General features: G+C 42.4%; 58 protein-coding genes and 5 non-coding genes across 93 annotated transcripts; 45 read left to right on the plus strand and 18 right to left on the minus strand.

The window, feature by feature from the left end:
• Positions 1–3,423: 3,423 nt before the first annotated feature.
• LOC108149677 lies at positions 3,424–3,796 on the plus strand. The gene has a single exon (XM_017277424.2). It carries the CDS (start codon positions 3,440–3,442, stop codon positions 3,758–3,760), a length of 321 nt encoding a protein of 106 aa, XP_017132913.1. The 5' UTR covers positions 3,424–3,439; the 3' UTR covers positions 3,761–3,796.
• A 12,466-nt stretch (positions 3,797–16,262) lies between these two features.
• LOC108149828 lies at positions 16,263–21,441 on the minus strand. Its single transcript, XM_017277701.2, has 3 exons — positions 21,252–21,441; positions 17,787–18,379; positions 16,263–17,008 (listed from the first exon to the last, which is right to left on the minus strand). Exons 2-3 carry the CDS (start codon positions 18,376–18,378, stop codon positions 16,473–16,475), a joined length of 1,128 nt encoding a protein of 375 aa, XP_017133190.1. The 5' UTR covers position 18,379; positions 21,252–21,441; the 3' UTR covers positions 16,263–16,472.
• A 17,035-nt stretch (positions 21,442–38,476) lies between these two features.
• Positions 38,477–38,830, plus strand: LOC108137920. The gene has a single exon (XM_017259861.1). The coding sequence runs from the start codon at positions 38,477–38,479 to the stop codon at positions 38,828–38,830; it is 354 nt and encodes a 117-aa protein (XP_017115350.1).
• A 571-nt stretch (positions 38,831–39,401) lies between these two features.
• LOC108137872 lies at positions 39,402–39,815 on the plus strand. The gene is made up of 3 exons (XM_017259811.1): positions 39,402–39,490; positions 39,545–39,684; positions 39,742–39,815. The coding sequence occupies exons 1-3, from the start codon at positions 39,402–39,404 to the stop codon at positions 39,813–39,815; spliced, it is 303 nt and encodes a 100-aa protein (XP_017115300.1).
• A 1,647-nt stretch (positions 39,816–41,462) lies between these two features.
• LOC108137873 (uncharacterized protein DDB_G0271670) lies at positions 41,463–42,119 on the plus strand. The gene is made up of 2 exons (XM_017259812.1): positions 41,463–41,856; positions 41,920–42,119. Exons 1-2 carry the CDS (start codon positions 41,463–41,465, stop codon positions 42,117–42,119), a joined length of 594 nt encoding a protein of 197 aa, XP_017115301.1.
• Positions 42,120–43,350: 1,231 nt separating this feature from the next.
• Positions 43,351–44,056, minus strand: LOC108137921. Its single transcript, XM_017259862.2, has 2 exons — positions 43,822–44,056; positions 43,351–43,439 (listed from the first exon to the last, which is right to left on the minus strand). Exons 1-2 carry the CDS (start codon positions 44,054–44,056, stop codon positions 43,351–43,353), a joined length of 324 nt encoding a protein of 107 aa, XP_017115351.2.
• Positions 44,057–53,653: 9,597 nt separating this feature from the next.
• On the plus strand, positions 53,654–55,784 carry LOC108137898 (dynein regulatory complex protein 10). Its single transcript, XM_017259839.2, has 4 exons — positions 53,654–54,074; positions 54,131–54,725; positions 55,150–55,299; positions 55,363–55,784. The coding sequence occupies exons 1-4, from the start codon at positions 54,071–54,073 to the stop codon at positions 55,694–55,696; spliced, it is 1,083 nt and encodes a 360-aa protein (XP_017115328.1). The 5' UTR covers positions 53,654–54,070; the 3' UTR covers positions 55,697–55,784.
• A 1,723-nt stretch (positions 55,785–57,507) lies between these two features.
• Positions 57,508–60,596, plus strand: LOC108137904 (probable V-type proton ATPase subunit D 2). Its single transcript, XM_017259843.2, has 2 exons — positions 57,508–58,140; positions 59,947–60,596. Exons 1-2 carry the CDS (start codon positions 57,616–57,618, stop codon positions 60,508–60,510), a joined length of 1,089 nt encoding a protein of 362 aa, XP_017115332.1. The 5' UTR covers positions 57,508–57,615; the 3' UTR covers positions 60,511–60,596.
• Positions 60,597–61,249: 653 nt separating this feature from the next.
• LOC108137935 (calmodulin) lies at positions 61,250–77,048 on the plus strand. 2 transcript variants are annotated; one of them, XM_017259887.2, is made up of 5 exons: positions 61,250–61,322; positions 61,863–62,005; positions 66,649–66,823; positions 71,085–71,327; positions 76,132–77,048. In XM_017259887.2, the coding sequence occupies exons 2-5, from the start codon at positions 62,003–62,005 to the stop codon at positions 76,158–76,160; spliced, it is 450 nt and encodes a 149-aa protein (XP_017115376.1). In that variant the 5' UTR covers positions 61,250–61,322; positions 61,863–62,002; the 3' UTR covers positions 76,161–77,048. The 2 variants fall into 2 exon arrangements, with proteins under 2 accessions (XP_017115376.1, XP_017115377.1); XM_017259888.2 differs by lacking the exons at positions 61,250–61,322; positions 61,863–62,005 and adding an exon at positions 66,570–66,587.
• A 5,154-nt stretch (positions 77,049–82,202) lies between these two features.
• On the plus strand, positions 82,203–108,292 carry LOC108137875. 11 transcript variants are annotated; one of them, XM_041707582.1, is made up of 9 exons: positions 82,888–82,904; positions 97,532–98,013; positions 100,214–100,636; positions 101,358–101,485; positions 105,263–105,506; positions 105,565–105,679; positions 105,751–105,892; positions 105,971–106,044; positions 106,822–108,292. In XM_041707582.1, the coding sequence occupies exons 2-9, from the start codon at positions 97,821–97,823 to the stop codon at positions 107,018–107,020; spliced, it is 1,518 nt and encodes a 505-aa protein (XP_041563516.1). In that variant the 5' UTR covers positions 82,888–82,904; positions 97,532–97,820; the 3' UTR covers positions 107,021–108,292. The 11 variants fall into 11 exon arrangements, with proteins under 11 accessions (XP_041563511.1, XP_041563517.1, XP_041563520.1 ...); XM_041707578.1 differs by lacking the exon at positions 82,888–82,904 and adding an exon at positions 94,517–97,016; XM_041707579.1 differs by lacking the exon at positions 82,888–82,904 and adding an exon at positions 94,517–95,331.
• LOC108137931 (sodium-dependent nutrient amino acid transporter 1) lies at positions 108,059–111,900 on the minus strand. Of its 3 annotated transcripts, none has more exons than XM_017259881.2 (7): positions 111,845–111,900; positions 110,681–110,916; positions 110,337–110,619; positions 109,744–109,963; positions 109,306–109,683; positions 108,512–109,250; positions 108,059–108,449 (listed from the first exon to the last, which is right to left on the minus strand). In XM_017259881.2, exons 2-7 carry the CDS (start codon positions 110,804–110,806, stop codon positions 108,306–108,308), a joined length of 1,890 nt encoding a protein of 629 aa, XP_017115370.1. In that variant the 5' UTR covers positions 110,807–110,916; positions 111,845–111,900; the 3' UTR covers positions 108,059–108,305. The 3 variants fall into 3 exon arrangements, with proteins under 3 accessions (XP_017115370.1, XP_041563510.1, XP_041563508.1); XM_041707576.1 differs by having other exon boundaries at positions 110,681–110,821; positions 111,845–111,899; XM_041707574.1 differs by lacking the exon at positions 111,845–111,900 and having other exon boundaries at positions 110,681–111,118.
• A 352-nt stretch (positions 111,901–112,252) lies between these two features.
• On the minus strand, positions 112,253–116,115 carry LOC108137929 (ERC protein 2). 5 transcript variants are annotated; one of them, XM_017259877.2, is made up of 11 exons: positions 115,921–116,115; positions 115,792–115,859; positions 115,425–115,731; positions 115,120–115,362; positions 114,483–114,643; positions 114,030–114,409; positions 113,633–113,962; positions 113,323–113,557; positions 113,064–113,266; positions 112,733–112,805; positions 112,549–112,665 (listed from the first exon to the last, which is right to left on the minus strand). In XM_017259877.2, exons 1-10 carry the CDS (start codon positions 115,937–115,939, stop codon positions 112,772–112,774), a joined length of 1,980 nt encoding a protein of 659 aa, XP_017115366.1. In that variant the 5' UTR covers positions 115,940–116,115; the 3' UTR covers positions 112,549–112,665; positions 112,733–112,771. The 5 variants fall into 5 exon arrangements, with proteins under 5 accessions (XP_017115365.1, XP_017115366.1, XP_041563507.1 ...); XM_041707573.1 differs by having other exon boundaries at positions 112,733–112,808; XM_017259876.2 differs by lacking the exon at positions 112,733–112,805 and having other exon boundaries at positions 112,253–112,665; positions 115,921–116,114.
• Positions 113,200–120,723, plus strand: LOC108137928 (spondin-1). Its single transcript, XM_017259875.2, has 8 exons — positions 113,200–113,283; positions 116,186–116,400; positions 117,142–117,329; positions 117,403–117,791; positions 117,858–118,319; positions 118,378–118,549; positions 119,068–119,189; positions 119,265–120,723. The coding sequence occupies exons 2-8, from the start codon at positions 116,201–116,203 to the stop codon at positions 120,561–120,563; spliced, it is 2,832 nt and encodes a 943-aa protein (XP_017115364.2). The 5' UTR covers positions 113,200–113,283; positions 116,186–116,200; the 3' UTR covers positions 120,564–120,723.
• Positions 120,724–121,040: 317 nt separating this feature from the next.
• On the plus strand, positions 121,041–124,170 carry LOC108137887 (spondin-1). The gene is made up of 6 exons (XM_017259825.2): positions 121,041–121,265; positions 121,315–121,700; positions 121,754–121,966; positions 122,021–122,278; positions 122,329–122,494; positions 122,547–124,170. Exons 1-6 carry the CDS (start codon positions 121,064–121,066, stop codon positions 124,130–124,132), a joined length of 2,811 nt encoding a protein of 936 aa, XP_017115314.2. The 5' UTR covers positions 121,041–121,063; the 3' UTR covers positions 124,133–124,170.
• Positions 124,171–124,434: 264 nt separating this feature from the next.
• On the plus strand, positions 124,435–127,674 carry LOC108137986 (spondin-1). The gene is made up of 6 exons (XM_017259958.2): positions 124,435–124,708; positions 124,956–125,350; positions 125,413–125,625; positions 125,683–125,937; positions 125,996–126,167; positions 126,227–127,674. Exons 1-6 carry the CDS (start codon positions 124,519–124,521, stop codon positions 127,615–127,617), a joined length of 2,616 nt encoding a protein of 871 aa, XP_017115447.1. The 5' UTR covers positions 124,435–124,518; the 3' UTR covers positions 127,618–127,674.
• A 229-nt stretch (positions 127,675–127,903) lies between these two features.
• On the plus strand, positions 127,904–129,246 carry LOC108137949 (translation initiation factor IF-3, mitochondrial). Its single transcript, XM_017259908.2, has 2 exons — positions 127,904–128,463; positions 128,517–129,246. Exons 1-2 carry the CDS (start codon positions 128,147–128,149, stop codon positions 128,899–128,901), a joined length of 702 nt encoding a protein of 233 aa, XP_017115397.2. The 5' UTR covers positions 127,904–128,146; the 3' UTR covers positions 128,902–129,246.
• Positions 129,247–129,298: 52 nt separating this feature from the next.
• LOC108137948 (protein HID1) lies at positions 129,299–132,970 on the minus strand. 2 transcript variants are annotated; one of them, XM_017259906.2, is made up of 3 exons: positions 132,931–132,970; positions 131,530–132,852; positions 129,299–131,466 (listed from the first exon to the last, which is right to left on the minus strand). In XM_017259906.2, the coding sequence occupies exons 2-3, from the start codon at positions 132,770–132,772 to the stop codon at positions 130,196–130,198; spliced, it is 2,514 nt and encodes an 837-aa protein (XP_017115395.1). In that variant the 5' UTR covers positions 132,773–132,852; positions 132,931–132,970; the 3' UTR covers positions 129,299–130,195. The 2 variants fall into 2 exon arrangements, with proteins under 2 accessions (XP_017115395.1, XP_017115394.1); XM_017259905.2 differs by lacking the exon at positions 132,931–132,970 and having other exon boundaries at positions 131,530–132,923.
• Positions 132,971–133,440: 470 nt separating this feature from the next.
• LOC108137939 (Golgi-specific brefeldin A-resistance guanine nucleotide exchange factor 1) lies at positions 133,441–141,028 on the plus strand. Of its 4 annotated transcripts, none has more exons than XM_017259893.2 (10): positions 133,443–133,890; positions 133,954–134,152; positions 134,209–135,194; positions 135,256–136,230; positions 136,296–136,504; positions 136,567–136,793; positions 136,850–138,080; positions 138,130–139,208; positions 139,599–139,930; positions 139,991–141,028. In XM_017259893.2, the coding sequence occupies exons 1-10, from the start codon at positions 133,789–133,791 to the stop codon at positions 140,675–140,677; spliced, it is 6,027 nt and encodes a 2,008-aa protein (XP_017115382.1). In that variant the 5' UTR covers positions 133,443–133,788; the 3' UTR covers positions 140,678–141,028. The 4 variants fall into 4 exon arrangements, with proteins under 4 accessions (XP_017115384.1, XP_017115385.1, XP_017115382.1 ...); XM_017259894.2 differs by having other exon boundaries at positions 138,148–139,208; XM_017259895.2 differs by lacking the exons at positions 139,599–139,930; positions 139,991–141,028 and adding an exon at positions 139,261–139,537 and having other exon boundaries at positions 133,441–133,890.
• A 438-nt stretch (positions 141,029–141,466) lies between these two features.
• On the minus strand, positions 141,467–141,538 carry Trnah-gug. Its single transcript has one exon. It is a non-coding gene; the product is annotated as a tRNA-His (tRNA).
• A 262-nt stretch (positions 141,539–141,800) lies between these two features.
• Trnah-gug lies at positions 141,801–141,872 on the minus strand. The gene has a single exon. It is a non-coding gene; the product is annotated as a tRNA-His (tRNA).
• A 1,370-nt stretch (positions 141,873–143,242) lies between these two features.
• Trnah-gug lies at positions 143,243–143,314 on the minus strand. The gene has a single exon. It is a non-coding gene; the product is annotated as a tRNA-His (tRNA).
• Positions 143,315–143,584: 270 nt separating this feature from the next.
• Positions 143,585–144,646, plus strand: LOC108137900. Its single transcript, XM_017259840.2, has one exon. The coding sequence runs from the start codon at positions 143,608–143,610 to the stop codon at positions 144,331–144,333; it is 726 nt and encodes a 241-aa protein (XP_017115329.1). The 5' UTR covers positions 143,585–143,607; the 3' UTR covers positions 144,334–144,646.
• A 227-nt stretch (positions 144,647–144,873) lies between these two features.
• Positions 144,874–144,945, plus strand: Trnah-gug. The gene has a single exon. It is a non-coding gene; the product is annotated as a tRNA-His (tRNA).
• Positions 144,946–145,177: 232 nt separating this feature from the next.
• On the plus strand, positions 145,178–145,249 carry Trnah-gug. Its single transcript has one exon. It is a non-coding gene; the product is annotated as a tRNA-His (tRNA).
• A 176-nt stretch (positions 145,250–145,425) lies between these two features.
• On the plus strand, positions 145,426–146,146 carry LOC108137916. Its single transcript, XM_017259856.2, has 2 exons — positions 145,426–145,802; positions 145,860–146,146. The coding sequence occupies exons 1-2, from the start codon at positions 145,521–145,523 to the stop codon at positions 146,067–146,069; spliced, it is 492 nt and encodes a 163-aa protein (XP_017115345.1). The 5' UTR covers positions 145,426–145,520; the 3' UTR covers positions 146,070–146,146.
• A 270-nt stretch (positions 146,147–146,416) lies between these two features.
• On the plus strand, positions 146,417–148,204 carry LOC108137961 (sentrin-specific protease 8). Of its 2 annotated transcripts, none has more exons than XM_017259925.2 (2): positions 146,417–146,635; positions 147,149–148,204. In XM_017259925.2, exon 2 carries the CDS (start codon positions 147,225–147,227, stop codon positions 147,870–147,872), a length of 648 nt encoding a protein of 215 aa, XP_017115414.1. In that variant the 5' UTR covers positions 146,417–146,635; positions 147,149–147,224; the 3' UTR covers positions 147,873–148,204. The 2 variants fall into 2 exon arrangements, with proteins under 2 accessions (XP_017115414.1, XP_017115413.1); XM_017259924.2 differs by lacking the exon at positions 146,417–146,635 and adding an exon at positions 146,930–147,056.
• Positions 148,205–148,290: 86 nt separating this feature from the next.
• LOC108137960 (fatty-acid amide hydrolase 2-A) lies at positions 148,291–153,443 on the minus strand. 2 transcript variants are annotated; one of them, XM_017259921.1, is made up of 5 exons: positions 153,355–153,443; positions 150,142–150,435; positions 149,866–150,085; positions 149,228–149,802; positions 148,291–149,164 (listed from the first exon to the last, which is right to left on the minus strand). In XM_017259921.1, the coding sequence occupies exons 2-5, from the start codon at positions 150,322–150,324 to the stop codon at positions 148,553–148,555; spliced, it is 1,590 nt and encodes a 529-aa protein (XP_017115410.1). In that variant the 5' UTR covers positions 150,325–150,435; positions 153,355–153,443; the 3' UTR covers positions 148,291–148,552. The 2 variants fall into 2 exon arrangements, with proteins under 2 accessions (XP_017115410.1, XP_017115411.1); XM_017259922.2 differs by lacking the exon at positions 153,355–153,443 and adding an exon at positions 153,241–153,328.
• Positions 153,444–153,756: 313 nt separating this feature from the next.
• Positions 153,757–160,198, plus strand: LOC108137959. Its single transcript, XM_017259920.2, has 2 exons — positions 153,757–157,335; positions 157,405–160,198. The coding sequence occupies exons 1-2, from the start codon at positions 153,856–153,858 to the stop codon at positions 159,925–159,927; spliced, it is 6,003 nt and encodes a 2,000-aa protein (XP_017115409.1). The 5' UTR covers positions 153,757–153,855; the 3' UTR covers positions 159,928–160,198.
• Positions 160,199–160,607: 409 nt separating this feature from the next.
• Positions 160,608–164,293, plus strand: LOC108137991 (endoplasmic reticulum metallopeptidase 1). The gene is made up of 12 exons (XM_017259965.1): positions 160,608–160,672; positions 160,730–161,249; positions 161,415–161,589; positions 161,646–161,730; positions 161,936–162,056; positions 162,115–162,269; positions 162,335–162,718; positions 162,778–162,958; positions 163,018–163,202; positions 163,257–163,400; positions 163,458–163,958; positions 164,012–164,293. The coding sequence occupies exons 1-12, from the start codon at positions 160,616–160,618 to the stop codon at positions 164,177–164,179; spliced, it is 2,676 nt and encodes an 891-aa protein (XP_017115454.1). The 5' UTR covers positions 160,608–160,615; the 3' UTR covers positions 164,180–164,293.
• Positions 164,294–164,311: 18 nt separating this feature from the next.
• Positions 164,312–167,925, plus strand: LOC108137877 (endoplasmic reticulum metallopeptidase 1). Its single transcript, XM_017259815.2, has 13 exons — positions 164,312–164,316; positions 164,488–164,614; positions 164,672–165,182; positions 165,236–165,410; positions 165,473–165,557; positions 165,618–165,738; positions 165,795–165,949; positions 166,011–166,394; positions 166,450–166,630; positions 166,689–166,873; positions 166,926–167,069; positions 167,128–167,628; positions 167,689–167,925. Exons 1-13 carry the CDS (start codon positions 164,312–164,314, stop codon positions 167,854–167,856), a joined length of 2,742 nt encoding a protein of 913 aa, XP_017115304.1. The 3' UTR covers positions 167,857–167,925.
• Positions 167,926–168,270: 345 nt separating this feature from the next.
• On the plus strand, positions 168,271–171,760 carry LOC108137996 (endoplasmic reticulum metallopeptidase 1). The gene is made up of 11 exons (XM_017259971.1): positions 168,271–168,344; positions 168,402–168,918; positions 168,973–169,147; positions 169,206–169,290; positions 169,404–169,524; positions 169,579–169,733; positions 169,790–170,173; positions 170,232–170,412; positions 170,471–170,655; positions 170,716–170,859; positions 170,915–171,760. Exons 1-11 carry the CDS (start codon positions 168,324–168,326, stop codon positions 171,581–171,583), a joined length of 2,637 nt encoding a protein of 878 aa, XP_017115460.1. The 5' UTR covers positions 168,271–168,323; the 3' UTR covers positions 171,584–171,760.
• Positions 171,761–172,066: 306 nt separating this feature from the next.
• On the plus strand, positions 172,067–175,408 carry LOC108137901 (endoplasmic reticulum metallopeptidase 1-like). Its single transcript, XM_017259841.2, has 12 exons — positions 172,067–172,135; positions 172,194–172,710; positions 172,765–172,939; positions 172,996–173,080; positions 173,143–173,263; positions 173,321–173,475; positions 173,525–173,911; positions 173,967–174,147; positions 174,210–174,394; positions 174,454–174,597; positions 174,662–175,144; positions 175,204–175,408. Exons 1-12 carry the CDS (start codon positions 172,115–172,117, stop codon positions 175,369–175,371), a joined length of 2,622 nt encoding a protein of 873 aa, XP_017115330.1. The 5' UTR covers positions 172,067–172,114; the 3' UTR covers positions 175,372–175,408.
• A 660-nt stretch (positions 175,409–176,068) lies between these two features.
• Positions 176,069–179,787, plus strand: LOC108137950 (endoplasmic reticulum metallopeptidase 1). Its single transcript, XM_017259909.2, is given in 12 exon segments — positions 176,069–176,960; positions 177,019–177,193; positions 177,251–177,335; positions 177,479–177,599; positions 177,665–177,819; positions 177,881–177,951; positions 177,953–178,259; positions 178,316–178,496; positions 178,555–178,739; positions 178,795–178,938; positions 179,003–179,509; positions 179,577–179,787. Coding segments are annotated over 12 exon segments (2,724 nt in total). The 5' UTR covers positions 176,069–176,335; the 3' UTR covers positions 179,745–179,787.
• Positions 179,788–180,603: 816 nt separating this feature from the next.
• LOC108137951 (endoplasmic reticulum metallopeptidase 1) lies at positions 180,604–184,100 on the plus strand. The gene is made up of 12 exons (XM_017259910.1): positions 180,604–180,698; positions 180,758–181,271; positions 181,338–181,512; positions 181,571–181,655; positions 181,803–181,923; positions 181,987–182,141; positions 182,201–182,584; positions 182,647–182,827; positions 182,888–183,072; positions 183,127–183,270; positions 183,335–183,826; positions 183,879–184,100. Exons 1-12 carry the CDS (start codon positions 180,675–180,677, stop codon positions 184,044–184,046), a joined length of 2,628 nt encoding a protein of 875 aa, XP_017115399.1. The 5' UTR covers positions 180,604–180,674; the 3' UTR covers positions 184,047–184,100.
• Positions 184,101–184,313: 213 nt separating this feature from the next.
• Positions 184,314–184,739, plus strand: LOC108137954 (ataxin-2 homolog). The gene has a single exon (XM_017259913.2). It carries the CDS (start codon positions 184,403–184,405, stop codon positions 184,643–184,645), a length of 243 nt encoding a protein of 80 aa, XP_017115402.1. The 5' UTR covers positions 184,314–184,402; the 3' UTR covers positions 184,646–184,739.
• Positions 184,740–185,860: 1,121 nt separating this feature from the next.
• Positions 185,861–186,710, plus strand: LOC108137953 (endocuticle structural glycoprotein ABD-4). Its single transcript, XM_017259912.2, has 3 exons — positions 185,861–185,932; positions 186,000–186,209; positions 186,362–186,710. The coding sequence occupies exons 1-3, from the start codon at positions 185,921–185,923 to the stop codon at positions 186,575–186,577; spliced, it is 438 nt and encodes a 145-aa protein (XP_017115401.1). The 5' UTR covers positions 185,861–185,920; the 3' UTR covers positions 186,578–186,710.
• Positions 186,711–187,773: 1,063 nt separating this feature from the next.
• On the plus strand, positions 187,774–188,737 carry LOC108137952 (larval cuticle protein LCP-30). Its single transcript, XM_017259911.1, has 3 exons — positions 187,774–187,804; positions 187,865–188,373; positions 188,426–188,737. The coding sequence occupies exons 1-3, from the start codon at positions 187,787–187,789 to the stop codon at positions 188,676–188,678; spliced, it is 780 nt and encodes a 259-aa protein (XP_017115400.1). The 5' UTR covers positions 187,774–187,786; the 3' UTR covers positions 188,679–188,737.
• Positions 188,738–188,939: 202 nt separating this feature from the next.
• Positions 188,940–189,815, minus strand: LOC108137902. The gene is made up of 2 exons (XM_017259842.2): positions 189,128–189,815; positions 188,940–189,068 (listed from the first exon to the last, which is right to left on the minus strand). Exons 1-2 carry the CDS (start codon positions 189,728–189,730, stop codon positions 188,994–188,996), a joined length of 678 nt encoding a protein of 225 aa, XP_017115331.1. The 5' UTR covers positions 189,731–189,815; the 3' UTR covers positions 188,940–188,993.
• Positions 189,816–192,947: 3,132 nt separating this feature from the next.
• On the plus strand, positions 192,948–193,671 carry LOC108137907. Its single transcript, XM_017259847.2, has one exon. It carries the CDS (start codon positions 193,007–193,009, stop codon positions 193,502–193,504), a length of 498 nt encoding a protein of 165 aa, XP_017115336.1. The 5' UTR covers positions 192,948–193,006; the 3' UTR covers positions 193,505–193,671.
• Positions 193,672–193,901: 230 nt separating this feature from the next.
• Positions 193,902–194,692, plus strand: LOC121466863. Its single transcript, XM_041707534.1, has 2 exons — positions 193,902–194,001; positions 194,075–194,692. The coding sequence occupies exons 1-2, from the start codon at positions 193,958–193,960 to the stop codon at positions 194,517–194,519; spliced, it is 489 nt and encodes a 162-aa protein (XP_041563468.1). The 5' UTR covers positions 193,902–193,957; the 3' UTR covers positions 194,520–194,692.
• A 1,950-nt stretch (positions 194,693–196,642) lies between these two features.
• LOC108137894 (larval cuticle protein LCP-30) lies at positions 196,643–199,819 on the plus strand. Of its 4 annotated transcripts, none has more exons than XM_017259833.2 (7): positions 196,643–196,772; positions 197,104–197,239; positions 197,623–197,649; positions 198,023–198,173; positions 198,239–198,254; positions 198,653–198,816; positions 198,982–199,819. In XM_017259833.2, the coding sequence occupies exons 1-7, from the start codon at positions 196,734–196,736 to the stop codon at positions 199,421–199,423; spliced, it is 975 nt and encodes a 324-aa protein (XP_017115322.1). In that variant the 5' UTR covers positions 196,643–196,733; the 3' UTR covers positions 199,424–199,819. The 4 variants fall into 4 exon arrangements, with proteins under 4 accessions (XP_017115322.1, XP_041563370.1, XP_041563371.1 ...); XM_041707436.1 differs by having other exon boundaries at positions 197,104–197,149; XM_041707437.1 differs by lacking the exon at positions 197,623–197,649 and having other exon boundaries at positions 197,104–197,149.
• Positions 199,820–200,522: 703 nt separating this feature from the next.
• LOC108137910 (larval cuticle protein LCP-22) lies at positions 200,523–201,292 on the minus strand. The gene is made up of 3 exons (XM_017259851.2): positions 201,218–201,292; positions 200,743–201,157; positions 200,523–200,683 (listed from the first exon to the last, which is right to left on the minus strand). Exons 1-3 carry the CDS (start codon positions 201,230–201,232, stop codon positions 200,613–200,615), a joined length of 501 nt encoding a protein of 166 aa, XP_017115340.1. The 5' UTR covers positions 201,233–201,292; the 3' UTR covers positions 200,523–200,612.
• A 2,090-nt stretch (positions 201,293–203,382) lies between these two features.
• On the plus strand, positions 203,383–207,442 carry LOC108137878. 3 transcript variants are annotated; one of them, XM_041707406.1, is made up of 3 exons: positions 203,383–203,963; positions 204,013–204,372; positions 204,429–207,442. In XM_041707406.1, the coding sequence occupies exons 1-3, from the start codon at positions 203,423–203,425 to the stop codon at positions 207,440–207,442; spliced, it is 3,915 nt and encodes a 1,304-aa protein (XP_041563340.1). In that variant the 5' UTR covers positions 203,383–203,422. The 3 variants fall into 3 exon arrangements, with proteins under 3 accessions (XP_041563340.1, XP_041563341.1, XP_041563342.1); XM_041707407.1 differs by having other exon boundaries at positions 203,920–203,963; positions 204,018–204,372; XM_041707408.1 differs by lacking the exon at positions 203,383–203,963 and having other exon boundaries at positions 204,201–204,367.
• A 3,592-nt stretch (positions 207,443–211,034) lies between these two features.
• Positions 211,035–214,421, plus strand: LOC108137995 (endocuticle structural glycoprotein ABD-4). The gene is made up of 3 exons (XM_017259970.2): positions 211,035–211,152; positions 212,635–212,762; positions 213,460–214,421. Exons 1-3 carry the CDS (start codon positions 211,144–211,146, stop codon positions 213,725–213,727), a joined length of 405 nt encoding a protein of 134 aa, XP_017115459.1. The 5' UTR covers positions 211,035–211,143; the 3' UTR covers positions 213,728–214,421.
• A 784-nt stretch (positions 214,422–215,205) lies between these two features.
• LOC108137891 (endocuticle structural glycoprotein SgAbd-3) lies at positions 215,206–215,771 on the plus strand. The gene is made up of 2 exons (XM_017259830.2): positions 215,206–215,363; positions 215,429–215,771. The coding sequence occupies exons 1-2, from the start codon at positions 215,251–215,253 to the stop codon at positions 215,694–215,696; spliced, it is 381 nt and encodes a 126-aa protein (XP_017115319.1). The 5' UTR covers positions 215,206–215,250; the 3' UTR covers positions 215,697–215,771.
• Positions 215,772–217,016: 1,245 nt separating this feature from the next.
• Positions 217,017–217,779, plus strand: LOC108137890 (cuticle protein CP14.6). Its single transcript, XM_017259829.2, has 2 exons — positions 217,017–217,296; positions 217,356–217,779. Exons 1-2 carry the CDS (start codon positions 217,130–217,132, stop codon positions 217,591–217,593), a joined length of 405 nt encoding a protein of 134 aa, XP_017115318.1. The 5' UTR covers positions 217,017–217,129; the 3' UTR covers positions 217,594–217,779.
• Positions 217,780–218,144: 365 nt separating this feature from the next.
• LOC108137917 lies at positions 218,145–219,025 on the plus strand. The gene is made up of 3 exons (XM_017259857.2): positions 218,145–218,283; positions 218,343–218,666; positions 218,725–219,025. Exons 1-3 carry the CDS (start codon positions 218,200–218,202, stop codon positions 218,902–218,904), a joined length of 588 nt encoding a protein of 195 aa, XP_017115346.1. The 5' UTR covers positions 218,145–218,199; the 3' UTR covers positions 218,905–219,025.
• A 348-nt stretch (positions 219,026–219,373) lies between these two features.
• LOC108137879 lies at positions 219,374–219,989 on the plus strand. The gene is made up of 3 exons (XM_017259818.1): positions 219,374–219,418; positions 219,473–219,787; positions 219,843–219,989. Exons 1-3 carry the CDS (start codon positions 219,374–219,376, stop codon positions 219,987–219,989), a joined length of 507 nt encoding a protein of 168 aa, XP_017115307.1.
• Positions 219,990–220,252: 263 nt separating this feature from the next.
• On the plus strand, positions 220,253–220,908 carry LOC108137880. The gene is given in 2 exon segments (XM_041707597.1): positions 220,253–220,690; positions 220,738–220,908. Coding segments are annotated over 2 exon segments (609 nt in total).
• A 2,191-nt stretch (positions 220,909–223,099) lies between these two features.
• LOC108137913 (endocuticle structural glycoprotein SgAbd-2) lies at positions 223,100–224,776 on the plus strand. Its single transcript, XM_017259854.2, has 2 exons — positions 223,100–223,204; positions 223,907–224,776. The coding sequence occupies exons 1-2, from the start codon at positions 223,193–223,195 to the stop codon at positions 224,465–224,467; spliced, it is 573 nt and encodes a 190-aa protein (XP_017115343.1). The 5' UTR covers positions 223,100–223,192; the 3' UTR covers positions 224,468–224,776.
• Positions 224,777–225,738: 962 nt separating this feature from the next.
• LOC108137909 lies at positions 225,739–228,346 on the plus strand. Its single transcript, XM_017259850.2, has 2 exons — positions 225,739–226,620; positions 227,324–228,346. The coding sequence occupies exons 1-2, from the start codon at positions 226,197–226,199 to the stop codon at positions 228,316–228,318; spliced, it is 1,419 nt and encodes a 472-aa protein (XP_017115339.1). The 5' UTR covers positions 225,739–226,196; the 3' UTR covers positions 228,319–228,346.
• Positions 228,347–229,499: 1,153 nt separating this feature from the next.
• On the minus strand, positions 229,500–231,471 carry LOC108137889 (4-coumarate--CoA ligase 1-like). Its single transcript, XM_017259828.1, has 5 exons — positions 231,308–231,471; positions 231,044–231,251; positions 230,797–230,983; positions 230,621–230,737; positions 229,500–230,555 (listed from the first exon to the last, which is right to left on the minus strand). The coding sequence occupies exons 1-5, from the start codon at positions 231,443–231,445 to the stop codon at positions 229,601–229,603; spliced, it is 1,605 nt and encodes a 534-aa protein (XP_017115317.1). The 5' UTR covers positions 231,446–231,471; the 3' UTR covers positions 229,500–229,600.
• An 825-nt stretch (positions 231,472–232,296) lies between these two features.
• On the minus strand, positions 232,297–234,344 carry LOC108137992 (4-coumarate--CoA ligase-like 7). The gene is made up of 5 exons (XM_017259966.2): positions 234,138–234,344; positions 233,875–234,082; positions 233,623–233,809; positions 233,454–233,570; positions 232,297–233,386 (listed from the first exon to the last, which is right to left on the minus strand). The coding sequence occupies exons 1-5, from the start codon at positions 234,270–234,272 to the stop codon at positions 232,432–232,434; spliced, it is 1,602 nt and encodes a 533-aa protein (XP_017115455.1). The 5' UTR covers positions 234,273–234,344; the 3' UTR covers positions 232,297–232,431.
• Positions 234,345–235,384: 1,040 nt separating this feature from the next.
• Positions 235,385–237,249, plus strand: LOC108137943 (putative ATPase N2B). Its single transcript, XM_017259901.2, has 4 exons — positions 235,385–235,914; positions 235,974–236,576; positions 236,638–236,889; positions 236,948–237,249. The coding sequence occupies exons 1-4, from the start codon at positions 235,522–235,524 to the stop codon at positions 237,068–237,070; spliced, it is 1,371 nt and encodes a 456-aa protein (XP_017115390.1). The 5' UTR covers positions 235,385–235,521; the 3' UTR covers positions 237,071–237,249.
• A 76-nt stretch (positions 237,250–237,325) lies between these two features.
• Positions 237,326–238,826, plus strand: LOC108137944 (deoxyribose-phosphate aldolase). Its single transcript, XM_017259902.2, has 3 exons — positions 237,326–237,595; positions 237,662–238,245; positions 238,310–238,826. Exons 1-3 carry the CDS (start codon positions 237,553–237,555, stop codon positions 238,727–238,729), a joined length of 1,047 nt encoding a protein of 348 aa, XP_017115391.1. The 5' UTR covers positions 237,326–237,552; the 3' UTR covers positions 238,730–238,826.
• LOC108137946 lies at positions 238,738–240,199 on the minus strand. The gene is made up of 2 exons (XM_017259903.2): positions 239,594–240,199; positions 238,738–239,529 (listed from the first exon to the last, which is right to left on the minus strand). The coding sequence occupies exons 1-2, from the start codon at positions 239,609–239,611 to the stop codon at positions 238,828–238,830; spliced, it is 720 nt and encodes a 239-aa protein (XP_017115392.1). The 5' UTR covers positions 239,612–240,199; the 3' UTR covers positions 238,738–238,827.
• Positions 240,200–240,299: 100 nt separating this feature from the next.
• On the minus strand, positions 240,300–243,061 carry LOC108137942 (probable nucleoporin Nup54). Its single transcript, XM_017259900.2, has 5 exons — positions 242,815–243,061; positions 241,829–242,392; positions 241,390–241,756; positions 240,776–241,337; positions 240,300–240,713 (listed from the first exon to the last, which is right to left on the minus strand). Exons 1-5 carry the CDS (start codon positions 242,867–242,869, stop codon positions 240,372–240,374), a joined length of 1,890 nt encoding a protein of 629 aa, XP_017115389.1. The 5' UTR covers positions 242,870–243,061; the 3' UTR covers positions 240,300–240,371.
• On the plus strand, positions 242,508–242,882 carry LOC108137947. The gene is made up of 2 exons (XM_017259904.2): positions 242,508–242,620; positions 242,682–242,882. Exons 1-2 carry the CDS (start codon positions 242,544–242,546, stop codon positions 242,788–242,790), a joined length of 186 nt encoding a protein of 61 aa, XP_017115393.1. The 5' UTR covers positions 242,508–242,543; the 3' UTR covers positions 242,791–242,882.
• Positions 243,062–243,606: 545 nt separating the features above from the next.
• Positions 243,607–248,198, minus strand: LOC108137955 (ubiquitin carboxyl-terminal hydrolase 35). The gene is made up of 4 exons (XM_017259915.2): positions 246,788–248,198; positions 246,394–246,725; positions 245,211–246,063; positions 243,607–245,132 (listed from the first exon to the last, which is right to left on the minus strand). The coding sequence occupies exons 1-4, from the start codon at positions 247,598–247,600 to the stop codon at positions 244,548–244,550; spliced, it is 2,583 nt and encodes an 860-aa protein (XP_017115404.1). The 5' UTR covers positions 247,601–248,198; the 3' UTR covers positions 243,607–244,547.
• Positions 248,199–248,439: 241 nt separating this feature from the next.
• LOC108137956 (transmembrane protein 18) lies at positions 248,440–249,423 on the plus strand. The gene is made up of 4 exons (XM_017259916.2): positions 248,440–248,606; positions 248,667–248,784; positions 248,859–249,007; positions 249,069–249,423. The coding sequence occupies exons 1-4, from the start codon at positions 248,547–248,549 to the stop codon at positions 249,198–249,200; spliced, it is 459 nt and encodes a 152-aa protein (XP_017115405.1). The 5' UTR covers positions 248,440–248,546; the 3' UTR covers positions 249,201–249,423.
• A 724-nt stretch (positions 249,424–250,147) lies between these two features.
• LOC108137969 (40S ribosomal protein S15) lies at positions 250,148–251,723 on the plus strand. The gene is made up of 4 exons (XM_017259938.2): positions 250,148–250,255; positions 250,430–250,518; positions 250,590–250,812; positions 251,535–251,723. The coding sequence occupies exons 1-4, from the start codon at positions 250,166–250,168 to the stop codon at positions 251,658–251,660; spliced, it is 528 nt and encodes a 175-aa protein (XP_017115427.1). The 5' UTR covers positions 250,148–250,165; the 3' UTR covers positions 251,661–251,723.
• Positions 251,724–251,776: 53 nt separating this feature from the next.
• On the minus strand, positions 251,777–257,128 carry LOC108137968 (serine/threonine-protein kinase SBK1). Of its 3 annotated transcripts, none has more exons than XM_017259937.2 (7): positions 256,126–257,128; positions 255,153–255,414; positions 254,980–255,079; positions 254,261–254,443; positions 253,713–254,199; positions 252,370–252,739; positions 251,777–251,986 (listed from the first exon to the last, which is right to left on the minus strand). In XM_017259937.2, the coding sequence occupies exons 1-7, from the start codon at positions 256,180–256,182 to the stop codon at positions 251,841–251,843; spliced, it is 1,605 nt and encodes a 534-aa protein (XP_017115426.1). In that variant the 5' UTR covers positions 256,183–257,128; the 3' UTR covers positions 251,777–251,840. The 3 variants fall into 3 exon arrangements, with proteins under 3 accessions (XP_017115426.1, XP_017115425.1, XP_017115424.1); XM_017259936.2 differs by having other exon boundaries at positions 251,777–252,040; XM_017259935.2 differs by having other exon boundaries at positions 251,884–252,739.
• Positions 257,129–262,170: 5,042 nt separating this feature from the next.
• LOC121466823 (single-stranded DNA-binding protein-like) lies at positions 262,171–262,659 on the minus strand. Its single transcript, XM_041707341.1, has one exon. The coding sequence runs from the start codon at positions 262,657–262,659 to the stop codon at positions 262,171–262,173; it is 489 nt and encodes a 162-aa protein (XP_041563275.1).
• Between the last annotated feature and the right edge of the window lie 3,337 nt (positions 262,660–265,996).

The raw sequence follows: 265,996 nt of genomic DNA on the forward strand, positions 1-265,996 counted from the left end.
GAATGGAATACATATAAAGATAAAAACCCAAGACCTCATTAAAAATTACACATAATACGAACAGTGTTTGCTCAACACGAAAACAAATAAAAGCAGTCTTCTTAAATTGAAAAAGTGAAGGATGGTACATTAAACCGCAGATCATATTCAAAATGAAACCATTTATATATTTAATGAGATATCATATACATACAAATATCCGTAAATAAACAACCCGCAAGTCTTTTATTTACTGCCATCCACTCTTACAAATAATGATAACGCACAATTTCTGTCATTAAGAAGCCCCCATTACTTTTCCTCAGAAAGGTAAATAGAATGGGAGGCAGGACTTCTCGAGGGGCAGGTAAAAATAAGCTGAACATCAGGTGTAAGTAAATGAAAGACCCAGTAAGAATGAGCGAAAAGTGAAACGCCAACATGAGCAGCTCATAAAAACTCAACAAGGCGAAATGTTTAGGTTTAAGTGGGCGTCCCTTGAAGGGGGACGAGATGGGTGGTTGGGTGGCTTACCGGAACAAAGCCGCCTGCATGCCAAGGCATGCCCTGCCTGCATTTAGCTAATCCACAAGTTTAGCACAACAAAGGCAAAAGGCAAGGAAGGCACAACTCAAGGTCCTTGCGACGATGACTACGAGTGGAAATGGCCGAGGACGAGGGGACCGGGACTGCTGTGTAAGTGGATGCGGGACGACGACTACTTGACAGTCTTGGCTTGGCTTTGTTTCTGTGGCCCCAAGCAGACCCTGCACCACCCAGCATCACTCTGAGCCACCCTGTACCAACCGAAAACAAAAATGGAAGAAAACACCACTTCCCAAACGCTGGCTGCATCTTAAATTGTGTTTCTTGAATTTATATTTCTTGGCTGTCTGGGAGCTCAGAATTTTTAGCTCTGACCTGCTCGCATATGTAAATTGATGGCTTTGTTTGTCTTTGGGGCTCAGCTTCAAATTCGTAAATCCGTTGAAAATCCTTTTTAACTTTTAATGATGGGGCCGCTGTGCCGAAAGTGGGCCAATGTTTTCCCACGGGATTTGCGTAAAGTATCTGCTAAAAGCTTTCCCCATTCCGTTTGACTGTCTTCGTTATTTGGCCAAAAAGGCAGCGCTAGCCGCATCGCCATCGCCATCGACATCCACATCCTTCCTATGCCCTTCCCATTTTACCCAGGAGTCAACATCAATTTCGTTTTCATCAATTTCGGTCTGAGGAAAATGGTGGAAACGGGCGGCTGAAGCTGCTGACGATTCCAACATGGCCGAAAACGAGGCCAAGAAAAGCAAGAGAGAGAGAGAGAGAGAGAGAGCTAAATATATATAGACAGAGAGGAATATAAGACTTTGGGAACTTGGGAATGTTTAACTTAGTTTTCATTAATTTGTTGTTTTAGTTGGACCACTTATAAAAAGTTGGCTTAATCTTTTGGCTTTCGGCTGACTACAAATTAAGTTGAGTAGTTGGTTGAGGATTTTTAGCTCCATACTTTCCTAATTGAAATGATCTTTAAAATAAAGCCAATAAATCATATTGTTATACAAGGAACCCATACAATTCTTTCCTTTTTCTTTATACAATTTTTACAACATATAGTTAGCATTACCTATAATTTGCTATACTATTTTCCATACTGAAATCATTCAATCAATGCTGAATTTCACCTATCCCATTTCTACAGAAATTTATTTGATTTAGTTTTCATCATTTGTTATTATGTTTATTTTTACATTTCGAGACTGGTATTTTTTATGTTGAAATTTGTTTTACAAAGAGCCCATACAATTAATTTCCTTTTTGTTGATTTGTATTTGCTATACATTTTCAGTTTATTATCCTCACTGAAATATGTCTTAGAATGAAACCAATAAATATATACCGCTTTGTTAATCAATTTCTGAACTGTCTTAAATAAAAACCTCAAATGAAAAATCAAATACTCATTAATGATTGATTGGATTGGTAAGGATGTTTATTGATTTAGCTTCATCAACCATCGCTTGGTTGGCAATCAAAAATGGTTCATAAAAGGAAACCATTAATTTAAAACAGCATGAAAAGCTGGTTCGTTAACCATTTTCGTCGGAGTTTCCCCTAAACATTTTTGGGAAACTCATTGATTGAGCTGAGCTACACACTTATCCTTGATTTCTTATTACACCTTTTTGGCACTCAGGGAGCATTCATTTTTAATTGGCCCCGTTGCTGTGGCGCCAGTTAGTAATTCGTATCCGTAATTTGGTTTATATGTATTTGGTTATGCGCCCAAGACAAATACTCGCAATTATCAGAGCATAAGTAATCGGGTATGTGGCTGCTGCACACCCGCACCCACGCACTCCTGTTTCCGGCCAAACAAGGACACACTCTAGAAACCTAAAGCACGTGCGCAAATTATCTTCAAGGCAAGAGCCTGAATAAAATAACAGCTGCAAACAGACGCACAAACAAATGACGACGATGGCAACACTTCTCTGAGGGAAGTGCCCCATCCCAGGACACGGACTAAACTCATTAATTATCGAACAGGCAACGGAGTGGCAGACAGGATGCAGGATAGTGCCATGAATACGGCATTGTATATGAAATCAACTTTGCCAATGAGCATCAAATATGCTTTATGTGCCTTTCGATTGTTCGTCCTTAATGATGGGTCGACTTAGCACAAATGATTTGCCATCAATGGATCTGATTATTTATGGTTCGTGTGCATGGCGTGCGCAATCGTTTTTGGAACCTAGATAAATATGAACACAACAGGTATCTCGAAAAAGGGTATGATTTCAGTTTTTCTTTCCCCCTTTTTTGCTTGCGAACTTTGTTATATAAATATTTATGACTTGACTGCTTTGAATATGTCTTGAAAAATTGTTTTGTTATCAAAGATTTATTGCCAGTTCTAATTATTTTCGAAAAAGCCAATACATTTATTTATATTACTTAAAATAATAATAATAATAATAATAATAATAATAATAATAATAATAATAATAATAATAATAATAATAATAAAAATAATAATAATAATAATAATAATAATAATAATAATAATAATAATAATAATAATAATAATAATAATAATAATAATAATAATAATAATAATAATAATAATAATAATAATAATAATAATAATAATAATAATAAATCATTATTATAAATAAACAAAAGCTTTTATAAATAGTGCGTTAACAGTTTTTGTTTTTAAATGTTATAATTTGAAAATGTTTTGAAAATTTTCAAAATTACTTAATAGAGCAGATTTACACCATTAAAAGTATTTTCTTATTGTATAATATTTGGCATAATCTATGGGTAAAATTCATGTAACAATTGATTCGATTCCCTTACTATTTTTTTTAGTAAGTAAGTAAAAGTCTAGTCTAGTAAGTAAAATTTGTAATAATTTTTTCCCCATCCAAGTCAGCACAGCTAATAATATCAAATGTTTGGCTTAAATAGTGCTTATGGCTGCCGTTTTTGTGGCAATATAGTCAGCTACAAATCCTCCAAAGTAAACGAGACGCCCTATGATGTCCTATTGGCCAAGACATTTAACTTGATACCAGAGGACAAGGTTAGAGTTACGGAAGGGGAGAAGTTCCAGAATCTGCACTGCTCCAAGTGCCGCACGGAGTTGGGTCTCCACTGTCTGGAGAGTGAAAAGAATGGCCAATTGAAAGGACTGAAGCTGCTCCAGAAGGTTCATCTGTTGGTGTACGACTCGTATGAGGTGCCACTTGAAACGTCCTCATCTCTTGACTGATGTGGCGTGTAAAAATAAAGTTTTCCACAAACAATTAACAATTTGGGTGACATTGCTGCCATGCCTGGCGTTGACATTTGATCCCCCGAACTCCTTTTGATGCGCACACATGTATTATATACAAGCTTGTCACTTTGGAATGTTTTGGCAAGCGTTAAAATCATTTGCTCGACTTGCAACTGTCGGAGCATTAATCACAATCAATCGAAGCATTCCATGGCCCCAAATCGTGCCAGACGACATGCGTCAGCCGAAGTCGCTTTCCCATCCTTCACAGTGCCAAACAAAAGTCTGTGCCAGGCACGTGAGAAACGGCAAGTGGGCCACCGCCGCGCTGATGCCAAAATAATTTGCACTCTGCGCTGTGACAGTTGGGCGACAGCTGCAAAAGGCACATCCTGCCCCCGACGGAAATTAAAAAGCTCCTCCCAGCTGTCTTCAAGTCACAGACATATAGTACACCAACTAACCTCTCAGTGGCTCAAAGGCAAGAGCAACAGGAACAGCAACAGCAAAAGAAAAAGGCATTTTAATGATTTTAATTAACTGCATGTTTGCCTGTAATTACAACGGCAACAATGCAATTACGGCACATGTACAGCACTGGGTGGCCATAAACAACGGCACGGGGTCAGAGGGCAAGGCCAGCTGGCCTGGCCGCCTGTCTTCTGTATTCTGTCTTCTCACCAGGCCTTCCCATCCCCCATTCCCATCCCCCATCCCCCATCCCCCATTCCAGGTTCCAATGCCCCTGTCAAAGTTCCTTCTTCTCCTCCGCCTGGGTGACACACCTCGGATGACAGAATAATTACATGCAAAGCCACCAGGCCCCTCTTTCATTTGCTTTTGCCTCCCAGCTGGAGGTTGTTCCTGGAGAGCTTCTGCAGAGTAGTGCATCATACTGGGAGGGACATGGATGGCGAAAAAAGGGGGTTTCGTGACAGCAGAATCGAAAAAACGTTTCACTTTGCAAAAATTTAATAGGTGGGCAATAATATCAATCGGAATATGTGACGAAAAATACTATTTTTTAATAATTTACAGCATACTTTAAGGGATTTCAGTTCAACATACTTTTTTAAAGCCTCGTTAAGGATTGTATTTTTAATAAATTGTGGTTGTTTTTAAATTTTGTTGAACATTTCAATTTACAAAAAGTTACCTTCAATTTATAATTTACATGACAGTAAATGAAAAGTCTTAAGGTTATGCAAGAATATGTGTTGCAGGAGCAACAAACTTCCTTTAAAATGAAATAAACAAACAAATCTAAGAAACATTATGTGCTAAATTACAAAAAAAATTTTCTTTTCACAAATCATAAAAACCTAGAGAGCATTAGCATCAAAAACTACAGCTTTTTTGGTGTAAAAAAATAGTATAACAAAAACCTAATCCCCAACACACAATGCAATTATGTATATAAAATAACAAACTTATATGTATTTAATATATTATATCGGCATGACCAAACAGCTTAAACTAAAACTAGATACCAGTGCTGGAACACTTAAGTGACATCTTAATCGTCACTTTGGTTAGCAAAATGTGGACAGTTAAAAAGTATCACCGGTTATTTCTCAGTTTATTAAATTAAATGTCGACCCCTTCGAACAACGTTCTTGGCCTTGACACTTATTACTAATACGACATGTGGCCCTGCTGCAAGGTACAAGTGTAATTATAGCCAGCAAATGTCCTGTCGCTGTCCTGAGTGTCACCGATGCCGGGCAATACTTGTTGCTCTCTGCCTGAGGCGGCGGGCATGCGGAAAGTGGGCGGGACCGGCTCTATTGTGTGCTCAGTGACCGTAAATATCAAGTAATTTTCTGCAATTTTTCTACGCTGCCAATTGATTTATGGCTGGCTGCCGCCATGGCCTCCCATTGCCACATTGCCATACCGCCATTCCGCCCTTCCGGTCGCCCACTTTGCTTTGTTTGCACAACAAAAGACAAGCCAAGTGAGCGTTGTCCTTCCACAATAACAACGAAAACATCACCAGGAACAGGAGCAGTAGCAGAAGCAAAGGACTTGTATGCATGTTGAGTCTGTGGCTGTCAAGTGGTCGCCATTTGCCATACGCCAGGCATAAAAAGAAAGGTTACTATCACCTCTATATTGTAATTCGCATTATTAAAAAAATATTAATATAATAACTTTATGCAACATAAATTTGGCAAACAATTACTATTACTGTTCAATGCCATATACTTTACAACAGCATTTTGTTGGTCTAAAACAATTTAATTTGCAAAACTTACTGCACTGGTAAGAAATAGAACAGTATAAAAAATATCCTATTACCGAATTTAAATATAAAATGTAAAATTTTAATTAATTTGAAATATATTATTATTAAAATAGTTTGCTTTTGCCAGAAAAAGCATTAGGGATCGTCAGCCCTTACCCGCAAATACCCCGAAAACCGCCCACCGCAGCACTCCAAGCCGTCCCGGCATGGGGCGTGGCCATTTGTGACGTTTAACAAGAAAATTCGTTTACCGAATTTCATTTACATTTCTTTGTCGAAGAGCAAAAAGGGCGAAAATGGAGCGAATAAAAAAAAAAAGAAAGTTAACAAGAAAAATAATTTGCCTGCGCAAGCGAAATTTAGTATGCCCTGGACGAGAACCGTCTCGATGACCTCGTCTTAATAAGGCGTTGCGTTACTCATACGCCATGTGGTGCACAGCAAGGATTCAGTAATGTGAGCCCAATGTGGAGGCAGTGGACGTAAACTATTTATGCATGTACAATGTACATACTCTGCAACAACACGATTGCCCACCCCTGTCCACTTTCCCCAGCACTTTCCCCTGCACTTTCCGCATGCAAATGGAGTAATTTGATTTTTTCCCGGACCTTGGCTGCAGGAATCCACTCCCGGGAACGGGTAAAACACAGGGGCGGATGCGGCGGGATTGGGGCCCCTAATGGGTTGACAAGTGCGGAATAATCAATCGATACTTTGATCGTCAAAGTGGCTTCAGTTGGTGTAGTTAGCAGACGATTTTATTAGACCTCAAAGTAATATATTGCCCCTGGCAATATATTTATATAAATTTAAAGTTTTAAACTTAAACTGTTTAAAACACTCAATTTCGATACATTTTACTTTTGCGATAGTTTCTTATTAATTAGCTGATATAGTTTTAGAAGCAAGTTTTTATAAAATATTTTTTTGTAATAATTTTTCTGTATTCTAACATACATATTTATTTATGAACTAAAGCTTTGAAGTGTAAAAGTGTGACTAGGGTACTAATAATAAGTTATGCTTATTTTATATATAATTGTGATTAAATTTGGAGAAATTTTCACTCTTTAGTTTGATTATTTTGAGAAAAATATTTCTTCTGAAATTGTTGTATGTATTATGTATGTATTATGCAAAAAAACAATGGTATTGAAAATAAGCCTTATGTAAGTTGAACAATACATAAAAGCGATAAACTAAAACATTATTTGTGACGTATATATTACTTTCTTTGGGGTTAAAATATAATACTTCATTATTTTTTCACTTACCCATTACTTAAGTACCAGATAGTATACTTCGTATTATGTAAGAAGTTGCGAAGTCCACCCCTTCAAACTTATCTATTCTTAAAGTACCAATTAGATTTTGTGTGGGCAGTCGTGCAAATGAGCTGGCATCTCTGGGCAGCCTTTCGGCTTTTGGCCTCAGTTACCCCCTTTGGCAGCGGATCATGTAACATGTTTATGGCCATCTAGTCAACTGCAGCCATATTTTCATTTCATTTCGGCCGTGTCCCGTAGCTGAGTGCCATTCTGGTTGGCTCGTAATTTCAAACCGTTGCACTGACCGCAGGGAAAAGTGTAAGTGGAACTCTGATGGGATGGGGTTTTCGCGAACCAACCGCAGAAAAACGCGAAATGTTGACCTTTCGCCAGGCTTTAACCGTCCACAAAGGACATTAAAATGCAAGCAGTGCCACGGATGTGAAAAAAACAGGGCGAGATGGTGCATTTGGCTTGCTCACTTTATGTGCAGATTTTTCCTCCGTTTTCCGGGTTTTATTTATGACCCCCAAGGGCAGGCACACATGCAGCTCCACCTTAGAGATTTACGACTGGAGTCTTATTAAGCATAAATTAGGAACTGTCTCCCTTTCTTTGCCTTTCGCTCTTTTCCAGACAATTTCCTTTTCAGGGTAAACGAAATCCAATTTAGACACTTTGAAGTCACTGGGCTTAATCGTATTTACGGCAATCAAATGTAAACACTTCACCCAAAATCTTGTTGAGTGATGGCAGTGCGTATAAGAAAATATTCATTGCCATGAGCTAGATTGAAATACTTAAGTTTGGGTTTTCTTACAGCTGATCAATGTGAATGCCCTGAAATGAGTAGAATTTTCACGCTTCAATACCAACAATAGACATGGAAAAGGTATCCCAATTGTGTGAGCCAATAATGTATGCAAATCCAATTTAGCGCTCCATAAGCTGTATTAGATACCAAAAGTTGACACGCGCCATGTGTTTCCACATATATATGGTTTGTCGAATGATTGACAAACTGAGGGAATGACAGGCCGAACAATTAATGCAACCACTGTAATTTAATTTAGTGGGTCAGTCCAGGAAGTCACCCACTTGTGGACAGGTGAGAATGGAGCTCATTCGGCAATAGATATCAATCAATGGTTGGCTGTATTATTGATTTCACTACCTTACCCCCTTTCCTTTTTGTTCATTAAACCGTAAGCGCCACATGTGCAAGCTTTTAGACAAATGGCCAAACTCGGTAGAAACTCTTTTTAACTATGGAATCAAGGGTTATGAGCATGAATAATATTGTACTTGTTGTAACTTTATTAAGAAAATTTTATAATTTATTTATGAAAAATATCCATAGCAGTTTATTTAAAAAATTTAAAAGATACTTTAACAATTTACAAAAAAAAGTCATTTTTCCCCATGCTTTTATTCTTTGAATGGGTGAGTCTTGTGATATTTCTATTATTTGTTGTACTATTTTAAGAAATTGTATTTAATATTATTAAAAAAGCTTTGGAAGATACTCGCAATCAATTTAAATTTTGACAGCGGTCCCAAGAAAACCGCAATTTCAACTAAAAAATCCAATTAATTATGGTGCATCTTTTTGGGCCTCAAGGCAAATTTTGTTGGGCATCAGTCAATCAGCTTGATCCCCCCAAAATCTGCTTATTATCATACCGCCATCCATCATATAGCATATAGTTGTACGAGTACGAGTACGAGTATATGGGTTCCGTTCTCGTGTGGGACGACTTGATATATGTCTGTGTATTTGCCAGGGAAAAAGGGGAAACTAATTTCAGTGTTTACTTATGCATATGGCACACAATAGAGAGTGGGTGTGTAAAATAAGGCGGACCCAGCAAACGCTATACGTGTCCTGCAGGTGTGGAGAAAAGGCAGCAGCAATAACAAAGGGGAGTCGAATAAACTTTACTCTGATGCCTCCTGATGATGATGTACGACTGAAAGGCGGAGAGGAAAGTTCACGGAGGATGGAGAAAGAGCCTTGGGGCGGCATTATCATTCAACCCATATCCACAAACACACAGGACACGTGACGGGGTTAGATATGCGTGTGTACCTCCACGGGGAGAAACTTTTAAAACATAAGGCAATACCCCTAAAATTTTATTTTGTAAAATTATTTAAAACAACCGAACATTTAAATGCATATTAAGCCAGTTGTGAAATAAAACAGTAATAATTATAAGTGAAAATTTGTTTGAAACAAACTTTAGTTGACTTTTTTGTTGAATCAATAAACTATTTGTTAATTTAAACCATTTGGTTTTATTATTTAATATTTATATATTAAAAAAAAAAATGGTTTTTAAAAATAAACATTTTTATATTCAAGAATTTACTAAATACAAAAATCATTTCTACGTTAATCTTTTGGTAACTAGCTTGAAATTTGTAACGTTTAAAAAATATTTATTATATACTGTTGTGTTGGGCAAACATATTATATTACATATACCATTTTTATTGTATTAAGTAATAAAACTTCGATTTTAAATTTTCATCCATTAAAAATATTTTTCTTTTGTATTTTTGTATAAACAAAGTGGGCTGACATGCTTCCAACCATTTTTCTGAATGTGTTTCCGACTGTTCCTGTTTTCCATGCCATCCTTCGTCCCTCCAGTTGCCGTTGCGCAAAATCCAAACTAATAATGACATTTTGCGAATTATTCCACATCGCAGCCTGCTTGACACACTGACACTGAACCGGCGAGCAATAAAAGCGGCAGCAGGAAGATGAGAAAAGAGTGTACGGAGGCGGAGGCCAAAGGATCCCAAGGAGCAGGAGTAGAGGCAGAAGCAGGCTGCAACTGGATCCGAGCTGGTGGTGGTGTAAAATTTATTTGCTGCCAGGACCCGTCACGTTTTGGAGCGTATATGTGTGTATGGCGAGGGCCATAAAGCTTCCCATTCGCAAAAGGAGGAATCACAAAGTAAACACGACTGCAAGTAAATGTATGGCACATATGCCTCGATCTTTGAAAGATTTTTGAGCAGGGTATCGCCAGTGCGAAGCCTCTTTAACTTATACAAAGTCGTCACTGGCAAATGAAAATGTTGCCCCGTTTTTCCATTGAATTTATTATCCTGCTGATTGCGTAACATTTATTCATGTCAATTAGCCTTGGCAGCAAATGCAAAAATGCTGTTGATGCATCTGTCCCCTGTTCAGCACATTTCCTGGCGTATTCTTGGACAACTTGTCAGTTGATTGTTTGGTTGTTAGTTGCTTAGCTGTGCAATTTTTTCTAAAATATTTTTAGTTTGTATACAATTTTTCTTGTTTTTTCACAAATTTTAAATATTATTTTATTTTATTATAAAGGAAAGATAACAAAATGTCTCATATTGTCAAACAAAAATTTAGTTTTTAAAGCCAAAGCTGGCTTATAAATTTTCAAACAAGCCTTTCAACAAATCCTTTTCGTCTGAACAAACTTTTTATCTAAACCCTTGTCATTGGTAACAAACTTTAATAGATGAGCTTTGCTCATTTAAATTTCAAACAAGGGAAAATTGAATTTCTATGATTTGGGTTTCCCAATCGTTTAGTTGGCTTGTGGAGAGAAAAAACCATTTCAATTTACTCTACCAGAAAGGAGTTGTTTAAAAAGTTAGATTTCTTACTATGATGTAAAGCGCATTTGAAAAGCACACTTTTCAGGTCATGCAGATCACGAACGACGTTTAAATTGATAAAATTGCATTTACATTTACGTAGAAATGCAGATTAATGGGACACGTGGACACTTGTTGACAGCTCACACCCATCTCCGCCCCCTGATTTCGTAATTCCCTGGGCTTGGAGCTAGTCAGTCCTTTATTTTAATTTAGCTGCTTCAACTAATGGATTCGGGCTTACGTAACTCCAACACTTTGGCCGTAATGCGGCACTGGGCCAACTTACTCACAATATCCCTGAGTTCCGCACCCTGGGTGTTTTCTGCTTCTATATATTGTGCGCTGCAAAAGACTTAATTTGCATTTACAGCAACACTGTGCACGTACGCAACTAAATATAGTTGGGACGCCTGAACATTTTATACATTGTGTATATACGTATATTTAGACCCGTTCGTACCCTCACTTAGTTTTAGTGGCCACTATTGTTGTACGGTGTACGTGCAATGGGGCGGATGAAGGCGTTGCCTATATATAAATTAAGTATACGCAGTGCAGCCCCTCTGTTATGTCTCATTTCTCTCGCTCTCTTTGTGTTTGCTGATACTGGAACTGGAACTGAAACTGAAACTGCCAACTGAACCAAAGTCTCTAATGACCACTTTGAGGGTTTTAAAATGGGCGACAGTCAGGCAGCGGCCACATAAATAACACGGCAAGCGTCCTGCTCCGCATTTCCCTGCTGCGGCGAGAATGAAATTAACTTATTCATTAGCAAATGGCAGCCCGGGGGCCCGTCTTAAGCACAACATATACATATACATATGTACATATGATATATACATTTGTATGCAAATTCAGGCACATAGTAACACAGATATATGCAAATTGTTGTGTTTATGTCTATAAACTGTTTGCAGCTCTTTTCAAAGGCACTAAATGTCAGACACTTTCTACACCTTGGTGCGACTTAAGCTGTCTTTTATGCTGGCATACCCTGCGTATGCGTTATATTAGCCATATCTGTTCATTTGGTGTATGTCATTATTGAATGCAAATTTTTATGTATTTACTTTTATTCTGTGATATAAATATAAATTGTTTTTAGCAAGTGTAGATTTCTGGGGTAACACTTATCATATAAGTAATCTTTAAAGAAATCGAGATAGTTTGTTTTTATTTATTTATATATGTACTTCACTGATCATTAATTCGTAAGTAATAGAGGTTATCTTTATCTGAAAATCGGGGACTTTGTGGAACTTTGTGGAACTTTATTGACCCCAACTACACTGGGTATTTCTTAAGTCGGAAGCACCAACTATTTCCAACAACCTTCGGCAAAGTTTTCTTTCTTGTTTTTAATTAAAAAACATTTTCATTGCAAAGGTGCAAAATGGCTGGCAAATTGCATAGAGAACACAAGGCAGCACCGGCAGCAGGACTTCGGGCGCCATTTTGAGTTGCTGGCTTAACGAGACACAAACACTCACACAGCTGCAGCTGCAGCTGCACTCACTTACAATCGCAACCACCCACATATACACACACACACACACACACACACACGCAAAACTTAGTAATCGACTGCGTTTTGCTGTTTGTTCGGCATGTCCTTTTTCCTCCGCCGCTTCTGGTTTTCGTTTTGTTATTTGTTGTTGCTCTTAACAGCACCAGTAACAAAGAGAGAAAAAACTTTAATTAAGTTTTCAGGTTGCTGGTTTATTTTTAACTCGAGTGTTTTGCATACTACTGCGAAGCAACAAACAGCAACCGTGAGTTTTGACAGCTGACCGTAATTTATAAAGGCATTTAGTTGCAGATTTTTTCCCACATGATGGAAGCTTAGGGCAAAAGTTCGCCAGCACATATGATGAAGAGTCCCAAAATAATGGGGGTCAGAGCTGGCAGCTTAGCTAACAATATTTCATTCAGCATTTGATAAGCTTAAATATAGTTTTAATTAAAGTTAGGTTTATTCATGTTTGCATTCTGAGTTTTTGAAAATTATAATTTGGGACGGTTGAAACGAACTAACTTTAAATTAGATTTCTTATCTATCATATGTAAGAGTGTGGCATCAGTAATCTGCAGTAAAATCCATTTCAAATGCACCTGCAAGCCGAATGACATTGCAAATCCAGCTGCTCCCTGCCTTTTGAAAAAGATAATACTCCACTGATTGTCAGCTGCCCGATCCACCCAACACATTTGCATTTGTCAGTCGCATTATATGCAACCATCTTGGCGTCCTGCTATTTTTGCACCATCAAATGGAGCGGCAGACCCAACGGCAAGGATCCATTTAACTTTCAATTTGTGCAAACGACTTACAATTGTCGCAGACAATTTTGCCGTTTTTTTAATCCAGCAGTGGCGAATGGAACGTTAAGTCGCAAATTTCTACATTTTGTCCTGTTTCTCCTTCTTTGCTATGTTCTCAAGCTTAGCAAACCACAAAAAAAAAAAACGGAACACAAAGGCCGATAAAGAATTGAAAAAAGTGCAAAGTACGAATATTATATGCTCTTAAACACCAAATCTCTTCTTAGCATCATACAAAGGATAGAAATGCTATACAGTACTTATTTCTTGCTCAAATTTATGAAATTAGACAAACTCGCAATTATTTATTATTTGTAGAAATTAAACTGTGAGTTACATACAACTTTTTGAAAATATTTTGGGTTCTATAAATATAAATATCATATAAATATGATAAAAATACTGTAAAACTATGCAAATCAAAATTACTCAACAATTCGGACTACATTTTTACTGAATATCTTTCGCACTAAATACACCCAAAAAAGCTGAACGTTTAGTTTTATCAGTGTGTCTTGGAAATAAGCTGCAGACATTAATAAAGTATATATATTAATTCAATACTTCATAAAATAATCCCTATACTTTTTTGTTTCATTTCTATACCAAAGTCAAAGGCCCTATTTTTAAACCACTTAAGTTATTTTTTATACTACCTTGGTATTAATTTAGCACTCATCTTATTGAGAAATTTATCAAACCGAATAGTTTAAAATTTATGTAACAATTGTTTATTTTCTATGCACATTTATGTATAGGTTTTCAAAATAAAACATTCTCATTGTTTCATTAACCAAGGCCCGTTAATATAATTTGTCTGAAAATTAGGGTTAGGAATTAGGGTTTTCCTTCGAAATCGTTGCCTAAATTGCCTGGCAGAACGCTTTCCCAATAAGGGCTTTCCATCTTGTTCAGCTCCAGGTAAGGCCTGCCAAATTGGGAGCACTTTTCCAGGCCAAATTCAAGCACTCGTTCACAGCGAGATAGGGATCGCTGGTGGGCTGTATTGGGTGGTGGACAGGTATTCAACTCCGTTCCGTGGAAGTGCGAAATATTTTCGCTGCGATTTGCATTTGTTCGTACGGTAGGCAGGGGCAGGCAGGAGGCGTGGCAGCTCCAATTGGCGCCGCACATAAATGCAAATGCAAAAAGTGGCCCAGGGGCGCTGTTGGGGGGCGACGGCTGTCAGGGGGTGTGGCAGCTGGTGAACAAAGTGTGGCATACATTTAGGCGTCGCCGCATGCAAATGTTTGACGTTATACAATAATAAAAGCAAATCCGTGGCAAAGCGGGACCCACACAAATATACACATCATATATATATATATACAAGTATATATATATATAATTTTTTTATTTTCTTTGACTTAGTCTTGCGACGTTTTTATTTCCCTTTCTGCTTGCTCAGTTTTGCATATTTTTCTTGTTCGATTTTTATCGCCACGTCGCCGACGACGAAAATGTTGCGCAAATATTTGCGCTTTTATGTGCATAGCAAAAAACCTTTCCACATTTTTTTTTATGCCTTTTTTCCCCTCGTCTTGGAACATTTTTCCTCTCATTTCTTTTTGTGCATTCAGATTTTCGCTTTGGAGATGTTTGTTGTTGCTGCTTTTTATGATTTACTTGTGCTTTGTGTTTGTACTTTGGTTCGTATTTGTGTTTCTGTTGGTATTGGAATTTATACACGGGTAAAAGTTTAATTGTATATGTTAAATACAATTGAAATCGATTATGTACAACTATATGAAGTGGGATATATTCTTTTTTTAATATACCAACAATTATTTATACGTAAAAAGCTGTTAAGGTTAGAAAAAATTTAGAACTTTGTCTAAAGTTTACTTATGCTCTTTTTTGTTTTTTGGGTGTATAAGATTGTGAACCCACAAATATAAATAATCTTTAATATTGTCCCTGAAATAACCCTGTTTTTATCAGTGTATTGATGTGTATACAGTGTTGCAAAGGTAAATTGGATTGAGAAATTGAAATCGCATTCAGTGGCAAACGGGAAGGGCGGTGAAAAATAGAGGGCGAGAGCAAAGGCGATAGAGGAAAATCTTTTCCGTTTTATTTACCTTATTGATTTTCTCTTTTGTACAGGTCGCACTGTGTATTTGTGCACCTCGGGCTGAGATAATCGAGCCGAAGTTGCATTTTCCACTTTGGTGGCAGAAAGTTTAATGGATTTTCCCGTTTTATGCAACTCCAAAAAAGTGTGCTCTAAAAAGTTTTCTATTTTCCTTCGTACACCTGAGCTTGGCCTTTGTTAGACCAACTTAGGCCTGACAATCCCCCAACATTCATCAAAGTCCGTCGTTAAAACCATTTCCATGTTCGCTTTTCCCCAAAACAAATTGTCAAACATGGAACTTTCGTCTCATGACGTCACAACTAATTAGAGTGAAGTGAGTGGAAATTCACTGCCAGTTTTTGGTTGCAATGGGCTGCCTAATTAGTTGATTAAACTTGGCTTGGCCCAGTGTCATTTGCTAAAGATATTCTGGTTAAAACCGGAAGGCAATAGTTTGGGTGGCTTGGAAATATGTAAGGTGTTTGGTGCTAGCCAATTAACTAAGCTAAATACAACATTTAATCACTTTAACAGCAGTACATATAGTGACGATGCGCACCAAGAACGTGTGCATAGGAAACTACTTTATATGTATAACTGCTGTGATGGTCCGATTATAACGAGTAATACGCTAATCTGTACTATCGCTAATAGAAAATGGAGTGCATTGCAAGACTTTACAAAAATTAATTGGACACATTCCTAATAATATTTTTAATTGGATGTTTTTGTCGGATTTTGTAAAATGCTCATTTTAAAAGTTTATTTTTTTATTTTAATGTTCAATCATTTTTCGTCACAAAATTTTATATCAGAAATATTGTAAGTTGATGGTAAGGTCACGACTTTTTTATCCCATTAATATGTGTTTTTGCATAATAACAATAATAACAATACAAGAAAATTTAAAACTCCCTTTTGTTTGACTTTCAATAGTTTATTTCGTAAATTTCAATATTGAAAAACTATAAATCTACGACAAACATGTTCAGTTATTTGGTCTTGTGTGTGTGTGTGTTGTTTATATGCAAAATGACTTAAGTACAAAGATGTTTCTGTTCGCGATCGGTGCAAACGTGATGGTAACCCTAACCCAAGCACCCAAGGCCAGATGCAGTTGTCCCATAGATCTCAACAATGGCCCTGCATCACCCGGTCCAGATCATTCCAGCTGCAGGAGTAGTCGATCTGGAGCAGACCCTTCTTGCTCAGTCCGAATTTACGGGCGTAAATTCCCGAGTAGAGCGACGAGTCGCCTCCGCTGGAGTGCGGTGATGAGCCCCTCATCCGGGATCCATCTCCTCCGCCTCCTCTGCCTCCGCCCATGGTACCGTAGAGGGTGGAGGGTGCGGCGTAGATCTGCTGGTGACATTCGCTGCAATCCGGTATGCTGCAGTACGGCAGTGTAGCGAAGGGATTGCAGTAGTCGTAGGCGGGCGACAGTGGCGGCGGGGCCGGAAAATCGATCTGAGGGGGAGCGGCCAGGGGCGCCGTCTTCCCGCTTCGCTTGCGCCTCGGATGGGGGGCGGTTCCATAGTTGTTGATCTTCTGGCTGTTCATCTGACTGGGAACGGAACGACGCTGGAGGGTGGCAGCCCGTCTCTGGAGTACGGGCTGCTCATCCCCGATGGAGGAGGGGTGCTCCGTGGAACTGGTACTGGAAAAGCCTGCGAAATGGCAATAACAAATTAGTATACTTTATACTTAAAAGAGCATTTTAATAAAAATATTACAATATAATAATATTTTGTAAACTCTGATAATAGGCTGTAAAATCAATTTGGTAAAATTGAAAGAAAATGGATAACATTAATGTTATAAAACTTCCCATGGTAAATAGTTAAACAAATAAATATATAAATAAATATATCTATTACCTAAGAAAGATGTAATATTTATGCGGTAAGTACTTTATTTAAGAATCTAACAAACATCTCCAGTAAGCCAACGCCTTCATAAGCAAATACATTTTATTTAATAGAAAAAGTATGACTATTAATTTAATTCCTATTCGCTTGCAGTTTCACATATAAGATTATAATAATATAATAATAATATAATAATAATAAAATAATAATATAATAATATTTAAAACTCAAAGAGCATATTTATAGTTCTTTAATCACAGATGCGGAAGTATATTAAATTCTAATACAGAAGAAGTAAATGGAAATTAAATTTTATTAATGAAAAACTCATATACGGAAAACGCAATGTTCAACTAATGAAAACGACAAGAATAGCTTAGTTACAAAAAGCATCAAGGCTTGTTGTAAGCAGCAAATGGAATCATCAATTAAGGTTCAATCAAGACGATATGCATAATATATAAAATTTTAAGGCATTTAAGGCATTTGTGAGATGTAGCCACAAGGACAAGCAAATGGAATTGACAATGGCTATTAAAAGTAATTTATTATTAAAAGCTGTTAATGGTTTGCTCACCACCAAAGCCATTGTAGAGTTGGCGCTGCTCCTCGCCGTAAAGGTCCTCCACCTGCAACTCCTCCTCCTCCTCGCCGTCGTTGTCCAGGTGCAACTGCCTGGTCATGGTGGCCATGTAGTCCTCATAGCGACTGGGTGCCCCGTATATATCGCTCCTGGCCGTGTAGAGTGGCTCCTTGCGGGCACTTCGACTCCGGCGACGAGTCCTCTGGGGCACACAGCACTCCAGCTGGCATTGGGCACGCGACACGCGACGTGTCTGGGTGTGTGGGCGTGGCATAGTGGCGGACATGCCCGCTCCCATTCCATAGCCGTATGTGGGACTGGGGGTCAGGGAGTTGCCGCCCCCGTAGGCGGGCTCAATCGCCTCCTGACCGGTGACATCATCGATCTTCTTGCGCACATAGTCATAGTTCTCCAGATCCCAGGGATCCACGTAGCAGCGTTGCGAGGGCAGCAAGGTGGTCCCATAAATATCCTCCGTATTGTCAATGGTGTAATAGGGCGATTCCAGGGCACCCACTCCCTCGGGCAAGGCCTGTTTTGGACCAGCTCGACGCCTTCTCGGTGTCGTTTGACTGCGTTCACGCATGCTGCAAAAAGTCGACGAATAAGAGCCATTACATTACTTGGGGAAAAAAAAGCGGAGATGGTGAGAGAAAATCATGAGCAAGTGCATCAACTGGTTGGTTGGTTACGCAACACACTTTATGGCTAATACTAAAACTCTTCCGTCAACCAATCGAACCCGTTCTCCGAAGTTGGCCGCGAATTTTCCGCGGCATTTGGCCGGCTTAGCCTTGCACACCGGCACTATATATATCTTTATGCAGGTGTTACACTTCACGACTCCACAGTGTAACCATTAGCCGGTTTATGGATCTGCATAACTCAGCATGGCCAATCAATTGACATTCCAATTGCCAATAGCCCACGATATTCCATTAGCCGACCAACTGGTTTACTTACTTCAAATGCAATTCACAAAACCCTGCCACCCGTTTTGGGCATCAAAATCAAATTGCTATCAAAAATATCTATTTAATTAAAAACTGAAATGGAGCCAGTCGGCAACAGTAATATTCAATAAAATATGCAAAACAAGTCAAGTGGAACAAAGTGCACTGAAAAATATATGTTGAGAGGAGCGAGGATTTCCAATTTTCATTTTGGCCAACAAGGTTAACTAGATTTTTTGATGGGTTTGTCAGCTGCAGTTAACAATGTTACATAGAAATTGTAATAGAACAGGCAGAGTTTTTCCATTAACAGTATAAATAAATGGAATATGCCAAGTTGTGTTTATTCAACAATAAAGATAATCTCAGACTGAAACGAAAAAGCTAAAATTAAATCTCTGGCGCGCGTTGAATGAAAAGGACTATCTCTACAAACATTATTAGTTCAGCAGAAAGTAACAGAAAACCTTTATAAAAACAATCTGAAATATCTTTAAATGAAATGGTTTTTTCTCTCAACTTTTTAAAGCTCATATTTTTTATGGGCTTTGGGATTTTTTTTGGTTTTTTCCCCTAAGCTATTTCTTGCAAACGCCCATTCGAAAAAAGGTTTTGCGCAATCTTTCCGAGGCATTTGTAATTTGTGCATTTGCATAAAAATGTTGTGTTTGCTTTTGTTTTTGGCTGCTTTGTTTTAATCGCTTTGGTTATCGATTAACATTTGTATGGCTTCAGCGGGCAAAAAAGTATAAAAAGGTTTCAGATAGGAATATAATTTATAAAATACACAAACTACACAGGGAAAAAAACAACGTGACTTGGCTGGGTGGCACGCAAATGAAATCGTGTATCTGCGGGTCTTTCAGGGTGTATACACTTTTTATGGCATATATCCAAACATTAAATATACACACAAGCCCATCTGAATGCAGTTTCAGCCATTTGCACGCAAGGGAAAATAGTTTAGGGCTTGTTTTGGGCTTTAGTCATGAGCTTTTTACTATTCAAACAAAATCAAAAATGCATTGCGGTACAAAAATTACAAGTAAAATAATATTACAACATGATCAAAATGACTCGTAAAAAAGTTTTATCAATGAAAAAATGCATAACAGCTTTAGTAAATGTTTGGTTTCAGTAAGTACCCAGAATTTCAGAATTAATTACCTTATTTTGTAAAAGCTAAAATAATGCAAAATTTCTTTGCCTTAATAAATGTTCTTGGCTTGTAAGGCGGAGATTACGTATACGCCACTTGACACTTAACCATGGAAAGTTAATTGCAAGCGTAGTGTTTAACCGCAATTAGAGTCGAATATGCATACGGAACCACTTAAGGCCCAAAGGCCCTGTTAATTAATTGGCATCTTTGGCCGAGACTTCCACTGCTCCGCGGTTGACTGATTGCCCCGGTCAACCTCAGCCACAGCCTCTGGTTCATCTTAACGCAAATTGCCACTTTGACTTTGGCTTCTGGCCATTTGCATATCAAATGTGTCAAGTTCGCGTCGAATTACTTTGTGTAATCAGTTGAACTTGTTATGCCTGGATGATTGATAGTGGCTTGTCACCTGAATTAGGCTTAAAAGCTAAAGACAGCTATCAAATCTTGTTTGATTTCCGGAAATTGTGTTAATGTTTTAAAAGATCAATTTTAAGGATTAAAAGAAAAAAAAAAAATTTTAAAGAAAGGGGGGATTGTTTTTGACTAATACTCTTTGCATTGAAATAATAAATCAAGTCTTTATTTTCATATGTTTTGTATATTGTTTGTCAAACAATATTTCTGAAGAAAAATTTTTACAAAAAATTTTACTGGTTTAGTAAACATACCAAAGTAATAAATAGAAAAAGTTGTTGCTAAGTAGTTTAAAAATACCTAAGCGTTTTTCTACAAAGCGAAGGCATTTAATTTTGCATAGAAACACAAACACTTTTGGTTATATTTGGTTTGTACGAATATATCAATTAAGGTAATAATTAACAACCTGTTGAGCTCTTATTCAGCAAAAATTATGCAAAAAGGTATAAATAACATAAATATTTCGACATCGAATTATAATGAAAAATAACTGGAAACAAGTTTAACAAACGCCAAACGACCTTGTTAAGTATTCGAATATAAATATTTATTCGAGTGATATCATACCCAAAGGCGGATTTACATGAACCGAATCAAGAGCAGGGTGAAATTTATTCACAAAGCGCTTCTGCCGCACCTCCTTAAAAAAAATGCAAGATGAGCAGAAGTTTTGTGCGTGAATCACCTGAAAAGAACAGTTCTCTGGTTGCATACCTGGGCGTAAGGCCCTAAATGGTGATCACTACACTTCAATTGCATTTTGAATTCATATGGCGGAGACCCACGCAGATGATCACTCTAACTTGACAAGCCCGCAAATAATACCGCCTGAAGATACAGAGCTCATAAGATCTGGGGACCCAGCCCACATATAAACGCAACTTTCTTTGCTTTTGACACAGTTTCCTTGGTAGTTTCATTCACCTTTTTTGGTTGGGGATATAAATTTTAATATGTTTGGCTGTCGGTCACTTGTCACTTGCGGTTAGAACTCTATTTTTGGTCACCGTCGCCGTTAACGTTCTTTAGCCAATATTTGAATTTTGGGCACGTCCGATCCGTACATGATCCACGCGCATGCGCAACCGCGTTGTGTTCGCTTCTTCGACCGGCACTCAACTGTTTTGGCCAACGGTTTGGACCAACTCTCAAAGCCAGTCTTTTGCTCTTGGCTCGCAGCATGTTCGAAGTGGTTTGATCTTCGGGTTGCAAGAGGTTCGCTCGCTTGCCAATTTCCATCAAAATTAATTAGAGTTTCCCATTCAGCTTTTATGGCTTTGGCTAAGTGTAATTTCGGGCGGACTGTAAACTAATTAACAGTAAATTAAAATGACAGCAAGTGATTATGTCACAGTTGTAGAGCTCCTCAAAGTCACATTGATATGCAAATTTGTAAGTCGCTGAAATGCGTATGCGACTGCGCTAGAGAAATGCCAAAGATATATCAAGAAAACTGGGTGTATTACACAACGAATTGAAAGTGCTCTTTTATGATAAAGTATATAAATAAGAGTTATTAGTTATAATAAAATCAATAATCAACTCTTATACAAAAAAAAAATGATGACTCATATAACTTTTAAATTATTGCTCAATTAAACTTTCAACTTAATAGTAAAGTAATAACAACCTTGGTAAGAGTAAGTTGTAAAAAAAAGCAGCTGCCAAGTTCAAGTTTTTTTCGTGTGGCTAGGAAAGAAATTGAAATTGTTGCTGAGAGAAATTACATCACTTCAACTTCAACTTGAACCGACATCTTTGGGTGGGGCAATATTCGCCGCCTTTGCTTTCATGAAAAGAAAACAGGTGATGAGCATCATTTCTCATTCGAGACTTTTCCCAACGTCAGCGGCTTCTTTGCCTCAAAAATAAATCCCAAATAATTTATGCATTTTTTCTTCAGCTACCAAAAGGTATTTATAAAATAAATTGTTTGAAAAAAAAACGTAAAAAAAGCTTTCACTTTCAATGCGGTGGCGTTTTGTTTTTTTTTTTGTGGTAGCCCCAAAATCGTGCCGATATTTATGGTGTTTATTCAGTCAGGTCAGTTATTATTTCTTTTTGTGGTGAGTGTTGAGTGCAAACAATCAATTGGATGGCCTATAGGCCAGGGCAAAAACAATTTAATTAAGCCAGCTGAAGTGGCCAACAGTTTGCGGTCAGATATGTCATCAAAAAAGGGTATTAACAAATAATTGATTGGGGTATTTTTTAAGATTTATGCAATAAATATATGAACTCAGCAAATAATCTCGAGATCGTTATTAAAGTTAAACTATTTTATTTATTTATTTTTTGCTTAAAATATAGTCCAAATAATCTTGGAAATTAGCTTTTAACTAAGTAACATTGATTTAATAGTTTTTATATAACAACAGAAATAACTCTCACTCTCAAAAATTCTACTTAAAAACAGAATAAATTTTCAAAACATAAGCTTTAGAAATGCTTTAGCAGCTCATATGTTTTACAGCATTGAATATACGAGTTGCATTTGGATTTCTGGTCACGAACGTTTAGCAAGAAGTTGCATTCACTAGGCATCCTTTTGGTTCATTTAGCCACCTTCCAGTCCATCAAGCCCACATTCCTTGCCATAGAACTCATATATGTATATGCATTTGCCCCCATTCGGAGGCTCCAGAGCAATTTGCCGCTTTTAATGGCGAATGCCGTGTTGGGACTTGCAACGTGTGCTACGTTGCCAACGCACAGGAAACCGGCTGCACCTGGCCGCCCAAAGGGGGCTGACTAAGGGAGGGGGTGGAGGGTGGAGGGGCGGTGCCACAACCAGATGTTTGCCTTTGACTGGCGGCAGACTCGTTGATCTCTGCTCCAATTCCAATATGTGTGTGCTCGGCTCGGCTCTTTTCCCCCAAGTATCTTTCATGTATTCGCATCGGCGACATTGTGCAACATGCTCTTCGATATGGCAAAACAAAAAATTCATGCAGCACAGCACCGCAGCTCCCCTCGATTGCACATTGGTCCAACAATTAATTCAGCATTTAAAAATAATTGTAAAAAAAATGACAAAACGTAACAAAATTTTTTAGGTGGTTTTAGATCAAATGGTGACTGTATTTAATAGCTATTTAATTCTTAGCCCAATTATATACCTAAAAACTCATATGAGTTGAGCAATTTTATAATATCAAAAATTAGTTGTTTACTTACTCAACTATTTTATGTAAATTATTTGCATTGAGTAATAGTAAAACGGTTACGCATGTTTTAAAAGAGTTTAAATTTGTTTTATAAATAGTGATCTCAAAGGTGTATAATTGCCCATCGTTCAATAGTTTAGTTATGAAATTACTAAAACTGAACTGGTTTAAAAATTAAAAAATTTAACATTTGTGTACATTTTTACCAGTTTTCGGCAGACTTCTTCGATTTTATTAAATTGTGTTTGCTTATAGTTATATTATTTTGTTGGTTACTACAATAACTGGAACCAAAGTGAATTGGCCACAGCTGCAGCGAACATTAGAGATGCTGAGTCGCAGATTGCGCTGCACCCAAACCCAATCCTAAGCCCAGGCCATAATCCGAATCCGAATCCGAACCGAATCAAATGGCTATAGCACATGTTTCTCCTTTGCTCTCCGCTTGTCACTCGCCTTGCCACTTTCGATTTTTCATAGCTCGCAGTCTCTATTTCGCTTTTTTGCAACTCACCATCTCCCTCCACTGGGGCAATAATTGTAAGTGGACCTGGGCATTTATGGCGTTTTTACTTCTCTGGCCCCATTTGGCCAACATGTTGGACATTTTGCACGTGTTCAGCCCACAAAAGGGAAACAGGCGAATGGCAGAGAAACAGGGAAGAAATATGGCCGGTAATTGTGTGCTTCCCATTTGATGTGTCAGCAAAACGCGTTTTTTGTGCTCCTTTTTTCGATTTTCGGGACAATTGTCAGTTAGGAGAAGGCCTTTCACCAGAATGATTATCATCCTTCTTAAAGCGAATAATATAAACGTTTATTATCATTCAACCTCAATTATAAATGCCTGAATGAATTTTTGGGGTCTCGTAGCCAAGGATTTCATCCCTTTTTAGTTTAGGTCATATCGCATACTCATCAAAAAGTCTAGTTAGGCAATTTAATTTAATTTTCTTTAACGAGATTTAACAGAGAATTAAGTTTTATTTTGACCTAGATTTGCATGCCTTAAAAATAAACAAATTTGTACATGCAATGCTCAATAAAAAAAACAAGATTATGGTTCAATAACATAAATTAAGACGCATTTAAACTGTACACGGTTCATTTGTTGAAATATCAATTTTATTTTGATTTATTGTCAGTACAAACCATTTATTCTCAACCATAAATCGTATCGATAATCCCTTTTTTGGGCTCAGTTGAGCGACCCAACACAATGGGCCATAACTGAAACCATTAAATTTGTATTTAAATCCACTCATTGCTCAATCTGCTTGATGATGCAATAATACCTAGCACTGCAGACAGACATCGGGGCAAAAAAAAATAACAAACGAACAACATGAACATCAGCCGCAGCATCATCACCATCGACATCTGACATGCCGAGGGCCAAGCATCGCCTCCATCGCCTCCATCTTCGACATCGTCTTCATTTTGGGCTCTATCTCCCTCAATCACTGCTGACGCACAGTTCAAGTGGCACTGGCACAAATCATCTTAACAAAAATCCACATATATAGAAAATAGCTGCAAAAAGTCTAACACAACATGAGCAAGACATATTTCGAGGCAACTCTGACATAATTTGGTCAAAATAGTTGCTGCCTCTTGATTTTTTTTTTTTTTGTGGATTTTCTTTATGTGGTTTTGATGCTCTTCTTTTGGAGTCAATTCTGAGCTATAATGTGGATTTTTGTCTTCACCGAAAGTGAAATATTGTAAGGCAGTTGCTTATGGAATATATTTCTTCAATTTAAACACCATGTATATTTTTGAAGTTTATACAAAACTACCAATAAAGTGCAATGATTTATTAATTTGGCGTGCATTTAATTATAGGAAATTAAAATTAATTATAATTATTTTAAGGTTTTTGTTATTTTCTCAAATTACCATTAGTGCATATTCAAAAATATACTACAGTATTTTTGGTATATATTTTGCAAATGACTGTAGTAAATATATTTTCGACTCATTTGTTATATTTATACTTATTTTTGATTCGCAGAATTGTTCTTCAAGTCAGTACATGTAGAGACAATTTTTCATTACGAGCTCACACACCCAAATCAACACCCCTGCAAAAAAACCCACATACATGCAGTGCGGATACGCCCATAGACACATCTTGCCCGATGATGCCTCAAGTTCAAGATACAAAAACATATTGCGGGCAAAAAAAAACAATTGCCGCGTGAGTGTGCGGCTGGTACTCGTACATTGTGCATTGTTTTGGCCAAGTAACGAAACATTTTTTCCCGCACTTCCGCATCGGGCCAAGATACATGGCACTGGATATACATACACCGAGATACATCGCCGAGGTCCAAGTATAAGGCATTGTCTTGGCCGGAATGGCGGGGTTCTCCTTTTCTTTGAGTTTTTCCCTTAACGCTTATCACACACTTCATTAATTTTGTTTCGCTTTTCATTGCTGTCGGTAATTATGGTTACAGTTATGCTTGGGTATCTGCCCGAGCCTCCGAGTTTCACTTTTTTCTCAGGTCTGCTTTTCGATATTGCAAAATTGCATGCTGCACTTGAAAAAAGTTTGCCACGCGTGAAGCTCTATCTGCCTTTCTGCCTAACTGCCAGATACTCCAATACCAAACAGCAATATTTGTTCAAAAGCCGCCAACAGTTTGTTGCCACTTATGCTGCCGGCTGCTTGGTGATTTTTAACGCTTCGTTAACAAAACTAAAATTATTATCTCTCCATAACTCCAGGCCAGCCATGGGATTTGTTTTTGGCTCGCGAAATCATTAAATCAATTAATGTTCCACGAAACGCAAAAACAAAAGTCGAAAATTAGAAACCAAATACTGAAAATGAAACCATAAGCTGAAACTAGATTAAGCGGATGCCTTTAAGTTGATTATGATTTAAAATTGTTCGAGTGCAAAGAGGTTGTATATTTTGGACATCAAAATGACCTCGAAAATAAACAATGGCAGAATATTCTAGATAAGTTTGCCTTAACTTTTTTGTTTGAGTTAAGGTTAAAAATTAAGAGGTACATAGTTTTCATTTATTAATACTGTTTTAGATTGGGTGCACAGAAACGTGATTTGTGTGTTTAAGTGTTTAAATGAAATAAAAGATATTGAACCAAAAATTTGGGAGAAAAGTTTTTAATAGTTTAAAGAACCCCTACATAAATTGTTTGAATATACTATATATAGAATTTTAACTAGCAAGTCAGAATTTTGTTTTGTAATTAAGATATGTTTGGATTACAATGTTGGTAAAATAAGAAATTTTGTTTCCCCACAGGAAGCCATCAAAATGTTGCTTTTATGCTATTAACCATTAAGTTTACAGCAACCAATCTTGACACGGAAACTTGTAAAAAACAATGTTTAATTAATTATGATTACACTATAGGCCTCATCATCATCAGTTTGGGAGCGGGATTGAGTGGGTTCCCGTTGCCTCAACTGCATCCCCATCTCCATCCCCGGACTCCCAGTAATTATCGAACGTCTGCCAGATGGCGTGTGCTGGGCTTCGGCTAATACCGACGACAAGTTCAATGGCTCACGCGGCGTATGAGCAATTTGCATTGTTTGCATTAAACATTGCGCTTGAGCTCTGGTTTTAATTAGCGGCTACAATAACAATTACATATGGTGAGACATGGAGTTCGGACCGGCCTGTGTGTGCATAATTTAAACAGTAATTGGATGGAAAGTACGCTAATTGAAATTGAATGCTACTGATGCTGGGAAATAATCACACTTTTGATGATCCTAACAATTTAGGTTGCAGTGAAACCGAACTGTTGATTATTAAGTATAGATTAAACCAAATGTATGTATTCTGAACGATGTGATCAAAAAGCAATTCCATATTTTATTTTAAAGCTTTGTCTTCATTTGCTTCCTCGTGTCACCAGAATTATAGTATCTTTAGCATAACAAAGCTGTATTCATTCACAAATCTTTTGCATTAACATATTGATACAAGATCAAATCATTGCATTCAGTTTAATTTATTATGTGTAGGTTTATTTTTCATATATCTCTGAGACTCGCTTACCTTCTTAAAATATTATAGATAACTTATTTGCCTTTCACTCTTATATAAGTTTTTCATTTTACCCCTTAATGGATTCTCAATATCTGAATTCTGCAAACCAATTACAATAAATCTAAGTTTTTCGCTATGCCCACGCAGTTTTCAACAGTTTTAGTTGCCCATTTTATTTATTGCTTTTGTTGTTGGTTTACTTTAAACCCGAATTTCTAGGTTTCGCATTTGGCAATGTAATTAACACACTGACGGCCAATTGTCCAAATAACAGCACACAGTAGTGCTGCTGCTTAAACTCACTCAAGGCTTCCATCATTTGGCAAGCTATAATATTTAATCATTATGTTTATTATTTGTTATTAACCCATTATGATCATTTCCTACACCACAGCACAAAAAAGTAAAGAGATCTCTTTATTTTGATTTATATATTTTACTACCAATACTAATGCGATTTTATTTGCTTTGCCTCGAAAATAAATACATAAGTAAACAGAAGACAAAATTTGTCAATGGCTTGCGAATTTATCCTCGTCATCATCATCGTCATCATTATATCGAACTTAATGGAATATATATATGCTATCCGAACACCTTTTCGATGGAGTCATAGCTGCGATCGAAAGAACAGACTACTAGGAAACGTTTTGGGCTTATGCAAATTTTAATTTGCTTTGATTAGCACTTAAGAGAGGAATTTTAAATAATTTGTAAGCTCGCATTTATTGGCAAGTGTTAAGGCGGATACTAAATTCGTTAGAAACGATTTGTTGGCCGTAAAAACCTGTTAAATGGTAGCATTTTGTTTTAACGAGGGCGAAAAATTTGCTGGTTCGACGATTGTTGATCTTGGAATTTTTTCGGTTTCTTAAGCTTAAAATTAATGTGCAAAGAATTGCATTTAAACGGATTCAATATGCACATCCATGCTCTTCCTTTTAAAAAAATACCCTTTCAAGTGTGTCGCTGCAGTCAATATATATTTATTAATATTCCGCTCTCCGATTTCGCGGCCAGCTTAAATTTTGCAATCGAAAAATTTGTGGCCTACAAAAGACAAAAAAGTAAATGATTTTTTGTGGTAATTATCAAACTGGACACGTCCATACATTGGGTTCTTGTGGCATTTAGAGGCTATCGGCGCTATAGATGGCCATAACGTTTGTCGGCCACTCCGACAGCAACAAACACCGTTAAACGCACAAATTTGGCAGCCAGACGAGGCTGATGAAGGGAAGACACAAGACACCTGAACAAAACTAAAATACAGAATAATAAGGCAAAAGCAACAATCGCTTGATTTGCATGCAAGACAACCAAAAAAAACCTGGGTCGAATTAACGAGCATGTTCGATTCCAAACAAGTTGCAAAGAGCAGGTGCTTAAGGCGGTTCTACGATCCAACCACACCTGCGCAGATGGAGTAAATGTTCATATGGTTACACCGATGTACACAAAAAATAGATAATTAATTAAAATATCAAAATAATATATAATATATAACATTAGAAATATTATTAATTTTGAAGCAGCGAATGAAAGAAACACGTGTTCTTGTAGGTTAAAGAATAAATGCTCTTTAATTATCTAAGTATATTTTGACGGTTGATACATAACTCGCGTGATCTGCGGCTTGAAGCTGACTAACTTATAAAAAGGGGTAGAGTCGCGCTTATCTACACTTCATTAGGTTATAAATGAGGGAAGAGAGATAAGCCGTTACTTTTAAGCTTTTACATATGATTCTCATCTCTTTATGATATTGGGCATAAAGAACTGATCATATCGTTTACATTTGTTACTTTGATTTACATTACATAGTTTCAACACGCCCTCTCAAAGTTACAAGTTAATTTTAAATTTCAGTGACGCCTAAAGATCTTAAGCAGGTTTTGTGCTTATTGTGGCTAAGACCCTTAGTCAATACATCTGCTGGCTTCAGTTCGGTCGGCAAGTACTCGATTTGGATGTCACCACTTCGCTGCTTCTCTTGGATGTAGTGGTGGCGCACGTCGATGTGTTTGGTGCGCGGGTTGTAACCAAATCCTTTAGCTAATTTTTGGGCGCTTTGGTTGTCGTTGAATATACGGATCGAGTCGCAACCTCTCCCAATGCTGGTTAAGAGACTCCTTAAGTATATGGCCTCTTTGACTGCTTCGGACATAGCCAGATACTCCGATTCCGTGCTCGAAAGTGCCACAGTTCGCTGTTTTCGGGCTTCCCAACATATAGCTGCGCCAGACAACACAAACGCTTGTCCAGAGAAGGAGCGTCTGTCGCTAAGGTTGGCTCCCCAGTCGGCGTCGGCCACACCGTATAGATTTTCCTTGCTCGGAAGGTATAATAGGCCTAGTCCTTTTGTCCCAGAAAGATACCGTAAGACGCGTTTTGCTGCTTTCCAGTGTTCCCCATTGTAATTCGCGTTGAACTGGCTCAGAAAATTGACAGCAAACGTAATGTCTGGGCGGGTGGAAACTGAAAGAAACATTAAAGCACCGATTAAGTTTTGATAAGGATATTTCTTCATTTCCGCTTCATCAGCTACGTCGGGGCGTTTGAGGTTGCTCTTCGCTTCAATGGGGGTCAACGCTACTTTGCATTCCGACATCTCGAATCTGCTTAAGATTTTGTTTATATACTGCTCCTGCGAGATAAATATCCAGTTCTCCTTCACGTTTTGCAGGAACTCCATACCTAGGCAGGTATTAACAGAGCCTATGTCCTTCATTTCGAACGCTTCCGTAAGATTTGATTTGGTTTCGTCTATCCATGCGGCATGGTTTGAGGCAAGAAGAAGGTCGTCGACGTAAATGGTTACCAGTAATATCTTCTCTCCTCGCCGTTTCACAAATAAGCATGGATCTTCCTTGGTCGCTATCAGTCCGCTGTCTACCAACTTCGCAGTTAGCTTTTGATACCATCTTAGCCCGGATTGTCGTAGTCCATATAACGCCTTTCGAAGCGCACATACAGGCTTCTGATATCTGCTCATGCTGTGTATCCAGTTTTTCGCTGTTTCGGTGGAATTTCGATCTAGAGATCTTCCGTGTGATCCAATAGGCGCACCAGTTGCCATTCTGGTGACAAAATCGCGAAATCCCTCCGGAATTTCCATAAAGATTTTCTCCTCGAGCTCTCCATTTAAGTAAGCTGTCACAACATCCATTTGGTGAACTTCCATACACGCTTCCACGGATAATGCCATGAGGAGTCGGATCGTACTGAATCGAACTACGGGTGAGTATGTTTCATGGAAATCCTCACCCGGTCTCTGTGCGTAACCTTTAGCCACCAAACGCACCTTTTTCTTGATCTCATCGCCTCCAGTGTCCTTTGTGCGAAAAACCATTCTGTTGCCAATCGTCTTTCGGTCATCTGGTTTCTCCACGATGTCCCATGTCTTATTTTTTAGATGCGCCATAAATTCGTCTTCGATCGCCTTTATCCATTTATCGGCATCGTCAGAGCTTTTCGCTTCGGCGATATTTACAGGATCGTCAAATAGTGCGTTGGCTATTTCACACTCTTCGTAAGGCTTATCGCTTTGTAGTTCCTCGCTCTCCGCGTCGTCTTCATTGCTGTGTTCTACATTCGGTTGTTGATAAATTTTCCGTGGCCTGCCACGGAATCCACTTCGAAGTGTTTTCGGACGCCCTCTGCCACGGCGTTGCGCCGAAATAGTGGGTTCCTGTGGAGAGTCCACCGACGGATCCGCTTCAAGATCAACTTGTTTAATTTTCGTGCCCGTCATCTCAATGCTAATCTCTTCTGAGTTGGGCTCCGTATAAAATTCCTCAAAATGGGTACTGAAACCTGGAAGACTCAGAAATTTTACGTCATTAGAAATTATTACTTTTCGCCTTTCCGGGACATAAAGTCGATATGCCTCTGAAGTAGCTGCATATCCTACCAAAATGCATTCAACCGATCTGGGATCAAATTTTCCCTTGTTGATGCCTTTTTCGAGTGCAAATGCCTTGGTGCCGAATGCTCTCAGGTGTGCCACTGTCGCAATTTTCTTCGTCCAGTACGTATAGGGAATACCTCCTGACAAGCCTGCTGCTGGACATCGGTTGCGTATGTAGCACGCTGTGTTCACGGCTTCAGCCCAAAAAATAGCAGGTGCTCCTGCTTGCCTCATCATGCATCTGGCCATCTCGACTAGCGTCCTGTTTTGCCTTTCTGCTAGCCCGTTTTGTTGGGGGGTATATGGTGCACTTAGTCTTCGTTTAATCCCGTTCCATGCTAGGTAGGCGTCAAATTCCCGGTTACAGTATTCCGTTCCGTTGTCTGATTGTAGCGTCTTTATTTTCTTTCCAGTAAAATTTTCAGCGGCGGCCTTATAATCGACGAAAGCTTTCAATACGTCAGATTTCTGTTTAATAAATGTAACTTCGCAATATCTAGAGTAATCATCAATAAATGTTACGTAATACTTGCATCCGCCCATAGATTCTTTTCGCATGGGCCCGCACACATCGCTGTGTACGATTTCCAGTAGTTCAGTTGTTCTGCTTCCAGGGGAACTTTTGTACGAATTCGCCACTTGTTTTTCGCTCACACAGATTTCGCAATCCGACATTTTTTCGTTTTCTTTTATATTCATTCCGTGCACTTTACCTTCATTTGCCATGTTCTTTAGATCTCGTTCGTTCAAGTGTCCCATTCGATAATGCCATCCGTTGATATTGCTCAAGTGGATTTTCTCGATGTTATTTGATTGATGTTCTAAGCTGTCCAAATAATACAGATTTCCGCGTCTTTGTGCGCGTAACCAAATTTCGTTGTTACCTTTCACGATTAGAGCCTCGTCTTTCCTGAAGTGTACCTCGTATCCCTTGTCCGTAATCTTTGATATTGACAGCAAGCTCTGCCTGAGGTCGGGAACGTAATGCACGTCTGTGAGAGTAATATTTTTCTTCTCTCCTTTGTCGTCGACTGCGATTTTTATTTCACCCACACCACTTATAGTTGTTGTCTCGTCGTTGGCCAAATGTAAAGTTTTCTTTATTTCTTTTATATTTGCAAATAGTTTCGTGTTTGAGCTCATGTGCGAGGTACAGCCGCTGTCTAAGCACCAAGCGCCAGCTTTATTCGCGCAGAAATTTGCCTGGCATGCGAATGTTGATTCCTCTGCTCTTTTTGCTTTCTCTCTATGATCGGACTCTTCGCCCTTTCCATTCGTTTTATTCCAGCAGTTTTTGGATATGTGCCCGACTCTGTTACAGTTAAAGCATTTTCTAGTCTCTTTGTTTCTAGTTTGCTTTCCATTCCTGTCCTTTCGACGTTTCGCGAACATTGCATTTTGTTCATCTGGCACGTGCCTATTTTTTCTGGCTTCGGCCTCCTCTAATATTTTTACTCTTAAGAATTCTGGGCGTGGTAAGTCATCCCTTGCTTCCATCGCGCATCTAAACGTTTCGAAGGTGTCTGGCAGACTGTAGAGTAAAATAATGGCCAATAAGTCGTCTCCGATTGCTACGCCGATTTCCCTTAATTTCTTTACGGCTTCAAATGTTTCGTTTATGTGCTCTCGTATATTGCCGCCTTCACACAGGCGCGATAATATTAGCTTCTTTAGAAGAGCTGCTTTTCGCACTGGTCCTCTCGTCATAAAAATTTCCTGCAGTTTCATCCAACAGCGTTTAGCTGTATTGCATCCCTCGATCAAAGCCAATTCTGAGGGGCTGACCGATAGTAAGATATCTGCACGCGCTTTTTCGTCGTACGTTTTCCATACGGCGGAGTCAGCAGCCGATGTGCTTCCACTTCCACTGGGGCACTCCTTCGTACCGTCCACATATTGCCACAGGTCGTTTTTCACGAGCACTGCCCGCATTTGAACTTTCCACGTGTCATAGTTATCCGCACAAAGCGGCTCAATTTTTATAAACGCGCCGGACATTTTTTCGCGACCAAATCTAACTATGACGGCCTACAGGTGAAGTGTTCTTTTATTGCGCGGGTATATGGTCTGGGCCCATAACCTGAAGCAGCGAATGAAAGAAACACGTGTTCTTGTAGGTTAAAGAATAAATGCTCTTTAATTATCTAAGTATATTTTGACGGTTGATACATAACTCGCGTGATCTGCGGCTTGAAGCTGACTAACTTATAAAAAGGGGTAGAGTCGCGCTTATCTACACTTCATTAGGTTATAAATGAGGGAAGAGAGATAAGCCGTTACTTTTAAGCTTTTACATATGATTCTCATCTCTTTATGATATTGGGCATAAAGAACTGATCATATCGTTTACATTTGTTACTTTGATTTACATTACATAGTTTCAACATTAATTTTAATATTAATATTATTTTGTGGTATATGAAAAACATTGAACATGAAAAAGTTAAATAAGTTTATTTATACAAAATATAATATTATCATTATTGTTTTAAAGAACTTAAATATGAATTCATTTCCTATATTCTCTTTTTAAGTTATTGGACAATTTTAAAAGGATTATAGTCAATTTGTGTATGATCTTTGAATTTAAACTTCCTAAAATTAAAATAATCCCTATACCTATGGTTATTTCAACTTTTTTCTGGTGCCTGCCTAACAGAGCCATAAGTTTAATTAGACGTCTAACATAAAACGCATTAATTACAGCGACAACTTCTGCCTCGTCGCCCCTCTCGCAATGAGTTGTATTAATTGGACAGCCTGCAAATCCGTCTTGTTTTTGGTCATTCTTCTTGCCACACGATTGCGACAAGTTGGTGGCAATAGGCGAGCAGATTTGGCCCGGCCAGCCGTTCACCGCCTCTTGGCCAGATCCAATTGACCAATCTTCGACAGGGGCCTTTGGTTTCTTGGTTTTTGATGGGGGGGGGATTTGCTCGGGGGCACTCATTAGAGCACTGAACCGTTTGACATTTAAGTGCGACGACCTCATGCATGCGCGCTCCGCTTTGCATTTTTGTTGGGATTTCCTCAGGGCTCATGTCCATAGGACTAGTTACACAGGAAAAAGTTATGCTTAACTTATTTTTAATGAATTAACTTTCGATTTTTGAGAAAATTTATTAAAAATGTATTTTTATTAAAGCTTAACATAACTAGAATTTAATGTTATGATCGTTTTTACTAAAATATTTGATCTTGACAAAATTTAACCAATACACAGTTTATTTTAAGTCCTTTTTGTTTTTCTTATATATTTAAAGATTTTTTTCCATGGCCTATATTAAAAATTACTTTTAATAAACCTTACAAAAAATTAATTTAGTTGTATAGAATTAAAAGTTATCCTGTGGTCATATATTCATCAGATAAGTTATTTTTGTAATATTTGTTATATTTATTTTAATTGACTGAAATGTATATATCTTATTTATAAGTTATTTATAAAATAAAATTTTGAATGTTCAGTAAGAATCTGACATTATTCATGCAAAATCCCTTAATTTTTTTGCAGTGTCCACATATTTGGCTATCGGCTATCAACCTGTTATTGTTTATTTTTTTCGTCGGGCTGCCTCGAAGACCTCGGACCTTCAATGCGGGGCCTGCCCATCGCTTATGGGCGCAGTAAATGCCCCTGCTCACTGATCCGCCCCAGGTCAATCAGATCCCAAAATCTAAAGCTAAACGCCGGGCCAAGACACCAAAAAATAATTACACAAATTGTGTGTTTCAGATCTGTGCGAGCCAGGTAATACACGGGTTTTAAAACGCTCCAAACACTTTCGTTTGAGGAAAATAAAACAAAAAAATTGTATAATCAGCATTAGGCAGCGGCAATTGGCAATCATTTCTGGGTACAAATTAAAATTATATTACAACATTTTCTTAGACAACAACAAGAGCCCACTGATTACAGGAGACCAAATCGAAAATGCACTCAACCATCAACTCGCTGGATGAAGCCGAAACAGCAAATAACTAACTAACCAGGCCGAAACTGACCTGCCCGAAAACAGAAAACTGAAATGGCAAGCGGTTCGGACCGCCGACGGACTTCAGCAAAATGAAACGAGACGAAGCGAAGGCGGTCGAAAGTGAAAGTTTGTTGTTGTTTAAGCCGCCGCCGCCATTGCTGCCGTTGCTGCCGCTTTCCGATTTACTGTTAAACGGGGGCGCAGTCGCCGCTGATTGCCGCATTGGCAGCATCACGCGAATTGCAGCCAGCAAATTCATTTGCCGCATCCGAATTAAATAATTTTTATTGCAGCGCCAGCAATCAAATAGAGATCTGTTTAAGGCAGTTGCTGCATTTTTCAATCCGACTACATTGATACCCATTTTATTTGGGATGGCTTAAATTTCGGAACCCGAGAAAAAACTTTTAGGAATCGTTCAATTAGTGGAAGTGGTTGTAATTAACCCATTTTAAAATGTTCGAAAATTGATAAACGAGGATAATTAAAATTTATACATTCAGACCAAACCATACTACACTAATACCATGCATGTCCATAATAATAGTGTTTTAAGTGACACCTCTGGGTGTCCCATTTGTTGTATAAACAAAATTCCGACATTTTTGTTTCAACCAAATGATTGTATATCTTATATACCCTTAACTTGAAGGAGACGTCATCAATCCCCTGGTTGTGGCCATTACCAAATGCGGCCAACCGCTGGCATTGCCAACCCCGCTGACAACTTACAACTTCCTGCAATGCGACAACAAGCGAAAAACCAAACCCGTTGGCTGCAACTTCAAGTGGCATCTTCAGGCCACAAGCCACTCAGCTCTTTTCCACATTTTCTCTCTGATTTTTTTTTTTATCCGCCATTTCTTCTCCTTTTGTGCTCATCAATTTTCAGTGCCACCAGCCAAATGGCTGATTAATATGATCCGATTCGGAATGCCACTGGTCCGTGTTATATAATTGATCTTTTGTTTAGAGACTATAGCTTAATTGAGTCTGGCAAATTGATTAATGGGCAGCAGCTTCATTAAAAGTGCCCGACAAAATCATGACAACCATTGAGGGGAAATGCACTTTAAGAGGGGGTATACCAAGCTGTAATTATGGAATTTCGTTATGATGATATGATATGAACTTTATTAAAGTATTATCTTTAAGGTCTTTTGAAAAACCTTTATGAAATTGGTTGATTAAAGATACAGCAAATTTTTATTTAATTAAATTAATGGAATTTAATAAAGAGAAATAACAACATCTTTCTTTAACATAAACTAAAAATACATAAAAAAACAATTGAACTAATTTTGACACTCAAAGAGGCCTTATGATTACTATAAATCAATTTATTAGATTGATGTTATTTCCACAAATAAATGTGTGAAGCAAACTTAATAAAAGCAGCGTATTTGTAGAAATTAAAGTGTTTTTTAAATAAGCAAGCAAGGGCAAACACAAAGTATTGTCATTAAGTTGATGGCTTTTATTACTTTAAAACCTGCTCTCTTTGCTAAACTTTAGTTTGCTTAATAGAGCGATCATTCAATCACGGTCCATTTAAGCGCCCATTTATACGGTGAAGTCACATCCAATCCAATCAATAGAAAGTGTGGCAAACTTTTCACTACCCACACATTATGTACAGTTGACATAGTTGGCCAGGCAGGCAGAATTGTGCGATATGATGACTTAGACATGTTATCGACTCAATGGGCAACTAATTGCTGGCCTAAATGGATGCTTGACTTGGCCCAGAGCCTGGGGCCAAATTGTAAAACGCTGCGCGACACGCACACACGAAATTGTTCACAAAATAATGCATAAATTTGCATTATTACTCCATCTGGCAAATTGCCAAACTCTAAACGGTTTCTTTGCATAAATACTTGGCTGATTGCGCTTAGAAGCCAACTTAAATAACTCCCCAAATAACTTCGACAGTAAGAGGTAAGTGCTCTTCAAAAAATCAATCCAAAGCCAATTAACGAAACTGATTTGTGGCCTTGACCAAAAATCACTGAACAATGCCGTCGACAGCATTTAATAAAAGTGCGTTTATGGAATAAATAAACAAACAAAAAGCGATACAACAAAAACAAAGCACTCAACTGCAAAGAGAAATAAGTACAAAGTGCACATGAACTGATTGTTTTGAATTTTTTCCTCATGATTTTCAATTGATTTTTGTTTTTTCTGTTCACGCACTTCTAAGTGCAATGGGAAAAAACACACAAGGGGATTACGCACGTTGTTAGAGCTTTGTTTTTAGTTGTAAAAACAGTAATTGGAATTAGTTCTCAGATTTACTAATCCTGATCAATTACTGCTTGCTTAACTAAAAACCCCTTGGGTTTTGTCTAGTTAAGCACATAGAAGTTAGTTACCGAAATAAAGATTAAGGGCTTAATATAATAATTTATTTAAACTTACCTTAAAATATATAAATTAATGTTATTAAAATGTTAGCCCAAATGTTAGTATATTCAAAAAATAGATCTTTTATTGCATACTTTAGGGATGTGCTAAAGTAAAATCATGTATTTTAAATGTCAAACCTTAACTAACTAACTAAAGATTGTAGGTCCTTTGAAAATTTATATTTTCTATTTTCTTATGTGTTTTTTTTTGCACATTGAGAAACTAAAGAATTACAGACCAAAAAGTCTACAAAATTGGAATGATAGTAGATGACCTTTCGCATAAAAATTTACTCCATTTCTGCCTCTATATTTGTAGACCTAAATTGGGTGAAAGCAATCCACTAAAATTTAAACATGTATTCGAACTACACGAACCTTTAGTCAATTTCGAGTTATTTAATGACAATTTGCGTAAGCCAATGGCAATGGACTATAGCCATCCAAGGTGTCGCACCTGTTTTGTTCATCTGCCAATGCCAAATGCCAAACTCTCACCATATCTTTTCACGTTTGCACAGGTGCTAGAAACTATGGTCTTGGCCATACTCTCTGGATTCTAAGCTAAGCAACACGATCGCACTATAAATAGTCCGGACTATTAAGCGAATTGGCAGTTAAGTCCATTATTGATCAGCAAAAAGCAAAATGAAAAGCGCTCTGTGTCTGTCGTTAGTCCTGCTCTTCCTGGGATACGCCTGTGCCTTTTTGTCCAGCAGTTCGAGTAGCAGTTCCACGCCCAAGATCTGTCTCATCAGGAACTGCGCCTGGAACTCCACGACGAATACCTGTGCCCGCTATGGTCGCTCCAATCTCTGCAATCGCTTCAGGAACAGCTGCGCCCTGCGATACGAGACCTGCGCCAGTTCCACCACATATACGGCTGTTAGTCTGTCCCAGTGCTCCGGAATCAGCGTGGGATCCCGAGGCATTTGCGGTGGATCATCGTCCTACTCATCCTCATCCTCAAATATTACACCCATTATTATCCGCAGGGGTTGATTCTTGTTGCTATTAATAAACATTTTTAAAACAAAGATAAACGAAGGTGTTTGAAACATTTTTGGGATTTACTGAGTATAATGCATGCTATCAAAAATACTCTAGAAAATCTGACTTACTATACATTTATCATCAACTGAGTATCTATCAAAAATTAAAACCTTTAATCATCCTTACTTAAAATCTAAAATCTCTAAAATACCCCATAAAACCTTAAATTTGAAATTACCTTCGCTTCCTTATTTATTTGATCTTAAATTTTCAAATAAATAAACAAACATTTTACACCCAAATAATTAAATTCTACAAAGCCTTTGTTATCCGTTATCCGTTATTGATATTAATTTATTTGTTTGAAATTTAAATAAGTAAAACAATAATGCAGGCTATAAGACTCAAGGTTGGAGACCCAAAATCTTTTGCAAATTTTCAATTATTGTTTGCTCAGCTGACAAATCGCACTATAATGTATTAAAGTAGAACACATTGTTTGCCGTTTTGCAAAACAAACAACAATGGGGTGGTATAAAAGCCCGTATGACTGAAAACCATTTAATTAGTTAAAACCACGATGAAAGCATCATTATTCGTTTGTGTCATCTTGGTGGCGATATTTTTCATGATTGTTTCCGGACGCAATAGCAGCACCACGGATGAAGGGTTCGAGATTCCAGTTAGTAATGAACTGACCCGCTCTATAAACAGATCCCGCAGAATACAGCCCTGTCGTCGAAATGTCCAGAAGAGCTGCACATCCACCAAGATGACCTGTGGCCGCTTAGGAAAAGCCAATATCTGCCAGGCCTTCAAGAACGACTGCCAGCGACAATTGAGCAACTGTGACCCAAAAAAATGTAAGTGAGAGTTCAAAAATCATGAATGTTTCTATCCCAAAACCAATTGCTTTCCAGTCTATCGTAAGGTGCACCAGAACCTCTGCCGTGGAATGCCTGTCGATGTGGTTCGACCCTGTGGCAGTAACTAAACGCGCTTCAGATTTCTATAGACTAATTCTCCAAGGCTCTCTTGAAAAATCACTAAAGCAATACAAATGAAATCAATTTGTTAATTATTTCTTTAAGAATACAGCTATAAATGTTATTTTAAAATACTATGGGTATGCTTTTTATTCTTTCGTAACAATCTAAGTAACTTAGTTTTAAATCAATGCATTTAATTGTGCTTAGAACATCAATAGTAATTACACTAGCTTACAAAATCCTCCAGAAAATAAACCTCGATTTTCCTGTACAGTTTGACTCCCTGAGTAAAATATGACAGGATATATTTTGTAAAGTTTTTTCACCATTTGATTCGTAGAAAAATACACTCCTTTTAAAGGCAGAAAATTTACTATTAATCTATTTTATACGAAAAGCGATAAAATTATTTTCGGTTGCTGTTAATATATTAATATTAATATAAATAAACAGGCATGACAACAGGAAAAAAATTACTTACACTTACAAAAAAATAATGACATGCAAAAAAAATTTGTGGTGTCAATTTCTGAATCATCTGGATCATTCATTTAAATTTATAAGCTAGCGTTATAGTTCCAACGCTCCAAGCTATGTTAATGTAGCTCTAAAAACAAATGTAGAGTTATTAAAAAACTATTTTTAACTTAGCCAAGGGTGCAGTGATGGCATTTATCTGCTTGTTAAGTACATGCCACTTGAACCTAGCCCAAAGGATATAATTACTTGGAGCTTTCCCCATACTGCGCTGTGAATTGACAAGACTGCTGCAAATGAATATAAGAAAATTAAGGCGGCCACCATTGGATACTTATAACTGATCACATTAAAGGAGTGCCGGGCTTTGAATCCCTTTTGGAGCCCACTTCGACTGAGACATTTTATCAGTCCGCGGCGATTTATGCTCCTCGGGAACAAAGCACAACCAAAGTGGAGAGATACATATATGGCTACACAGGTTGGGCTTGGAAAGGCTACTACGGAAATCCCGAGAAGTATTCGTGAATGCAGGAAACTGCCATTCAATCAGAGTGGGAAAATCTAGCGTAAAGTGGCTGTCGAAATATTTAAAACCACAAAAGCTGCTGGCAATCTAAGTCAAAATAAAATCGTAAAACTTAATAATCTGTTTTAAAAAATATTGCACACAATTCAGATTTTGGAAGGGATTATGTTAAATAAATAAATAGCCACTGTAAAATGTATAAGACTTAAACCTTTTTCTTACAGTTATCACTGACGTTGGCATTTCATGGTTTATTTACCATTTCTACTATAGTTAGAGAAATGAATACGTAAAACCCTAAAAGTATGTCTTCGAAAATGTATCTAAGAATGCAAAACACTTTCATTTATTTAAACAGTAGATCTATAAATATTTTAAAGTCACTCACGTGCCGTGTTGTTGGCGTTGCTAGATGAATTATGATATATTTACACAATTGCGAGAAACCCAAAATTAAAGACACGTGGAATGAACAAAGACTAGGTAACAGAAGACTTATTATAAAAAAGTTTTAGTGTATGTATTAAATATAAAAAAGAAGGAAGAGAAAAAGATGGTAAACATCTTCCAAGGTCGGCAATAAAAATTAAAGACTGGGGAGTATAAATAAAGGAGAACGCAGTTGGGAAAATAATTAGACATTGAAATGCGTTTGACGTTGGCTCTTCTAGTGCTGATCGCTCTGATCGCCGTGGCGACCGATGCCCAAAAAAATCAGAAAAATACGAGGGTCAGGACACTGGCTAATGGCACTTCCCGAAAGTCACGACAGTCGCGGACCAGGACTAATGCCCGAGCTGGGACTGTGAGAAGGCGGTCGGTGAATGCCCGCAACTCCAACCGCAAATCGTTGATTATTTTTGGCAACGGCAGCAGTTCGTCCAGTAGCAGCTCCACTCCAGCCTCCCGCTGCACGACCACCTCCGTCAGCTGCTATGCCAACTCCAATGTCTGTGGACGCTGGAGTTCCACCCGCAGGTGTCATCGCTTCAAGAACAGGTGCCTCATGGAGCGTGCCAATTGCCTGGCTAGTAAATCAAGTGAGTGTCCACTATTAAATTATTGAATAAATACATAACTATATTAAATATATTTTCCCACAGGCTGGAATGTGATTAATATCGGCAACTGTACTAGCATAAGTGTCAACAATACTGGCACCTGTAGGAGCACATTCTCCACGTCAACTTCATCGTCTTCCAGCTCAAGTTACAGCTCTGCACTGTCCAGCATACTTTCCTCCATTCTGGGGTCATCATCATCTTCATCGAGTGTCACGCCCATCGTTATACGAACAGGTTAAGAATGTATAACACCAAGTTATTAATAAAAAATCTACATAAAATGTGCACAAAGATTGAAATAAACGAATGTCTAAATAATTTCTCAAAACAAAAAGTTTTTAAGAACTAAGTGAATCAATATTTGATATTTACAAACATTTCTAAATTATAAATTCAAATTGAACTTAAGTCAATATTATATATAATTAAGCAAGGAAAATATACTTTGGGATTCGAAACATTAAACACATTAAATTTGTCGGATTTGTATTGCACATTTTGTCGAGCTAATGAAAATGTGTTTTTAAAGCGTGTCTATCTTGGTATATATATTAACAAACAAATAAAGTCCTACTCAATTTGCTAGTTTATTAAAAAGTGTTACAGCACATTTTGTCGACATAATGCAAATGTGTTTTTTAAGCGTGTTTTTCTTCTTAAAATAGCTTAGTATTTTTTTATAGCACGCAAACATTTATAAAACTGTTTAATCTGCAGGGTTAATTAAATAGTGATAAATAACACAGTGTGTTAAGATAGCATTTCCTTGTTTCCTTATATCGTTTTAAATTCCCAAAGAAAACGAGCGTACATTTTTTAGCCCAACTAAGCCACCCTGAATAGATTTATTCTTAAATTATGCAAATATTTTGAACTTTCACCACCGAAATGTTTCGTAATGACCTATATTTCAGTCATACACACAATTTTTTACGTGTGTGTGAGAGTGTTCACTGTGCCATTCTAATTGCATCCGCAGGCGTTCGCCATTCACATCCGCTGTATACAAAAAAGAAAATGGCGAAAAATTGCAAACTAAAAAGCGAAGCTCCATAAATTTACATTGTCCGCATGTACGTGAGCGCCATTGCGCTTGTCTGCGTGGCCATAACCATAATTTTCCCCTCGTTTTCCCCCAATACCCCAAGTAGTGCGATTTATGCGAATGCAATTAAAAAGAGGGAAAAATGGGAAATTGTTAAAGCATACATCATGGCGATGTGAAAGCCATTAAAAGCTAAACGACTTCCAAAGCAAAACCAAAACCGTTTAAATGCATCACTTTGCTGTCTGATCGCCGATGGGATTGAACGACAGAATCGGGAAATTAAACAAAGTGTGGTTTGCGGTAAGTCAGCAATATAATATATTAAATGAAATAAAAAACTTTTAATAAATAAGGATGTATATATCATTGAACCATACAAATTGGAATAGTTTGAGGTATGAAAATTGAATAATATAACTAGTTTATGTGCAAACTCCGGTTCCCCCAATTGGGATGCTATTCATGACACAGTATGTGAGTACATTAGCTGTTGTTCCCAATTGGCCATACACTGAAAATACAAGAAATGAGGAAAAATGGCTTTAAATTTAGTTGGTGATATTTTAAGGTTTAAAATTGCAAAACGTAATTCAGTTAACTAATAATTAAATTGAAGCTAATTTAGTTTACATTTTTTTATTCTTCTCTTTTTGATGTCTAGGTTTTTGAAATCTCTTATACAGGTGCTTAAAAGTATGCAGCAATATTTTTAAAGTCATAATGTTCGAGGGACTTATTGCGAAAGACCATATTATTTAATTCACTGCATACATTTAGTTACCTTAAGAAGTGATTTCAAATTTTCGAATCGATTAGTTTCAGAATTTTTCTCGCCGTTGAACTTTATGGTTTTAATAAATAAAATACAAATATGTATTGTCAAAAATATTTACTTGTAGCGCCCTTGCAACTATCGAGATGATACTGACAATCGTTGCGATAGTATTTGCATGAATAGATGGCCGCATTGGCCCCATCAACACCAGTTTGCAGACGGATGCATGTGGGGGTGTTCTTGGAGCAGGTCCTTTTAGTGCTCCACAGGCAATAGAAGCCCGTGCGAGCCTCCAGTTGAGATGCCAGGCTCAGGATCAACAAGGTTGAAATAACAAATATTATAAACTTCATATTGCCACTCGATTTGAAACGCTCGGATTGGTGCTTCGATTTTAACTGCCTTGAAACAATTGGACCACTCAATTTTATAGTAGTTACCTTTTGTCACCTCTTTACCAAACGCAAATATTTGACTCCAACGAAAGTGAAATTCGAGAACGGCAAGCAGACGTTAAACTTTTTGAGCTTTGGCCATGTGTTTGCCAAAATCTGGTGGTGGAAAAAGCCAAAGCCAATGTTTGTCCGATTAAATAAAAGGTGACAACGCTTTGTTAATCAGCTAATGAATAAACACAAACTGTTTGTAGTGAAATTGGAGCAGATGGGTTTCAGTTTAACAAATAGTACGTTGGGTTAGGTTTTAAAAAAAGTTTATTGGTCAGTTTAAGGCATGTATTTAGAAAGATATAGTTTCATTTTATACTACCTACACTTTCTAAAAGTTAAGTTGATGATATCATGGTAACTCGCTACTCACCTCTTTGCTTAACTTCTCAGTTCAGATTTTTTCGGTTCCATTAGTATCATTTGCCGAAATTTTGTAATAAACATGTCCTTGGTATATAAATTTCATGAACTTGCCGAAAACACCTTATATATGTAATTACCCCAGACCCAAATATGCAGGATAAAGCTAGAGAAATACAATTACTAAAATAAGTAAGGAAGGAGCAAGGCTAGTAATTCTTAGTATTGGTAAGTAGAAAAGTTATCGCACTGGCTGCCACTCGTTCTGGCCTTCTTGCTCTCCATGCGTCAGAACCATCAGTCTTCTGCCTGTCAGTCCATCATGCGAGTTTAAAGTCCCCAGATCCATACACTAAAAAAAACTCTTAAATCAACAATCAAAATGCTCCGCATTTTATAGAATCAATATACTAACTTTTAAATAATTTATATTTTGGATAAAGAACTTTGAAGTTGTATTTTATTGTCTACACCCTTACATAATACTTAACAATAATAACCGTATTATTACTAATATAGTAATTTTTAGTGCAGTGATTTAAAAAGAAATTGTATATTTATAATAGCACCTTACACTATTATCAGATTAATTAAAATGATCAGAACTGACTTGAACAAAAATATGAACTATTAAACTAACAAAAAACAAAAAGTTAGGGTACTGTGCAAAACAATTCTTGAAATTCTTGAAGCTTTAAATTTTAATTCGTTTTTAAATACCTTCTTAATCTGCTTTGGGCAGTGAAACTTTAAAATTAATTATACCTTCAACCACAATTTTTTTTTTTGGACGATCATTGAGGGATTTTCTCTCAGTATACTTTTTCCCATTTCCATTTTGGCTCCTCACATTTCCATTTCAGACTTGCGTCGGCATGTCATGTCACGGGCTCATTTCGCTGCATTTCCATGTAAAACTGTAAGTGTTCCGCCTCCAAAATACAATTTAAAGTACATTGCCTTCTAAATGCCCTTTGATTGTTTCACTTCATTATGGGAAAAACATATGTATAAAGCTGTGCCGAAAAGTGTATTCAGAAGTCGTGTTTCACATGGCATGGATTTTTCTCCATGTATGTATATTTCATACTTTTATTGCTGTTTGCTGTTGTTTTTGTTAGGTCGCATGCGTTTGTTGTTTTTTCAGTTTTGTATCGCACCTTTGTAACCCTCCCCTTTGACCTCTTTCTATTTGCCTGGCGATAAAGTGCAGCTTAAGCTCTGGTTACGATTACGTGGGCTTTTTTATATGAATTGCATTAGCCTGCCTGCCCAAAAGTATGCAAAGTCTAAACATGATAAATACACTGCTGAAGTAAGGAGAAAGAGAGGTCTTGAAAGGAGTGAAAGAGAGGGCTCATATGGGAGTGAGCGAAAGGGCTTGGAATGGGAGTCAAAGAGAGGGCTTGAAAGGGAGAAAAGGGGCAGAACTTATAGTGCACTTTAATTAGTTGGGACATTTTGAATGGGTTGCATGTCATGCGAATGGCATGCTTATCGCTATTTGTTGCTATTGTCGTTTTTCCATTGTCGCAATTTTTTTTTTCAGAACTACACAAGGTCAAACACTGTGGCAATAATAATAAAAGTGAATGAAATACCATAAAAAGTTTATTTTTAATATAATTATCGTAATCTCGGCAGCAAGGCGAGCCCAGACAAGGCCCCTCTCATTTTCTCTCATTTTTCATTTTCCTTTTTCCTGCAGTTGTTTGCTAATTATTTGCCATTTTCCATTTTCATTTAACTTTTGCTCGCCTTGTTTTCCAAGCAGTTTTCCCTACCCACTTGCTTAATGCGCTTTCTGACATGACTCTGACATTTTCCGTTGTTTTCCCTGACTTTTCCTCGTTTGCTATTAATAAGCTTAAGGCTTTTCTCAGTGACTAGCATGTTTTGAGCTGCATTTTTGATTCCTTGGTCAACACTTTCCATTGCGCTGCATTATGCATGAGATATATTTGTCACGCTAATTGTATAATATTTGTATATAATTTATGGGTAATGATGGTAATACTACAATACCAAGAAATGATAATTGACCGTCGGAAAATGAAAAGTTCGTAGCTTGCCTTCAAGGACATATCACCTATGAACTCACCACATAACTCATTAATGGCCCAATTAATGCCAATCAATAAATTCCAAGAATCCCGTCGTCTTAGGTAAACAAATAAATCAAATGTGTAGACATATTCCGTATGTAAATTTAGTTTTGTCATTTACAGCAATAAATTTCATATTATTTTTAGCTTTATGGGACGATTATTGGGCACATGTCTCCATTTTCGACACGAACATGACACCCAGCTCAGAAATCAACCAGCCCGGAAAAAAAAGGAAAGCCAAACACCACCACCTTTGGGACACCGGTTCCAATTTCCTGTCAATACCTTCCGAACGGAACCTATCTGGAAATTGGAATACACATCAACAAATTTTATATTATAAAAAAAAAGAATATTTATTGGTTAAATTATTTCGTCAAATTTAAAATAATGTTTTTGGTACGAAAACTTACAGAACAATAATTATTCGATAATTATGTTTTATCAAAAAAATATTATAAATAACTGATCCTTAAATTGAGAGGATTTAGGAGCAAAAACAGGATCAGAATATGATAAAAAGCAAGCAATTTTAAAAAGTTTAATGAACAAATTTGTATACCCATTTAAAATGTTTTTTTTAGCTTGTTTTCTCTGTTTATCAATTAGAAGAGTGTTAGAACCTGTTCCGCAATGTGAGAAAGATATATTGCTTATAAAATACAAGATTTCTTTCCGTGTATAACCAAATACATGTATTCACTGAAGTTTCGTGTCAGCTGAGCGTCCGCAAGAACCGATTTTCGGATAACAAAAAAAACAAAGAGAAATAATAATAATAATAAAATGGGAAAAGGAAAATAAAGGAAACCGGCGCCTGACACATACAAAAAACATTTGTTTGTTATACAGACTAAATGGATGTGAGTGCGTGGGTGGTTGGGGCTTGGGGGTTGAATGTAATGGAGTGGAGTGGTTTCTGGGGGGTGGTGGGTGATTTTTCTGCGTCGCACTCACGAATTATCGATAAAACATGCTCCACGGGCGGCATGAGGTGGCTTTTGTCTCATTACGCCCACAACAAACATGTTAGGGATAGCAGGTCCTGTGTTTTTTTGGGGGCAGGTTGAAAATTGAAAGCGAAAACGAAAACGAAAGCAGGCCCCGAAACTTGTTTTCAGTTGTTTGCACTTTGTTGATTCTCCAATCTTTACGATTTATTTGCGAGCAAAATCAAATTATTGCATGTGTCACAACTTTCATTTGACTCTTGGGGTGACAAAAAGCCCAAAACAGCCATAAATATATATCTGCTCGTCTATAACCAAAAATGTATTACAAGACCATTTGCCTTTGCCACACCAGCGATCTGGTCGTATATAAAACTTTGTCTTGTCATACTTTCAGTTTCGGGTTAAATGGTTTGTCGAAAGTTCCCAATTTCATTTTATTTTCCTACATGCTCTACATGATTTGCATGCACGAGAAGTGTGGGAAAAACAACAAAGCACAAGGTATCCAAAAAAAAAAAGAGGTTTAAAATGAAACTTTGATGAGCTATTACTCATATTGACAGGGACCCTCATTTGTCTGGGATGATTGGGGCAGGGATTGCTGGACTGATAGCGGTCCGTTTGGCCCGTATCGCGTATACGCAATGTGGCCATGGCCAGACAGTTGAGTGGAAAAGTTTGCGGCCAAGATGATTAGCCTGCCTGCGAAAGGGTTTCTTTTCCAACTCATTGGAAATGGGACGACTTGAAAAAAAATTATAAATTATGATTTTAAATTAATAGAATTTAAGTGGCAGGAAATTCATAAGTCAATAAGCAATTTTTTTGAGATTTCTATATTTTTTTTTTTAAATCAAAATTATTACTTGATCTTTCTTTATTCTATTTTATCCTAAAGTGTTTTCGAAACCAAAAAATAACGAATGCTATATTAAATTTAGCTCAGCTAAAAAATATTAAATAATTTAAGTTAGCAATATTATTTTCTTTAGTCTTTCTCTGGGCTCGCTTAACAAACATTTAAAAAAAAGCTGGGTAATAAATAAACCACCTATTCCCTTACTTCAATTTTTTTAAATGGATATCCATAAAATGGATATTAAAATGTTTTTAAAATTGTGAAGGATACATTACAGCAATATTTATTGGATGATGTGTGAAAAAACGAAAAAAGAAGTGCGGCACATGCGACACATCAACATTCAATTTTCTAATGAAATTTTTATTATAATAAAGCACATACCGAAGGCGTGGAAGGTTGTAGACCACGCCCACCTACAGCCAGTGCTAAAGTATTCATGGAAAACAGTGTTGCTTTCCTTCCTGCTCTTTTCGTACCGCCCCCCCCAACTTTTCCGACTTACTCTGTCCAACATCCGAAAATTCTGTGTATGTATAATGAATTCTGGCACTGTATGGGTGGTGGAAGTTGGTCTTTGTGTGCGTGTGACTGCCTCTCTCCTTGGCAGAGTCCAACATGACCTACATTCTGGATCCGGAACCGATGTAGCTAAGCAACTCCAGGGTCTCTGAGCCACCATCTCACCCTTGGCGTCATCCAAAAAACAGGAAGTCCGGGGAGAAGAAGGCGAAGGGGAAGTACCACGACCAGAAGCGCACGCAGCACGCATAGGAAAATGGACTCCCCTCTGGCGGACCCTCGAGCCACCAGTCCCTACCCCTCGTGACACCCTTAACCCAGTCATCTTGCCAGTCAAGCCCTATAAAAATTGTTTTCGGCTCCTTATTGGCAACAAATTTGCGTGCCTTGCATACAGAACAATGGAAGAAAAAACAGGAACACGGTGAAATTTCCCTATATTGAACATTTGTAAATCGAAGTTCTTTATCCTGAATCATAACCATAATTTACTAATCGTTCGCAGCAGTAAGGGACTGCTGTACATCAACTAAAAATTAAAAACTAAAAATTCATAACATTTTATTGCTTACCCAGTCATTCTTTATTTGTGTTGCCAAATGTGCGCACACAAAGTGTCTTGACTGTAACTAAGGCAAGATGGGCATTGTGATAAAGGTTTTTCCCACAGCGACTTCATTACAAAGTTTTGCTCGAGCCGAAATTGGTTAGGCGCTAAATGCAACAAATACAGCAAACAATTTATTAACTTGGTCCAAAGAGATTTTCACAGGCTTCGCGAAGAATCCGGCAAATGGAAAGTAAACGGCTTGGTTTACCGCTAACAAGTGAATTTTTTTTTTTCCTCCCGCTACGCAATGTCATCAATCATTTGGCCAGGACGTTTGCTGCTTGGCCAAAAACAGGGAAGTCAGGAGTTGAACAGGCTATGTACCTAACAAAAATGAAAGAAAAGGAGAACAGTGCACGTGCGGCCACTTTGTCGCTTATTGTTGACTTTGGCCAAACAGAAAATATATAGGAAATATAATATTTGAAGATGATCCGAGCCAAACGTTAGTCAGCACGTGCTGGATATATAAGAAATAAAATATCCAATTAAGTATCCGCCATACTTAGATAGAAAAGAACAGGGCGTGACAAAAATATGCAAGCGGAAACAGAAAAGTAATTTAAATACCTAATGCAAAAATTACTAGAATATTATTTATGGTATGACTACGTTTTCGATTATTATAGTTAAGGATGTCGGTGCTAGAATTATTAAAACATTTCGAACACATTTTTTTAAAACAAGCCAACAACTACAATTGATCCGATTAAAGTTTTATGAACTTGTTTGCTTAAAATCTTTGTAAAACTTAGCAAGGTCCTGGAATCCTTCATTCGGCAATCCTGCTTGAATTTCAATTTCTTTTGTTTTTCTAGCGTAGCGAAAGTTAAATCTTTCTCAACTTTTGATAGTTTATTAAATTATCAAAGAAAAAAACTAAAGAAAAATGTGCGCCAAAGCGAACCAAAACTTTTCTAATAGCAACAAAAATTCGGAACAGCCGAGAGCCGAGTGGGAGGGGCTGGATGGATTCGCTTTATTAGCCAAGTTAACTCTTTCCAAGGCCTTACGACAGTTTGTTCTGTCGCTCGCTTCACAGTTCAGAACATTCAAATTACAGAGAAGGTTGGCAAGTCAAACCAAACGGAAGCAAAAGCCAAAAGTTCTCGGGGCAACTCGAGTGCAAGTTGCTCCATAAAAAGTGCCAAACATTACCAACTCAAAATACATGCCAGACTGCCTCGGAACAGACCCAAAACTAGAGTCCAAAGTGTAACTGCCAAACGGAAACGAGGCAGAGAACAAACGCAAAAAAAAAAAAATGAAAAAGCCATGAAAAATTCAGCAGAAACTTGTCCAGGTGGGCGGCAGGATTCAATGGGCTGGGCACCACTTCATTTGCCAATGCGAACGCTTCCTGTGGTCCTCGCTCAGGTGACAAAACCAGGTGCCCGCCCAAATGGATCCCGCCTGGCAACTGAAAGCTTTTCGAGAACCACTAACTTCTGAAAGAGGAAACTATATCTGTTCTCCAAAAATATTTTTAGCTGCAAAATTCTTCTCATGAGGATGCTTGAATGGATGCTTAGCAAAATAACTGCCTTAATTTCTGTCTTTATCCTATCAGAGGAAGTATAACTGCCATAAGTTAGTTTTAATTAAATTTTATTTCTTCGGTTGGTATGTAGGTACTATATATTTCTCGTAAGCTCTTTTTTTACTTACAATTATAATTATATTCTTATAGCAAGTATTTAAATATTTTGTTCTCAACAAACATTTCAAAATGTTAAATAAATTATTTTTAAATTCTTAGTTCTAAAACTATAAAAAATAAACAAAAAATGTTTTTTCCCCAAAATTCTGCTTTTAAACATCCCATTCCTACTCGTATAATAATGGAATCAAGAATTTAAAGATTGAAAACGCTTTTACCGTAGTCCTTACTTTATCGTGATTACACCATCCCATCTAGCTTAAGCAAGACCCAGGGGCTTATACATACATACATACATATGTACATATATCTTTAGTTTCCGCTGGTAAGACCCAACAACCTGACCTTCCCGTTGGCAGACCGAGCATTATAATAACACTTTCTCAAAAAGGTTCTTTATGGGGTTTCCACCCCATCCTCTTCGACCACGAACCACCACCCACCATTAAGCACAGTTAGTTAGTCGTTTCTTGTTTCTCGTTTCCCTTTCCTTGAGTCCATTGTTCCACGGTCTCTTCGCTCCTCTTTTCTCTATCCTCTTCTCTATTTTTCCTTAGGGCTGTGTGACTGTGGCCGAAAGTAATCTTCCAAGGCAAATGTGAACCACAAACAAATTTATAGCTGCAATGCGGCCAGGCCGAGCATAACGGGCCCACAGTTCTGTGAAATGTAGATAGAGGGCTATGGCTAGAATTGAAACTCAAAAGGAAACAGTCGAGTGAGGACTATAAAAATATACAACAATACTGCCAAGGCAACGGGACATAATGAGCCAGGGCCAGACGGCCCGAAACGGTAAATGGTAAGCGGTTCTTGGGCTGTAATCGGTTAACGGTAAAGGCGAGCTCAGCTGAGAGAATGTGGGTTAAAGAGAGAGAGAGAGAGAGAGAGCCATTTTGGAACTATCTCTTTTGGGCTGCTCCTTCTTTGCAGTACCGTTAGCGTACTTCTGTTTTGAGGGTTTGCGCGGCCATTTGTTACGTATACGCAGGACTCTCTTTTACAATGTCTCAGAAAAGGCAACAGCGAAAATAACTTATTTTGCTGCATACATCAAGGCGCTCTCCCGCTCACTTGTTTTATCTCAGCTTACTTTTCCTCTACCTCGTTTGTCATCCCTCTCTCTGTCTCTCTCTCTTTTAGACAAGCATATTTTGCTGCCTTTTTCTGAGGCACTCTCTCTTTCTCTTCTCTCTCACCTCCTGCTTATGCGTCATTTTTTTTGGTTTTTTCTCACTTACATATCTCTCTTTTTGGCCAATGGTTCATCTATCGTTCATCGCGTTTTTTACCAGCCAACAACAAATTTTATTTCTTGTTCAATTTTATTTTCTTTTCTTTTTCTTGCTCTTCATTTTTTCCTGCTGATTCGCATTGCAGCATTTTACGCAGACAAGCGAGCACATTTTTTTCGTAAGAGAGAGACAGGAGAAACGGGGTCTTTGCGACTATTTCAGCAAATGTTCGCCATTCATTTTTGTCATCGCCGCCATTGTTGTTGTTGTTGTCCTTGTTGTTGTATTGGACTCGAATGGTGCCTGGAAAAAACTTTTTGGCCTCGCAGCAAATGCTTCTTCTTACTTGTTGCTTTTCGTCCTGGGACGAGCAAAATGGGGAAACGGTAATAAAACGGAATTGGGACGAAAACGAAATGCTGGGCTTTTGACAAATTTGGAAAAAATATTTATTTATTTATTTTAAACAAACAGAATATATATTATTTTTCTTTAGGAAATTATATAGTTTTTTATATTTTTGTTGACAAATGAAAATTTTTTTTTCATTTTTAAATATTTAAGTGTTTTAGCTCAACTACCTAAAAGTAATTTATTAGATTGAATTATTGAAGCCCCACTGTACTAGAAAATGTGATTTTTGGCAGATGCGCCTAAGGGTTTTCAGATTGCAACCCTACTCTGGCAACCCCTTTCATACCATTTTCATTAGGTAAATTTTCCACCTGAGTGAGGAACTGTTCACCATCTCCCCAACTCACCAACATTGTTCTGCATTCACAAGTTCGTTTCATGCTCTTATGGTTTTCTTTTTTCGAAGCAGTCCCCTCTGCATGGCTTTTTCCCTCGTTTGCTTTGCTGCAGCAGCTTTCATTCATGCCACGTCAGTTGACATAATGCGACATGGCCAACAAACCACCCACAGTCGCACACCCATCATCCACCACCCACTACCCACTTCATTGTCAACTACTGCACTTGGCAAAAGTTTTTACCAGGCATTGCCATGAAAGTGCCATTCAAATCTACCGCCCCGCACCACGCCCCCTTTTCGACTGCCATAAGTTTGCTCCTTGATCGGAGAGGGTTCTATTCCCACACGTTCCGCCATTGTAGCCAGGCAACTTGGTAAACACAGTAAGCCATGTTTGTTTGCCTATCCATCAAAAACAATAACAAACTAGGCTCAGAACTCGAATAGACCTCGACACAAGCATACACAAGGAAATTAAAAATCACACCAAGAATTGTGGAATAAACAATTACAGAAGTTGCATTACACCAAGTCAGATTGGTACCCTGTTAAATACTTACAGAAAATATTCAAGGATACTCAAAACTCCCTAAGCATAAATATTATATTAACGAATTTATTATATATCGGCAACGTTAAGATGTTCCAGAATATCTCAACCTAATGCTACAGATTCTAGAGTTTAATGACGCTGGTAAAGCTTGTAAAAAAGTTTTCTCTAAAAAAATATAGTGCAAAACAAAAGCAAGACAAGATATATAACTTATATAATATAATAATATATAATATAATATATAATAATAATATAACTAAAGATAAATGTAACTAGCTGGGATACGTAGAGCTTACAAGTCAAAATGGGTTGGTATTAACTGTAGTCAATATAGTCTTTATGTTGTAACTCAATTCCTTTATAGATACAACCGCCGAACGCCAGGTAAGACTGGAGGGAGTTGAGCGGGTGCTCAAGATGTCGCAGGAGCGCATTAAGATCGCTATGATCATACCCAAGTTATTGGAGCATCCTGAAAAGCTAAAGAGCGTTCTGACGGGCACCTGCTATGAGGAGGTTCTGGAACCCATCGATAGTATGATTCGTCATCTCGGAAAGCAGACTGGACGTTCGAAGCTGCCACACGATCACAACACCATGCGTATTGTGGATTTCTTTCTGGTCAACCATAGCATTCATCGGTTTTTCCCGCACCTGAAGCACAACCTTAACGACAGGGATCAAAAGTTGCTGGCCGCCTTTCAGTTTCTCCTCGAAAGCGCTCACGTCCATCTGCACCGCTCGTCGCGAAGCGAGATCACCAAGGAGCGAAAGCTACATGCCATCTACCACCAGAATGTGGACATCCAGAAAAAGATCAAGGAGCTTAAGGCCAGCCTGGCCTTTCAGAAGGTAATTGGCAAGTGGAAGACGGCCGCCAAGGGAATCTATCTGATGAAGGTCGAGGAGGATCTGGCCAATAAGAAGTGGCAAAACAACGTGGCCATTCAGAACGAAATGTAAGTAACACTTTTTAACTCTGACTTAGCAAAGATCAATTAAAAGGCTTTAATTATACAAACGTATACACTCAGCGTACAGAATTTACATTATTTCTTAACTTTAACTTAATTTTGTATGAATTTTAATACCTCGCTTAAAGTTTCTTTCTGGACAACTTGCTTCTGAACCTATTTAAGGTGAAAAAATGTACAGACACAGTGTTGCTATGCGATACATAATCATTAAGAACTTTTAACAAATCAAGTTAAATATTGACGACGTTAAAGTTAGCAGATAAAAAGATCTTGCGGTTAGATATTTCCCCTTTATTTTTGTTTGCCACACAAATTGGTTCATAATGTTAAGGGCTCTAGATTATAGCGTTCCTTTTTCTTTTAACATAAATACCTATATTTTAAATCAATTACCCTTTTCAAATAGTGAAAAGTGTAATCGCACCATGCGTAGTTATCACAAGGGCAGCATGGACAGACAAAAAGAGCTGGAGGAAGAGCTGATCCAGGCACAGGAAAGCTACGAAAAGATGACTAAGAAGAATCTGGACGAAGAACATGAGTTGCGAAGCGAGAAGTATGAAACAAATCTCTAAATTAATCTATGATCTACATATGTATATTCTTTCCTCGCAACTAGAAACAAACTGCTTCTGCAACTACAGAGTATGCTCAAAAAATACGATACAAGTGTGGGCGAAAAGATGCGGGAGAATCTGGTGGCGCAGGATCAGTTCCTGGAGGCCAAGAAGATCCTCGACGACTTTATGGTCGTGTTCAAGCAGGAGGAGCGAGTCTACAGAAATATTGTGGTGAAGCGCGAAGAGGAGGAGCGACGCATTCAGCAGCAGAAGCTAGTGGTCTTCATGATGAACCGCGCTGCGGCCAAGATCCAGAAGTATTGGCGCAAATGGAAAAAGGAGCAGCGCAAGAAGAAGCGCCAGGGAAAGGGCAAGGGCAAGAAATCGAAATAGAAGGACATCTGGAGCTTTAACTATCATTTCTACATTGTACAATTTATATGTAGAGGTGCAAATATATTGGCAACTACTAAAGTGTGCATTCAATGTCCTTTTTTTTTGCCAGAACACCTCTTATGTATATAGTTTATTTACCATCATTTCTATATTGTACAATTCTGCATTCTATGTCGCTTTTTTCAAGGACTTTTATTTTGAAAAGTTTAGTTTACTTTACCTCTTATATTGTTTGCCCTTTGTTGAGTAGCATAAATTGCCTAACCATACATGAATACACATGTATGCAAATTAATAATCCTGTAAGAGCAAAGCCAAATATTTACTTGGCATTAAATCATGTTTACTTGGGACTTATCGCCCATAACAAATTTATTTTAAGTACAGACACAAGGACAAACTCTCTTGCAGGGTAAAGTTCAAAAAATCACATTTACTATTTAATAAATAAAAAAAAATGTTTTTTAAATAAAAATAAGATTTTTTATCTAGAAACGGTTCTCAGAAGTATGCAATAAAAATGGATATGCTAGGTTTTTGGAATTATTTTTAAATTTTTATTGAATTGCGATAAATTGGGCCAACGCATTGAGGTGGGTCTTTTCTTTTTTAAGGGGGTGAAAGGGCGACTTGTGGGGCTTCCTCTGCGATTGCGAAAATCCAAGAGAGAATGAAAACGCCTGGCAGAATGTTTACCCAACACGCACACACACTGCCAGCGAGAAGGAGGGAAAAGCCGAATTTTCATGTCTTGCGGGGAGAACGAAAAATGGCGCATTGCTGTCGTCGCCAAGCGACAACGACAACGACAACTACAACTACAAATTGCGACTACAAACGCCCTTTTGGCCTGGCCCGAAACGATGTTTGCTGCATTGTTACTTCATTTTCGTTTTCGTTACCTAGCCCTCAGGCCCCTCAGGCCCCACAAACCCTCTCCAACCCCTCAAGCCCTTCAGGCCGCCCCCCTCAGTCGCCACTTCTGGCATGTCTAATTTTCCAGAGGTTAACATACTTAACTTGTTGGCATGCGTTGCAAATGCGCCAAGGCTGCGTTGCACCAAGCGGCGCCACATTGCGACAACTCGCTGCGGCAAAGGAAATCGTACAGCAGCAGCTGGAAAATGCGCAAAATCGCCAATGCCCAATGCCCAACGTCCAATGTCCAATGCAAAATCCCAGTGGAATGGCCATACATTCCGCATTGTAATTGCACACGCATCCGCTGACCTGACCACGGATTTTTTTGGCCAAGTTAGGGATTTCCCCTATAACAAAAGAGGCAATTTATTCAATTAATAATGATATCGTTTGTAACCACAATTTGTTAATCCATTTCTTATCCACATTTTTTCAAGCAACGCTTCGTATGCGTAATTATTGTTTAAAATAAAAAATATCTGAGAAAACATATAAATATATATTTATAATTATATACAAAATATACTTTAAAAATTAAAATGTAAAATAAAATTCAATTAGTAATCAAAAAACCTAAAATACTCCGCATTCTCGTTTATCACTCTTGAAACTAAAGGATTGTTTTGTTGCGGTTTAAGAAACCTTGAATCATGTTTTTAACTAATATGTGCGTATGAAACATACTGAAGTCGAAAAACAGTTGATTCATGACAAACATAATATACCCGATAAACATAAAAGGAATTTGCATAAAAAGAATTGATACACAAAATATATGGTTCAAAATGTTTCATAATTTTGCAACCATCATCAAACCATTATCATCAAGCATATGTTTATATAATTAAGTGTAACCAATCCCATTTGGAATTGAATTCAGAAAATATGTTTGTAATTTTAAAACAGTAACCCTTCGAATACATGTAAAGAAAAAATTCAGAAATTCGCCCAGGCCAATCTGTTCTTGATCTGAACCCAAATCAAAAGCCTCTGCCATGGCCAAACGCGACATTTTGCCTGTCTTTCCGTCGCGGGCCAATTCGGTGATCATGAAGCAGCGCGTTTTGGCGGCTAGGAGGGGCGTGGGTCTGCTGAAGCGGAAGCGGGACGCCATCGACATGAAGATGCGGGAGTTGAGGCGCTTGCGTTTCGACCAGGACGAGAAGGGGGACGAGAAGATGCGCCAAGCGATCTTCTCGATGGCTAAGGCCAATCTCCTGGGCGCCGATTTTAAGCCCCAAATGGTGAGCCACAGCCACGTGGCGACCGCCTTTCTGCGTCGCACTCAAATCAAAATCGTGGGCGTCAAGCTCGACTGCCTGGAGCTGGAGACGAGGGGGGGAGGAGCCTTTCCACTGGCGGGTCTCAGTTGTGGTGGAATGCAGGTCCAACGGATCAGGGACTGCTATACGAAGGCACTCCGAGAACTGGTGGAATACGCCTCCCTCGAATATCAAGTGCGAATGCTGGAGGCAGCCTCCCTGCAGACCAACATGAGGGTCAATGCCCTGGAGCATGTGGTAATTACGTGTTTATATGTACTATCGGAATTTACCAAAATCATCGATTGATTTTTTTATTTTCAAATTTATTTAAAAACAAATTAAGTTATTGCTCAAGCTGTTATTGGATATTGTAAAAATCGTACAACATAGGGGCTCTTTGATTAATTTTATAATGTAATTCTGTATTTTCCACAAATATTTTTATAATAAGTTAATATTCTGTTGAGATCTATAACGATTTCGGTTATAATGGAGCATTTGGTTATTTTGTGTTTATACTATCAAAAATATCTATATTATTTTTTATTTGTAAATTTTGTTAAAAAATTGGTCAAGCTTGTTATATGATGTTAAGATCATTATAAAAAAATAAGTGTATGAAGCCTACAGAAAAAAAGCTTCCCCAAGATCAGTTCGCCATTTCTCCATAGTACTGCATTTCCAGCAAAATATCGTTAATTATAGCTATACATTTTATTTCTATTATTTAGACATTTAAATTAAAAATTTTTCTTTTAAATATTTAATATTCTGCTAAAATATATATGTATCTGTAATGATTTTAAGAAGGCCCAGTTTCTAGTCTTAAGCTTTGGGTAGCTTTTATAATGCTAAATGCAAACCCAAACAAATATAAGTTAAAGCTATTTATTAAACTGCCTTATATTATTATTTTTATACCCTTGCAGAGGGTATTATAATTTCAGTCAGAAGTTTGCAACGCAGTGAAGGAGACATCTCCGACCCTATAAAGTATATATATTCTTGATCAGCATCACTAGGCGAGTCGATCTAGCCATGTCCGTCTGTCCGTCTGTCCGTCCGTCCGTCTGTCCGTCTGTCCGTCTGTCCGTCCGTTTATATGCAAACTAGTCTCTCAGTTTTAAAGCTATCTGCATGAAACTTTCCCAAAAGTTGTCTTTCTATTGCAGGTAGTATATAAGTCGGAACGAGCCGGATCGGACGACTATAGCATATAGCTCCCATAGGAACAATCGGAAAAATAAATAAAAAAAATTATAACTTTGCTGTTTTTTAATTTTTTGTTTAGTTCTTCGACATATAGCAATAGTTATATATTTCAGAATTATGGTTTAAATTTCATCAAAATCGGACGACTATAGCATATAGCCCCCATAGGAACAATCGGAAAAATAATTGAAAAAAAATTATAACTTTGCTGTTTTTTAATTTTTTGTTTTGTTCTTCGACATAAAGCAATGGTTAAATATTTCAGAATTATGGTAAAAATTTCATCAAAATCGGACGACTATAGCATATAGCTCCCATAGGAACAATCGGAAAAATAAATGAAAAAAAATTATAACTTTTCTGTTTTTTAATTTTTTGTTTAATTCTTCGACATTTAGTAATGGTTAAATATTTTCGATTTACGGTTTAAATTTCATCAAAGTCGGACGACTATATCATATAGCTCCCATAGGAGCAATCGGAGAAATAAATGAAAAAAATTATAACTTTTCTGTTTTTTAATTTTTTGTTTAGTTCTTCGACATTTAGTAATGGTTAAATATTTCCAATTTACGGTTTAAGTTTCATCAAAGTCGGACGACTATATCATATAGCTCCCATAGGAACAATAAAAATATATAAAATAACGATCAAATAATTGAGCTGCAAATCATCATAGCTTCAATGTTTTTAAACTTATACGCAAGTAAATTATAATTTTAATGTTTTCAAAAATGTTTAATTCTTGCAATAGCTGCAAGGGTATATGAACTTCGGCTTGCCGAAGTTTGCTTTCTTTCTTGTTTAAGTTAATTTGTTAAATAAATATTTTCGCTAATGTCGGTTTAGGTTATACCCATCCTGATAAATACGTATAATTATATATGCGGGGAACTTGAGGAGTTCGAGCGAGAGGACTTCTATCGCCTGAAACGCTCCCAGGCCAAGCAGTTGGAGGCCAAAATGGCATTCAGCGAGCTGATCAAGACCAAGAACATGACCGACGAACAGCTGGAGACCTATATAAAGAAGGGCGTAAGTCAGGCCCGTCCGGTGGTCGATTATCAGATCGACTTGGAAGAATTCGAGGAGCGGGAGGTGAAGAGGCGGGTGCGGGAGGCCCGCTTGACCTTGCAGATGCGCCGAGACTTGGAGAAACAGGAGGCAACCGAGCGGGGAGGGTCCCGCCAGCCGACCACCTATATCACCACCCGCAGTGCCATGAGTATAGTGGGTCGCCAGCGTGATCCTCGTGCCAGCATGGGCGATATGTACAGCATCAAGCGCCAGCTTCTGTCCAGCACTTCAGGACCCTCGGAAAGAAAGTCCATGGTCGCCGTGCGAGAAAGTCAAGATACAAGGTCGTTGGATAAGACGTCAAGACTCAGTGACGAAGAGCCTGTCGAAAAGTAACAAAATTGGGGAACTATGATGATCATGTTTTAAATTTCAGTTTTGCTAGCACAACCTAACTTTTATTAAATTTAACTAAACTTAAATGGCCAAAAGTCCTAAAGTAGCTTGGAATTTATTTACAGATTGAGCTTTTTGAATTCTGAAGCTGGTAATGGAAACTCCTATTCAATCTGAATTTTGAATTTGTTAACGCACAAATAAAATAATTTATTTTCATAAGATATGATGCCATTACATTTCTGGTTTAAGATTGTTACCACAACAAAAATTAAAAATTGACTTAAAATTAACAAATTATATATGTAAAACTATGTTAAATTTATTTAATCAAAAACAAAAAAATCTTAAACTGTTCACAATTTTGGAAATTATCTTCATCTGATTAAACATTTTATTTTATTTTTTTGGAGACCTACTTATAGAACTATGTATGTTTTTTCATAGCTTATACAATTTTTTCGACTTGTGAAGTGTAGGACTTTAATTCGCGTTATGAAAGCAATTTATTTACAGGGTACAACCACACCCCAAACATTGTGGCAAAAGCGCCGGCGCGACCGTTACAAAGCCAAAATCAAATTTTCGCCCCACGAAGGCGGGGGAAAGCAAAAGCACACATGCAGACACTGCAGAAGAGAGAGGCGAGAGAGAGCCTAACCGATTGGCTAACCGTTTCGCTCTGGCGCTCGCGAGAGAGCTGCTTTTGATATCGGCGAAAATAAAACCGTATATATGGCGACGCAGCGCTATTTCGAACACAAAGTTTTTTGAGTCGTCGACCGTTGCGGACGGAAAATCAGATTAGGATCGTGAGTTGCCAGAACCAGATATTACATATAGAGCAGCATTGGGCCGACAAACAGCTAAAGCTAAACCACACACACCCGAGGACCAGGAGCTGCAAAAGTTCCGCGGAAAAGCCAATTTCTCGGCGCCAGCCAAAAATTAAGAAAACCAACGAGCAAAAAATGAAACAAATATCTGTATAAAAACCGAATCCGAGCAACTCTTATATGTATTAGCTCTCCCCGCCACATATCTACTATATAAAACGAGAATTCTGCCGTGTGCGCGCGTGTGTTTGGCATATTTCGCACAATAGATGAAAAAAAACCGAATGAAAGCCACAAAAAAAAAAAAAGAAAGAAACGCAAGGCGAAAATTTGTATTAATTTCGGCTGAACCAACAACACTACAGAATTTAAGAAACTGCCACGGCGAGAAAAAAAAAGCGTCGGCGTCGCTGCTTTGGACGCTTTTTTCTTCTCTCCAAGCTGGCAGTTTTCCTCTTCTTACCTGAAGACTCCCGAAAAGTAATCCCCCAAAACCTCTTCTTGCTTCTTTTGCAGTGTGTTAATTAGTAAAAATAAAGTTAACCGCGCGTTCCGTAATTCCACTTACACACATACCAACACCCAAGCAGCAGCAGTAGCCGCAGCGGATTAAAACTTCGTCACTCTAGCAACAAAAAAAAAAAAAACCTACAAAAATGGTAAGTTTATGGGGTTGCCTGGAAAACATGTGCATCTTTATTCTCTGTGTTTACACAACGTGCGGCCATCATTTTCCATTGAAATTTTCACAGTTTTTGCGAAAAATCAAAGTCAGACAGCGACCCCCAGGGCAATTACCATTAGTGCGAGCGGGAGGGGACGAATGGCTTCCAATTAGACATTGTTTATATGGTTTTAACGGCTTTCCACACACGCACACACACACATGCACACACCTCAACCCCAAGCACCCCGTCGAAAAGCAGCTGTCCCCGGGAATTTCGTTTACATTTCGCACCCCAAAAATATATCATGCTCATGGGTAGAAAAAACTGGTTTTTTCTACAAACCAATATTGCTTTACACGAACAAAAACCAAACATAATACACCCCCTTGTGCATAACCCATTGACCCGAGGTGATACACCCTGGTTCAAGTACATTTTGGTAGTTGCATTGGAAATGGCTAGTGGAATAATTTGGAATCATCCATGCAAACTACTTCTTAAATTTTAAATCTGATCGTTGGAACAAGGTTACAATTTTTTTTTAAGTCTTGGCAATTTTAAAGTTTAGTTTTGTATTACTTCTTTATTCTAATGGCGAAATCCAAACAGAGTTAATCAAAAGTCGAACTTTGCCCCTGAGGTCGCAGAAAATAAGTAGTACAATTAAATAGCAATGTCAATGGCAAGAATTTACAAACATGTCACGTCACTCGTCAAAATTATTATATTACCAAGGCTGTCACACGAATGTTGACTCGATCAAGTATGCCCTATAATAATTCCATGACGCTGGCAAAAAAAAAACCCATCGAAACCCAATCAGTCGTGGAAATGTGGAAATTCTTATCAGCATCTCGAGCAACACCTCATTTTCCGCCCCAACCTATTTCTTCCCTGTATCTTTAAAATCATAAATCAAATATGATTTTGGCCAATTTGTAGCATTATGCACACACGGGTTGCCATCGACAATTTTATCAGCAATTTTTCAAAGATCCCCGCAATTATAGAAAAGCCACCCGCTCGCAGTCCTCCATTATTTTGCTTATCAGTGGGAAACGTGTGAATATGCTGAATATATTGATGAACAACAAAGTCGCCGGGCCCGGCATTATTGGTCTTCTCTTTGTCCCGCCGTTCGTTGTTCGCTCTATGCTTTCTGGTCGTATTTTTTATTTACCGCACATTTCATTTGGCCGCAAAAATTGAGGTTAGAAACGGCCCATGGAAATGGTGAAAAAATTCTTTTGATTCTCTTTTACTCTCCCTCTCTCTTGCGCACTCGGCGCTCATTTTACCCGTTTCGACGCGTTCTCGCATTACCGTTTCACACACTTTCGCGTCTCTCTCTGTGTGCAATTATTTCGTTCGTTATCAGTTCCGTTTTGTGCTGCGTCTCTCTCTTTCCGTTTCTTTCGGTATTTCATTTTTTTTGCGCCTTGCGCTTGGCACTTTTATCGGTGCCTTGCTTTTGTTGTTTTCTTCCATAACCGTTTCATTTGCCGCATTGCGGTTATTTTGCTGTTTCGCCTTCGTCTTCGTTCGTCCGCTTCGCTCGTTCATTCGTTCGGCTCGCCGTGTTCGTGTCGGTGTGTATATGAGTGTGTCTGTGTTGGCTGCCTGTTCCACTTTGCCTTTTCGCACAAGAATTTTATTGTAACGGCACAGGCGAATGGCGGGGGAGGAGGAGAAAAGGGCTGCAAATAAAGAAAAATTCCTGCTAGACGCCGCTTAACCACATAATCCAATTTTCTTGTCGCCCTCTTTGCACCTTTTTCTTATTCTGTTTAGCCTTCTCTGCGCCTTTTGATAAGAAAACCAGCCCACTTTATCACCCATCCCCATCACCTTACACCACTTTCAGCCTCATCTGGCGTCGCCTAATTTAATTAGCGATTTTTACAGCTCTCGCAGAATGCAAACAGCTTTTAATTAAAATATATCGCTTCGCTCTACGTGCCCAATTTGTTTCTGTGATTCGACTGCTAACTTGGCTAAAACAAACGTTTGCCAGGGCTTTTGACTGATCTTCATAGTTTGTTGATCTTTAGCTTAGACTAATCATGAGCAATGGGTTTTGTACATAAGACATGTTTCTTATTTATTTCCGTTGAAAAATAAGCCAACATCCATATAGATTTCAATGACTCAATGTGTTCTTGGGCTGACTTCATCGATCATATGGTGTATGATGAATACCTGATGATGTGTTTGCCATATAATAATGCCAAATGACTGGCTTTTGGCTCATCCAGCACAGTTGTTTGGACCTCAGTTCAGATGCACTAAAAATGTACCCAAAACCATGTTTAACTAACCGTCATTCATAAAACCAAACTAAACTCCATGAAACCGGTTACGACCGGCAAAAAAAAGAGTCGACTATACAACGGTAAACCGGCAAACTTGGCTTCAGCATAAATTTCCAGTTGAGACTGGTCTGAAGTTGAATTTACCGTCAAACTTCTTTAAAACGAATTTGCTTACAGCCAAAAGATGAAGCTGTGAATAGGTAATAAACTTAGTATTCATTATTATGACAACTGTAAAATCGAAATTTATTTTTGTAACTATAAACGTCTAAAGATTCTTTATCTATAAAAATGATTCATTAAATCACTAAAAAACACTTTTAATACACTCTTTATGTGGCAAGGCAAAACTAAAGTTAAATAAGTACTTTTTTTTGGGGTATCATGAGGTTATGACCCTTACAGTCAACAACTAGAACCTCAAACATGACACAAATGTGTATGTCATCATCATAAGTGATTCAGTAGGTGGATATTGATGGTTAAAGTTGAAAAAGTTTAACTACTTTTGGTGGATCATGAGATCAAGACTCTATGGCCAACACCATGAGTCATGGCCATAAACATAAATAAATAGTCCCGATAAAATACGCACAGCTTGAGTCCTGCTTCAAGGCATACATTTTCGGCAGGCACTGTGTGTTTGCCTTGATATAGAAGCTTCCTCGGGATGCCGTGGGCGTCTGATTGTGCATACAAATGGATTACCAATTAGGCATTAGCCTCCCTCCCCCTTTCCCTCTCGATTAACGACCCCGCCCCGATTGACTGCCATTAATGGATATCTGGTGGGTGGGGTCTGTTGTTGTTTGCATTTGTCGCCATTTAAAGAGAGAGCTTCAATCTGTTTCAGCGAAAAATTTCTGAGCTGCGATGGGTGTTTCTGGCTTAGTCACGCCTGCCAATGACATAACCCAGTTGAAAAGCGTTTTATCTGCTCAGACCGCGGCGATAAGCTGGGCCAATTCAATTGAACGCCAACGCGACAATCTCTGGGCCAACAATATACGAAAAAAAAAAAATAAAACAGGTGCACCACCGCGGCAGCAAACCTAATGTACTCGTATTTGCTGTTTAAATTTACCGAAATTCCGCGATTAGATAAGGTCAAGCAAGGGCGCTATAATTCCAATGCCAATCGACGATTTGGTTTTATCAGAGTTAGTTTCTGTTTTCCCTGTCTATAAAGGCTGGCCAACATGTCTGAAAAGCATGTTTGTGTGTGATTTTAAAAAAACCCGATTTTTGACTTCAAGATAATGTGCTAACTTGGTTGTTTCACGGAAATTAGATAGGGTAGGGAAAATGACAGAGGTACCAAATAGATCAGTAACCTTTGTCGTCAATCAATTTTCTTAACTTTTGCTCCCAAAGTATTAATTAATTTAATAACTGTAGATTGAATAAACAGAAGCCATTATCAAATAAGGCAAATCTTATTGTAATTACATAGTACTAGTAAACAAACAACAGTGTATATAATGTTTTCATATATACCACAGCCTTTTGCACTTATCAGCTTGAGCAAATGTATATAAGTCACCCTCTGACGCAGGCAAAGTTTGCTTTTGCATTTTTGCTTCATGATTAATAATAATTATCGCAAGTCAAACCAGGCCTTATAATATACTCATACGATTCTGTAGAACGAGTTGCTCAAATAAACATTAATGTGCAATAAAACAATAACAGGCAAACGGGAATTTTATTCGCCCGGTTTTGGATTTGTGTCCCCAACATATGAAACCCTCAAGATCGTTTTTGGCCAGGTTTCTTGGCTCTTGAAACTGACAACTCTCACGTCTCATGTCACATATACATCATTCGCATGACAATAATAAATTTTGGTTTTGGGTGTCGTCTTCACCTCTCGCTGCCGGTTTTTCACTTCTCCCTTTCTTGAGAGCTTCAGTATTCCCCTGATGTTTATTCAGTTGCTGACGTCAGATTTTGTTGATTCAGCGGAAACTTAACACCTTTTTCAAGATACCACTGCCTAGCTACAGATACGATTGTATCTGGACTTGCCTTGCGCCGAACAAACAATAAGCAAAATTATTCAAATTAAACACAATTGTACTCCATTTTTGCCTTTTGTTATTCCTAATTGTATTCTTGGGTAGTTTTCCATGTTGACATTGAAATGACATCGAGATGTCGTTGAAAAGTATTTCACTAACCAACCTGGTCGACAAGTCTATAACCGTACTATTTATTTTGTAAACAATTTATAGACAAAGGTTTCATACCAATTAATAATGGTATGTGTTTAACTTAAAGCGGTGCATCTAATTAACGCTGTATTTACTTGTGTGTTTGCAGGCCGATCAGCTGACAGAGGAACAGATCGCCGAGTTCAAAGAGGCATTCTCGCTATTCGACAAAGACGGCGATGGCACCATCACAACAAAGGAGTTGGGCACAGTCATGCGCTCCCTGGGCCAGAATCCCACAGAGGCCGAGCTGCAGGACATGATCAACGAGGTTGATGCCGACGGTAAGTTGGAATAATAATAATTTTTGGGGGGTTTTGTTATAAATGTCAAGTCCTTTACACCCCATGTAAAGCTCAAGAATTCGCTAGATTTGTTTATAGTTGGAATTTGCCTATATGGCCTTATTATAAGACCAGGTTAGTTAAGAATTTGCTACGGTGACTGATATTTAGTCTTAAAAAATGTTTTATAAATTATACGACTTTATGAAGCCAGACTTCTAAGCTTTCTGTGCAAATTATGTAATTAGCTACGGTTTCTGCTGTTAAATTCTGTGGCAGTTATAGACAAACTGGCGGAAACCCCTTCAAACCTGATCCCGTGGTGTCTAATTGTGTTTAACCAAATCTATTGCTGTTCTGGGCCTAATCCCGCTCACTCGTTCCGTTCTGGTCCTCTCGCAGACAGACGTAGATCAGACCAATATTTGTACGACAAACAATGGGTGGGAAAAATGAAAATCATTTCTTGGCTAAAAATATGCAACAAAAACACGTCATAGGCATTAAAAATAGATGACTAAAATATTTTGGCTCTTTCCCGTGTCTTGTCTTTGGCAGCCGTTGCTGTCAGATTTTTGTTCGTTGTTTTCTGATGGTATTTATTTTTTTTCTTTTTTTTTTTAAAGAAAAGGTGGTTGTTCGTTTGCTTAGCTCAAAATCTCGGACAAGTTTTAGTGTAAGAAACTTTTGGGAAACGGGGAAGATCCATTTTTATATTTTTGATGTTAGAGGAAATCGAGCGACAGGCGCCTCGCGCCAAAAATGTGGCAAAATTGCAAATGTGTCGCCTGTTTTTATAGCCCGAGGTGTTTCACCTTTTGGCGGAGAACTAGATTGCCACAAATGTGGGGAGCAAGTAAATAGCCCCCCAACCTTTTCTTATATATGTACATGCGATGAAAAAAGCTAAATATTTCTTTTTACACTATGTTCTCATTGCATAAATATAATGGTCTTATTTAGGATATTTAAGAATATTTGTGGTTGTTATAAGTCTTAGTTCTAGTTATATTAAAGCTAAAGTCCCATGATAATTTTTTAGAATATTAGCTAATTTGATTCAATTGACATATCAACAATTTTCTAGCTGTCGCTTTTTTAAAACCCATTCCCTTATATTTTCTCTTTTTCCATAGAGAATGCGTAACAAGTGAATCATAAGAACGCAGCACCAAAAAAAAGTTACATTTTCTTTCATAACTTTTGTAACTGTCCCCGCCCAATTTGTATTTGTTTTTGTTGCTACATTTTCTTTGTCAGCTTTTCTTAGTTTGTTGTTGGTACTGCTGCTGCTGTTGCGCTTGCACGTGGAAATTCTGTGCGCATGTTGTCTAAAATATCCAGGACAAAATCTGCAAAAATCCTGCACAGAAATTTTAGCGCAGGCGCACTGAAAACTCTAGGAAAATCCGTTTTCTTTTTTTTCCCAACAGTTAAAGTGTTGCAATCAGAAAAAGGGGTGGGGGCTTAGACAAACGATGATGGGGTGGGGAATGCGAACACTAACTGTTTATCAGGGCTAAAAATAGTAGTATTGTGTATGGTAGATGGGGTTGCCACTTGAGAGACCAACATTTTTCGGAACTTTATTTGCTGGAATTTGCATATGTGCAAAACTTTTTCAATGAGTGGAAAGCAAAATGTTTAGCCAACTTTATTTTTACAAGTTTAATGTCTAAAATAGCTTGAAAAAAATTGTTTCGACTGAAAGTTGTTTTCCCCTCCGTGTTGGCTGACTCCTCTAATTTACGATTCTCACAGAGGAATGCATTTGCTGGCCGAAACTAACTTGGCAACCAGAATCACCCACTCACTTGGCCCACTAACGTTGGCCAGCCAGGCGGGCAGGCAGGCATGCAAGGCAAGGCATTCAAGCAGGAATCTGACGGAAACATTAAACATTCATTACTTAAAATTTTGTTGGCGTCTCGTCGCAGGCAGTTGACGATGGCCAAACTGGCTGCTTCTGAGTCTGAGCTGCATGCAAATGACCGCAATAGTTGTGGCGGGCGGGGTGGAGATTGTCCAGCGGAATAAATAAAATTTAGCAAAAGGAAAAGGAATGAAGAATAGCCATGTCCAAGAGGGGACATTCGTGACAGTAGAATATTTTTAAAGCCTTAGAATTATAGAAGTGCTCAATAAAAATGTATGTAAAATATTATATAAATTTTATATCAGAAAAAATTAAAATTTGACAGTTTTGTAGTACTCTAATACCTTAACGGTTTTGTAAATTGAGTATTTTAATGTTTTTTTTTTAAAGCTTCCCAGAAAAATCAGTTAAAACCACCCAATTTGGCCTGAGGGGCAATAAATTCACGATTATTCCTCTGTATTTCCGAAGAGCAATGGAAAATGCCCCAAAACTAAATTTAGCAGTCCCACAGTGCGCAAAGAAAAAAAAAATTAAAATTGTAAATTGTCTGCAAAATTTTGCGAGCAACGTTGCGAATCGGCAAAGGGGCAGTGAAGAGTGGGTTGGCAGGAAAAACGTAATGGAAACCGAAAACTCAGCCAGACACTGGCCATCATCATTATCATCGCGGCATCGCGATGATTATAATTGGGCTGCTCGGGTTCGTCAAAGTGGTTCGGACCAGTCTAAGAAGCGTCTAACAAAAATGGCAACAAATTTCTCAATGATTTGTCTTTTCCCCCATACCAGTATGTGTGTGCGGAGGCTTTCCTTGGTATTTGTTTTTTTTTTTTCGGTTGGGGAAATCCTATCGACAAAGCCAAAAGCAACAGAAAATCGCGTCAAATGTTTTAAATAGAATCATAAACAGAAACGGAGGCAAGACAACAAGCGACCAAACAACCGAAACCGAAATCGCAACACATATCGGAATGAACTAAAGCCACCCGTCGATATTTTATTTGATGTTCTTTGGCTATTTTCGAAATATATTTTTGGCTCCCAGTGCGGCCATATTGAATAATAATAATACTTAAATTAGCCCATAGCTTATTTAATTTTTTTTTTTTTTTGGCACATTTTCGAATTGAATGCACATTATTTTGAAATGGAATCGCCCCTCTAAATATGTTTTCCATTTGAACTTGGACGCTGAAATTATTTATTTATTTTAGCTCAATTTAATTATCGGTTTGATGGTTTGTTTTTTATAACCCAATTATTTTGGAGGCTGTTTCGTATAAACTTAATGTTTTGTTTTGTATAACATTAGTTCATTACCCTTTCCTACATTGTGTAACTTTTGCGACTTGAATCAAAGTTTTTGGAAACCATATCTCTTTCATTAAATCTCGATTGCCCTTAGGAAAACATTTGGGGCTAAAGTTGAAAAGAACTTGAACCTTTGCTTTTTTTCGCAATCATATACCGAAAGTTTTCTCTAGAGAAAACCCATTTCCAGCAAAGTAATAAAAAACACATTCAATTCAGAAGATACAAAATGATAGCCACAATGAACCACGCTCCATTTGGTTTTGGGGGTAGCAAACAGAAAACTGAAAAACATTTTATACTGTTCCATTTTATGGACAAAAGGCAAAAGGCTCTTCTGACTGGGCTGCTAGGGATGGCTTGAAAAAGTCAGTCAATAACAATTAAGGCCAAAAGTTGTTGCTTTTATGTTCGCGTCGCGCCACCTAAATAAGAACTATTTTCAACTTAAAACCAAGTCAAGCCGAAGCTAACTTTTTCAATTAGTATAACAAGAATTTCGGTTGGAGCGACCACTTCATTTGCGATTCACTCTTAGGATAACCTCAGGAAAATGTTTAGCCAAATTCTTTAACAAATTTTCTTTCCACTTGGCTGAGTCAGACGGCGATAAAGGAGCGAGATAAAAAGTGATTCCATAGAAATGGGATTAGGCGGACTTATCCCCACACTCCATGCAGTACACACGTGTGTGTGTGTGGGTGTGGGTGTTCGCCTTTCCCCCTAGGAAAGTTTGTTTGGGGCTTAGGCAAATATGAAAATATGCTTGATTATATGCCACCTCCCAGGGATTTAACATCGAAAAGGCAACACGAAGAGAGAGCTTTAAGTAGTGTACACAGCCCCCGGGTATTCGTTTTATACAGTGTAGAGGGCGGTTGGGGTTTGGAATGGAGAGCCAACTTGGCCATAATGAAGAGAAATGCTGGGTGCGTTTATCCTTGACTTGAATTTATTATAACGCCCCGGGGAAGAATTTAAATGGATGGTGGTGAAATTTTCCCCCAAATCCCTAGACCCACAAAAAGTATGCAACGAAATTAATTGTTATTTTGTATGCTTTCCGCACAGGCAACGGCACAATTGACTTCCCAGAATTCCTTACAATGATGGCTCGCAAAATGAAGGACACCGACAGCGAAGAGGAGATCCGGGAAGCCTTCAGAGTGTTCGACAAGGACGGCAACGGCTTCATCTCGGCGGCCGAGTTGCGTCACGTGATGACAAATCTGGGCGAGAAACTCACAGACGAGGAGGTCGACGAGATGATCCGTGAGGCTGATATCGATGGTGACGGTCAGGTCAATTACGAAGGTGAGTAATTCCTTGTCAAGACGAAGATAGCTTTCAGTGTATATAATATATATAGGAGAAACCTTTAAGAACTATTTTCTCAACTTCTGAGATGATTTCAAGGATTCATCATGTTATTAACTACTTCTTCGACTGGCTTTCTAAGGTTTACTGCCAGCAAAATACCAAGAAAAATTCAATAAATGTTTGCACCAAGTTAAGGAAGAGTGAATTCAACATGCCGTAAAAATTTCAAAGAAAATCTTTTGAGATTTTTATTTACAAAAACCTAACTTGTTGCTGAAATAAAGAATTTTGCCTAACAAACTGCATCGACAAGTTAATTTCGTAGAGTGTCACTTACGCTATATTCGCCGTAATGGCTCGATTTTTTAGTTTTTTTTTTGTGGGTCGCGTGCTTGGGCACTAATTGGATCTGTCTGTGGTTGCACCTGCCGTGCAAATAAAGCAACAGACCGACCGACCGCCGTAATGATTGAATCACGGGCATCACATTTGAGTCACAATTGGCACTTGCCGCCTGCGTTATATGGCTTTGCCAATTCACCTGATCACTCTGCGCCCCATCTCGTCCCTGACTCATTGTAGTAATACCTAATTTCAGTTCTAGCCATGTAGATATATATAATATATAAAGATAGAAAACAAATATCTCTCGCCATGTGCAGTGCATTTTTATTCGAAATTTTCGTGTTTTGTGTTCTTCGTAATTTTTTAATTGCTTGAAAATTGATTTTTCAATTGCCAAACAGCAGGCCGGCGTGGAAAAGAGTGAGAAGAAAAATCACCTTCAAATGGGAAATGCTACAACATTTGAACAGACAAATGGAACAATTTTGGGATCGCAAAAAAATCCTCGCAAGCTTTCAACAGTTTTACCCTAGCATATCCTCCCACTCCCTTAATTCTTTCCAACATTTCCTTGTGTTGAGTCGGGAAAAAGTAGCAATTAAAATCAGTCAGTATTTCCCCCTACACACACACACATATGTACATATGTATATGTTTTTCTTCAAGTTCAAATAGAAATCGTTTTTGGCTGCCGTGCAAGCATTTTTCGGATCAAATAGATTAATCACAAGTAATTTATGAACAAAATACATAAAAATAGCAAAGAGTTAAAAACAAAAGCTAAATGAAGAACAATGATCTTGATTAATGATCATTAACTGAATGTTCTTATAGTGAAATGTGTTTCTATGTAAGCACTAATAGTTGATAATAAGGAAGTGCTCTTCATAAAATTGTACTCGAAACTGTCTGATAATAGTATCTATAGTTATGTGGAATTATGTGGATTAGTCGAAAACCTCAAGTATTTTGGTAATAAAAAAAATAAAATTCAAGGAAGTTAATCTTCTTCAGATTAGACTGGCTATAAAACTGCTGAAGGTTAATGGAATTAATTCCACATTAACGATTCGGCCTACCGACCTCTGATCATTTAAAAACACTTCTGTACATCACTTAATTATTCGAAAATCAACAGCGTTAAGCTGCCTTTTAAAAAATTCCATACCATAATTCGCCTGTCATATATCACTTGCCATTTATACTTTTCCTGCGCCTGCTCCCAATCAGCGTTTTTACGCCTTTCGCCACTTTCTTGCCGCCGAAATTGAAATGTTTTTAAAAGCCAAAATAAATGTCGCGCGTAAATTCCACACTTAAATGATTAACCTGCCGGGGCAAACAGCAAACCGCACACAGCCCGTGGCGCACGGCAACAGTGCGAATGGGAAAGAACAATTAAAATAAAATATATAAATATTGTGCAATATTCTTTAATTTCCCTGCCCATCTCGGGGGCGCTCGGGAAATCGGAAAATCGGGTGTAGAGGATGTGGTGGTGGTGGATGGCGTGAACATTGACCGAGCGAATGAATCTCATTCGCCTGGCCGTGTTTTTTCGTTCAGTCAGCGGAATCAGCATAACGTGAATATAAAATGCGCATTGTTGCCATTTAGCTTATTGCCAATTAAGCAAAGTCTTTATTGTTGTCTTGCCGGCCATACAAAACCGACCACCTCCCCACTTTCCCTCTTTTCGGTAATTTTGCAAGTGAAAATTATATGGCGCAAACAATGAATATGCAGAGAAAGATATTGGGGAATGGAAATGGGGTTGGGAATGGGATTGGGATTGAGAATGGGAATGAGATGAGACTTACTTTGGCCGAGTGCCAGATAGAAAAATGCTGTGCAAAGGGAACGATAGCCAGAAGAACAAGTCGAAAATCAAATAAAATGTTAAACAAAATACAAAGCACAACAAATTAAACATTAGCGCAGGGGCTAGGGCGAATTAAATGAACAAATATCCAAATGTGTGAGCGAGAGAAAGAAAGATAAATTCCAAAAGTAGCAAAAAAAAAAAAAAAAAAAAAAAAAAATGATACCTTAGCAAAGATAGAACAAGTAAGTTTGGCGAATGTAAACAAAAAACGACGAAAGATAAACAGCAGAACCACAAAATAGCCAAACGACGTAATGAGAGAGGGGGGCGGCTGTTGCGGTTAAATCGGGGGGTCGGTGGTTCGCTAAAATAAAAACCCAAGAAAATTAGCTAAATATATTTTGTTGGCCAAGGCAGCTGGAAAACTTGGAACGCGATCGGTCTTAGTTTCATTTTAATTGCCTTATCCAACAGCGGGGAAACACACGCCACAAAAAGTCATCAACAGCCTTTCACCCACAACTAAAACACAGAACGAAAATATATATATATGAGTTTAGAGAATAAATAAATATTGAATAAATAAAAAGGTGGATTAATATGATTTATAGTTTTTGATATTTTATTTAATGAATGTTGTACAAAAATAATTGTATTAATGTGATTTAACGTGCAATGCAAACTAAAAACGGAATATTTTAACCTGAATCAGCTAGACTTCTTTCTTAAGTATTTTTAGATTACTTTATTGATTTATTTATTCACATTTTAGAAGTTTTTTTTGTCTCAGTGCAATTACAACCACAACTGGTCAGAAAATAGGCGTGACCGAAGTAAGGCCAATGATGTTTTAGGAGGAAGATTTAATCAAAAGAGTGAACATCGAGCCTTTGCATGTGGGCAAATGCCAAGGTCGACCCTTGGGGTTTCGACTCTCGGGTATTTTGCATACGGCTTAGCCCTTTTTCTGGGCATTGCCTGAACTTTGGCTAATAACATTTTATTTTAAAGCCCTTTATTAGATAAGGTGTGTTTGGCAACGCTTGTGCCGCTAGCTATCATAACGATTCTATGAATGCCAGGCTAAATTTCCCGAATCCTTTGATAGCAATCGATTCGATGAGTTGTTTGATAAGTGTTTTTTCCAGGGCCAGAAATTTCGTCAGAAGTTTATAAGTCAACCAAGAAATACGATAAGATTGGTTAGAAGTACCCAGTTTTGCCTTTGGATTAATTTAGGTTTTATAATTATTGACTATTGTCAATACTGTCAATACATTCTTGACCATTGGTCCCAAGAAAATCCACGCCCACTCAATTTGCCTGTTCTATCTGTGTCGGTCTATGTCACTCTCTGGTCTTCTTGTTTAAATATTTGAAAAATGCAGTCACCCTGGGCGATGGCAAACAGGGGCGAAGAAGAAGTGCAATCAACAAGAACAGATGCCGCAGCGGCAGAGAATTCTTTTCTCCCTTTAAAAATAGAAACAGGCAAACACCTGATAAATTGGGGACACCGATATAGCCCGACTTTGTGTTCATCTGGTGGGGCTATGCAACTCCTCCTATCGTTCTTTTTCCTTATTGATTGAGTCGATGATGCAGAAGTTTTTTTTTCTACTATGTACTTGTAGAGTAAAGGGGAGGGGTATATTGCTTTTGTGCATAAGAATGATTTCGTTTGTTTGAGTATCTAGATCTAAGATCTAATTGTTTTTGAACTTGATGCCGTAGATAGATGTCTTATGTTTGAAAAATGTTTTGTCTAGGAATATGGTTTGTTATGTCAGCATTCCCATATCTGTAATTTAGGTTTGTGCTTGGTAAAAAGGCCTAAAATCGCCTTTTCAATATGCAACATATCTTATATCAAGCTAGTGAGTAAGGGGTATAACCCAGCCGGGTTCAGATCCCTAAATTTCTTGTCTTTCCCAACAATTCGCGAACAATGCGGCAAGAGGCAACGTCTTTATTGCAATCTGCTTCCGTCGCTGCCAACGTCGCAAGCATCCTCTGCTTTCTATTTTCGGATGAGGAACACTGAAGAGAGTACATAATCTCTGGCGATTGACTGTCTGAGTCTTTGCACTCAATAAATTTTCCTTAGTGTGTGATGCTGTGCTGTGCTGTGCCCCTGTGTGTTCTTTTGTGTGTGCGGCAAAGTGTTTTCATCAGACATCTCGTGACTTGCTCGTTTGTCTTATTGATTAGCTGTTGTTGTTGTTGTTGTAGCCATGGTGTAATGCTCGTTTGCTATTGATTAATTGGCGTCTTAATTTAGTAGAAGGTTAATGACAGCGTTCAGCTATTTTCGATACTTGATTTGTTGTGTGAATTTTTTATTTTGTGTCAACTCGTTGGCTTTAGTTTTGCTAAATGGCTGGGAATGTATTTTGGAATAGGAATATATTTGTTTAGTAGCAGTAATGTAGTCGAGATGTAATGCAGCTAAAGTTAATTACATCTATTCGATTTAACAGTAATTGTTTTTAATAAATAAATTTTTTTTTTTAAATAAAACATTAAGTTTTTTTTTACCAAATTGAAAGCCAATTCTTGTGAATGTTTTTAAAAAGTGTATTTACAACTTTATACTAATGACAATTCTCCCTTTTTCTTTCTTTGCAGAATTCGTGACTATGATGACATCGAAGTGAAGCGTTAAATTATTTCTTTTTAAGCCTTTCTATTTTTTTAAGATGTTGACGAAGACTGTAGCTGTGCGCAATAACATCGCGCCACGCTGTTGCTATGGACCCCAGTAAAAGATCTTAAAAAAAAAACAACAAACAACAACAAAGAGTTAAGCAAAAAACAACCAACATAAAGAAGAATAAGAAGCAAAAACATTTAAGAAACTTTAAAACAAATGAAACTTACACTTAAAAAAACGCAAAAGCAAAAGAAAATTTAAACAAGCAAAAAATGAAACAGATTCAGAAAAAGAGAATTTCATTAAACTGAAAAAGAAGGTTAAACGAAAAAAACAACATAATTTTAATGCAACAAAAAACAACAACAAAACAGCATACTTAAAGAAGTCACCGTTTAAAACCACAAACAAACAACAACAACAACCAGCAGCAACAACAAACAAGAATCGCATGTTATCGTTTGAATAACAACAACAAGTCTATCACTACACTTAAACAAAATGAGGAGCAAGAAGATGGGCGAGCAGAGGGAGAAGCAAGAAGCAGCCGCATCCACCAGTATTGCCAACAGATGGTGATCCAAGTAATGGGCAGCGCCACCTGGCGACGACGGCGCGTAACGGCTGCATTTTGTTTGAAAAGTTTTCCACTTAAATGATAAAATGAAAACCCGAATCTGTAAGCTAGCAAATTGTGTTTAAAGTATAAAGAAAAATTTGTCGATTTCGTTGCGAGAAAGAATAAAAATAAAGCTAAACAAAACAACAAATAAAAATACAAATAAAACAAAAACTGTTAAAGAAAAATATTTGAAATTTTTGCAAAACTGGCAAAGTTTATATAGACACTCTACAAACACACACACTCTCATACCCACACCACACCTCTCCACACACCAACACAACACACACACATGTACACCCACTACCACACACAGACATGTCAGAAAAACAAGAAGTAAAATATATTATAAATACAACATATATATATTATAAATAATGTAAAATCAAACAACAACAAATTCTTCTTATTAAATTATATTTAAATTTAAAATTAATAAATATAAAGAAAAAATAAAACAAATAAAAATTACAAAAAAAAAAAAAAAAAAAACAAAAAGAAACCAACTACAAATACATTTTCGATATAAAATTAAATTAAAAACCAAAAATGTGGCGCGCAGCAGAAGATGAGACATATTTTTGGGGGCTGTACGAGGACCAGCAGGACCGCAGTCCAAAAGGTCCTTGATAGGCAGCTAATTTGTCGGCACGATTTGTAGCAAACATAAGCAACACCACACGGCGATCTGAATATATATATAAATATGAGCAGATTTAACATTTAACAATTCAAACGCCACGAAAACACAACAGCAACACATTTCTTTAGTACTTAAGCGGCAGCAAACCAGTAAACCGAATATTACTATTACAAATATAAATATGAAGGAACTCTATATATATACATATAAATACCTAATGTACTTAAAGCAAAAGGAAAACCAAATCTAAAGTAATATAATTTTATTAGAAAGAAATATAATATTAAATATTTATATGCGAGACGAAGCGGAGGAAGAGCTGGACGAAGAAGCAAGGAGAAGATTTCATCAAACACACACATATATAAGGAAGAAAGGACGAAGTATGGAGGAGCAGCAGCAACACCGCAGGAGGCTCCCGCGAAAGAAGACAACTCTTAACAACAGGAGACGATGTAGAAGAATCAGCAGTTCAGCATCGGAACAGTTATATATATTAAAATAAATATATATATATATATATATATTTATAAATAAATTATACATATGAATTAAACTAGCTAAATGCAAAGACAATTGTCTTAAATGTAAGCAAATCAGGCGTGGATTCAAGACGCAAACCAAACAAAACCAAAGCAAAATTTAGACAAAAGCAAGAGAGCTAGCTAAGCGTAACATAAATTAATATACGAACATATTGGTTTAAGTTGAAGTTAGAGCAACAACTGCAATCCCTGGCACCACAGCAACCGCAAGCTTTAACCCATCCGCTCTGTCTCCACCACCCAACAACTATCTGTCTATTTAACTAACTATCTTTTCCTCTATGTCCACTGCTGCCTAGTTAACGTTAACTGATAGAAAATGAAAGTCTGCGCGACCAATGCTAACCGAACCGTACTTGGTTTTAATTTAATTTCATATCGAAAACTCTGTTTCCTTTTCTCAACTGTATAACGAACGCGTCGTGATGTCTTCTAACCGATCTATCCATACACCATCCACTCCCATCCCACACCTCACGCCATCTAATCTAATCTTTCCCGTGCTAACTCTAACTCTTCTCCACTGCATAAATCAACTGTGAGTATAACTTAACAAAGGCAGGAACACGAAGGAAAAACCTATGCGTGTTTTCCACGTTATAACATTTAAGTCGAGTTTTATAATTCCGTTTGTTTGCTTAACTTTGGACAGAACGCTCTGAAGGGCAACGATAAAAAAATTTGAACAAAAACACCATTTGCGCTAATGATAAAAAAAAAAACGAAAAATTAAACAAAAAAAAAACAAAACACTTTTCTATAACTTTTTTTAACAAACAAAATAAAAATAAATCATTTTGTAGCGAAATTTGTGCAATGTTTTAAAGAAGTGAACCTATATTGATACCTAAATGAATTGCAGGCAAATTTAACTCTAATCAAATGACACAGACGAATTTTTCTAAATCTTAAAAATAGTAAAATCCAACCAAAAATGTAAACTTTTTGAAAGGCCACTCTTTCACGAAAGTAGGCTAGTCTGTCAAATTTTTTCCCTTAAGAATGTAAAATGATACAGCATTTCCAATTCAAATTGGTGGCTGAAGTACGTCAGTTGTGGCATTGGGGAGGCTGGATTCACTGAGTTTTTCGATTTTCAAATCAAAACTTGCATAAATATTTATCTTCGTTTGCATAGCAGAAGGCAGTCAAAGAAATGGAAAGTAAAAAACAAAAGAACATACTTGTTAAAATATGCTAAAAGTGTTTAGCAAATTACAATATTTCGACAGGCAAAGAAACAAAACAAAGAACTCGCGCCTCTATCTATATATGCAAACATATATATATATATATATACATATATAAATAAAGCTATATACAAGTTATATTTACGAATATTGTAAAAATTGCAAGAACCGAAGAAGAAAAACTATGAGCATCAACAAGCGAAACAAACAAGAACATACAGAAATTTCTTTGAAAAAAATACACAAACATTTTAAAAACCTCGAAACAAAAACCAAAATTGTCGTTTTCTTTTAAACCAAAATTCCTGGATTGGCTTACATTCTCACAGACACACCGCTCAATCATCCCCAGACATTGATCCGATTCGGCCTCCAAGGATATGCTATCCGTATCCGTATTGGATCCCTTGACTGCCTGTCTTGCTGACCAAGATCCCTGAGCTCCACCAGTCAAGTATTTGATTAGTAGTTTAAGTACGGCCAGCGGATTCTCTGGACTGCGGCCAGCCAACGACATCTGGAACTGGAGACCCGGAAAGTCCCCAATCCGCGGGATATGCCCAATATAATCCGATAAGAATTTAACAAGTTATACATTGAATGTATGCACTAAAACCACCTATTAAGAGATTTCAACGTAAAGAAGAAAACCTACAAATATATGTATAGCGAGTATGAAAGTTATTCTTGATGTCCAATATACCATAACCATGTGTACCTATATGCCAGGCAAGTAGAAAGCCCGATCCTGCACTCACTCTCCTCGATTCGATTCGAATCGAATCGATTCTGAGCTGCACTAAATGTCTACGAGAATAACCGATTCCCCCACAACTAATCCTGTAACCATATTAATAATTTCCTCGGTTGAACAAATATTTAAAATATGGGTGTTAGTCTTGTCATAGATTAAAGGCGAAAAATGCAAACGTAGGCCTTGCGTGAACTCAAACTATAAATGGTATATACGGATATTAGAGGCTATACACATATTTATAAAAAATTATTGCGCCTAGAAAATAGATAAATGTATAAAGTTAAGTGATAGTTAAAGCAGACAAGGTTTTTTTTAAGTTTTATTTGTATTGAAGTTATGTCTATAAAGAAATAAGTTGTATATATATTTTGAATATTTATTTTAGATGGTTTTTCTTTTGATTTAATGTTAAGTAGTATTTTCTTTGCCAGCCAAAAAGTATACAGCTAATTAACAGATCTATCAGTACACATATATACTCGCACACTATCACACAAACACTGAACACAATTTCCGAGTTTTTTGCAAACACATTTGTTGTGGACCGTGGACAACGTAAATATAAAAACACTACAGCTACAGCTCTCTGAGACATCGATTCAGATTTGAGGAATATACCACAATGTTCTAAATTTAAGCAAGAAAACTGTTAAACAATATATATCGAGTATCGAAATACGAAATATCCAAAGCTTTACCTACCAAAATGAGAGTGCAACTGTGCGGCAGCAGACTTAACTATAGCAATGCCAGATCACCTAATCAAAACGATAAACAAAATTTCACCCATAGGACAACAACTGACTCTATATATGAACTGTAAATTCTAAGCTCTAAATTGTAATTAAACTTATTGAATATGAATTTCCAAGAGGCAACTAAAAACTGTTTGTACCAAACAACCTTGAGACATGATTAAATAGAACACTCCGGTGAGCGAGGTGACAAGTATTAGGGTATCTCCACTACCCAAACGAATCTGCAACGCAAATAAAGAATCAAATGCAAAACTAATTCCATTAACTAACACGCAAATCTGTGCAATCGGAAAGAGAAACCAGACGAAACGAATATAAAACAATTTTAATAATTCTATTCTACTTAACAGGCAAAACAAAACAAAAAACTTAATAAAGAAGAAACCAGAATATACAATTTCAACTGGGTGTGTTTTTTATTTCTGTATTATGGGGATTTTTAAATATTACTTTTAGGATATATGGTTGTTTTTTTTTAACATTTTCCGCCTTTTAATTTGTGGCGCTCAGAAGCAAATGATTTAAAATTTTAATACATTTAAGCTTTGACCTAAGTGTTAGGCTGAAAGCTTGTTCCCTTTTTTTTGAGCTTATATATATTTACTACATTATTATTTAAGGTGTACTTCCTGTGCTTAAAGCTTTTTGGTGACTTTCTTGTTTTGCAACCACAGTAAATAAAATGGTTAAAATACTTTTAATATTTTTAAAGCTAAAAACCTCTTTCCCAAAAAAAATGTGTGATATATATAAATTTAAAACAAATATAAATCAAAATATTTTTAACGTGTTTGTTTTAACGTGTAAATGCCACTTCTTAAATTTTTGTGAAAGGATATCTTTTGCTTATTAGATTTTTATATAATAAATCGCTCATACGCCGCATAAGCCCTGGTATTTTCTTGTGTCAAGTTGTGTGAAGTAAATGAAACTTGTTTTTACCCGAAAATAAAAACAAATTCGCCGGATAAGCCCTGCAAATCATTTTTGGTATTTTCTACTGTCGATCTGAGTTTTATAATTGGAACTAGTTTTTCCGCAAAAAATAGCTCATACGCCTCATAGGCCCTGGAAATTCGTTCCTTCGATCTGGCATCTCTCCCCGTTAATATTTGTGAATGAATAAAGCCCAAACTCGACAGCTTTACGGCAGCAGAAAGCGGAAAGCTCGCTCAATGCAACCAGCAGCGTTACGACAATAAAGATGCTCCCTCGGAGAGAAAGTACAAATCTGGATGGGTTCAGTTGTTATTCAGGGGAGAAGGTTTCGTTGGTCTGAGCACGAGGTCTGGCATATGCCGCGTTGTATTTTGTTTGTTTTGATTTCGCTGCGCATTCGGCCTTTGTCGTTGTCGTTGTATCTGCTGCTGCTACTTCAACTGCTGCTGCTGCTGCTGCTGCTGTCGTCGTCGGTATTTTGGCATCGTGTTATTTTTATGCTTGCCCGCACGAGAAGCTGTCGCTTTCCTCTGGCCACTTTCCACTTGCCACTATTCCGCTCAGTCGCCAGCAGGACATCGAGCAGTGCAAGTCGCGCGGTCGCACTTTTCCGACATCGGTTTTGGATGTGGCTCGTGTGACGACGGTTGGTGTTGCTGTAGCTGTTACTGTTGCCATTATTGCGCTGCTGCTACTGCTGCTGCTGCTGCTGTTGCAGTGGCACGTGAAGTTGTGAACTTGGTAAAGTTTCGATTCGTCGCCTGTGCGTCCTTGCCGCATCCTTAGCCTTGCTCACGGTCACACGGACCTCCCCTCCCCCCACCCCTCCATACAAAGGCCAATTGAATGCACTAGTTCAGGTGGAATAACGCAGGCAGCCGGGGCATAAAAGCCACCTCAATCCCGTGACATTCGCAATCCGTGCATTAGCATTACCATAAAGTGCTTGGATATTGATGCACAACAGTCGGAAGACGAGATGCCATAAGCCCGGAAAACGCAACCAACCAAGGCTGCAGGTGCACGGCCAGCGGAAATCCCTGCGCGGAAGAGATGCAGTAAAGTGAAAGTGATTGGAAGATGAGTGAACGGGGCAGCGGGGGAGCGGTGACCGGTGGGCGGCATGCTCGCGTTAGTCCGACGCCGGGACGTGGCAGCAAGATTGCGTATACGCCGTGTCCGCGCTCCGAGCCGCCGCAGGATCTGGCGCTCGCCATTCCGCCGCCGCCGCGCAACTGCCTGGCCATCCCGATGTCCTCGCTGCAGACAGCCAACGGACCCGGCAACAATAAAGGTGAGTTCGGGGTCATCAGATTGGTTCAATTGGCTTAACCCCCTAACACCCAAGAGGGCCCCAGTGCAACTGAATATTTTAGACGATGTATTCGAAATCAACCATTAAATTTTTAAGCTCGATGAGTCGACAAAGGACTTAAATCCTAAAAATTTTTGGGTATTTTATACTATATTAAAGCGGTTACCCTTAAAACTAAAAATCTCTGTTAAAGTGGTTTTATTTGTAGGACTAGGATCTCAACTTAGTTTAATTCAAAACTTTACATACCATAAAGACTAAAACATTTCACAAAAATTAGTTTTTTTTTTAATTTTTTTATTTACCATAAATATATACAGTTTTGGCTTTTGTTTTAAAATCTAAAAATAATAAAATAATTTGAATATCTAATGTACTTTTCCCTCTAACAGTAAGTTGGTTTAATAAAAGAGTTTCTTAAACATAAAACCTAAAAATTATGCTCGAAATAGGGCCATGTTTTAAAACGGATATTAGGGGGTTAAACCTATATTGAGTAAGAACAAGAGCTGAGATCTGGGAAAATGTCTTGTGTAAGCATTTGGCATTAATGGGCTAATGAGCCCGTAGAGACAGGATGTTGGCATGCAATTGTTGTACTTGTTCTGCTGGGTTATGAATTCTGAAAGAGGGCTAGCAATCGAAGCATTTGTCCCTGGCAATCAAAAAGAATCATTCTCGAATGATACTTATTTTCACCTTGGATTTTTCTCCACACCCCCCTTACCCCCCTTGATCGTCCCTTTCCCATCGTTTCGTTTTTTTTTCTTTTGCAAAAATTTGCATGCAACTTTTGCAGCTGGCGTTGGGCGGCACGTGACTTTGATTGTCGTTTCATTGTCTTCGGCAATCATCAAAACGCAAACAGAAATTTTTCGATTCTAAAGACGCGCTAAGGAAGCGGGCTGGGGGACTGGTTGACAGGGACCGACGCCGATGTCTGGCGCATCAAAATCGATTGGCAATTTGTCAGCGCTGATTGCAAACAAAGCGATACATAGGAAAGCCCCCAGCCAGCTAAATAGTTTATATTATAGATCTCGGAATAAGATCTGCATGTAAACAAAATAGAATGCATCAAAATCTTGAGAACAGCAAAGCATGGAAAAAAATCATGGCCTTGATTAAAATAAAAGACTTTACTTTTAAACATCACATTTGGTATTACAATAAATATAGAAATTATATTTCCTTTGCAAAGGGAAAGATATTTTTAAACCAATGTTTTAAAATTATTTTCGATGTTGCATTCTTTTAAAATTTGTAATAATATGAAATAAAACCATATTTCAAAACTTTTTTTAAACCTTCAAACTAATAATCTTTAAATTACTCATTCGATTCTGGACAATTTAGGTAGGGACACAGAAATCACTAGGGTTTTAAAACTATACTCTAAAAGGGTCATGAAATGTATAGCCCCCCGTAATTGTATTTTATTATATTGTAAACAGTTTTTATTTAAAATGTGTCTAAAGAGCTCTTAAGAATATCTGGATATATTTTCTTTAGCAATTTCTTTTGTTTCTAGTATAGTAAATATACCCTTCACATCGCTTGCAATTAGGCAAGCTCCAGTTTGCAGCTGTCAACGCTGCCGTACATGGCAAATAAAGTATTGCAAAGCCGAGAACAGCGACGTCCAGCAGCAACGACAATAAAATCAGCCGACGGCACTGCAACTTAATTTAAAATTTATGGTCCCATCGCCGGCAAGAAAAGCAGAGCAACCAGCCCATAGCCCCACATCTCACATCCCACAAATATAACAAAAACGTCAACCGAGCAGCAACTGCAGCAAGCTGGAAAATTTTGTAAGCATACTAGCTCGTAATTATAATTATGCTCAAAGTGACCCACAAAGTATGGGACTTGAGACTTGCGATGGCTATGGATACATGTCGTTAATTTGACTGACCCACTGAACGGTTTTGTGGCTCGAATTTGATGAAGGACCGGTTTCTCTCTCTCACTCTGTGGCGCTGGTTAATTAATATTTGCCCAGCCGGCTAGAAAAAGTCAATATGAATGTCCTTCCTGCCGCAAAGTAGGCAACAGAAGCCCTCTCTCGTCGGACAACGCTGCGTATGATTTATGCAGCGTTTCCAGGAGCTGTTGCATATGCATGAGCAGCATTTGTGCGGCAGGAAAAAAATGCGGAAAAAATATAGCGGTGAGAAAAAAGTACGAGCACAAATAGCACAGCATAACAATGCGAAATTACGAGAAACAAAAAAAAAAAACAAACACCCAGTAAATTGAAAAGCCAACTAGAAGGAAAGAAATTCGAGTGCACAACAACGGAGCTCAAATGCCCTCGAGAACTTGCAATATAGTGGAATCCCTTAAAAAGCTTAACAAACCCCTTATCCAGGGTATTTTTAGCGCACAACACGAGCAACAGTCATTGGAAGCCTGCCAAACGGTTGGGCCCTGTGTGTAGGTGTGGGGTGTGCAAAAAGTGGGAGGACATCGGCCACCTGGACAATGACAACGCTGATAAGTAGCTGGCGACATGGCAGACCACTTCATTTATCAGGATTTATGACTCTGCCGACATCCACGTGGCAATTTGCGGCAGCAACTGCAGTTGCCACACAACCACTGCAGGTGTTTCTCTGGCCAACTGTCCAACTCCTGCAATTGATAACTTTTCTTTTTTTTTTTTTTGTTTTGGCTTTCCGCTTGTTAGCCTTGGACTTTTCCGGCTGAGGTCAGGAATTCAATTGAATCTTTTGGCAGCGATTGTCACTGACAGCCAAAGATGCGGCCAGAAGCAGGGCTAAGGTCAAGCTCATTACAGCTGACTCAGGAGCAAATATATATACTATATAGTATTTATGGTTCGCATATAGTATAGTTACGGCTGGCCAGCCAACGGCTGCTGTCATTCGTCTTTGATGGCAAGTCGGATTACATCTGAATGGGAGATAAATTTTGTTTAGTGGCTGCCAGCCAACTGCAAGAGGATTTAAAGATCAGATGGAATAAGAGCAATCGTAAGCTCTTCAATACATCAAGCTGTTTACTGAAACTTAGAGTGGGGAAAATATTTTATAGAAAATAAAAATGTATGACTTTAAATGGTAATGATAAACGGAAAAAGGATAAGCGTGTTATCAAATTATATTATAGTCCAAGAACATTTACCTAAATTCAACAAACTTAAACTCAATTAAGTCAATTGCCTTAATTTTGAGGACTTAGTTGATACGATTGAAAATTAAACCATAACTAAACGCACTTAAAAGCTTACCAAACAAAGAAAATTTTGAATAATTAATATATACTCAATTTTATAGATAAAACCGTTGCTGAGGAATGACATTAAACTGAAACAAAAATTGTCTAAGACTTAAGCCGCAATTTATTAATTAAAAACAAATACAAAAAAATTACTTTTCCGATCAAAAATAAAACTAAGCAAATATTATTAGTAAATAAACACCAACACAAATATAAATAAAGTCTTTTTAATTCGAATTTTGTTTGGTGGCAGTTGTTAAAGTTGTGGGAGTTTGACTGCAGTTTCCAAAAGATTTATCTTAGAAGTTTGTAGCTTAAATTTACTTTTATAAGAGTTTGCAAGCTGACACATAAATATGAACTATTTTATTTAAAACTTTTTTTTTCTGTTGAACTTTATCTTCGTCGATTTCATGCTCTATTAAGCACTTAAGTAGCTTAACCAACTCTTCACAATTTCCTCTCCTTTCCTTTCCCCAATCCACTTTACGGCCTTTATGCTTCACGCTCTGATTTATGCAGAAACCTAAAATACCATAATGAAATATGCTGAATACTTTTTATATAAGTACGTAATATTCTAACAATAAAAATCTTTAATACATATGGCACGGCATTCCGGTAAGCCATTCCTTCTAAGGACTCCATAAAAACCGTTTTCAGAGCTCCAGCCACCAAATGTCTGCATTTACGATGGTGGCCCACTGCACCACACGCTCACGTGGAATTTATGGGCTGGCCACGCCCCCAATCGCTGGGGTACCTCCTTTTTAGGTTTTCTTAGTAGAAGAATGATGAAGAAGGGAGCAAATGAAATGAATGCCAAGGAATGGCTCTGCTCTTGGCAGAAAACTACCTCCTCGCTTTCCCTTCTTTTCTATTCCCGTATTCAATTGAAAGTCACGTAAATAAAAGTCGGACCTAAGGGTGCATAAAATGTAGGTCTGTAATACTGAATATTCTCGCTGACGGGTGTATAAAAAATATCTTGGCCAAGGAAATTACTTTCTATTCTATGATCACCATCTTTTGAGATTGGGAAAAAAGAATAATTTTTAAATTAATTTATAGTACTTTATGTTTTTGGGTTTATTTTGTAAAGTTTATTTAACCTCGATTGTTTATCCTATTAAATATAATAAATATTTAAGGTAACAATTGAAAACTGATTAATTAATTTAAGAACTGTAAGAATATGCATATAAAATAAGCTATTATTTATATATTTTTATTATGTTAGAACTAACAATAATTTTGAAATTCTTTCACTGTAAGTAGTAAAAGGGAGCTCCCCAAGATAGTTTCCGTTTCGACGATTAACCCAAAAACTTGAAAGCTTCAATGAGTTCTAAGCCAAGCCGGAAAATGTCTTGATATTGCGCCCGAAATTGTGTCATACAAAAATAAGCTGGGGAAAGTTCTTAGTTGCTTAAGAAAATCTTTAAGCCAAGAAGAGGCTTTTCCGGCCACCGATGCTTCTAATTTATTTAATTATTTATGCTTTCCCATTTTGTGTAGCATGCAAATGCAATAAGGAACACGATGCAAGGGAAGCCGAAACGAAATTGAGTTTTCATGTTGCAGACCCTCATACACAAGGATAAAGTTACCATGGCTAAAAACCAGGCATATTAGAGATGAATGCGAAGCTGTTAGGATGAAAAATCGCTGACAGTGAATCGAGGGCGGCGCTCTTAAGAGCTTTCCACTCGCTTTTCCCCATCGCTTTTCCGGAAAATGTGTCTCACAATTTGTTGGTTTTGCGCCAAAGTTTCGACATTCATCACTTCGCTGGTGATAAGCCATTCTAATGAGCAGGGCCAAGGACCAAGGACACTGGAATTAGTTTCCAGGGAAAAGGGCAGGGTTCAGTTCTTAAGGGAATAATTGATTTGTTGCAGTCGTTAAGCGAGATTAATGGTTTTTTCAGCCAATCTCAAACAAATAAATACTTCACAACGGTCCAAACAGATTCATATTCATTATTGTGGCCGAAGAAATCGATGAAGGACATCGCTTGGGCATCCAAACTCTAACCAAACGACCAGAGACCACATTCACATTATACTCCCTCTCTGTCTCTAATTGCTTTTTGCGGCTGTGGTGTCATCTAAAAAAATTAGTCGCAAATTACTGCGGAAATTGACAAATTTCAAAAACAAGCGCATAAATAAGGACCATAATTAGCAGTAGTTGACCAACTCGAAAAAACCACAGGAGTGGGTGTGTTTGACCTGTCAAGGCCATTGCGAGCACATATTTTGCCATAAAAATTTGAAATTTATGATGCTTACTCAAACACACAAAAAAGATAAAACGAGTGTGGGATGGGAAAAATGGATTCCCAGAAAAATGCTTGAAATTGAGCAGAAAATTTGATTATTTATCTATGGCATGCAGAAAAAATTATGTTTTTATTGGACTCTTTTCAAATAGATCCTTTTTTTTAAGTGTCGACTTACATTTAATTGCATTGTGAATATACATTTGTAAGCGGCTTGATTGATTTTGTTGATTTATGGGGCTCCCAAAATAAGCTAGTGACTTATATGCCCCAAAAAACAGTCCTATCTGCCTCATCCATTTTTGCATAATAAATTTCTCAATTTTTGATTTTGTATTGTTGGTGAGCTGTAATTTTTCGGTGCCAAAAGATGTGCCAACGACAGCACCATAAATTTGCAAACACTGCCTTTGTCTGGGTCTTGATTTCAGCGCCTCGTATGAATAATGACAGTAAAAATTAGTTTGGGATTTCATATTGTCGCTCAACAATAAAAGCGTACTGAAGAAGCGCAGTTGATTTGAGTGACAAGTAACGTGGTCGTTTCATATCAGCAGCGATCATAACCGAAAAAGGCTTTAGCGAAAATGCTTTTTTAAGGCTAATTTATGGCCTTATATGTGAGGCAAAAGGTGACAGTTAAGACACCTGAAAACGGTGTTTCTGACTCAGTTTGCCAAGTGTTGCGAGAAGACGCAGAATGTTTCACAATGCGGTCGAATGGAAAAAAGCCCGGGAGTCGGGCCAATGCAAGCTAAACATGGATTTTGAGCCCAATGTTCTCGACTGTGAGAGGACCAATATGAAACGTACCAAATTGGCCACCCTGATGCACTGGCTCAAGAAGCTCAACGAATGCCCACCGGAGCCCATCCACTGCGACTACATGAGTGAGTGCCACAAATGTACCTCCATTTACTCGGATATATATATATATTGGGTATACGTTTACCCCCTATTTGCCTTGTGCCACCTATAAGTGCAAACCAATTTCGTATAATTTGTGAAAATGTTCTCTGCTCCTCGAATTTTGTGCGTGCTCTTGGCCATTTGCCATTTGATGTTTGCCATTGTGGGGATCAAGAAAGGGGGTCTGCCACTGCCACTGCCACTGCCACTGCCTGTTTGTTATGTGAAATTACGGCCACTTGTGTCAGCATACCCATAATGGTAAGGAATTATTTATATATCAGCATTTTGGGTCTTGCCAATGGCTAACAAGTTTTTATGCCACAATTTCCATGTGTGTGTGGCGTAATTGCACATATGAGGCACTTTGTTGTGGTCAGATCTTATGCAAATAGCAAATATCCTGGCTAAATTGTGGCAAAATTGACCCAGGAAAGTGTCCTTAATGAAATAAATAATGATCCAGTGAGTTTGATATATAGGTGCTTTCCTATAATCGGTTCATTTGAAATTAATTATGCTAATTTAGATGTTGCACATTTTTAGTGTCGCTTATTTGCTATAAATTATATTTTATGTGGAGAATGGAGTGTAATTTAATGACTACAAAAAATAATTCAATTTAACTGCTCAAATTTCTATGCATAACAATAAATATATCAAATTATTATCTATTTTTGAAAATGAAAATATGTACAATCTTTTTTAATTTGTGAGTTGCATGGCTGTTCTGAAATAGATTAAATAAAATTGTTCTAACTATATTTTGTAGAATAATTTATTCATTATATTAAAGTTAATAAAAATATTGTTCTTTTGCCAAATTCTTTAAGCGCAATAATACCAATTGACAAGGAACTATTTTATAAAAAAGTTTAGTGGCTTAAATAAACCCCCAAACCAGTGATTTAAGTATTTTTTATAAAGGCTGTTTGTACGATGCCTTTTTTATTGCCGCATATATATAAAAATGTAAAACTTTGTTTACCATAAAAGTTTGCTGCACGTCCAAATGCGAATATAATCAGCAACTGTCGCCATAAACCTCGATGCAGTTGCTCCTTCTCCTCCTTCTTCTTCTTCTTAGTCTCCTTCTTCTTCTTCATACAAACATGGCCAACACACACACACACACTTGCAGACAGACATAAACGGCGAGGAAAACCACACACACAAACAGACAGACGCATAAACAGTTTCCGGCCACAAGGCAACATTTACGCGCATTTTCATTGCGATTTCGCTGCTGGTTTCGGCTGCTGTTTGGTATTTACACGTAATTTGCACAGCATTTTTCAATTTTATGTGCTCGGAAATGGTATGACGTCGTTATTTATGTTCTGCCTTTGTGCAGGGCATTTCCCTTCATTATTTTCATCCCGTTGTTGGCCATAAAGTGACGAAAACAGCTGCGAAAATTGAAACTGATGCAGGCAGAGCTAAAATGCTGACACAGATTTACTTGCAATTTGCTTTGGTCCCCATTCCCATTCCCATTCCCCTTTCCCCTTTCCCAATTTTCCCTTTTTTTTGTCGTTTTGGTGACTGGCGTTAATGGAATTTTAAATTCCATATTGCAAATGGGCCAAAGTAATCTTTCATTGCCCTGCAACTGACATCGGCGATACCCTGGGATTTGATTGCGATTTACTGCCTGATAGATGGGCTTTAGTCCAGTCCCCATCCACCACCAATAGCTCGTAGTTTCCCCGTCCATCAATCGCGTTTTCATTGACGGCCCCTTATCAAAATCAAAGCAGAAGCCAAACTCTATTTTTTTATCATCTCTCTGGATTGACAGCTTGGACACATGATGGCTGGGTATTTGTGGGATGGTCAGCATTTTTAGGAATTTGTCATATGAGTGTTAGTCATTATAAACATTTATAGAAGAGCATTCATAGCTAAGAATCCCCTTTCTAACCTTGATGTGTTTTCAAAGATAGCTTACTTTTGAAAAAGATATATAATAATAAATAAATATAATAAACTGGGAAGTCATGTTAAATACAAAAAGTTGTCTACCTACAAAATATCTTAGGTCCTATCTATCTTAATTAATAAGGAGTAAATAATGATAATTTTTTTTGACCTTTTTGCCTTTAACAAAAACTATTCTTAATATTTTTCAAAAAGATTAGTTAAATATTTAAATGTACAACTTATACATTTTGATTATTGGTTCGTCCATTAAAGTACTTTAAACTGATAAAACATTTTCGAAACAAAAAAAAAATTTAATTATAAGACAGTGTATGGAATTAATGAAGTTCACCCAACTAAAAATTAATTGATATTCTTTAAGTATATGTATATTTTAAATCAACAACAACACATAATATAACCTGTCTAGAACTTGCTTTATTATCAGGAACGTGTCTCTCACGGAAAACTTATCTAGAATTAACATCAGCATTCCCATCACACCCTTTGTCACCCTGGAAAACATTGCCTTCTCAGCCGACAGAGTCATGTTGTGACTGTCATCGCTGGCAAATTTAATAAGCAAACTAGACATTGTCTAAATGAATGCCATAAATTAGGAACTATGTTTTTTGGCTGCTCGTTAAATGGAGCGTTAAATTAGGAAGTTGAGCTGTATGACTAACAATCAAGATGACATTTGTGTAGTTAAACCAACGCAACTCAATAAAAACAGAATTAAAGTGGAAGACTATCAGGGTGCCGAGGGAATTTAAGTTGGCAAAATAGCTAGACACAATCACGTGCCAAGCACCAACTTCCATTCAGAACAGAACGGTGGAAGTTACGAGCCGCACAGCAAAATAAAACTAAAAGGCTGGCGAACGGTTAGAGGGCCCGAGTAAATTTATGCACACGTTAAGCAGCTCATAACGGGTAACTTAAAAGCCAACAAAAGATTCACAATGGATGGAAAGTGGCGACACTTTCTCCCCGGAGGAGCACTCGAGTGGGCCATGAAAACGGAATTCATTTAAATTTATGAAGCATAGAATTTCATTTGGATCACGGGTTAAAGCCCGTGCCACTTGGCCAAATTGTTTATGGGCTTGTGGCTTATGGCTTCTCCAACTCCGATTAAGCACTTAATCAAATCCATGGAAAATAATCTAGAAAGCCATTAAACAGGAGACAAAACATAACACAAATGGATCATTAAAAGTAAGCCAGTAGTGAGAGAAAAAGCAGAACTTAAAATTAATTTTGTCTCTCTTAAAATATGTTAAATACAATTATTCAAGTTTATATATTTATCAAAATATTTTAAATTTGGTTGTCACTGAACTCAATAGTGATAATAATAATGTTTGATTTTGATACACAAAAATTTGCTTTCTCAGTGTAGCATTGTTTTTGTTTTAGTACATTTCTTTGGCTGATTAACTTTGTTTTTGCCAAGCACTTAGTGGCAAGTTGCGTGTTTGTTTGCCGCAGTCCAAAATGCAGTAATGTTGCATGCAACAAGGAGGGTAGTGAAGAGCAGAAGAGGAGATATTATAGCTGGGTCTGTGGCAGGGTCATCTCACATAGCTAAGTCCCACTGCATGACAAGTGCGGTAGGGGGGGGAATTGGGGGATCTAGGGGATCGAGGGGTCAGGAAATGAAGGCAGCTTAGACACATGTAAATCACATTGCGTCCCCCGAGCTCTCCTGCCAGTTAAAGCCGCAAAAACGAAAGCCTTTCCAATGTGGATGCACCTGAGTTGGGGATTTGGCCAGCTGCATGAGAAATGCCAACCAAATGGTTTAGTTTCTGCTTTATTTGCGGCAAATTATCCTAAAACAAGTAATAAATATTCAAGGATTATTTCTCAGTACCAAACTAATCGCTGAAACAGAAATGTCTTATAACATCCCTTTTGAATAATTGATTGGAATTTATTAGGGCCTCAATAGGATTTTGCTGAATATAAATTATTGATGTAATCGAGTAAATTTATCTAGCCACATTCTTAGGGTTACAAGGCATAATGCCTCATTTCTCTGAAACAGAAATGTCTTACCCTTTCGAAAAATTATTGACAAATATAATAAGGTCTCAATATGATTTTCCTGGGGAAAATTATTAATGAAATTGAGGAAATGTGAGATTAGAAAACACTGGTGCCTATCCTAAAATAAAAAAGCTAGGAAAATCAAATACCAATCATATAAAACGGGTATATACCCCATTGAAATCACCAAAATTGTCTGTTTTTATGAGCTACCAATTCGTCAGAAGCCGCAGAACGAACAGCAAAAAGCGAATGACTTCCGGATGCCAAAGTCAAACTTTTCCCAGTGAGGACTTTTGGGAGTAAAGGAGGGACCCCTGTCAGTGGAGGGAATTTCAAGAACAGGAACAACACATAATCAATAAAAAGTCGAACAGAGAACAGAACACGCAGCGCACAAACAACAAAAAAAAAGGACCTACGGTGAACAGAACCTATAAATGGTATAGAAAGAGAAACAAAAAGTACATCAAAGATAAAACTTCTAAATACCCTGCTTATAAAATATTAATGTTTGAGTGTTGATAGTGAATTACTACTATAACCTTTGCTTAAAAAAAGGTTTATGGTTGAGCAAGAACTTAAACTATATTATTATTAACTAAATCTATTTTTGTTTAGCAACAATTCATTAGTTTTTCATCCTGAAAAATTTGTTTATTCTTACAATAAATAAACGTTAAAGCCTCTATCAAGTGAAGCGTACCAATATGCTTGCCATATTCTGAGTTTTATTGGAAAACCCATAAAAATGAACCACTCAGTCTGTGGGTTTTCATTTGTGGGTTGTTTCACGTTTGCGTTGTTTTTTTTTCCTGCCAAGGGAACATTTTCGATTCCATTTTCACTTGCCATTAATTGGTCGAGCCGTAAAGAACTTCCAGCGGGCATTGGACATTGGTCAAGCGTTTTCCCACACATGAAATATATACAATGCAATAAATATTTGATTAATCAACAAAGGAATAAAAAGTGCCGAAACCTGGCGTTGAGTGTCCGTCCCACACGGCGTATACGCAACAAGTGACGAGCACGAGCTTTTCACAGCGCTGAGATGGCTCTTGCTGTAAAATTTCATAAGTTTAACAAAGTTAATGAAAAATGCTCGCCCAGCGAACGATGAGCGATCTGACATCGACCACATCGTCTTGTCAGCAGTCGCGTCGGAGGAAAAGCATGAAAAGCGGAAAAGCTCTCCAAGTGCCAGTTGATTTCTTGTCGCGTCGCAGGCCAAACGTTTTCCTATTTTTCTGGGACACAAAACAAGCGTGTGAATATAGGAAATATATTAATGAGTCCCACACCATCGACAAGGTCTACCAATCGCTCTATTGATTGAACGTTAGATGACGGATAAATCTAAATAATAACCGTTTAAATGTCGTGACTCTGGCAATCCTACGTGAAATTAAACTAATTAGTGGAGAATATTACGCATACGCCCCACAAGCAAACACAAATTCGCTAAAACGACAAAGGTGTCACTGTGTCCTGAGTGCGTTCGTGTTTGTGCTTCTGGCCACCTGAAACCAGTTGGAACTGGTTGGTCAATCGGCCAACAGCCATAAATGTGGGCCAAATAAAAATGCAAAAAAATTTCATATTCATGAGTTATATATCTTATTAAATGAACAGCGGGACGTATATATAAAAAATTATCTCTTTAATAGTGATAAATACTATCAATAAAAAAAAAATCAAAAAACCACTACATTCTTAAAAAAATTAGAATATATTCAACTATTTGGTACCACAAAAAAACGTTTTAAAAAAAGTGCAAACTAAATGACTGTTAATGCTGGCAAAATATTTAGATCGAGCGTGAAATTTTCCAGCGAATCGCGTTCAGTCTGTCTATTTTAATATTGTGCAAAATGGATTAAAATGTGGAACCCACAAAATGTATAAACACGAATCAAAAAAATATTAATCTACCATTTCAGCGTTTAGCTTGCTTAGCTGTAGAAATCGGTCCTCATGTATCTATATGTATGTATCTGCCATACTCAGATCCTGCACGAAACCCAAATCATTCTTGAAAATAAAACAACAGATAAATACACAAACACAATGCATTCGTAGAGTGGAATTACAGCCAAGGTCAAGGGCCGTATATCCCATGACCTAGTACAAAAACAAAGAAACGAACCCAGCACGCGCAGCACCCTCTCTACATGAAAATCTAATTTTATAATTTTCGTGGCTCTTCGTCTTGTTTGGTTTTTATTTTGGCAAAGCACAGAACGCAAAATTTTTATGTCATTAGCTTGTTTATTTTTGGCCAGAAAATGAAGCGACATTTTCCTTTTGGTCGTGTGTGTTATTATCCCTCACACTTGTCTTGGCTTCTTGATTGTTTCGCTCGTTCGCTTATTGTTTGTATTATATGTGTGTTTCTCGGGTCCTCATTTTATGATGGACATTATTGCTGTAACCGGGCTCGTAAAAAGAATTAATTATAGTTGGGCCAGCCACTTGAAAGTGTTGTAAAAATATTTACGATCCATTCCATTGTTGTTCTCCATTTGATTCTCGCCTCTGTTGATGGCTTGCGTGATTGACTTGGTTGATGGATTCCAAAAGGGGCATCAGATGAAGGGAATCGGCTCCGGGTGTTGAAGGAAATGCCCAAGTGGCTGCGAAAGGAATTATGCTTAAGTAATGCATTTTGGCAGTATACTCATCTGCGCAACGGGCGGATGGTTAATCTGATGATTGGCTTGGCAAAATCGTTTCATCAAAACGATTTGCCTTAAACTTTATGGGCCAATTATTTTTTGAATTATTGCTAGCTATTCAAGATTTTATTAACTTCAATGCATACTGGCGTTCAGTTTGTTTTAGAAAAAAAAACATTTCTAATTGGAATTCTTCAAATTTCAAAACATATTTGCAAAATGATTGTTAGCTGAGGAAAATATTTTTGGCAATTTCAAAGTGCTTTTCATTTACTTTGTTCGTTTCCAAAATAGATTAAAATTATGAGATCAATTTGTCACAAAATATGTACTCTTATTATAAGTGTTATAATTATTTCATTTATTAAAATAATATTTTGTAGCCTGAAAATTCTGTAAAGTTTAAATGGTAATATTGATTTGAATTATTGCTAGCTGTATAAAATTTTATTTTAATTAAAAGAGTAATATTGCTGAAAGTTTGCTGTGGAAAAACAAAATTGCCCTTAATTTCGATTCGATTTTCTTTGTTGACTTTTCGAAAATTTTAATTGAGCTCTTTGTTGTTAATGCTTAATTTAATCCAGCAAGCTGTTTATAATTGACCCCAGCATACTGTTAGCTAAGCACTTTTCAATTTGTGCCCGCCCACGTATCCCGCCACGCCCACTTGCTGTTCCAGCGAACAGCTGTCTAAATTTATCGCACCAAGGCAATCAATAAGCGACCATAAAACTAATTGCGCCGTGTCTTGAACTAATTAAACTCGCACAAACACACAGTCGTAATTGCCGAGCATTTGGAATTTTATTTGGTCTATTTTTCCCCTTTTTTTTTGCGCTCCCTACGTGTTGTAGGGTAACTTGAGCTCGAGTTCGCGTATCCTGCAAGTGCTAAGTAATTTTGAGCCGGAAACTGGCAATTTCCGCTTGCCGTTGCCACACTCGCGCCTACTTGCACACACATTTCTGTTCTCGTGTACGCTCACTTAGTCCCGTAAATGTTTGCTTCCCTTTTTTGTTGGCCAAAAGTACAGGTCAACGAACTAAACGGGCTGAAATAATACTCGCGTGCTTGGTTTAAACTAAAAAAACTAACTCTAGAGCAAGGTGGCCAAAATACCAATACGACATAAGTTCAAAATGGTCATCTTCCTGACTTAAGTTTAGATGCGATTAAAAGTTATGCCATTTATTCAAACATATAAACACCTAAAATAATTAATTTTAATACACTAAAATATATTATTTAATACTTAAATAAAAATAAAATAAAAAAAAAAACAAAAAAACTCAATAATAAATAAATATGTTTAAGTAAGAAATGATTCAAAAAATAGCCAAAAAATGGTTAAATTGTGATTACATTTTTTTCTGCATAACAATAACCATCAACGGCAGCTGCGAGAAGCCAAAATTAATAATTAGCATTATCTTCATTTCGGGCTGTGTGACCTCGGTAAATGTAAATAAATTGCTGGTCCTTTAAAACAGAAATTAAATGTAATGCAGGTCCAAATAACAAAGCAAACAAAAAGCGGTCGGGTCGGCGAGAGCTGAGCGTTATTCAAATGAAACGACAGTAACGACAAATCAGATAACAAAGAGGCCAGGCACACGCACCGCCACACAGACAAAAACACAGACAAACACAACCCATCCTGAGGGTGGTCAACAATTAGGAGAAACCACAATAAACCACCACCAGCACCACCACCACCACCGGCACAGCACCACCGCCATTATCAACAAGTTCACCCCACCAGACAAACGCATCCGAGGAAGAGCCACCGAACTCACGATGAATTTAATGTTTCGCAAGAATTTTCGCGAGGGAGCCAGCAAATCGGGCGGCGGCGGAGGGAAGCTCCAATCGAAGGCGAACAGGACGAAGCGCTCCCGGGACATGGGACTTGTCCAGCAGCCGGAGGAGATCCACTACAGGACCCACCTGTTCTTCTCGCCCAACCGACCCGGCTACGATGTGGGCGAAGGTAAAGTGTTGTTCGCCTTGCAAAAGCAAAAGCAACCACAGCAGCAGCAGCAACAACAACAAGCCACAGCACTTACAGTCAGACCATCGAAAGAGTGAACAAATTCGAAAAGGAAATATTGTGAATTAATTAGATGTTTTAAAGAAAATGGCTGAAGCGTTGTTGACAGTTTAATACTCAAATTTTTTATGAAAAGATTACCATAAAGCTTTAAGTTAAAAATACATATATAGATAAACTAACATATGACCTTGTTTGAAATTTAAATATTTATTCGATAAGTAACCCTCTCATAATTATCAATAATAAAAAATAAAACGAAACACATCACATATTTACTAAAAAACGAAACATTTATTTTTCAAAAGCAACAATTTCTAGCCGACAAAATCTTAATTCCTTTAGTTAATAAAAAAACTATGAATAAAATTTATACATATGTTCACTCTTTCGATAGTATACTGTAGAGATTTTAGCCTAGCGTCCATTTCAATCATCCACAAACATGGCTCACTCTCTGTCTCGTTCTCACTCTCTACCTCTCTCGGTCTCCCCTGATTACTTTGGTTCCTTTGTAATCGCTTGAGCCTGGCCCTCAGTTACTTGTGCTCCATTAACCTGACATTTGCATTTCAGCCATTTGCAATTGAAATGTTTTCATCAATTTTTCAAACGACCAACTGGCAGGTGGGCCATTTATGGCGGCCTAATTGTGGCTCAGTTGAATAGATGTATTAGTATTAATGAACGGCACCGCGTTAATACGTTAAGAGTGTAACTATAATTGCCGGATAGACGATGTTTAATTTAATTGGATTGCAGGATACGGAAAAGTTTTAAGAAGTGCATTAGGAGATAATTACATTAAAGTTCAAATGAAGAAAAATATAGCGGTGGAACGGGTAATTTAATCTTGGATCCTTGAATTGCAAGTCATTTGACTACCGTTTCAATTACATAATATTTTCAAAACTTTACGCAACATAAACTTATTTAATTCTTATTTTTCCTAACATTAACTACATTTCGATAGTTTTTAGGTCATTATTCCTAAAATGTAATTAATTTTAATTCTTTTTAGATCTTTTTGTTTTTTTTTTTTTAGAAAACTTACTTCTTGAAAAGATAAGGAAAATTATTTTAAACTATTTGGTGAAAACTAAATGAAAATTAGTGTCTATCTAGGAATCGCTTTCGCCTTGTAAGCTATTGTGTGTGTGGAAGAAAGTGTGTGAAGAGGTGAGTGTGTGAATGCCAGCATCAGCTAATCTTCCAGTTTCCAGTTGGCTTGGCTTAAGGGGCACATAGAGCACACAGAAAGCTAAGCAAAAGCGAGAGCGTATGTAAGTAACAATTTGATTTCCCGTTTAACTATACCTCCACACCCACCACCTATGGCAATGGCCTTGAGTCCGAGCCGGAAACCAAGGTCTAAGGAGTTTTTCCAGCAGCATCAGCAGCGGCAGCAGAGCCTACTAACCCAACAAACTGATGAATGTGTCTAGTTTTGGCCCACACTGTTAATAAAATCAGCAAACGAAAAGGAACTCAGTCCATCCCCTGCCCCTGCTCTTAATATATATATATAGCACAATTTGGGTAGATTTTAGGCAAAGAGTTATATTTAAAATTAAACAAATTTTGTTTTTATGCTTAACAAGTTAATAAAAATAAAAAAAATATTTGTTGTATAAATTTTTTTTTAAATTAATAAATCGAATAAATGCTCTAGTATTGTACAAAATAAAATTTTTGAATTTATGAAAACCTATATAGACTGAAAACCCATTTCATAATATTTATACAAATATTTGAGAAATTATACTAAATAATTATTTTTATTAACACAATGAGCCGCAAACACTTTAATGACTTATAGCGGTTTTACCATTAGAACATTGAACGTTTGTGAGATCATTTATTATTTATAATAAATTTTACAAAATAATTTTAAGGAATAAAATTATTTTTTTAACAAATTCAATTTGTTAAAGCTCAGATTTTTATTGCGTCCCTGAATTCTGGTTTTCAAGAAAATCCACCCAATCTATCCAGCAACCGAAGCACAAAGTGTAAGATTTTCCCACATCCGCATTGCCCCCCATCGTCAGTTTTGTTGTTCTGTTTGCTGTGTGTTTTTGTGTTTCGTGTTTTGTGTTTTTTGTGTGCATATAAAGTATCGAGAGCCTCCAATTTTCAGAACGATGTAGCGCCCTGTCGGGCATCCCGAGCACCCCGCTGTCGAGCACCGCCCCCTCGCTGGCCCTGCCCGGCAACCTGCCCTACGAGCTGGACATTCCGCAGCCGCTGGTCGACCGCCGGCCGTCCGTCTCGTTGATGCGCTGGAACAGCAGCAGCGGACCGGGTACGGAGAGTGGCAGCAACAGTGCTAGCAACAGCCTGATCCGCCTGCAGCAGCAGCAGCAGCTACAGCAGCAGCTACAGCAGCAGCTACAGCAGCAACTACACCAGCAACTGCAGCGGCAGCAGCAGCAGCAACAGCAACAGCAGCAGCAACATCTATTGGCAACAGCAACAGCAACAACACTGGGGTACGCTGATGCAACGGTGGCCACGGCAACAACAACATTGCTAGCGGCCGCAGCTGCAGCCACGCGGCAAGGTTTGATTCCCCCCTCACAAAAAAAAAAAAAAACGAAAAACTTGAGAGCAGATCTAGTTTCGATTCTGATCTGCGTTATCTCAATTATAGTTGTTGTTGTTGCTGCCCAAAACTCGAAACAACACTAATGTCATTTGCCAGCCAGCTCACCCAAAACACACACTCAAACACCCACCCAATTAAAAACCCCGTTTATGTTGCACCACCCCCCAATCCCACAACCTTCCCAAAACAAAAACACCCTAATCCACTCAAAGTCAATCCCCCAATTTAATGTTTGCTGCACGTTGTACGTAGCTAACCTCAAGAGTTCTTCTACAATACTAAGTACTTCAATGTGATTACTCGCAAGTTCTGTCTTGTTTCCAATTTTGTTTGTTTCCTTTTCTATATCTGATTGTTGGTGAATACTAGTGAAAATACTGAAAGCTAGACATATTCTCGGAGACACGCTTACCAGCTTTGCCTCGCTTTCAGTATTTTGCGGCAAGCTTCAGGGGAACCACCTGCACTACGACAAAAGCTCTGGGATCGATCTCCTATAACTCCAGCTAAATGCCTATTAAACTCTGCTCACAAAAGGATATTGGGCTTTAAAGCGATCATCATTAGCTTGCCTCAGGCTAATACGTTTTATGTACTCTTACAACTAAATGGCTAACTATAATATTTCCGATTCGTCTTGGAGGCTATATTAATGGTATTTCACTGTTCGTTACAGTGAACTTTGGCGGTGGCGCCAACTCGGGAGTCACACGAGCGGAGCCCATCTCACTGGCCACCCTGGATCGCGACTGCTTCATCATTCCCGTGCACAGTGTGGATCGATTCCTGCCAGCTGGCATTCCGGTGAGTAACTTTCTTAGCTTAAAACATAACTTCTTAAGTCTTTTATACCAAAGTTACTCTGCATTTATCAGTATTTTAAATCAGCATCAAAATGATATTCCGTTTCGCCATGTCTGTGTGTGCGTTTGAAAAGACTTAAAACTCATTCAATCTTTTGTGATATATAGGAACGATCAGGTTAATACTGTTAAATTTCCCATTTTGTTAATATGCGAATTTCTTGTTGTTTTACTGCATAGAGAGTACAAAACAAACTCATACACATTTACAATATTTGTTACACAAAAAGTCTGAAGTTAAACCTTCTAAAAAAACATCTAGTACTAAATATTGACTTTATAACTTAGTCTGTACTACAATTTCCTTTCAGCGCACAATATTTTATTTAATTATAATAAAAATTAAATTAATTCGATTAAATAAATTTAATCAATCACTGTAAAAAGCTTATCAATTAAAAAAAGCTTTCCTAGAACTTTCAATTGTAAGGAAAACATGTGTTGCTACAGATCTTATCAGCTATGATAGACGATGGATCGTTTGTGGAGAACCCCTCGAAAGGCACGCGTTTGGCTGACTCATTCTTGGTCTACTGAAATTAAAGAGTTAAGGCTCCGATATCAGCGCGATATAAGCGATTCAATAAGTAATCGATCAAATAGACGCCGCAAACCACCCACATAGATAAGAATGCGCATATAAAAGGCCCACTGTCTTGATCGTTTAGTATTCACTACCAGTTCGGCAACCAGTCAACTACAACCCTTCGAAATGGTGTCCTCCTCCCAGCTGCTCCTTGTGGCCCTTCTGGGTCTGACCGCAGTTAGTGCCAATCCGGTGGTGCAGCAGGCGGGCAGTGCCCAGTTCACCTCCGCAATGTCCGACTTCCTGCAGGCCTTTAAGAGCATCATGCCCTGCGGCTACGGAGACATCCCAGTCCTGGCCCCGATTGTGAACCCATTTTACGAATTCAACGTTGCCAGCGATGACTACACCCTTGTGGGCAACGTGAGCAACATCCGCATCCAGGGTCTGGACAGCTTCCAGGTTCTGAGTGCCAGCGACTACGGCAAAACCGGCGAGGCCGCCTACGACCTGCTCTTCCCCAAGATTCAAGTGCTGGGCTTTGAGGAGGTCGAGGGATTCATCAACATCGGGGGCTTCAAGCTGCCCATCCGCCAGAACGACGTGATCAACGAGGCTCTGTTCGACCTGCGCTTCGTGGGCAGCTACCGCTTCGCCAACAGCCTGACCAACTCGTCGGGTCTGCGCATCGTGGACTTCAAGCAGTCCATCTATCTGGCTGGCGTGGAACTGGACAACTGGAACACCCTGTGGAACATCTCCACCAACAACTTCTGGAACCGCTGGATGAACACCCTGCTGCCCCTCGCTCTCCAGGAGATTCAGCCCAATCTTACAGACTTCCTGTACCAGAACTTCCTCATTCCCAAGATCAACGATCTGCTGGCCAACGTGAGCATGGCCGAGTTGGTAAACTACTTCGAGACTCAGGCCCTACTCTGGACCAACGCCAACTGTCAGGCTTAAATAATCAAATAAAAATATAGAGCAAGCAAAATAACTAAAAGGGATCATTTTTGGATGCACTTTAAAAACGGAAAATATGAAGGGTTTTATTTAAGTTACTGAGTTAAAGAGGGTTCCCTGAAGATCAACTACTTAATATCAAGAACTCAAGATCTAAAGCCCCAGATCAAGAGCTAAAAGACAAGCACTGAAGATCAAGAATTCAAGATCAAAAATGTTCATGTGCGTCTGTCTGTATGAGCGTCAAGATCTCGGAAATTATAAAAGTTTAAGGTTTGGTACTTAAAATGCAGATTCTAGTAATTCTTACGCATCGCAAGTTTATTTTAGGCCCACTCTAAAGAGTCCGTCATGTTACTTGAGACATGTTAGACTTTAGCTCCGGACTCTGTCTGTAGCTAAAAACATTTTCAAAATCAAGCTATTATTTTAGCAGTTATAAAGTTTTAAAGTCCTCTGTCCGCGCTCTGCCGCTTCTCGGCGAGCCAGAACGACAGAACTGTTAATGGGGGTGGTTGTACTACACGTTCTTCGCTTCTAGTGTTGACTAAGCAGTTCGACAGATGTTTTGTGAAATTTGTTAGCAGTTAACAGTTATCCAATATCCAATAGTGGGGAAACTCGACTATAGCGTTCTTTCTTGTTTTCGTTCAATTTTCCGTATATTAAGTGCATCCAAAAATGAAATTTTTAGTTATTTTGCTTGCTCTATATTTTTATTTGACTATTTAAGCCTGGCAGTTGGCGTTGGTCCAGAGTAGGGCCTGAGTCTCGAAGTAGTTTACCAACTCGGCCATGCTCACGTTGGCCAGCAGATCGTTCACCTTGGGAATGAGGAAGTTCTTGTATAGGAAGTCTGTGAGGTTGGGCTGAATCTCCTGGAGAGCGAGGGGCAGCAGGGTGTTCATCCAGCGGTTCCAGAAGTTGTTGGTGGAGATGTTCCACAGGGTGTTCCAGTTGTCCAGTTCCACGCCAGCCAGATAGATGGACTGCTTGAAGTCCACGATGCGCAGACCCGACGAGTTGGTCAGGCTGTTGGCGAAGCGGTAGCTGCCCACGAAGCGCAGGTCGAACAGAGCCTCGTTGATCACGTCGTTCTGGCGGATGGGCAGCTTGAAGCCCCCGATGTTGATGAATCCCTCGACCTCCTCAAAGCCCAGCACTTGAATCTTGGGGAAGAGCAGGTCGTAGGCGGCCTCGCCGGTTTTGCCGTAGTCGCTGGCACTCAGAACCTGGAAGCTGTCCAGACCCTGGATGCGGATGTTGCTCACGTTGCCCACAAGGGTGTAGTCATCGCTGGCAACGTTGAATTCGTAAAATGGGTTCACAATCGGGGCCAGGACTGGGATGTCTCCGTAGCCGCAGGGCATGATGCTCTTAAAGGCCTGCAGGAAGTCGGACATTGCGGAGGTGAACTGGGCACTGCCCGGCTGCTGCACCACCGGATTGGCACTAACTGCGGTCAGACCCAGAAGGGCCACAAGGAGCAGCTGGGAGGAGGACACCATTTCGAAGGGTTGTAGTTGACTGGTTGCCGAACTGGTAGTGAATACTAAACGATCAAGACAGTGGGTCTTTTATATGCGCATTCTTATCTATGTGGGTGGTTTGCGGCGTCTATTTGATCGATTAAATATCGATTAAATCGCTTGTATCGCGCTGATATCAGAGCCTTAACTCTTTAATCTCAGTAGACCCAGAATGAGTCAGCCACACGCGTACCTTTCGAGGGGGGTTCTCCACAAACGATCCATCGTCTCCTTCATAGCTGTTAAGGTCGATAAATGCACATGTTTTCTTTACAATAAGAAGTTCTGGGAAAACTTTTGTTTAATTGATTAGCTTTTTTCAGTAACGCTGAATTCATTGAATTTTGATCTATCAGAAAATGGTAAATATTGTACAGCAAAAGTACGCAGGTTCTTAAAAATTGTTTTATCTCCCAGTAAGGGGCAGAGAAGAGTGAAAGGTTCCAATTCGCCGTTAATTTGTGATATTTAATTAAAAAGGTTTTATTTATTTTGTGTACAATATGAAATGTTTATTTGGAAATATAAGGTTTGGATGATTTATGATGTTTAAACAAAAAAAAAAAAACAAACCAAATTTAAAAGCTGTTGTGAGTTCAAGGAATAAAATGTCTTTTAATTAAATTAAGAAAAATCTTGGCAATGTTAGGCACAACATACTCTTCTTGTTTTAAACGTATATTCAATCCCTTTTCAGCTGCCCGCTTTGAATGCCGAGGGTAAGGCCACCAGTCCGCTGAGCGTGTTGGAAGTGTCCGATCCGAAGCTGTGCATCCTGGTGCATTTGATGAGTCCCCTGGAGGCCATCGATCCGGTGATGGAGTCGCCTCTATCGCATCCGCTACTGAAGCAGCGCTCCATTGCCGCCGAACTGGTGACCGAGGTGCAGCAGGCCAACACGGCTGTGGGTGGTATGCTGCTGGCCAATATGGAGAAGAACTGTGAGACGAGTGCCCATAAATTTCGAAAATACAATAATAGAGTTTCGAATTTCCCCAGCCGAGTTCCCCTTCATCTCGTACTACCTGATCAATACGCTGCAAACGGATCCTTCCAGCTTCTATGCCGGCCTGCGCGTCTCCTCGCTGTCCAAGTTCGAGCCAAAGGCCCTCAAGTGAGTGGTGCTTCAATTGGCCCAGCCAATTGCCTTTTCATACTCCCATTTCTGTTCCAATTCATTGCCAGATACACTGCCGCCCACACCCTGGATCTCTATAGCGAGGTGGCGGCCATTTGCCGGCCGCCGTTGGTTTTGCCCTCGAACGAGGCCGGCAGCTTCAAGAAATCGCAGACCGCGGCCACCGGCTACATTATTAGCGTGTTCAAGGTGGTGTACTTTACTCGTAGAGCAGCACACCAGCTGGGATTGCTGATTTTCATGAAAAATTCAATTTTAATTCCGCAGGTTTTCGAGGGCGACGATGGCGAACGATTCGAAAAGAATTGGCTCTACTGGACAGGCGCCCGCATGCTGTACAGGTACACTTAGAACAATAGTAATTGACAAATGCATTTGTTAAACATTTGTTTTGCTTTTTTGTTATAACATTTAAAAGCCAAGCAGCTGTTGAAACACAAAAACATATTAGTTAAGCAAATATAAATTGTATAATTATGCTCGGTATTAGATGTTATAAAATATTTATTTTTTGTCCTTAAATTATATTTTTACATTTGTCTTCTGAAGTTTCCTCTAGTTTTTACAAGAGGTTCCAAATTAAATCTAGTTTTTTTTCATATAAAAATAAGGTAAAACCACTGCAAACATTTAGAAATAAAAAACTTTTTTTGAAAAGCAGTTTGTATCTCGTGATTAGAAATATCAATTCAAATATATATATTTTTTTTAGATTTCTACAAATTATCAGCTTGATTATGTTTTTACATTTTATGCTGGCTTTTTCCAAAAATGTCTGAAATATCCTAAGAGATGACCCCAGCCCATAAATAAAAAAAAAAGTAAAATATAAATTTTAAGTCAATATTTCGAAGTTGCAGGTGGTTTCGACAATTTTTTTAGGTCGTTATGGTTTGTGAGTGTAAGTTTAATCAATCCAAATTATTTTTTAGGGTGAAAACTAAGTAATTATGTTCTTAATTGATGATTTTTTACACTTGTTATTGCATTTTTTTTTTTCAAAATTTCTGTTATTTAAAAATGAAACTGTTGAGTGTTGTTTTGGAGATTGTGGCTTGTGAGATGTTATTTTTGCTGCAGACTTTCTGGTAACCCGTCTGATTATTGCTTCCTTACAGGTATTTGCCACGTGCAGCGGGACTGCGGCGCATCGCGCTGCACAAGAGCACCTCGCAGAAGGGCGACAAGATGTACCTGCTGGTGTGCGAGTGTGCCGACCTGCTCAAGGACATCTCGCTGGCCGCCTTCCTGATTCCGGCACTGCGAGCCCGGCTCTGCGGATACACGGGACTCTATCGACCAATACAGGCCTTCTAGTTGCCGGAACCACGTATATTTTCTACATATTTCCTGTAAATAGTGGATCTAGCGATGGGGCGGGCCAAACTAAATGCGAAACAAACACTGCAATGTGAAAGAAACTGCACCTGTTAAGTGATTATATTTCAATATTTACTAGGCCTAAACAAATTTTAAAACTCTCTACAGTCGAACACAGCTTTGACAAAAGCAAATGCGGGAAGTGTTGTACTAACCCTCTTTTAGGCATCTAACTTAAGTAGTAGACAATATACTCAAGGTAATCCATATCGTGTGCTAGATTTTTCTATAAATCGTATAGAGGCAAGCCCAATTAATAGGACCATATCTAGTGTGAGTTGGTAGCGAAGAAAACTTCCATTTTAGCCACAACAAATAGAGATTCAGTGGAAACTAATTTATATCATAGTTGTAATCGCAGTAGTTAATCACAAATTTAACGCTGAATTTTGCGCTGAAAAGTAGGCTATGAAATCTGCAAATCAAAAGTCAATTCTTAGCATAAAAAAACTCAACTAGAATGTCAGCTGGGGGGTAAATAAAATTGAACGGGTTTCATCAGTGGGATGGGGGATTTAGCTAACTTTGCCCAAATCTAACAGAAATCTGCCAAAGACATAGCAAAACTAATCTTAATTTGATTCAACAAATTGATTAAAATTTAACATTTTTATAAATCTAAGCAAATGAGTAAGCCAAATAAGATATTCAATCAAAAAATTGACTATTTAATGCTTGGCTATAGCTTGCCACTTATAATTTAGGAAATATACCATACATATTAACATACATATATAACAATTGTAAATAGTTTGATGAACTTTAAGGCACTTGCTCCGAACACACAAAATGCGCCAGATTCCTGGCTTGCAATTGAGAACTATATAATTTTGCACAATAAAAACAGAATCAAAAAGTGCTGTGATAATTAAACTAAAGCAGAGCAGAGCCACAAAAGCAAAACCAAATAAAACCAATGTATAATGGATATTCCCAGCCATAGAACATCATTTCACCCAGTCAAAGACAATATCATTTAGCTGCCTTTGAATATTCAGAGGACACTGGCTTATTTTTTTCCAAAATTAATCCAATTATTTAGATAACCTAGAAACAAACAACTTTCAATGCTTATGCTAAGCCTAAGGCCTAAGGAAATATTAATTACCAAATGTTCGCAATTTTTTGTCACATCTTAAGCTATAAGCTTGGAGCAAACAAACGTTTGGCGCGTTTGGCATTAATAATAAAGCGTAACATTAAAATAAATTAAAAGAGTGTTTTAGCCAAAGATATTGTCAAACAAGTATCCGCCACGTGGACTCTTATAGTCCGCCTCACGCTTTCGGTGCAGAATATAGGCTTCAAGCTTCTGGGTTTGCAGTGGACCCCAGTTGGCAGTGGGTTGCATGGCCATTCTTAGTTTCTGCGGGGTGAAAGGCTAAGTTTATAATTTATAACACTAAGGGTATATATTTGATTACTTACACTGTAAAAAGTCTTGCCGGGCTGCTGGAATATCGTGACCAAAGCCCAGAAGGGCAACTGCAGTACGCCCAGTCCCCAGATAAACCACCCCGCCATATAGTAAGCCGAGGGATACTGAACTCCCCGATAAGTCAGGGGTTCGTAGCTGAAGAGCATGTACACCAGGACCAGGAACATTAAACCCGGTGCCACGATGGCCCAGCAGATGCGCCAGTAGAAGCTGGTCTTCACATTCAGCATAAACTCAAAGTCGCTGCAGATGCGCTTGACACCATAAATCCAGCCCACTGCCAATAACTCCGCAATGGCCAGGACCAGGGCTATAAAAGTGCAGCCATAAAAGTCGACGAGATTCAGCACAAATTGTCCGCCCGGTGTCATGTAGACCAGGCCGCAAAGGAACCCAATCACCGATGCACCCACAGCCAGCAGCCAGTGGGGCAGATGGGTGAATCGATCCTTGACCACATTCACCACAGCACTGGCCATGCCGATATTCGATCCAATGCCCAGGACCAGCAGCATGAAGAAGAACAGCACGGCGAATAGCTGGGGCAGATACTTGAACTTGGCAATGGCCTCCGGATAGGAAATGAACGCCAGACCAGCTCCACCCTTGACCACTTGCGAAATGTCCGAGGTATTCGTCTCATGAGCCAGGTTGCCCAAAATTCCAAAGATTATGCAGCCAGCCAAGATGGATGTTAAAGAATCTATGGTTGTGATTATAATCACGTCTCTGAAAAGATTAAAACTAATAAATCAGACATTCAAATGCCATTTGTGTAGCTTACTTGTGCACATTCTTGTTGAAATCATTGAAGGAGGCGTACATGACGAGGGTGCCAAAGCAAATGGCCAACGAGAAGAACATTTGGGTGATGGCCGCATACCAAACATGTGGATTCAGCAGCTGAGACCATTGCGGCTTTAGGAAGTACACAATTCCCTGCCAGGCTCCTGGCAATGTAACAGCGCGGATCAAAAGGACGAACATAATCACATAGGGAAACAGGGCCAGAAAATAAGAAGCTTTGCCTGAGCTCCTAATGCCTTTGGATAAAACGGTTCCGATGATAACCCAAGTGGCCAAGAGACACAATACCAGATCCCAGCTGGGAGTTCCTAGACCATTGTCCTCCAAAGTTTCCGGTTCCCTGAGTACTGTTTGTCTGTATAGGATGGGAGGTAAGTTAACTTTTATGTAAGCGACTTTATTCCTTCAAACTCACGTAAAGAACAGCTCTGCGGAGGACACGCCCTGCACAATAGACGTATTATTGACTGCCGTTTCTCCTGTGGCCACACAGCTGCTGCCCCATTCCAGCAGACAATAGGTCCAGGGCAGGACCTCACTAAAACTGGCCAACAAATACCGGATGGTCAATGCCATTATGCAAGCATAGTAGGTGGTAGCCAAAGCAGTGGAATAAACCTGGCCATAAGCAATGCCTGCAAAACATTAAATGGGGCTAATGTAAATTACGTCAGCGTTTTAAAAAAATGTACCCTAAAGTTAAAAAAATAGTGAATCTTTATCTTATCTATACTTTCTTATCACTTTCTTGTACTTCTTTCCAAACGAATTTATTAATTTTTTGTAATAAAAATTCAATTTCAATATGATCAACATAGTAATTTTTTCAATTTTGTTTTACGTTACCTTTTGAAAATGTAAATAAGAATTGTTGCAACCTATAACTTTCATACATTTTTTTCCAAACGATTTTATGACTACTTTTTATCGAAATTCATTCTCAATATGATCCACTTAGTATTGTTTTATAAAAAGATTTGATAATCAACTCGAACCTTTAGAACTTACCCTTCATAATAGGCACCATGTCGAAGGCCTTGATGCAACCACGACTGGAAAACTGGCCAATGATCACCTCCAGGTAGTATACTGGTCTGCCGATCAACAGGAGCACTATCACATAGGGTATCAGAAAAGCTCCACCCCCGTTCTCCAGAGCGATGAAGGGAAAGCGCCAGACATTGCCCAGACCCACGGACAAGGCGATACAAGAGAAGAGGAACTCCACTCCCTTTCCCCACTGATCCCGCTGGACCGAGGACTTGGACTCCACTTCGCAGTTTATGGTGAGCTTTTTGAATTACAGGATCCTTTAGGCAAATTCAATATTTAATGGATCTAGAAACACTCACGTCTTCTCCTTCGGCGCTGTACACAACTGTACTAATGTCATTGGTCGACTTTGGATGTCCTTCCCTGGATCCTTGGGCTTCATCCAAGCTTCGCCTAAGTTTCTGGTACTCTGTGGCATCATCCATATTTGCGGTTTAGAGCTAATTTAGGGTACACGACAATATGAATGAAATGCAGGCAGCGTGGCAACACAAAAGCTCAGGTGCATTCAGATGAACGGCCACAAAACAAATGCCTGGAAAACAATAGCTCCGTTTATATAGGTCAGTTGCTCAAGTTCAAGGTTACATGATATTCACACAGAACCGCAAAAAAAAGGGCTTGACAAAATCACGCGATCAAGGCATTTATAACCAAAACTAGTCGGCTAAAAATATCAAACTGGTGTCAGCCATCAACGTCAGGCTATTTTCGATAATTCGTTAGTTTATGAATTTGTTTACTCTGAATTTTATAGCTCTTGATCGTTTTGCTCGCTCAACAATAGAAACTCGAACTTAATCCCTGTGAATGTTGACCTATACGGGCGAAAATTTGCATATCTAGTCACCTAAACAAAGTCAAGTCCCTCTCTGTTGTTTCTATTGTATGCAGTTTCACAGCTCAATAATTTATAAATATCATTCCCAACAGGTTATTAATGCATTTATATAATCTTTTTTTGAGAATTAATATAATACCTATCTCAAAAGTAATTTATGGGTCTTGCTGCAGTTGGCTGATAGGTGAAATTGCAATCGTTTAAAGGTTCAACGCGACCATTAATCACAGAAATTGAAATGTCTGTCGTGTTCTGCAGTTCTTGAACCAAGGTATGTCCAAAAATTTTTGGAATCTGAAGAATCGTCAAAAGAATCTCTTATCTGAACGCATGCCTGTCTGCGGCGAAGTGTTAGCAAGCAAATAAAAATACAGTTCGTCAAACCCAATTTAAATCTAACAGCTAGACGAAAGCTGTTGACATGGGATCTGAAGAAGGTTCTATAGTGCCAGTTGGGGTTGTTGTCTCATCATAATATTATATGCTGGGATCAAGCTATAAAAGCCCAACATTTGTGGGACCAATGTCTCTTCTTTTTTATCTCTATCAAAAACGCACTATTTAATCTGCGAACAGCACCACACATTTTTTATTAACATTTACGAGTACTTATTATACATACACTTGTCTTGATTTTCAAAGAGTGGAATTGTCGACCGTTCTTAACAAGCTGCCTGATGCGACTAACTGGCATATAACAGATAATCTACTAGGAAACCTATGTGACACACGCAGCAGCTGCGTAAAAAAAAAAATAAGTTATCGTCGATGCTCTCTCACAATTTTTTTAACGAAGAAGCATATTTCCTGGTTATCCAGTATTCAAAATAAAATTCTTCGAAATTATGATGCAAATCTATAATATCTACTTAGGTTTGTGAATCAATGTGGAGAGTAGTAGTAGTAGTAGTTCTGCGACCCTGCCCTCAAAAGGCAAATCATTTTAATTAACTGTGCCAGATGCCGACTCCTAAGCCAATCGAAGCTAATCGATTCATCAAGCCGCCGCCCCAAACGAGACTTAACCAGATTTTGCAAATACTCATTACTTATTACTGATGCTTACAAAAGAATAATGCCATTGGCCAATAATTACAATAAATTTGGTTTTCTATGTCTGATGAATTTCCATGTCTAGTGTTTTCTGTTTACAGTTGGGAGTCGCAACTTCCTAAAGGGGGTTCCCGGTGCTTTTATCGATGATCTCTGGAGTGCTGATGACGTCGCGATTGGAAGGAGGACACGCAATGAATACCATTTTGCTGGGCTTGATGATGATGATGATGATGATGATGATGATGATTGCGGTGGGAATGCCTGATTGAAGGCTGAACATTGACTGACGGCTGACCACTGCTTCTGTTGCCCTGAACTTCGTCAGCTGGCAGAACTTCAAAAAATGGTTGACCATTGTTGCCAGTAATAATCTTGGCATACTCTTGACTGGGGAAATATTCAAATTTTAGTAATAATTGGTAAAGGAAAAGTTCGCTGCATTGCCATTACTCACTCAATTAGTTTAGAAATTAGGCCAGTTGATGTTAGAACGTCAATTAACACTTCCTCCTAACAAAATTGAGTATCTGCCAGAGGACATGTTTTAAGTAATAGCAATCATGGCGAACTTTTTCCGTATAACAAATGTAAATGGAAATCTTATTATTTATTAAAAAAATTTTAATTTACAATTTGCCTATTGGATAAACCAAAAAGCATGTTAATAATTACATTATTATATTTTCAGTTCATACTAAGTAAGCTTGTATTTTTATAAACATTGTAACAATCAAGTGTTTTAGTTTGTAACGTTACTATGGCGTTTTTTTTCTGGGTGTACTTACAGGGTCCGCGTCAAGCGTTTAATCTCTTCCTGCATTTTGACATTCCGCTCCTCCTGCTCCACTCGCGCCATGGTTATCCGCGCATTTTGGTCCTTCAGCAACTGGATGACATGCTCCTGCCGCCTCACCTTCATCTGCTTGCGTGTCAGGGTAACGATTAGGTTGCGCGACTCATCCTTCTTCGAGGACAGCTCGTTTTTCACCTGCAAAGGGAAAGAGGGTAAGCATGAGCAGGGCTATCAATCCCCGACCGCCGGACCTGACTGATCAGCGTGTTTTTCTCGCCAACTTCACAGTACATTTTGTCCAGTTTGGCTCGGTTCTCCTGCTCGGCCTTCTGCAGGCTCGTGATCAAGTCGCTCCGAGCGGTTAGCATCTGCTGATCGAGATCGATCCTCTCCCGCAACTTGTTTATCTCTTTGTTCAAACGATCCTCGACTTGAGATTGGGTCTCCAATTCGTTGGATTTGATCTTTAATGATTCTTTAAGTTCGCTGAAATTTGGAAAAAAAATATATATATATATAGAAGTATTAAAAGATATTCTTCCAAGTCCTATATAAACCCACTTTATCTGCATCATAGCATTTCTATATTTGCCGTTTAGTTCGTCAAAGTCGGCGTGCTGCTTCAAGGCATTGGTAACCTGCATGTTGAGACAGTTTTTATGCTCCTCGAGATTTCGCATCTGCAGCTTGAGATCGGCAATAACGAGATCTTTCTCCATGACACCCTTGTCCATGACATCCGGACGCTGCTGCAGATTGACAATGAGTTCGCGTGCCTCTTTCAGTTCGTCCTCCAAGTAGGTGATCTGTGACAAATGCTTTTCAGTGGATTGTCGTGCCTTGTCCAGTCCAACATCCGCATCCTTCAGGCGCTGTTGCAATCGCAGGTTGCTAGATGTGACATCAGGAAGTGGTATATTAAAAGAAACCTTCGGTAATAATCTTAAAGCTTTCTTACACCGACTTAAGCTTGCCCAGTTCGGTTCGCAGTTCTCCAATAATACCACCCTCGTTGGCCAGCGCGGCACTATTCTCGGCCAGTTTCCGGGACTGCTCCTCGACCACCGCCTCGCTGCGCCGCAGGCTCTTCTTCAGCTCACCGATGGTGTGATCCCGGGCGGCCAGCTCGACAGCCATGTTGGCCTCGTACTCCGATTTTAACTGGTTCAGCTGGTCGCAGTGCTCCTTCTTGATGTTAAAGAACTTCGACTCCATATGCTTCTTCTCCACCCGCAATTGAGCTATCTCGCGATACAGACTTTTGTTAGCAGACTCACTTTTTGAGGCTGGACCACACAACTGATCGATCTCCTCGACAATGGTGCTCATTTTGAGGTTCTTTGGGAATTGCAAATAATTATATTATTTTATAGAACTAACGCGTCAGTGATAAATGACTTTAAGGACTTACCACCAAGGACTCTAATTTATTCCGAATCTCCTCGCGTATGTTACGCGCCTCGTTTTCATCCTTCGCCTTCTGGATCAACTGCAAGTGATCGTACAAAACCATAAAGCCCGAATCGACCACGGCACGACAACGCTCCTTTAAGTCATGGACACTCTCAGTTGCTAAAAGGCAAATTTTAGATTTTTAAGGACATTGTTTGGTAACTGGTAAAAAAAAATAAGGGAGTAAATTCAAGAAACTTCCTACTACATTTTTTTTGGTTTTTAATCAATGCTGTATTTATTTATTTTAAATGTGGAAATGTTACATTTCTCTCTTAATTTTGAAAACGTAATTCAATTTATAACATTTTATACATTAAAATAATGCTCTAAAAACAAGTAGGAGTCATTTCAAAATTTTCACAATACATTTTTAATTTAAAATCAAGCACTAAGAGCTATATAATTTTTGAGAACTGTTAATAAGGTTTGGTTACAAATTAAGATTGCTTTTAATAGTGCTTACGATATTTCACAGATTAAAGTATGCTATGAAGTATTGCTTGGTGGAAAATAAAAACGAGTGCTTACTTTTGGACATGTTAGATAATAGCAACGAGTGAAAAGAGAAATAATAGTATTTGCTATAAACTCACGCAGATTCTTGGGCAATCGGAGCAGATCGTCGGCGTGAACCACCACCTTGCACTCATCGTTCACCACCATTGCCACAAACTTGTAGATTCCTTGTACTTTCTTAGGAGCCAAGGTGCGGAGTTTGTGCATGAACTCCGATTGCAAGCTCTCCAGCTTCTTGTGCTGCGACTCCAAGACTCGCACCTTGTTTAACTCGATTACCCGGTGATGCGACTTGTTCGTTCTCGTGGACGGCTGGAATACTGAGAGTCAGGAGACACATAACACTAAATTCAAATCGGGAATTGTGTCACCAGTCACTCACCAGCTTCTGTCGTTGACTTAGCCCTTGGGCGCGGCGACCATTGAGTCCGCTTGGCTGCGTCCTTGTCCACTTCAGGTTCGCTCACTTTATTCTCGGAGGCTGGAAGCAAGGGCAAGGAGCACACACTGGCATTGTTTTCTGCCTCCAAGGGTGTGTCCTGAACTGGTGTCCCACCAGCAAGACTGCGGATCGGTATGCGGCTTGTCGGGATGCAACTGGGTCTGCGTCTTTTCGGGATGCGACTGGGACTGGAACCGCGACTGGTGGGAGCTGGAGGAAAGGCGCCGCCTCGGGTGGAAATAAGAGCCTATGAAAAATGTTTATCATTCACCCGTGTCACGCTAAAATTAATCTCCCCCAGACTCACCCAAGATGGACCGATGGGTGCGAGCTTTTCCACTTTTCCCTCTGCCCTCAGCTTTGAGGCCTTATTACCTATCGCATGAAATCGGAGGTCCATAAACCATATTCCTCAATACGCCAATTTAAATCTTACCACGAACAGGAGCCGACATGTTGTTATTTTTCTGTAGAAAAAGTGCTGAAATTGTAAGCACTTTTGTAACCGATTATTTTGATCAACAAAACGAAAAAATATAAAAAAAAAAAAATTTTGTCCTGTACAATTCAAGATGTGTGAACTAATGTAAATGATACAAAAATACGTTGATCTGAAGGGTTTCGACTTTGGAACTATACTGAATTCCAGGGCAGAGCCCACTATAAAGACAACTTTTACCACTGTACCCGGTGTTTTCCAGGCTGCTTTGTTTAGGATGGGAGTGCGAAAACAAATGAGCACTATCAACAAATGCGAAGCTTTGGATGAAACGGAAGGCCGGCTAAATGGGGGGGCGAAAGAAGAGCGTGGTTTCGCTCTCTCAGGCTCTCCAAAATCCAATCGGAATGGAACCGAAATGATGCACATCGTCGGTCGGGAAAATTTGCATTCAGTTGCTGTTCGTGCGCCTTCCGAGTAAGTTCTTAATTCCAAAGTTCTCTTTCCCCAAAGGGATTTTAGAAAATATCTCATACAAGATCCGTCCATATTTAGGACTACGAGTACCCAAAAACTATCTTAAATATTGATTAATTATTTAAAATTATCAGTTAAAAAGAGAGCAGTGTCATATGAAATGTGCAAGTGAAAATGGGCCTTACAATACCAGTGTAGTACTAAAGAGAAGCCCTAAATGTGCCTTTGATGATTAAAATCTATGGGATTTGTTTGTGTCACCCTTTTTGGGGGCTGTTATTTTGCTCACTTTTGCTTTAGACAGTCGGCGCGTTTTTCAATTGAATTTAATCAGTGACGTAGACAGTCTGTACAGTACATATGTACATATATACTATATACGCAATGCGATCTGATTTTCAAGGGGTAAACAACCAAGCCGCCTAGTTCAAGTTCCGCATGGCAATTGGTCCTCAGTAGTTTGGATCGCAAAGGAAATGGAAAGTGTCTGGAAAAAAGAAAACACAAATACTGCACTGACTGCATGCCATCCAATAAATATATCTAATTCAAGGCTATTTTTACGAATTCAAGTTCAATTCTAAACTGGAAACCATTGGCTGCCATTGACACTTGATACGAATGCGGATAATAAAGACAATTAAGTGCTTGGCAAATGGTGACCAGAAATAGTTTTCCCCAACCACGTGGCTGCATTAAACGAATCTAATCATTGTATTTCGACTTAATTTTGCATTGCAGCTCTTCGACAATGAAAGCCCTGGAATGTTTTATTCTAGTGCTGGCTTCGTCGAGCATTTTTCCCCGCATCGAGGGCTGCAATAGGGTTCCACTGGGAGCCACGGCAGCCAAGTCTCCGGTGGATGACAACTATGTGCTGTCCGTAAACGGAAATACTCAGAGTTATGTGCCCGGTCAGAGATATAATGGTGCGTTATCTAATTTATTACATTTCCCTTTAAATTGACTAATTCTAAGCCGTCAATCTCTGTGTTCTTGCAGTATCTCTTAGTGCATTTTCGGGCCTATCCTTTATAAGCTTTATGCTGGCTCTGGATCTTGATAACGGCGATGGCGATGGTGACCCCAACGCTTTGGGCACCTGGGAGATTGCCGATCTGGCCGAGACCCGTTTCAGTCCGCGCTGCGCCAATCTGGTGGAGAACACCAACACGAATGTGAAGACCCGCGTGGATGTGGTCTGGGTGGCGCCATCGACGCCAGGACAGGGTTGCATCCTGCTGCGGGCCACGGTGATGCAGCACCGCGATGTGTGGTTCATGGACGACGGCTTCCTGACCAAGCGCATGTGCGAGGAGGAGGTGGATGACATTGACACACAGCCCAGCATCGTGGATCCTTGCTGTGCCTGCGACGAGGCCAAATACGAGGTGAGTTTTTCTGTTTTCAAAGTGGGTGGGAATAGGTTGTGATCCTGTGTGGTTTTTCTTTCTCAGCTTACCTTTGAGGGCAAATGGTCGCGGCACACTCATCCCAAGGACTTTCCTGCCAACAGTTGGCGCACCAGATTCAGCGACATTATTGGCGCCTCGCACACCCTAGATTATAGATTCTGGCAATATGGCGAGTTGGCCAGCGAGGGTCTGCGTGAGGTGGCGGAACATGGCTCCACGAGAACCCTGGAGAGTGAGCTGAAAGATCAGAGTGAGCACATCCGCACCATTATCAAGGCCAGGGGAATTGCCTATCCGAATGTGACGGGCAAAACTTTCGCCGTTTTTCGCGTGGACTCCAATCACCACTTGATCTCGTTGGTCTCCATGGTGGATCCCTCGCCGGATTGGATCGTTGGCGTCTCTGGGCTGGAGTTGTGCCTGCCCAACTGTTCCTGGGTGGAGAACAAGGTGCACAACCTCTATCCCTGGGATGCGGGCACGGACAGTGGTCCATCTTATATGGTAAGAGGTTTTCCTCGATTCAATCTTTTAGATAGTTCACTTTTTACTTTTTTTCTAGTCTGCTGACCAGCCGCAGGTGCCACCAGATGTGGTCCGTCGCATCAAGTCCAACTTCCCCAATGATCCCCGCTCGCCGTTTTATGATCCCACTGGTGCTCAAATGAAGCCACTGGCCACATTGCACATCAATCGACGACGCCTCTACGAGAAGAACTGCGAATCCACTGATTGTAAGTGAATATAAGCAATGGGGTAAGGCTTTAAAAGCCAAAAAGGGGCTAGTTACGCGATTTTGCTTTTTAAATGTTGCTGGACAATGTTGCTTAAATTATTTGTAACTGTTTTAAGCAAAATGCTCTCTTTGAAAAAGGGTGGTTTGATTAGGGTTACCTTAAATATGTAGGTCATACCGCTTTTGAAAGGTAATAGAATTCCCCTGGTAATCACGAAGCCCTTCTTTTCATTTAAATTTTTGTGTTTAATAGTTGAAAAAAATGTAAAGAAAATGTATAAAGAAATATTCAAAATTTGGTGGTGGAACAATCGACATAACCCTTTTCTTACTCGAAAATCGGATATAAAAATGTGATGTCGAGATGCTTTAGCCGCTGTAACTTCGTCAGTTTTAATCCCATTTATTTGAAATTTTGATACAACCATAACACTACATAGATTAAAAATTTTAAATTATACTCCCTCTTAGTCCATATCTATCTTATAAATTAATCCATAAACTGTAATCCTGTAGCGGAACAGCTGCCAGCAGAGTGCGCCACGAATTCGTGGTCCAGGTGGGATGAGTGCACCACAAAGTGTGGACCGGGAAAACAGTACAGGATTCGTGAGTTCAAGAATCCCACTCTGGCTTCGGTGAGAAATAGAGCTCAAAGGGTTTATACTTATACTTACACAACCTTTTAATGGACATCTTTAATTACCCCTTAGCGTCATCGCTGCAACAATGCGCTGCGTGAGGAGAAGAACTGCGTGGGGCACAAGTGCGCCAGCTTCAATGAGGAGGCAGCCGAGGGAGCCGAGCCGGACACGGGACCAGTTCCTGGCAGCCAGGACGATCCGCAGTGCGGGCTGTCCGATTGGTCGGAGTGGTCCTCCTGCACGGTGACCTGCGGCACTGGCGAGATGACCCGATCCCGGCACTATCTCAACAAGAAGGCCAAGAAGAAGTGCCAGAAGGCGAGTAGGGCGCGGCTGCACGAGACCAAGATCTGCGAGGCCATGGAGTGTGGCGGGGACATCGAGAACGGCGGTGGAGCAGGCGAGCCGGAGGAGGAGCAGGCGGGTGGCGATGAGGCAGGGTCCGCCGAGAAGCGTTCCATGTTCCGGAACTTCGAGAGCTACAGCCAGCATCGGGAGGACTACATACCACCCGTTTGCGGTGTGACTCCCTGGTCGGACTTCTCGCCCTGCATGGGACCCTGCGGTGGACAAGGCCGGCGGCAGCGCATCCGCAAGGTGTGGAACAACAACGAGGTGTACGGCGTGACCGATCCCAATGACGATGGCCAGGATCCCTGCCGGCACATCAAGCTACACGAGGAGGTGAACTGCACGAATCCCAGTTGTGACACCATTGTGCCCAGTCTGTGCTACGATGAGCTCGTGGCTAGTCCATGTCGGGACAGCGATGTGGCCAACTACTGGTACTACGACCATGTGAGTGACCAGTGTTCCATCTACTGGTCGGATCGCTGCGACACCAATCGCAACAAGTTCAAGTCGAAGGAGGAGTGCGAGGAGACCTGTCGCCAGCCGCGCCACAAACAGGAGCTCCAGCACGACGGCGTTCCGGCCATCGATTGCCAGGTCTCCGACTGGATATCCCACAGCTGCAACGCCTCCTGCGGCGATGGCTTCCAGTTGCGCACGCGCCGCGTGGTGAAGACCCCCAAATATGGGGGAAAGCCATGTCCCAAGCATCTGGTGCGCTTGGATCGCTGCTACCAGCGGTGCGACGACATGTACTCCATCAGCGGCCGGGGATTCGGGGAGCGCAGGCACGTGGTGAAGGCGCCACAGCCGGAGCCTCGGGACGAATGCCGCTACTCCGAGTGGTCCGCCTGGACGCCCTGCACCGCCAGCTGTGGCGACAATGCCGTTCGCCAGCGCACCCGCACCCTTCTGAACACCGATCTGAGCTTCAAGTGCAAGGATCGCGTCCGCATGGAGAAGTGTGTGATGATGCCGTGCCTGTTAAGCAGCAACGATGAGCCGGAGCGGTGGTAAGACAATCTTAAGCTGTATCAAGTATTACATGTAAACCAATTATGTAATCATTATCGAGAGATATCATTGAATATACGAAACATTCCAGAGTACCTAAAGCTTTGGCCATTGATCAACTACAAGTAGTTTTCCCAAAATAAAGAGCCTTGCTTAAAAATAAGTTTCTGTTTTTATAAACCAAACATAAGCCACTCCCTCCAAAGCGATGTAGTTCCGATTTCGATCAGTTTGTCCTTGACCCAGATCTATTGTATAACTGTGGGCAGTCGCCGAGTGATTTTCGCCGGCTTCCAAGTTCAAAGAACCCGGTTTGAGAGCGTTAATTGAGGAGCGTGCCATAAAAACCAATCATGCCTAATTGATGGCAACTCAATCAAGATGCGAAAGCGCCGTCTAAGGGGATAATTGATAAATTGAAATGCTCATCGATTGATGGAGGAGGCGACTCAGCCATTTTTGGCACTGCAGCTGCCAGTTTGTTGGTCAGTCGTCGATGAACTATGAACAAGTACGTATCGCTGAACTTGGGAAAAGAAATGCTTCGCCTTTTTCTGGTCGTTATTCTGCTCGTTTCGGGGGTAAAAGGCGACTGCAATCGGATTCCTCAGGCAGCCAGCGGTGAACGATCGCCTGTGGATGATAACTTTAAGATCCTCATCGATGGCAATCCATCGACTTATGTGCCCGAGCATCAGTACAATGGTGAGAGGTTCTGAAAGTCGAGAATAAGTTGTTAATTTCCCCCCATTAGTTTCGTTATCCTGTCCCATCAACATGAAGTTCGTGAGCTTCACTTTGGCTATCGAAGCGGAAGATCCTGGTCTCAGTGGTCAGGATATGACCGGTCACTTCGAACTGCTGGGCACCACGGACACCCGATTCAGTGCAGGATGTGAGAACATGGTGGAGAGCACGAACACAAACGCCAAGATCCACATCGCGGTGTCCTGGATAGCACCGCGTCATCCCGACAGCGGATGTGTGCTAATCAAAGCAGGTGTGGTGCAACATCGCGATGTGTGGTTCCTAGACGATGGCTTTCTAACGAAGCGGATTTGTCCCGAGGAGATCGACGAACTGAATAGCATGACGCCGCCCTTGGAGAACTGCTGTGCCTGTGATGAAGCCAAATATGAGGTGGGAATTGACTTTGAGGCTCTTGTTGATACTATAATTCGTTTAATGCCCAGATCGTTCTGGAGCGCAAATGGGCGAGGAACACGCATGCGAAGGACTTTCCGGCCGAGGCCTGGCGTACACGATTGGGCGAGGTCATTGGTGCTTCGCATAGCCACAGCTATCGGTATTGGGCCTACGGAGGCAGAGCTAGCCAGGGCATGAAGGAGATGGCCGAGCATGGAGCCACGCGCACACTGGAGAACGAGATCAGGGAGAATACGCAAGTGGGTTGCTGGTTTTCTTTTCAATCAGATCAATCAAACCAATTTCCCCCACAGAATGGTGAAGTGCGGACTATCATTAAAGCCCCTGGCATTGCCCACCGATTGAATGCCTTCGGAACCACTTTGGCCAATGCTCGTGTAGATCCTGTGCATCATCAGATCTCGCTGGCGACCAAGATAGATCCTTCGCCGGATTGGATACTGGGCGTGGCAGGACTGGAGCTTTGCCTTAGTAACTGCACATGGCTGGAGCGGAAGGTGCTGAACCTGTATCCCTGGGACATAGGCACCGATTCGGGTCCTTCTTATATGGTTGGTTGAGTGATCCATCAGTATGATAGTTATGTATATCCCCCTTGTAGTCCTCAGATCAGCCACAGGTGCCACCGGATGTGGTACGGCGCATTACATCATCCTATCCCAGCGACTATCGTTCTCCGTTTTACGATGACACCGGTGCCCCAATGAAACCTCTGGCCACTCTTTATTTGACCAGGAAGAAGCTCTACATCCGGGAGTGTGAAGAGGGTGAGTCGCTCTTTATTTTGTGTAATTTACCCTCGGTGACCTCTGTAATTAGTTCCCCAGGAGGGACCCCTGGAGTGCGCCGTGCATCCGTGGAACGAGTGGTCCAACTGCAGCACGCGTTGTGGTCCGGGCTATTCCCAGCGCCAGCGTAGCTATAAGAGCCCGGACCTAGCAGATAACTTCAACTGCAATCTTCGACTGGAGGAGATGCGTCAATGTCAGGGAAGCCAATGTGGAGCAGCGGAGGAGGAATTGGATGGTGAAGAGCCTGGTTTGGGCATGGAAAATCCCCAGGGCGGTGGCTCAATAGCCGAATGCCAGCTGAGCAACTGGAGCGAGTGGTCGCCCTGTTCCAAGACTTGCGGCCGAGGATCCTCCACTCGCACCCGCGACTACTACAATCCGCAGGCCAGGCAGCGTTGCTTGTCCGTCATGCGACTGCCGCTGGAGGAAACCAGGCAGTGCATGGGATCGGATTGTGGTGGAACCATTCCGGACAACGGCGAACTCGATGCTCTACCGGAACCAGATTTGTTTGGGGAGACAGACCAGGGCGGATATGCGGGTAATAGACCACCTTGGAGCAGCAGGCCGGATGCATCTGGTAGCCAGGTGTGGAACAAAAAGGGTTTTAATGATAGATCCCCTTACAATCCCCCGGATAACACGCTAGAATCACCAAGTCCACCCGCTTACAATCCATTGGATAAGGCAGGTGGATACGATAAAGTGTTTCCTTCTGCCAACAGCTACAGCAATGACAAATTGGTGGGCAATAGGCCCGGTTACAACGATTACAATAATAGGAATTCCTACAATGAGTACACTACTCCCAGCTTCAGACCTTCATTCACCACTCGTTCTCCATTTGGAGCGCGTTATCCCAGTCGGCAACAGTCGGATGTGGAGGAAACCACCATCGACAACTATAATGTGGTTCAGGACTACTGCTTCGAGAAGCCCTATGCTTCGACGCGACCCTGTGTGGCCAATCCAGTGGTGGTGAGCAACTACTGGTTCTACGACCACGACGATCACGAGTGCAAGATCTTCACGACGGATAACTGCGACGAGAACAGGAACCGCTTCCGCACCCTGATGGCCTGCGAGGGCACCTGTCTCCAGCCTCAAATGAACATGGAACGCACCGAAAACGATGCAATGGAACTCTACGGAGGTGGATCTTATGGTCAAGCAGGAGGTGGATCCTATGATCAAATTGCAGGTGGGCAATATAATCAAGGGGGAGGAACATCATATGGAGCTGGCTCTTATGGTCAAGGTGAAGGAAGATCGTATGATCAGTCTGGAGCAAGTTCATATGATCGATCAGGAGGAAGATCGTTCGACCAAACCGTAGGTAGTTCATATGATCCAACGGGTGGAAGAACCTATGGTCAAACGGGAGCAAGAGCCTATGACCGATCAAGTGGAAGAACCTATGATCAAACCGACGATAGATCCTTTGACCGAGCAAGAGGTAAACCCTACGTGCAAACTGCAGGTGGATCTTATGACCAAGCGGCTGGAGGAGCTTATGGCTCTCAATTCGTCGAAGCAGCAGGGAATATTGGAGAACCCATGTCGCAGACCAGGAACAGATACGACTCACCAAGACGCGGTCCTTATGGTGGCTAGTAAAACAACCAAATTAAAATATTGCAGATATGATTAAATGTGAAAAAAAATTCAAATTGTACTCGAACTGAAGCTTACATATTTGGGATCTCTTAACAGAAATGCCAAGAGAACATTCCGACTTGGGTTCTCTTTAAGAGTCAAAAGCATTACTTTTCCGGCTTTGCGGCAACGTCGGCTGATAACAGCTCCGGCGCCCTCTATTTGTATCAGTGGGTCAGAAAATTAAGGCGCTCCGAGCTTATCGGAGGGCTTGGTCAGCTCCCCAGACGCTCTTCTCGGCTTTTGGCAAACCAACTAATCGAAACTTGTGCTCAGTTTGCAACAGTCGATCGCGTTGAATGGTTCTTCTGTGCGATTAGAGTGCCCCCAACACAAAAAACCACATGTGGCGGTCAAGTGGTGCTCCGCTCGTGGAGCTTCTTCTGGCCTCGCTGGTGATCGGCAGAGTCGGCTGCCTGATCTGCACGCGTCGCCCGGCGAACACGGGTTCGCCCAAATCTCCGGTGGACGAGAACTTCGTAATAAGCGTTTCGGGCAATCCGGAAACATACATTCTCGGCCAGGAATACAACGGTGAGCACGAGTTCATTGGCCTTGCGCTTGAACTTCGTGGGTGATTGCTTGGGGAAATCGCTTTGAGTGGGCCTTTCAAGGCTTCTCCGCCAGAGTTCGCAATGTTTTTTGTTTAGTAAACAAAAGTGGCGGCGCTTATCTGGGACCTTTGCAAATTTGCTGGAATTCAAGGTCGACGATAAGGGCTCGGCTTGATCTGTTTCGTATTGTGTTGAGTTGTGTGGCACTTAGAATGATTTTCTTGTAGTCTCGCTGAATGCATTTAATGGCCACCGCTACATCAGTTTCATCATGGCTTTGGAGAATGAAAACGGGGACTTTAGCTACAAGGACGATTTGGGTCGGTTTGAGTTGAGTGACCTGATAGAGACCCGCTACAGTCCCAACTGCATCAATATGGTGGAGAACACCAATACCAATTCAAAGACGCACATGCACCTGACCTGGGTGGCGCCCAGTGAGCCTGGAAGTGGCTGCATCCTGATCCGGGCCACGGTGCAGCAACATCGCGAGGTGTGGCACATGGACGACGGAGGACTGACGCGACGCATCTGCGAGGAGGTCACCGATGATGTGGAAAGCCAGCCAACGAGTCCTGCGGCGGATGTGCCCTGCTGCGCCTGCGATGAGGCGCGCTATGAAGTAAGCCATTTAAAGACTCACCAAGGTACCAGTTACATTCTTGTTCTGCCTTCCCATATCAGCTCACCTTCGAAGGCGTTTGGTCGAGGAACTTGCATCCCAGGTACTTCCCTGCTCGCAATTGGGAGACTCGATTCTGTGAGCTTCTGGGAGCGGCCCACAGTTCGGACTATCGTTTCTGGGAATCCGGAGCACTGGCCAGTTTGGCTATGAAGGAATACGCTGAGCACTGCAGCTCCCGACTTCTGGAACGGGAGTTTAGCGTTAACTTTCGGGTGACTCTGTGATAGCAATCCTAAGGAAGGAAACTTTAACTCACCAATCTTTCACAGGACCAGAAAATACGCACCATCATCAAGGCAAGAGGACCTTCGTATCCCAACATGAGCAGCAAGACCATGGCCTCGGTGCGAGTGGATCCCATTCATCACATGGTGTCCTTTGCCTCCAAGATAGAACCCTCACCGGATTGGGTGGTGGGTGTGTCTGGACTGGAGCTGTGCCTGCGCAACTGCACTTGGATGGAGGAGAAGGTCATCAATCTGTATCCCTGGGATGTGGGCACAGATGCGGGTCCCACCTATACGGTAGGTGGATACTGTTAGCGATTAAAAAGAAAATGAATCTTTTGTTTTAATTTGATAGTCAGCCGATCAGCCCCAGGTGCCGCCAGATGTTATAAGACGCATGCGTTCCGATTTTCCCAATGATCCACGTTCACCCTTCTACGATGACTCCGGAGCTCCCATGAAACCCTTGGCCATTCTCACAGTGAAGCGCCAGCGCATCTACGAAAGACGATGTGCTGATGAGGATTGTAAGTGCGATTTTAAATGAGAAAACCCCACAATAACCTTATCGTATTCCGTATTCTAGCCAACAATGATGCGGATGTGCCACGAGAGTGTCTCACCCATCCTTGGTCCAGTTGGAGCGACTGCTCCTCCAAATGTGGTGTTGGCATGCAGTACAGAAGACGTGTCTACAAGCAGCCCGAGCTGGCCAAGGTCTACAACTGCAATGTGCCGCAGTATGAGGAACAGGAATGTCAGGGCGAGATGTGCGGCCAAAATAGTCCCATGCGAGTCCCGGAGGAGTTTGAGGATCTGGAGCCGGCGATCGGGGGAAACGGCTATCAGCCAGCCATCAACCAGAGGCGGGCAGAGTGCCAATTGAGTTTGTGGGGCAGCTGGAGCCCCTGCAGCGTCACCTGTGGCGATGGTTACGAGATGCGCCAGCGGCAGTACCTCAATCCCCAGGCGGAATCACAGTGCCAGAGTGTCCATCGCATGGAGTTGCAGGAAACACGCAAGTGCTCCGGCTTAGCCTGTCTCGGTAACTTACCGGGATCGTACAATGGCGATATGGATACCCCCTATGAAGGGTCTTCTCCTGGTCGCACTGGAGGTAATATGTATGGACCACAGCTTGAATCGGAGGCAGAGAATTTCGGAGACTACGATGAGCCACGAAATGGAGCAATGGATGGCTTCGAAGTGGGCAATCTCAAGGGCAACACCGGAAACTGGGCAGGGAACAGGCAGCCAGAGCGTCAGGTGAACTCAGGGAGAGATCCTCCGCCCTACAGGCAGTCCAATTACAATCCACCAGCCAGGACAGAGTATAATCCACCAGCCAGGACAGAGTACAATCCACCAGGTAGGACAGAGTACAATCCACCAGCCAGGACAGAGTATAATCCACCAGGTAGAACAGAACGACCCATTTGGCCAGGGCAACCACCTCGACCCACTGATCCCCTCTTGGAGGATGTGGAACGATCTCCCTGGCAACGTCAGAGGCCAAGCAACAAATATGCATCGAACTTTGCGGCTCCAGAAGAGGATTCGCCAAGGGAACCGTGGCAGAGGACTGGTCATTTTGGCAACCAGGATAGGTATGCAACTGGCGGTGATGTGGACTCATCGCTATCCAACCGCTGCTTCCAAATGCTGCAGACGGTGCAGCCACGCTGTCGGGATCAGACGATTACGGGCCAGTTTTGGTTCTACAACTTCTGTGCGGACGAGTGCATGCTGTATGCCGCGGATCCGTGCGACCGGAATGTGAACAAGTTCAGTCGGTGGGAGGATTGCGAGAGGTGCCGCCAGCCGGAAATGGCTGCACTGCAGCAGGAGCACACCAATTCCCCGGAGTGCGAGAACCTTCGGGTCATTTGGCGGGAGGAGCAGAGGGCCAAGGAAGAAAAACGTAGCTCGAGTGGAAGGCGCAATTATGGCGGTTACAGGCAACGCACTAGAAATTAATTAAGAAACTAATTAGTAATTGGAGAATAATTAAATATAATGTATATGAAACATAAAGGCAATTTTTAAACTTTTATAGTTTTGTTCACAACCGGCTACACGTTAAAAATAAAGCTTAGCAATGACAATTACAAAATAACTACGTAAATATGTATATATCAGTGATAACACTGAAACAAAACATTTTACCGGTTTAAATTCATAGTTCGATAGACGCAGTCATTGTAGGTTCGATTTATCGATAACTCCATACATATCGAATACTTGGGTCAGCTGGTTTTTACATGGCCAAACAGCTGTAAAAAGTGCGTAATTATGTACTTCAAAAACACAACAATCAAAATTCATAAGTTATAAATGGTCATGATTAAAGGATAAACAAAAAGAAGTTTAAACAACTTTCACCTTTCAATTTGCACTACCTTGAATTCCGTTTCACATAACTTGGCAACTCTTGGTCGAAAAAAATTGCACAAGCAAAAAAAAACAAAACAAAGCAAAAGTGGAAAAATTATTAAAAAAAACAGACATGCAACGTTTGGGAATTATAATAAAACAGACTACTGCAGCAGTGGTGCATACGCAACACGTGCGCCCGCTGTCCATCCACTGGAATTTGGCTCAGAACCAAAAGCCGGCAGGTGGAAATCCGGGAGATGCGGGAACACCCAGGACGAGAGACCCCCGGAGTCCCAGAACAGCCGCCCAGAAGATCACCCTCATCCAGCAGAACCAGTCGATGAGCATAACCACCTTGGAGGAGGCCCAGAAGTTGGCCAAAAGGCGTGAACTGCACCTGTTGCGCCTGCAGCAAACGGATGCCAAAACAGGCAGAGCCATGTTCAAGTGGGTACTATAACCTCAGATTTCAATCAGCATTAAGTTTATGTACTTTGCAGACTAGTCACCGCTGCCGAAATGCTGTCGGATGATGCCGATCCATCGAAATCGTCCAGCGAAAAGGCCAAGGAGAAGAGGTCGGAAAAGTCCCTAACCATTGGTGCCCGCATCACTGAACATGATCTCTCCTCGAGGCTGAAGAACATCGCCAAGTGGCTGGCCAAACGGCACGAGGTTCGCATCCTCATCCAGGGTAATGCCAGCGGATCCGATGAGAGCAGCGCCGACCGCATCGTAAAAGCCATTGAACAGACCATCAAGGAGCCACAATTAATTGGCAGAATAGTGCAAAAGCGCAGCAAGGGATCCTTCATAAAGTTCAGCATCATGCCTGTGGTTCCAAAGCCAGACACCCCAACTAATCCCGATCCCCTCCAGTCCTGACAACTATCGCCGTTGCCTCGGATGTGCCATAATCACTGCACGGTAATGGCCAACCCACAGAACTTCGCCTTCACAATGTCTTTCGTCCGCCATTTGTTTTTGGGGAGGAGAAAGCAGCGGGCCAATATCAATTTTGCTCCCATTTTTTCAATTGCGGCTCTGTTTCTTTTGTTTTTCTTCAAATATTTCTACTGGCATCAGTATTTGATAAAAATACTGGAGAAAGATGCAAAGGAACCAAAAGAGAACAAGGGTCGACCATGATTATAATCAGCACGTTCACGATTAGTGTTTAAATACTTCAAATTTCACCAACCTCTTCAATAAAACATCATGAAAATACCATTTTAATCGCCTTTTTAATCCATAATATAAAATTCAAAGTCGTTTGGATTCTGATTTATTCCGTATATTGATTTTTATGAACTGACTTGTATAGGTGCTATTGATTTAGTTCGTATTTAGTTTGTAGATATATATATTATTTATATTTGTATACATATTTTAAGCACACGCAGACAATAAATTATTACACTTTCTCCATTCTATCAATAATATCTATCTTTAATTAACTTTAAAAATGTGTAAGTCATAGGATTCAACTAAAGTTTTCTATTAATTACAAAAGCAAGTAAAGCTGTTTTTGGTGTCAATTATAGCAACTACAAAATTATTGGAATTCTGAAAAAAATCAACAACTTACAGCGGAAGCGTGGAAAGTAATATGTGTGTTTATTTTAAAGTTCAACGGTTATCAGAAGCTTTTGCAAAACGATTATAGCAGTGATTTTCTTGGTTTGCATTAAAAAAAACAGGAGGTAATGAATATTAAATTAAGTTAATAAATTATTAAAGCAATGTATTAAAAATACGGCACAAGGAACATTTTGTGTCACAGATTACAAAAATAAATACAATAATTGTTTAATAATTTAGTAATCAACTAAAATACAAACACTTTGTGCTTACACTGTTTTGGAGAGTTCCATAAATTAATAAATTAGGAAAAGCAATTAAATATCAATGCTAAAAGCCGATAACAAATCAGTTAAAAAGAACTCACGCTATATCGTTACAACTGATAAGCCTCATTTTGGGGTGGTTCGCCTCGACACAAAATCGAAAGACATGGGGAACCGATAAGCAGACATATGGTATGGTAATTCATTATACATTGATTTTTTTCACAAAGACTTTTGGAATGAAATATGCACTAAATAAATTAACTACAATAAATGCCAAAGCGTGTGAGCTACGGGTTCGCTGCTGTTTGGTTTGCTGTCCACATACTGACCTAGACGCGCTGAATCTCGAAGAGCTTCACCTCCGTGTCATACCAGATGGCCGGATCCACGTTGCGCAGGTAGATGACGCCCCAGATGTAGGTGCGGAACCAGGCCGTGGTCCCCGCATTGGCCTGGTACTTCCGGATGAGAATGGGATGTGGGACGGGCAGCAGTCCCACCAACGTTCCGTGCTGCAGAAACTTGAGGATCTCCGACTCGTCGGTCAGCCCCTTGTCAATGCAGATCTTCTCCACCTGCGGCACCAGGACCTGTAGTAGTCGCATGATGGTCTGCAGCGGCAGCTTGGAACGCCACGAGACTATCCACTCGGGCGTGGGTGCCCATCGATCGCCCTCGCCCGGCACCATGCGAATGCTGGCTCTGTGTGCCACCGACAGTCGTGACAGCTCCGTGGGTGAGGTGGACTTGGGTTCGCCCGTCGGTGTGGATGCGGCTGACCTGTCGTAGGGCACAATTTCTGTGGAATCCTCAGATTGCGGCTTGTCATTTGGATGGGCCTGCTCACGCTCCGTCATCTGACTGATGCCTGGTGTGTCCAGCAAGGATGCCTTAAGCGTTCCCGGCTCGGCTGGCTGGGCCGTGAGAACGTCCGGCTGTGGCTCCCCCGTCTGAGATCGCTCATGAGACTCTGTCTCCGATTCGAGATCCTCTTCGGCCTTGGGCTCTTCATGAATGGTGTCCTCCTCGTCCTCGTCTTCATCTTCTTCGTTGTACTCCTCCGGCACATGGGCCGAGGGCAGCTCTTGGGAGACAGCTGCCGTTCTCCTTTGCGGAACCCGCGGCAAATTGAATTTTCCACCTGTTTTACGGCCACTCAGGCACTTGGCTATGCCAGCCATATCGGTTGGCAGATTTGCCATGGCATGAAACACGTGACGTTTGCGGATTATGGTGTAGACTAGATTGGAGTTGCCATCAAACTGATACTGTATAATGTTGTTGAAGATCTCCAGCAGGAAAAACACCAAGTGATGATTACTGGGTGCCGATAGCAGAAACCAAGGTGTGCTAAACGCTTCCAGGAGATGCAGCAGCTTCACACTGGCCACCATTGAGAGGGTTTTCAGATAGGGCGAAACATTAACCAGAATGGTCAGCAGGCAATCGAAAAGGGGCTGCAGTCGCTGATGGCCTGTGGCTATTATTTTGTGGAACACTGTGATAAGTAAATCGGCATGGGTTCCCGTAAACACAGGTATATCCATGGGCACGGTGGCGGAGTACGCTTTGTTCAGGCGAACTCCAAAGTTTCGTTCACCTATGAATAAATTTGCATTAAATAAATGAACACTACAAAGAAAAAAAACCAAATTTGACTCACCCGATAGCAGCAACAGTATGAACACTCCAATGTGCATCAGACCCACTCGAGATTGGTCCGCGCGGGAGTAGTTTAAGTGATACAGTATAGGAATAAGGATATCCAGAACATCAGAACTCTTCAGTACAAAATACAGAAACTTTTTGTTATAGTCGCATATCTTCCAGAACAAGATGAGCAGCTCCTGATGGCAATGCAGCCGCTTCGTGGAGTTTGGCAAGTAGTTCTGAACCAGGGGGTTGTTCAGCAGCCGAGTGATGCCCTTAAGCACAAAGTGAAAGTCCTCATCTCGGTGCACGCGCGACAGGTAGTTGATGAATAAGTTGTCGCCGCAGTTTCCCTCGTCGTAGGAAGCCTGCCCGGGTTGGGTGAGTTGCTGCTGCACCACCATGTCGTGATCCAATGTGACAATAAGCAGCTGCAGGCACGCCTCCACCAGTGGTTCCGTGGTATCAGCAAACAGCAGATGGTTGTAGGGCACACCGAATCCCACGGGATCGTAAGAGCAAACGGTGTTCAGGAACGAGGTGAACAAGGGCAGGGCGTGCCGGTTGTCGGCGGAGGTGAAGTAGGCTATCCACTTGTTGGGCTCCTCGGACTGCTGCGGGGATCGGTACATGGGCTCCGAGAAGCAGGTGAGCAATAGCTTCAGCAGCTCCGTGCGCCTGCGCTCCATGTGGGCGTTGTGGGGCGGCGACTGGGCAAATCCCACGCCCGCCTCCCAGATGTACTCACAGCTGTCGATGTTGGCCAGCTCCTCGGCCTTCTCCGGACCCGTGCGTCGCGTGGCCGTGACCGTGAAGTCCGGACAGAACAGCAAATCGCAGGTGGCATTCAGCAGCGACTGAGCCAGCGGCATGGTCTTTTCCTGCGAGGGCAGGCTGCTCCAGAAGAAGTCACGCCACTTGTCGTCCTCGAAGATGTAGGGCAGACAACGGACGAGCAGGCGGACGCAGTTCAGGACGCACTGCTGTTCCGCCTGCGTGCGACAGCTGCTGTCGACCGCCTGGGCCAACTTCTCCACCGCCTTGTAGCACAGAGTGGCCAGGTTGGCCGGGTTCTCGTTCCGGATCTGGCGAATCTCGCTCGAGGTGACCAGCGCGAACACATCCTCCAGCGTCGTCTGGTGGCCCTGCCAGAACTGCTCCCAGAACTGCTCGTCGCTGGGGTCGATCTTCTGGTTCTTCTGCGTCAGCTGCACAATCGCCTTGCGAAAGTTCAACTTGGAGTCCGTGTTTCCCATATTGTTCGGGTTTCGGCTGCTTTGGTATCCCTTAAATCCACCTGCCCCGTGCTCGGTCCCTCAGAAGTGTCCGCAGTGGTCTGAAACAGGAGCCCTTGGCATTAAATTCAATTTGCTTCTGTTTAGAAAATCGGAAAATTAGAAATTCGCCTACGCACTACCAAGCAATCGCCAGTGTAACTTAGGGATGGGTTACTCACTCACGAATAGAGATGGGTGCGTGCTTAAAATTTAGGGCACGAACAATTTAAAAAAAAAAAAGAATGTACACTCCATGCAATTAAAGCAAAATTAATGGGCATCTTAATTTTTCTGTTGATACAAGTTTAAAATTTAAAACCAATTTATTGCAGACAGCCTAACTTAATAATTTCATTTCAAAATAAACTATGTTATATAACCATGCTGACACCCAAGTAAATTATTCAATTAAAAACTTTGGAAAATCACCAACCATCGAATACAATTTACTCGATTAAATAACGAAGCCGAAAGCTTCTCTAACAGATGTAATATTTTATATTAGACTTTAAATATAAAACTAAAATGTTTAGAAAAACGAACAAAACCCAATATTAAGAATTACAAAACATAAAACTTGTTTCATTACTATCGCTTGGCTTTCAACAACTGCGCATCGAGTTGGCATGGCTGGCAATGCCAGTGCTGCGAAACGAGTGACTGCCGCGCCGGTGTTGGAAGACGTTCGTGCAAAATATTCGGGCTGCACACAAGAACAAACGACACGTAAACGTCACCAAAAATTAGCAGCTAACAAGTTCGTTTAATTAGGTTTTGGAGGACATGTGTAACTAGAAAACGGGCCGACTTTCATCCGAGGCTGCGAGAGAGTGCGAGTGGGCAAGTGGCGAGTGCAAAAACATATGCGAAGGTCGAAGGCGAGGAGGAGGAGCTGAGCTGCCCTGCCCCACAAAAACTGCAATTTTCTGCGCTAGCGCTGGAAGCCAACTAGTTGTTGTCGTAGATCCGTACCCGTACAGGGAGACCCGGACACAATGGCTCTTCCGGGCAATGGCATCTACGTGGTGCGGGGCGAGATGGCCACCCTGATGACGGCCATGCGACGTGGAACGCGCTGGAATGCCACCGCCTACGTGGTAACTAATGGTTCTAATGGCCGCTGGTCACTGGAAGTAATGCTCTTGAATTTCCACCAACAGGACGACGAGAAGGACTCGCTGCTGAAGCTATTCATTGACCTCAAGCAGGATCTGAACCGCATCGAGGATCTGCGCCTGATCGAGCCGCAGGTGTTCCTGGCACCATTTCTGGAGGTGATTCGCACGGCGGATACCACGGGTCCGCTGACTAGTCTGGCTCTGGCCTCGGTTAACAAATTCTTGTCATATGGGCTTATAGGTAAGATGGATAGCTGTCCTTCCTCGAGCTTGCTCATTCATTCATACTACCCACAGATCCCACATCTCCAAATCTGGCCGATATTGTGGAGCGCATTGCCGATGCAGTGACACATGCCCGATTCATGGGCACCGACCAGTCCTCGGACAGTGTCACCTTCATGCGGGTCATCGAAGTGCTGCACACCCTCATCCGGAGTCCCGAGGGCGCTGCCGTGAGCAATGAGTCGATGTGCGAGGTGATGCTCAGTTGCTTCAAGATCTGCTTTGAGCCAAGGCTGAGTGAGCTGCTGCGTCGCTCGGCGGAGCAGTCGCTCAAGGACATGGTGCTCCTTTTCTTCATGCGACTGCCGCAATTCGCCGAAGAGCGAAGTGACACCATGCTCCAGAAGCGCTTTACCATTGGCGATGCTGCCAGTGGAGCTACTCAAGAGAAACTAAAGCGAAAGGCTGTGGCACCTGCACCAGCTGCCCCCAGAAAATCCTCAACAGTCGAGGACCCTCCACAGACACCACAATCTGCCAACCTGGCGGTTCCAGGCCATCTGAAGGCACCCATACTGGCCACCACGCCAGCCAGTCCAGCGGGAAACATTCTGGACATGCAGGGCAAGATCACGCAGACGCCAACCACAACTGCGAGTTCGGAGGCAGAAGAAATTGGCGCCCCAGATGCACCTGTCATTCAAGTGGAGGCTGCCGATTCGGATCCGTTGCTGGATGGCGACGCGGGTGAGGCAACCAGCTCCCTGACGGAGGCAAACAGCAGCGAGTACATCAACTCGGTAGGCGTTCGTTTCACACAACAATCCACCGATCAGGAGGCCGCTTCGCTCTCGCCCTACGGCCTGCCCTTCATCCAGGAGCTCTTCCGCTTCCTCATAATCCTCTGCAACCCCCTGGACAAGCAGAACTCGGACAGCATGATGCACACGGGTCTGAGCCTGCTCACAGTGGCATTCGAAGTGGCTGCCGATAACATTGGAAAGTACGAGGGTTTGCTTGAGCTGGTCAAGGATGATTTGTGCAGAAATCTGATATCGGTAATTAACTATCCTCCTCTACAATGATTACACATGCAATAACACTTTCTTTTCCTACCAGCTTCTCAGCTCAGAGCGCCTCAGCATCTTTGCTGCCGATTTGCAGCTCTGCTTCCTGCTTTTTGAGTCGCTCCGTGGTCATCTCAAGTTCCAGCTCGAGGGCTACCTCAGGAAGCTAAGCGAAATCATTGCGAGCGACAATCCGAAGACGCCCTACGAAATGCGCGAGTTGGCTCTAGACAATCTTCTGCAGCTGTGGCGCATTCCCGGCTTTGTCACCGAACTGTACATCAACTACGATTGTGACCTGTACTGCACGGATATGTTTGAGAGTCTGACCAACCTGCTGAGCAAGTACACGCTGTCAGCGACCAATGCGGTTTATAGCACCCACATCATCTCGATGGATACGCTTATTAGTGTAATTGACAGCATCGAGCGGAGCTGTGCAGCGGCCAAGAACAGCAACAACAGGGAATCTTTGCCAGAGGCTGCTCCAGCAACGGGCGGAAGTCGCCATTCACGGCACAACAGCGGATTGGAGGGAATAGTAATCGATTCCGGAAATGGCGGAACTGTAGAGGAGCGTGTGGAAAATATAGCCAGCTTTATAAACACCAGTTCACAGCGATTGCGACTGCAATCTGGAGATGGAGTGGGCATAACCACTGAACAGCTTGCCAATGTGAAACAGAAAAAGCGTTTGCTGTCCCAGGGCACTGAGCGCTTCAATCAGCGTCCAGAGAAGGGCATCCAATATCTGCAGGAGCACGGCATACTCAATGCCGAGCTTGATCCCATGCAGGTGGCCCTATTTCTTCGAGAGAATCCCGGCTTGGATAAGAAAATGATTGGCGAATACATCTCGAAAAAGAAGAATGTGGACTCGAAAATCCTTATTAACTTTGTAGATTCCTTTGATTTTACCGGTCTTCGAGTAGATCAAGCCCTGCGGCTTTATCTAGAGACTTTTAGATTGCCTGGAGAGGCTCCTTTGATCTTCCTGGTGCTGGAACACTTTTCCGATCACTGGCATGTAAGTAATACTATTGAAATGCGTAGAGGCTTACAGAGTAAATGTGTTTTATTTCCTGAACTTAGACCCAAAACCAGGAGCCGTTTGCCAACGTCGACGCAGCTTTCCGCTTGGCCTACGCCATCATCATGCTGAATATGGATCAACACAACTCCAATGCCAAGCGGCTTAATGTCCCAATGACGCTGGAGGATTTCACCAAGAATTTGCGGGGTCTAAATGGCGGAGAAGATTTCGATCAGGAAATGTTGGCGCAAGTCTTCAATGCTATTAAGTAAGCTTTGTTAACTATTCATCAGATAAATTTACTTATATCACTTTTCTTTAACTTTTTAGGAATGAAGAGATCGTTATGCCAGCAGAGCAAACGGGCTTGGTGCGTGAAAACTATCAATGGAAAGTGCTGCTTCGTCGAGGGGCAACACATGATGGTCATTTCCACTATGTCCACAATGCATCCTACGACGTTCAGATCTTCAATATCGTGTGGGGCGCTTCCCTTAGCGCTTTAAGCTTTATGTTTGACAAGAGCACTGAATCGGGCTACCAAAAAACGCTTGCAGGTGGGTGAATTTATAGTATTTGATCTTTCCTTGTTTACTTAAAAAGTTTATTGCAGGTTTCACCAAGTCAGCTGCCATATCGGCTCACTATAATCTGCATTCCGACTTCGATGCCCTCGTTTTGACTCTCTGCAAGTTCACGACGCTACTGAGCAGCGTGGAACAGCACGAACCCGCTCCGGCAAACAATGAAATTCAGCAAGCTGTGAACTTTGGATTGAATGGCAAAGCTCAGGCGGCAATGAGAACGGTGTTCTTATTGGTTCACGACTACGGCGACTGCTTGAGGGAAAGCTGGAAGCACATTCTGGACCTATATCTGCAGCTTTTCCGCTTGAAACTGCTTCCGAAATCCCTGATCGAAGTCGAAGACTTCTGCGAGGCAAACGGAAAGGCCTTGTTGATCCTGGAGAAGCCTCGCGAGAAGCAAGAATCGGGTCTGTTCTCCAGCCTGTACTCTTTCATCAGTTCTGAGGGCCAGCGAGAACCAACGTACGAGGAGCAGGACTTCATCAAGCTTGGACGGAAGTGCATAAAGGAGTGCCAGCTGGACCAAATGCTGCAGGAATCAAAGTTTGTGCAACTGGAGTCGCTGCAGGAGTTGCTTAAATGTGTGCTGGGTCTGCTGAAAGCGCCCCAGGGTCACAAATCAATTGGTTTGCCCTATGCCGAAGATCAAACTGTCTTTTGGATGGAGTTTCTGGTGAAGATTGTCGTGCACAACCGGGATCGCATGATACCCTTGTGGCCAGCGGTGCGCGACCAGATGTATCTCCTCCTCATGGGAAGTGCCTCCTGCGGCTACGACTACCTGCTCAACCGTTGCATTGTGGCGGTTCTCAAATTGGCCATCTACTTGATGCGAAACGAGGAGCTGTGTCCGATTGTCCTGCAGTCCTTGAAAATGCTGCTGATGCTCAAGCCTGCATTGCTGTTGCGCATCTCTAAACAGATTTCCATTGGAATCTATGAGCTGCTCAAGACATCGGCCCAGAATATCCACTCCGAGCAGGATTGGCAGATCATTTTCAATCTGCTTGAGTGCGTGGGAGCCGGAGCTGTGCCGCCCAGCTACGATGATGCCCAGCTGCCATTGCCGCCTAACGGTAGCGCCAAGTCTGATGGCGCTTTGAGTGGTGAGGAGGACGCAACCAGTGCACCAGAGCGTGGCTACACCTCGGATTCCGAGCTCTCCAAGGCGTCGGCAGCACCTGGTGCCTCCAGTCCAAGTGCCGAGAACTGGATCCTGGTCAACAACAAGGACAGTGAGCTGACCACGGCCTCCAGGTGAGTTTCATTGCCCAAACCAAAGATTGCATGAGTCTTCTTTAATCAGAGTTGATGGTTTTTGCAGACCCCAGTCTCCGCCAAGTTCGAGTTCTCCGCCAGTTAACACGCTTGTCTACAGTTGCCAGCTACTGGATCACGCGCCATTTGCTCTATTCAAGTGCTGGGACTCGCTGGCATTCATCGTGCGCAGTGTGGCTCACATCACGCCCTACAACTTTGAGGCCTGCGTTCGCTGCATTCGCATCTTCGTGGAGGCTTGTCGGGATGGAGGGATTCGGCAGCGCCGGAAACTGGAGACGGCGGCCAAACAGCGAAGTGCTAAGAAGCGCAGCGATCGCAAGCCGGGCATGGCTTCCTCCGCCTCGAGCAGTAACCTGACCCTTCTGACCGGCGACCCAGCCGACAATCAGGGACATGGAAGTGCGGCAGAGCAGGAGGATCTGGCCCAGCGCTACGAGCAGTTGTCCATTCAACTGCTAGACCTGATGTATACGTTGTACACGCGGACTGCCCAGATCTTCCGCTGGTGGGCGGAGGAGGGATGTACAGTCCCACAGTCGGCAGCTTTGTGGTCACCCGGCTGGTGTCCATTGCTGCAGGGCATCGCCCGGCTGGCCATGGACCGGCGGCGGGAGGTGCGCACCCATGCCATCTCGTGCCTGCAGCAGCGGGCATTGCTGGTGCACGATCTGCAGACGTTGTCCGGCTCGGAATGGTGCTCCTGCTTCCACCAGGTGCTGTTTCCCCTGTTGAATGAACTGCTGCCGGAGAGCAGTGCATCCGGTCAACTGGATGCCTCTCTACTGGAGGAGTCACGCATTCGGACGGCCACCATCATGTCCAAGGTGTTCCTGCAGCACCTGACCACGCTAATCGAACTGGGAAATGCCTTCAACGAGCTGTGGCTGGATATATTGGACTACATTGAGCGCTTCATGAAGGTGGGATCGGATACGCTGTCGGAGCAGATGCAGGAGATACTGAAGAACATGCTGCTGGTGATGCACTCGGTGCGGGTGTTCCACAATCAGGACGGCAGTCTGCAGCAGGCTCTTTGGGAGCTAACCTGGCGGCGCATCGGCGAGTTCCTGCCCAACCTCAAGGAGGAGCTCTTCCGCGACGAAGGTGCGTAACGCGGTTGCTGTAGAATCCGCTTAATCCCTTGCCCTACCAGCAGATTTAATTTCTCCAGCAATCTCGCTGGACTTTACGCTAATTAGATACGCCCCTGCTCCGGGCACAATCGAGCACTCCTTGACCCTGCCGCTTTATGGTCATTGTCGCAAGACTTCCCCCACGGGAACGGCCAAAAGTGAGACCCTTCCGGCCAAACAGCGCAAGAAACCCTGGGCCAAGTTCAGATCCAAGCTGAAGGTGCTCAAGAGACTTGGCAAAAGCAATGAATAGCGTTCGGTTTCATTTAAATTTCCTCTTTTGCATTGATTGGCCTTAGTTTTTATATTTTTTGTACAAGTTAAATAGTTAAAGTATCCATGTATATGCTTCGTTTTGCAGGCAAGCGTGCTCAGACTCTAACGAACCCAACTCCTGTGGCAGTTGTGGTTCCCCTCCCACAGCAGCAGGTACCAGCGGTGGCCATTTTACCTAACCAAGTCCAGGTTTTGCCCAACGACTTGGTGCCGAACGCGCCCTATCTGGTGCCAGCCGCGCCCATGTTGCCCAACCAAGTCGAGCTCTTCTCCAACGAGTTGCTAACGAGTGCATCCACTCCGGCGGCAGTTACGCCCAATCTGGTGTCTCCCGTGGAATCCCCGAGGCGGAGTATTATACTACAGCCACCCATGGCCGATGCACTGCAGCAACCGCCCAGTTTTGTATTCGCTCAGGTGGGTTTTATGGAAATAAATGAAGTTAACTTGTTTAATAATTGTCTACTTATTTGACAGCCTCTGATTGTTCCACCTCAGCAGCCAGCGGCGGCGGATCCGCAGCCCAGCGCATTGCTGCCGGATCTGGTGAACGAGGCAACTGCTGCTGCCGTGCTGGCCACTCCTACTTCCCCCATGCACAGTCCTCAAGCGGCGCAGCAGTCCGCCCCAATTGTGCAGCAGACGAACATCGTGACCACCAACAATACCTATAATAGCTATGCTATTGAAGTGCCCATGGCATCGGAGACTGCTGCGGAGCAGTTGGAGCATCAGCAGCAGCAGCAGCTGTTCTACCAACAGTACTACCAACAGCAGTATCAGGCCCAACAGCAACAGTTGCCAGCTCAAATTAGCGATCCTGCCGTCAACGTGCCAATAAGTCATCTGCTGGCCGGAAATGCTTACCCCTCGCTGCCCAAAATGCCGCAGGCATCCATTGTCCACAGCTTTGCACCCGTATACGAGGCTCAGGCGGCGCCCACTGGTGCCGGGCCAGCGGCGGACATCTACCAAGAGTATGTGCAAAACCCCTACAACCTAACGTTGCAACAGAATCCCCAGCAGCAGCAGCAGCAACACCAACAGGGCCCAGGAATGGCCACCGCATTTCCCGCCGTTGCCACGCCAGCCAACTACTTTAATGTAAATGTGGATCCCAGTAGCATACCACCTGGATCGGAGCTGCTCTACGGCCAGCAGTGAGCAGCAGAGGAGTGTTAAAATATAATTTCACCTGACCGTTTTATTTAGCATCCTGTGTTGTAGAGAATGGCTAGCTTCGTAGTTAATAATACAAAATTGTGTCAATTTATTTCTTGTTATTTATGCCTCCCCCCAACTAAAGTGGATACACATTCCGCCCGGGCGCGTTTTTATTATGCTAACCGAAGAACAACATTAAATCACGGATCCAGATGCAATTTCTAGCAGAAACCCTATAAGCTTTAGTAATTCAAATAGTTTAATTTATGATAATTAAATAATTATATCTTCTGTATGTTATGCAAAGAGGCAAACTGTAAATAATCAAAATTAAAAATATATAAAACAAAATGTGCACAGAAGTTTTTGGGATATTATAATAGCAAATACCAATTTATTAGCGACAATGAAAAACGAATCCGTTATAAATGGATGCAATGCCGCGACCAGGATTTAAACAGTGTTGCAAGTACTGTCTAAAAATTTAATAAAAAAATAAAAAACAAATATATTTCGAATCGGTGAGGCTGTTGACGTATGCATATAGCAAAGGAAAGGAAATCGATAGGCTGAAAACTCAACGGGTTCTATATAGGACAAAATTTAAAAACTAATGAATAAAATTTGCTGATTCAGTCAGACTATGCAGATTTTGGAGTAGAAATATATCTTAAAATTTAGCAGAGGTTGTGTGAATGGGTTTACCCATTCCCAATATAGACAAGAAAATATTTTAAAAATGGTTTAAAAAAAAACATCCCGACTCCGTGACAATGCATATTGAAGCATTGCCGTGACCAGGATTCGAACCTGGGTTACCACGGCCACAACGTGGGGTCCTAACCACTAGACGATCACGGCTACGTCGGGTTGTGGATCGAGGCTTTCCAAAATCCCAGCTGGTCACCTGGTAGTCCAAATTAATTAGCAAAAGAAAATACAAAATCTGTGTTATATATGGAAGATTACTTTCAAAAAGTCAATGTCTACTTTTTAATGTACTATAATATGAAATCATGTTTAAATATAACATATTTATCTTCAGAGTCTGACTAAAATTAAATAAAGACTGCTAAAAGTAAAAAAAGAAATCCCGACTCCGTGACAATGTGTATTTCAACATTGCCGTGACCAGGATTCGAACCTGGGTTACCACGGCCACAACGTGGGGTCCTAACCACTAGACGATCACGGCTATGCCGGGTGATGATGGGCCGCGGTCAAATGACTGTTTTGAAAAAAACCAGTCGCGGCTTCAATCCCAACAATCTAGTACGGTCATATATAGCACAGCAAAGATTGTTAAAAAGATTGTTGAATTTATTACTTCTTTTAAAAATTATGACAGTGACTACAAATTTATATGTATTTATTTTTAGAATTACGTAATCATATATGATAAAATAAAGGGCTTGAAAAGTAATTGTTGGAATTAAAATATGGAATAAAAATATGTTATTCATCTTGGTCAATTGCCTTTCACTAGGCGTGTTTCTCAGTCAAGTGCCTTTCACTTTTCGAGCTACAGTCAAACATCCGAAACTAGAATTTTTTAATGAATTGAAAAAAACTTGTTAGACGAGTTTTCTAGTCCATTTTTTTTTTGGAAAAGACAAACCAAAACCTCTGTTTCATTGTTTTGCTGTTTGCAGAGTTGGTGCTAGAGAATAAAAGATTAATTTTGATTTATTTGGAACATTTAAACTATTTACTGGTACTGGATCTTCCGAATTAAAAAAAAAAACAAAATTATATCGTTTTTAGGGAAAGCTTTAAAAGTAAAAATATAGGTTTTTAGCGAAAATCGGATAAGTTTTTATCATAAAGTAAAAAATATTAAGCAACTCAACCAAGTTACCTCGTCCATAATGTAAAAAAAAATAGTGTTAAAATTTTAAAACCATATGTGCAGTAGTTTTAATTAGTTGAGGAAATCAGCAATAGAGTTTGGAAAATGAGTACACAAGTACTAGTGTACCGGTATAAATATGGCTATACCTTGGTTAATTTTAATGCGATTTACTGAAATTTAGACACAAAATTAAACCGAAAAAAAATGTTGTTTTTTGTAGTTAAAAATAATAAGGTATTTTATCGAACTCTAAAACGAACAAACTTGAGGTTCGTTACCTTTCTTAAAAAGAACTTTACTCTAATAAGTCACGTCTACAACGTCAAAAAACGGCAACATTTATCATAACTTTTGAGCCAAATAAGATAGTTTGAAATGAATTTTTTTTTTCTAAAACCGTAACAAAAAAATTTTATTCAAACTTTTGATTTACAGTTAAAGCGTACGGGTCTTAATACAACAAATAATTATTTAACAATTGATCCTATTTTAGCTTTATGATACAATTGTACGTTTCGGTCCATTTCGATATATAGACATATAATAAACATAAACTTACTACAATTGAAAAAAGGCTGTTGGGTTTCATCCAAATATCTTTAAAGCTTAGATGCTAGCATTAGTCATATTTCTGAATAATTTTAATTATTGTTTAATAACACTAAAAAAAGGAAAAAATTAGCCCATCTCCGTGACAATGTGTATTTCAACATTGCCGTGACCAGGATTCGAACCTGGGTTACCACGGCCACAACGTGGGGTCCTAACCACTAGACGATCACGGCTACGACGGGCTGTTGGACGCTGGCGGCCAGAAACCAAATCTAAGCAACAGTGTTGCAGATCGACTTTTTGAACGTGCCATTATAATGTTTATAAATACAGTATGTAAGAGACAGTATCTTAAACCGAAACATATTGAATTTCAATTAAAATTTTGTGATTACAAATTTCTGCTGATTTTAGTGACAAACGAACACCAGGTGGCGACACCCATTATTCAAGTTACCCAACACTTTTTGGTTGTTATCAAGCACTGCATTTTAACAGCTGGTTTGCCAAGAAGCCAACAAACATAATGAGCAATTATAAAGCTATAGAAATACCAGACTCAGAAGAGGATTCGGCGAGTGAAGTTGACGAAACGATGGGTTCGAAACGCTGTGAAACACCCCTTAGTAGTGGCGGCGCCAAAGCCAAGCTAAGCAACGAACACACCCCTAAATCAACAAAGGTTGCCAGAACGGACCCTCATTCGGCGGGCAGTGCGGACTCAACATCTCCATCGTCTTCGGATATGAAGGACACATCGCCAAGCACATCGGCCGATGTGACCGGTAAAACCGGACGCAATAGGGCCAGGAAGAGCCAGCAAGGCGCCCGACGCATAAGTCCTGACCTCCAGTTCGAGTCGGTTGCTCTGGGGGCGGGAGAAGCCGGCGGATCCAAAGCCCCTAAGAAACCGAAGTTGGAGTCGGACTCCTCGAACTCGCAGGACAAGGTGAGCACGGCCATCAGGAATCTGGTGCAGAGCGAGGAGATGCAGGAGCTCATCAAGCAGATTGCCAACGAACGGGTGCGTTGTAACTTCCTGCTGGCCACCTACCAGCTTCCGGACATGAACTTCGCCCTCAACACGCCCATGGAAACGCTGCGGATTCAGTTTCGAGAGCGTCTGAAGCAGCGTCGGGATCGTGGGAACCCCAATTCATCCACTTCATCCACTGCAGCTCCAGCCGCCTCCGCCAGCAGCCAAAAAGGATCCGGCAAGCGAGTTGTGAAAGCACAAAAGCCTCAGTCTTAACTCAATTTGTATTCACTAAATATTATCTTTAAGCTGATGATTTGTATTGTAGTTGATTTGTATTGTAGTTTAAAATGTATGTAGATTAGATTACTCTATGATTTGTATAAATAGCAGTATAAGAAGTATGTTCAAATATGAAGTCACGAAACGATGACATTCTGTATAAAAATTAAGGGGTAAATTTGAGAGCCCGACAAATATACATAGTTATGTTTCTAGGATTATTTATACATTTACTAAATACCATTAATCTTATTTGTTAACTAAACACGGCATTTATTGACACAATATACAATTTTTAGTATAAGTAACAATACGTTTTTTTAAAAACACCAAATTAAATTAAAATTTGGCAATTAATAAATAAATTCAATATAATACCAACTCATTATTGTTTACCCTTAAAAAGTGTGGGTTGTTGTGGGTTTGTTATCCATGTTCTTTCAAATTAATGGGCGCAAACTTTTGTTTGCTGTGATTTTCTCCGCATGGAGGTAAAACCCGGCATTTGACCGCGTTCCGTCATCACCCGACGTAGCCGTGATCGTCTAGTGGTTAGGACCCCACGTTGTGGCCGTGGTAACCCAGGTTCGAATCCTGGTCACGGCAATGTTGAAATACACATTGTCACGGAGTCGGGATTTCTTTTTTTTTTACTTTTAAAAAGTTTTTACATTTTAAAAAACTGTATACTTAATGTTAGCCAAACCCTCAAGATAAATATGTTGTTTTATAATGAAACACACGTAATATATATATTTGATTTTCTATTTTTTTTGGCAAATTAACTAATTAGGTGACCAGCTGGGATTTTGGAAAGCTCGATCCACAACCCGACGTAGCCGTGATCGTCTAGTGGTTAGGACCCCACGTTGTGGCCGTGGTAACCCAGGTTCGAATCCTGGTCACGGCAATGCTTCAAAACGCATTGTCACGGAGTCGGGAAGTTTTTTTTGGATAACATAAATATTTTGCCACTTATGTAATGAAATTTGAAATTCAAAGATATCGTTTAGGTAAACCAGAATGCTGCATATGGAATCGTGTTATTTTTCTTTAAATATTTTTAGGCAAGTTTCAAATTTCAGAATCGATAGCTCATAGAGTTTTAAGCTCATAAATAAATAAACCAAAGCCGTATTTACTTTTGTAAACTTAATGTTATAATTTTGGCAAAGTGAAAAATGGATTTCACCAAAACGTCCAGCGTTGAGGAAACCGAAAATACAGAGAATGTTACGCATGCAAAAAACTTACACAAAAATGTATCAAAATTTTACGAGACCATAGGAAATGTTTCCCGAAACATGCGAAAAGATGATTGGACATACCTGCAACGCCACCCGGAGATTCGAGCTATAATTCGGGTCATTACATCCGAGGCGATTAAGGCTAAGCCCTCAAATATATTTCACTTTACAGCAAAATTGTTTTCTTGCGAGAATGACGAGGAGTTGGTCGAAAAGGTATTATAATAATCTTCAGTGAAATTTGAACAAAGGACTGACGTATCTCTTTCCTAGATTAACAAGCAACTAAAGTGGGTCAACGAGCAGTTGAGAAGAGGCACCTGGAATCCTGCAGACGGAGATGTTTCCTTTCCAGAATCCAGCGAGACCTCTTCGGAAAACAAACCTAATTGCGAAACAGTTTTTGAAACTTCTAAGAATCTGGATGTGTCCGAAAGACTAGTATGTCCTGAAAATTTTAAGCCTAGCTGTAAGAAATGTTAAGGGTTGTAAGCTTGAGAATTTTAAAAAGGCTTGTTAATCAAATTTAAAATTAAAGGTTATGTTTTGTCGATTCTAAATTGTGCATATGTATGTAGCATGATGAGAAAATGTACAGAAATAAAAATTACTAAATAAAATATATAAATTACAGTTTGTTTGAGTAAATCATGTTTATTTTATTTAGGGGGATCTCGCAACGGCGCATAAAATCTTGTAAAATATATAAGTTTATTAAATGTAAAATTTTTTAAATTTAAAATAGGTTGTAAGTTACCCAACACTAGAAATTAAACCGACAGTGCTGCCAGTTATCAATAACTCATAAACATAAAAAAGTCTGGCAGCTTCGCTGTGAAAATGAGAATCAAAGAAGACAGAACGATTATAATATTTTGCGCGGAAAAAAACATTTCTGAGTGTTGTGTAATTTGATAAGAACTAAAAAAACTGTTGACATATTCAAGTTATTTGCCATTTAACAGCCAAATAAATGAAAATACGCGAGGAGTGTCCAAAGAAAGGACAAATTGCGAGGTCACGACATCGAGGAGAAGCCATTTTGCGTGGTGAGTGAATTGGGTGCCTCCCCCGCTCACGCTCCCGCTCTCGTACCCATCACCCACCGCCCCTCTTCTTCGTTTTGTTTTGCTACGCACTTTCATCGCTACCCGCAACAACAAAAACGTTCTCTTCAAAGTTCAAGTTTGTTATTGTTATATTTAAGCTGAAAGTGAATTTTATTTTATTTTAATATTGCCCTGGTCAAGCGCGTTGCATGACCGATTGTTGATGGCTGTGAAACTCATCGTGCCGGCCGGCAAACGAAAGGGAAAGCAAAAGGGGAAACCAAGAAAATGTCATTCGTGCGTTGACTTTGAAAAGCTAGAGTTGTGTCCAAAATATTTCTGGGGAAAACTATTTTATTTCAGCGGAGTTTTTGCGCAGAAGAGTCGAGAAAATGCTGCCCCAAGATAGAAAAATTCTGAGGTGACAGTCGACGGACTGAAAAAACCCAAATCTAGATACAATTTTTTACATGAATCAATTAAATTAATTCTATATTTATTTATTCCCAACAGGCAACACACACGCCAGAATCAGATCCAAAATCCGAATTCTCGGCGCCCCAGAGCTAACAACAATTACCACGCCAAGATGGGCAGCAACTCCAAGGCGGACCCCATCTCGCTGACCTTCCACGACTCCTGCCTGCGAATGTCCGACGTCCAGCTGCTCCATGGACCCCACTGGCTGAACGACCAGATCCTGAGCTTCTACTACGAGTACCTGTCGCACATGAAGTACAAGACGAACGCGGACCTGCACTTCATCGCACCGGAGGTGACGCAGTGCATGAAGTACATGGACAACCAGGAGCTGGAGCAGCTTCTCGACCAGAACCAGGCCACCGGCAAGCCCTTCATCTTCTTTGCCCTGAACGACAACGAGAGCACCGATGCCGGCGGCACCCACTGGTCACTGCTGGTCTTCTCGCGGCCGGAGAAGACCTTTTATCACTTCGATTCGTACGGGAACAACAACACCGGCAACTCCATGGTGCTGATGAACAAGATCAAGGAACTGCTGGGCGTCCGTCTGGCCAAGTTTCGGCCCATGCGCTGTCTCCAGCAGGCCAATGGCTACGACTGCGGTATTCACGTCATCTGCATGACCGACCACATAGCCGACTACCTGAACAGGTACGAGGTGATCGACGGCCTGCCCTCTCTGCACATCGACACCGTTAAGGCCAAGCGCACGGAGCTGCTCAAGCTAATCCTTTCGCTGGGCGGCAAGGGTTAGAGCTTGCGGGTATTCCCGGGTTTCCGTTTCTGGACTTTCGGACTCCCAGCACCGATGGCCAGTAGTTTTAAGTGACCAAATTACGAATGTAATGTAGAGGAGCCACATGTGAATAAGATATCCTTGATATTGCTAATTTTAATTTGTTTAGGTCCCCCCTTGCCGAGTAAGAATGTTTATTTGGAAAGCAGTGCCTGGCACTGAAAAGCAAAAAAAAAAAAAAAAAACAAAAACAATACAAACCCGCCAATGGAGGTGGTGCGTCGACATGAATCTTTAAGTATGATCTTTCAAATAAAGATTGTTTACACGCCAAGTGCGTCGGACTCGAATTCAGCACTCTTATTGCCCTTATTGTTTGGCCAAGAGGCGCCTGCCTGTCGCGGTCCGTCTTGAATTTCACAGAAAAGACCGCATCTTAGGTTGCAATTATTTATTATAAATGCCAAACGGGAACGGATTCGCATGAATCATTGATTAGTTTACGATTAAAAACACATACAAAATAGATAAAATCACATCGGAAAGTGACATTGCAAGGAAAACCTTTTATCACCAGGCGAACGCTTGGGTTGGTGGGTGGGTGAAGGTTCGAGTTCAGGAGGATAGCCTGACCACTACTATCTAACATCTAGCTAAGCTGCATAGTCGCAGCTATGCAAACAGTTGAGACTACAGCCCTACAGGCGCACTTCGGGCTTGGCCCAGCCGCCGAAGGCTCGTTCCAGTTCCTCGGCCACCGCCAAACACAGACGATCCTGGTTGAAGTTGGCGATGATCTGGACGCCCAGCGGCAGGCCCTCGCTCCCCAGTTTGCCCAATGGCACAGCGGTGGCCGGGAAGCCCAGCACATTCACAATGCCCGTGTAGGCAAAGTTGATGGGTCGCGTGATCGGTTCGTTGTGATAGGGAGCGACCGTCGGGTGCGTGGGATAGATCAGTACTCCATTATCGCCCAGCAGGCGCTGCAGCTCCGCCCTCAGCTCATTCCGCTTTCGCACCAGGTGGTCGTACTTGGGCGAACCGTGCTTGCACTGGGCATTATCCATGATGGCCGTCGACAGGCCAATGAACGTGTGCTTGGAGGCGCCAAACAGCCACTTGAACAGCTCCAAATACGTGTTGATATCGTGCTCCAGGTTGCCCAGCTGATAGGCAAATCCATGGCCGCTGTCGTCGCGCATATTGGCAAACCAGATGGCGGCCGACTGGCGGAACTGCGGCAGCTGGATACGCTCCACCTTCTCACTGCCGAACTTCTCGCTCAGATGGTGCACCACTTGGGTCATGGCCTAGGCATAGCAGATTATGCATATAAATATTGAATAAGGCCAATAATAGCTAGCCAACTTTACCTGTCTCAGGTCAGGATCAACGGCGGAGATCATACGGCCACCGCCATCAGACTCCTGGTAGAAGAACTTCATTTTTGTCAGGTCCACATCCTCGTCCAGTTTCAGCAGGGCAGCCTTCTCGCCCGCCATAATCCTCAGCATGGGTCGCAAATCCTCGGCAAATCGTGACATGGGTCCCAGGCCCAGGAAAGTGTTTTGCTCCGCACTGAAGGGAGCCGGAAACTGACCCACATTGGACACCACCAGCTTGCTGGGCTTGTGCCCGAAGATGCCATTGAAAAAGGCAGGCATGCGAATGGAGCCGCCAATGTCCGAGCCCAAGCCAAAGGCGGAGGCAGCCGCCGACTGGATGCAGCCTTCGCCGCCGCTGGAACCGCCCACAATGCGATTGGTGTCGTAGGCATTCCTTGTCCTGCCGTGCACCGTGTTGTTGCTCTCCCACCACATGCACACCTCGGAGACATTCGTGAGGGCGAAGGGAATGGCACCAGCCTTGCGCATCAGCGCCATGGCATCCGCATCCTGCGCACCGCGCACATCCCGACGTTCGTACAGTCCAGCGGTGTGGAGCATGCCTAAGGAAAAAGGGTGGAACTTCACATTAGCACCACTTCAAGAAGCCAAAGGGAACAACGCACCTTTGACGGATATGCAATCCTTGGTGCTGATGGGCACTCCCAGGAAGGGTTTCTGTTTGGCCAGCTCCTCTACGCTGTACTGGCCGGACTTGATCAAGGCATCCGCTTCAGCTGCTTCCTTAAGCGCTTGATCGTACCGCTCGTCCACCACACAGTTTAGAATGGGATTCACCTCCTTGATGCGTCGGATGAAGGATTCCAGGACCTGGACGCTGCTTAGCTGAAATACGGGAATACTTTAGGTACACTATAAGAGCGAATACTCTATGCACTCACCTCCTGGTTGCGGATCTTCCTGGCCAGCGATGTGGCCGACTGCAAGAGTATGGGGTCCGTGATCGGGGGAACAGTCTCACCTTTGGCTCCATAGATCAGCCGGAAAACAAAACGAATGCATGCCTGCAGGAGACCAAAGATGTAGCCGCCAATGGCCCGAGCCAATGGAACGCTCTGTGCCATTTCGTCGGGTTTAGGGAATGTGCGGCTGAAGAATTGCAACTACTTGGAATCAGAATCGGAATTGTAGGTGTTTGTGCTCGATCTCGCTGCTCTGGCCCATGTGTAAATGCTCTGGAAAATTTAAACGAATGAACAAAGGAGAGTCATTAATAATATGCGTTGTGGCTGCAATTTTTATCCGGTTTATCATCGTGCTGATGGAAACATATGTAAGACTGCATGGTTGTCTCGAAAAACGAACAAAATATGCAAATTTCCAACTGGATAGAACTATATATGTAGGTCAAATTAGGTATATAAAATGGCCTTCAAAAATCTGAAACTTTCATGAATTAATGGTTGGCAATTCAGTCAATAAGTTTGCGAATTTCTTTTATGATTATAATGGTTCCTTAAAACGAAATTGCGCAGCCTGAGCAAAAATTCCAAAATATTTCCATATGAAATTTTGAATACTCTAAATAAGAAAGAAAATTTGTTTTAGGATTTATAATTATAGTTTATCAACTGAGTATATCAGTTTATCCTAGGTAGCGTGTCATTTATTTGATATATGGGCAATGATTTACTAATGTCTGCTCCAAAACTCATAATTTAATAGCCCCGACACCTAATTGGGGTGTCCCAGATAGGAAAAGTTCACACCTGTGACTGACTCATAGATGGGCCATAAACTCAGATAAAAATATGGAAAAATCGTAGAAGAGAGATGGCTTCCAAAATACATGTACAAAGTATTTGTGAGTAAAAAAACACATTTATTCTCACAGATAATTGCCTAAGTGTTTTCCGTATAAACAAATGAACTCAAAGGTGTGCTAAAAGTGGAAAAGAGGGAAACGTGTTTCTCTCCACGACAAAGAAAAGCTAGAAGCAAACTTACTGGCTCGCTCTTCGAAAAAGGTTGTTTAAACAAACGACTTTACTGTTTAAATCGTAAACCAATTCACTGTTTACAGAAAACAACAACGGAAACTTTTTTGAGTCAGAAAAATACGAACAACAGGGGTTTTTAGGGTGAATATCGAGTCGAAATCGAGGCACTTTAAGGTTCTAGGGCCAGATGTTTGGCCAGAATCATGATTTGCTTTATTATCTTATCATGAGTGTGGGTCAGAAAGCTAATTCACTGCTTAAATATGAGAAGACAATGGCACAAAGAGGGTTCAGCGTACCGTGGAGGGTATATAGCCCAAATGTGGATCCCCATGAACATATGTACAAGAGCAAGGCCATAAACTATTACCCACTGTAGAACTCCTAATTATTCTGAGTGAAACAAAACCGAGAACTGATAGGTAAAGTGAGTCATAGGTCGCAGTCGTTTGTTTACGCCAGGCGTTGGCGATAAAAAATAAAAAAACGATAGTTAAACTGTCATTGTACAATCTAAATGGTGCTCTGTGTGTGATTAGTGGCAATTCAAAGTTCCCATTGCTTATCACTTCGGACTTATCGCAACATGTTGCCTGAATTTGATTATTTTATTGAAAGCCCCTGCCAACATATCGCAGTTTGCTCAGCCTGCTAATTGAATTGCCAGACATTCGAATGCAAAGAGTGCATTATAATCAATTTCGCACATGCAAATTGCGAGAGGACGGTGAATTGCACAGGGTGAGGTGACAATTTGTCAGTCCCTGACTTTGTCTACGGGAACACTTTACGAGTAACGCCACTATAACCTTGGAAAAATATATAGAGCTCGCAGTATTGAATTCAAAACACTCTACTTAAAAAAATGTTTTAAAGGTCAAATCAAGTTTCGGCAAAAATTAAATAATTAAAAATGCTTTTATTCTCCTATTCTTTTTCCTATTATTACTAAGTGATAACACAAGTCAAAACGTGTTTTAGGTTCGTCGACGAAAATTTTGTGTTATTTTCTTCAATTATTCACACATTTTAAATCATTTGTTTAGTTTTATAATTAACGCATGTTCAATCGTTAGCGTGTTGTTATGTAGATCATTTTATTTTAATGTTCGTTTATAGTTAAAGTTTAAATGAAAATATAAAAGGCGAGCCGAAGTTTTCAAAACGTAAATATAAAACGAATGCAACATTAATTGGATGTAGTTATAAAACGGGTAGAGAATATTTCCTTGACGCATTATAAATCTAATTTTTATTTGAATCGCTAAGCAATTGATTTGGTCAAAGGTCAATGGGCAGTGATGCGAAACGATAATCGCGTCGTAATCGAGGATTTAAGTGGCCAGTCCGATAAGATTAGCCATAAATTCATGTCGCTTAGTTTGAGTTTGGCACATGGGCCAAATATTCAATTCTTATTTACGATTGTAGGAGACCTGTTGCTTCCAATTGGAAACTAGAGTGGGGAGGAGAGAACACTTGCTCTTAATTGCATGCCATTTGTAATTAGGAAATAGAGGGAGGGCTATTGATTTCCAACTGGAGGGTGTGATATATATTATACACATATGTATGTGTGAGTACGTAAAAGGTGGAAAAGCAAAGGACACGACCGGTGAATAAGTTTTCGAGTAGTAAAAGGGGGAGTGCGAGGGGCAGGGAAGTACCCGGGCGTGTGCCAAAGTGACATCATTTCGCCATTTCCATTTCCAGCATATGCTTTGTTTGGTTTACAAATTCATCAAGTGTCATTTGGCTCCATACATACTTATATACCATATACATATGTATGCAAACATGTTTATTGACTTTATGGCGCGCAAGAAAACATAGTAATAATAAAAACAAACCCACGCCGTCCTCTGACGTCACAAGATGCCAAAACAATGAAACCAGATTTGAATTAAAAAAGCACAACAGATGGAATAAGGACATCGCACAAATGACACTCTGTTCAAGTTTACATTTACAAAAAACCGGTTGGCAACAGATTATTATCGGTAACAGTGCGTGTGGGTGTATTTGCAATCTCATAATTACACTTTATACACTGCAAAGTCCGCGGAATGGCACGAAATCGGAGATAAACAGATATACACACACACAGAACAGTCTAGTACTTCGCAGCAATTCCAAACAAACACAATTATTTACCCGCTACAAAGTAAGTCCGATCAGATGGGCGATTTTTTTAAAACATAAAGTGCCAGTGTGACCGTGAATGGAGTGCATCGAAAAACCAGGTGGCTGCTGGAAATATACCAAAAATAATTGTGGGGATTTTATACAAAAAGAAAGTAATTCTTGGAAATAAGAAAATTATCGTAGTAACTTTATTTCCTGCAATAAGCATTAAACAAAATACATAATTTATATCAACAATATTTCCTTTGACAACTAAATAATATTTAAATGTGAAAAACTAATTATAAATCTATTTTTAAATCTAATTGAAGCCGGAGACTAGATAAGCTATGAAAAATACCAGATACTGTCCGGATTATTTAGCCCCTTTTCAAGAAACACAAAGCTGGCAAAGTCTGGCAACGCTGGCTAAATTCGAGTTGACGCTTTCAAAAATGTCATCCTGGAACTTTTGCAGCCGGAAAAGGAACTGAACACGAGGTGAAATTAGGGTAATATTGGGCTATTGAAATGAGCGCGAAAGAGAGTCTGGCGCTGCAACTGGCGGATCCGCAGCTGGCCAAGCTGACCAGCGAATCGGAGGAGATCCGCTTGCGCGCGCTCGAGCAGGTTGAGACGCGGTTCATCCGGTGCCTGCAGTTGGACGAGCACATCCAGTTCAAGCCGGTGCTGCTGCTCAAGCAGCTCATCCGCTGGTTCGGGCACACTCCTCCACTGGCCGCCGACCGGGTGCTGGCCATAATCCTGGAGCTGCTGCGCTCGGAGTACGGCGAGACGGTGGTCCGCAAGATTCCCTACGCGCGACTGAAGACGGAGCTGGAGAAGGTGCGTCGCGTGCTTCGGGACTTGAACTCCAAGCGGGTCACCGAACTCCTGGACGACCTGCAGCTGCTGCTGCTCCAGAAGTACAAAATGGACCTGGCTACGCCGTCCATCTCCAGCCTCAGTGCGATCGACCTGACTAGCCAGACTAACCAGAGCCAGGGAAACGAATCCGTGGCGAGCGGCATCGACCAGTTGCTGGCCAATCTCAAGCCGGAGGACTTCGAGACCGCTTGGACGCGTCCGTGCCTGGACGATGTGGCCAGCATGACGAGCATGATCGATATGCCGCGCGTTGGCGCCATGAGTGTGCTGGAGCTACAAGTGCAGCTAACCCATCTGACCATCCGGATGGGCGACTATCCGGCCGAGTACTTCCTACAGTCGCCGTACATATTCCTGCACCTTGTGCATCTGCAAAACCGGAATGATGGCAGCCTGTTGTACGTCAACCGGGCACTCATTGAATGCTTGAAGCAGCTACAGCGTCGTATCCAGCTGCAACACAATACCCTAAGCTATGCGGCCAGCCTGGATCCACCGGCCACGCGGCCCCAACAGCTGAGGGTGAGCAGCGCCTTGGGCGTGCTGCTGGTCAACTGCACCAAGCTGATCTCCCCGCTGCTGTTTTGCCCCACGAATGACAACTGGCACATCCTAGAGCTGAGCATGGAGTGCGTCCGCACTTATGACGTTCTTGGCTCCCGAGCCTTAGACTTGGGCAATTTGCGCATCGCAAAGATATCGAAGCAGCTGGTCACCTACAACAACAGTCTGGAGGGCAGTGACCTGAACAAGCTTGTGGACACAATGGTGGTTTCCCGCCTGCAGTCGCTGATCTTCCACGGCCTGCTGAAGGACACGGTCATCCTGAGTCTCAACTACGACAAGCAGATGGACCAGACGCACGCCAAGTCCCTCATCAAACGCATCATTTGGGACAGCTCCAACCTGTCCTGCCAGCCCGATCGCGTGAAGTCACTGAGCGGTGTCATCCGCCTCCTGTCCGCGGAGCCCTCGTTGGAGGAGCAGCACTTGATCAAGCTAAAGCGGTGCTACAGCCTGGCCCTCAACCAGTTGCGGCCGAACACCAGAATGGGTGCGGTGCAGCTGATCCAAGTGCATCGGCAGGTGTGCATGGTGGTCGACCAACTGGGCAGTGAGACGCTGGTGAAGCAGCTCTTCGACGCCGTCGTGGAGTGCACACCCCTCTACGCGGGCGATCCGAAGTTGAGAGAGGACGCGGAGAAGTTGATATTTATACTGATGCATTTGCCGGACCCACATCTCCGTGGCTTCGTGTATCGCCTGATGCCGCGACCCGTGGTGTCGCATTTCCATGCCTTCATGAACAAGACGGTCTACATGACGGGCTGCAGCAACTTGGAGCTGGTGCGCCATCACATCCTCGGACTGCCACTCAACACCCAGATACTGCAGGGCCTGATTCTGCAGAGTATGGAGGCCGATGCTCCGGAACAGGTGCGGCAGTGGTGCATCGACTATCCCATAATGCTGCTCAAGCTGAGCTGCCTGCTCAATGCGACGGACTTCGGCACAGTGTTCCAGCTGATTCTGCCCGTGCTGCCCCTGCTGATCTGCAAGTCGGTTTCGTACAAGCAGTTGCACAAGCTGATCTGGGAGCTGTTCGAGCCGGACACTAGCCCCCTGGATCCGACACTGATGCTGCGTGGCTACGTTTACTACATGTTCCATCCGGACTCCCAGTTGAGAAGCGATGCCGCTACCAGGATCGCATTCGTGTTGCAATGTCAGGACTACACGAAGAAATACAAGCCAACCATGAACCAGGTTCCGATTGAGATGCTTGCGAACGATTTCTGCCTGATCCAACCGCCGGTGAACTATAGCAGCATCTTTGATGACCACACCGATGAGCCGTTCCAGGGACAGCGCAGCTTGGATGCCCTCATCCGATTGCTGCAGACCAAGGACCTGAGGCCCCCCATCAGGAAGTCCACGATGATTCAGTTAAATGTGTTGCTGCAAAACTGGAAGGCTTGCGATGACTTCGCCACGAAGGAGGATGGATACCGACTGCTTTTGGAGACGCTGCACAATGCCCTGAAGAAGGAGAGTGCCAACGATCCGGCAGATGTTCTCCTGCCCGCCGTGAGTATCCTGATGAAGCTGCTGCTGCACGATGCTGGATTCCGTCAGGAGGTCGCGAACACCTTCGAGGTGTATGTGTGTCTGCTGCGCGCCTTGTACATGCTGCCCCATGAGACGCAGTTGCGCCAGGACGTCAGCATCTGCCTGTTCCAGATGCTGTTCCACAATTACATCAACTCCCAGGAGGGCCAGTTAGTGCTGGACGTAGAACTGGGTCCCATGATTCTGCCCGTCACATACGAAGTGAACGACTCACCCCCCGCCACTGTTGCGACGGAGGGAATCGCGTTGCAGGAACACCTGGAGAACACCCATTTCGGAGGAGACAAGGAAAGAGCTGCCCACCACTGGCGCCTGTACATGGCCCACTGCATTCGCCAGTGTCAGGCGAGCATCACATTGGAGGCTATGCGAAATCTGGACATCAGGGACTGCCTCAAGATGAATGTGCACGATTTGGCTTTGGAGCAGGCCTCCGACTTGGACTTACAGCTTGGACGCCAGCTCACTGCAGCCGGTAACTGCAGCAGCCACGAGGATCTGCAACAGATCGTGACCATCATTCAGATGTTCCTCATGCTCATGCGCAGCGCCATTCCGCAAAAGATGGGCGAGCGTTTGTGGAAGCTGGTCCACAAGTACATCCGCCTGGCGCCGGGCAACGATGCGGATCGTGAGCTCTACAAGTACTTGCTGGAACTGTGCCTCACCTGTCTGCGCCACCGCCAGCCCCAGGTGATGAGTGGACTGAGCAAGGCCCTCGAGACGGATCACCATCATAGCTTCCATCTGCAGTTGCACGATCGCCTCATTCCGCTGGAAACTCTGCACCTGATTAGCCAGTGCCTGGTGCAACTCTTGTCCGCCGAGTGCCATGGGGTCACCATGAACTGGCATGGCAAGCTCTTCATGCAGCTGAGCCTGTTGGCCAAGACGCACTTCGAGCTGCGCCAGCTGCAGCATGTGCGCTGCGTGCTCAGCATCCTGCGGCACTTGAGCGAGCGGCAGCTAAGTCTCAGCGCTGTTCAGCTGATGGTGAGTACTGGATATTGTTGATTGAAATTACATAGTTGTTTAGTATTCACCTTGAATCTTTGACCGCAGCAATATTGCCAGCACTTTATACAGCTGTCCAGCGATTTGAGGACCTCGACGCATACCGGATCGCAGTGGCAGCGGGATTGCCTGCACATCATTTGCCAGCTGCACATGCACAAATCGCGGCTTTCCGCCAAGACCAATTCCACAGACGATGCCGGAGTGGCGAAGAAGGTGTTGCGCTATTTGCTCGGCTTGTGCGGGCACAGCGATGGCGAAGTGCGTGCGTTGGCATGGGTTTCGATGGCCAACTGGATAACCAGCTGTGGCGCCAGCATGGCCAGCATACTGCCCAGCCTGGACTTTCTACCTGGCGGCCTGCCAGCCTGCTGCTTGACCACGCTCCTGGATATCCACGAAGTGATGCTGGTCAGGGAGCTGGCCGGACGCGTCTTCATTCTGCTGATGCCGACCATTGGCGCCGAGGCTAGCATCGAACTGTTGCGCAACCATGACTTTCTGAAGGACGCCTACAATGCGCTGCGAGTCCTGCACGTGGCACCCTGCATTACCAAAGAGGCGGCGGGGGAGCAGCATTCGTGTGAGATAGTCGGCTGCTTTGTGGCCATCTGCATTCAGATGGTGGACCTCAAGCCGGAGTGGTGCGCCACGCTGTGCGAGCATAGCTTTATGAGCGGTCTCAGTGATGTGATGAAGACGCCAACGCCAACGCCACCGCCAACGGCACCGCCATCGCCACCGCCAGCAGTCTCCTCGCTTCCCTTCCTGGAATTGTGTGTAGGACAAATATGCCAGTTGTACGCCTTGTGCCACCGCGACAACTTTGAGTTCCTGCAGAGGACCATTTGCCGCGATTCCGTCCTGCTGCAGAGCTTTCTGTCGCTGACCAACAATGTGCTGAACCTGGAAAGTCCCGAACGCCTGTTGGTTCAGCTGTTCAAGTTGTTTCTGGTATTCAGCAAGGACCCCAATGCGAGTGCCTTCCTGGACGAGCAGTTAAGGAGTTGGCCGGCCCTGTTCCTGGATTTCTTCCTCTACGGATTGCATATGTCATTCATCAACACTACCTTACAGCGCTACACCCTCTCGGCACTGTCCATGGTGTTCATCAAGGCGCACAATGTTCCGGAGACGGATAGCTTGATAAGGGAGCTGGAACGATATGAATTGAAAATGGATGAAATTTTGTCGTTTGAAGAGGAGGAGTTGGCAGATGGCAAGGACGAAATGATATCGATGAAAAAGCAACTGTTGTCGTGGTTCATGCAGTCAGACGCAGGGGGTGATGCACAGATCCCAACGGCTGACATCAAAGCCAGCAATGCAGCGGTGCTACTTTACCACCGCCTGGATGCGCTCTTCGACCGCCATTACCCGCCCAGGACCTTCCATTTTCTCCAAGCACCTGGAGCAAATCATGTGCAGATTTGTGAGACATTCGGCGGGCTGCTGAAGATCTCACCGTGTGCTGTGCAGGCGGCCGGGCAAATGATGCTGCTGGATCGAGTGATTCACCTACTGGAGACCTTTCTGGACGACCCCGTCGTCGGCAATGCCTGCGTCTATGTGAAGCGAGTGGGAGCCCACAAGTCGCGCGATATCCTGAGCAATCTCCTGCTGCTGATCAATATGTTGGGTCAGTGGCACAGTTCGCATCATGCTGTGATCACCCAGCCCGCTATGGCCGCCACTCTTGTCCGAATCCTCATCCGCATTTGGCCTTGGCTGTCGCATTCGCCGCACTTGAAAGAGATCACCGTCACGCTGATCATGTTCCTTACGGAGCACTCCTTCGAGATGTGCAAACAGACTTCGCTGCTTACCTCCGGGCAGTCGCATTCCCTGCTCCAATTGATGGTTCGCGTGGCTGACTTCGAAACGACCAGGAAAGAGACCCCCAACAGGGAGCCAAATCAAAGTGTGGTGCCCGCGCTGAGGGCAATGGCAAATTGCTGCTCCTGTGCCGAGGGTCGGCTGAGTCTGGCCAAAATGCATGTGGTGGACATGTTCGATACGATTCTCCCGGAAAATCCATCGGCCGCTCACGCCACCAAAGTACGACCGGTCGTTTTGATAGCTTGGCTGGGATTCTGGGAGGTATTCTCCCGCTATGATGTCGGATCCAAGGCTTGCCATCTTCATGCCCTAGTCAACACCATTCGACGCTCAACACCATTGAGCACAAAGAGGATCCTGTGCCTTCGTATCCTTCGCAACATGTCCTTCTTCAACAGCAACCGCAGCCAGCTGGTGGAACAATCCGACTTCATTAACCTGCTGCGTGATATTTTGATCCAACCAGTGGAGAAAAAGGCACAAGCTGGTGAAAATGCTTTGGACTCGTTCGCAGAGCACTGCTTGGCCGTACTAATGCTGTGGAAACTCTTCGGATTCGGGGCCAAGTACAAGGGCATGCTGCGAGGCACCAAGCTATACAAAGTACTCATTGGTCTCCGGGTGGATTTGTCCGATGTTTATGCCGATAATCCGCATAAATTCTCCGACGTTCCATATGCAAAAGATCTCGCCAAGTTGCTGGAAAATCTTGCTGAGTCGATGCGACAATAGACGTAGACAATAGATTGGATGGACATAAACTGACCAAGTACAAATAAATAGGATAGCTATAAAGAAATTGTTTTTTTTTTTTTATATAATGTGTATTTTGATTGATTTTAATATGTATTTTGTAACCACCATCTTTTGTTGTAAGAAGTCTTAAAGAATTCGAAGTCTACACGATGTCCTTCCTAAGTATTAACATTGTACACCTCTCTAATCGGGTTTCTCAACTGTAAATCGATCGATGTGTCATTAAACTACCTTAAAACATTGCGAATTTAGTTGTTTGTGGTCTCAATAAGATGTGGTACTGAGGTAGCACGAGATGTATTATATATATCGCATTTGGGGACATAAAGATAAGATTTCCCGATTGAGCGACTGGCGATTGACGGGGTAAACAAGCGTGCGAAAAACAATATCTTGAAGCAATTTAAAGTGATATAAAGATAAAGGAGTCCATAAATCTCCCACTTTTTAGATACCAAAGAGGTAAAACGAAGAGGGAAGACCCTGGGAAATAGTCGGGCTTTTGCCATATCCTCGTTAGCATCGAACGCTATATTGCATGCATAAAGCGATTAATCTTTATGGGATTCAAAGTGCGAATCACTGCTGATAATATCCGTCTACCTTCAACTTTGGGTGCCGCAAGTCAGTGCTTTTTCAGTTCAGTTCGGACTGGCCAAAGGAAATGTTCGACATTCGCGACCAACCAGAAACCATCGACATGAAGTCAAGGGACGAGAATGTGAGATTTGATTTTCGGAATCAATTTGTAGTAATTAATTAATAAACTATTTTATAGGGTTCTGCCGAAGTCAAGTCCGACGTGGCTTTGATCAATGTTTTGTCGCAGCAAAAGCGGTTGAACTACAGATTGCCCTGGTACTACGCACCATCGTTTCTGCTCCTGTGGGTGGCTCTATTCTACGCCGTGGTGTTCCCCCTCTACCATCGACTGCCGGACAGTGTCCTGGTAGCGCATGAGTCCACCAAACCTGGCCAGTTCGTGGCGGAGCGGGCTCAAAGGCTACTCTACAAGTACGACCGCATCGGACCCAAGGTGGTGGGCAGTGTGGCCAATGAGGTGACCACGGTGGCCTTCCTCGTCGAGGAAGTCGAGAACATCCGGGCCGCAATGCGCAGTGATCTCTACGAGCTGGAGTTGGATGTTCAACAGCCCTCAGGCGCTTACATGCATTGGCAAATGGTGAACATGTACCAGGGCGTTCAGAATGTGGTCGTGAAAATAAGTACCAAGAGCTCCAATAGTTCGTCCTATCTTCTGGTCAACAGTCACTTTGATTCCAAGCCCAGCAGTCCTGGTAAGTAAAATTCCTCTTTTTTTAATTGGAATTTCCCTTTTCTATGTTTTTTAATTTCATTTAATCATTATTTATTTATTTTAAAATATAAAACAAATTAAATGTGGCAAAACAATTAGTTAAAAAAAAAAAATATTAATCATTGGTATTAATTTCTTTTTAAAGGTTCCGGTGATGATGGCACTATGGTTGTGGTCATGCTGGAGGTCCTTCGCCAAGTGGCGATATCGGGGTCACCATTCGAACATCCCATTGTGTTTTTGTTCAACGGAGCCGAGGAGAATCCCTTGGAGGCGTCTCATGGCTTTATCACCCTGCACAAATGGGCTGGTAACTGCAAGTGAGTGGGCTTATCCCTTATAGTTTAACACAATTTCAACAAAAATTATTTGATAGGGCGCTAGTAAATCTGGAGGTGGCCGGCAGCGGAGGTCGTGATCTGTTGTTCCAGAGCGGCCCAAATAATCCCTGGCTCATAAAGGTACCTATGACGAATCACACGGGGTGACCAGGAAACAGTTTGCAACACTCATGGCTATTTGCAGTTTATAGACCTTATAAATTATATTTGTTTATCGAGTTTGGAATTGTTTAATTGCTGCAATTTGATTTCGGGAATGCTATTTGCCTTTGATGAAAGCGCCACGCTTTGATAAATTCATCTACATTTTATTTTCTCTTTGTAGTACTACTATCAAAATGCGAAACATCCATTTGCCACCACAATGGCCGAGGAGATATTTCAGTCTGGCATTTTGCCCTCCGATACGGATTTCCGTATCTTCCGGGATTTTGGAGATCTGCCAGGTGAGTTGGCTACCCTTCTTTGTCTTTAGCTTGTGTAGTAAAACGACAACTTTCCAAGGCCTCGATATGGCTCAAATCAGCAATGGATATGTGTATCACACCATTTTTGATAATGTTCAGGCGGTGCCCTTGGATTCCCTTCAAAATTCGGGAGAAAATGCTTTGTCGCTGGTGCGGGGTTTTGCAAATGCCAGTGAATTGTACAATCCAGAGGTGAGTCATTTATATTATTGGACAAAAATTAATCAATAATAGTATTACCTAATATTTCATTACAGGATCACAGTGAAGGGCATGCTGTATTCTTTGACTATTTGGGCTTGTTTTTTGTGTACTATACCCAGACCACTGGCGTAATCCTTAACTGTTGCATTGCCGTGATCAGCCTGGTTCTGGTGGGCTGCTCTTTGCTGAGAATGGCCCGTGAATCGGATGCCTCGGTGTGCCAGATATCCATTTGGTTTGCCATAATCCTCGGACTACATGTGCTGGGAATGGTCCTCAGTCTGGGATTGCCCCTGCTAATGGCAGTGCTTTTCGATGCCGGAGATCGTTCGATGACGTACTTCAGTAACAACTGGCTGGTGATTGGTCTTTTCATCGTTCCGGCAATTATTGGACAGGTTCTGCCCCTGACCCTCTACTATACCCTGAAGACGAACGTGAGTTACATTTCAGCTGATTGCAGAGTCTTCAGTTAGTGTAAGTGTTTGCTTTCTAGAACAAAATTAGCCATCCCAATCACATACATATGAGTCTACATGCGCACTGTGTGCTATTGGCTATTATTGCCATTATATTAACTGCTATTAGTCTGAGAACCCCTTATCTCTGTATGGTGTCGTTGCTTTTTTATGCGGGAGCTCTTTTGATTAATCTGTTGACTACCCTCCATGATCGTGGTAAGTAATTTTCATAAAATCAAAGTTTACCACTCTAAAAAATCTCTACATGTTTGTAGGATACTATTGGGTGTTGATCGTGCAAATCCTGCAAGTGATGCCGTTCCTGTACTTCAGCTACCTCTTCTACACATTCCTCCAGGTGTTCTTCCCCATGTTGGGGCGCTTTGGACATGGCACCAATCCAGATCTCCTAGTTGCCCTCATCTGCGCTATGGGCACATTCTTTGCCCTGGGATTTGTGGTAAGACGACGGTGGATAATAAGAGATCATAGTTAATATCTGTTCACCTGTTAGGCACCCCTGATCAACATGTTCCGCTGGCCAAAGTTGGCTTTGCTCGGTTTGGGAGTGGTCACCTTTATATTCAGCATGATTGCGGTTTCCGATGTGGGCTTTCCGTATCGCGCCAAAACCAGCGTAATGAGGATTCACTTCCTGGTAGGATCACCTGTTCTGAGAATGACTTAAATCCTATTAACACACCTGATCTCACAGCACGTTCGTCGCATTTTCTATGAGTACGATGGCTCTGTGAGTCTCAGCGATTCTGGCTACTACTTTGACTTCCAGGATCGTCGTCTCTATTATCCTCTGGAGGATACTGCTGTGAATCTAACTGGGATGGTTAGCACATCCGCTGATTGCGATAAGTACCTGATGTGCGGTGTTCCCTGCTTCAATCACCGTTGGTGTAAGACCCGCACCAATAGTCATTGGCTGCCGCGGGAGCAGGAGGTGGCCATTCCGGGGACAACGTCTCTAAAGCTCCTGAGCAAATCAGTCTTCGACTCTGGAAAGGTGGCTCGCTTCGAATTCGAAATCTCTGGCCCACCACACATGAGCCTATATATTCAACCTCTGGAAGGGGTTGAGGTGGAGGACTGGTCCTTTATTCGAAATATGCTGGATGAGCCCGACAAGTACTCAGCGCCCTACCAAATATTCTTCGCCTATGGAAAAGATAACTCTCCCTTGAAGTTTCACATTGACTTTGCGGTGAGTCATGTGAATAGTTGTCATATTTCTTGCTATAATATCTTTCTTTTTAGAAAACCTCGGGAGACTTCAGCACTCCAACTTGCCAGCTGGGATTTTCCGCCAGTTTTGTGAGCTATGACTACGAACGTGACGCTGCTGGCTTGAAGTTTATATCCGATTTCCCTGACTTTGCTCACGTTATGGAATGGCCGACGCTATATGAGCGTTATATATTTTAAATTGGCGTAGTTAAGATAGTTATCGCTTATTTTTGTTTGCAGCAAACAAAGCCTCTGTTAGTCATAAAACGTTACATTAAGATTATTATTAAACGCACTGCTTTGAGTAATGGACATTTTCGTTGTTGCCATATGAAGTAATTAGTACACTCGCGTGTGCAGATTGGCCGATAAGATTTGAGTGGGTAGATGCGAACTGACCTGCCAATGGATTTTAAACTATAAATCTAAATCGGAGCTTTCATAGAATGATTGGTTTGCCATGTACTTTGTTGGTGCCAACGCCTTCCTATCTTTATATGCTGAAGAGTGCCGCTCGAATCCGAGGCAATCGGACCACAAACATTCAGTAGCGAGACTGTTGGGCATCAGAAAGGTTGGCTCTCTCCGGAGAATCGTATTGGAAATATGGAACTGCAGGCTGACGGCGATAAAGCGAGTACTTATTAATAACCACTTCATTAATGAACATTAATCACTGTGACTGCACAGGCAAACTACTCGGACACTGTGCTCTACCACGTTTTGTCGAAGGAGAAGGAGTTGAGAAGGAGACTACCGTGGTACCATGCCCCCTCCTTTCTCCTCCTGTGGGTGGTGCTGTTCTACGCCATCGTACTTCCGCTTTTCTATCGGCTGCCAGACCGCATAACCATTGCCGACGAACCGATTAAGCCCGGGCAATTTGTGGCCGAGAGAGCACAGAAAGTGCTCTACGAATTCGATCGTATGGGACCCAAAGTGGTTGGGAGCATAGCCAATGAGGTGACGACCGTGGCATTTCTCTTGAATGAGGTGGCCAAGATTAGGGGGGAAATGCGCAGCGATCTTTTTGACTTGGAATTGGATGTCCAGCAGTCATCGGGTTCCTATGTGGTGGGAACCATGACCAGCATATATCAGGGCATCCAGAATGTGGTTGCAAGGCTGAGCACTAAGAGCTCCAATAGCACCTCATATCTGCTGATCAACAGCCATTTCGACTCGAAGCCAGGAAGTCCAGGTAAGTAGTTTAAAATCGAGTTAAGATGTCCATAAATTAATCCCTAATTATAGGAGCTGGCGATGACGGCACCATGGTTGTAGTAATGTTAGAGGTTCTTCGTCAAATGGCAATTTCCGAAGACAAATTCGAACATCCCATAGTATTTTTGTTTAATGGAGCGGAGGAGAATCCCCTGCAGGCTTCCCACGGCTTTATAACCCAGCATAAATGGGCGACAAACTGCAAGTAAGTCTATGATCCTATTTTACTTTCAAAATATATTTATTAATTTATTTATTTTTCCCCAGGGCAGTCATCAACTTGGAAGTGGGCGGCAGCGGTGGTCGAGATATTTTATTTCAGAGTGGTCCAAATAATCCCTGGTTAGTAAAGGTATAATAGTATAATAAATAGTAAAAAGATAAAACTTATACTCATATCTTAAATATTTAGTACTACAAACAGTACTCGAAGCATCCATTTGCCTCAACATTGGCGGAAGAGATCTTTCAGTTTGGAATACTGCCCTCCGATACAGACTTCCGCATCTTTCGAGATTATGGGAATATTCCAGGTACAGTTTTAGGTAACAAAATGACATTACAAAATAATGTATATTAATTTTTTAAGGTCTCGACATCGCTCAATTCAGCAATGGATACGTTTATCATACAAAGTTCGATAGCTTTGATGTTGTGCCAGGTCGTTCGGTTCAGAGCACAGGAGAAAATGTCCTTTCACTAGTTAGAGCTTTTGCCAATGCTAGTGAATTACGTAATACTAAGGTGGGTAGAGAATATTTAATTTACTAATATTGATATATTAATACTTAATATATTATTGCAGGAACACAGTGTGGGTCACGCTGTCTTCTTTGATTTCCTGGGACTTTTCTTTGTGACTTACACGGAGAAGACTGGAGTAATCTTAAACTATTGCTTGGCAGTACTTAGTGTTCTTCTCGTTGGCTTTTCCCTGTGGCGAATGGCTTGTGTGTCCGAGATTTCCCTGGGAAGGATATCCATTGTGTTTGTCGTACTTTTGGGTCTGCATCTTCTGGGGTGCCTTCTATGCTTTAGTTTGCCTCTGATAATGGCTGCGCTGTACGATATCGGCGATCGAACTTTGACCTATTACAGTAACAACTGGTTGGTTATTGGTCTCTACATCTGTCCGGCAATCATTGGAATGGTGCTGCCTTCGACACTTTATTACAGATTCAAGCCAAATGTAAGCGTTGATAAAACAAAATGATTACAATTTCTAATTTTAAAACTATCTCTAGGAAAAGTTAAACCACTCGTACCAGATCTACATCGGTTTGCACGTACATTGTGTGGTCCTGGCATTCCTAACCATTTTTATGACAGCCATTGGTCTTCGACTTTCCTATATGTGTATGATATCGTTGAGTCTATATGTTGGCTCTCTGATGATTAACCTTTTAACTACTTTACATGATCGCGGTATGTAATCAAACGTTTATATTTATTTTCTACTTAATATTATATGTTATATTTCCAGGATACTACTGGGTATTGACAGTGCAGTTGATTCAGCTTTTCCAGTACTTGTACTTCTCCTATCTTTTCTACATATTCCTTGTGATTTTCTTCCCCGCGATGGGAAGAAATCGAGACTCTGTTAATCCGGACATGCTGATAGCCCTGATTTGCGCTTTGGGAACCTTTTTCGCCCTCGGTTTTGTGGTAATATTCAGCCAGACCTCATAAACATTATCTAATTAAGCCTTTTCGATAGGTTCCTTTGATCAACATGTTTCGGTGGTCCACCATTTTATTGATTGGTCTCGGCGTGGTAACCTTTATATTCAGCATGATCTCTGTTTCGGAAGTGGGATTTCCTTATCGCCCCAAGACCAGTGTGATGCGTGTGAATTTTCTAGTAAGTAAATACGTCATACCTTACTCTAAAGTGATAATAATATTCTGTTTATTTAAAGCAAACCCGTCGAATGTTCTACGAGTATGATGGTTCTCTAAGCGTTGATGACTCGGGGTACTATTTTGACTATCAGGATAGACGAGCCCTTCGCCCACTTAAAGATTACGCCGTAAACTTGACTGGACTTACCTCCATAGATACATCTTGCGATGAGTACGTGATGTGCGGGATTCCTTGTTTCTGGAGTAGCTGGTGTAGGGGGCTCTCTAGTGCGGCCTGGCTGCCTCGCGAAACGGAAGTGGACATACCCGGAACTTTGGAATTGAGCCTCTTAAACTCATCCCTCTTGGAATCGGGAAAATCCAAGAGGTTCGAATTCGAACTAGCTGGCCCTCCGCACATGGGTCTCTATATACGACCGCTGGAAGGAGTTGCAGTGGAGGATTGGTCTTTCCTAAGGACAATGCTGGACAAACCGGACAAGTACTCGTCGCCCTATCAAATATACTTCTCTTATGGCCTGGATAAGACCCCACTTAAATTTCACATTGATTTTGCAGTAGGTCACAGTCGGACCTAATTCTTTGAAAAACTATACTGATTATTATTTATCTTTCAGAAACCCGATGGAGATTTAAATGGACCCATGTTTGAGCTGGGAGTAGTGGGGCATTATGTAAGCCAGGATTTCGAGAGGGATGCAACTACCCTACAGTTCATAGCGGATTTACCGGACTTTGTTTACACTATGGAATGGCCGTCTCTGTTTAAGCGGTATATCTTTTAAGAGCCTTATAGTGTTAGTTAAGTTTTGCATTCATTATATTTCGGGACATTCCAAGTGCGGCGATAGTGCAATCGATAAGAAAGAAAAATAAACTAATCTCTCGATACCCACATCAAGCGTCACCTTAATCTGCCAGACATCGGTGGGAAAGAATAAGCTTTAATTTGCAGCTGCCCCTCGCGTGTGTCGGAATCGCCACTTATGTATATTTATATTTAGTCGTAAACCCGTCCAATTTAGATACCATGGCCATGGCCATGGTTCAGTCCCAGCCGCCCTGGTGCGCCTCAAGACAAAGCCGACCGGCGTGGCGGCGGGTATCAAGCGGCACACGGCATTATCTTTATGGGCCCCAACGCGGCGGAAGGCTTCGAGTCGATATGCTGGCGGTGCAGACGTTCAGTTATGCGCGGATCGGGCATCGGAAGGGTTTGAATTGGCTGCCGTTACTCACATCACATCTTGCCATGGAGGAGAAGACGGATAAAGTGAGTTTTGATTTGTGAAATGCAGGGAAAGGAACCCACTGACCGCCCGCTTATCAGGAGATTCCCCACGACACTGCACTCATCGAGTCCTTGTCGCTGCGAAAGGGACATGTCCGCCATCGCAGGTTGTCCTGGTACCATGCTCCCTCCTTCCTGCTCCTCTGGCTGGCGCTTTTCTACGCCATCGTGATCCCGCTCTACTACAGACTCCCGGACAGGGTGACCGTCGCCCGGGAATCCCTCAGTCCTGGAGAATTCGTGGCGGAGCGGGCACAGAGACAGCTGTACACGTACGACCGCATTGGACCCAAAGTAACCGGAAGTTATGCGAATGAGGTGACCACGGTGGCGTTTCTCGTAAATGAAACGGAGAAGATCCGTGCCGAGATGCGCAGTGATCTGTACGAACTCGAAGTGGACGTCCAGTCACCAACGGGTGGATACGTGTTCAACGATATGGTTAACATGTACCAAGGTATTCACAATGTGATCGTCAAACTGAGTGCAAAGAGTTCGCAGAGCGAATCCTACCTGTTGCTCAACAGCCATTTCGACTCCAAGCCGGGCAGTCCAGGTGAGTGGTTTCCGGAGTTCAATTGTAGTATCCGGCACTGATCGAGGTCTTCAGGTTCCGGTGATGATGGCACCATGGTTGCGGTCATGCTGGAGGTCCTTCGCCAAATGGCCATATCATCGACGTCCTTCGAACATCCCATTGTCTTTCTGTTTAATGGAGCCGAGGAGAATCCGCTTCAGGGATCCCATGGTTTTATTACGCAACACAAATGGGCAGCGAACTGCAAGTGAGACGAAAAGAATTTTTCCCCGAATTTTTCATTGCAACCTTAATCTCTTTTTTAGGGCCTTTATCAACCTTGAAGTGGGCGGAAGCGGGGGACGTGACTTGTTGTTCCAGAGTGGTCCCAACAGTCCTTGGCTCATGAAAGTAAGAATCATTATTAGTAGCCTATTGCTTAGTTACCATTTACCGTATGGACTTTATGGCCGATTTTATGGCCATTTCTTTTACTGCCGAAATACCAAACCGAATCTTTATAGTATTATAGGCAGCACGCAAAGCACCCGTTTGCCAATGCAATGGCCGAGGAGATCTTTCAAAGTGGGGTCTTGCCCTCTGACTCAGACTTTCGAATTTTCCGGGATTTCGGGAATATACCTGGTGCGTTGATGAATCATATGTCGTTATCTTTGATAACAATTTTGTTTTTCGTAGGGCTGGACATTGCCCAGATCGAGAACGGTTATGTGTATCACACAGTCTTTGATATCTTCGAAGCGGTTCCTGGACGATCCATACAGAACACTGGAAACAATGTCCTTGCCCTGGTGCGTGCCTTCAGCAATGCCAGTGAGTTGTACGAAGTAGAGGTGAGTTGAGCAATTTGAACACACTTAAACGGTATTGTGAAAATGGTAATTTGTAGGGTGACGATGGCCACGCTGTCTTCTTCGACTTCCTGGGACTTTTCTTTGTGTACTACACCGAGACAACTGGGATTGTTCTCAACTGCCTGATTGGAGTGATAAGTCTGGTCTTGGTTGGCTGTTCCCTCTGGAGAATGTCTCGCCAGTCGGAGGAGGCGTCGCTTCCTCAGATATCGATATGGTTCCTCAGTATCTTGGGATTGCATGTGGTGGGATTTCTGCTGAGCATAGGCCTGCCTCTCTTGATGGCTGTCATCTTCGATGCCGGAGACAGGTCGTTGACCTACTTCACCAGCACCTGGCTGTTGTTTGGCCTCTACGTGTGTCCCGCAATCATCGGCCTCGTTCTCCCTTTAACCCTGTACTACACTTTAAAGCCCAATGTAAGTCTATCTGCTTTGATAACTACTATCGTTACTATAGCTTTTTAATGATTTTCAGGACAAACTAAGCCACCCGTACCACCTGCAGTTAAGTCTGCACGCTCACTTGGTTGTCCAGGCCCTGCTGGTCCTTATTTTGACCGCCATGGGTCTGCGTTCTCAGTACCTCTGCCTAATTTCCATGATCTTCTATGGGGGTGCACTTCTGATTAATCTAGTGAGCACGCTGCATGACCGTGGTATGATTTCTTTTATGACCATTAATCTAAAAGATCTTTCAACAGAGATATTTTTCAGGCTACTATTGGGCTTTGATTGTGATGTGTCTGCAAGTGTTGCCGTTCTCTTACTTCTGCTATGTTTTCTACATGTTCCTTGTGATATTTGTTCCGGTCTTGGGAAGGAATGGTGCCAATATCAATCCTGACCTTATCATAGGTCTGCTGTGTGGTATTTGCGTCTTCTTTGCTCTGGGTTATGCGGTGAGTACTTCTTGGAAGTGTTTCTTTCATTACTATCTGTAACTCTGAATCTACCTACAGGCACAATTAATCAACATGTTCCGCTGGCCAAAGCTCATTCTTCTGGGCTTGGGAGTAGTCACCTTTATCTTCTGCATGATTGCCGTCTCGGAGGTGGGCTTTCCCTATCGCCCCAAGACCAATGTGATGCGGGCCAACTGCCTGGTAGGTTATCACTTTTGATTAAGATCCAAAACATCTAAATGTTCTCCCTTTAAAGCACACTCGTCGAATCATCTACGAGTACGATGGCTCCGTGAGTCTCAGTGACTCCGGCTACTACTTCAACTATCAGGACAGGCGATCCTTTGATCCCCTCCAGGACTCTGATCTCGACCTGACCGGTCTAGAGCCCGTTGCCAATAAGTGCGACGACTACGTGATGTGCGGCATTCCCTGCTTCTACTACAGTTGGTGCAAGTGGCGCCAGTGGGATGGATGGTTGCCTCGTGAGTCGGAGGTTATCATTCCCGGCGATCTTACCCTCGAGTATCTGGGCAAGACGGTATTGGAGTCTGGCACAACCGCAAGATTTCAGTTCGAGCTATCCGGACCGCCCCACATGAATGTGTTTATTCAGCCAGTGGGTTCGGCAAAGGTGGAGGACTGGTCGTTTGTGAGAAAAATGCTGGACGAACCCGAGGAGTTCCAGCCGCCCTACCAGATCTTCCATTCCTATGGAACAGATAATTCCTCTTTGAAATTCTTCATTGATATGGCAAAGCCAGATGGCAATTTTGATGAACCCACTGTCGAAATTGCAGCTGTGGGTCACTGGGTCAGTAACGAATACAATAGGGATCAAGAGGCCAAGGAATTTGTGGCCGCCTTTCCCAACTATGTCCATGTCATGGAATGGCCATCTTTATTTAAGCGATATTTATTTTAGTAGTTTATAGCTAGCTTTAGGTGTACTATTAAGATTCCATCCATTATCTGCCCGAAGGGTTTCATAAATAAAACGTGAACTTATGACTTCAGTGTTTTAGATTTCAGATAAGAAAAGTTTTGTTTATATCAAAGTTGGTATATAACAGCTTAATAAATACTTCCGGATACACGTCTACTTGAAATTATCTTTATTGGTTTGGACTTCAAAATGATAAAGATATTCATTGAACTTTTTGTTGCTAACAACCTTTAATCACCTAAAGCTTTACAGATTTCAATAAAATTGCAATTAAAAACTGTTATCCATTACCTGCCCGAATGTGCATATAAAAAGCTGTATATCTTAGAAAAGTATCATGTGATAAGGTAAGTTGTTACTGCTTTAAGAAAAGTCATACGTCATTGGTAATCTTTATAGACTTTTAAAAAGCGAGAGTCTTTCAGTCTATGAGCCCAAGGTACAGACGTTTAATTTCGCGTTAAATTTTGATCGAAGCAGTTGGAATTGACTCCCGCTAATGGCATAACCATGAACGAGAAGACCGATAAAGTGGGTATTTATTAACTAACATAAAGGGTAACGACTTTATCGACTTACTCGTCCAAAGGAGTTGGCACTGGACAACGAAACCGGGGATTTTTCATCAGTGAGCGGAGAACCGGAAGGAAGAAGAAGGTTGTCCTGGTACTATGCTCCCTCCTTCCTGCTTCTCTGGCTGGCACTCTTCTTTGCCATCGTGATCCCGCTCTACAACAGACTTCCGGATAGGGTGACCATTGCAGATGAACCTACAAAGTTCGGAGAATTCGTGGCAGAACGGGCGGAGAGGCAGCTTATAGACTTCGAGCGGATCGGACCCAAAGTGGTGAGCAGTCAAGCGAACGAGGTGGAAACGGTTGAGTTTCTTTTGAATGAAGTGCAAAAGGTACGAGATGAAATGCGCAGTGACCTTTACGAGATCAATGTTGAGGTCCAGTTAGCTACTGGTAGCTTAGTTTTTGGCAGTATGTTGAGCATGTATCAGGGCGTTCAAAACGTAATAGTGAAACTAAGTACAAAGAATTCCCAAAGTGAGTCTTACCTCCTGATTAACAGTCATTTCGACTCAAAGCCAGGCAGTCCAGGTAGGTGTTACTTAACTAATATGAACATTCAGATTCTAAAAGCCGGTTTATCAGGATCTGGCGATGATGGTGCCATGGTTGTGGTTATGTTGGAGGTTTTACGTCAGATGGCTATATCTGAAACACCATTTGAACACGGAATAGTCTTTCTTTTCAACGGAGCCGAGGAAAACGGCCTTCAGGGAGCACATGGCTTTATTACGCAACACAAATGGGCAGCGAATTGCAAGTATGTCAGAATTAATAATAATTGTAAAAGTTATTAATCTAAGCTTTTAATTTTAGGGCCCTTATAAATCTAGAAGTAGGCGGCAGCGGAGGGCGGGATCTTTTATTCCAGAGTGTTCCCAATAATCCTTGGCTAATGAAGGTGGATTCAACTTTTTATTCTTACTTTCTTTTTGTTAGCACCTGATTTTCTTGCATTTTTAGTACTACAAGATGTATGCGAAACATCCTTTTGCAACTACTTTAGCCGAGGAAACCTGGCAGGCTGGAATTATACCCTCTGACACCGACTTTCGAATTTTCCGTGATTATGGAAATGTGCCTGGTGAGCTGTTTAGGAAGGAATCTATATGACTTAATTACTGATTGTGTATTTCAACAGGCTTGGATATTGCCCAGGCAAATAATGGGTATGTCTACCACACAGCATTCGACACCTTTAGTGTGATTCCAGGACGATCCATACAGAACACTGGCGATAACATTCTCGCACTTACGAGGGCGTTTGCAAATGCCACTGAATTGAATGAGACAGAGGTAGAAGTACTAATGTTTATCCCACCTATATGACCATATTCATTTTTAGGGTGCTGATGATGGCCATTCTGTCTTCTTTGACTTCCTGGGACTATTCTTTGTATACTACACCGAGACAACTGGAATTATTTTAAACTGTCTGATTGGAGTGATAAGTCTGGTTTTAGTTGGTTGTTCCCTCTGGAGAATGTCTTGCCAAACGAAGGAGGTTTCTCTAGGTCGTATTTTGATTTGGTTTCTCATTATCTTGGTACTGCACTTGGTTGGATTTTTGCTAAGTATATGCTTGCCTCTATTGTTGGCCGTCATCTTCGATGCTGGAGGCAGGTCGCTAACTTATTTCACCAGCAACTGGCTGGTATTTGGACTTTACGTAGGTCCTGCCATCATAGGCCTCGTACTGCCATTAACGCTTTACTTTACCCTGAAGCCCAATGTAAGAGTACTAACTGCAATAACAATCATTACTATAGATTTTACATTAATTACAGGTAAAACTTACCCACTCTTACCATATTCAGATGAGTTTACACGCTCATTGTGTGGTCTTGGCCCTTCTTATTCTTGTTTTAACCGCTGTGGGTATCCGATCCCAATATCTTTGTCTGATGTCATTGATCTTCTACGGAGGAGCTCTTTTGATTAATCTTCTCAGTACATTGCATGATCGTGGTAACTGACTTTAATATAACAATTAATATAAGAGCTTTTGATAACAGAGGTATTGTACTCAGGTTACTATTGGAGTTTGATTGTGATGTCTCTGCAAGTGCTACCATTTTGCTACTTCTGTTACTTGTTCTATATGGTACTCGTAGTCTTTTTTCCGGTCACGGGAAGAAACGGAATCGGCTCGAACCCGGATCTTATTATAGCAGTCTTGTGTGGTTGCTGCACTTTCTTTGCCCTGGGATTCGTTGTAAGTAATTCTAAAAATTGTAATTATATATTTTTGTCTATCTAACCGTTGACTATCAGGCCCAATTCATCAACGTTTTTCGTTGGCCAAAGCTCATACTTCTTGGCTTGGGTGTAGTCACCTTTATATTTTGCATGATTGCTGTTTCAAAGGTGGGCTTTCCCTATCGCGCCAAAACCAATGTAATGCGAGTTACATTTATGGTAGGTATTTCCTAAATTCTATAATACTTCGATAAAGATCATAAGATATCTAATCCCCACAAAGCAAACAAATCGCATCTTCTACGATTACGATGGCACGGTGAGTCACAGTGATTCCGGTTACTATTTTATATACCAGGATAGGCGGGGCTTAAGTCCGCTAAAGGATTCCGGTGTCAACCTGACTGGACTAGTCTCCATGGAGCCAGACTGCGATAAGTATGTGATGTGTGGAGCACCTTGTTTCTATTTCTGCGGAGGGCGTAGGAATGCTGGTTGGCTGCCCCGAGATTCGGATGTAACAATTCCCGGAGAAATAACTCTCGAGTTATTGGAAAAGACAGTTTCACAGACAGGAAATTCCATTCGATTTGAATTCGAACTTACTGGACCGCCACATATGAACGTGTTTATCCAGCCAGTTGGAGAGGCTGAGGTTACGGACTGGTCTTTTGAGTCGGAACCGGAAATATTAAAGCCACCGTACTATATATTTTTTTCATACGGCAAAGATTCCAGTCCCTTGAAGTTTTATATTGAGTTAACGGTGAGTTAGCCATATCTTTTATAATTATTTTTAAATATTTAACTTTACGCAAATTGCAGAAATCCGATGGTGACTTTAATGTCCCCATTTTGGAGCTCGGAGTTGTGGGACACTTTGTCAGTTACGATTACAAAAGGGATCCCGAGGCTCAGCAGTTTGTGGCCGACTTACCAGACTATGTAAACGCCATGGAATGGCCCTCAATATTTAAAGGTTACATATTTTAAAACTTATATTGTTTAGGCAAAACATTTTATTAAAGTTTTATTAAAATATACGTTTTCAGCAAATATAAATTGCATAATTGTTTCCGAAAGGTTACGTGATTGGCTTTCAAATTACTTATGGATTATTTTATGCGAAGTAGTTGGTAAAAGATGTCCATTAACTGCCCGAAAAAAGTACTTTATGGTTTTAGGGTTGCCAAAATACATAACGATTAGGTATCTTATCGTGGTCTTATTTTTTTTATCGCACTTGATTTAGGATTCATAAAATCGATACAAAATTTATGACGCCATTTTGATAACTTTATACTGCAGTAGTATTGCAATTCATGGGCCCTTACTCGAGACGGTTGTGTCTTAAAGGGAAAAGTATAGAAATTTAATATCGAATAATTTTTAAATTTTTTCTTTGGAAACAAACAATTTAAAAACAACTGAAATTTTTTACAAAATTGTTTCAATTTACTTTTTGTAACGAAACAACAAAAGTTTATAAAAAAAAAAGAAATACCTAATACCACCAATGAAACATTTTATAAAAATTAATGCTCATGTGTAAAACAATAAACAAAATCGTAAAGTGTATTTCTAAAATTTTCTCAATATTTTTCCGCACTTCAAAATTGTATTTAAATTTAAATTCGAATTATGATGAATATGTCGAATATGTTGATCGATATATTACTATATATTTTTATTCTCGACACACATATCTAACGGGCGGTATTCGGATGCCACGATATAAAAATTAAAGAAGATTGCCGGAGACTTTGACTCCAAAAGATTATAAGCTATATACTATAAATGCACCATAAATATACTGGGACATGGAGGTTCCGTGTTGGATAGCAATCTCATACCGGCCTTAAAAAGGTTTAAAAATGATAAGCTTGTTTGAGGTTTGCTCAGTCGCGTGCGTTTCTTCGTTGTGATTTGATGCTGGTTGCGGTAGAGAATTAATATTATGGAACAAAAGAATGGAGGCTTTAAGGAGGATACGTCTTCGGAACATTCGGAACCGTCGACAGGATATAATGAAAAGAATACCCTGCAATTGGTTACCGAGCCAGCGGATCCTGAAGAGGGTTTAAGCAACGAAATCTTAATCGACTCGAGGGAGAAGAAAAGTTCATCAAAGCAACTGCCTTGGTACTATTCTCCTGTGTACTTGCTCTTTTGGGTCGGACTGTTCTTCGCAGTGAGCTATCCGCTTTTCTATTACCTGCCAACTGGAGTGAAGATCGAGGAGGAATCCGACTTGCCACACACTTTTGTGGCCGAACGCGCGGAAAGCATACTGATCAAACTCGATGCAATGGGTCCGAAGATAGCCGGGGATTACGTGACCGAGGTGCTCATGGTGGAGTTTCTTCTAAACGAGATATCAAAAGTTCGTGAGGCGATGCGAGACGATCTCTATGAGATGGAGGTGGACGTACAGCACTCCAGTGGTGCCTTTCTCCACTGGCAAATGATCAATATGTACCAGGGCATTCAAAACGTGGTGGTGAAGCTGAGTTCCAAGAGTTCTAACAGTAGTTCCTATCTATTGGTGAACAGTCATTACGACTCAAAGCCCAGCAGTGTGGGTATGTTAATATTCTTACTCTAAAGTTAGATCAAGATTGAGTGTAAACTTTTCTGCAGGCACTGGCGATGCGGAACTCATGGTGGTCACCATGCTCGAGACGCTCCGTTTAATGGCCACTTCCGAGGAGACCTTCTTGCACCCCATTGTATTCCTGTTCAATGGCGCCGAAGAGCAGCCCTTCCATGGATCGCATTCGTTTATATCCAACCATCGCTGGTCTGCCAACTGCAAGTGAGTATATTGGGATATCTTCAACGGAACTTTCACAATATGTTGCCTCCAAATCAGAGCGTTAGTCAACTTGGATTCGGCAGGTGCCGGCGGACGTGAAATTCTCTTCCAGGGGGGTCCCAATCATCCGTGGCTAATGAAGGCAAGTCAAATTCGTGCTTTCCACTTGAAACTAATCTTAATAACCGGGCCATAAAACTTTGAAAGAGTTGCTTTTACTGGAACGCTTATCTTATCTGCACTTATTGTACGATATCCAATAAAAATCGTTTTTTTGCACTGCAGCAATACAAAAAGAGTGCCAAGCATCCGTTTGCCACCACCATGGCCGAGGAAATCTTTCAGGCTGATCTGATACCATCGGACACAGATTTCCGCATTTTCCGAGACTTTGGACCGGTGCCAGGTGGGTGATTGAAGGTGTAAGTGTCTGGTATCTGTGCTTGATAATGTAAGTTATTTTATTTCCAGGTCTGGACATGGCTGGTTGCTACAACGGCTTTGTCTATCACACAAAGTTCGATCGCATAAAAGTGATTTCCAGAGATTCACTGCAAAACACTGGTGACAATGTGCTTTCTCTGGTTCGCAGTATATCCAATGCCGAGGAAATGTATGATACTGAGGTGGGTTTTGAAAATTGCCATTATATTACACTCACTTCATATGAAATTTGATTGAAATCAGGCTTACTCAGAGGGTCACTCGGTTTTCTTTGACTATCTGGGCCTTTTCTTCGTTTACTACACGGAGTCAACGGGCTCTAAACATCTCATTCTCCCTGGGAGCCATCCTGGTTATTTGCCTTTCCCTTTGGCGCATGGCGAAGGTCACGGATCGGAGAGTGGGCACCTATGCCCGGGCCTTTGGCTTGCAGTTCCTCCTGGCTCTTCTGGGATTTCTGCTAGCCCTCGGCTTTCCCCTGCTGATGTCTGTGTTCTACGATGCCGGAGACCGCACGATGACCTACTTCAGCAACAGTTGGTTGGTCATTGGTCTCTTCATCTGCCCCTCAATTATAGGTCTAGTCTTGCCTCCGACTCTTTACTTGTCGCTGCGACCACATGTAAGTCTGGAGAATGTTTTGTTATCAACGCATGAATACATGTTCTTGATCCGTAGGAGAAGATACCGCACACCTATCACCTTCAAATTGTGGGACACGCCTACTGCGTTCTGATGGCAGTACTTTGCATTCTACTCACGGCTGTTGGCATTCGCACGGCCTATCTCTTTATGATGTGTGTGTTTTTCTACTTGGGAGCTCTAATCATCAACCTGGCTACGCGTCTCCATGACAAAGGTAAGGCCGCAATGAGGCACAAATGTGATATTTAATGACGCCTACTCGTCTACTTTAGGTTATCTCTGGGCTGTGGTGCTCTGTCTTTGCCAGATTCCTCCCTATCTCTACTTCACCTACCTGTTTAATGCTCTTCTGGTCATCACCATTCCGATGACGAGCAGGAAGGGCATGGATGCCAACCCCGATTTGTTGATCTCTATTGTGTGTGCTCTGGGTTCAATTCTGGCAATGGCCTTCCTGGTACGGATTGTCTTTTGTCTGAGGGAGTTAATAGCTAATAAGGGCACTATTCCAGGCTCCACTGCTGAATATCTTCAAGCGACCTAAGAGCATGGTTGGTGGACTGGCCCTAGTGATGTTTGTCTTTTGCATGATATCTGTGTCGGAGGTGGGCTTTCCCTATCGCGCCGAAACAAATGTGATGCGTCTACACTTTCTGGTGAGTTATAACAAATAACAAGAGAAGAATCATGTGCTATTGGTATTTCTTTCTCGGTTTTAAGGAGGTACATCGCAAGTTCTACGAGTACGATGGATCTCTCAGTCTGGAGGACAGCGGATATTACTTTGATTTGCAGGACAGACGTCTAGAGGCTCCGCTTCTGGACAAGATCAACCTCACTGGGTTCACACGCCTGGATGAGCAGTGCAAAACGCAGATGAAGTGCGGCATGCCGTGCTTCAACCATCGTTGGTGTTTGGCCGTGAAAGATGCCCGTTGGCTGCCCCGTGATGAGCCCGTCGATTTGCCCGGTTCTCCGGTTTTGCAGCTTGTGAACAAGACAGTTTCGGGCACTCAATCCGATCCAAAGGTTCGGCTTGACTTTATAGTGTCATCGGGTCCACCGAGGATGAGTTTCTTCGTTCAACCGCTGAAGGGGGTCAAGATGCTGAACTGGTCCTTCCTCAAGGGAATGCTGGACAACCCATCAGTCTATAAGCCTCCCTATCATGTGTTCTTTGGCTACGGCAGCGATAACTCGCCTGTTGAAATCTTTTTCGAGATGACGGTGGGTAGTTTATACCATTTTATAGGTGATATCTTTTTATATGATAATGTATGTTTCCATTCTGCAGAAGGAAGACGGCAACTTCGAAGTGCCGCTGGTGGAGTTCGGTATCTCCGGGCACTATATGAGTCACTTAAGTAAACGGGATGCCACGACTCAGAAATTTATTGAGGATCTACCGGACTTTGCTCACCCCATGGAGTGGCCTAGTTCCTATGAACGCTATATCTTCTGAGAATAACAAATAGTGTTCATAGTAATACTAAGATTTGATACAAAATAAAACGTAAAAGTCATTAAAAAAAAACCTTATTTGGGTGCGAAGTACTTTTCCGCTACTCGTGTACGATCGTTACTAACAAAGTTCAATGAAGAATCTCATAAAAATACTTAAAGTTTACTGGTAAACAAGCCTAATTAAAAATCCGACTAGATGCGATGCCATAAAGCCACAAAGCTTATACAGGAATCTCAAAAAATACTTATATGATCACTGATCAAAGTGTACTGGAAAGCATAAATAAAAACCCGAACAGATGCGATGCTATAAAGCCACCATTGTCGACTTGTTAAATTTTATTGATGTTGACATGAGTAATATCTTTTATTTTCTTTTTGTGAAATAGCTGGATTTTTCCCATCCTTTAGAGTGACATAAACGGATTGGATTTTTTGCTTCGGGTTTGAAGTACCCTTTTAAACAGCTTGAAATGGGTGGGAATTATGGCCTTGACTTTGGGCCCATCGCGGGCACTGCCGACCAGATGCGGCACTATAAATTCATAAATCCGCAATGGTAAACGAGTGCGATTACGATATGGGACAAAGTCAGCGGTAATGATTTGGTTTGGCTAATCAAGGCAACAGTCCCTCGAGGACCGGAAAAGATCGACAGGTTGGGAATTTATCGACGGCATACTCGAAAGTTTTGGTTGGTATGTAGTACTATGTACGCATGCTGATAGGTTGGCGTGAATAACAAGCGCCATAATGCCATAAATATCGAATATCTTTATACTATGGTGAAGATATCAACCATATCGCATCGTAAACACAAACCACAATTTTAAATTGCGGCTGGAGATGTCGGAAAGGTTAGTCGTGCGTCGAGAGTCGTGGAAGGTGCTCTTGCTTGGACGGTTCTCGAATCTCTGGAAGGCCAGCAATGGGTGCTACAAAGGACGACAAGGTGTGTGACTCCATCCGCCATATACTCGGATCTTAAGCGTAATTCTCGTACATCCCCAGACGCTTTTGGGGTCTGAGAACCTGATCATCGAGATGGACGAGGGGAAGAAGAAGTGGCCCAAGCAGTTCTCCTGGTACTTTGCCCCCACCTATCTCCTCTTCTGGGTAGGGCTCTTCTTCTCCGTCATCTACCCACTCTTCCAGGCCCTGCCCACCGGCATCAGGATCTCCGAGGAGGCGGACAAGCCGGGTCAGTTCGTGGCCGAAAGGGCTCAGGAAATTCTATTGAAAATAAGCCAGATGGGACCGCGAGTGGTGGGCGATGTGAACAATGAGGTCACCGTTGTGAATCTTCTGCTCGACGAAATTGAAAAAGTGCGACAGGTATTACGGGATGATATCTACGACATGGAGGTGGAAGTGCAACGGGCCTCCGGTTCCTATTTGATCAAGGGCCTCACGAATCACTATCAAGGTGTGCAAAATGTGATCGTCAGGCTGAGTACGAAGAGTTCCAATAGTAGTTCCTACCTTCTGGTGAACAGTCACTACGACACCAAACCAGGGTCACCAGGTAAGTCTAAAAAGATAGGTCTAAAGAGATATTCGGCAATCCCATGATGGTTTCTTAACCTTACAGGTGCCGGAGATGATGCGGCTATGGTTGTCGTCATGCTAGAGGTGCTACGTTTGGTGGCCATTTCAGGGGATCCCTTCCTGCACCCCATTATATTCCTGTTCAATGGAGCCGAGGAGCAACCGATGCAGGGCTCTCATGGGTTTGTCACCCAGCACAGATGGGCTGCCAACTGCAAGTGAGTATATTGACATTTTGTTATACTCTGTATGGTTTAAAAACGTTCTTATAAACAGGGCACTTCTCAACTTGGACTCTGCCGGTGCTGGTGGACGCGATCTGCTATTCCAGGGCGGACCCAATCATCCTTGGCTTATGGAAGTAAGTTATTTTTAGTTTTTCTGAAAACCCCCTGAAAGTCTGCAACGCATTGGATGATTCACTTTTGTTTTTTGGGCCTTTTCCGATATGGATGATATCACCCGTCTGGCTGCTGTTCAATTAATCTAATCGATTGCCTTATCTCAGCATTACAGAAATAGTGTCCCACATCCGTTTGCTACCACTACGGCCGAGGAGATATTCGAGGCTGGGATTATACCTTCGGATACGGACTTTAGGATCTTTCGTGACTTTGGCGTCATTCCAGGTTGGTAGCCAGCATCAGGAGTACTTTCTTGAATTGGATTTAAGAGGACTTCTTTCACTTTAGGTTTGGATATGGCTGGCATCTATAATGGCTTCGTCTACCACACGAAATTTGATCGCTACACGGTGATAAGTCGCGACTCTTTGCAGAATTCAGGGGACAATTTGTTGGCCCTGGTGTGGAGTATTTCAAATTCTGAGGAAATGTACGACACTGAGGTGGGTTTTCTCTTCCCAAAGCCATTAGTCATCTGATTTAATCAAGTTTTTATGAACAGGCACACGCTTTGGGACACGCTGTGTTTTTCGACTTCATTGGCCTGTTCTTTGTGCACTATCAGGAGTCGACGAGCTTGGCCCTGAATCTCTGCTTCTCCTTCGGAGCCATTATTCTGGTTTGTGTCTCCTTGTGGCGGATGTCGAGGGTTACGGGTCAGACTATGGGCACCTATGCTGGGGTATTTGGACTTCTGTTCCTTCTGGCCCTCGCAGGCGTACTACTTGCCGTGGGTTTTCCCCTGCTCATGGCCATCTTCTACGATGTGGGAAATCGCACTTTGACCTACTTCAGCAATAGTTGGCTGGTGATTGGTTTGTACATTTGCCCTTCAGTGATTGGTTTGGTTCTGCCCATTACACTCTATTTGACGTATAAGAAAACTGTGAGTTATTTGTTTGGATACTTAAGTTATTGTTATATTTTTAATGATTTTTGTATCTGCAGGAGAAGATCCCCCACACCTACTACCTGCACATAGTGGGACATGCCAACTGCGTGCTTCTGGCCATCTTGTGTTTGGCCACAACAGCCCTTAAATACCGTAGTTCGTATCTATTCCTGATCTCCCTCATTTTCTACGTAGCAGCTTTGATTATCAATCTGCTGACCCGTCTGCACTGTCGCGGTAGGTTTTTTTTATTTCTTGAAATCTAAAGAACTCTTCTAAATAACTGCTCAATTACAGGTTATCTTTGGGGCCTGGTACTGATTGTCTTCCAGATACTACCCTTCATATACCACGCCTACTTGTTCCACATGTTCATACTCATCCTCATTCCGATGCTCGGTCGTTTTGGGGTCTCCACTAACCCGGATTTACTGATTGCTGCTTTGTGTGCCTTTGGCACTATTCTGGCCTTGTCCTTTGCGGTAAATTAGGCTTCTTAATTTCTTTAGCCTATTAAACTAATCAATTATTTGTAGGCTCCCCTGATCAACATATTCCGGCGACCGAACTGCATGCTGGGTGGCCTGGCAGTGGTCATGTTTATTTTTAGCATGATTTCCGTATCGGATGTGGGATTCCCCTACCGCGCCAAAACAAACGTAATGCGTGCGGACTTCATGGTGAGTGGGGTGTTCCAAATCCTCCAAAGATCAGTGACTAGTAGTTTTTTTTTTATCGAAACAGCAAGTGCACCGTAAGTTCTTTGAGTACAATGGTTCCATTAGTCTCGAGGACTCTGGCTACTATTTCCACCTGGGCGATCGTAACAAAGAGGCCCCTCTACGGGATTACATGAATCTGACCGATTTAGTTCTCCTGGGCGAGGACTGCGACTCGGAGTTGATGTGCGGTATTCCCTGCTACCGATATTGTAAAGCCCGGAAACATGCACTTTGGCTGGCACGCGAGCAACCGGTGGAGCTGCCATATCCCACTGTTTTGGAGTTCCTCAACAAGACAGTCCTTCCCGGTGGCTATCAGGTGCGCTTCGAATTCCGCCTGAGCGGACCCCCCAACATGGGCCTCTTCATCAAGCCGCTGGACGGCGTGAGAGTGCTCCGATGGACATTTGCACCCGGCATGTTGGACAACCCAGCCACCTACAGGCCACCGCTGGAGGTCATGCTAACCTACGGCATCGACAGCACGCCCATCGAGTTCTTTGTGGAACTATCGGTAAGTTCTTACATATTTTCCTCAGCTTTCGGGTAAATCAAGTGACTTTCAGAAGGACAACGGCAACTTTAATGAGCCCGTCTTCGAGATGGGCGTATCCGGGCACTACGTGAGTCCCCATGACAAAAGGGACGCCCTCAGCGAAGAGTTCCTGGCCACACTTCCGGACTTTGCCTTCTCCATGCAGTGGCCCAGCAGCTACGAACGCCATATATTCTAGGATAAGAATAAGAGTAATAGGAATGCCAAGTCATTGACACATCCGAATGGAAAAGGTTTGTTTTTTTTTCGGGTGTGGGTGAATGGGGAAATGAATGGGGCTCAAACATTGGATGCTGCATGCATTTCACAATGCCCCGCTAGGCAAACACTTTTGGGCAGCCAGTTGGTGGGGGGAAGAGCAAGCAACGGATAGGAAGCCATTTGTGCAAACATTCAATGGCACAGCGACTGCAGACGGAAGGTGCGTATAAATAGTGAGCCCTGGCCCATCAAAAGGCACACTCAGAGTTCAGCAGCTCCTCCAGCAACAAGCAACAGTCAGCAATCCGCAAAACCTCACAAAAACCCAAAAACATGAAGTTCTTCGCCGTCCTCGTCATCCTCTCCGCTTGTGTGGCCATCGCTCAAGGAGCAACTGCTACGGGTACCTCGCCATCGTCTTTTTCCACTCCGACCACGCCTTCGTCGCCCTCAACAACGACGTACACCTACACAACCACCCCAACTTATACCACCCCCACCGCAACCACCACCACCACCGTGAAGCCCTTCAAGCAGCAGCTCCTCTCCCTGCTGTTCAACAAGAAGACCGGATAGAGCCACCAGCACAGCGATCCACGATGCCGCCTCTTGAAACGATCCGTATCACCTGAATAGCCCAAACAATAATAAAAACACCAAAACAAACACACACACAAACCGCCTCTTGCTTACCCCTTCCGAAATCGTAGTTAACTATCTCACGTAGCATTGGCCAGCTGGGCTTCTATTTCTGGGGCAACTGACATTTGCTCAACCGAACGGCTGAACGCCCCACTCATTGCCGCCTTTTGGCCGGACCTGTTACCAAAAACATCTGCCCGCCTGCCGCAAAGGTCAGGCGGCACTTGCCACGGCAGTCGGGCAAGTCAGTTGGCCAGACATGATCATGGTCAGGTGGCAGTCATAATCCACGCCGCAATGATCACCAAAGAGTGGAGCCAAATGTCTAATGACTGAGCTGACAAATTGATGTAGGAATGCAGCAGCCTGTCCCTGTCCATCGCATGCAATCGAGGAAGAGTTATGAATGCCAAAAGCTAGCCATGTTCAACACGACGCGAGATGATCGAACCACCAACGCCCCACTAAACACAGGTGCACAGTGGCCAATGCCTAAGGGGAATGCTCACCAGGCGGTTTCAATTTGTTACCATAGTTTATAAAATTATTTTAAATCCAGAAAAGTATTGTAGTTTTTGGAAATTTCATTTAAATTGTAAAAAAATGGTATCGGTATCTATATAAATTATTAATTTGGAATATAATGAAAATAACTGGCTTTTAATCTAATCGCTGTTTTTATTACAATTTTTTTAGACTATTGGCTTAGAAAATATTGATATTTACAATACCGAATATTTTGTTCCTATAGATTTTTTTGTATGGGCTTAACAACTGTAAGCTATTAATTAAGAAACAAAACCTTTTAATTATTTTGAACATTTTGTTGTTCAGTTTTTTTCTTTCAATCGATTATTACTGTGGCATCGACAGGTTGTCATGTATACAACTCATTCGACAAATTGCAGCAACAGCGGCGAGCACAAATCGGATGGGTCGTGCACTTGTGGGTGGATTCGATTCATGATTCGGTTCATGAACACTCCATGGGAAGATGGCATCAGCCACCGGGCAGGCTTCCGATCGGCGGGTCTTCAAAATGCTAGACACTCACTCCTAAATCGCCGACTGCACGAGTGGGTATGTGTGTAAAGTTCAAGCGAATTGGTATAAATATGCAAAGAGCTGCCTCCGTTGGCCACAGTAACCCATCGAGGCGGACTCGGAGCAGACGTCCAGCAAGGATCAGAGGATATACAATAGTTCGACATGCAGTTCACAGTAAGGATACACATACACCTAGCTGCATGGGATATTCCCCACTAAATACTCCACCAAACACTTGCAGCTGCTGACAATAGCAGCCCTGCTGCTCAGCCTCGCCCAAGCCATCCCACAGGGCAGACCCCAGGCCCAAGGAGAGCCAATTCCCATCGTCAGGCAGGAGCAGGAGGTCAACTTCGATGGCTCCTACAAGTATCTGTATGAGACGGGCAACGGCATCAACGCCGAGGAGGAGGGCTACCTCAAGAACCCAGGCACCGACAATGCAGGGCAGGTGAGTGAAGGAGTAGTAGTTGGTTAGTTGTTTAGTTGGAGGAGGGCATTGAAAATCGTGCTTGGCATTTGCCGGCTAGAAATTTGCCAAATGAACTTACTGCACAACTAACCCACAATCCCAACAATCTTGTCTGCTCTTTGGCGCAAAAGGTCGCGCAGGGCTCCTTCTCGTACACCTCGCCCGAGGGCATTCCCATTCGGATAACCTACCTGGCGGACGAGAATGGCTTCCAGCCGCAGGGTGACCACCTGCCCACGCCGCCACCCATTCCGCCTGCGATCCAGAAGGCACTGGCCTACTTGGCCACCGCTCCTCCGCCGCCACAAGAGCAGCCGGCAGGTGGGTTCAACAACCGGCGGGGCTAGGAGCCCACCTCCACCTCCGCATCCACAACCACATCCACATATCCACTCAGATTACCTGGCTCTACTCTACTCATTTACAAAACGTGTGCGAATAAACAATAAAACTGGCCATACAACAACAAGAGGTTGAGAAGCATTTCAATGATTAGTCAATAATTTAGCTTGTACGGAATTTTATACTTGTACCGGTCCACCTAGTAAACGTAAACACTTGTAAAGTATACAATCAAAAGCTGCCACCTTTTGAAATCAACAAATTTAGATAAAAATAGAAAAAGGCAAAACTATTGTACTATAGCAAACATTTATAAATTTTTTTAATAAATTTAATAACTTATCGGAAAAGCGCTGTAAAAATGATGGAAATTTCCATTTTTCAGGTTAAATGTTGACCCTCTTTAAGTGAACTTAAATATGTACTGTATACGTAGGCTTTATTGGCAAGGCACTTGAGTTTAAGAATACCACGATTTATTAATGCACAACAATTATGGGGATAGTAAACCATGCCTGATTTTACCAGATAAGAACTCCAAAGTTCTAAGTTCAATTAAGTTCTGTTAGAAGTGAGTCAAAACAATTGAATGGGTTTGAGTATTTAGCATGTACAATGGGTATAATTTTTAAATTTTTTCAGATTTTTCAAATTTCTGCAAAAAATGATGATGATCAAGAATATATATACTTTATAGGGTCGTAGATGTCTTCATCACTGCGTTGCAAACTTCTGACTGAAATTAGAATGCAAGGGTATAATAAAAAATTGTTTAAAAGAATATTAAGACGACTTTCTTAGCCATTCAATATTGTATTGCCTAGTTTTAGGCTGTTCCGTAGAAATGATCTTGAGTACCTAAAAGATGCAGATTCTTCTGTAAGCTGGTTGGCCGATGTCCGAATATCTTAAAGGTACCACCAAGAAAAACCAACAGCAGGCCATCGTAATCCCAGATAGCAATTCATCTCCATTAAGTCGCCTCACCCGCGGAGCCATCAGATCGGAAAGCTGCTTTCCCACAAATTATGAATTGAAATGGCTCGTAAACCAAGACGCTTAATTGGTCAAGTCACCGGTCGGAGCAGTGGCAATTAGACACATCACACAAGCCACTCAGATTGTCGCCCATCCATGTGGGCGGATGGGGGTGCATCCGAAAGATATAAAGCCGGGGTCCGACGACTAGATCTTCTCATTGCTCATCTTCGACGATGTGGCTGCGCGTGACGGTGAGTTACTAGATGCATACATTATACAGCCAGTGGATTACCCATAGGAGTACCTTGCAGATCGCTCTTCTGTTGGCCTGCGTGGCGGTGGTCTTGGCCCAGGGAGATGGGCGTTATCGTCCTCCGCCCACAAAGGCTAATCGAGGTGGCAATGATGGACGCTATTCGGCTGGCAACGATGGACGCTATCGCGGAGGCAGCGATGGTCGATACTCTGGCGGCAACGATGGACGGTATGTCCATACGGATAATAAGTACCAGCATGACGATCGTCCAGGCGGTGGTTACACCGGGGACCAGGGACGCTATGTGGGTGACAAGAACAAGGGAGGCGGAGGTGGTGGAGGCGGTGGAGGAGGTGGTGGAGGTAGAGACGGAGCAGGAGGTGGTGGTGCGCCCGTGACAAGGGCCACAGCCAAACCGGCGCCACGTCCCACCACGGCACCACCACCGGCGATAGTCGATCCCACTGCCAATTTGCCTAAGGGGCGTGGCACCGGCGAAGGGGGCAACGGCTGGGCCATCATCCGCCAAGAAGACGACGTGGAGCAGGATGGCTATCACTATCTGTAGGTGTTTACCCCTCACTAATAATACCCATTTAAGAGTTTTTATTCCCAGCTGGGAAACGGAGAACGGCATTCTGGGCGAGGAGAGTGGACGCATCGAGAAGTTGACCGAGGAGGATGGGCTGCGGTCCAAAGGCTTCTACGAGTATACCGGACCCGACGGAATCCTCTACCGCGTGGACTACGTTGCCGATGACAACGGCTTTGTGCCCAGTGCCGCCCACCTGCCCACGGCTCCGCCCCCACCGCCCTATGTGGCCAAGTTGTTGGCCTATCTCGAGGAAAATGCCAAGAGGAAGAAATAAATGAGGCCATACATGTGTAAATGTCAAAGGTTGCAGGTTAATAAACTGTTGTGCCATAAGTTGTTGAAATTATTCATTATGAGGGGCTAAAGATGTTTATTAAATTTTCTGTTTGGTCAACTGAAAAGCTGGTTTTAATGAGTCATTAAATGTTTTAAGCACATACAAATTATGCTTACAAATGATTTTGTGATTATGTCATTACATTTTCAAAATATTTTTTTAGTCTGTTTTTCAAAAATAAAACACCAGTTTGCCATGTACTTTTTCGTCATTTATTAATTTATTTATGCTTCATCGATTTAGGTTATAGTTTTATCTCAATGTGGGCAGGATTCGCTGTTGTATGTACTCCAGGACCTCATGTATGGTGTCATGAATCTTGGCGGGCTGAAAGCAAATAAGATACTTGGACTTAGTAGTTTTAGTAGTAGATTCCAACTGCTTACATCCTTTTCCGAATTGATACTGGCACTTGGCTGGCTCTGATCGCCAGCTGGCTCCTGGACAGGTTCCGGTGACTCCTGGTATCCTGCAGCATCTGCAGTCTCCGGCTGACAGCTCACCTCACAGCCATCGCTGGGCTCCTGGTACTCATAGGCCTGGTCCGAGTCCCACAGTCTGTTCTCGTTCACGTAGCTGTACTGCTTGGCATCGGGATGCGACTCATCGCCATCGCGCACCCACTGGAACTGGATGATCTGCCAACCGGTGCCGTTGAAGTTGAAGTCGATCATGAAGCGCAGATGATCCCGGGGACCGAGCGAAAGGCCGTCGGTGGCTTCCTCCAGTTGCTTCTGGGCTTTGGAGAAGATGCCCCGCAGGTCAGAGGAGTAGGGCTGACCACGATCCCCGTATCCACCGTCATAGGGCCTGGGATCGTGCTGATACTTTCCGCTGTTATCTGGCATGTACCAGCCCGTGGCTCCGTGCAGCTGGGGCACATATCGGCCGGGCTTCACTCGCCTGGGCACCTCCTCTCCCCGGCCCTCCAGATCCTCAGCTGTAGATGCAGCGATCAGCAAGAGTGCAGCTAGCAAACGTGTGTCCATGTTGACTACTTGGTTACGTCTGATTCGACCCCAATGCACCCGCTGTCCATTTTAGTTTTGGTCCCCACTACCGATTGTTGTTCAGCCAATAAATCGGGGGGTTTATGTCCAAGACGACATCGTTTAATTAGTTTAAATATGGGCGGGACGCGAGCTTATTCGGTGGCCGGCGAATCGATATTAGCTCATCCGTATAGAAATTCTTTGCATACTAACAAGTCATTCAGAAGCAACTTAGTTAGCAACTCGTTTGCATTGGCGGCCCCTCGTCGCATTTAACCTTTCTGAGAGGCAAGTCGGGGCAAGCCGGATCAAAATTGGGGGCGACAACGACACAAGACTAATGACACCTCTAAAAAGATGTTCCATAGATCATACTCTGATTGGTAGGCAATTCGTTTAAACTGTTTGGCCCACTGTCCGTTCAAAAACTCAATCCTACTGGTCATTATGACAAACTATAATGTTAACAAGTCGTTTAGAAAATTGTAAATATTAACTGGGTCTGACATGTCTTAATCTTACATTTTTTTGAGCGAAGAAATAAATAAATTGATAATCAATTAGGTAATGGCTTTTAAGACATCGTGCTTAGAAACCGGCATTTAATAATTTTTCGGCAGTCGTTCACCTTTCAATTTAACGACTTATGAATCAGCTCCCAGAATCCAGAAGAGATAACCCCCGAAAAAAAGACATTCAACTGCTCCATTCATCGAAGATCGATTGGTCAGACGAGTATCAATTTGTTTACATTTCAGCAAATCCAATGGGATCAAAGGTAATTAGTGTCGTTTAAATCAAATTTAAAAAGCATCATAAACAATGGAACGCCCGTTTTGCTTTAATGAGCATTAATAACAATAATAGCTGTCAATCAATCAAGCTGGCAGATCGGTCAGCCCAGCCGATTCGATATTCATTAATCAATTTGTCAGAACCGATGATTTCGGTGATCAAAACATCTCTAGAGTATTCAAAAGATGTGAAAAATCGCAATCGAAATCGAAAGCAATCACTCCCACAAAACAAGGTTCTTTGGCTTGAACTCTTGCCTCGAACTTTGTGCATATTTGGATTATTCGATCTTGGTAAGGAAGTGACTAAACCAAAATAGATATGCCATGATTCATGGGTTTAAGAAACCCAGTTTTCTCACTTAATCGATTCCAGACAATCGATGGATCATCGGTGGGGGAATTAAAAATTCTATTATAATTGTAACTTGTTGATAAGCTAACAGGTTCGCATTTCGCCCCTCTCTCGCTGAATCGATGAGTCTGGTTTGGGAATTGTTTCCAGATTTTAAATTATTCATCTGAAATCAATAAAAAGAGACTGCCCCTGGCAGTGGGTAGTCAACAATATGGTGCGTAATTTGGTGTTTTGCGGGCAATTAATTAATCTCGTTTGAACACTCCCCACCCAACAACCACTTTTTCACAGATCGTCCATCGTCCTTCGCAATGCAATTTATGCGAGTGCGCAAATTATCGCCACTTACAGCCGACAATTGGCAACTATATATGGTCGTATAAATTGATTTTAGCCGCATACTTTGTTGCCAGCAGACGGCGCCTGCAGTAATATATATTTAAATTTAACGACAATTCCGCGGTCCATCCAAACCAAGATAAACCCAATCTCAGCCTGCTGGACCTATGGAGTTCTGTGGAAGTTCGCTTCGCTTTGCTTAATAACATCGAAATTCCATTGCGCTGATCTCATCACCCGGCACTGGTGAAATCAAAACACATTTCTCTTATTCGCACTTGTCAGGCTGCAAATTTATTAATACGCGATTTTTCCTTTTTATTACAATTTATTTTATCTTCTCCTTACAAGAGCCGAAATGGAATTGCTTTGAAATTTATTTTATTTAGCACCTCCAAGAGGGGTGAGATATAAGATTGATCAATAATTTCGGAGCTTTGAACTCGCCCAACTCGCAGGCTTAGGTATTCAGCTCGAATCTAATTACCAGTCATTGTGATTGGCAATTTGTTTCATTGTTTGAACCCCTGCCCCAGTTGCCAAGTTTAATTTCGTTTTGTAAATGAATTTGTTGGGTAAAACAAATGCCAGCAATTGATGGCATAAATCGCTTGTATTTAATGGAGTCGATTAAAATGTGAATGCGCCGCCTGCTACCAAAAGCGATCCATCTATTTTGGCATTCGGTGGCTAAACTGGCTTCAGCAGTTACCAATATTTATAGACGTGCAACTCTGATTTATTCGCTCACAGCCGCTAACAATGCGATGCCTCAAAGTGTACTAATTAAACCGAAAAGAGAGCAAATGATAATTAAACAAATCTCTGGCAGCTAAACCGGGTGAACAAATTTAACTTCAAAATTCTGGAAACAAAAAAAACGCCAAATTCAGAGGAGAAAAATGATTCGCGAAGCATTGACAGCGAAATGTGTGCGATAGCCCACGCGAAATGAGACTAATTTATAGGCATTGTCGGAATGCACAGCCTATAAAGATTTCAATTGTTTTGCGCCAAATGCTAAAGACTCTCAGAAGAATTGGGAGGTGAAGATACCCGTAAATCATATGCGGAGCCGGGCGGAGAGGTCTCCTGATCCCAAACAGGAATGCCAAGGAAATAACGTAATTTCATATTGTAATCTGTTTGAAAATGTCAGTTAGTCCGTGCCTTACGCCTTTATGAACTAAGAAAAGGGGTTTCATTTAAATAAGTACTTAAGATTTAAATAGGCAGCCTTATGATTAAAACTTAAATGTTTTTTGAGAGCTTCCAGGCACCAAAAATTATAATTTCTTAATATAAACAAATATACCTTCATTATACATAGACAAAAGGCTAGTATAGATAACCCTGCTTATTATTTAATGGTACAAATGATTTTTGATTTAAATGATTAGCTTCTCTCTTTAAAAATATTATTATAAATAAAACTTAGCTGCAAATATCATATGTATTTTTTTGGAACTACGCTGGCCCCGCGATAACTACAATAGCCGCTGAAAATTACAAATATGCTCCACTAGCATAATGCTCCAGTTCACAGCCCTGAAAGATATGGAAAACGCCCTCCAATCACAAGGGAAAGCAATGTCGGTTGAGATAAATTCGGATTTCGCTTGCATATCAGCTGTAGTAAACAAGGGTTTGACTTAGTGACACATGGTAGTGCCCCGCGGCTTAATCACTTTAATTCGAAAATACGAAACTCTGCCACGAGACTCACATTTATCGTGCTCTTCCAACTTCGGAAGCTCGCCGGGTAGTGTGCGTCCGGATATCATGGGCTGCGGAACTATGCTCCCACTGAGGCTAAGGCTAAGCTGGGTCAGCATGGCGTGGATCTGGGTTTGGTTCGGGCTCTGGATGATCGCAGGTCCGGCATCTGGCGAAGTTCTCAGATGCTACGTGTGCAACGACACCGATACCTCGTGCGGCTCCTCCTGGAATTCCATAGGACATGTGGAAGAGTGTCCGAACTCAACGGTCTGCTCGATGACAGCGATGTTTCATATGGTTAACGGAAAGCCGTGGAAAACGACCCGGAGGGGCTGTGGCGAACAGCTAGAAAAAAAACAAAAGTATGTCGAAAAAGTTTGGGTTGATCATTATGTATTAGTTGATTTGCCGGAGGGCTGCTTTAGCAAGTATAGAGCAGAACAATGCTTTTGCCGTGGATCACTGTGCAATTCCGCGGGCTTTCTCTCATCGGATTTCCGGCTGCCAATGCTGCTGATCTTCCTGGCCCTCGTCTGTGGGAAAATCCTTCTTCCCGTCTAGTCGGCGACACTTTTTGGGGTGCGGTGACATGTTAAGTAATAACAATTCAGCACTTCCTGGAATTCGGAACTCGGGGCCACAGAAATAGTTTTAAGCAGATTAATGATTTATTTGCGACATTTCTCAGAGGTGAAGCCTTGTCAATAAAGTCACTGATACCAAATAAACCCAAACAAACTTGTTCTGACATTGGATATGGATCGTAAATACTTGACCGGCCGGCCAGATTAAAATCTGACCGAAGCGATCCTACCTGGGCCGCGAGATATGGCATGTGATGGCGTGTTATGGCATGTGACGCATCGAAGAAAGTGCCAGATTTGGCCAGCTTGCGGCTCAAGGTCAATGTCAAGTGTACTCAGTATGGTGTATAGTATATGCTGCGTTGGATTAATAAAATAACACCAGCAGCACTCCTGCGGTGTGAAGATCTGATATCTGATTGCGAATAGCATGCAAATCAAGTGGCAAGCGTCTGAAAATCTCAAATCGAACTTGTAATTGATTAAAAAGTCATCTTATTTGAATATTTATTAAGTACTTGTGACTGTAATGAATGCCCTCATATAGATATCGCCAAGAGCCGAATTCGAGAGCCAACTCCTCGGAGAGCAACAATAACAGCACGCGCCGTGATTCACACACCAATCTGTATGGCTCTGCTCTGTTCTGCTCTGCACTGGGTGATCGTCGATGTCGCCTCCGTGCTGAGCTGCACTGGGATCTCGTCTTGGTCTCCAGATCGCAGCTGGGTTCAGCGTACGACCTTTGGAGTGCAGTGACTGTGACGCAGTATCGATACCCGGCACGGCACTCGGTATCCAGCATCGGCGCTTGGATACTCGGCAGTCGCAGTCCGAAGATGCGGCGTTTTAATCACAGTTTATGTGGATGGCCATTATTAATCGGCATATGCCCGCCAATGTGCACCGGCAATCATTCTCCATGCGGCTATGCACTGAAAGCAATCGGACTGGAACCTAAACTACTTCTATTAAAATATTCAAATAAATAATAGTATTTTAACCTTTAAAAGGTTTTTATTACTTAACTGAAGTTAGGGTGCTATACAAATCGTACCAGTTCCTTACTATTACCAATAAGAATTTTTAATAAACGAAGTTATGTCGAATTTTCGGATTTGTGAAAGAAAGAAAGCCGAAATTTAAGTACTCTTCCTTATACAAATCACAAAAGTCTTTTTGCTGACAAAAGTGGGCTTACTTTGAAATTGTAAATAGTGTCAGAAAAAACAGGTATAAGTTGATGTACCCAATGGCAAACCTTTTTTCAAAGTTTAATGAAATCTTTACGATACTTATTTAAACTACAGTTAATGTAGGGCAATCCTATTGTGATTGGTTTAATGACATATATTTTGAGTGGAAAAATAAACAAATTATTGATTTGTAATATCGATAATTATATTTCAGCAGAGTTCCAAATTACGTATTGAAATAAACGTAAAAATAATTCTTACGCATATAAAGATTTTGTAAGTCTTAGGCAGAGTTATTGTAGATATAACCACTTTTAGTTCGATTTTCATTTTGCTTAGAATGATCGTTTTTATAAAATCAAATATATCGATTTAAACTTTATGTTTTAAGTAGTCTTTTTTGTAAGAGATTAAGATCAGATTAAGCTCATTTTTGCTGGGTAGTGACTATAATCTTGGCAGCATCTTCAGACACTGAACCGTTAAGGACACATTCCAAGCCGATCCCCAAGCCATCACTGTCAGCGCCTCGGTGTCAACGTTTGCTACAAACAATTAAATTCGCTTTTGACAACATTTTTCTTTTTGCCGGTTCCATCCGATTCCGGTTATGTTGTCAGCCCCAAAACCCAACCTCAGATCGAAACCCATCCTCATCCTCATCTTCAAGCTCAATCTCGAGCTCATCTCCATCTCGATCTTCAGCTTCGATATTAATGCATTTTGCATTGCGGCTGGCGTGCGCATTGTCTGAATTGTTTCTTATTTTATTTTATTTATATTGTTTGTACAGTTTTTTGCTGTATTTCCGCTGGAGCGTAATTTATGATTTCATTACGGCACTTTTATGGCGCTTCCGAGTGCCTCCAGGTAGTTGGGATGCGAATCTGCGATGTGATGTTGTCATCGGTTGCCACAACTAGTTAACTTCGGCTGTGAATTGGGATTGGGGAAGTAATATATAGGTATACTTTGATTATTCCTTCCTTGCTATGAATTGTCAAATAAAGAATATAAAATATTAAGTATACGACTCTAAGAAATATATAAATACATACACGGTGTATATGTAGCTATATTCGTCAAGATACAAAATTAAATGTATTGAAAGTAATATAGTTTCTTAATAAAATCTTCCATAACATTGCCATTTATAGGTACACACCCTTGTTATGTATAAATTAAGTATACGTCATGACTTTGCCTCTATTTATGTTGTTTTAAATGGTTTAGTTTATGTTTTCTTTTCGATTTGTTTTCTTTTTTGACTTTGGGGAGACATTAATGACACAGAAAACCAAAAACTTGCCTATACATTATTTTAAAATGTTAATCTTACTTTGGTGACGTCTGCTCTAACCTGAACTTCACCTCAGCTAAATAAAATGGTTCCAAAATGATTCGCTCTTATTGTTCGGCCGAATTTCGATGACAATTTTTTAAAAACCTGGGAATTTCTGTTTTTACAACTAGAGTAAACAACCCGATGACGTGTCACCGAAAGCCCCGTATCCTTAGCTCAGAAACGATCGGTATAGTGGGCGATGAACTCGATACAGCGACATTTGCCAAATAATACAAATTGCTTAATTGGTAATAAATGTAATTACATTTACTTGTGACATTGATATGGTATATAAATTATTGTTACGGAGAGCGATTAAAGTTGGAGAAGTAGAGAGAACAAAACACAAAAAAGGTGAGACAAGAAGAATTCGGCATCATCATCATGTGTCTAAAAATCAAAAGGGAGCAGCCCGGGGTATTTCTCTTCAAGAAATTTAGCTGATGAACCGAAATGAACCGACGAATCTTCTCTCGGAGAATTTTAGGCGCGACGATGCGTTGAGAGCAGCGCCGCGACTGCGAACCTGGCATATTTCTATATAAACCTGGCGTACTGGAAGGGAAACCAAACATTCCTGTTGCAGTCGCCTTTCGAGCAGGATTACCCAGTCAGCCAGACAAGCAGTCAAAGGATACCTCCCCCAAAGGATAATCAAAGCAATCATGTTCACCAAGTCCATGCTGAGCTTCACCCTGGTCGTGGTGAGTAGTGGAAAAGGATGTGCATCCTGATCAGTGCTCAAAGTGTTTTGTGTTCCCCAAGTGTAACTCAAGTGTGTCAGAAAAAAAGAAGTAAAATCCAAATTAATTTTATTACCTTGTGCTGCTTTGTTTCCGAGCAAGTTTTAGCACAATAAAATTTTTTTCGTCTGCTGCACCTTTTCTCAAGCGTTGAATCGCTAGCAGCATCCGCAGATAAATTCAAAACACAACTGCTTAGAGACCGAGTGCATTCAACTGTTCCACTTCCTGTCGCGTTTAATGAGGTTTAAACAAATCGGTTAATAAAATCACATCCTCTTTGCTTTTGCAGGCCCTCTTTGCTGTCTGCCACACCAGTCCGGTTCCGGACAACAATGGCAAGTATACGGTTCCACAGCAATCCTCTAGCGATGGAAAGTATCGCCCCAGCGACGATGGACGTTACCATGCGAATGCTCAGAACGAAGGTATTTTTTTTGTGAGCCAAGCATAAAAATATCGTGCCTACTGCCACGCCCACTGACTGCATGCCGTTGCCGCCGCCCACTAACCCCGCAGCCCTGTGAATCGATCAAAAAGCAAGCCAGACTTGCCCAGATACTAACATACATACTCTGCAATACATGTATATTTGTATAGTCGATGAAATCGATAACGCACACTTACTTATACGAATAATCTCTTGACTCTCAAATAAGTTCAAGCTCAAGGCTGACGTCTTAAATTAGCGAAATTGTAAAAAAAAATCGAGATATGCAGGCCTTAAGCTGAGCTTCCAGAACTAACCAAAAATCAACTCCGAATTGAACAATCTTATATTAAACTTATATCTTTTGTACTTATACTATAGGACGGAGTGGTTCGCAAGACAGTTTAGGTAAACAACTGAAAAGAAGGCAGAAAAGTCACATTACCCTCACAGAATCACACAAATCCGAACTCATTTCACACAAAAAGCAGTCCAAAATTTCCATTAAAAAAAAAAACCTTATAATTGGGTATTCCAACTTAACTGTAGTTTAACAACTGTAGTTTAGCACTAAATTTAAATATTTTTAGACTCAACTGCCACCTTTGTACAAACACAAAATGAGAAACTAATTAATTCTGTAAATATCTAATGTTGGATATGTATAACTTGAATAGTTTCAAAACTTTAACGCAAGTCACTCACCAAAAACACTCGAACAGAAAGAAGTCATGTTAAGTAGGCAGCCCACTAACCTTAGTTTTATATTGTTGTCCTAAAGGTCGCTATCACCACATGCCACAGCCCTATAGACATGTGGACGATCAGCGTGAGCTTGGAGTCTACCATCACATTCCCAATCCCTATGATGGTGGCTATGGACCCTATGCCGGATTAAATCTTCCCTATATCCATGACGACAGGCCCTACAAGTGAGTAACTCAGCCGCAATTGTAAAAGAACTTTGTTTTATTCGATGTATTTATTCGCTTTGTAGCCACGACCTGTACACAGTAAGTAACGCCGAGTTTAACGTGCCGGAAATTCCCTTGGAGTACGGCTTTCCCGATCATGAACCTCATCACCAACCGAGCACACAGCACTAAGACACCCCAAGATCCCCACGAATTCCAACATCCGGCAAACACAGCGAAACATTTCCCCAACAAAATCCAAAAATTCCCGAAACACCCCCAGCTTTCATCAAACTATCCAAGCAAAAAATGCAAATGTTTTTCGGCTCTGCAATCAAAATAAACATCTCGCGCTACATGACACCCCCACCAAACGGTATCCTGCATGACCCCCAAATCCCTTACCACCAAAAACCACCATGCCACACAACACGCATGCCCACACGCCAGACCAGAATACAAGCCAATGATCACAACACCCACAACAACACTCGCAGAGCACGACCACAAAGAAACCCACTACCACCACCAAGAGGACGACGACGACAACCACCACGACCACCACCACGCCCCGAAACATCCTGTTCAACTACGATGACGAGGGTCGCCACAAGATTCTGCACAAGGAAGAGGTCCGCAAGCAGGACAAATACGATCATTCGTAAGTTTAAATTTGAAAAAGGAATTCGCCAACTAGCATAATTAACTTCAGAAAGGAATGACTCGTTTGGGGTTTTTATTTATTTTTGAGCAAAAATGTTGTTGCCTAATAAGTGTCAAAATTTAAGAACGATTCACGATTAAACACCTGTTTTTTCCCAAACAGTTACCTGACCGAGAACGGAATCTATGGCGAGGAGCAGGCTAAGCTGCATCACACCGGAGGAACCCATGCCAAGGGCTACTATGAGTACACCGGCGACGATGGCAAGCTGTACCGCGTGAACTACGCCTCCAACAATGGCGGCTTCATGCCCGAAGGCGACCACATCCATCCGATTCCCGACGCCATCGCCCGTGCCCTCAAGTACGTGGAGGAGCAGCACAAGGCCAACGGCGGAGCCCAGTTCGACCATCGCGGCTTCCGCATCAACCACATGACCAAGGATATCAAGGCCCAGATCAAGGCGATCCATGTGGAGCGCATGCCCAAGGAGCTGGGCGACCAGATCCGCATGCTGGAGCACGAGGTGGAGCTCGCCGAGCAGGAGGAGCGCGAGGAGCTGGCCGAGATGGAGCGCCGGCGGAAGGCAGGCAGACATCACTAAGTGCCAACTGCGAGCTCGCCTCATCCACAGCCATATAGTCCCGCTACCCAAGCCCCAGAAACAGTCCTAGTCCATCCAGAATCCAGAATCCACACTCCAACACCCAATTCCATTCCCCCCATGCATTTGCCGAGTGATCAACGGGCAAACACTATAACAAGCCATCGCAATACCGCAAAAAAAAAATTAACAAAAAAAGGAAAAGGAAAAATGGAAGGTGAAGAATGTCAGCATCGAATTGCAACCGGAGAATATTCGTATATATAGTCCGCTTCTATGTTATTTCGTATTTATTTATCCGTCGAACTTGTCGAATTTGACGATGTTGCTATGCATAAGATAATTAATTTGTTATATGATATATCGAAATAAAACCTACTAAAAATTTGTTATAAATTACCAAGAATTTTGATTTGAAGATCACCCCAAGCCCTTGAGTTGAGCGGGGCACAATTTGTTTCAAAGGCCAATACGCAGTAAATAATGCAAGTGCCTGATATTTTGCCAAATTGTATTCAACTTTTTCAATACACAATATGCGGGCAGTGTTTTAAAATTAATGGGTTTGTTGAACCAACTAAGGCGAACAAAAACAAGTCTCATTCTAAGTACGTATTGTCTGTAGGCGCCGAATACATTTGGTATACACATTTCTGATAAGCGGGAATTGACCCAATTTTATGAAAGCTGTTTTTAAGTCTGACCTTGCTACAATGATTCCGTAGCAATATTATATACGAGATTAGGGTTTGTGGCTACTACATTAGTTTTGAATAATCACTAGTTTTTTGTATTTGCCAAAAGAGATTACATTTTTTCAATGGTTTCATGAGTTTGAAGTATGCCATGGCTCGGCCGGAAGCAATGAAATGCCACTTACTCATACATAATTCAAATCAAGTTCTGAGACTTTTAAACTCTCACTTAAATATTTGTTTCTTTTTAATTTTAGCTACTAATCGCAGCACACTTTTAAGCTGAGTAGTAAATAGACAGAGCTTTTAAGGCGTTAACAAGCCAGCGAGCTTGGTTGTCTATAATCAATAAATTTAAGAAAAAATGGCTGCCTTCCAGTAACCAAAAACCTTAGGTAGTAGTCTTTATGTTTTATAATTGTGTTATTTATTTATATTAATTTAGGAAGGCTGAACACACGTTTTTCACTTAACTAAGCAGTTAAAAATCAATTTCAATGCTTGGTATGAACCACGTTGGCTGCGGCTGGCTGACTGGCATAAAAGGCGGAGTTCACGCCGTCATCTAAAAGGAGTTGATGGTAATACTAAAAATATTTAAAGGATTTTTTTGCAGATACTCACAAGTGATCACGGGACGGAAACCATTGGCATCGGCCAGGTATTTGACTCCCACGCGAAGACCCTCGGGTGTGATGAAGGAGTAGGCTCCCTCCACTTGCTCCTCCTGCTGCTGGCCACCGATATTCACCGGAGCACCCTTCTCCTCGCCGTGAATGCCATTCTCCGTCTCATAGCTGTAGGCATAGGAACCCGGACCGTAGTTCACATCGTTCTTCTGCTCCACAATTCTGGCCTGGGCAGCGGCAATGTAGGGATTGTATTTCTTGTAGAATCCATCGTAGTAGCGACGCAGGTTGTACAGATCGCGATTCCGGTAGTACAGATCCCGGTAGTATGGGTTCCTGAGGTAGGGATTGTACTGGGTCTGTCCTTCACAGGCAATGGCAGCCAAGACGAGCACAAAAAGGCAGGATAACTGGAAGCACACTCTGAGTTAGAAACACATCACTTTCTAAGGGATTTCAATCAAGTTTACCAGCTTCAAAGACATTTTGCTTTTTGGCAACTTTCAACGATGGTCTGTCCGACGGAACTGTAACAGCTTCCGCGGCTAACTGATCGTTTTATAACCAACTTTGAATCCAAACCAGCCCATTTTGCATAAGCATCAAATTTCGGTCCATAAAATTGATTGTATTCGGTCAGTGGCCAGCTAAAAACTTTTGGGCCAGAGAGTTTGACAATTTCCGTTTAGAATTTAGATTGGTTTTTATTATAATTCGCGTATCTTTTGTTAATATAATTTAGAGCAGAGAGTAGCCGACAAAACGATTGGCTAAACATGCAAACACACAGCTGGGGGCGTTAAGTGTCTATTCGTGTTTAACCATATGAAGATATAAATGCTAATTTCGATTATGGAAATATTGTGTATTCAGTAGTGAAATTCGAGGAGCCAGTAAACAAATTAATTGAGATTTACATTTTCCATTATTTTCCACCCACTTGGGCTTACATCACTCCTACAAAACTACGAATTAATTAGCTTTCTATAGGCAATTCACCAACTAAGCTAGCACGAAAATTATTAACTACCTTTTAAGATTTTTCTCATTTAGGTAATCAATAAAATGGCAGGCGAAGTATGCATATATTTCTGTTTACCTCAGCTCAATTGTGTCGAATATAATTTATTGTTTCCATCTGAAATTGAGGTGAATAAAGCATGAATGGGCGACTGAGACCCGGGCACATGAATAAATATGAATGAAGTTGGAGTTGGTTGTGTGGAGAAGATATCTCCGTGGAGAAGGGGCTTTGGGGGAAGTCATCTCGATTGCATCGCCGGCCTTCACATTTCGCGTGCGATTTGACAGCAGTCAACGAGTGCAACAATAGCTATGTAATTGTATTTCTACACTAGTCAGCAAAAGTCACGTGCCACTCAACTCAGGTTTTCGTTTTATTAATTGGAACCTTTTATGTGCACCCTAAAACGTGAATACCATTTATTTAACTGTCCAAATTAGCATTCTTATGGCTGAGATAGCTGAGAACAAAACAAATTGGGATCAATAGGCAATCCGCGACTAACCCAAACAAATTTGGTTTCTATTCAAAACACAAACACAACTTTGCCCACATCTGGAACTATAAATGTCCAAAGGCTGGCAATTCGTGTATTTTATGGGTCCGATTCTGAAGTCGCTGCTTTGAGGAATGCGTTAAATAAGATCTGCCTATGGACCAGACAAAAGATCTTTATTAGCTGATTTGCATAAACGAGTCGTTGAATATTTGTCGTTTTATTAATTGGCTCGAATTTATTTAAGTTTAGTATTTAAATATTCATTGAGAATTTGTGTTAGCTTTGAATTCGCTAGGTTTTGTGTATTAAAACTTATTGCCTGCGCTTTGATAAATTGTTGACCACCAGATTTAACTTGTAATAAAGACCAATGATAAAGTTTCGTTTGAATCGGCGCGTGGAATGCGATAATTTATACTTTATATTGTATTTGTTACATCATATTTTTCAACAAAAACGATGACACCCGGAAGGCAAAAGGCAACCACACCTAAATTATTAATCAGCTACTGACAGTCTCAAAATGTGTGAGTTTCAACCACCAATTGCTTAACAGTTGAGTTACAAAACAATTAGAACATAAATTATTCAGCGGTCAAATTATAAAAATGGGAACGTCCTTTTAGCGGCTATAAAACTAGTTGCCGTTGAATGCCAGAAACCAGTTAAAGTTAAGTGTGGAAAATGTCAGCAGTCAAAAAGCAGAAGAAAATGGGAGCATAGCGCTCCTACGAGGATTACATCTACATGGTCAACATGTATATTTATATATATATATATTTATTTCCTTAGCTGCCGTGACAGTAAGTTCGACATTATGTTGGTGTATTTTAATAATAAATGTCAATGTTTCACAGTTGATGAGCATTACATACCAATTCTTTATGGTTATACATCCAACTGTGGGAAAGAAAACTTAGTCAGTACTAAAATATAGTTTAGATATTTAATGTCTTGTATAGAATTAATATGCCCAATGAAAGTTTAGTCATTAAAATGTGTTTTTTGATAACGAAGCTAAATCATCATTGAGATTACTATCATTTTTAAAGTAAAAATGAATATATGTCGACAAATAAAAAAATACTTGTACTTTTGCTATATTATTTGACCCGTCAGTTTGCTGAAACAAGTGAACTAAAAGAGGCCAATATGAAGGTGTATTGTAATGAATATATGCCCTACGGACTACAAACCAATGTTGTTATAACCATGGAAAATCTCCCAGTTAAGTCTGCAATAACAATACATCTGAGTACTCCAAGCTACCTGTTGGCTTTTTTCGAGATCGGAAATGTGCCCAAAGAGATGCCGCCCAAGTTTAAGAAAACCTCATCAATCAGTAGAGAGCTTTCGTTGTATGCAATTAGAACGAAAACAAAACCTGTTTATGAGGAGGGATACTTTGCCAATTTAACTGCAACATTTTGGTCGAAAAGCGATAGGATTCTCAAGCTTCTTGGTCGAACGAAATCATCTTCACGGATTTCCGAAGTAAGGGAAATTGTGCCCATTAAAGTGAATCACCAGCGTTGCCATCCGCATTTGACAATGCCAAAGTGCTCAGATCCCCAGTCCCCAATACAAGTACTGATCACCCGTGGACTTTTCATAAATGCTCTATTTCTGGAGACCTGCAATCTAACAATCAGGACTACTTATAATTGGTCCCTGAAGGATCCGGTTGGGTTTTGTGAGTAGTTAGCTTACTACATCATCTTTTCTATCCTTTATTTCCACAGCACAGTTTTTATCATATAATACAGAAAGCCCACATTTAAGTATTCGGCCATTTACATTGCGGTTTTCCCCATCTCATGAATTGTGGCGCAATTTTTATGTATTACAAGTCAAGGGAATGCTTAATGGATTCTATTTCTCTTCCCGCTGTTATATAAAACTGATAATGGGTCAGGTGGAGGCCATAATTATTGGAGGTAAAACAAGGAGTGCCTTGCGAAGTGAAATTCTGTGGATGGACGGCTCAACGAGCTACGACTTCTCCAAGAGAAGTAAGGATGTTCAGTTTTCTTCCTACAATTGGAACTGCTATTCGCTTGAGGACAGTCGCAATCCATTTTGCCATCAAAATATATCGTCGGGTGAGAGGTTTCCAGAAAGGCTTGTTATATACTTTTATACTTTTATTCTTCTTTAGTTGCGGCGTTTTCGATTCCTGCAAATTCTTTAGAAACTGGTTTCAGATATATATTCCGTTTGAAAGTGACTAGAGATAATGATCCTAGTATTTCTTCGCAAAAAAAACAAATTATTACAATTGTAAATGATAACATGCTACAGGTAACGATACAATGTGTAAGAAATTGTCGAGGAGATTTCTTCATTCCGGATTCGAAGGTGCATCTTGATGCAAGATGCACTAATTGCGGAAGTCAAATCATAAGATACAAATGGTATGTTGATGGTCAGTTTATACTTACCAACAAGGAGTTGATACTGGACATACGAACTTCATCGAATGAGATGCGCGTTGAGCTACTTGTTTCATCGGCAGATGGGCGGTACGGTTGGCATGGTAAGATCCTGGTTAAGAACCCGGCTCCCACTGGTGGGACATGTTCGGTGAATCCGAAGGAAGGTCACGAGGCACTCACTCCGTTTTATCCCTGTTGTCGAAACTTTGTGTCATCGAATAGCCCAATTGAGTACTGGTATTACGCTGGTTCGGTACTTCTCAATAACTGCCTGGATTGCAACTGCGAGGTGTACTTACCTGTTACAAATTTTATTAAGGTGTTAGTATGCGATGTTTTCTGGTCTTGTCACACCACTTGGATAAAGGTTAAAGTCGCTGCCCTGAAAAATATTCCTCACAATATCCCTCAACTTCTGAGTGAAGGACCCTTACATCGGTATTTGCAAGTCATTCAATCTGGAGCATCTCACTTATCCAAAGCAGAATCTGGAATAATTCTTCTAAGGAACTTTACTGCGATTCAACCTCAATCATGGAGCTCCCTCGCAAGACTGGCTAACCTTACCTTAACATTAGCTTATCGTTTTTATCCCGCAGATCAAAAGTCGGAAGTATTACTAGCAATGGTGGTTAACAAAATGAACAATAACATACGAGAAATATACCTAGACCATAATGTATCCTTTCTTAAAGAAAAGCCATTTGCCAACTTGTATCTTGCTTGTTTGGAGATCTATGAAGTTATGAAAAGGTTGTACAAAAGCAGTTATCAACCTCCATGGCTTACCTATCATCAGAACCATGATCTAAATGAAGGAGTGATTAGTGATCTTCAAACATTGGGCAGCGGAATAACCATATTTCCATGGATTGCACTATTGAACTCTACCTCGGAAAAGGATCGCCTACATAGTCATTTTAGTTTTCCTAAACGTGATATACACGAAGCAAATCTTCTTGGTAAAAAAGACGCCGTTACAGTGACAATTCATTGCTTTGACACTTTTCCAAAAAAAATTACCAAAATCAAATCGGGTGATCAAAATCACGTTGTTTACTTAACACCAGCCGTTATTAAGGAAGTTCTGGGTAAAACTAGTGGTCGAGTGTGTATTAAGGTGGTGTCTACTGAGCAAAACCTGCATTGGTGGTATCCAGCTGAAAAACGACCCTGTGCTCTTGTAGTTTCTGTTCGCATTTTTGAAAAAGTGGATCAATTTACGGCTCAGATACCGCTCATCGATAGTCAAATTATCTTCAAGACGATGGCGCTTGGACCTATTCAGAGCAGGTCATCGAAATTTCGAGCGACCGATGGGGATACTATTACCCATGCTGGACTTTATGTTAATGCCATGAAAGAGGGTACCCTTCATACTTTTCAAGACATACGTATGTACCGGGTAGTGCTGAAGCAGCACACATTACTGGCTGTGCACTTCACTAGAAACACTCACGAGTTGCAAGTGATTCTGAAAATAAGGTACAAGCCTCTGTTCCGAGAGATTTCCGCTTCAAAGTGTCGGGTCCATGGGCACAAGCACAAAACACTGCTTTTGCGAAATAACTGTCATAAGAAACGACGGGCATATATGGCATTGCGGATTGCCTCTAATACATCGATTATACATAGCGCCAACACACCCATAGACGATGGACCCGCAAGTTTTACATTTATATTTCAAATCCGTAGCTGTGATACCTGGGCATATAACTATCCGGGGACAGAGCAACGATGGTTACAGCACGGCTGTTACCCAACCATGGATCTGAGTGTCAAGAGGGGGGGGCGCTGCCAGTGCTCTGTCCTGGGAACGTACACCAACTATTTGTACTATATTCCCCCTCATCAGGTTCCAGTTAAAGCATATAGAGAAGCACAGATCAATATTTACGTTGTCGTATTTTATTCGGTTACCTTTTCAATTATACTGCTGTTGATAGTGTGTTTATACATATACCGAAATAGCCTTCACAATAAGACGATTTTATATCCTAATTTCGAAACGGAGGATAAATCTAAAAGAGAGCTACATGATTTTGTGATCTCTTTGAAAACCGGAGGACGTTTAAATGCCGGAACCACCGCATCAGTTAAGCTGGCATTGTATAGCACATTTGGAACGAAGCGAAAGATCACTGTTTTCCAAGATCCTGGGCACATATTTATCAAGCAAAATACCTCAATATATCTATGGATACGCTCTCGAGACATCCGTATACCCACGGAAGTGTTGGTTTACCACAACAATGCCGGACGTTTTCCAAGTTGGTTTTTACGCCGCATAGAGGTGAACGACATGCAAACCCGGGAGTCGCAGGTCTTTATGGTCCAAACATGGGTGAAAGAAGATAGGTTTTTATTGACATCATCCCTGATCTATCGTCCTGGAGACGTACGCTTCCTTGACAGTTGGAAGACCCGATTCAGGACCCACTTCGAGATGCTCTGGATCAATTGGTCAATGTGGCAGCCCGTAAACGGAGGTTGGAGGGAATCCGTACGTTATCAACACATGACCCGAGCTAAGAGATTTTGCGTTTTTATCAGTAAACTAGTTATTACCCTAACATGCAGTGCTGCGTATTTCGGCTTGACAACAACGCAAAGTTTACAATTACGCCGCAAACAGTTTATGAACTATAAGGATTTGGCTATTCTATCCATATTCAGCTTGTTCATCGATGTAGTCGTGCAAATAGTTTTTGATTTAACAAGCTGGAAATGTGGTTAATTCGTGCTTATACATTAAATTGTCCTTCTAATCTAATAAGCGAAAAACTGTTGATAATCTTGGGAAAAATCTGAGATGTGTTGGTAATTACACGATAATAAAGGTAAAGCGCTTAGTTTAACTATATGTCAAAACATTAGTGTGACAAATTTGCATATGGGGGGAGTTTCCGAAGACCCACACCCTCATATCAAATGTCTTGGCCGCGATTTGCATTAATTAGCCATGAGCCATAATCGACGACGCCCACGTGCTGCAGATCGATCCCTCTGCCATTTAAGACGCTCGTCAATTTGCATAAATCACATTAGTAGTAAACTGAGCCCAACAATGCTCGGATACCCAGACGGATTAGCACAGATGGGGCCACTCACAACTGGTGTACTGGTGTCTGTACTGGCTTAAGGTCAATCCATGGATTCATGGTCCCATGCCATGTGCTCCAGTTAAGTCTCGTGCCTTCCTGACCACTCGAACCAGTTTAGGCCGCCAAACCGGAGCAAAGTGTTGGCCATCCTTGACCATGAAATGGGCAGCTCATGCCAGCACACCGGCCAACTGGCGATTCCCAGTCCAAACGTCAGTTTTCCACAAAATCGCAGTAGCTGGGATCGCGACATGACCAGAACCACTGACATTTAACCGCAGCAACTGGTTCGCCACTTCGTCCATTGCTGGTGGCTTCTGCTGCGCTGTGTAATTATTTATTTATGCCCACATTGACATTAGCATTAGCCAGTGCAAAGTATGCCAGGCTAGACCGTAGACGCAGACCCAGCCAAAGAGTTGGCCAAAAGGCGGCTCTGGCTTCTTACGCAACAGCTAAATCAATGCGAACAACCGATTTACAGAGGTGCACTCCGAATATCTGGCTAACTGGCTGGGAGATGTCTTTTAGCTATTAACTTTTGATCTTGAGCTCAAAAGGATCTTGGTTTGGATTTTCAGAGCATAAACCACAGCGCATGGTGTCACAGAAATCTCTTGAACTTTGGCTACAGATCTTAAGCTAAGCTGAGAAGTAGGCTTACAAAAATGTTCTGAAGAATTCAAAGTCTGCGACCCAGAAATTTATATTTCGGTAGACAAAAAATACATTTTCATTCTTCAGAAAAAATATCATTGGATAAGCAAAATCAAAATCTTTTAAAGCTATGAACTAAGTATGAGTTTTTCTTTTTTTACAAAAATTGTACTTGACAACAACCCAAAGATTCAGAACTTCTTGACCAAACTAACAAAAACTTTTAAATTTTCTTATAAATTTAGTTAGTAAGGTCCATTATTTTAACTGCATTATATTATTTTATTTTTAAGCTAGAAAGTAAAGAGAATATAGCAAAACTACTGTTATTGTCTAGTAGTAGAAAGTGCACCGTAGAACCGTAGACACAAGCTGGCACCTCGGTTCGTCGCCTCGCACCTTGGGTACATCATACCCATTGCATTGCTGGGTATCAAATTGCAGACACTACTCGAAACGTCTTTAAAACAAATTACGTTGTATGCCGTAAAGAACGCGTCGCGACCTTCAAAGTGGACAGCGGGCGAGAACTGGTTGGGCAACCAGAATATGGCCATATAACCATATAACCATATAGCCCCAGACGCTGGATAGCCAACTGACATTTGGTGGCATCGGGTTCTGAGGCTGGGGATCATAATCGCCGAAGCCATGCGTAACATTTCAAGGTTCCGCCGCCTAATCGTAAGCCCAGATGGGAAATGCTCGGCTGAGACCATAAATCTCGGTAGGCAGACGGCGGTTTAAGTGGAAATGAACACATTTACAAGTAGTACAATAAATATTAAAATTAATGCGGAATGTCTTCATAATTATTGCGATCCAGCCGAAAAGAGCGAGGGTACAACAATCAGACTTTGACTTCCACCTCGACGACTTCGCCTTTAACTTACTGAGTTCAGGCCCCAAAAAAAAAAAACTAAGTTCGGCAATTGTATGTAGCCGTACTATATGTGTTTTCCTCTTTTTCCGATCTTTCTTGGTTGCCAAAGACAATAACAATACAATACGGCCACAATCTTTGGGGCAATCTTGTCACGAAATTCTGTCGCCGTCTGTGTCGGAGTTGCAGTTAAAGTGGAGACGGAGATGGAGTTGGAGTTGGAGGAGTCGCAGCCAAAGTCTAAAAGTCTTAGAGTCTGGCCCCATCTGCTGGCCCAAAGCTATTCATTAGACGCGCCTACACTTTGGCAGCGACGACAACAACAGCCCCAACTTGGCGTTTAGCAATTTCTGGCATTTTGACCCCGTGCACGGCTTCAGTTTGAGTTTGAGGTCTGCCCATGGGCTTGGGTACGAGAAGTACTAGTGCTCTGGGCATGGAATGGGCACCAGTAACGCCACCGCTCCGATGGCTGCCTGACTTTGATTGCGATGCCCGATTAGTGCGGCGCATTTAAATGCAACGGTTCACCCCCAAAAAAATACATTTCGAGTCAGGTGGCAACGCCGGCGGCCGAGATCGGTATCTTCATTATCTTTATCACTTAAATGGGGCGTATTTATCGACCATTCTTCTTATGCCGCTTGCAGGTTACTTACACTGAGAACAATTTCTGATGTTCTTAAAATTTCCTTTTCAAATGATTCAGTCTCACCTATATCGCAAAACCTTAGTCGCTTTCAGAAATTATGTTTTAAATTTCTGAAAAAGCTCATATTGTTTGAAGTCGCAGAAAGATTTTTGAGATATTTTCTTCTTAAGTCAATTGAAAATTTTTTAAGATTTACTCATTACCTTTTTAGAGCTTTCGAAGTATATTGCATTTACTTATGTACCTATATCTGCGCCTCCTAATATTTAAGCCCTTTAAACTAACTTTCTTAGTAAATATAGTATTTGGTTCTTTATAAATTGTCAATGCATGATCTTATGTTTTTGTGCTTAAGCATTGTTCTTAAGAAAACCTCGAAAGCTCATATAGTTTAAACTGTAATTAAAAAAGTTATATTCATACCAAATCCATTTATTTTGTATTTAACGTACAATATTGGATAGAAATAGTTTTACTTAGGATACGTCTAGGATTCACAAAATTTTAAAAACCACAAAAAACGTTAGTCTTACCCCTCTATTTGTAACTATTTTATCCCTGTGTAGCTATTTCCGCCGGCTGATGCAATTACCAAGCAATAGATTTAAATGTGTGTAGACGCTCTGCAAGAAAATAACCTGAAACACTTGCATAAATTAAGTGTACTTAGTACAAAGTTAGTTCTTTATTTCCAGCCCAGAACAGCTGAGCCTCCGTTTCTGCTGCTCTTTGCAAAAAGTGACGTCGACTGCGACTGCGACTGCGACTGCGACTGCGATTGCGATTGCGACTTAGGCGTTGAATCTTTAGTTTAGATTTTCTTCTCTCTTTAGTTGGGCACCCCAACACCCCACCCCCTCCAACTAGCCAAGTTGGTAGTTAGTTGTTAGTTGTTCGTTGTTCGTTGTTGGTTTTGGCCGTACTCGTGTCGCAGCTTTGCATCTTGTCTGTGTGTGCGACGCTTTGCCAACTGAAACTGAATTGTTTGCAGGTTCGCCAGTGCAATTTTCGTATAAATAGACTCACCTGCCGGCATTGGGCATCATTAAATAAAAACGTTCGTTCAATTAACAACTGCAGTGCTGAGGTCCCCAGTCGAAAGGATAATTCTGCCTTTTGGATTACACTTCTGATCGAACAAAATGAAGAACGTAAGTGAACGAAAGAAAAGGAGCTATTCGAAGCGGTTTTCAATACTCAGAAAAAGTGACAAATAAAAATGGGATTTGATAAGCAAATTTTGGGATATGTTGAAAAAAAAGTGTTTAATGAAGTGGAAATTACATAATAATCTTAGCCAAATTAAATTCCAAGCATAAAAGAACGCGGCTGTAAGGCAGAAGGGTGTTACAAAATATAATAAGGTGGTTGATATTTAATTAGACATCGTTTTAAAAAAATGTATTTTCTAGATACAAAGACTGTATTTTAATGTATACCAGGATAATTGTGAAAAAAGAAGTTGCCCTGTCAAAAAGGTAGAGGGCCTTAAATAATTGAATGTTTTATTTATATTTATGCTCTTTAGGCTCACCAAAAATAATATTTAGGAAAGCTGTTTTGTTCAAAAAATATATTAAATCATAGAGTTATATTCTAGAAGCATTTTTAAAATTCCGAATATAAATGTATAAAGTAAAATTATATTATTAAGCATTAAGTATTATTATGATTAAAATACCAAGCAATATTTAATTAGATTCTGCTCTAGAGTACTGTAGTTTGTACAAAAACTAGTTGTTGCTCATAATTTAGCTAAAAGGCAGACTTTCTGGGCACTCTGTATAGGCCTCGTTTTCCCATAAAACATATGGGCAGTCATGCTCGGGTTGTAAAAGTACTCGTAAATCAATCACCTATGGTGAGCTCATAACTTTTAGGCATTCAAAAACTCGGGGCCCTTTAGAGTGTTCATTTTGTTTTGTTGGTTAAATCTTCCGCAATTACGAGGAACGCCGGCAGCAAAGGCGGGTGCAAAAACATATAGCATATGCTATATGGCCAACGGGGGCAGACACGTCTTGCCATTTGAATGGCTTAAAAGCCAAAGGCAATTAACGGATTCAGATGCAGGCGCAGGCGCAGACACAGATGCGAGGTGTATAATGTGCCACGCAAAGGTCAGAGTCAGAGTCAGACCCACGGACCAACACCTGGCAGCTGTCCATCGGCCTGAAAAGTTCAGACACGAAATTGGATTCCCAAGTGGAAAATGAAGCCCAGCTCAGCTCGGCTCAGCTCAGCGACAATTGCCCAAGAGTCGATGTCGATCTGGGGTGAACTCGGGGTGGCCAAAAAAAAAACAAAAATAAAACCAAATTAAAACCGAAGACACCGATGCGACGGAGGACCACGCCCCGCGATTTCCATGCTCTTTTGTGTACAAGTTAATTGAGTCAGTCGACTGTCGTGTGTGTGGAAATGTGGAAAATATTTAATTGGCATCTATTTGCCGACCTCAAAAGGTGTCTAAAGAGCTCGCGGTATGTGAGAACGGCAAATAAAATAGCTAAAGCAATAAATCTCATCTCTCGGACTTGAGGACGTTACATAATAGCACCGGGCACGATTTCAAGACGTTTATTAGCTCGGCTAACATTGCGGCACTCTCCATTTCGTTTTCCCTTCGACAGTTTGCTCTATGTCTGCTGGTCGCCGCCCTGATGAGCTGCTGCCAGGCTGCCCCCCAAAAGGCGGAGGAGCCCATCGCCATCATCAGCCAGGAGTCTAATATTGAGCCGGATGGATCGTACAATTATGCGTGAGTACTAAAAAAACCGAATAAATTTAAATTTAAGAAAGACATTTAAAGCTGCTAAATAATAGTATTACCTAAAAACTAACAAACTATTTGCTCTTCTACAGTAAGACTTTTGTATCTCAATTAGTTGGATATATAAAATCGAATCAATAACAAGTGTTAATAGGCTCATTAGCTAGGTGAACTTCCACCTTTATTTACCTCAAGCCTCTAAAACTCAATGTAGTTTCAAGCAGCGCTAAAAAGATTCAAGTTTTATAGCCATTTAAATTTGTCCGTAGCTGACAATGTAAAAATTATTGCATATTTTAAGGCCTAAAGAATAAAATTACAAATTTCGTTTCAGTAAAAACTCCCCAAAAAGAAACTATAAATTTTGATTAAGCGATAGATTCAAAATCTTTTTGTGACAACCCCTTAACACCCCTATCCCTAGACCCATTAACAAAACCAGCTAATCGAAAAGAATATGCTAATAAAGCTAACCAAAAATGGATTAATGAACCATATTTAAGAAAGAGCAAGCTTTATCTGGCAGCCTGAGCAGAAATGTTAAAAGTTGATTGAATATTAATTTAATTTGCTTGGCGCCAGCCGGATGATGCATAACAACTTAACGACTTAAAATAGCAAATAAAGATTTGAAGGTGAATTTGTTTAGGCCCTGTGAGTAATTTTCCGATTATTTCGATTGCAGCTACGAGACGGCCAACGGTATTAAGGCCGAGGAGACCGGAACCCTGAAGAAGGCCACCTCTCCGGACTCCAGTGACGTGATCATCGCCCGGGGATCGGTGTCGTACACCTCGCCCGAGGGCAACCTGATCACCCTCAACTATTCGGCCGATGACGAGAACGGTTTCCAGCCGCAGGGCGACCACCTGCCCACTCCGCCACCAATCCCGCCGGCGATCCAGAAGGCGCTCGACTATCTGCTCAGCCTGCCCCCGGCAAAGCGTCGTTAGAGACGGACTACCCCCTTGGATTTTGACCCACGATTCTCTGACCAAGACACCTTCGATTCTGATGTGTAGATGCTGCGCTGTTGCTACAAGTTGATTGCTGCAAATCCCCAAGACCCCCGATCCCCCAATCCTAGACAATCACACATAAGACACAAGCCAAGGGCTGGAGCCACCTCATCCTTCTACCACTTTGGAGGTCAAAGGTCGGCCAAATCCACTGACTGAAGAACACAAACTCAAACGGATTTGAGGGACAACACCACACCACACCACACAAAAACCAAAACAAAAACAAAACCGAACAACACGATGATACATTATACAGATAGCCCCAGTCTACTTTCTTGCTTTCTTCCGCGAACTCTTTCTTTTACGCGAATCTCTTCAGATCTTTTAGTCGCCGGAACTTTGCCATTTTCGGACTCATGTGATATCGTCGATTTATCAATGAAATCAACAAAGAAAATGTAAAAAAAAATTGACAAACAAGAAATTACTTAAATAATATACAAGGAATATTATCCACAGCAAACTTTGTGTAAATAGTCTGTAAATTAGCTACACTTACACGTAGTCTAAGCCAAGAAGTCGATGATGTCGCTTCGAAAGTTATACAAACACTTGTGAAGAACTATGGAGATATTCTTTAGCCTTAGCTGCAAATAAAGAATTAAAGATTCTTTCGAAAAGTAAACGAGTCAAGTGTTTTAATTTAATGGGATTGCCCGAAAAGCAGAATCAAATATGACCTCTAATAATCCTTAATAGTCAAAGTAAGTATCTGATTTTAAAGCAACTTTGGCCTTTTAAGAATTCCACTCCCACTGATTATCTGGTGGATTCAATTTCTATCCGATGTTTGGAGCTACTGTCGTGGTCATAAATCTAAATTTACCATTTCTCAAATAACCGCGATAAAAAAACGCTGAAAATAGAGTTAATAAATGCACAAAACTTGTTGGCCAGATGCACACACATTGGGGATATGGCTTACATGGGAAATATATCTAAGTCCCTAAGACTCGCCGTTTATTCATAGACTCTGCCCAAAACAAACGTCCGTTTATATTGTTTCATTCTGTTTTGCACCTCAAGGCGAGATATAGTTGATAGATTCATTTTATGCAAAGTGGCCAGACGCAGGCTGGCAAAAATGCTGTCACGTTGGTTCCGAAATCGCCAGAGAACCAGAATCAGAGTGATGTCGATGACGAGTGCCCATAGAGGATGGCACAACATTATTATTATTTATTTATTTGAAAAACAATGTGGAGGCTGGCTGGCTGGCTGGCCAGAGTCGAAGTCGTCTGCACCAAATTTCACACCCATTTTTCGAAAGGCCAGCGACAAACGGAACAAGTTCAATATTATTTATTGGCCACATTTTAGTTTCATGTTAAATATTTTGGTAGAGGAACTTTGTTGCTAATTTCGTTGCCTATATAAGAGTCTTTGTTTACCGATGGGGATCGCCAGTCGCCTCGAGATATTAGCTTGGATTGTATTGACTGATATTGATAGAGATGAAATTCCTACTGCTGATTGCCCTGTTTGTGGTTGCTGCCTCGGCGACGGACAGCAATGACCCGATTTCCCAGGAATCCAATGTGGAGTATAATGGCAAATACCATTACCAGTGAGTTTGTGGCCCTTAATCGCACTTCAGCACTTCAGAGACTATTATTCCGCCCCATTATCCAGTTACGAGCTCAAGGACGGTTCGAAGGCCACTCAGGATGGCGTGTTGAAGACGGTGAATGCCGATCACAATGGCGAGTCAGTGCATGGCAAGTACTCCTTCGTGGGCGACGATGGCCAGACATATGTGGTGTCCTACGTGGCGGACGAGAACGGATTCCAGCCGGTGGGCGAGCACCTGCCCACGCCACCACCCACTCCCGAGTCCGTTCTGAAGGCCCTGGAGTACATCCGGCTGCATCCCTACCAGACGCCCGAGAAGAAGCACTAAGCATGCCACTAGAACTGAGCCAAAATGTGATTGGAACCAAAAAGAACTGAGACAATTAAAACAGATATTTAAAAACAACAAAACGATAGATTGGCTAACCGGAAACAAAGGTGTTCAAATAGCTCAGTTCGATGTTTACTTAGGGTTGCAGCGCAGTGGCTCATGTGTGCCAAAATGTGTGTTAAATTTGCCTTATTTAGCAGCTTTTGGCTCTGCTGGCCATCTTGCTAAACAATTACTAATTGAAAGCTAAATTGTTAAACAAGCAATTGGAGCCGAAGCAGAGTGGCAAGAGTCTCAAGGCCGCGTATCCGCAATCAGTTTAAAAGAGATTCACCATTAGAACTTCCAATTCGACTAGGCAAAATCAATCAATAGGAATTATGTAAGCCAAACAGAAACTGAAAGTGTGATTCTGTGTTTTGTTACCCTCTTTTTAGTTCACATTAATATGTTAATTTTAAAATCAAATTCATGGAAGAACATTGACGATTCCGGGAACAAGCTGAAAAAGAATAGCATTTCTCTAAACCGAAATTTAATCAGATATGTATCGGAGGTAATTTCCATTTTTGTCGCTCAACTCTTTTGTTTCTGGCCAGCCAAGTTCATTGACCATTCCGTAGCCGCAGAAATCTAGGCTCTATGACACAATTGTGGTTAATATTCGCAGCATATAGCCAACATATGGGTATAAGAAGACAGCGTTATCAATTGGATTTATGGCCAACAATACTCCACATTTTTTATTGCCTGTTTGTCTCCACCTTTCACCGTTAGCTTTTCGACCATCGAATATTTCCCTAATTGAGACGTGATCGCAATTGTAAGTTAAGAGCAGCGATATGACTGATAGAAATATTTGACAACTTCTGGCAGACAACATGCCACACTCAAATCCTTAACGGTATCCTAAGGAGTTGGTTGGGAAGACAACGGAACTGTCCGACACCGACTTGCAGCCAGAAAAAGAATTATATTCCGCTCAGACAAATCACGTAGCCTGTCAAGATCTACGATATGTGGCGCGGGGTGGAGTGCTGTAGACAGAAGACTGAAGACTGAAGACTGTCACCTGCTGACATCGTCGTTCCATCTTCATCTCTTTTGGCGGTGCGATCTGATGTTTACTCATCGCGGGGCAATAAAACCGAAACCGAAACCGAAATCTGAAATCCGAAATCCGAAATGCGAAAAAAACCCCTGGCAGCGCCCGCTCGTAATTTCTGCCAGTACTTCGAAGCTTATCTAGTGCGCCCATCGTAATGGCAGTCGTAAGCAGCCGAAGCCTCGAGAGCAGAGTATAAAAAGCGCCACTTCGGTTCGGCCAGTCAACAGTCAGTCGCTCGCCAACCTGCTGGATACCGATACCGATACCAATACCGCCCCCACTTGAGTCCCAGTCCAAGGATATATATAGCCCCCACTCCAACATGTACAAGTTCGTCGTGCTCGTCTGCTCCGCCATGCTGCTCAGCTATGTCCTGGCCAGGCCCCAGGATCAGCGGGCAGGAGCAGCCAGTCCCACATCCACGACCACAGCCGCCACCATAGTCAAGCAGGATAATGTGAACAATGCCGATGGGAGCTTCAACAGCAGGTGAGTTCGGGTTAAGCTATGAAAAGAGGATCTCCCAATAACTATGTTACAATCTCTAGCTACGAGACCTCCAATGGAATACGCGTGGAGAACATTGGCTACCTGAAGAAGATCATCATTCCGAAGACGGAGACCTCCGACGGCCAGGTGATCGATGAGCACGAGGAGCTGGTTCTGGTCCAGACCGGATCCTACAGCTACAGCGATCCCGATGGCAACCTCATCACCCTGCGCTACGTGGCCGATGAGAATGGATTCCAGCCGGAGGGAGATCATCTGCCCGTGGCCCCACAATAGTCTTACTTCATCCAGAGCCCCCACACTCCTACTTCTTATAATATTTCGCTTGAAAGTATTATGCACTGCCTGAATGCCATACGAAATTGAAATGTCCACAGTCCGTAGTTAGATTTAAGCAAACAAAAACACACCGAATCGCCTGCAAAGAGAGAAATAAATATTGGTAACGATAATAACGAAAAACGACAACCGAAGTGAAGTTACTTCTCAGCCTCGCGTGGCCTATACCATTACACTACCAAATTGCCCTTCACGCTTGCGGTTAACACTGATGATCTGCGAAGTGGGGATGGGATGCTGGATGGTGGATGGTGATCATGGCCCAACTGTCGGATTTGTTTACACTGTCGCACTGATGGCAAAAGCCCTCGGCACTGGATGACATTGATGCTGATATGGATATGGATATGGATAGGGCTAGAAATGGGGTATCGTGTGTTTGGCCAACTCAATGGCGCATACGCATACCAGATTGGCCGGACAAACGACGGACGTTTTATTACCATTATAGAGTAATTATTATTAAACAGCCATTAGGTGTGGATTGTGCCACTTCATCAGCGGCTAATGTGAGTTCAGTTGATCGACCATTGAGACACCGGAATGTTACCCATTCTCGTGGGCTTGGTCATTTTGGTTGGCAGCCTGCTGCAAATACATCCTGCCGAAACAGCCAAGCTGATTCCAGTGAGTAACCAAACATTAGATAAAATATGGCAAATAATTAAAGCATTTATTTTAACCAGAGCTTGGGCTACTTTGTGGAGATGAGGCAGATGGATTGCGTGGGCAATCCCAGTTACTTCGACAAGCTGCACTGCAAGATCCTGCCACCCAATAATAGGACCATAGAGGCATCCGTCATTATTATGCGACAGTTGACCGCTTTTAGTGGTTTACTCAGGGTGTCCATTCCCAATGCCAAAAAGGTCATGACCCAGATATTCGACATCACCTTCGATGTGTGCAAGGTGTTGCGTGAACGCAAGCGGAAGGTGCTTATCGACCTTTTGGTCAACACACTGGCCAGGAACAGCAATGCCATGGCTTGGAAATGTCCCTTTCCAAAGGTATAAAGTGTTTTCATAAATCATTTCATAAATCTATAGCATTTTGGCGCTCTTTCAGGGAAGTTTCGAATCTAAAAACATATCGGTTACCGATTTACCACCCATGTTGACCGAGTCTGAATTTTACGTAAATTTGGACTTCTTCATACCCAAGGTGGCCATTGCCATGAACGTCACTCTACGCGGGCATCTTTACGAAATTGCAAAGGAAAAAAACAGGAGGAAGAAATTTTTGTAAAGCTTTTATCGTTTAATTCCCCTTAAATAAATGAAAGGGATATTTTATAAAGCATTAAGCAGTTTCAAGTTGTATGAAACCATTTATTGACATTATGAATACACTTTAATGCACACTTTAATATGTAATTGGATTTTACTTACAATCTTTACAATTTTCATACATTACTATTGCTGCATACTTTAGGGCAGTTAAAAAAGACGCGAATGGAAAATGCCTAATTTTAAAATAAACCAAAGTAGTTTGCATAGCGACAGCTACAGTCCCTTAATTACAGTCCATTAATTAAAATTATACGCTCAATCGACAACCGAAATTATGAATATAAACAATTATGTTATAGATTAGTAATTACTTTAATTTTGATATCGTATCATTCAATAGGCAACAATGACAAGAACTAAACCAATGTCAGTTTGCCGCCGTGTGATCGACAGCAATGTTTGGCTTATGGTTGAACTATTTGCGGATGATTTTGCTACTCATCCATCTGATTAACTACACTGAAGCCAAGGTAATTTATTGGTTAGAAATAAAGTCAATAAATAATAGTCCAATATATTTTCAGAGACGTATAAGATGGGATTGCTTTGATTGCCAGATGGGCCCTCAGTATGCAGATCAAATGAAATGCAATGTTGGAGGCTCAAGGCGTTCCCTCTTAAATGTGGAACTTAATTTGCTGGAGGAACTGGACGCCATTAAAGTTTATGTCAAAATTTCGACCAGATTCAAGCCAGCAATTACGTATCGCAAGTTCTTTGACATTACCTTTAATGGGTGTCGCGTAATAACCGATATGGTTCAGGGCACAATGGTTTCGAATATGTTCAACGCAATCGTCAAATCGAGCAATCAACCCCGAAAGTGTCCCATAAAAAAGGTTTTTAAAATGATTTTGCACTTGAAACTTTATTTTAACGTTACTATTTTTGTAGGGCGTTATTTACTACCATAACATAAGTATCGAAGATGCTTTACCAATGTTTGTGCCCTCCACCCAACTTCACGTCCAAGCTGACTTTTACTCTCGCCGGAAATTGTACTTAAACGTTAGTGTAGTAGGAGAAATATTAGACAAATAAACATTTTGATTTTAATTAAACATTTTATGGACTACTTAAGCGGACTAACCGCTTTTAGTGACCACAAACAAAGATATTAAAACCTAAATTCAGAACTACGTTCTAGATTCGTATTTAAACCCACTTAAAATGCAATCACGAAAAATATCAATTATTGGGGTATAATTATAAAAATCATTATCCGCGCTTGCTTTCACTTATAGACCGAGCTTGGGCTTTCAAGCCAGACAGTATTAATTGATCAGTGCTGCAATTACAACATCATGGCTCAATTTCAATTGATATTTTTGCTCATTTCCATAGCTAGCCAAAGCGAAGCAGCCAAGGTACGCTGATATATACCATTCTGATTTCTATCAACTCTTCTTTAGACTTTTTCCAATGCACGCCTACAATTGATGTGGAAAACATTCAGCTGCTTCACGAATCCGGACTACATTTCCGAACACAAGTGTTTCATCTTGCAGACCGATAAGTCTCTGATAACAGCCGAGGTGATCTACATTAAGGATATTACCAAATACAATGCCACCTTCAAGCTGTCGATGCCTCGAAAGCCTTCCAGGGTATTTCAAAAGGTAATCGATGTGAATGTGGACATATGCCAGTTCGCCAAGGGAATCCACGGCCACAGATTCATCTCGTTTGTCCTCAAAGCCTTTGGAAGGCAGGCAAATCAGCTAAAGTGTCCTCATCCCAAGGTAGTTAATCGTATAGTGTCGAACCCCGTTAAATAAAATTCTTCCAGGGCCTCTACACGTACCCGAACATAAACATTGGCGAACATTTGCCAGCCTTCCTGCCAGAGACCGATTTCAAAATCGAAATGAATTTCCTAACCTCCGAAACGCATTTATTGAATACCAGTCTCACTGGATTCTTGTACGACCCATTGAAAAGGAAGGCAAAGATTACTTAATTGTCGAAAGCGAAATAAAATGGGCAATAAAAGCGGCCACCAGATGGGCTTCAAGGATTAGGTCCAATTTGGAGCGCTTAAGAATTAATCAAATACTTTATGGCCGGGCCACTTGTCAACGCAGCGGTACGTGATCTTTATGTCAAGTTCCGTTGACGATTGCCTCAAAATCGCCACTAGAGCATTATTTACGAGTCAAGCTCAAGATTGGCCGCATCGACAAGGCATTTCATTTCACAACAGCCTGAATATTTATGGCCAGCAACGGGGTTCTGTGTGCCGAGTTGGCTCTCAGCACTGAAGCCCAAGCCGAAACCGAAACCGAAATGTCAAATGTTGTTCATAAGAACGGCAGCAGCTCGACAAATGCTAAGAATGTAAGGGTGAAATCGTTTGACATTTGCAGATGCTGCAATTTCCCCTTTTTGCCAGCAGCAACAGGTCAGTGTGTGAGTGGGGCAAAGTGTTGATGGTGGGATGTTTCGATGTCTCGATCTTTCGTTGGATGTTTGGATTTGTGGATTTGTGGATCTGTGGTGGTGCACTCGAAAGCTAACCTTGCCCAGCTTTCGTTTTTTATTTTCATTTTCGCCAGTGCGTGGAGCTGCAGCTTAAAAAGTTGCACAACCTGCAATGAATCACCGGCAACAGCAGCAACATCAACAGACACAACAGCAACACCAGCAACATTGGCAATCTGGAGGCTTGGCGGGCGTTTGACTTGCAGTTGTGGGTGCGGAAGACGAAGACGTGGCCAAAACATGATGGTTCAGGAGGGGGAGAGGTCGTTTGTCGCAATAGGCGTTGGAGTTTTGCTGCATTTCGGCCTTTTTCGCCGGCTCTTCGGCGGTTGTTCAACTTGTCTGCTGCATTGTCTCTGTTGCACCTTCCCGATTGAATTCGCCTTTTTTTGCCAACTACTTTGTGTGTGTGTGTGTTCTGTTTGGCCCAAAACGCGTTGCAGATTAACCCAATTGTTTGGCAACTAATTAACATTTGCCAAGACACGGGCTCGCTTTGAACTCAATTATCGTCTTGCCTCATCTGCAAAGGCACATTGGCTGTTACAACAATTTGCGCCTCGCCGGTGTTGGTGTATTGGATCCCATCCCCCGAACTGCCGCAATTACAAGAATCTGAGGCCGAGTGCGGGTCTGAAAATCCGAATCTGAATCCGAAACCGAAGTTGGGAGCAGCATCTTAGATGCACTTCGAGTGCACTTCTGCCGAGCCAGAGAGCGAGAGCCCAAACGAACCGAAACGAGTCGCGCTTTTGGCCAAGTCAACAACGAAAGCAAAAAAACTCGTTCTGGCTTGTTTCTAAATAACGGCATTGCGAAGATGAACGACCGGACGCGCTGGCGATGGACGGACGTTTCGCAGACATTTGAGCCGGGCCTACAAGCAGGCCAAATACGAAAAGCGACAAAAAGCCGGGCTAAGGTGGGTGCCAGAGTTTTGGGCTCTAAGCTAAATCTATTGGACTCGGAAACTGAGACGATAATTAAATATATCTGTAATTTAAAATATATAATTTTTAGAATTTATAAAATTTTTGTTTTGAGCTAAGAAGCTTCTTATTCTAAGTTTGCATGCACCATAATCAAAAGACTTAGGAAACGAACTTGATTTTTATTTAAATAAATTTAGTTTATAAATAAGTAGAACAAATGGATCTGTTGTGGTACTATCATATATATATCAGATATGAAGAAAAATTAAACCTTAAACCTTCTGATTTCGCATCGTCTAAGACTAGGGAACAGCCTCAAACGAGAGCGACAGTGAATCGTTTTTTTTCCTATTTTAGCATTTAAGCGTCGACGAGCCTACAAACAACAATTACCGATCTGTTGGATCAGACAGCAGCAACAAAAACAAGAGCTTCTATGGCGAATTCAACTAGGCAACCTCTCCACTTCCACTTCCATCCCCATCTTCACCTGCAACTGCATCTGCATCTCCATCGGCATTGGCATCGGCATCCGAAACTGAAACTGAAACTGCAATTGCACGCTCTCTCATGCCGACTCACCAATACCAGTACCATTACCATGGGTATGATGGCGTGGGCATGGACACGAGTGCAGCAGGAGGATCAGATCGGATTGGATCGGATGGATCGGTCGGAGCGAGGCGCCTATATAAGGCCTAAATAGGGCCGCGCTTGGCACAGTGTCTAACGGAGCTGCTTTCACTAGCCAGTGTGATCAATCGGGCGACAAAGCGGGCCAAATCAGTGGAATAATAAATCAGTGGATAAGCAGCAAAAACTCATTGCGATATGAAAGTGCTCGTAAGTGGCCCACATAACCCAAGCTTCCCAAGCTGTCGGATTTTGTAATTTTTGTGAAGTTATTAGCAAGCTCAATTCTGAAAACTTTCTAATCAGAGAAACATTGTATGAAAATAGTGCAAAAATTTGTGATATTCCATGCATATAAGAAAAATGTCAATCAGCAACACAAGGATATTTTCCTGTAATGACCTGTTAAAAGCACTGAAACGATAGTTAATATTTGGGTTTAAAATACAACATTTAAATATTTAGTTTGCTTTTTCTTATTTAGTTTAATTTATTTAGTTTTTTGCTTTCTTATTTCCTGGTGCTACAAGGACTCTTATGCCTTATGGCATTTACAGTTCACAATTGAGTTATATGCTTATGTCTAAAATTTAATTCAGGGTTGAAATTATACATACTTTTCTGTTATTTAATATTTGTTTATTTCATTTAAACATTTGTATATTTCGGTACTTCCGAAAATGTAGTGTGCATGTTTTTCTTTTTGTATTTTATATCTTTCGAAAATGGTTTAGAAAAGATTACCTTTTTAGAACCAACATATTTTTCCAGAGGAGATTAACTAATTAGGCTAAAAGCAGTTTGGATATATTTTAAGGCTTCCGAAAATAATATTTTTTTTTTGAACGGGAACAAATCTGCAAATAATTGCGAATGTTTAAATGTTTATAAGCCTGCAACTATCTCTTGCAGATACTACTTGTGCTGTTGGTCCTTTCGTGCCAGGGGCAACACCACCATCAGCACCAGCACCCGAATGTGAACAATATACCACGTGATGACAAGCCGGATCACCATCGCCACGAAGATCACCGCGAGACCAGCACCTGGATACCCATAATCAAGTACAACAAGGAGCAGAGCGAGGATGGCAGCTACAAGACGGAGTACGAGACGGGCAACAGCATCGTGCACGAGGAGACGGGCTTCCTGAAGGACTTTGACACGAATCCGAACGGGGTGTTGGTCCAGCATGGCCAGTACTCGTACCAATCGCCCGAGGGCACACTGGTCAACGTGCAGTACACGGCCGACGAGAACGGTTTCCGGGCCACGGGCGATCACATACCCACACCGCCGGCCATTCCCGAGGAGATCCAGAAGGGCCTTGACCAGATCTACGCCGGCATTAAGCTGCAGCAGGAGCGCCTGGAGCAGCGGGCCAAGACGGATCCGGACTTTGCCAGGAAGCTGGAGGAGCGACGGGTGGCCAACCAGAATGGCCAGTACATCGGACTGCTGGAGAACCAGTAGACGAGCTCCGCCCATCCCATTTCCCCCCACCGAACCGAAACGTCCTGGAAACGTGACTCCTTCGCATTCTATATCAGCAACAACAAGACTGTGATTTCATTCTGCAAGTTCTTCCAAATCCCTCTACCACTCTGGTTGATAAACCTTTAATAACTTCTTAAATTTCCAACTAAGTTCCATACATACAGAAAAAAAAAAAAAAAACACACACACACAGTGGCGCTCAATCAAAATAATAATAATAATATGTTATTAACGAGTGTGAAAGTTTCGCTGCTTTGAAACAATAAAAGAAAAACTAACGTTTCCATTATGCCGAACCGCCTCGATGATGGGCTAATCATATTTTCTACTTTTTTCCGTTTTACAGCTGACCATATGCACGATGCGCAGACAGACGTGACAAAGCGTTTATGGGTCCTCATTATTTTGCCGCACTGTGTTTCCCCATTTGCCGTGCATCTTTCGTTGCTTTATTGTTTACTTCGCAGATCGAATTACCCCATACGTCAGTTTGTTGATCCCATTCCATGCAGGTTGGGTTTTTCCAATTTTCCATATTTCCATATTTCTACATCGCCGCCATGGAAATTTTCTTTCGAGAGCACCTCCTCGTCGACTGGTTGCAGGTTGTTGGTTGTTGGTTGTTGGTTGCTAGTTGTTGGTTGCATAATTACGACAGATTTGCCAGAGTGCCATTAGACTTGTCTTGCGGGAGTCTGCTATGTGGTATGTGGCAAGCGGAGGAGCCAGCCGGTTGAAGTGGTCCCTCAATGGGTTACTAGCTCAGTCGAGATTCGCCTCATCACCAGCACCAATTATTTCATTGGTTATACCGTTCGGTGTTTTGTGCGGAGTAGCCCTTAGCTACGTAAATATAGAAACCACTGTCATCGAGCTGAAAAGAACAAACAGCCGCAAAACCTTTTGGGCCACAAAACGGCAAACGATTTGGCCACTTATTTGCATAAAGCGTAAACACACACATACCCATGCTATATAGTTAACCAGACGTAAATCAATTCCGCTGCATTTTCACCACCGTAGAAGCAGATTCAGACCCCAAAAAGCGGGGCCCCAAAGAATGTTTATTCGCCATTAAGTTTCAACGCTCTTGCGCATAATTAAGACGAAAAGAAAAAAAAACCATATAACAAGCGAGCCGAACAAAAGAAAATTTCTATGGCCCGTGATTAGAAAGAATCTTTCTTGTGGGCCTGCGCGGCCGCCGGAATTGATTTGGCCAAGTCAGTTGCCGTTTAGAAGCCGTCGCGTGCAGATCACAGATCGCAAATAGCCAACAACTTTTCATAGACTTGGGAAAAAAATTCTCTGAAAGCTGAAATCGAATTCGCGGGAGCGTTAAATCGCAAAGAGGTAGCGGTATAGCATCAAAAAGTGTGTGTGGGGAGTGAAAAGAAATGGGCAAGTGGAGATGTTGATCGGCTGAAAAGTGCCGAAGTGAAGAGTTGTAGATGAAAACAACAACAAGTGCGTGCGAATATTGAATTGACATCGAAACTCCGTTAAAGAAAAAATAAAGCGAAATATCAAAACCCAAAAAAAAAAGATACAAACAATAGATTGTTATTGTGGCTGCTGCAAACGAGAATGAATCAATACAACCTTTGAAATCTAACAGTAAACTTGAAAAGTGGCACAGCATCGGAAAAAAAAAAACAAAGTAAGGTACCAAAACAGAAAGAGATTTTTAGCATTTCATTTAAATATGGTTAGTCACCGGAAAGAGTGCCTACTGTGGCTGCTGATCGCCATTAGTGGCTGCCAGCTAATTGCAACTCAGCAGCTGCAGGGGCCACCGCGTCCCAGGGGGCGTATACGTATTGCGGATATGCAGATTCCCGCTTCAGACGGTGGCGGAGCATCTGTGAATCCAGCCTTGGGAAACTGGCCCAGTCTGCCCGCAGGCGGTCCCATCAGCTCCACTGTGCACACCCACATCCCTCTGTTACGCGAGGAGAGCGCCCCCCTGCCAGCCACGCCCAGTCAGGAGGCGGTGGTGTACGGAAACTGGAAGCCGGAGCATCCGGAGAAGCCCGAGAATTCGGAGACGGAACTGGAGTCGGATCAGCAGCCCAGGGAGCGCGTCTACGGGCGGCTGGAGGCCATGCTCATGGGATTGCCGGCGGATGGTAAGATTCGGGCAAACATATCAACCCAATCGGTCTTCTATTTACATTTCTTCGCATGGCTAAAATTATACTCTAAACGATTGCTTGCTTTGATGGCTTTCATTTGTAGAATATAAATTATTTAATCAGATTTTGGATTTTTTAATTTCCAGGAACCAATTGTCCTTGTTTTGTAAAAGTCACATAAAAACGTATGATCCATTATCCGATGTATAGCGATATTTTTATTTATGTAGCCTATATAACTGGAATAACTTAAATTTTGTGCTGCAAAACACACAATTAATCACAGCACTTTAATAATAAAAAAAACCGTCTTTAAAATAATATATAATAAATTTGAAATATTATAAAATACTACTTTTTATTTCAATTTTAAATTTTTATGGCTGTTTACACAGGCTGTTTAATATTTATACTTTTATGCAATCCTGGGATTTGTTTTCTTCGAAACGTAAGAAAATACATCACGCTTTTCTTTTTTACTCTGCGTGACGATTTACTTTCATTAATACGTTAATATCATATATATAAATATATAAAACACGAATTCTAAATTAAAGTTATAGTTTTTTGATTTTAATATAGCTTGATATATATACAAATATTTTTAGTACTGTTGTTTTGTTGTTATTGTCTTGTCTTGTTTTATTTAAATCATTGTTTAAATTTTCTGCCCAAATTAATTATATCTATCCCATAGGTATTGATGCCAAGCCATCAAGTTCCAGTGAAGAGCTGACGGCTCCCATTGCGCCTGGTGGGTATCAGAACCCCTCACTTGTCCAGTCGGCCAGCTTCGAGAGATCGCCCGAGAAGCACGGACGGCGGAGGATTACCACCCAGCAGGCGCCCCACCAGTTCGAGGTGGTGAACAACACGGATCCGAGGCTGAGGGCCATGGCCAAGCAGATCAACGAGTCCGTGGAAACGACGACAACAACGAAAACTCAGAGGAACTCCCAGCACTCCGGCGACGACAGCTGGATGCCGCTTCCGTATCCCTATCCGTACGACACCACAGTGCCAGCCCCTCCGGCCACGAGCTCCTCGATGCCGGGATTCATGCAATCCTCGGTGGTGCATCCACCGGCACCCACGCAGGCCACTCGTTCCACGGCGGGACTACTCAACTGGCCCACTGACTTCATCGGCAGCACCGCTCGAGCACCGGCGAGCACCGAAAGGATGGACGTGGACGGGAGTCTCCAGGCGAACATCGACAGGCGCGATGAGAGCGTCTCCGATCCGGCGGATGAGTACAAGTACTACGAGGACTCGCTCAACTCCGCCCAGATGCACAGCGAACTGAGTGTGCCGGAGACGGTGCCACTGAATATCACCCGGGTGGGCCTTCCCTACGAGGATCGCAATGCCTCCGAGGAGCCGACCATTTGTGTGCCACTTACCGTCTCGGAGACATCCCTCTCCTCCGACAGCATAGTGCCCCAGGTGGTGGAGGTGGAGCGGGTCTACTGCTTCCCGCTGCCCAAGGTGGAGGTGCGACCGGGTCATGTGCGTCCGCAGGTGGAGCAGGTGACGCGGGAGCAGGAGATCCACGAAGCGGATATGGATTTGCAACCAACGGAGTCGGCAATGCCCGATGATTCCACTGCCGGAGCCAGTCGAAGATCACTTGGCCACCTCACACTACTCCTCATCGTTGGCTGGAGCTTCTGGCCAGGATTAAGAACCTAGAATTAGGATCGCTTGACCTAAAAACAACTCAGGGGATATTCGATATCTACAATTATTTAAACATTAAAGCTAAGCAAAAATATTAAGTTCAACTGGGGTTTCTGTTTTATTTGGACTGCCAAATAGTAAGAGCAATGTAAGTAATTTAAATGTTCTTTATTTTAGTATTATTACTAAGGTATTTAAGTTATCCATGAAAACAATTAAAGTTGTTTTTGATTTAGTTACGCAGAAAAAGTAAAATTATATGTTTGTACTCCCGCTACTCACACTTTAAATTATTCATAATTGCATTTCCAATGGCCTTGCTATATTTACAACTTTAAATATTATTTAGTAGCTAAAAAAATCATTTTTGGGACCCATAGTCCCTAACACCAGACTATTTTTAGTTAAGAACAAGTGATAGAAAAACCGTTACAACACAGTTTAAATCATTTAGTTTATATTTTCATTTGTGATTAGCAAAGTATTAAAATTAATCAATACGAAACTGATTACTATTAAATTAGATGATTTCGCAGTTTTTAAACCTAACGACTACTTTGATTAGATTAATTCATAAGAACTTACGTTCTACTATTAAACGCGTCATTCTTTCTAACGGGTTGATAAGAGCTTATCGCTATCAATTAGCTAAGGTTAAGCACCTTTTTCGCAACATGCTTCGTCAGCAAGTTTTCGAATCTTATCAAATCCAGCGCAAGACCAATTAAGCAGCTATCTTTATCTGTATTTTTAATAAAAGTGAAGGTTTCGAGCGAGAATGCTTACATAATTTTAATCTTGACAGACGATGCTGATTATAAAGCGATAACAGTGATTTACAGTCAATGTGGACTTAGCTTGCCTTCTTCCTTTAAGTTTGACATAAAACGTGCTGCTAAACTTTAATGCCCACAATCCATAATTTTTCAAATTAAAATTTTATAATAAGAGCAAATAAACACTAGTTTTTTTTCAGCATCTCTTACTTTATAGCCGATAAGCTAAAAGTACTTTTTAAACGAAACAAAACAATTGTGTTCCCTCAAACAATATATGTTGTATATTTTTTAGCATAATGCTTGCTTATAAGGAATCTTTATAATATATATGTCCATTGAAAACGTTTATATTATATATATTATATATATTTTTTGTGCTCCAACCCAAATTCTCACCAAACAAAAAGATTGTTGTGCTTTTTAACTCATTTTATTCTTAATTACACAATTTTTTAATGTAGGGCAAGACAATGTTTTCAACCTGAAATAAGTTAACTTAGCAGTTGTAAATCAATCTATTCTCTAGTCCCTTTTTTCGCAACGAACTCTTCCCGCGCCACACGGCGTAACGTCTTTCCATTCGGATTGGCGGGCAGCTTGTCCGCAAACTGAACTCCTGCGTGGAGTTGCTTTTGAATCGAGGGCAGCCTCTTGGCCACATGATCCGAAATGTCCTTTTCGGTGATGGAGGATCCCTTTCCCGTGACCACCAGTGCACCAGCTGCGTCCCCCTGTTGCTCATCGTAGATGCCAATGACGCACACTTCCTGCACCTGGGGCAGCTCTGCGATAACGCCTTCGATCTCTGAGGGCCAGTACTGATTGCCCTGGTACTTGAGGATCTCCTTTTTGCGATCCACCACGTAAAGCAGGTTGTCATCGTCAAAGTAGCCCAGATCGCCGGTGTGCACCCATCCCTCGTGGTCCCTGGTCTGTTGGGACTCCAGGGGATTTCCGTAGTAGCCCCTCCAGGGCAGACCTGTGTGCACATAGATCTCGCCCGTCTTATTGTAGCCCTGATTGTTGCCATCCTCGTCCACGATGCGTATTTTCACACCTGGCACTGGTCTGCCTGCAGTGTTGACGTTTCCAAGTCCCTTGTTCAAGGACACTACACCCGTTTCGGTCAATGCATAGATAGAGCTCAGCATCGCAGTGGGACACAAATCCTGCATTTTTTTCAGTGTGGTCATAGACGTGAACCCACCTCCGTAGACAACGTCTCGAATGGAGGCCAAGGCTTCCCTTTTGGCCCCCGGGAAACTGATCAGGGCGGACATGAAGCGAGGTGGCAATACGACCAAGTTGATTTTGTACTTCTGCACGAGCTGTACAAAGTGGTCCGGAGCAAAGGGTTTATCAGTGATAATCCGAGTACTGCCGACCACAGCGCTTATCAGGAAAGCAGTCAGGCCACTGTACCAATCCAGACCACTGGCAGAATATAAGACCGTTTCGCTATTCATCATACTGCCGAGAAAACAAAATTACAAATAAATTCTCTGTTCTTAGAAATGTAAATCACAAAGACTCACAAAGAATCCAGGAGAAGAGATCGATGGGAAATGCAAACGGCCTTGGGCAACCCAGTTGTACCCGATGAGCATAGAATGGCCGCAGTCTGATCGCCTCCTTCCTTCAACGGTTCTGGTCTACAGTGAAACTCTTGTTAATATTCCAATATCTAGAAGTATCAATTTCAGGCACTTACTGGTAAAACATTTCCGTTTCGGTGGGTTGAAGAAGGCTCTCAATGTGGGGCACTCCACCAACAGGATCAACTACTGTAAAGATCTCCGGCAGCCATCCTTTAGTGGCCGCACGCACCTTTTCGTACTCCTTGCCATCGCAGAATATCACAGTTGGTTTGGTTATGGAGAAGACGTGAGTCAGGGTGGCTAAAGTATAATGTTAAAAATTATTCTTAATGTTAGTTAGAATAGCCATTGATCACTAACCTTCGTCCGAGACAGGATTCACCGCGTGGAAGGGAGTTGCATTCAGCAGGCAGGCCAGTCCCACGGGCATCACATACGTGGAGTTCCTGGCCGCAATGCCGATTACGTCTAGGTGCTTCAGACCCTTCTGCTTCAAGGTTTGGGCAATTCGAATGGCCCAAGCAATGGCCTGTTCGAAGGTTACTGCCACGCCAGCCACATCGTCTATCTGAACGGAGGAGTTATCTTTAAGTATTGTCACTATCGTCACGCGATTGGACTCACCTGGCACACGTTCTTGGGAAAAGTCCTCATCACTTTGCATATTATCTTGCCGACAGACGTCTCTTTGGTGTATAGAGGAACCCGTTCAGCTCCACTCCAGATTCGCTCCTTCGCATCGTAAGTGACTGGTAACTCCATTCTGTAGGCGGTGCTTTGCAATCGCAGTCAAAAGTACAACTGATGCTCTCTTTCGGCTGAACCTGTATTTATAGTTTGCCTGAGCTTTAAAAAACGGCAAGTAAAAGATGACCTGCATCAACTGCATCATATCTAATCGGAAAAAATATTTCACCAGGGAAACTAGGGGATAGCTACACCTAAAAGTTTTCGTAGCCAGTGATAAGAAGGGTTACGGAGCTTTGAGAGCGACACCAACGCCAGTATTCAACATCTCTACCCGTATTTTACACAAATATTGATAAAGGCATGTCATGTAAATCGATCTACAGCCATAGTTTACGGCCTGTTACTCAAAACAAGATAAGGGTGCCGTTCAAAGCACTTGTAATCTGTAAGTGTAGGCCACTTGAGCTACCAAATATAGTCGCTTAGGATCAAAATATTTTTTTTTACTTAGCGTTGATTAATTAAAATCCCAAAAAACATTTGATCTCATTTGTGAAAAAATGATTTTTAAAAACAGATACATTTGTAGCTCTGGTTTGTTGATATATACAAATAGGAGAATAATTATCAATTGATTGAAAAGAATAAAAGGCAATACTAAGCGTAATCATTAAAGCTTGAAATCGCCCGACTCGGCCAGAGTCATAAGCATAAGCGATTTGATAAGGTACTCGTACTCATTTATTAATCTATATTAGATTAATGCTAATTTATTAAACAACTAATTAATCATGCTTAAGGCCAAACTAATCGTTTTGATCATTTTAAAGTATATATTTTTTTTAAGTCTCGTGACAGTCCAAACCTTTTTGTTACCACTACTGATCCCCAGTAGTATTAAATATGAAATGGATTAAATGCCCTTTGCAGATACAATACAATTTATTGGGATCCAAAGGTCACCCCGCTGTCACACTTCAGCCACAATTCTTTCTGAAGTATCTCCCAGCACTTGTGATTAAAACTAGACTATATTGTGTGTGCGGATCGTTGAGATCTCACTTTTTCGCTCCACTCTGGGCAACGAACACGTCGCGTGCCGCCTTGCGCATGGTCTTGCCATTGACATTGGCGGGCAGTTTGTCGGTGAACTGGACTCCGGCCCTCAGCTGCTTCTGCACGGCGGGCAGTCGCTTGGCCACATGGTCGGCTATCTCATTTGCGGAAATGGTGGCTCCCTTGCTCCTGACCACCAGAGCCCCGGCCGCATCGCCCTCCCGCTCATCGTAAATGCCAACCACGCACACATCCTGCACCTGGGACAGCTCGGTGATGACGGCCTCGATCTCGGTGGGCCAGTAGTGGAGACCCTGGTACTTGAGGATCTCCTTCTTGCGGTCCACTATGTACAGGAAGTTCTGCTCATCGAAGTAGCCCAAATCGCCGGTGTGGAACCATCCCTCGAAGTCCTGCATGCGACGCGTCTCCACGGGATTGCCGTAGTACCCGTTCCAGGCCTGACCCGTGTGCACATAGATCTCGCCCACATCGTTGTAGCCCAGGTTCTTGCCATCCTCGTCCACGATCCGTATCTTGATTCCCGGAATGGGTCTGCCCGCCGAGGAGACGTTGCTGATCCCGATATTGATCGTGATGGCGCCCACCTCCGTCATTCCGTAGCCCGAGTTGAACATGGCCGTCTTGCAGATTTCCTGCGATCGCTGCAGAGTGGCCAGCGAAACGGATCCTCCGCCGTAGTTGAGGTGCGTGATCGGAGCCAGGGCCTCTGGCTTGGCATCCGGACAAGTGATCAAGGCGGACAGATGGCGAGGCGGGAGCACGGCATAGTTGATCTTGTACTTCTTCACCAGACCCACGAAGTACTCGGGGGTAAACCCTTTGTTGCTGATGATCCGTGTGGCTCCAAACACGGCGCTGAAGACAAAAGCCCACAGACCCGTGATCCAGTCCAGGCAGCTTCCAACATAGATGACCGATTGGCTCGTGATTAGCCTAATATGGTATGGGATTTAAATGAATATTAACTATTTTCCTCAGGGTGTTAGGAAGGCAGACTCACATGCTGTCCTGGATGAGTATGCTATTCGAAATGCAGACAGCCTTGGGAAGGCCAGTAGTTCCAGAGGAGCAGAGGATGGCTACGGTTTGGTCGCCACCTTCCTTGAGTTCTTCCGGTCTAAATAATCCATGATTAGTAGTTATCTTATCTAATAAAAGGGTGTACTTACTGGTACATCCTTTCAGTGGTTGTGGGATCCAGCAGGGTCTCGATGCTCTGAACCCCTCCAATATGATCGGTTAGGGTGAAGATTTCCGGATGCCATCCCACCGTAGCCTTATGAACCTTCTCGTATTCGTTTCCATCGCAGAATATTAAGGTTGGCTTGGTGATCGAGAACACATGGGTTAGGGTTGCTAAATAGATTCAGAGAGATATATATAAATATAGTAGTTTAATGTTTCCAAGACCTCATGCCAACCATCATCCAGAATAGGATTAGCCGAGTGAAATGGGGTCGCATTCATCAGACAGGCTACTCCAAGGGGCATTACATAAGTTGAGTTCTTGGCCGCAATGCCAATAACATCCTTATGGTTAAGACCCCTCTTCTTGAGATACTGGGCTATCCGAATGGCCCAGGTTAGTCCCTGCTCGAAGGTCACCGTCACTCCATCAACATCACATATCTAGAGGGTATGGTTCAGCTTAGAATATTCTATTTTATTAGAGGACAAAACTAACCTGACACACGTTCTTGGGCCAGTTCTTCATGTTGTTGAAGATGATTTTGCCCACGGAGGTGTCATAGTTGTACATGGAATTGCGCTTGGCTCCACTCCAGACTCCATCCTTTTCGTTGTAGGTGATGGGTATCATGGTTTCCTCGAAGAACTTGCTCGCCGTCAGAAAATGCAGTAGACTGTGGTGCACGCGGGTAAGTGCAATTCCATTTATAGGGAGTCAGAACCCTGGGAATCCAATCTTGATAGACACCTTGAGTGGATCCACTGCAAGTGGCTAACACCTGTACCATCTTATCTGTGCCTGCAGAAGATAGTGCAGCAATGTAATTCGGCCCAGGCCATGACTACTTAATACCCTGCTCCAAAGTCTCGAGGTCTTGAGCCTATAATCTAAGTACATTAATCCGCGTCGTTGTTTTCCACGTCCACGAAAAATTCTAGTTGGCTAACGCCACTTCTTAAGCTGAAATTCCTGCTAATATATCAAATGAATTTTATGCTTGTACGACAAATTAAGTCAACTTAACTGAATTTACTGGGAACTTAGGAATGCTTATAGTGGTTTTAATATGTAAGTGGTTTTCAAAAAGGCTCCTATCTGAATCTAATCTTTCCCATTGATTGTTAAATCGTAGCAAAAGAAAATCCCAAGTAAACAGCTTTTAAGTGCCGTTATAAATGGGGAAAAACTAATCAAGAACAACACCTGACCATATCTGATTCAAATCACGCAAACTATACGACTGTCCAGGAAGTAACACAGTAATGCGATCATTGGCCATTTTTATTACTCATGAGATTTGAACGCGATCACAACAAGTTTTATGGGCTTATTAATCCTTTCGCTACCTCGCATTCCTTGTCAGTTAAACCTTTATTAGTGGTCGGTATTGAATTGCCACAAACATCTTAAATGTTCATGTATTTTAAAACCTAAATTTGATTTTTCTGTTGTTTTTTGTATAAGCCAAAAATGCTTAAAATGGCTCGTATTTAGATATTTAACTTTTAAACAGTACCTTTCCACATAAGTTTTCTTAAGTTAGGGAAAGCTTCTAGGTTTTTAATATCTTAATGAAAAGTAAATGTTCATAATCAAAATGTGATCCTGCGATCTTTGTTTTTGAGCAGCTTTCAATTTCCATTTCAAGATTATTTAAATTTAAGACAGCAGTTAGATTCGAAAGATCTGGCAACTCTTCGAGCGGTCCGGCAGCTCTACAAACAGCTGTCGGATCAGCTGTCGTTTCCCGCAGCCCTGGTCCCAAAAATTTCACGGCCAACAGCCAAAATTTCGTGGTCAACAACACGGAAGTCTCTAGTTTTATGTAATGTTTAGGTGACGAGGAGAAATCTCCGACCTTTGCGCTAATTGTCCTGCAATGCTTCACTACCACCTCGGGGTCGTGGTCCGCTGCGCGCGGCACAAGCCGCTGTTGCTGTGGGCGCCCGTTTGTCACAAGAGTTTCCTCAGTCCGCTGAAGGAATACGAAGAGCGGGTGAAATCCGGCCAACTGATGACCGACGACAGGCAGTCCCAGACGATGAAGGAGCTGGACGCACTGTACCACAAAATTCAGGGGTATAGACCCAGCTACAAAACGGGTGGCGGTGGAGGCTTCTTCAGTTCCCTTTTCGGCCGGAAATCCTCCGACAACGACGATCAGGATGATCCGAACGCCGGAAGCCACGCACCTCAAGGACTCTACCTTTACGGCAGCGTGGGCGTGGGCAAGACCACGCTAATGGACCTCTTCTTCGACTGTTGCACTCAGGTAAGTACTCTGATTTAGGTCCTCGAGAGAGCAAAATAACCTGCCCATTTGGCGTTTAGATCGATCGCAAGCAGCGCGTCCACTTCACCTCGTTCATGAACACCGTGCATACCCGCATCCACGAGGCCAAGAAGGAGCAGGGACCCGTAGACCGGGCCTTCAACTCGGAGAAGCCCGCACCCTTCGATCCAACAAAACCCGTGGCTGACCAGATTGCCCGCGAATCTTGGCTGATTTGCTTCGACGAGTTCCAGGTGACGGACATTGCCGACGCCATGGTGCTCAAGCGCCTCTTCACCCACCTCTTTCGGCACGGAATCGTGGTTGTGGCCACCAGCAATCGTCATCCCGAGGATCTGTACAAGAACGGCCTGCAGCGCACGAACTTTCTGCCCTTTATCGGGCTGCTTCAGCGGCGCTGCAAGGTGTCCCAGCTGGATTCGATCGACTACCGGCGGATAGCGAAATCGGGTGACACCAACTACTTCGTCAAGGGTCAAACGGATGCGGACGGTAGCATGAATCGCATGTTCAAGATCCTGTGCGCCGAGGAGAACGATATAATCCGACCGCGAACCCTCACTCACTTCGGCAGGGATCTGACCTTCAATCGCACCTGCGGCCAGGTGCTGGACAGCACCTTCGGAGAGCTTTGTGACCGCGTAAGCAAATGAGTGAATTGATAGCTGACACATACTAATGACACATATATCCCACCAAAAGCCTCTGGCTGGCAGCGATTACCTGCAGATCTCGCAGTTCTTTCACACCGTCCTCATCCGAGATGTGCCCCAACTGACCCTGGATGTGAAGGCGCAGATGCGACGCTTTATAACCCTTATCGATACCCTGTACAATAACCGAGTGCGAGTGGTATTATCGGCAGATGTGCCGCTGGAAAGTTTGTTCAGTTTCACAGGAGGTTCCAGAAGTCTTTCCGATTCCGAGCGGAATCTGATGGATGACTTGAAAATAGTGAGTGCCACATATTGATTACATTTATAGCCCCCTAAAAACCTGTTATAACTTTCAGAACGAGTCTAAATCCAGTTTTTTCACCGGCGAAGAGGAGCTGTTCGCCTTCGATCGCACGATTTCACGGCTCTACGAAATGCAAAAGCGGGAATACTGGGAGCAGTGGGCCAAACATCGCTAAAACCCCATATTACGAAGCAGTAGTTCAATTAGCGCAATTAAATTAGTTTTTTACCTCGGTGTCGCGGAATTATTTAAAACAAAAAAATACATGTCCTTGTACTTATTGAAATCCCAATGAAAAAATGCAATATTTACGATAGGTGCCTTTGGCAAGTATTAAAGCAATAAACAAAGTTACCTAAGCATTTTTTATGTGAACAACACTTGGTATTTGTATTTATAATCTCTACGTTTGCGTTACAACATATGTTGTTTATTTGTGACCGGTGATCTTGTAACGGTTTCGTGCTCTAAAATTATCAGTTACTTAGCGCGGTCTGGCAACGCTGCAATCAGCTGTTCGCCAATCAAATTGATAAGATTTCCATGTTTTTCGGTTGAGGTTCAGGAGAAGATTAGGGGTCAAGATCGCGTGAACGATTGTATCTTCAAGTGGTCAGCAATCATACGAATTTACGGGCTTAACAGGTAACCAGCAACATGGATGTGAAGGAACTGGAAGTAAATAAAACCCTGCCCTTTGGTGAGTAATTGCAAAATCCGACGAGCGTACAATCAGTAACATATGTACATATATGTAATTTTAAAGACCCCTCGCTGCTGACGGTGAATATCTCGCTGCGCCAGATCGAGGAGATCGCCACGACGATCTCCCAGCGCTGCCATGTGACCGGGGCCAACGAGATCGCCTGGGCACTACGTGCCCTGATGCTTACGGATCTGACCACCTTGGCCGGCGATGATACGGCGGCCAATGTCCGGAGGCTGTGCCTCCGCGCCTGCTATCCCTTCGAGCCGCAGTTCTTCGACAAGTTCTTCGACCGGGCCCTCATACCCGAGATGTACACGGCTGCCGTTTGCGTTTACCCGGCCAGGGTGAAGGATGCCTACCTGACGCTCCAGCAGTACGGCAAACTGGACAAGGTGGCCATTGCGGCGGTGGCCACGGGCTTTCCCACCGGCCAGTATGGGCTGCAGACGCGCCTGCAGGAGATCAGCCACGCCATCCTGGCCGGCGCCACCGAGATCGACATTGTGATCAACCGGCAGTTGGCGCTGGTGGGCGACTGGGAGGCCCTCTACAACGAGGTGGTGCTCATGCGCAGTGCCTGCGGGCAGCGGGCCCATTTGAAGACCATCCTGGCCATCGGTGAGCTGGGCACCATGGAGAATGTATGTATGACCACAGGCTTAACCACAATCCAAATCTTATATGCCCATACCCCATACCATATAGGTCTACAAAGCAGCCATGGTTTGCATGCTGGCTGGAGCGGATTTCATCAAGACCTCAACGGGAAAAGAGACCGTAAATGCCACCCTGCCGGTTGGCCTGGTCATGATATTCGCCATCCAGGAGTTCAAGCGACGCACCTGCCAGATTGTGGGCCTAAAGCCGGCCGGCGGAGTGAAGACAGTGCGCGATGCCATCGCCTGGATGACGATGGTCAACGAGACCCTGGGAATCCGCTGGCTGCATCCCGAGCGGTTCCGTTTCGGTGCCTCCGGACTGTTGGACGACATTGAGCGTGTGGTGCGCGAGGGCGTGAAGAAACTGGAGGAGGAGGAGGCCCTGCGCAACCTGCCCGTTTCCCGCGAGGCAGCTGCCGCCGAGACCTTCTGCAAGGAGCTGCGCAAGAAGAAGGAGGCCCAGTAAGTGGCGCTTCTCCCTAGCCTTTACTCACTTTACTCGGGGAGTGCATTTATTGTAGCATTTTTATACAACTGACTAAAACCTATGAACAAAAAACCCACCTATGTGCGATGCTCAATCCTGACGGGCGCCATCTGCGCCGGAGCCGCCATAAGATCCTCTTCGGCCTGCTCCTCGCCGTGCTGCAGGAGCTCTGCGGGCACGACAGTCTCCTTGTGCGGCTGATTGTCCGGCATCTTCACCTGCATGTCCACCGCGAAGAAGGAGTCGTCGAAGTTGATCCGGTTGCGCTCGTCCTGCTCCAGGTACATAGCTTTGGGGGCACTCGGTCCGCCCATGGCCTTCTCGTAGGTGTTCAGCCACTTGAGGTTGAGATTGATGTGCTTGTTGGCCGCATTGAACTTCTTTGGCTTCTTCTTTGGCTTGTCCGCGTAGTAGTTGTGCTCCGATCGCTGCGGCGGCGGAGCAATCTTCTCCATCATCCGGCTCTTGGCGTCCAGCTTGGGCTCCACGTAGTCGAAGAGCGGCAGATAGAAGTTGTACGGCTGCTCCGTGGGCGGCAGCATGCGTTGCTGCGGCTGCAACTGCGGCTGCACCTGCTCCGGCACCTGGTCACTGGCCTCCGCCATGGAATCTTCCTCCAGAGCGGGTCCAAAGATCTCGCCAGCACGGCGCAGCAGGTTCTCCAATCGCTCTATGGTGATGATGTGCGGGTGGATGAGCTGGACATCGTCGTGCAGCTGTGCCCGCCGAGCTGCCGGAGGCTTGGCGGCCACACTGCAGCAGAAGGCGCACAACAGCAGCTGCAAGGAGGAGAGAATTTAGCAATCCGGTTTCTCCAATGATCCGTGATCCCCCTAGACTCACAACTAGTAAACCATGCATGTCCAATTAAATTGCAATTGATCTGTGCGAATCACTTTCGTCTACTCATAGGCAGTGCTCCAGTTGAACCACCTTCACTTTCAAAGATCTCACACGAAGTGAGGCCTCCTTGGAGCTGGCCAAATCATTTATACTGGCGCTCCGTGCTGCAAACGGAAGCTCGGAAGTCTCCGCCATCAATGGCCAACAACAAACCAGACCCGGGAGCCTGATGGTTGGCTGGGAGAAAAACAAGTTTCCCACACGAGAAATAAATATGTAACGAGCCAAACTAGATCTGCACATGTATGCCTGCACGCCAGAGCGCATAATAATGTTAATGTAACACCGATGGCGAGGCGATGGCAATCCCAGTGCTGGAGTTGAACAAACTGGATTGGCCAGAGACGAACCGTTTGTCACTCATAATGAGTCCGAGCCTAGCCGTCGAAATTGTCCAATTTGAGGCCGTGGCCAGGGAAAAGTCGGGCGCTCCGTGAGTGTACAAGTGCATTGACCCACACAATTATTATTTCCGCAGCAATGGGGACGATGTGTGAACCCGTTTCGATTGTCTCGACGCGCTCATTGCCGTAAAAGTGCAAGTTCAAAGCTGCAGGAAACGCTAAACGACGACGGCATAATGGCAAAAGTGTAACGGCCACAACTTGTTCGTTGACTTGAAAATCGATCATTGAAAATCGCCAGGTTGTATTCAACATGTGCGGGATTTATTCAACATATCAGCCATCCATCCATCTAACCATTCGTCCTCCTCCCATCATGACTGCCGCAGTTCGGGCAGTCCCTTAATGATAACGTCCAGTGCCTTCATGTCCTTGTTGACCGTCTCGCTGAGCACTTCCATGGCGCGCTGCTGCATGGTGAGGAAGGTCTTCATCTCGTCCTCGGCCTCCTTGTCGATGGCGTACTCGGCTCCTCCGTTGGCGGCGAACTGATTGCGCTGCATGCGCATCTGGGAGAGCAGCTCGCTGAGCCGGCCCTTGAATTGGGTGGGAGCGGAGACGACGGCCTGCATGTTCTGCAACTTGGTGCGCATGGCCTCCTCCTCGGGCGTCAATGAGGTTCCCACCTTGCGGGTGCACTCTTGCTTCACGATAATCTGTAAGCGACAAAGTTTAAGCCATTAATAATAGAGCAGATATCAATGTTACATTATCCTACCCTGAGTATACGATGTCCTAGCTCGGCTAATTTTCGCTTATGTTCTATAATCTTGGCTGTGGCCGTGGCATGTCGCTGTCTTAGTTCCGTCAGTTCACCCTCCACTTTCTTCATGTACAGCGCATGCGTGTCCGTTTCCTGCTCCTGGCACTTGACGCGCCACTTCAGGTCGCTGAAGCCGACCATGGGCACTGGTATCAATTTGCTGGCATCCGGATTGTCCGAATTGGCCTGGCGCCACATGCGCGGATCCACGCCCCTCGGGGGATTCTCGAGGTACTCCTTCAACTGATCCTCGTCGGGCAGGACATGAGCCAAGGCCTCCACAATGCCAAGATTGTTCAGTTGCGGCTTCAGCGATGCCTGATTCAGGTAGTTTGATAGTTCGGTGGCCAATATCCGCTTGCTTTCGTTGGGCGCATGCTGCAGCTTTTCCTCCACGTAGATAACCATCTGGCACTTCTTGTTCTCCAACTCCTTGATGGAGTCAATGTGAACCAGCATGTTGGGTTTGCTGCCAAACATGCTATGTAGTGTTTGCACCACTTGCTGCTGGTGTGGCCTAAAGAAGAGATCATGAGTCCCGGTCCGCAAAAGTAGTCACAATTACCTACTTAACGGCAGAGAGTTCTCGGCAAAAGTTGAGGGCCACCAGCCCCAGTTTGTTGTCCTTGCCCGGCATGCGACTGTAGCCGATGGCCTTGAAGCGGCACATTACGTTCTCCGGCGTGATGTCCACCGGCGCCGCACTCTGGGAGTAAAACATCTTGCCGGTGCCCCACGTGGCCTGCAAGTAGTTCCATTTCGCCACTATCTTATCCCGGTCGTCGCCGAAAATGGACACATTGAGAATGGACTGGGCAAAGGCCTCGTCGGCCGAGATGGGCGCCGGTTGCTGTTGCGGCTGTCCAAGCATAAAGTTAGTGCCACCGAAGCCACCGAATCCCGGCGTGACTGTTGAATTTGCAGGCTTGCCAAAGGCTGAAACATGAACCAGGTTAGGAATGCCACACAAAAAAAAAGAAACTAATTGGTCGCCGCAATTAAACTCACTGGATCCGAAGGCTCCGCCTCCAAAGCCAGTGGACTGGCTGGTTCCGAAGCCGCCGAAAGCAGGTGCCGAAGTTGTCGTTGTCCCAAAGCCCGCAAATCCACTTGCGGGCGCTGTACTCACCGCCGCCGGCTGACCGAATCCACTGAAAGCCGGTGGCGCAGCACTCGTGGCTGGAGCACCAAACAAACTGGCCTGACTCGTTGCCGGAGTTGCTCCAAATCCGGCGAAACCGCCTCCGCCAAGTCCCGTGCCCGCCGCCGTAGTCGTGGCCGCTCCAAAGGCCGGGGCACTGCCAAAGGCGGAGCCACCGAAGCCGGGTGTTGAGGTGGCGGCTCCGAAAGCCGGGGCACCTGTCTGGGCGCCAAAAGCCGGGGCAGCCGCCGCCTGGGCGCCAAAAGCAGGAGCAGCAGCGGATGCTCCAAAGGCGGAACCGCCACCAAAGGCAGAGGTAGCCGGCTGGGAGCCAAAGGCCGTTGTCGGAGCGGCCTGGGCTCCGAATGCGGGTGCCGGCTGACTGGTTGCTGCTGCTTCTCCAAACGGTGTTCCGAAGAGGCCGCCAGTTGCTGAGCGGAGAGATAAGAAGGCGGGAAAATGGGTCAGCGATTGGGAAACTAGGCTTTTGCCATGCGATCTTATCTGACCCGATTTCGGGGTTCGAAATTCTAAGCTAGTTTTAGTTTATTTCGAGCTCTTAACGCCCGCTGGTCGTGGGAAATGGCGGTGATCTTCATTCTGCTAGTCCTCGTGCTGGGTTTCGTGGGATATGTGGCCTATGTGATCCACAAGAAGGGGTAAGATCCACTGGTCTGTGATTTTTGGGGAGTAACAACATACAATATCCCCTGCTTTCAGCATCGATCCCAAGGACATCCGTATCCAGAGCTTGCAGGACGCCAAGAGGCTGCTGCAGCCACCGCCAAGTGGGAATGGACCCCACAAATACCTGGAGAAGAGGGCATGAGGTGTCTTGTTTACGGAAACTCACTTTTGGTCGGCGTGCTTGTTGCTCCCAGCGACGTGTTGGCTCCGAAAAAGGACATGGTGCGGATGATACTCAAGGGTGATTCGTTGCCGGTGAATTTGGGTTGCCTTCCCTAGAGGCCTTCTTAATAAATCTCGCTTTTGTTTTATAAAAATAAGTCTTAATCCTAATAAACGTAAAATTTTGGCGCTTTTTGAGAAAAGTTGTATAGTGTGACCGCACTTCGACGGCTTAAATATACCAAAATATGGAATTAACCATATGGTTGAAAACTTGGATAAGCCTTTAACGGTGCTGCCAAACGAATTTAAAATGGTTCCGGAAATTAGATAAGTATACACCAAGAAAAACGATCTGAACTATTGTTCAAATTATTGTTCCTTAATAAAAATACATATTTGATCTTTTCTAAAATAATTAAGTTTTTTTTGTATAACTTGTTTGCGTGTTTTGATTTGTATTTGAAAATAAATGTATCAATACCCAAAGCTTGGCTTCCATTCTTGTTCAAACTAAGTAAGCATATAATTTTTTCCTTATAAATAACCCATCCTAAGCTTTTAAAAATCTATTGCCATTGACTAAATAATGGTAATTTCCTAATTACCATATATATAACGATTACATACTTGCTAAACTCTTTTTATGTAAAGTTCGAATGGAATGGATATTTTCTGAAAACCTATTTCTTAATGAAAATTTTTTTTATGAAAAAATCTTTTCCTAATTTCAAAATAGATCCAAAGTCGATTTCCTCTTACCATAACTAATGCCAATTCAAATGAGTCCGAGTACTTGGGCTTGTTCTTTTCTTTATTGATACACTTATAGCATAGCATAGTATAGATTTTGGTTATCAATAGACATACACCATATACAAATTTCTTTGAAATTATTCCAATTTAATTGCAATAACATTCAAAACTCATCGCAACCTCTGCTCACCAGATCAAAAGAGATACCTTCACAAATATATCAATTACAAATTCGTGTCGCATATTATCAATTTTTTTTAAAATTCACAAAAATTAACAGGGAAACTAATAATACGTTTTCGATCTCGCTCTCGCCAACTATTTATACAAGTCACTGTGGCGTCGATCGCTTTGCGTAGCTTCTTGCTAGTTCGATTGCAACTCGAGATATGATTTTAGTCCGAGCCTTTAAAACTAAGGTGCATACGTTTCTGATTTACTGCTTTGGAAGTAAGTGGTCTTCTTAGATCGGCTGATTCCGGATTCAGAATCGGATTCGAGTATGTCGCTTGTCGCTCTCTTCTCTGGCTAATTTAGATGCTTTTAATCGTTATAATTATATATATGTATGTGTACGCTTATATGCTCGTTCTACAACTAGGTTTGTGTTAACAAAAACAAAAAAATCATAACAATTTCGTAAATGGAAATACATTGATAGTTCGCGTGTGCATGAGTGGATGAGTAGGATGATTTCTCGGGGGGGAAGGATCGAGGGATGGGAATGGGGAAACAGGACACAAAAAACATGGACAGCAACGGAAAGAGCTGGCGAACGAGCAAACGGAAAGCGCAGCAGCAGCAGCAGCCATTGATTCTCACACACTCGATATACGTAGCCGTATATACCTCGATTGGTTATGCACTGGCTATATATATATATATATGTAACATTTAGATTAGTATGCGCGTGTTTTATAAAGTAGACAAATATATGTTCTAGTGGCCTCCGGAGTGCTCGTCGCGTTCGCTTGTACTTCCTCAGAAGACGAAACGGTTGATGTTCATGCCCAGTCCGTTGCCACCGCATCCTCCGGACGGCGGTGGCGCCTGGTCATCCTCGTCGCCATCGCCATCGAAGCTGTGCCGGCTGACGAACCCATTGCCGCCATGCCCGCCGCCGCCGCCGCGCTTGAAGCGCTGCATCTTCAGTTCCTCGTTGTAGACATGGTTGTCCTTCTTCACGTAGTCGCGCAGCTGGCGCGGCAATTCCTCCAGCGTTAGTGGCAGCGACAGCGGCACCGAGACCACTTGGTGGCTCGAACCCGAGCCCAGGCTCGAGCTGCAGCTGGTCGACGCTCCATTCGACTCGTTGGAGCGGCCGCACATCTTGTAGAACAGGATGTAGGGCGTGTTGGGCGAGGTGAGGTTGTGCATCTCCTCCGGCTGCGAGTGGGTAACCAAGTTGTCATTGAACTTGTACCAGTTCTTCGCCTGATCTGCCGCGAATGTAAAGTAGTGGCCGGAATCCATGCTGTAGCCGGCGTGCACAACTCCGGCATACAGATCGTAGTGCACCGTGGACATCTCCTGCAGCGAGTCCGTGGCGCACATCTTTACGGTGACCTGTGATGCCAACAAAAAAAAAAAGGGTGTTAGTTGTTTAGTTGTTCGATCCAGTACACACACTGGCAGTCCACTTACGCTCTCATCGTGGAACACCTTATGCATCAGCTTGGTGCGAAAGTGGTACTTCTGGTCGTACTTGAATTGCTTGAGCGTGAGTATGAGGTTCCTCGGCGCCTGGGTGACACCGATGTGGCGTTCCGCATCGCAGAGTTTCTTGCAGCGCGGACAGAAGTACTGATTGTCACCGTCCAGCTTCTCCGGCGAGCAGTAGTACTCGATCAGATCCTGCACCGAGTAGTTGGTGGCTCCGCAGTCGTCCTTGTCATCGGGAAAGGACAGCTGCAGCTCCCGGAAGCTGTCCTCGTTCCGGCTCTCCCAGCCGCAGCTCAGACAGCGGTAGGTGGTGGACAGCTTGCCGGCGAACGTCTTGTCGATGGTGGACGGTGGCCTCGCAGGAATCGCCGGCTGTCCCGGCTGTTGCGAGCCGTTTGTGCCTTTGGTGGGTGTCGCAGGAGGTGTTGTGGGTGTGGGCTTGTGACTGCCATTGCCATTGGCACTGCTGCCTCCGCTGCCGCTGCCGAGCTCACGATCCTTGCTGTTGTACGGAATCACGCCGCTGGTCACTATCTCCTCGCTCAGCAGGGCGGGCACGTCTTCGATTGCCGAGCTGGCCTTCGGCGGAGCGGCACTGCGACCAGCGGCTGAGGGGCTGTTGATCTCGTGCTCGTGCAGCAGGTCGAGCAGATAGCCTAGGAACTCGGAACTGTCCTGTTGAAGGCCGGGCGTGAACCCGGGCGGTCGGGTGGCATTCAGCACTCGCGAGGGCGTCAGCTCGTAGCGCAGCGAGTGGTGCATCAGGGCGATCTGCTGCTGAACCTTCATCAGCAGGAGCGAGTCGCACTCGATGAGCAGGATCTGTCTGCTGAAACTGGAGGAGACAAGTTTGGAATGAGTTTTGAATTAGAATTGATATTTAAATATACATTAAAACCCAATTTAAAAACAGTTTTTAACCAAAGGAAGGAATAATAGATTTAGTACTTAAATATACATTTAAAAGGCAGTTAATAAACAAAGTTTGTAAACTTTATGCAACCTAATTATGTATCCTAAACAAAGAAATGCTCTAAAGGGCAAATCCATCTTATTTCTATTGATTTGATAGTTAATTAAAACACAATTTAATAAGTTCATACAATTTAAATACTGTTTAAACAGTCGGAGCTCAAAGGAGATAAGGATTTCTGGCTTGACTTACTCGCTGGTCATGGCCAGTGCCTGGAGAACGCTGTTCATGTAGCAGGTGTTTCCCAGGTTCACCAGCCCGACCCTCGCATTCCGCCGACCCCACGGCTGGGCATTCTCGTGCATGGCCCGCGCCAACGCCACGCAATTGGGAGAGGGCTCGAACGTTTGCAGGGCCTTTTTGGCGGCGACATAGAGGTCATCCTGATCGTAGAAACGCAGCATGAGGGCGCTGGTGAGGTCCACCAGCTGCTGCAGACAATTGCGGGCTTCCAGACCAATCTCATCCGTGGTGGCCGACTGGTTCTTCATGTGCTGCAGTACAAGGGGAATCCTTGGCAAGATCTGAAAAAACCAAAACCAAAACTCAATTGAGAGATTCAAGATAATAATCGAGCCGAGTTAACCTTGTGAAAAACCTCGGGCGTCTGGTTAATCGTCGAGAGCATGTGGTACACCACTGGGGCGGCCTTCTGTCGCAGCGCCGGGAAGATCATCACCTGGAACAGCTTCTCTATGTTGTCCAGCGCAATCTCGTCCAGCAGCACCCGCTTGCCCTGGTCCCGCAGGCCCGTGAGCAGGGCCAGCACCCAGAGATTCAGATTGCTGCAGAAGGTGCAGTAGGTGATCCAGTCGCACAGCAGATTCACCGTCTTCCGGATGCTCGCGTCCTGCACATTCTGCTCCAGCAGCGAGTGCACCGCCTCGAGGATCTGGTTGGAGTCGAACAGCTGGAACACAATGGCCACGGCGCACGAGGGCGGCGGCTCGAACGGTGACTTGGTGATCAGCTCGTAGACGACGCGCAGGTAGAACATCTGGTGGAACTTTTCGTTGCGCGTGGCCAGAAAGGCGCCCACCTGACACACGTCCTCCTTGAGCCGTGGACAGTAGCCCCGCGTCCGTGGTATCTGCAGTCGGGCCAGATCCACAATGGCCCGCTCGCAGATGGCCATCACATTGTGGCCCTGCTCTGGCAGATCGATGCTCTGGAGGTGGGCCAGCAGGCTCTTGATGTCCCGCTTGCCAGGTCGATTGGAGTTAAGGCCCTCGCCGGCCGACGAGCCCGTGTCCATGCCCTCGGCCGGTCCTCCGTTCTCGGCGGGCAGCTTCAGTCCGCTGGTGGACATGGGACTGCCGTTGGGCGGCATCCCGTTGCCGGCGCCTGCGGCGTTTTCCGAGGCGTCGCCCGCCTCACTGTTGTTCTGCTTGACGGCCATCCTGCGCAGCAGCCGCCTTGCTTGGGCTGGGGCGTGGAAGTGGGCGGCGCAAAGGCTGAGGATGGACCACTGGACCGACTGGTGCTTCCAGCTACCAGCAGATGGAGGCTTCGGCTTGCCTAGCGCCCGAACACTGCGGCTTTTCCGATGCCTGCGACTCCGAGCGAGGAGTCTGAGCCGCGTGTCCTTGAGCCGCGCTCCGTTACGTGTCGTCGTTACGTTGTTGCGATGACCTTTTGTTGTCTTCCGTTCGGTTCACTGTACACTGTTGATCGCGGCCCGATCTCGGCCAGAAGTGGCAGCACACTTACTTCACCGAATCCTTGGCGAATGTGCGTATGGTGCACGGGAAGGTCGGTGGCCCGTGCCACATTTATCACCCCTTTTTCCGGGTTATCCTGCCTGGCTCTCCGTTCGATTCGTCAATTCACACGTTGCCCGTACAACTGGATGGCGCGGATTGAGTAGATTCGCCCTAATAACTACAATTTTGACTGCTTTTCAACGAATTCTTTGTGATATTTTTCAGATTTGTTAATGTTGTCTACTGAGTCAGTGAAAGCGTTATCGACACGTTCAGACGGCATGACATGCAGGGCGCCTATGCACGATACCTATTTGGGTTGAGAATTACTAAATTTATCATGTCATACTTTATTTATCTGATTTATTTTTATTTATTTGAGTTAAACAAGTCGTACGACTTTTCCTAATAATAATATTTTTTTTCTAAATTGCCTTGCGTGGTGAAATAAATTTTACGACCGTCTTAACGTGCATAGGCCGCCATGTGAAGGCGTTGCCATGTGAATAACAGCTGTTTGTGGCGAATGACAGCTGTTCGTGGTGAATGGCTTTGATATTTGTTTTGACTCGGCTTTTGAACATTTTCGGGATAGAAAAACATTTACAGATAACAAATATATATTAAATTACTATATATACGATGCATCCTGGGCAAATCGAGGTCAACGAGGTCACCGGCTATTGGGAATTTCTGCTCAGTGTGAGTGGTCTGATTATAGTGACAAATCCAATAACGCTGACATGGCTATACATTTCTCAGATCGATTGGAAGGATCCTTGGCTTATTTGCCTTATACTGGTGCATATCATGACCACCACAACTGCTCTACTAAGTCGGAACAACTCAAATTTTCAGGTTTTCCTATTCCTAGTGCTACGTACGTGTAATGTCCGAGGTTTCCGATATATGTCCACTAATGCTTCCGATTTTTGCATGTGCTTTTTCTTCCAGTGCTGGCGGTTTATTTCACCGAAAGCATTAACGAATACGCAGCTCAAAACTGGAGTTCCTTCTCAAAGCAACAGTACTTCGATAGCAACGGACTTTTTATTTCGACAGTTTTTTCAATTCCTATTTTGCTGAACTGTATGCTGCTGATCGTGAGTTGACATTTATCATCATAAGTTCCGGAAGTATATACATATATATTTTTTCTTTTAGGGTACATGGCTCTACAGCTCCACGCAACTGATGGTGACTTTGAAAACAGCCCAACTCAAGGAACGGCTTCGAAAAGAACGCCAAAATAAGGCGGATTCGGAATCCACAGCCAATCATGTCAAGGCAGAATAGAATTTAAACATACAGATAAGGCAGTTGAAAACACAAGCAGAGCTGTGAAGTATACTTTCCAAATAAGTAGTATAATCAAAGATATTAACTGAAGAGTAGTTTACTGCCAATTATTAATAGTTTTTTTGTGTCTTCTAAGTTACCGGCTTTCCAAACTATTTCAATATAATTGTTGCCAATAAATTTGCCTGCCTCTAAGCAAAACACCGAAAAAAATATAAAATCATAAGAACTGTGTTAAAAATCTTCTAAAAATGATCGCTTAATATAGGAAGTATCTCATTACGTTGCCATAATTTAAGAAATGGGTAGCTTTCAAATTTACCGCCATAATATTTTGAGAACTGATTCCAGTTACTAGTCCCGGTTATTATTACTAAGTCCAAAAAGTAATCAATTTTTTAAATTGCTATTAAACTCTTATTAAATTACATCAAATTCGATGGGGACAGGTATTACTGATTACTTCTAGAACTTTTCATTCAGGTTGCTATTAATCTAATCATATTTATATAAGTATGAACTGATTCAAACGAGAGGGAGCGAAAAAAAAAATTTATTTGTTTTTAACTAGTAAAGGCAAATTTTAGTTTGACAATTAAAAACTAAAATTTGCACCTGTTTAGTAAAATAGTTTTAGGCAGTGTGACCGTGAACCTTTAAGACTGAAAATACCCAAGCGAACCATCTAGGAATAGTGAGCTGTAAATGGTATTTTTTGAAACTCTTTTTGTAGCCTGAGTACTGGGCCTTTCCGACCATATTCCCCGGCACCCCGATCTCCACACAAACGGGAGGATTTTTCGAAAAACCTTCCTTTTTAATAACGATTTTTTGATTATTTGCATCGAATCATCCTTTCAACGCTTTGCAATTTTAAGGTTCTTTTCGTCGATCTGAGTGACCATTTTTCAATGTTGGATATCGATGCATGTTAGGGATGGTGATAACATCGATAGCAGTCGATGGGACCGATGTTTCCAAACACCGTTCCTCCCCCACCTCTAGCAAAAATCTCTTTCCGTTTTTGTGCGCAACCAAAAAAGATGGCCGATGTAAATATTTTTTCGAGAATCCATTAAAATCTTGGCATCGGAGCGAGAATTGGCCGAAATGCAGTGCCCAGCTCAGCCAGCGGTGTTCCGCGAACGATGGCCAATGTTATTTCTTGGATTCCCAGTGCGGTCCGTCGGCAAAATGGAAACTAATTCGGTGTTTTTTCTATTTAGCAAGTCGACGAGAATCTGAAGAAGAAGCGTACCTTCAAGAAGTTCACCTACCGCGGTGTGGACTTGGACCAGCTTCTGGACATGCCCAAGTGAGTTATTTTAGCCAGCCGGCAGCATTGCCAAGAGTTAGCCCTAATAAACGCCTTTTTCCGCCGAACAGCAACCAGCTGGTGGAGCTGATGCACAGCCGCGCTCGCAGGCGTTTCTCCCGCGGACTGAAGCGCAAGCCAATGGCCCTGATCAAGAAGCTGCGCAAGGCCAAGAAGGAGGCGCCCCCAAATGAGAAGCCCGAGATCGTCAAGACCCACCTGAGGAACATGATCATCGTCCCCGAGATGACCGGCTCCATCATTGGCGTCTACAACGGCAAGGACTTCGGCCAGGTGAGAACGACATGGAGCTAACATGAGGACCTTTTATGGTGTCTTTATTGGGTGAACAATTGGTTCATAACCCATTTGTTTTCCACGCTTTTTATGCATAAAGTCGAACTATTTTCTGTCAGTTCCTCCGCGTGCGGTTATTCCTCCAAGTTCTCGTTAGTAAAACATACATATATATCTGAGCTGCAAGATGGTTTACTCAAAATAGATATAAGCTTTTCATAGTTCATATACAGGTTTAGCTATTCATTGTCCATACTGCTGGAGTCTTATAATTCAATATTAGGTTATATAGTTGTCTCACAATATTCAAATGAAAGCTATCTTATGTTTGAGGGTTTCAGATTAAGTATTCTTACAGTTTAGTTCATCTCTGTGCTTAAAACTAATAATATGGATTTAAATTCATCGTGTTAAAAAAGTTTTAACAATAATATAAAACAAATAATTGTTCATTTTTGCATAAAGTTTAAAGTTCTTTCAAGCTTATGGAATATTTTGGTAACCATTTCTGTGACGCTACTGAAAAGTACAATTTTCTGTTTTACAAAGGCTAAGTTAAACAAGTCTAACGAAGTTAAATATCGAGTCTTAGTACAACCAATTAAGCAGAGATGTAAGTTAGCCATACCTTAAAAAGACACCATATAAGATCAGGAAATAAGCCTCTCCATGACCTGCCCCTTGATGCACATAACTAACTCTTACTATCCAACCCACAGGTGGAGGTCAAGCCCGAGATGATCGGCCACTATCTGGGCGAGTTCGCTCTGACCTACAAGCCCGTCAAGCACGGTCGTCCCGGTATCGGTGCCACCCACAGCTCCCGTTTCATTCCTCTGAAGTGAGCGGTGCTCGTTTTCTGGGCTCTGTTGATGATGCGTAATAAATGAAACGTACTTTAATAAGAACCCCCGTTTGCGTTTCCCTATCCCCTGTGCCCGAGTAAAGGAGTGGACGCCGCTTAAGAAATGTACGATATCTATTTATTGGAACTTGTAAATCAGTGGCTGCTAACCCTCTGGGAGCTATCTGCGCTGGCGCCGGGCGATGTTGTGGCTGCTGGTGCTGGTGCGGTCGTAGGCCGTGTCCTTCATGAGCGGGGCACTCCGGGGACTCCTGCTGGCCGCCGCCATCTCGCCGACATCGGCCGATCCGTAGGCACTGTCTTTAACTTGAGAAGCATATGGGAGATTAGCATAGCTCGAGTGCCGGGCATCGCAAAGCTCTGAAAGTGCGGCAGGGATTAGTGACTAGTAGAAGCCGGCGGTTGTCATCGCCGAAAGAAGGAGCTCTTGTTGGGGGTGGTGGGGCCCGTGGATGTCTGGAGGTGCTGGCTCAGCTGCTGGAGGCTGTGGCTGTGGCTCTGGCCGTGGTTAAAAGCGCCCAAAGCGGGATAAGCGGCGGTGGCGATGGAGGACTTGAGGATGCTTCGGCTGGAGCCGCGGGTGCCCACTCCAATTGAGTTCTTGGCGGCGGGAGAGGTGTTCACATCGAAGGTGGTTAGCAGGGGATTGTTGCTCAGGGAGCGCTGGTTCAGCCGCGGATCAACCTCACCTAGTCGGTTCAGTTCGGTCTCCATGGAGGTGTACATGGTCAGGTTGCTGGCCAGCAGATCCTGCCGCGAGCCCAAAGTCAACAGACTATCGGCGTTGTTCAGCGTGGACGCCGTGGTGCTGTAGTTGGAGGAGGGGCTGGCCGACTTGGAATACGACATGGCCACCTGGCCCATCTCGCTGGGTCCCTGCTGCAGTGCCCCCGTGCGCGGATCGAAGTGCTTCTGTGTGGCGTCCTTCAGGGTGCTGATGATCTCCTTGGCGCTCTCCGTCGGAGCCGCCGGCTTGCGCAGCGATGAGATGTGTCCGGGCAGCGGCTCCCGAGAAACCGACGAGGATGGTGACGCCGAATTGGTCTCCTCGTTCTCCTCCTGCAATATAAAAGGAATTTACAAGGAAATAAACCTGTTTAACTCGGAAAAATATTCAACCTTTGGTTTGTATAGTATGTAAGGATCGGATACTTATATATGTATTTGAAATGCTTAACCCAAGAACAATTTAGTTATTTTCTAAGACAATTCAATTTTACTTGGCAGGTTGCCCATTAAATCTAATTAAGGTATTTTTGTCAAGACTTCAAGATCAGTTCCCTTTAGCATTCAAGAGCATGAAGAGAGAAGGAACCTGTTCAGATCTCTAAAAAGTTATTTGTGAATTGAAACAGTTCTCTTAAGAAAACCCCAAATTCCTCATCTGCATTTGCTTATTGTTTAATTATACTACCTTTAATTCTATTAACCTATAACTGGAAGAATGTCACCTGAAAATTTCAAGTGAAATTTCTTTAACCTTTGGTATGAACAGATTATTTACTGTAAGCCTCAGACTAAATTTTAAGCTAAGCAATATTTTAAAGACGTCGTTCTTCAAACAAGGTTTTTACGTTTGTCGGGAAGAAATAGCTTAGCTGTTTAAATTACGAATAAAACACAAACAAAAAAAATGTTGGTCTAGTTTTCAGATGACTTTACAAACTGAGTCGATTTATTTTGGCTATCTTAAGAATAAGCTTTGTTAGGAATTTAGATACTGAAATATTTTTATTTATGTTTGTTTTCAAATTAGCTTGATACCACTAAATTCAATTTTTATTACTTTATGCTCAAAAAAATATATCATAACGTTAATCCAACTTGAATATAAGTTAATTCAAGATATAAATTATGTTTATTTTTAACAAGTTTCTAAAACAAGACTTAACTCAGTGCAACTGACCAAAAAAATTAATTTTTACAAAAATGTAATTACCTTTGTACCTTTCGCAAATGAACTGTACCTTACCTAGTTCCAAGAAACAAGTACCTTTCCCAACATCTGTCCCCCTAAATCACTATCTCTCACCTCATCCTCCTCCGTGATGATGGACGACTCTATCCAGTCTTTGATCCGGTTCTTCTTCTGCTGCCGGTCCACATTGGTCTCGATGCCGCAGTCGGCCAGGGTGTAGAGCAGCTTGTTCTTCTCGTCCGGACTGCTGTGGAAGGAGTACATGGAGGGACACAGCTCGTCGGTCTCGTACTCGGCCATCTCCTTTTGGGCGGTCTTGGCCAGCCAGCGGTCGTCTAGGAACTTGGTCACGTCGGCCAGGCTCTTCGGACGGTTGGAGATCCTGGCGAAGAAGCGCTTGAACATGCGCTGGGCATTCGAGGTGAGGAGCTTGAAGAGGCGCGGAGTGCGCCGCAGCGGCATCATCATCAGGCCGCCCTGCCAGGCCACATAGCGCACGTACCGCGGATCATCGGAGGCAGCCTTCTGCCAGGGCAGGCACCCGGTTAAACACACAAAAATCACAATGCCAAACTGCCACACATCGTGGCTGGGATCGGCTCTAAAATCAGGGTTAATCACGTTACTTAATTTGAGATTTTTTTTATGACTTTGGCACTTACTTGTAACTGCCCTCCGGTTTGATTTCTAATACTTCAGGCGGACTGTATGGCAGCCACTCATTGCGCCGCTCTACAGTGGTACCTGTGGGAAAGGACTCGCCGAAATCGCAGAGCTTGATGCGTTGGAAGTCCGAGCGGTAGATGAGCACGTTGTCTAACTTTATATCCCGATGCACAATGTCTCTGGGGGAATAACAATGCAATTAGCTTATAAAATGTCGTATATTGTTATTATAATTATTTAATGCTATTTTATAGCTAAAACTACAAGCTGGTTAAATATTTTAAGTTTTTTTTTTGTGTTTTGTTTCTTTACATACATAATAATTTAATTTACAAATATTATATTTTGTTTGCATTATGTATTTGTTATTTTCGATGGGGTTAGATTAAAAGTGGATATGTTTAAAGGACTTGAAGGTTTGTTGGTTTATTAACTTAAGCAGTATTAAATTTTAAGCAGGTCTATCGTAGTTACTTTGTTTTAATACAGTTAAATTACATTTTATTTAAACATTCTTCAATTCAGAATGCAGTGATAATGTAACAAAAGGCGCAACAAAATGAAGTCAAACATACATATCATAAATATTTCAGTGTTTGTATAATGATAGAGGGTTATAGTTTTTTGTTCAGCCTTATTACATTTTCTTGAAATCTCTTAAAGCTTTTTGCATTTCTGGATGGATTGCATATTCTGGCGAATATAGTAAACTTACTTTGAATGCATGTAGTCAATGGCAGAGGCCAGTTGTTTAGCCACACGCTTGCTGTAAACTTCGCCCACACCCGAATCGGTCACGTTCGATGTGAGATCACCTACAATTGGTGTATATATAGATATATAGAGTCGGGCTTTTTGTAACTTAAAACTTATAGTGGTGAGACCCACCCAGTGGAGCATATTCCTGGGTAAAAACGTAGAAACCCGCTGTCTCGAAGGCCACGTCGTAGGTGGTCACAATGTGCCGGTGAACGCCCAAATGGAGTCCGTAGTGGAATTCCCGGTAAAAGTCTCGCAGGGTTACATATGGCTTGGGTACTGCTTTCAGGACCATCTCGGTCTGTGATCCCCGATGTTCCACCAACAGGATCTTCCCGAACCATCCTTCGCCAACAATCTGTATGATATCAAACTCGTCCACAAGCTGGATCTATATATAGATGACACATTAAAATAGCTGCGATTAAACTGTTTAGAAACATAATAAAATCTCTTTTAAAACCATTTTTGGAAAGGAAAATAAAACTTATATTGCTTTAAATAAATAAGAAATATTTCTTATTAGTTTATAGAGATGCAGGTTTAAATTGAGCAATTTAGACTGCAAATCTTGTTATAAATGCAGCTTCCATTAATCGCATATTAATTGCTTCCAATGCGGAAAAATCAAAGAGAGCTTTTCGTAAAATGTAATGCCTCGTTAAAGACCCACCTCAACTATATCTGAACGATTAAATGTACAAATGCACAGAGAGACATGTGTATATAGTATGCGTTACCTAGACCTATTAAACATTACTGTATTCGAGACCGAGACGCTGCACAATGCTGTTTGTTTTTAATGAGCAGAAATCTAATCGTTAACATGGCATTTTCCCCGCCGTATTGTATTGTATTGTAGACGATTTCCCGGGGAAGAGATTATTGGCAGATTGCCCATCATACCGATCAAGACGGGACTCGGCCAAGTCGCACTCTTAATACCTTTCTACATATGTATATCTACTTATTTATGGCGGGATAAATCGTAAAATAATAATTGGACACAAGTCGTGCAGAAATAAATGCGTATTCTATTTACATTTGGAATTATTGGATTTGGATCGATCCTGTTTCGGCAACAGCCGATATATTCACTCACCTTCTCCAATTCGAACTCTCGGATCTTGTGAATGTGTCCACGTGGTTTCTTCGACATTTTGGGCTGTTTACATATAGGGGCTGGCTATTCGTTTGAAATTGTGGTTCCAGCTAACACGCTTTGTTTACTGCTGGTCAGTTCATATCACTTGATTCACTTTCGATTCACTTTCTGCGTAGCTTTGTCCATAAGCAATTGAAACAGTTTTTGTACGCCAATGTATATACCAGAATGTATCTACATATTTACACTTTGTGTACAAGACGGGCGTTGTAAATATTTATAGCGACAGCAGCGGCAGAAGCAGCAGCAAAAACCATAAGCACCAAAGGAAAACATTTCTATATCTGTTGGATTCCTTTATATTTATGTATCTTTTGTTGCTGTTCCTGCACGCGGCAAAAGTTAATTACAAGATGAATCGATCGGCTGGCCGGGATTTGTGTTTTCGCTTCCTGGTAAAACGGACAACTTGGGACTGCTGCACTGCGTGTCTGGTGGAAATTCACCAAACAAATAATCCGCGCGAGCGTGTGCACATATAAATATTTTGACACGTACACACACACGAGCGGAATTCGAAAAAAAAAAGATTTCAATTTTCAGATTTTAGATTTCCGATTTCAGAACCAGGCCGTAGAATTCTTCTCGCCACTCTCCCGGCTTCGCTGATTCTATTCTGTTTTGATGTTTGTTTTCTCTCTTCGCTTTATGCATAATATCAACAGCTAAATTAAAAATAATGCCCGCTTGCCTCTTATATAAAAAGCTCTGCGATAGTGTGGCAAATTTTTGCCTGCGAGAATTCCCATGGATTTTATCCAGGCGAACGCACTTTATCGACACGCACCGTGGCAAAAACGTTAAGTGCCCTGGCTTTCCTACACACACAGTTGGTTGGTTGTATGTATTTATACCGCTGCACTTTTGGTTCAAAAATCTACGGATTGGTCCTTAACGCATCCGAAGAACATGACCGTCCGTTGCCAACTGCTCTCGGTTGGAATTTAAAAAAAGATATTCTGAGCACTGCACGCGAGCGTTTTCGAATAAGTTTTCGAAATATGTTTGCCAGGCAGATGTGGGAATATTGGGAAAGAGTGTGAAATAGAGAAGGAGACTGAGAGCATTCGTATCGTTGCACAAGCTAAAAGCCAAAATAGAGTCGGGCCAGCAGCAGTGGCCTTTACAGTGCTTAACCCTTATATCTCATATCTCACATAAGCAAATATTTATATTTATTGTAATTTATTTAAGTTAACTTTATACATTATTAACTTATAATGTTACACAAGTTAAATAGATTAATGTCATTGTCATTATTTACATACAAGTTGTAGGTCTTACATCATCTTATTTTAATTTGCTATTATACTAAGTCGGGGCAACTGGTTGTACAATGATTTCAATGATTCTTATTTATGATATTTAAGTGTTTGTTGTACTGTAGATAACGGAAACAAATAAATACAAACATTTTCATTTATGGAAATAACTAACAAAATAATCATAGAAGATACTTTGCAAAGTATTTCGAGAATTTAAATATATAGTTAGCTCCCAGTGGGTTAACATAGCCCTGCTGTTAACCTCTCGAGTTAACATAATCATCTTAAGTTAACAGAGCACACGTATAGCAGTCGCTCACGCACACGGACACAGACTGCACCAATACAATGGCAAGGGCATGTAGACACAGACATCGCGTATACGCACCGTTTTCGCTGTATATGTAAGGCAACTCTAATTGGTCACTTCCGTTCCGGTTCCGTCGACTTTTCCTTGGCGCATGCGACTTCTGGCTTTCATAATTCGGGTGCTTGGGCGGCTTCCATGAAAGTGTGACCATAATGGACACACTTTCCCTGCCCGCTCTTTTTTTAAACTCGTCGCATCATGCTGAGGAAAAATCACCGCATCGCAACCAAAGGAGATGCTCGTGAAAAAGAGACGAACCGCGTGGAAGGTCTGGCCTATGCTTGGCTTTTCCTTCTTGGTTTATCCTGCATTCGCGCAAACCGTCAATGTCCCAGCAGGTCTGCCGCCAACGGTCAATGCAACCTATCAGGAAATTGGGATGGGCGGCTGGACACCACAGACCTCCACCACAACACAGCAGATTAGTGGAAGTGGGTCTGTAGTCTCTACAACCACAACAAACGGCAGCAGTACGGATGCTCTGCAATCAATGTATTCCCAGTCATGGGGATATGCTGCTGCCCAAAATGCCAGCGCCATGGGGGTAAGCCCAGATGCTCTGGCCGCAACGTGCGCTGTAGAGTCAGGGTGTCGCAACGTTTATACAGCAAATGGCAACTCATCGATTACTGGTGCATTTCAAATGTCGAACGGCACCTACAATGAAGCTCTGCAAAAGGCGTTGGCCTCTAACCCCAGCCTTGCATCCAGTATCACCAACACGGGAATTTCTGGCCAGCAAGATCCGGCCACACAGGCGGTTGCTGCGGCACAGTATCTCAAGGATGCTGCGACATCTCTTCAGAATTCAGGGATTAGCAACCCGACCGCTCTTGATGCCAGAGGCTATTATAACTTCGGTCCGCACGCAGGAGTTCAGCTTGCGCAGGCAGATGAGAACGCTTCTATGGCCTCCGTATTATCCAATATGTCGTCTGACCAACTTGCTAAAAACGGCATTTCGCCGGGTGAGACAGTCGGACAATGGAAATCTAATGTTGCTTCTAAAATGGGAACAGCAGCAAACTCTCCAATCCTTGCTAGTTAATTGAGGGTATTATGAAATTACGAAATCTGCTGGCTTTTGCCTTAGCCGTTGCCCCTATCCCAGCTCTGGCTGCCGGTTTGACACCAGTAAAACCCTTAGCTGGGTACACATGCATGATGCTGAATGAAACTGCAGCACAATCAATGGACTTCCAACATCCGGTTTCGTTCAAGCTGAGACCTTTTGACAATGAGCCCGATATTGCGCCAGTCGGAAATCAGGTGGCCGTAAAAATTGGTGCACGTGTTATGAATGGCTATGTCGAAACATTTGATTTTGCATTCCGCCCGCGCTGGGTCGCACAGAAATACCTTGAGCCTTATCATGCAAAGGCCGATCCCTCTGCAACATGTACTCCTGCCGTCATGTCAAATGGCCATCTTGGCTTCAAGTATGGTCACTAAGCCCAGCTTAGGCACTAACGAGAGACCTTCCTGGCATTAATGTCTCTAGTCTAAGGTAATAGAAAAGCCGCCATAAGGCGGCTTTTTTTGTGGATCAGCTGGCTGTGCTCAAACTGTGTTCCTGAAAGGCCGGATCATTCAGTCGTTTACGAGGGGATGGTCGCGCTAGAATTGCTGCTTCCAGATCGAGCAACCATGCCGAGAGATCAGGAGGCAATGACGATGTCCCAGCAATGGCGCGTCGAAACTGTGTGCGATGCATATCGCATCTCTCGGCCGCGAGACGTTCCGTCCAGCCCAGCACCATGAGACACTGGAACAGTCGGCGACCGGAGAGCCGTTGAGCCGGGCGTTCGGAAGAAGAGGGGGTGTCTGTCGTTTTCATAGTGTGATGTTGGCTGGCCATGATGCGACCGGCCAACCTTCACTGTGTTTTATCCCTGAATCAGGAAGGCCCGGAGCAAGCGCTTCCAGAATGGAACCCCTTCTGCCCTCCATGTCCGCTGGAGTTGCCTGTCTGCCGCAAGGCTATCCCATAGCAAAGGCGAGACGGACAGCCTCTCTCGTCGGGTTGCCCCCTCTCTGCGTTGCCGTTTCCGCTCCTTGCGGATCATGATCGCACGGGCAAGATTCATGACACACCTCTCTCGCAAGCTGAACTGCCGCCGTAGAGCTTTTCCACGACACCGATAACTTCTGACCCAGGCACTGTGACGGTCCAGTACGTTCCATTCCTGCCGACCTTACTCACGTTGCACTCGTCAATCATCCAATGATTTTCCATGGCTGTCGCGGGTGTCACGAAGATGGCGCGTCCGGCAGACAATTCCGTCTCCGGATGCCCTGACAGCCACAGCACGTCTGAACTGTCTTCGTGCTTCGGATCGTGAGGCTCAATCCCGGAAACCCTGGCGCCCAGTAAAGCCACTATTTTCAAGGATACATGATAGCACCCTTCCAAGGACTTCGCGTAACCCGCTGGTTTTTGCTTGACAGTGATGGTCAGGGGCAAAGAGGGATCGAAATTTTTTTCTCTCCGGACTGCTTTCATGAGACTGCCGAATTGTGCTTCGGCCTCATCATCCGCCACAGTCATGGAGACAATCGTCTCTGGCTGATAAACCTCTCTCGGCACCTGATTCTCCGTTGTCTGTAAACCGTCATCTTTTCAGACAGTCTGGTTGGTTCTTCTTGTTATGCTGACCTTGGGTTTCTTCTGGGGCAAAAGACAGTCACGTCCCATCCTCCAGCCAGTTTTCAACCTTCAAGCCTCGGATGCGCATAAACTCACGTGTGTTGTTCGTCACCAGGGTCGCCTTGAGGGTGTAGGCGTGAGCCGCGATGAGCAGATCATTCATGCCGATCGTCTGCCCTGCGGCTTCGAGTTCGGCGCGGATGCCACCGTATTCACAGTCGGCAGGAATATCGAGAGGCAGCACGGGGACAAACGCCAGCACGCTTTCAACCCTGTTTAACAGCTTTGCAGAGCCTTTTTTAGCGCATCCATATCGTAACTCAGCGGCCACAATGATGCTGGTGCAAAGGTCGCCGGGATCGATACGTTCGATGCGACGCGCGCTCGGGCCGGAAGGATTGCGGACAAGATCACTGATGATATTGGTATCAAGGAGATAGGCGCTCACAGAATATCTTCCGGTCTGGCGGCTACGTCCTGAATATCGGGAAAATCGTCTTGTGGGGTCAGCTGCGGCTCTTCGCGCCATGCCATGAGAAGCTCCTTCAACGTTGAAGGGGTTTTCACAGGCTCCAGAACAAGCTTGTCACCGTCACGGCGGATCAGCACGCGATCTCCTGGCATTTCAAATTCGACAGGAATACGCACAGCCTGACTGCGATTGTTCCGAAAGAGTTTCACTTCGCGCGGTCGGGGAGTCATTTCAGGAACAGGCATAAGGGCCTCCTCTATGTATATCCCTAATTGTATATGCCAAACATGATGACTTCAAGGCTTTTTAATTGCCCATTAAAGATGCCCGACAGTCACACCATCCCGCCCCCCGCATGTAGTGCACCATATAATCGACGCCCGCTATGGACAGCGGCATAGCCACCCCCTGCAACCCTTCCAGACGGGCTTCGTCTCGGCGTGAGGCGATAAAAGCCAGCGCACTCCCTCTTGAGAAAGGCCTGAAGGATTCATCCTCGCGCAACTGAAACCGTAACGGGACAAGGTCGGCCAGCCCGCGGGCGACATCGTGTGGGGTTGGCTCCGGCTCTGGCACCTTGGACCGGAGCAACGAAGAGGCCACTCGGTCTTCCTGAATGGCCAGCAGCAGCCTTTCAAACCGCCTGAGTGTGTTGAGCCTGAGAAAGGAAGGTGTAGGCATTCCATTCACGATATGGAATGCCGTGCGCCCCAGCTCCTGGACAAGCTGTCTCATGCCGCCACTCTCCTGCGGATCATGCCAATGCGGTCAAGCACCCGCGCATCACGGGCGGCGATTGCGGCCATCCTTGCCTGCTCTTCTTCTGCTTCGATTTCTGCCATGATCTGCCGATTGAGGGCTATTCTCCCTTCTTCGTTCTCGCTGTCCCAGTCATCTTCCTCTGCATCATCGCATCCTGCGGGGCAGCATCCGTATTCAATGCCGTGGCAGCAGAAGCCCTCAAGGTGGAAGTCATCGGCCTCTGGGGCATAGTCCCCTTTCTGTCTGGCATACTCTTGCAGGGCGGCGGCCTGATCGGGGGTGAGATGAGAGGCTGTGTGATCAATCTCTCTTGTCAGTTTCTGAACATAGAGTTCATAAGAGCAGCCACAGCCTTTGCTTGCTGCGGAATTGGCTGTTTCGTACAGTTCTGCGACATCACACATGAGGAATACTCCGGCTGAACTGACCGGGGCACCTCCCCGGCCTTAGAGGAAAAAAAGGGCACTCAGAACGGTATCTCGTCGTCCAGATCACCGTTTGACTGGGGAGCATCCCATGCCCCCGCCTGACCGCCGTTACTGCGGGCGCCAGAGTTCCGTGGGGCGTTGCTGTATCCGCCAGTCTGTTCGCCTTCCTCAGTGTGTCGCGTATCCAGAATGGTCAGCTCTCCGCCAAACCGAGGAATTACAACTTCCGTGGTGTACATATCTTTTCCGTCCTGCCCCTGCCATTTCCGGGTCTGGAGTGAGCCTTCGAGATAGACCTTGCGACCCTTGCGCAGGAAACGCTCAGCAACATCTGCGATACGATCATTAAAGACGACGACTTTGTGCCATTCAGTGCGTTCACGCCGTTCGCCTGACTGGCGGTCGTTCCACGTATCAGACGTGGCCAGGGTGAAAGAAACAATCTTCTGCCCAGACTGTGAGTGACGCACTTCCGGGTCTTTACCGAGGTTGCCGACAAGAATAACTTTATTAACGGAACCAGCCATAACACTTCTCCTACACAGCTATACTTCAGATGAAACCGGCTTTACTGGCCGTTGGCGGTGTTGTTTCTTCCGCCTACAAGTAAAAGATAATGATACGGATACTCAAATAACGCAAGGAAAAACAACAGAAAATCGCAATAAAATATAAGGTTTTTAAAGGAAAATCCAAATACAAAAACCTTTCTTTTCCGCATGCCCTTTATTTACTTACAAATACATAAGTAAATACCAAGTATAGAAAAGGACGGCGGTGAGCATTAGCACGAAAGTGGCGAGACCCCGTTTAGGGGGCTCGACATCTCTTAGCGGCTATGCCGCTTAGAGATGCTGGGCGAACGCACCCCGACAGGGGCGCCCCGGACACTGCGGAGGATCACCCGGAAAAGCTGAAACGGTCAGAGAAAAAAGAAGCAACCCGACAGGAAACATAAGGTCATGCCGGTCATGGCAAGAACGATACAGCCCTGCGGCCATAAGCGTGAGACTATCCAGAACCCCCTCCCCCGCACCCAGCCTCACATAAAGAGGAAATAGGGTGCAGTGATCCCCCTCATGAGCAGAGACTGACTGAGCTAACAGGGAAGCTGAATCGTCAGAGCGTGAGAACAGTCCAAGAACTGCCGGGGCGCAGCCCCGGCCGTTCATAGTTGGCCAGCTCTGCTGGCCCCCTTTTCCCCGCGCTGGTGCGAGGCATAAGAGAAAGGCGGCACTGAGGCCGCCTTGTTGTCATGAATGATGGGACGCCTGAGCGTCTAGCCTGTCGCGTAATTTGTTCAGTCGGCGGAGTATTGGGCCGAGAGCAAACCCCACTACCAACGTAATGATGCAGAACGGCACGACGATGCCAATCATATTGATTGTGAAGTTATTCATGGTCGCTGCTCTCCTTGTCTGGAGGATATTGGATATAGGCCAGAGTTAGCAAGGAAATTACTTCCACCGATGAAGCCACGCCAGCGGCAACCATCATCATACGCCAATTTACCCCCATTTGTGAGGTAAAAAACGGGGTTATGATACCAACCCCAATCACACTTAGCGACATCGTCTGCAAGGCTGACGCTACTGCCTTAAGCCGATCTTCCTGAGATTTCCGGGTCTGCCTTGGGGGCAGAATAGCCCGGAGAAAGCGGCGCTCTCGGTCTGTAATCTGGTTCGTGTCCATCAAATTCTATCCGGTTTGAAGGAAAGAGAACCGGGCGGCGAAGCCGCCCGGCCGCTGTATCAGAAGCCCAGAGCGTCTGCCTGTGCATCGGCGATCTGACGATCAAGAGAGCGGGCAGAGGTGCGGCTGTAGGGCTTCCATTCAGAGCCAAAATATTCTGCGTAAGCCTTGGCAGCACCTTCTGCGAGGGCTGACAGGCCATAGGCTTTCATGCCGAGTTGTGCGGCAAATTCGCGGGCGAAGGCGGCGCGGTTGGCCTGCCCGTCAACGCCCATGCGATCTTCGTCGCGGTTGTCGTTTGTAAAGCCTGAGGAGATTTCACGGGCGGCCTGCCGCTTGGTTTCGTAGAACTGGGCCTGCCCGAAAGCAGAGGCCACACGTGCGCCAACGATGCGCTGCATGTGCATTTCAAGAGCGCGGTAATTCTTTTCACCGTTTACAGTGGTTGCAAGAATTGGTTCCATGATCTTGATTTCTTCCATCACGGAATTGTAACCGGCTCCGAGCACTTCATCTGTGTCCACTTCCTCAATGGCAAAGGCGCGGGCAATGGCTGCGGCCTGTGCATCGGTGGGAATGAGTGCCTTGACGGCTTCAAGGCTGGCGATAGGGGCAGCGGCCTTGCGGTCAACGGCTTCCTGAAAGGAACGGGCGCGGGGTGCGTTTTTATTGGCCTTGTTGGCTTTCTTCTCTTGCGCTTCGGTGTGGGCTTGAGCGATAGCAGTAGCAGCGTTTGACATGACCAATCTCCTGTCTGGCGTTAGCCCCGTTTCAGTGTTCGCATCACTGGCTCGGGGCGCTTTGTGCTTGGGAGTTATTTCCCTCTCACAAGTAAAAGATAGTACAAACCGCCCACCACCGCAAGCATAAAATGCAATAAAAACAACAAAATAAATGAATTATTTTTGTTTACTTGCCAATTAACTTCCGCTTTCCTTTCCGCATGCCCTTTATTTACTTTCACACAAACAAGTAAAGCCAAGTATAAAAAAAACGACGGTGAGCATTAGCACGAAAGTGGCGAGACCCCGTTTAGGGGGCTCGACATCTCTTGGCGGCTCGGCCGCCTAGAGATGCTGAGCGAACGCACCCCGACAGGGGCGTCCCGGATCCTTATTGAAGGGACACACGCAAGACCAGGGCAAACGGAAACAAGGAACCTGCAACAGGCAAAGCCCAACCTGACATGAACTTTCTTCATAATTTTGAAGCAAGACTGTTTTTTCTCAATTCGGTCGCATCATGGCCTGACAGAAACGCAGAACGGAATTTTATTATGTGTAAGGACAACACGATGAGATCTAAGGCACTCCCCAAAAGCCCATGGGCAAGACCCTGTATTATTGAGCTCACATCTGGCGGAAATCCCTTCTCTCTCTTTGCGCGAGAGCAATCCGACCATTTTACTCTTATAAGATCGAAAGCGGGCATGACCTCCTTCAGCGTCCTATCAGACCAAAGAAGTGACCCGTCCCTCACGAAAAACACCCCGTCCGACGATAGCCAGTGAGCTGCTCATGGTTTCTCCACGCTCCACGGCGAAATACAAACCCCGCCAGCCGGATCTGTTTGGATATCGCAAGCCACGCGCACCACGGCGCTATCTGGCACACATGATTGATGTTGGAGATCACGGCTGTATCTATGAACCGGGCAATACATGCGTTGCCTTGTTTTCATGCGCCCGCTGTGGCTGGGAGAGTGGCTGGATTGAGCGTCAGAACAAAACACATGTTCTACGGGGCATCCCCTGTGAGCGCTGCAACGGCCAAAATGACGGAGCAACGTCACAAGAACATCACTGAGTTGCCGGAGAGAGGCAACGTGTTAAACAAGTTAAACCATTACAGGCCAAAGATTTAGTCTTGGGACGGCATTTGGAAACCAAAGAGAGCAGTATAATGGCGCATTCAGTATCAGGACATGAAACTGACACTCAGAAATTCAGTCACACCGTGGCAATCGTATCAGCTTATGTCAGTCATAACACGATAAGTGCTGAGGCGCTCCCAGATCTGATCCGATCGGTTCATTCAACACTGGAGACACTCACCCTGCCCCAGCCTACGCCTGCGGTGGTTCAGGAGAAGACAGCACCCGCATCGGCCTCTCACCCATTGGACGAGACTGTCCTACACCCCCAACAGGCTCTTTCTCCTGCCGTTGATGTCA

This window comes from Drosophila elegans, unplaced genomic scaffold (assembly GCF_018152505.1).
Source record: "Drosophila elegans isolate 14027-0461.03 unplaced genomic scaffold, ASM1815250v1 contig_183, whole genome shotgun sequence".
NCBI lineage: Eukaryota > Metazoa > Arthropoda > Insecta > Diptera > Drosophilidae > Drosophila > Drosophila elegans.

Excerpts from the sequence above, each read along its gene's own strand:
- LOC121466823 (XM_041707341.1), bottom strand. The coding sequence starts at position 262,659 with ATGGCTGGTTCCGTTAATAAAGTTATTCTTGTCGGCAACCTCGGTAAA.
- LOC108137878 (XM_041707406.1), top strand. The coding sequence starts at position 203,423 with ATGAAGGTGTATTGTAATGAATATATGCCCTACGGACTACAAACCAAT. Across the intron at positions 203,964-204,012 it reads GAAGGATCCGGTTGGGTTTT|CACAGTTTTTATCATATAAT; the intron begins GTGAGTAGTTAG and ends TTATTTCCACAG. Across the intron at positions 204,373-204,428 it reads CCATCAAAATATATCGTCGG|TTGCGGCGTTTTCGATTCCT; the intron begins GTGAGAGGTTTC and ends ATTCTTCTTTAG.
- LOC108137929 (XM_017259876.2), bottom strand. Across the intron at positions 114,644-115,119 it reads CCGATTGCCCAAGAATCTGC|CAACTGAGAGTGTCCATGAC; the intron begins GTGAGTTTATAG and ends TTTGCCTTTTAG. Across the intron at positions 113,267-113,322 it reads AAAACACGCTGATCAGTCAG|GTGAAAAACGAGCTGTCCTC; the intron begins GTCCGGCGGTCG and ends TTCCCTTTGCAG.
- LOC121466863 (XM_041707534.1), top strand. The coding sequence starts at position 193,958 with ATGCAAATCAAGTGGCAAGCGTCTGAAAATCTCAAATCGAACTT. Across the intron at positions 194,002-194,074 it reads GAAAATCTCAAATCGAACTT|ATATCGCCAAGAGCCGAATT; the intron begins GTAATTGATTAA and ends GCCCTCATATAG.
- LOC108137920 (XM_017259861.1), top strand. The coding sequence starts at position 38,477 with ATGAAAAGCGCTCTGTGTCTGTCGTTAGTCCTGCTCTTCCTGGGATAC.
- LOC108137872 (XM_017259811.1), top strand. The coding sequence starts at position 39,402 with ATGAAAGCATCATTATTCGTTTGTGTCATCTTGGTGGCGATATTTTTC. Across the intron at positions 39,491-39,544 it reads AGCAGCACCACGGATGAAGG|AATACAGCCCTGTCGTCGAA; the intron begins GTTCGAGATTCC and ends CAGATCCCGCAG. Across the intron at positions 39,685-39,741 it reads CAACTGTGACCCAAAAAAAT|TCTATCGTAAGGTGCACCAG; the intron begins GTAAGTGAGAGT and ends ATTGCTTTCCAG.
- LOC108149828 (XM_017277701.2), bottom strand. The coding sequence starts at position 18,378 with ATGCGTGAACGCAGTCAAACGACACCGAGAAGGCGTCGAGCTGGTCCA. Across the intron at positions 17,009-17,786 it reads ACTCTACAATGGCTTTGGTG|GCTTTTCCAGTACCAGTTCC; the intron begins GTGAGCAAACCA and ends GCCATTTCGCAG.
- LOC108137996 (XM_017259971.1), top strand. The coding sequence starts at position 168,324 with ATGGAGGAGAAGACGGATAAA. Across the intron at positions 168,919-168,972 it reads CTCCAAGCCGGGCAGTCCAG|GTTCCGGTGATGATGGCACC; the intron begins GTGAGTGGTTTC and ends CGAGGTCTTCAG. Across the intron at positions 170,656-170,715 it reads TCTTTGCTCTGGGTTATGCG|GCACAATTAATCAACATGTT; the intron begins GTGAGTACTTCT and ends ATCTACCTACAG.
- LOC108137890 (XM_017259829.2), top strand. The coding sequence starts at position 217,130 with ATGTACAAGTTCGTCGTGCTCGTCTGCTCCGCCATGCTGCTCAGCTAT. Across the intron at positions 217,297-217,355 it reads GATGGGAGCTTCAACAGCAG|CTACGAGACCTCCAATGGAA; the intron begins GTGAGTTCGGGT and ends TACAATCTCTAG.
- LOC108137910 (XM_017259851.2), bottom strand. Across the intron at positions 200,684-200,742 it reads TTTCCGTCCCGTGATCACTT|ATGACGGCGTGAACTCCGCC; the intron begins GTGAGTATCTGC and ends AACTCCTTTTAG.
- LOC108137944 (XM_017259902.2), top strand. The coding sequence starts at position 237,553 with ATGGATGTGAAGGAACTGGAAGTAAATAAAACCCTGCCCTTTG. Across the intron at positions 237,596-237,661 it reads AAATAAAACCCTGCCCTTTG|ACCCCTCGCTGCTGACGGTG; the intron begins GTGAGTAATTGC and ends GTAATTTTAAAG. Across the intron at positions 238,246-238,309 it reads AGCTGGGCACCATGGAGAAT|GTCTACAAAGCAGCCATGGT; the intron begins GTATGTATGACC and ends CATACCATATAG.
- LOC108137986 (XM_017259958.2), top strand. The coding sequence starts at position 124,519 with ATGTGGCGGTCAAGTGGTGCTCCGCTCGTGGAGCTTCTTCTGGCCTCG. Across the intron at positions 125,351-125,412 it reads GCGATGAGGCGCGCTATGAA|CTCACCTTCGAAGGCGTTTG; the intron begins GTAAGCCATTTA and ends TTCCCATATCAG. Across the intron at positions 125,938-125,995 it reads ATGCGGGTCCCACCTATACG|TCAGCCGATCAGCCCCAGGT; the intron begins GTAGGTGGATAC and ends TTAATTTGATAG.
- LOC108137961 (XM_017259924.2), top strand. The coding sequence starts at position 147,028 with ATGCTGCCCCAAGATAGAAAAATTCTGAG. Across the intron at positions 147,057-147,148 it reads CAAGATAGAAAAATTCTGAG|GCAACACACACGCCAGAATC; the intron begins GTGACAGTCGAC and ends TATTCCCAACAG.
- LOC108137991 (XM_017259965.1), top strand. The coding sequence starts at position 160,616 with ATGTTCGACATTCGCGACCAACCAGAAACCATCGACATGAAGTCAAGG. Across the intron at positions 160,673-160,729 it reads TGAAGTCAAGGGACGAGAAT|GGTTCTGCCGAAGTCAAGTC; the intron begins GTGAGATTTGAT and ends ACTATTTTATAG. Across the intron at positions 161,590-161,645 it reads AAATGGGCTGGTAACTGCAA|GGCGCTAGTAAATCTGGAGG; the intron begins GTGAGTGGGCTT and ends ATTATTTGATAG.
- LOC108137898 (XM_017259839.2), top strand. Across the intron at positions 54,726-55,149 it reads GTGGCCATTCAGAACGAAAT|TGAAAAGTGTAATCGCACCA; the intron begins GTAAGTAACACT and ends CTTTTCAAATAG. Across the intron at positions 55,300-55,362 it reads CATGAGTTGCGAAGCGAGAA|AAACAAACTGCTTCTGCAAC; the intron begins GTATGAAACAAA and ends CCTCGCAACTAG.
- LOC108137995 (XM_017259970.2), top strand. Across the intron at positions 212,763-213,459 it reads GATGGATCGTACAATTATGC|CTACGAGACGGCCAACGGTA; the intron begins GTGAGTACTAAA and ends TTTCGATTGCAG.
- LOC108137928 (XM_017259875.2), top strand. The coding sequence starts at position 116,201 with ATGGGAGTGCGAAAACAAATGAGCACTATCAACAAATGCGAAGCTTTG. Across the intron at positions 118,320-118,377 it reads ACAGTGGTCCATCTTATATG|TCTGCTGACCAGCCGCAGGT; the intron begins GTAAGAGGTTTT and ends CTTTTTTTCTAG. Across the intron at positions 118,550-119,067 it reads GAACTGCGAATCCACTGATT|CGGAACAGCTGCCAGCAGAG; the intron begins GTAAGTGAATAT and ends GTAATCCTGTAG.
- LOC108137948 (XM_017259906.2), bottom strand. The coding sequence starts at position 132,772 with ATGGGAAACACGGACTCCAAGTTGAACTTTCGCAAGGCGATTGTGCAG. Across the intron at positions 131,467-131,529 it reads CATACTGTTGCTGCTATCGG|GTGAACGAAACTTTGGAGTT; the intron begins GTGAGTCAAATT and ends ATTTATTCATAG.
- LOC108137968 (XM_017259935.2), bottom strand. The coding sequence starts at position 256,182 with ATGTCGAAGAAACCACGTGGACACATTCACAAGATCCGAGAGTTCGAA. Across the intron at positions 254,444-254,979 it reads ATTGACTACATGCATTCAAA|AGACATTGTGCATCGGGATA; the intron begins GTAAGTTTACTA and ends TTATTCCCCCAG. Across the intron at positions 254,200-254,260 it reads AAACCGGAGGGCAGTTACAA|AGCCGATCCCAGCCACGATG; the intron begins GTAAGTGCCAAA and ends CCCTGATTTTAG.
- LOC108137877 (XM_017259815.2), top strand. Across the intron at positions 165,558-165,617 it reads ATAATCCCTGGTTAGTAAAG|TACTACAAACAGTACTCGAA; the intron begins GTATAATAGTAT and ends TTAAATATTTAG. Across the intron at positions 167,629-167,688 it reads AATTTCACATTGATTTTGCA|AAACCCGATGGAGATTTAAA; the intron begins GTAGGTCACAGT and ends TTTATCTTTCAG.
- LOC108137900 (XM_017259840.2), top strand. The coding sequence starts at position 143,608 with ATGAGCAATTATAAAGCTATAGAAATACCAGACTCAGAAGAGGATTCG.
- LOC108137943 (XM_017259901.2), top strand. The coding sequence starts at position 235,522 with ATGCTTCACTACCACCTCGGGGTCGTGGTCCGCTGCGCGCGGCACAAG. Across the intron at positions 235,915-235,973 it reads TCTTCGACTGTTGCACTCAG|ATCGATCGCAAGCAGCGCGT; the intron begins GTAAGTACTCTG and ends TTTGGCGTTTAG. Across the intron at positions 236,577-236,637 it reads TCGGAGAGCTTTGTGACCGC|CCTCTGGCTGGCAGCGATTA; the intron begins GTAAGCAAATGA and ends TCCCACCAAAAG.
- LOC108137992 (XM_017259966.2), bottom strand. The coding sequence starts at position 234,272 with ATGATACCCATCACCTACAACGAAAAGGATGGAGTCTGGAGTGGAGCC. Across the intron at positions 233,810-233,874 it reads TAATCCTATTCTGGATGATG|CAACCCTAACCCATGTGTTC; the intron begins GTTGGCATGAGG and ends GAATCTATTTAG. Across the intron at positions 233,387-233,453 it reads ATACTCATCCAGGACAGCAT|GCTAATCACGAGCCAATCGG; the intron begins GTGAGTCTGCCT and ends ATACCATATTAG.
- LOC108137921 (XM_017259862.2), bottom strand. The coding sequence starts at position 44,056 with ATGAAGTTTATAATATTTGTTATTTCAACCTTGTTGATCCTGAGCCTG. Across the intron at positions 43,440-43,821 it reads TAGTTGCAAGGGCGCTACAA|TGTATGGCCAATTGGGAACA; the intron begins GTAAATATTTTT and ends TTGTATTTTCAG.
- LOC108137901 (XM_017259841.2), top strand. The coding sequence starts at position 172,115 with ATGAACGAGAAGACCGATAAA. Across the intron at positions 173,081-173,142 it reads ATAATCCTTGGCTAATGAAG|TACTACAAGATGTATGCGAA; the intron begins GTGGATTCAACT and ends TTGCATTTTTAG. Across the intron at positions 175,145-175,203 it reads AGTTTTATATTGAGTTAACG|AAATCCGATGGTGACTTTAA; the intron begins GTGAGTTAGCCA and ends CGCAAATTGCAG.
- LOC108137952 (XM_017259911.1), top strand. Across the intron at positions 188,374-188,425 it reads CAGGATGGCTATCACTATCT|CTGGGAAACGGAGAACGGCA; the intron begins GTAGGTGTTTAC and ends TTTTATTCCCAG.
- LOC108137954 (XM_017259913.2), top strand. The coding sequence starts at position 184,403 with ATGAAGTTCTTCGCCGTCCTCGTCATCCTCTCCGCTTGTGTGGCCATC.
- LOC108137951 (XM_017259910.1), top strand. The coding sequence starts at position 180,675 with ATGGGTGCTACAAAGGACGACAAG. Across the intron at positions 182,142-182,200 it reads AGGAAATGTACGACACTGAG|GCACACGCTTTGGGACACGC; the intron begins GTGGGTTTTCTC and ends TTTTATGAACAG. Across the intron at positions 183,073-183,126 it reads TTCTGGCCTTGTCCTTTGCG|GCTCCCCTGATCAACATATT; the intron begins GTAAATTAGGCT and ends AATTATTTGTAG.
- LOC108137879 (XM_017259818.1), top strand. The coding sequence starts at position 219,374 with ATGATTTTGCTACTCATCCATCTGATTAACTACACTGAAGCCAAG. Across the intron at positions 219,419-219,472 it reads TTAACTACACTGAAGCCAAG|AGACGTATAAGATGGGATTG; the intron begins GTAATTTATTGG and ends ATATATTTTCAG. Across the intron at positions 219,788-219,842 it reads GAAAGTGTCCCATAAAAAAG|GGCGTTATTTACTACCATAA; the intron begins GTTTTTAAAATG and ends CTATTTTTGTAG.
- LOC108137953 (XM_017259912.2), top strand. Across the intron at positions 186,210-186,361 it reads GCACCGACAATGCAGGGCAG|GTCGCGCAGGGCTCCTTCTC; the intron begins GTGAGTGAAGGA and ends TTGGCGCAAAAG.
- LOC108137873 (XM_017259812.1), top strand. The coding sequence starts at position 41,463 with ATGCGTTTGACGTTGGCTCTTCTAGTGCTGATCGCTCTGATCGCCGTG. Across the intron at positions 41,857-41,919 it reads TTGCCTGGCTAGTAAATCAA|GCTGGAATGTGATTAATATC; the intron begins GTGAGTGTCCAC and ends ATTTTCCCACAG.
- LOC108137959 (XM_017259920.2), top strand. The coding sequence starts at position 153,856 with ATGAGCGCGAAAGAGAGTCTGGCGCTGCAACTGGCGGATCCGCAGCTG. Across the intron at positions 157,336-157,404 it reads TCAGCGCTGTTCAGCTGATG|CAATATTGCCAGCACTTTAT; the intron begins GTGAGTACTGGA and ends CTTTGACCGCAG.
- LOC108137939 (XM_017259893.2), top strand. The coding sequence starts at position 133,789 with ATGGCTCTTCCGGGCAATGGCATCTACGTGGTGCGGGGCGAGATGGCC. Across the intron at positions 133,891-133,953 it reads GGAATGCCACCGCCTACGTG|GACGACGAGAAGGACTCGCT; the intron begins GTAACTAATGGT and ends TTCCACCAACAG. Across the intron at positions 139,209-139,598 it reads GGAGCTCTTCCGCGACGAAG|GCAAGCGTGCTCAGACTCTA; the intron begins GTGCGTAACGCG and ends TTCGTTTTGCAG.
- LOC108137960 (XM_017259921.1), bottom strand. The coding sequence starts at position 150,324 with ATGGCACAGAGCGTTCCATTGGCTCGGGCCATTGGCGGCTACATCTTT. Across the intron at positions 150,086-150,141 it reads GGAAGATCCGCAACCAGGAG|CTAAGCAGCGTCCAGGTCCT; the intron begins GTGAGTGCATAG and ends CCCGTATTTCAG. Across the intron at positions 149,165-149,227 it reads TTGATCCTGACCTGAGACAG|GCCATGACCCAAGTGGTGCA; the intron begins GTAAAGTTGGCT and ends TGCTATGCCTAG.
- LOC108137942 (XM_017259900.2), bottom strand. The coding sequence starts at position 242,869 with ATGTCCTTTTTCGGAGCCAACACGTCGCTGGGAGCAACAAGCACGCCG. Across the intron at positions 242,393-242,814 it reads AACAAGCACGCCGACCAAAA|CAACTGGCGGCCTCTTCGGA; the intron begins GTGAGTTTCCGT and ends CTCTCCGCTCAG. Across the intron at positions 241,757-241,828 it reads AGGCGGAGCCTTCGGATCCA|CCTTTGGCAAGCCTGCAAAT; the intron begins GTGAGTTTAATT and ends TTCATGTTTCAG.
- LOC108137931 (XM_017259881.2), bottom strand. The coding sequence starts at position 110,806 with ATGGATGATGCCACAGAGTACCAGAAACTTAGGCGAAGCTTGGATGAA. Across the intron at positions 109,964-110,336 it reads CATGGTGCCTATTATGAAGG|GCATTGCTTATGGCCAGGTT; the intron begins GTAAGTTCTAAA and ends AATGTTTTGCAG. Across the intron at positions 108,450-108,511 it reads CCGGCAAGACTTTTTACAGT|AAACTAAGAATGGCCATGCA; the intron begins GTAAGTAATCAA and ends TTCACCCCGCAG.
- LOC108137917 (XM_017259857.2), top strand. The coding sequence starts at position 218,200 with ATGTTACCCATTCTCGTGGGCTTGGTCATTTTGGTTGGCAGCCTGCTG. Across the intron at positions 218,284-218,342 it reads AAACAGCCAAGCTGATTCCA|AGCTTGGGCTACTTTGTGGA; the intron begins GTGAGTAACCAA and ends TATTTTAACCAG. Across the intron at positions 218,667-218,724 it reads GGAAATGTCCCTTTCCAAAG|GGAAGTTTCGAATCTAAAAA; the intron begins GTATAAAGTGTT and ends GCGCTCTTTCAG.
- LOC108137949 (XM_017259908.2), top strand. The coding sequence starts at position 128,147 with ATGCAACGTTTGGGAATTATAATAAAACAGACTACTGCAGCAGTGGTG. Across the intron at positions 128,464-128,516 it reads ACAGGCAGAGCCATGTTCAA|ACTAGTCACCGCTGCCGAAA; the intron begins GTGGGTACTATA and ends TGTACTTTGCAG.
- LOC108137935 (XM_017259887.2), top strand. Across the intron at positions 66,824-71,084 it reads CAACGAGGTTGATGCCGACG|GCAACGGCACAATTGACTTC; the intron begins GTAAGTTGGAAT and ends CTTTCCGCACAG. Across the intron at positions 71,328-76,131 it reads CGGTCAGGTCAATTACGAAG|AATTCGTGACTATGATGACA; the intron begins GTGAGTAATTCC and ends CTTTCTTTGCAG.
- LOC108137916 (XM_017259856.2), top strand. The coding sequence starts at position 145,521 with ATGGATTTCACCAAAACGTCCAGCGTTGAGGAAACCGAAAATACAGAG. Across the intron at positions 145,803-145,859 it reads ACGAGGAGTTGGTCGAAAAG|ATTAACAAGCAACTAAAGTG; the intron begins GTATTATAATAA and ends TCTCTTTCCTAG.
- LOC108149677 (XM_017277424.2), top strand. The coding sequence starts at position 3,440 with ATGTTTGGCTTAAATAGTGCTTATGGCTGCCGTTTTTGTGGCAATATA.
- LOC108137907 (XM_017259847.2), top strand. The coding sequence starts at position 193,007 with ATGGGCTGCGGAACTATGCTCCCACTGAGGCTAAGGCTAAGCTGGGTC.
- LOC108137902 (XM_017259842.2), bottom strand. The coding sequence starts at position 189,730 with ATGGACACACGTTTGCTAGCTGCACTCTTGCTGATCGCTGCATCTACA. Across the intron at positions 189,069-189,127 it reads GTATCAATTCGGAAAAGGAT|CCCGCCAAGATTCATGACAC; the intron begins GTAAGCAGTTGG and ends ATTTGCTTTCAG.
- LOC108137894 (XM_017259833.2), top strand. The coding sequence starts at position 196,734 with ATGTTCACCAAGTCCATGCTGAGCTTCACCCTGGTCGTG. Across the intron at positions 197,240-197,622 it reads TGCGAATGCTCAGAACGAAG|GACGGAGTGGTTCGCAAGAC; the intron begins GTATTTTTTTTG and ends CTTATACTATAG. Across the intron at positions 198,817-198,981 it reads CAGGACAAATACGATCATTC|TTACCTGACCGAGAACGGAA; the intron begins GTAAGTTTAAAT and ends TTTCCCAAACAG.
- LOC108137875 (XM_041707577.1), top strand. The coding sequence starts at position 82,691 with ATGAGTGAACGGGGCAGCGGGGGAGCGGTGACCGGTGGGCGGCATGCT. Across the intron at positions 100,637-101,357 it reads AGCTGCAGCCACGCGGCAAG|TGAACTTTGGCGGTGGCGCC; the intron begins GTTTGATTCCCC and ends TGTTCGTTACAG. Across the intron at positions 105,893-105,970 it reads ACATTATTAGCGTGTTCAAG|GTTTTCGAGGGCGACGATGG; the intron begins GTGGTGTACTTT and ends TTAATTCCGCAG.
- LOC108137955 (XM_017259915.2), bottom strand. The coding sequence starts at position 247,600 with ATGGCCGTCAAGCAGAACAACAGTGAGGCGGGCGACGCCTCGGAAAAC. Across the intron at positions 246,064-246,393 it reads GCACTGGCCATGACCAGCGA|TTTCAGCAGACAGATCCTGC; the intron begins GTAAGTCAAGCC and ends TGTCTCCTCCAG. Across the intron at positions 245,133-245,210 it reads AGGTGTTCCACGATGAGAGC|GTCACCGTAAAGATGTGCGC; the intron begins GTAAGTGGACTG and ends TTGGCATCACAG.
- LOC108137947 (XM_017259904.2), top strand. The coding sequence starts at position 242,544 with ATGGCGGTGATCTTCATTCTGCTAGTCCTCGTGCTGGGTTTCGTGGGA. Across the intron at positions 242,621-242,681 it reads TATGTGATCCACAAGAAGGG|CATCGATCCCAAGGACATCC; the intron begins GTAAGATCCACT and ends CCCTGCTTTCAG.
- LOC108137956 (XM_017259916.2), top strand. The coding sequence starts at position 248,547 with ATGCATCCTGGGCAAATCGAGGTCAACGAGGTCACCGGCTATTGGGAA. Across the intron at positions 248,607-248,666 it reads ATTGGGAATTTCTGCTCAGT|ATCGATTGGAAGGATCCTTG; the intron begins GTGAGTGGTCTG and ends TACATTTCTCAG. Across the intron at positions 249,008-249,068 it reads TGAACTGTATGCTGCTGATC|GGTACATGGCTCTACAGCTC; the intron begins GTGAGTTGACAT and ends TTTTTCTTTTAG.
- LOC108137887 (XM_017259825.2), top strand. The coding sequence starts at position 121,064 with ATGAACAAGTACGTATCGCTGAACTTGGGAAAAGAAATGCTTCGCCTT. Across the intron at positions 122,279-122,328 it reads ATTCGGGTCCTTCTTATATG|TCCTCAGATCAGCCACAGGT; the intron begins GTTGGTTGAGTG and ends TCCCCCTTGTAG. Across the intron at positions 122,495-122,546 it reads CATCCGGGAGTGTGAAGAGG|TTCCCCAGGAGGGACCCCTG; the intron begins GTGAGTCGCTCT and ends CTCTGTAATTAG.
- LOC108137969 (XM_017259938.2), top strand. The coding sequence starts at position 250,166 with ATGGGACCGATGTTTCCAAACACCGTTCCTCCCCCACCTCTAGCAAAA. Across the intron at positions 250,256-250,429 it reads AACCAAAAAAGATGGCCGAT|CAAGTCGACGAGAATCTGAA; the intron begins GTAAATATTTTT and ends TTTTCTATTTAG. Across the intron at positions 250,519-250,589 it reads CAGCTTCTGGACATGCCCAA|CAACCAGCTGGTGGAGCTGA; the intron begins GTGAGTTATTTT and ends TCCGCCGAACAG.
- LOC108137891 (XM_017259830.2), top strand. The coding sequence starts at position 215,251 with ATGAAATTCCTACTGCTGATTGCCCTGTTTGTGGTTGCTGCCTCGGCG. Across the intron at positions 215,364-215,428 it reads AATGGCAAATACCATTACCA|TTACGAGCTCAAGGACGGTT; the intron begins GTGAGTTTGTGG and ends CCCATTATCCAG.
- LOC108137909 (XM_017259850.2), top strand. The coding sequence starts at position 226,197 with ATGGTTAGTCACCGGAAAGAGTGCCTACTGTGGCTGCTGATCGCCATT. Across the intron at positions 226,621-227,323 it reads CATGGGATTGCCGGCGGATG|GTATTGATGCCAAGCCATCA; the intron begins GTAAGATTCGGG and ends TCTATCCCATAG.
- LOC108137904 (XM_017259843.2), top strand. The coding sequence starts at position 57,616 with ATGGCCAAACGCGACATTTTGCCTGTCTTTCCGTCGCGGGCCAATTCG. Across the intron at positions 58,141-59,946 it reads TCAATGCCCTGGAGCATGTG|GTTATACCCATCCTGATAAA; the intron begins GTAATTACGTGT and ends ATGTCGGTTTAG.
- LOC108137889 (XM_017259828.1), bottom strand. The coding sequence starts at position 231,445 with ATGGAGTTACCAGTCACTTACGATGCGAAGGAGCGAATCTGGAGTGGA. Across the intron at positions 230,984-231,043 it reads GAATCCTGTCTCGGACGAAG|CCACCCTGACTCACGTCTTC; the intron begins GTTAGTGATCAA and ends ATTATACTTTAG. Across the intron at positions 230,556-230,620 it reads TCTCTTCTCCTGGATTCTTT|TATGATGAATAGCGAAACGG; the intron begins GTGAGTCTTTGT and ends TTTTCTCGGCAG.